Source organism: Paramormyrops kingsleyae, chromosome 23, assembly GCF_048594095.1.
Source record: "Paramormyrops kingsleyae isolate MSU_618 chromosome 23, PKINGS_0.4, whole genome shotgun sequence".
NCBI lineage: Eukaryota > Metazoa > Chordata > Actinopteri > Osteoglossiformes > Mormyridae > Paramormyrops > Paramormyrops kingsleyae.
The window spans coordinates 5,284,165-5,509,349 of record NC_132819.1 but is presented as its reverse complement, the minus strand read 5'-3'; the positions used below and the strand labels follow the sequence as shown (position 1 = coordinate 5,509,349).

At 45.8% G+C, this 225,185-nt stretch overlaps 1 protein-coding gene, 3 long non-coding RNA genes and 1 pseudogene across 9 annotated transcripts; 2 read left to right on the top strand and 3 right to left on the bottom strand.

The window, feature by feature from the left end:
* Positions 1-6,291: 6,291 nt before the first annotated feature.
* On the bottom strand, positions 6,292-9,264 carry LOC140581911 (uncharacterized). Its single transcript, XR_011984955.1, has 2 exons — positions 8,828-9,264; positions 6,292-7,587 (listed from the first exon to the last, which is right to left on the bottom strand). It is a non-coding gene; the product is annotated as an uncharacterized lncRNA (long non-coding RNA).
* Positions 9,265-11,724: 2,460 nt separating this feature from the next.
* LOC111854311 (semaphorin-6D) lies at positions 11,725-112,020 on the bottom strand. Of its 5 annotated transcripts, none has more exons than XM_072705423.1 (20): positions 111,827-112,020; positions 95,488-95,613; positions 60,699-60,839; positions 43,952-44,188; positions 41,656-41,770; positions 40,890-40,947; positions 39,213-39,269; positions 38,923-39,024; positions 35,131-35,221; positions 34,850-34,972; positions 34,649-34,737; positions 34,101-34,318; positions 33,838-33,969; positions 32,589-32,744; positions 31,990-32,163; positions 30,805-30,942; positions 28,434-28,511; positions 24,677-24,735; positions 24,168-24,218; positions 11,725-14,182 (listed from the first exon to the last, which is right to left on the bottom strand). In XM_072705423.1, the coding sequence occupies exons 4-20, from the start codon at positions 44,082-44,084 to the stop codon at positions 12,909-12,911; spliced, it is 3,048 nt and encodes a 1,015-aa protein (XP_072561524.1). In that variant the 5' UTR covers positions 44,085-44,188; positions 60,699-60,839; positions 95,488-95,613; positions 111,827-112,020; the 3' UTR covers positions 11,725-12,908. The 5 variants fall into 5 exon arrangements, with proteins under 5 accessions (XP_072561524.1, XP_072561527.1, XP_072561526.1 ...); XM_072705426.1 differs by lacking the exon at positions 111,827-112,020 and adding an exon at positions 110,140-110,161; XM_072705425.1 differs by lacking the exon at positions 111,827-112,020 and adding an exon at positions 109,841-109,951.
* On the top strand, positions 98,343-101,254 carry LOC111860675 (uncharacterized). Of its 2 annotated transcripts, XR_002842077.2 has the most exons (3): positions 98,343-98,454; positions 98,569-99,976; positions 100,944-101,254. It is a non-coding gene; the product is annotated as an uncharacterized lncRNA (long non-coding RNA). The 2 variants fall into 2 exon arrangements; XR_002842076.2 differs by having other exon boundaries at positions 98,569-101,254.
* A 3,359-nt stretch (positions 112,021-115,379) lies between the features above and the next one.
* On the bottom strand, positions 115,380-117,330 carry LOC111860677 (uncharacterized). The gene is made up of 2 exons (XR_002842078.1): positions 116,934-117,330; positions 115,380-115,939 (listed from the first exon to the last, which is right to left on the bottom strand). It is a non-coding gene; the product is annotated as an uncharacterized lncRNA (long non-coding RNA).
* Positions 117,331-187,902: 70,572 nt separating this feature from the next.
* LOC111860673 (uncharacterized) lies at positions 187,903-194,255 on the top strand (annotated as a pseudogene).
* The last annotated feature ends 30,930 nt before the right edge of the window (positions 194,256-225,185 follow it).

Genomic DNA, 225,185 nt, shown 5'->3' with positions numbered 1-225,185 from the left:
TTGTTCGAGGTCTTTCTGTATGTCCCTTTGTAATATCGCATCACAAAAAGCCGTCAGCATATAGGTGACTTGCAGAACACAAGTAAGGTGCTGAGGTTTGCACTGTAAACAGCTGAATAGGGCGGGTTGCACCGGGTTTATTTTGCTTAGGAAATGCACTGATCTCAGCTGAAATACACAGCTCACCATAACTATAGAGCTGGGTATTTACTAAAGTGAGTCAAGGTCCCTCATCCTTACCATGGCTACAATAGGGGCTGGGATTTCTCTGCTGCTGATGAGTCAAGTGCCACACAAGGCTAGAGGTATCATTTCTCGCTCCACAAACCTTTGTTATGGGTCAGCCTGCATCCTTTCTGAACACGCAACACGTTTGCTCTGAGGTCGCTGAGAGGCGTCCGGATGTTCGTTATAGCTGGACTAGCAAGGTGTCAGAGGAGGGATCCAGGAAGGTGGGGCAGAGCGGGGGGATGTATCACTGGGTAATCGGCGCGTCGGCGGATGACTGGATATCTGGAGGTCAGCCAGCCATGTGGCGGTAAATGACAGACCGCATCTTGCCTCAAGAAACATACCAATCCTGAATTGGGCTCAACTGGTCAAGTGTCTGACTGGTAATCGGAGCTGCTGGTTTGAACCCAGGCCCTCTCTACCCTAAGGAAATTCAGAAATATATCAAACGTAGGAAAAGTTTGCCCTCTGCCGCCCCCTGGAGGATGGGCTCCCCCTTTGAGTCTGGTTCCTCTCATGGTTTCTTCCTTCTAGGGAGTGTTTCCTTGCCACTGTCCCCTCTGGCTTGCTCACTGGAGGCTTTGGGCAGGGACAATGTAAAGAGCTTAGAGACAATGTAATGTTATGAAAATGTGCTGTACAAATAAAATTGAATTGAAAATAAATTTGTAAAAATTACAATTGTAAATTATTGACCAATATGAGCCACTTTCAAATATAACTTTGCGATATGGGGGCATATGGGGGGGGGGGGCATATGGACTAAGCCACCTGCACACAGTCACTGGTTTGATCCCCAGACTCTGCACATCTCCATTGGGCTCTTGAGCAGCCACCCCCGATAAATAGGCTGACTCTGCATTCAGACCTAAAGCCTCGCTCTTAACAGTGTGTCTGTGTATGTGTGTCTTAAAGCAGCATTCCAATCTACGCGTACTTTAGCAGACGGCAAATAAAGCACCATTTCATTATATGTTCATCTCTATAAAATGATTAGGGAAAAACAAAACAAATAGAAATAAATATCCAGGAGCCTGGGACCCCGCCGCCTTCCTGACGTCTATTTCAGACTGCTGACCCGGGCGGATGTTCCGGAATCGGCGGGAACCTGCCAGCGCTGTGATGTACCTCCTTGCGGTGTTCCGGCGGAATGCAGGGGATCTCCGTTTGGCGAAGACGGCCACGCATCTGGCCTGGCTGGCACGCGGGGGAGTGACGCGCACCCCTGTCACACTCCAGGCTCTTCTGCTCAAGCCTTCCTGCCCCCCCCCCCAACCCTGCCTGTCCCTCTGCGGCCCCAAGGCTCATGGGGCCCCCTGCGATCTGACCTTCCCTGACCGCCCAGCCGCACCCATAGCAGAGAGGAATCGTTGCTTGTATTTACGTGCAAGAGGTCTAGCATCTCCTCTATTCTGCTGTATGTCCTTGTAAACCCCCCCCCATCCTGTCCCACCCGAGGTTTTGTCTGGGTTTGTTCTTTCTGGAGGATTAGCGCCTGCTGACTTCACAGCTAACAACAGAAAATCGAGGCAGCGTGAGTCACAGCACACCAGTGGGTCTGGTCCCACTGCGCCCCCCCCAACCCCCCCCCCGCAGGTGTCTTCACGTTATGCTACCATTAGCTTTCTCAAAAGTAAAACAAATGGAGCAGACATATTCTAAACCATTAGGCACGGAGGGGTGGGGGTGGCGGGGGGGGGGGGATGTTGGAGTGGCTGCTTGCAGAGATTTAAGTGTGAACTGAGTGTCAGCAGTCCTGGGGGGTGGCGGACAGGGGCTGGATGGTGAAGGCTGTAACTCTGGCACCTTGGTGTGATGCAGCTCAGCTGTCCCGCGAAAAAGGGTGTGTGCGGGGGAAAGGGGGGGGGGGGCAAGTCACTGAGGAAGAGTCATCGGATGTGAGGGTGCCCCCCCTCCGGTGCTCGGGCCGCCCACGCTTTTCTCGCCATGCTTGTCCGAATCTGTGATGCCCGCCGGGGTTCAAACGGACCCCGGAGAGACAGTTTTCAAAGCTGTGTTTCCGCAGATAAAATCCAAACACGTGTCTGACCTGATCAGGTGGAGCGTTTTCCCTTATTCTAACCCCACAACCAGTGTAATTATTTACTAGGATCCACCTTTCCACCATTGACAAGAAAATAGTAACCCCCCCCCACCTGGTCGCACCATAGAGTCTGCAGCAATCCTACACCAGGCTGAAAAGCGGGATTTGGGAGACCTTTCATGTGCCTGCCGGTCTCACTCAGAGGCCGCCGGATGGAATGTGGCGGATAATGGCCCGGCAGGCCGTGACAGGCTGCGATAGGCCTGCTCTGGCCGGCACCTCGGTTTCCCTGCATCACTCCTCCGTCTGTCCTGAGCGTCTGGAGCCCCCCGGAAGCCTGGAGCGAATAGCTGTGGTGCCGCTGGGCCCCATCAGAGCATCAGGGAGGATCATGGGGAAGGCGGACCTTCCACAGGAGCCACTGGACTTAACGAGCAGAGTGGGGTATTTTTTGGGGGGGGGGGGTTGGCTGATGCGGCTGGAACTGTACTGGGGTGACAGTGGGGTGGGGGGGCAAACATGGTGGGAGACAAAGAGGGCCAGAGCTCTATAAAGGTGCAGCACAGAGCAGAGAGAGTGTGACAGGACAAACAGGACGGCTTTATGTGTGAGGAAACTAACACACACACACACACACGCACACACACATGCACACACACGCACACATGCACAAGCACATATAGGCGATTCTACTGGGGGTGCAATTGCGCCCCCTACTGGTCAGATTAAAATACTATTCAAACAGTCGAATAAAATTAAATCATATCGTTATAAGTTATATTTGAAAGTGGCTCATATTAGTCAATAATTTACAATTGTAATTTTTACAAATTTATTTTCAATTCAATTTTATTTGTACAGCGCATTTTCATAACATTACATTGTCTCTAAGCTCTTTACATTGACCCTGCCCAAAGCCTCCAGTGAGCAAGCCAGGGGGGACAGTGGCAAGGAAACACTCCCTAGAAGGAAGAAACCATGAGAGGAACCAGACTCAAAGGGGGAGCCCATCCTCCAGGGGGCGGCAGAGGGCAAATGGGCAAGATGGCAAAATTATAAGTCACACTGTCTTAATTTAAATATGAGTCTCAGTCTTATTTATCTCGATGAATAATTTGTTGGGCTCCCTCACCTGGCACTCCCTGGGGGAAGGGATCGCCAAGAGTCGCCTATGCATGCACACGCGTACGCACACGCACAGACACACACACACACGCGTACGCACAGACACACACACGCGTACGCACACGCACAGACACACACACACACATACGCACAGACACACACACGTGTACGCACACGCACAGACACACACACACGTACGCACACGCACAGACACACGCGCAGACACACACACACGCGCAGACACACATGCACACGCACAGACACACACACGCGTACGCACAGACACACACACACACGCACAGACACATACACACACACACGCGTACGCACACACACACACACATGCACACGTACAGACACACACGCGTACGCACACGCACAGACACGTACACACACGTGCAGACACGTACACACACGTGCAGACACACACACACACACAGACACACACGCGTACGCACACGCGTACACACACGCACAGACACACACGCAAGACCTGGTGACGAACGTGCCTCTTCTTTAAGCCAGCAAATTGACACCAGACGCTGCCGTCTCCGTCTCCTTGCACGTCGTCTTTTTTGCTGACACACGACACAGAGAACCACATGTGCAGCGCAAACACAAACTTTATAAATGTTAATGGATAAAGACATGTAAACACACCTCTCACGCACAGACAGCAAACACATATACGCCGATACACACAGGACAGATGCTCATGTATACACACATTTAGTTCAGACACAGGGTTTAACGGCCGAAACATGCGGAGGCGTAATCAGAATATCTAGAATGAAATAGATGAGCCTGACCACATACAAGCCAGATTGGTGATGAGCCAAGCTTGCAGATGAGACTCCTTGACTCCATGTTGACCTCAGTTCCACCCCCGTACACTCAGCGTGGCAGAGTCACCTGGCGAGGAAGAGGAAGCAGCGGTCCCAGAGGGGTCCTCGCCGGGGCAGGATGCGACGCTGGCAGGCTGGCAGGGTGTGCATGATTTGGGCAGGCCTTTCGGCTCTTTGGCTCTGCTCAGAGAGGGATGTTGACGTCAGTGATTTAAAGCTGCACACCTACTGTGAGTGCAGATTTCGCCCCCGGTTGGCATATTTTACTGGCGCATCGCTAAAACAGTACATAGGTCTAATGACCGCTCGGTACCCGGTCCCTTGACACCATAATTGGTCAGACAGGTGACATACCCTCATCTCTCAAGGCAGTGCAGTTTGGGGGGAGGAATCCCAGGAGGTACTGAAGGAAATCCTCTAGGATTTATAAAAACACCAGTTATGTGATGCTACCACCAAGGGTAGCTAAGGAATGGAAGGGATGTGGAAACTGCAAGACAAGACACATCATATAAAACCTTCCCAACTGACGACCAAACCCGACGACACCGTCCAACTTCTGGTGCAGATGTGAGGAAATGTAGCATTTTGCTATGGAAATATATCAGCCACAAAAGGCAAGGACATCAAACAATAGCAGGCATCTGAAACCATCTATGTTTCTATTAAAATTCTTGGGGTGCAAAAGAGTAGGAAAGTACTTTTGTTGAGATACTTCACATATATTAACGTTTCCCAGGAGTGTCACTAGAGATTTATGAAAAGGGGGGCTAAATCTTTACTGGGGGAGAGGGGGGAGTTGATGGAAATGGCCTATAATATTTAAACTAATTAGAGCACATTTTGCGGGGAACTAAAGAACATTTTAGCCCTAGTGCCCCCCCCTGGCGTTTCCTGTGAACACTTTTGATTACTTTTAATTGAAAGTTGGATAAAGAGGTTCCTTTAGGCTATAATATAACCTTGTGTCGGGTATCACCAGTACCTCACTATGTGCCGTCTGAGGCCTACCTGCCTTTCTTCTTGCATAAGTCTCCGCTTTGTGACCTTACAGTGAACTGCACTGCTAACATTCTTACCAGGTACGTCATCAAATGTGACCTCAGGACGCTCAGGACACCGGCCCAGGATGGAACAGCCTTGTCTTCCTTTTTTTCTAATGTCCCTGTTGGTGGAAATTTGCAGTCCTGGAACAAGCTTGGTCTGGCAGAAATTACAACCACAGAGGACCTTTTGGAGGTTAGATTTCAGAATCTGAGTGAAGTCCATGTTTTTCTGGCAGGGAATTAAAACCGGCTGTGTTTGAAATGTTAAGCAAAGAGCCACCATGTATGCTTTTAGAAAACTCCAAGAGGATTTAACTACTTTGCTTTCATTTTTTTTTCAAATCAGGTATCAGAAGAATCCATCCATCCGTGCATCGTCTACCAGCTTATCCTACTCAACACACAATCATGCAGGCAGCTTGGAGACCCCTTAAGCACATTTTTGGGCCTGGAGGAATTGCACATCACACGGGGAGAACATGCAAGCTCCACATCTTATAGAATAAGGGGAATCATTTCAAAATTATAAATCGTGGAAGTCTAAAACTTAGTGACCAAGATTTTATGACCCTGGGATGGTGTAATCTGTCGGAAAAGCTTGGAATATGAATTCCCAATTAATTCAGTTAGCGGTGGGGGTGAATATACAGTTTATAGAGAATGGATTTTTCTTGGAAGTTCTTCAAATCGACCTTAATCTCTATCGCGTAAAGCCATGCGTAATTTAGCCCAGCAGGCAAAACTAAAGGTAAGCTAAAGTTTGCCTGAAACTGCTTTAGCCTCGACTAATGATTTAATTTGATCTGTTTCATCTGTAGAACTAGGTGTAGAGAGTATGCCACCTCAAACAGTATACCATTTAAATTAATTTCTTAGCAAAAGCTTTCATTAAAATGAACATTGCAGTTTTATACACATTTACACCACCGTATTTTTCAGAATAAGCACTATTACTCAATGGCATAACAGGGATCATAACCTTAGGCTTGGAACCGGAACCTTTTTCATTTTCAATTTCTTAATTAGTGCTTTATTGAATAAAAGCATCGCTAAGCGAGGAAATCATAACGACAATAAAGTGCCAAGATTAATTATCATTAATTAACAGGTTAATACACTCCCGGGGGAAACAGGAATTTCAGAGAGATGTGTAGCAGTCAGGTTTGAGCAGTAAAGAAAATGGGGTAATTTATCAATAGTGCAAACACGCCTTTACTACTGTAAACCCCCCCCCCCCCCGTAACGTGGCCCAATGCGTCACTGAAGGTCTGATTCCAGTCACATGTTGTACTGTAGGTGTGATCCAGTAAAGGAGCATCACAGAAAGCACGTGTTAGTCGTTTATGTGTCGACTGATTGTCATGACAACGGTGGACGCTAGTGCAGCATGGTGGAACGAGAGCGAGCATCTGAAGGTGCAATCATTATTTTGTCCACTGCAGAGGTGCAAGGATTTAATTCTCATTCCTTGCCTTTCTGTCACTTCATTTTGTGCATCTGTGTTGTATATGGATGTCGTTGCACTGGATCTCATTGCAACTTATCCTAAGGTGACCATATGTCCTCTTTTTCCCCACATGTCCTCTTTTTTGGGACCTAAAAATACAGGAAATGTTGATTTTCATTTTGACATCTGCTTTCTACAGTCAGATATTTTCCGTGTGCATATATGTGTAGCTTTGATGGGCAGTGGTGGCTTGATGGTTAGGGTAGCGCACTTGTAATTGAAAGATTGCAGGTTCGAATCCCCCACCAGCAAGTCACCACTGAGGTACCCTGAGCAAGGTACCGTCCCCAAGCACTGCTCCCCGGGCGCTGAATTAGCTGCCCCCTGCTATGTCACGAAAGTCACATATGGGTCAAATGCAGAGGACACATTTCGTTGTTGGACACTGTGTGCTGTGGTGTGTTGACAATGACCACTGATCACTTAATTCTAATTCTTTCTTTGGCCCCGTTGCAAAGTAAAATACAGTCGCCCTACCTAATCCAAACGTCTTGTTTTGCTTTCTTGTGCATACTCTGTGTTGTTGGTTGGTTATTGGTCCACGTTACTACTCTCTGTTATATTAGAGGTACATTTCGTTTACTTAATTTTACTTCAATGTGTATACCAAAACAAATTCCCGGGCTGTACATGGCGAATAAAGTTGATTGTAGCTCTTTGGATATCCTGATGCTAATGCAGACAGGCCTGCAGGGGAATAGATCTTGCCGTTGTGTACGACAGGCTGCACTCATTCCATCATTGGAGACAGGCTGTTGTTAGAAGGCTTGCAGGGGAGAGCGTAAGGTCCTGCATGCAAATGGAGAATGGAAGTGTGGATCAGTCACTCAATGGGGCAGAATAGCATAGTATATGTAGCTTTTTAACTTTTGAAGATTACCAGCGCCAATGCTGCAACCCAGATAGAATTTGAATTACTGGTATTGCAGCCAGCTACCAATTTAGTCATTAAGGCTGTATTACCCTAACAATGGGGTAAAATTGGGCATTATTATTGGACTTAACATGTGTTGCATAGAAATAAGTCCCACCAAATCAGGTCAGTTAAGGGGAGTTTAGTTCAGAGGGGGGTGTTCTCAGTAATTTGACCTCACATGCACTTATCATACACAGACTTCCATGCTGTCATTCAGGAAGGAACATGTTGGAGGAAAACAGCTCTCCAACCAATCATCTGTCAATGAGTCGTTTTTAAATACATGTACGCCGGCTCTGTGATAAAAAGGCATGCCTTCCATTACCTGGATCAACATTTCTTTTACCAGGCAAAACTTTTTTTTTTCTTCCTTCCTGACAACAACAATTATTTTTTGACAGGTCTCTCAGAAGCATATTGACTACCGCAGCGGCTCTGCTGTGCGGTGTAGACAATGAATTCTAGTGCTGGCTGTCAGGCCGCTGTCGCGGATGGAGATGTGATGAGAATTTAACAGGGAAGGCTGAAGGCTGAAATTCGGGGGCGTCCGGAGGGGTGAGAGTTAAACCGGCTGACAGCTTAAAAAAAAAAACTTATTAACAGTGCAAAAAAATGGAAAATAGGACATCTTCAAAAGGACCTGGTCACGTGGATTAGAAGTGCGTAACTGTGCAAACAAACCAGAAAACCTATTTTCTGCTAATATTACAGTCATTCCACTTTGAATTTTATTAGGCCAGTTTGTGCCACCCAGGGACCGTTGGGCATGTGGAGTGGAAGTTAAGGTTGAACTTGAAATAGTCGCTGAGTTAAAAGGACACCAAGCAGATGCAGACTAAGCTCTGCTTTTAAGTGGGGAGAAACTTTTTTGCTACACGTACAAGTGCTTTGCACAGCATCTATTTTGAGGAGCAGGTCCGCAAAGAATTAAAGTTTATTTTACTTGGTGGAGGGTTTTAAATTTTGGGGACACGACCTGCTAACTTCTTTCAGAACTACCGTGCCGCGCTGATTTCCAGGAAGCTCAGCCAAATCAATTAATAACACGACTATCAAAGACATTTGTCTGGAGCGGAAATGCAAGAGCTAATCAGTCCCTCCCAGCATACTCACCCCTGCAAGGTGACATGCTTCTGGTCCAACATCTCCAAACCCCGGGACCTTCCTGTCAGGCTCGCGGGTTGACTGATCCACCACCTGTCACTGCAGCAGGATGCAACGTGTCTTTGCGGGCTGCCCGAGAACCGGCTCAGTACGTGCAATCTGGTGCCAATCCAGACAGGGGTAGGGGGTGGGAGGCTCTGCCCTTTGCCCCTCGCATGACAGGTCTTCAGGAAACCCCACGGCATCTAATCAGCTGCTTCACAAGCTCCGTTAATGAACAGCAATTAATGGACTGTTCACTACAATTCAAGCTAAATAGTTTACCTTCACTCTAGCAGATCCTTTCGTGTCATAATTAAATTACACCTCCAGCTGGAGAATGAAGGTTTTCGACTTTTTCTTCAACATTGCCCATTAATTATACTCTGCGCATCATTGCTGTCCCATAATTCTCTTTTCCACCCCCAAAGCAACCGTTCACAGTGAATACCTAATTGGCTGGTAGAAACTCGCATGGACCAATCAATGAGGTCCTGTCAGAAAACGCTGCAATAGGAGCCTCGTTTCCGCCCACTCCTGCTCAGCCTCGGCGTTATGTAAATAGCATGTCGTCTTTTCTTAGCAGCTCAGGGAAGATAACCACGAAGAAACACCACAAACATTTCTTCATTACTTTCATACTCGAGCTTGAAGTAGAAACTTTGAACAAATGTCAGTGTATTTCTCTTAATACTTCATATTTGGAGTACTTAATGGAGTACCTAATGTACTGGTGTACCTGAGGATTACTCAAGCATCGTCACATTTATTAAATGTTACCCTAATTGTTCAAAAGAAGACATATTTGTGCACAGAAAATATTTTCACAGTTTGATGTGTAATTACAGTACAACCTAAAAATATTTCAACTACTTCACTGCTCGGAACATTTACATAACCAGAAGTTGATAAAATATTTAATGGGCAACATTATTATTAATTTATAACGGATACATACAAGTTTTAAATGTGTATGTGATCTTTTTAATAGTTCAAATGCACATGTAAAAAAATCTCAACTAGAAAGATGTGGAATGAATTCAAATCCATAGTTGATGGCTTGTCCATCAGGCTGATGCACAAACTAAATTAAGTAGCTCTCAGGCCTGTTCTTCGGAGCAGGAGTGGCATTCTGGGTAGCAGCCCTTGTCCAATTATCACGGTCTTGTGTTAATGAAAGTGTGCTATTGGCTATAGTAATACGCAGCCAGTAACAGCTGATTGACAAAACCAATTCATTTCCCACTGCCCGCTCGTCTCCCTTGGAGACAGCTTGCCATGGAATTCAGGCCCGATCAATCGCTTGAGGATACGCAGGATACCATCAGACGGTCTGTGATCAATCATGGGACACAGGTGATCGTCGATGATCTATGAAGTCGATGATCTTCGTGTTACACCTGGATCAACAAAAATACAGGACATGTCCGCAGAACCATTTTATTTGATTTCTTAAATTAGAAAGGGACATAACAACAGCACTGGATAGAACTGAGGAGACTTCAGTAGCCACAGCCTCCTTTAAAAAAAAAAACTAATCTGGTGTTTTTTTTCCATTATTTACACAGTGTAATTGAGAAGCAATAACTGCAGGCATTTCATTTCCAGTATGCCTGCGCTTAAGTAAAGGTCTGCAGCCCTGTATTGTAAAAAGATCACATTCCTTCTGCAGGCAGTCAAACTTCCTCTTTTGCTGTCGTTCAGGTGTTAAGGGATATGCAATACCTGAAGACTTCACCTGCTGTCATGAACCATTGCTTCTAACTGAACTTGTCACCCGTTTTGCTCCTCCCAGTTGAGGGGGAATGGGGTGGGGGGTGGGGGGTTGGGGGGGGGGGGCATGCAGGTTGCTGAAGTAGTCCACTTCCTTCGGGTGATTAAAACAGCCAGGTTACTCTCCTAGTCACCTGAGGCAAACTACAGATTCTTACACTGGCTGGTTTGACTGGGAAACATGTCAGAAGGAGTTAGTCTCCCCAGTCATTGTGAACTGACACCAGTCACAAATTTTTATATCATGTGGCAAAATGCATATTTTCTTAAAAAATGTAGGTCATTGGGCCTGACAAGTATATACCATGATGCATTTCAAATGAATTTAAACCAAACTACTGGCTACTACTTACAGCATGTAAATAATCTGAAAATACATCCATCCATCTTATAAAAGCTTATCCAGTACTGGGGAGGGGGATCAGAGTCTGTCCCAGGCAGCACAGGGCATGAGGCTGGGGTACACCCTGGATGGGATGCCAGTCCATCACAGGGCAGGAGGCTGGGGTACACCCTGGATGGGATGCCAGTCCATCACAGGGCAGGAGGCTGGGGTACACCCTGGATGGGATGCCAGTCCATCACAGGGCATGAGGCTGGGGTACACCCTGGATGGGATGCCAGTCCATCACAGGGCACACACGCGATGTGAGCAATAGAGATACAGATTCAGCTAACAGCATGTCTTTGGATTGTGGGAAGAGACCCACACAACACGGGGGAGAAGGTGCGAACTCCACACACACAGAGTGGAGATGGGTTTCGAACCATGTTCCCAGAGGTCCAACCGCGCCACCTGCTGGTCACTGTGCTGCCCCATCGGAATTAAAAATAATAATAATGTTGGCCAATTATTCTACGAAAGCTTATTTGTAGCATCAAGCTACAAAGTCAATAATCATAGCATTATACATTTTAACACTGTCTCGTGGTTTGGGATAGTAAATAGAGAGAAAATACAAATCTAAGATGGCTATGATACATAGTAGTGAGTAAAATTAAAAAACAACAAAAAAATACAACCTTCCTATTCTTTCCATAACATTGTCCGTATCACATTTTATATTAAATAAGGCACACATTTACACATACAATTAAATTTTGGCTAGTTATTATTCCACAGTATCATTTATTTACACAAATATACACAAAGTTAATAATAATCGTGGTAATTATAATAACAGCTGTTTTTACAATGTTAAACTCCATTAGTCGGCAAGTTCTGCAGTTTGACCTGATGCTCTTGCCAGGGATAAACCGTATTGTTTGAAACCGCTTAGTGCAAGTCCTGCTTCAGTCTTTTTTGTGGGAGAAGGGAACAGCCTCAAAGTGTTCAGTAAATATTAGCACCAGCCTCCCAAACATTTCTCCTGGAGACCCAGTACAAGTCGACGCCTTGTTTGCTTCAAGCAGAGCCGGCTATGGCGAGGTCAGCGAACTCCCTCCGTCTTACTGGGGCAGTTGCCACACCGGTGTTCCTTTTAAATGAACTTTCCACCTCCGTGTTGCATTCCTCTATTGACCTCTCTGGAGAGGAGTCTGTTTGTATGCTACGCTCTCTGTGCATGGCCGCCCAGCACATCCCCACGGTGCACCAGAGTCACGCCTAGTCTGCTGTACCACCGCCGTCTGATTGCTCGGTTCCGTTCGAGCGAAGACAGACAAGGAGGACCTTTAGGGACAGCGCCCTCTGCAGACAGGGCTCCTACAATGCAGCCCGGGGATAAGCTAGGACACAGTTGCCTCCAGAGAGCCTGCCACGCTACACCAAGGAGTGCACACTATATGCCGTGTTAGCGTGTATACATATACCGTGTATGAAAACACTCACACGTACGTATACACACATGCATATATACACGTCTAAGGTAGGATTGAGCGGCATCCCTCAGCTTGACTATGTGGACACAATGCTCAAGAGCCGGACTGATTCAGAAGTGGTCACCATCCAGACCCGAAGGAATCTTGGACTTTGAAGTCTTGACCCCTCTAATCTTGGTTGGATTTAGGGGTGCAAGCAAACACTGGGGCAGCTGATTGAAGGTGTCCCGAAGAAGATTGAGTCAAGGATTTTGGGAACGACTATTTAAGTAATACCAATATGGTACAAAGAGGTTTGTTTGGGGCTTGAGGAATACGCATGGGGTGTGGCCAGGTCTGTGGCTTCATCCACATGGGAACTGATCCCCAGAGTTCCCTACACACCCTCACTGACATCCTGTCCTTTCTCGTCCTTTAAGGCTGGGTGGCCGGTCTTGCTTAGTGCGCCATTGCAGCCTCAGTAGTTGAACTTATCCCGTGGGTTGACAGGGGAGGTGGCAGGGAGGAAGTGGGGCTTGGGTGGCAGGTCGGGTTTGAGGGAGGAGCTCCGGCGAATCAGGGCCCCCCGAGAACCCTGGGGCCCTTCGCTGTAGTTGTGCTGGCGAGCTAGGTGGCTGCTGCCGGTGCCCATAAGAGGATGGTGCACTTCACTGGCACTGCCCACGGAGTTCATCCGTGCCAACAAGGGAGGTGGCTGGTGCCCACTGCGATGGTTGAAGCTATGCTGGCGGGATACGATGCTGCCGTTGGTGGCCATCTTCGAGGGCGCTAACAGGCCGTGTCGTTGTGTTGGATGGCGCGAGGTCCTCTCCAGGGTAGACTGAGAGGGCGGCATGTCGGGCGGGACATCCAGGCGGCGTGTCAGGCTGTCCCGAGGCAGCGTGGAGGAGCTGTAGTACGAGGACGACTCCGTGTCGGGAATCTGTGCCTGGGCCCGACCACTGTAGGCCATGGGTCCACCGCTGGGGAGCAAGGCCGAAGTCAAGAGGGCCAGGTTCTTACCACCGGCCGCGCTGGTCTCATGGATGTGCCTGAGAAGCTCGTCCAGAGTGGTGACGTCCACCACCGTCTGGGGATAGCAGGGATAAGGCTGGGGCATCAGCCGCTCAGCGTTGGGGATCTTCCGGTCCTCCAGGTGAAGGGCGCCGCCAAGGGCCTGCCCTTCCGCCAGACCATGAGAGAAGGGAAACGCCTGCTGGGCGATGCTTGAGCTGGACCGGGAACAGCCCAAACTTGGTGGCCTTGAGTCTTTGGCATTGTTGCAGTTTTGGTTCTTCTCCCATTGATTCCTGAAGGCCTTCATACTTTTGATGGGCAGCTCCGGGGTTGAGTCTGGCGTAGGCAGGCCTGAGAGCTCCTCAGAGTGGTGATGTGGGGTGAGGTCCATCCCCACACCAGACCGGCAGTTCCCGCTTGAATGGTGCTCCTTCCCGTTGGGCAGGAAGGAATTATATAGCTTGGGTGAGGGAACGTCCAACTTTTCATCCTTACCCTGGCTATCCAACAAGCCATTGAGTTTGGCCAGACTTCGCAGGGACAGAGCATGGGAAATGGATGCCTCAGGGTCCTTGCCGAGCCTCTTAGTCTTATGGACATTGTAGCTGCAGTAGCAGGACACCAGGAACCCTGAGAGGATGGCACCCAGGATGAAGGCCACCAAGACACAGGCGATCAGGAGGGTGTAGTGGACACTGTTGCTGGATTTGTCTGCCTCGGGAAAACGTCGGACACCTACAGTGACAACGGGGAAAAAAAAGGCGATCAGGATTTCAAATATGGTATGAATCACTTTAACAGGAAGTAATGATGTAATGAAAAAGCGAGGACTGCAGGATGTTGGTGCTTAAGAAAACTGCCATTTGAACCCCACTCATGTGGTCTCCTCCATCTGCTGATTAAAAAAAAACATTATCACTGAACCAAGAGCTTGGCCTGCATCTCAGGAGCCAGGACCAAGTCCTCCCAGGTAATGATTAAACTTCTGAGTTCATTCAGGCTTCAAATACCAAGGAAGGAGCCAGCGAGAATGGAATCGTGCATATTAAAAAGCACGGTTCGATGAAAGTGCACCTGGCACCTTCAACGTGCCAAAATCAACACTTAGGCCCACCTGCTTATCAGAAAATTACACTGCCCCACAAAAGCATAGGCTTCGACCTCGTTTACGAAGCCGATAGCGAAATTCCTGTGTGCTGGTCGGCCTTCGTTTATGAATCGGGGTTCACTGTTCCACCAAACGACTTTGTAGCCTCATCCTAGGGGCTGTTATGCTCCCCATTTTAATGTAACTGTGTGGTTGGGGGAGGGGGGGCGCTGATGGCTTTGAAGCCCCAGCCTTTGCTAGCTTGGGTTCTGACTACCAGGGGGGTAACCCCAACACTAGAAGTCACGTGACACACGAGGGGAGATGTAGGATGTGGAAGTGCTGAGCACAGACGATGCTCGTTCGCTGTGGGGTCATTCTCTTCCCTCAGTGCTGCCTCATGGATTACATTACAGAGACAGACTGTTAGGCAGGACACCCAAATACCTCAACACCTCAACAACAGTTATAATTTAACACGTACATCTTTCATAGGCACCAACAGTTTTTTGAGCTATACTGTTTTTTTTTCTCTGGTTCTTCTCTTTTTGGTATCACTTTCTGTTCCTTATTTATTTATTTTTTCTTTTTATTCTTTTATTGACATTACTATTTTTATTATGGTGAAATTGACCACCTTTCATTTCACTGCGGGTTGTAGTCTGACAGTATAGCTTCGTGTGGCAAATAAAACCCTTGGCAATCCTTGAAATCTGATGCAGCTGCGGAAAATGGAATAATTTCTTAATTTACCAGACTGGACGAGACAGTGTAATAGACTGGGGTGATGAGGATGATGATGATAATGAAGATAATCATAGTGACAGAGGTGAAAAAAATACAATCTGAAAACATCATCTCAGTAAGAGCAGCTTTTCAAATAATGCAGAGGCCCCGTGCTGCTCTCTGACATTATCACAGAGAATATGGATGCAAACACAAGCATCCATGGGCCAGACACCGGCCTCTATTACGAGACAGCGCCCCCTGCTGAAATGCAAGATGCTAACTGGCCGCATCTCAAGTAAACTTCACAATCTCGTCGGTGAAGATGGGCAGACTAGACTTCTCAGGTCTCTTAAACAGCGACAACCAAGCGGTGGAAACTTTACAGCACCTTAAAACGGGGGAAAACAAACAAATGACCTCACTGGAGCGATTGAAAACAGGCAGCGTGCTAATTGGCTGTTATAGTCAGCAGGTGCGAAGCACACCGATGTGCCAAAATGACAGCTAGGGCCAAAGATGGTCATGGGCAGCAGGGGGTGGGATTATGCATCTCCAAGTTCAAATAAAAGGCCAGGCAATGGCGTGATGGACAGCCGGATGTCCGCGACAAAAACAAACGCCCACTTTGCCGCAGAACCTGAAAATAGCACCTCCCCTGCACAGGTGACTGGGGCGAGCATGAGCTCCTGCCGTACGTCACATGCTTTTCTGCCCTTTAACCGTCTACGATGCCCGGAGGTCTGGATATTGCGAATCTGGCCTTTGCGCCACGCAAATCGTTTTCTTGAAGGAGCTTTTCATGTGGGCTGTCCCATGTGGAGCCAATAAGACGCTTTATGTGGGTCGCAAAGTTGCTGGAAAGTGAAGCTGGAAGCGCCTCGTGCCTCTAATGGGAACCAAATGATTGGCCAGCTCCGACAGCGGCTTCTCACCCGTCAGACACGCTGCGTATTTTAGGGGTGCCAAAGGAAGCTCGATTTTGTGATTCTGTGCACAGAAAGCCTGCTACGGCTGTATATTTTGTTTTTATGGATGGGGGGAGGTGGAGGGGGGGGGTTGATGTTGTCGTCGTTCTGTTATCTTCAGAAAGCTCTCCGTGGTCCCGCTTTAAAGGTCATGGTGGAATGTGTGTCGGAATAAAAATGGTGTGGAATCACAAGACTTGGATTATGTGTGTGTGCACAGCATGCTGCATAGACCCCAGAAGCCTCCTGGGTATATTAATATTTATATCTGCGTTAACTTCACGTTACGGTTGAACTCTGGTGGCACTCACTCTCTATTGTATACCATTGCTTATGCATGCAGTTTTTATGCATTGGTTAGTAAAAAGTTGGGGCTTGATTTAGTCTTAATAACAGGCATGGTTTTCGGTGCAAATCTCTGTATATATTCTATACGCACGAAAAAAAATGACACATGCATTTTAAGTCACTGGTATCGAAATGTTTGGCAGGCAAGCAGACCAGTATGGTTAAGTTAACGCCACCTCTATTATCGCCCCGGATTTGGCAGAATCCCCCACGCACTAGGATTTCGCTTTAACCCGTCTCCCAGTTTTTCCTTGAAGTCCCTCCTCGCTGTAAATGTATCGCAATCGGCTGAAATGCCTGGACTTGAGATAAAGGTGCTTTAGTAGGGGCATAATTTCTGGCACATATATGTAACGGCTACAGTTTTTCCATTATGATCCTCAAAGTCATTGAAAAGACACCAAGGTTACTTCAGCACAGATCAAAGGTTCAATACTGGGTAAGACAAATGACTGTATTTATCAAATACCTTGCATTTGCTCCTTTATGTTGCGTATCTTGCATTTATTCTCTGTCCGCATTGTGCCCTAATTGTTAGCTGTTTATTGTCATGGGGTCTCCAACAGCAGCAAACTGCTAACAAAAACTTCCAGCAGCCTTGGTCGCGTGGCGGTAAAAGCTGGGATTCTAAGTGATCGTGCCAGTTAAGTCTCAGCTTTAATAGGCCCTTGGATGCAAAAAACATAACATGCAGCATAAAAATGTAAAAATGTAAAAATAAAACGCAGCCTGCACGCTAGTGGCGGGAGGACCAATGGGAATACAGTCGTGGGCCGGCATGGTGTGGATGTGAGAATGCAGAGATGGAAGCGGGAGGTCCAGCAAGAAGAAGCCTGACACGTCTGTGCGGGGCATCTGCCAGGGCCCCTTCCATCACAACTCAATTTTAACATCAAGCCTGCAAAGCACGGGCTTTATGCTATTTTAGGGCTCACAAAGAACGTGCCCCCTGGTACGAGAGCTCCATCCCAGAATCCCTTGCTGTGTTGTGAGCTCCAGGGCATAGTGGAAACAGGAATATCAAATGGCGCCCATTTTTTTCACCATGCAATCTGCAGTTTTGTACTCCTCCCGCTCCCCTTCCTCACCCCATCATCCAAAATCTTTCCTTGCTTCAACATATAGCATCACCCCCCCCCCCCCCAAAAAAAAAAAAAAAAATTAAAAGTCAAAGATCTTTTTACTTATTGGAGTCTTAAATTGCCTTGCTTGGGGTCAGGTGTTTGTGTCACTGGGAGAGTAGATAGCATGGACTTCACTGAATCATCGTATGCGAGCAAAGAAAGTGGCACTTTGTTCAGCTGAGCAAACTGACAAACTAACGGCACACGGTGGTATGGGTCTTAGGCAGTGCTGGGCAGCTAACAGAATAGTTAGCTTTGATAAATGCTAACTTGATACCGCTAAACCGATAACCCCAAAAAAAAATTGTGAAAATAAAATAACTAAATAAAACATACAAAATAAATAATAAAATAAAGTCCATTTAAACTAGGGTACCTGAAATCTGTCAACCTATGCAGCTTTGTGACACAGGTCTCAGTTCCCTGCTTAGTTCAGGGTCCCCCGGTTTAAATGGACTTTATCTTTGTTCACTTACATTAAGCCCAGACTACCTTAAATACAAGTTATTGACCAGTCATGTCTTGTTTTTACATGTAGTCTGCTAACAGTGTGCCAGATACAAGCCAGAACAAATATGTGGGATTTTAGGATTTACAAACGTTTTTGACCATTAAACTTTATTTACTCTGTTAGCAGATTTACAGTTAGCGGAACTTAATTTAGCGGAAGCTAACTGGACCACTAACGGAAACGCTAATCCGCTAACAAAAAAAAGTTAGCTTCACTAATTAGCAGTTAGCGAATTAGTGGAACTCTGCCCACCATTAGTCTTTGAGGGTGGATTTCTTGTAGTAAAGCATTGCACTATAAATATGAAGGTTCTAAGTTCAAATGCCACAGAGCACCAAAAATGTAACTATAAGCTGCTTTGGATAAAATACATCTATCACCTGTCAAGCTACGTATGAAGGGTATCCAGTAATACAACCAAGTTCCTGTTTCATATGTAAATGTTCTGCCTAAATTAGCAACACATAGAATTAGTTTGCTTTTTCTTCCCTGGCTACAGACAGTCATTAAAACTCGAGACTCATATGTACAAACACATTTAGTGCAGCGTGATTACAGGGTAACAGTAATCACTGGAGACTTGGAGCTGGCTAACAAATTTTTACATTAGCTGATAATTTTTTTATGTCTATTCCCATTGCTCCATGTTTAATTGTGACGGAGCTCGTCAGCCTAATATACCCGTTAATGAAGCCGTAATCTGCTATGGACAGCAAAGCAGATTAAAGATATTCACAAATTAGTACAAAGGTAAACAGACAGATGGTTGGAGAGGAGACTGCAGAAGACTAAACCATCCGGGTGCAACAGATATGTGTAGTCACACACAGATTAGTAGGCTTCTATTATGCCACTTTTTCACAGAGAGAGAGAGAGAGAGAGAGAGAGAGAGAGAGAGATTGCATTCTGGAACTCAAGGGCCACTGTTTGTGCTTTAATAAATCCCAACATAACCAAGGCCCAGGTCTGGCAATTCCACAGAGGCAATGAAAAGCCCCACTTCTGTCCAATTAGGATGACGACTGGCAAACAAGCGGCGCTCTAAACGGTTTTTCAATTTGTATGTTGTGAAATCGGAGCCCAATGCCCCTCCCACGCCTAAAAAAGACTCAGAAACATGGATAAGCAGCAACATATACAAAAAGACACATTTTATCTGATTCACATAAAGCAAAGGATATGTTCACAATCTGGGGCCATGGGCAATTTTTTTTTGGATATCCAATTTCTCCAAAGGGATGAATCACTATTCTGTCACCTACTTCAGGCAGTTACCTGAGGTTACCAAGCATCCTTTGGATTCTCGGACAGGCATGCAAGGAGGGGCACGATGGCCTTTTCCAAATCGGCTCATTAGACTGCTGCTTCGACGGACTAAAGATACCTCACAGTAACTGGTCTATTACCCAGGACTCCAATTGCCTATGTCTGCAGCTCACTAGAGGCGATCACTTTAAATTCTGGACAAAATAATATCTGGTGATGATGGCTGGATCTATTATCTAGAAGAGACCAAGTTAGGGTTACATCAAAATATGCCCATTCGTCTCCCATAAAAACTTATGTAATGCAGGGTGCTGGAATAAAATTATTCTCCTGGAATGATGGGTAATTCGGCACATCAGGCATGGACCACATAAACTGCTAAGTTATCACTGCCTTAGACTACAGGATGGACAGAAATGTTTAAAGGGACCTGCACCTGAAATGTGGTGCATGGCTACATTTCTAACTTTAAATACATAATCTGTCTATTATTTAAACAAGGGCTGGCCATTTATTTGGGTCTGAGACAAATAAGTGACAATGCATGGCTTTATAAGCTTTGAAGCATTGCAAAGCCGACCGTTTGCCCTGTGGCTGCTGAAAACGTCATTGAAACGTCCTTGTTTGGAAAGATTTGGAAGAAATGCTTCAGGCTTTTAAGTTTCACAGTATCCAGCTATTCATTTTGTATTTCGTGACCGTTGTTTAATTTTGTGTGGCTGCTGGCACGCAAGCACGCGAGCGTCTGACTGAGAACACTCTCTGGTATCCCGCAAGGCCTTCAGTGGCGAGAATCGTCTTTAAACTGCCATAACCACAAACCGCTGACTTATCTAACCTTACGCGCATGCCTATTTTCTGCTAGCTGGCATACTCGTCCGAGGGAACTTACACTCACCGAAATGCGAAACGTTGCGCATGTACGAGGCATCTTCAGAACAACAAGCTGTCTCCTGTGAGCTCATATCTACTGGGATCTGAGGTCAACCGTAGCTCTGTGTGTCAGTGTAAAGACCATATTGTATTTTAAGGGCAACTGATTTTTACATAATTCGCTGCTTACCATGCACACTTATCTAGCATAAATCACTAATTATTTGACAATCTGTTTATAGAGCTTGAGTTCCGTGGCCTTCAGACACTCAGGCTAATGCTATAGCTATGACTCTTGGGAACTTATCTTCTATCCCCGCTCCTCATATACTTAACATTTCACGTTGCTAACAAGGCTTTGAGGTCAATCAAAGGGTGCGGGGCCGGTGGGGAGTGGGGTCGCGACCACTGCAGTGCAGTCATTTGCCCATGCACTGCTGACGGAGTTAGCCAGCTAATGGATGCTATTTGCCTTCTGCTCTTAAATCGTTAGATCAGGTCTTTGTGCATGTATTAGTCTATATTCATCAAGCTGTTCTGAACAGAGTGAAGAGGCTAATGACCATGAAGTGGTCCTCATGTCTACGCATTAGTGTGTCAGTTCCTGTAAAAATACATAATAATATGCTTATGCTTCCATTAGCTTCACAGACCTATTCAGGGACTAAGTTTGGTCTAATTAGATGTTAATATTGGGTCAAGTGTGGAGATCTCTAGCTGATGTTTGCCAAAGGAATCACATGGACTAGTGATTCAGGCCTCCTTGTGACTGGCTTTCAGTTTCACAGATTTCACTATTGGACAAGTTAAATTAGGAAATGTTCTGTTCTTGACCAGGACAAAATCTCCCACTGTCTTGTGTTGGGGGAACTTGAGTAGACTAATGTAAGCTTCTCCTGCTGTATATCAGACTTGCCAACTCTTACACATCTGGCGTGATGCTCACACTTTCAGACTCTCGTGCTTACGCAAGAAATCTTACGGCAAATCTAAATTATTCCATTATAAACCTAAAATTAGCTACATCAAAAGCATCGGAGTAGTAATACCTGCAAAACCTACAGACTATTTACAAGATCATAAAAGCGTTACACGCATGTAATTGCGGGTGCATGTGTGTGCATGTGTGTCTCGAACTGAAAATCTCTCGCCAGCCAACTAACTATATATATCTTGTATATAAGGTCCTGTAGCCCAACAAGTGGAGCATTACGCTAACAACGCAGATCATGGGCTCAGATTGTAGGGAGGAGACATAAATAGTAACTCTTCCCTCTACTGTAAGCTGCAGTGAATAAAAGCAGCCCCCCCCAAATATATGTGAAATGCACCCAAGATCTGTGAGAGCCACAGAACCATCGGCAGACTAAATGGTCGCATTTTTATGAAAGGACGGACTCCATATTGAGCACCTCACTGTGCGAATGACAGATTCTGCAGCCGAAGCACTACGGCAGGCAGCAGTCTGACCGGCACTACTGGGACCCCCCAATTGTTTTTTGCCCCTACGCTTCACATTTCACAGTAAGAGCAACAGCGCGAGTAAAATGCAAATGGAATCCATCATGTAAGCAACTGCAGCGTGATCTTACTCTGGTGTCAGAGCTGAAGTGAAGGAGCCATAGAAGTGGAGACGGAAATCCCAGCGTCTGCTGGGACGGGGTCATATAAGGCCTTGGTTAGCATCTCTGTGTTTATATTCATATTTAATCAGTGAAATGCATTATGGATGACATACTGTGCGGTGGGGGTCTGATAGTTAGACATCATCTTCGGTGCCGTGACCACGATGCAGTGGCTCAGCTCAGAATGCACCCTGGGGGTCTTCCTGTTTTCCTGATGACAGGGTTTGCCAGGGTGGGGCTCCCTACGCACGAAAGCCCCCCACCCCTGGGGGAGATGAGTGAGCACACAGGACAGCGAGCGGGGAGAATGAAAAAGGAGGCGCCTCACATTCTCTCCTTAATTTGATTTGGGATTTTTTTCCTCCAGGTATAGGAATGAAATGAGAACACACACACACACACACGCACACACGCACACACACACACATGCACACACACACACATGCACACACACACATGCACACACGCACACACACGCAAACACACACACGCACACAAATACTCACATACACAAACACACACGCACGCACACACAGACACATGCACACACACACACATGCACACATACATGTACACATATGCACATATATACATACACACAAACAAACAAAAAAACAAAAACAACCCAAGCAAACAAACAATCACATACTGTACCACCATACACACAAATGCACGCACAGAGACACACACACATACGCGCAAACACACAGAAGGACGAGGCCGCAGGGTCCGATCTAAATGGCCGTATTTCCTGGGTTGGGTGTCAGGGTCTGGCCTCCTAGGAGGGCTGCCACCCCTCGACAACGGCGGCGCTGCCACAGGCGCCTCATCAGCCCTCTGGCTAACGACTCCCTTGCTCATTCCAGGTCTCTTTGTTGCACTTTGTGCTTTTTTTTATAGAAAAAAACAGTAAGACACGGGCAGAGATTGAAATTAATGAGCTGCCTGTGATTCGAGGACCACAATGTCGGCCACACCAGCAAGGCAGAATCATCCGGTTTCTGTGGCGACGTGGAGGACGTGTGACACAAAAAGCAGAATTAATTGGGTGGGTGGGGGCCCTCATCATCAGAATTGCTGCTGGGGACAGTGGGGGTGGAAAGGAGTGGAAGCCACTTTGGATGCACAAATGGCCCCAGTCATTTTTCTAAGGGGCGGTGCGTCACATGGGCATGTTGGAAGATGGACTTCTCCCTGACAATGTTAGACGCCATCCCCCACCTTCTGATGATCTATTCTAGGGGCAATTAGCGATTATGGGATTTTTTTTAAGCTGGGGAACATAAGAGGGGCCATAATTCCTACAGAGGCGCCAACTTTATCATTAGCCAATGACACGATGTGAATCAGTTAGTGACAGGGGAGGGGGCACTCAGGGGGCCAATCAGCTTTCAGCTGGGATCACTGCCCAATGGCCCCACCCCTGTATACACCCCTGAACTATCTGTGCTTATTACAGCCGCGTGATATACTGGGGGGCCATTTTCTATACTGCTAACTGTGTTTTCTAAAAAGTTTGTTGTTCCTCCCTTTGCTTGAAGCGCTGATGTTCAGATGCCACAACCAAACAACTGAGAGAGACAACTACAGCCGACTGGCCATTTGAGAGGCGTGTTCAGTTACCGCCTTGATGGTGCTGCTCTGTTCCGTTATGCAATGCACAGGCCAACGGCAAACTTAAATAAATGCTGGGTTAAAACGGTACAGCCTTTCCCTGCATGACATCTAGAAGGAACAACAGAATCCCGTGTTTCTGATTAAACAAATAGGGAATAACTCACTCCGTCCATTTTTTGTTGTGTTTGAGATGAGACCGCCAATGACCTAAAGTCAGGCTTCCGCATCATATGTTACAGTACTGGCAACTGAAACTTAGTCCTCAGAAATTTTCTCTGAGTAAGTTTTGGAAATTTGCCCTTAAAATGTCAACTATACTTGGAAGAAGCTCAGTTAACTGATTTTAACAATTTAATGTACTGTATCAGTGTCAATTACTTGTGTACAACTCCTCGATTACTTGTGTTGTCAATTGCAAATTGGCAAAAGAACTCCTTTAAAAGGCCACATGCCAAAACAGAAAATGGGAAGCCGCGATTTGTGTCGTTTGGAGAGAGCTCAACTCTCGCAAAGTTCGAAAGAATTATGAGCGAAACAGACGGTCGAGGAGTCAAAGAAAACAAATGCCCACTGACCGTAAGCCGAATCGATAGCTGTGTTCTGCTTCCGTGTGGTGGCCAGTACATCTGCAAACAGACAAGCAACAGACTCATAACTGGAAACAGAAAAAAGTGACATCATAAACCAGATGGAAAAAACAATCAATTCTACCACCGAACTGCAATTGCTATTTTCGCTCACTTTTCATGCACTCATCCATCCATCCATGATATTTAATTAATAATATATTTTATTGCTCACAGTCGCAGGGCATTACTGATGCTTTCCTTTGGATTTACTTTTTATTAACTTAATTAATTTTTCAAAATGGCATCTGTGTTTGAGGACACCGTAAAACAGATCTAGGCTTCTGGCACGAGGAAGGACACATCAATAATAATGGTTTCAAATGAAAGTCAAACAATAGGCTTGCAGTAAAGTAAAAAAAAAATAACACAACAATAATTACATTTTTACCAGGCATAATCAGAATGGAACATCCCCCATTTAAATGGGTAAATTTAATTACGTGCGTCAGGCTCACCATGGCAGCTGTCCGCGTGTTCGGTGTGGTCGTTCTCAACATCCTGCTCGAACCCGGCCCTGAGAGAGACAAGACATAAAGGCAGCAGGTCATTAGCCTGGCTGCATGCTTCCTTGTTGTTCTTTAATGCGACCTACCCTGGCTTCATTTGTTCTGCCGAATCCCCACAATCAGATGCAAATAAAGACCGCGGGACCGACGGGAGGCACATTCGGCTACACCGACGCCATTTAGCCCCGAGCCACCTGCCTCTCAAAGACCCAATTAATGGCTACAGGAAGTACAATATGCGAAGGAAAAGGACTCATAAGTTATTTTTTACGAGGAAAAAAAAAAACGATATCAGTAAGGACCGGAGTGTCTCTGGAGTCTTTACACTGTCTATTACCCAGAAGTCCCTGCACCTCCATGTTGTTAACAGCTTGGGGTGATTTCATTTGCCCTCGCCATGGCGACAATTTAAATTTTGGGGGATAGATTGAATTAGCCTCTCCCTGGATTCTCGTGCCTTGAGTTCTTTGGCAGCCGCCCCCCCCCCACCCCAGAGCTGATATCCCATTACTCCCCAGGCGGGGAGTGAGAACCCCCCCAGCAACCATACACGTGGCTTAACGAAACATGGCCGCTTTTATAATTCGACTCCCCTCTAGCGAGAAACGCTCTGTGTGCTGATCAATCAGCCACCCACCACCCAGTACCATAAATACCGGCAAATCCATTTATAAGGAGTATTGACAGCGGGGGGTGGGTGGTGGGGAGGTGGGCATGCGAGAAGGTGTTCCATTTACGTGACAGCAGCCTCTGTCTCCATTAGGGGGGCAGATTAAGGGGCCTGTCAGTATTGTACAAGCGGCTTCATCCGTGGCCACCATCGCTACCCGCTGATTCAATTTTTTTTCAACCCGGCACTGAGCCAAAGTTTCCCTGTTAGTTGTTTACCTGACCCCCCCACTCCCCCCCATTCCATTAGTGTAAGCCGTATGGAAGCACAAGACTACATTTGGGCTCCCATCACTGCCCAACCTTCACCCGTGTTATCGGCCGGTCTCCAGGGGCGCTTTAATGCACAGGTTCACCCAGGCCGAAGCCCAGGGGCCTCTGCTAAAAGTGACCTCAGCAAAGCTCGTCTAATTACATTTTAAAGAGTTGCCATCCTTCCCGTTTTTTACAGAACATAAATTTTATCGCCCCCTAACCACCTTTCTGCTTGACAACTACACCATCATGGAAAACAATATGGGGCCTGCTGATGACTGAAACAGTCCGGAGGGCTCTTACCCTGTTAGATGGGCTATCTTTAGTGCAGTGATACGATTGGTGTGTGGAGTTCTGCGGAAGAAAATTGTTCCTATATGGAATTGCTCACCACAAAGTCTGAGGATTATCTTCAGTAACGGGTCATGATTTCTAGTGAGAGAGGTCACTGTTGAATTTTCCAAATGTATTTTTTTGGTGCTAAAGCCCATCTAAAACATATCTTTTCTGGTTTTTGGGTGATGGGCCCCTTTAATGCATCTCTGCTGGTCTCTGTCCTGGCTCGATGGGGAAGAGGGCAGACAGGCACACTTCTAGCTAAACGGCTAGCGATGGCGCTACATAAGTACACTCATGCTAAACAGAGGAGGAGCAAGAGAGAGAAATGCATGCAAATGCAGCACGCTTTTATACTGTATTACAGCTCTGACAGATGTTGCTAATAGAAAAATGGCTAATCAATGATTTCATGTGCCACTCACTGTGGCGCACATCAGAAACGCTCCTCCTGACGGCTAAAGCGCTCAGCTCACAGCGTGGCCGTGCTCCCGGGTGCAGAGCCAGGCTGCGCACTGCAGAGATGCCTAGACCCCCTTTCACTGATCTCATCTGTTGTTTTGCTCGAAGCGCCCCACAGTACGTTCCTCTCCGAGACGAGATTCACCGCCAAGGCATCTGCTGAGGTCACATCTGGATCGACTCCCCCCCCCAAAAAAAAAACCGGCAGCTCTGCTATGCGAACCGGGAGAACGTCTGGCTTCGTCAACCGTAAGGAAAAAAAATCCTCCTGTTGTTTGTACTGCTTTTCGCTCGTAAAAAATCCATCTGAAGACGTTCCGTGAGCCTCTCGCTTCTCGGCTGCCTTATCCACATGAGAGAAGGCCTGAAATTTACGTCTCTACGGAGCCTTTGGGCGTAACAACGTGATGTTTGTATCCCTTCAAATCTTTCTCCCCACTCTCCCTTAAATACGGATACCATGTTGTGTCACATATCATCTTGCAGGTTGGGAAAATTAAATCATGTCATAATTACAGCTTTGAAAAGATGCCGTTGCTACCTTTATAAGGTCACAACATCAACGAATGACTCTAGGTCATGGAACAAAAGGGAAATGTATTCAAGTGGTCTGCATCTGTCCATAGCTGAGGGTGAGCTTTATGCAAATGTCAGCCAACGTGTTCACAGAGGCCTTGGATGGCACTTAGAGCGATTTAGGGTGATTATGCCACATGGCTTATCTATGGGAAAATAAGAAGGTGTCTGACATCACTGAATTTGACTTTTGTGAAATGAAAACTGATCTGCAAAGTGATCAAGATAAATGCAATTTGTCAGAAAAAAAACAACACTGACAAAGAAAGCCGTAGCTCTGGAGAGAGTGAAAGAAACAGGCTGGGTTTTTTTAGACAGGCAGAGTGTTAGACAGACCATGATGGACCCCATTCGCCTGAACACTCCTTTCGATTGCATGCATGTCAAATTACTAAGTGTCATATTACTCCCTTCCACTTCATAAGAACGGACAGATTGGTTTTGCTCAAATCCAATTGCGGCATGTCAAAGTTAAAGAATAAATGCTTGGTGATTGTCTGTTATGAAGGCATTGTGTCTTGGGGTACGACTACGATTTATTAATGAACAACAAAACAAAAATCCTTCCTTCTAAGATACTCCAGTGAGACAGGGATGCTTTTATAAATTGGATCAGAGGAAATAGGTGCAGCCAAACATACGGACACATTGTGAAAAACATATGGTGAGTCAGCGCTCTTGTATGCGATGGACACGGACCAATGTTCGCTTTAATGCAAGGGTTCAGTAGAGCAAGACAAGAGCCCCAACTTCCACCAGTGCGGATGATAGTGTAGCATCCCTTTATTTCCTGGGCAGCATATTCACTGACTTTAGCAGCGGGGTGATACCCGCGTCCAGCGGTCCTCGGTCCTACCTAAAGCCCGGTCTCACTCATCAAGTTGCAGCGAGGGTGATATCCACGTCCAGTGGCCGTCGGTCTTAACTAAAGCCTGGTATCACTCATCAAGTCGCAGCAAGGGTGATACCCACGTCCAGCGGTCGTCAGTCTTAACTAAAGCCTGGTGTCACTCATCAAGTCGCAGCAAGGGTGATACCCACGTCCAGCGGCCGTCGGTCTTAACTAAAGCCTGGTATCACTCATCAAGTCGCAGCAAGGGTGATACCCACGTCCAGCGGTCGTCAGTCTTAACTAAAGCCTGGTATCACTCATCAAGTCGCAGCAAGGGTGATACCCACGTCCAGCGGCCGTCGGTCTTAACTAAAGCCTGGTATCACTCATCAAGCAGCAGCAAGGGTGATACCCACGTCCAGCGGCCGTCGGTCTTAACTAAAGCCTGGTATCACTCATCAAGCAGCAGCAAGGGTGATACCCACGTCCAGCGGCCGTCGGTCTTAACTAAAGCCCGGTCTCACTCATCGAGTCGTGGCAACGGTGATACCCACGTCCAGTGGCCGTTGTTCTTACCTAAAGCCTGGTGCACTGGTGGCACAGCTTCCTGTCTTCAGCCAGATGCAGTATGGGTCACGGGAAGCCAAGCAGCTCCTAGGAGACCAAGGAAGAAGTGATGTCAGCGCTTTGGAAGAGCCATAAGCATGCCTGGGGGAAGTCATCTGACATAGTGGACAAGTAATGTGAAAGTCCCAGAAGAGGCTCCGCTCTTATCCCGAATCCCTCCAGCAAAAATACCCAGAAGTACACACAGGTGGAAAAAGTCACTTCGGATAAATTTGACATTCAAGCATCCGCATGTAAATGTTTTCATATGGAGGCTACAGAACAGGACAGGAGTGTTTTTTTTTTTAATTAGATAACAGTGAGTCACACTGCCTGATCCACCAGCTCATACAGGAGCAAACGAAGTTGAGTCAAGCTACTTAAAGAAAAATCATTTATGTTGGTTCATTCTGAATTTCCACTGAAATGCTCAAAATAATTACAAGCTTTTAAATTTAAACATGAACAGTTTTTATTTTTAAAAATGAGTTTTTGTAGAGAATGTGATGGTAGAATTTCAGTTCCCATTAATGGGAAAATGTCAATATATTTGCCTTTCAATGAATCAGATATTGGAATTGATTGCAGGTCTGTTAATTCTCAGGATCCTATATTTGTTTCTTTAAACTGAAAGTAATTATCTACAAGCTTGGTATTTGTATGGCTTTGGCCCTTTAGCGTTTGGGGATGAAACCTTCCGGCTTGGGCCGCCTCAGGGATTCGTTCTTAGAACCAATCAAAATTCCGGAATGATCATGCTTGGAATGCAGGAAGATGTACTGTCAGCCCCAGGGATCCTGGAGTCCAACGCTGCCTTGTCAAGATGCTCGAACGACCATGGGAACTTGGACTGTCAACTTGACTACAACAGGAAGAACAACACCTGCATTTACAGCCCCATCCTTAAATGGATGCTCCACAAAGGTCTTAGGATGTCACTCCGAAACAGGCTCGCAGTGGGAAACTCCGGTGGAATGGAGATTAACCCTCTTCTTTGTTTCCTTACTCTACCCTCATCCAGCAGAAATCCACCGATATGGTGATCGGGCTTCTCTGCACTGCCTTGCACTGATGTTAGGGGTTTTTTCTGCTACGAGAATTGAGGCGGCTTCAGGTTCACTTAGGGACACAAACTCTCTCTCCTGTCCTGCCGAACCTGTGAGGTCTATTTGAGCCTTGCAAAAAAAAGAGAAGCCTGCAAGTTCTTGGGCTTTCGGATGAGGTCTCACACCGCGCCGCCGTTGCTCTGGTGACAGGCTGTCTGAAATGCTCAAACTCTGACTGCCGCAGAGCCGCAGGGGATGCGAGCAAGCTGTGCAGCAAACTTTTAAGGTAGGACATCTGTACCAAGTCTGATCTTCTCTCCTATTAAACACAGGATTTAGGGCTGAAGGTTTTAACACCTCAGATGATTTACCCAGGAAGGGATACAAGTCTGATTTCATTCATCTGAAGGAAAGATATGGAAATTATGTACTAAAATATGCTTATTCTTTTATCTGCTACTATTCCTGAGCAGTCCTTGAGCCAATCCCAAGCAGGACAGGGCACAGGAACATCGCTTGGGATGCTAGTTCATTGTAGGGCACATAAACGTACATAGTCATACGGCAATTTACAGATGGCAAATATTCTAACTACATGCCTTTGGGCTGTTTTAGGAAACTGGAGGACCTGAAGGAATCCTGCACAACACAGGAATATAGAAACCCCACACATACAGGGTGGGGAGCCACCATTTTAAGCCATCATGCCACTCCCATTTGTCCAGATCACTCCAGTGCATTCTGGGTTAAAATGGTGATCTGGCTGTGAACCGACCTGTCATATCCACGAAATCCCAGGATGCCTGATGCATGCATTCCGGCAACTGTAATTGGAGACATGGCCTGGAGCCTTTCACCACCTCCGGTACCACAGATTGACTGCTGAGTGGTGGTTCTCAGCCAACAGGAATTCAGTAAGTGGAGGAACAGGCTGTCAATCAGCTGTTGCTACTGAATGAAAACCAATGTTGTGGGCGTCGCCGTGCATGTGCCAGGTGTGAGTGAATGCATTTGATCATTTGGAAACAACCCTCTTCCTCTATCTCATCAACTTAATCTATGATTCTGGCTAATATATGTATGTATATATGTGTGAGTGTGTGTGTGTGTGTGTGTATAGATAGCGGGAGGATGAAGTGACATCGGCTTCTCTTTATACCCGAGTCGGACACATCCGACCCCCGGAAGCTCAAATCTGACACCTCGCATCGGGACAGCTTCCGTAACGAGCTGCTGTGCACCCAGACTGACAGATGGATCGTTTCGAGAGCTCGTCACCGAGGAATGCCACTCACATCTTGCAGGAGCCATAGTCAGAGCAGCGGCTGAGGGGGACGCGGATGACGCAGCTGGAGAAGGCCACGAACAGGGCGTGGTGCTCCTTGTCCAGTTCCAGGCCCAGGACTCTCCGGTCCTCCCCTTGCACGTTACACCTGGAGAAGCAGCACAACGAGTCAACATCAGCGTGGCTTCCAGCAACTGTGTGTGGGGGTGGGCTTCCTGTAAGGCAGCTGCCTAGGCTCTCCAAAAACCAGGGGCCCCACGGAGACAGAATTTACATTTATGAATATATGATAATATGATACTTTATATGATAGCAACTTGTTTGACAGTAGCATTTTTAGCAATGTTTTTCAGTATGCAGTCCTGCTCCCCCCGTCCAAGTTGTAATGGACTATTCTAAATCTAAGACTTCCTGTTTCATTAGAAACTCAGGTAAACAGACGTATTCGAGCAGGACCCTGGTACTGTTTCCACCTAGAGCCTCCAAATCCTTGACTCCTCCTGCAGGTGGCTGGAAATTAGTGAAATTGATGCACCATGATTATAAACAGCGGCACATTTTGTTCGAGGACCGAAACGTTGTGGCTGAAAGTGCCCAGTCCTGCACAAGGAAATAAGAGCACAAAGAGCGAGCCACCGGTGGGGGGGGGGGGGGGGCATGAGAGTGATGCAGCTCCTGTCACTCAGCAAGAAAGTTACAGGTTCAAACTCTGGAAAGGCTGTCAGATCTGGGTGCCTGGCTTGGCCTATTTAAAGATGCATGCGTGTCAATGGATACCTGTCACTGTGAGGTAAAACCCAGGAGAAACATCTATCAGAGCACCAGACCAGAAGCCAAAGTCGATGAGTGAGTGCAGTGATACCAAGGCAATATCTCTGAAACTCATTCTCCAACGAGCTCCATTTCCCTATATTTATGAGGACATTTGCATTTTATTTATTTATCCTAAAGCAATGCACAATCATGAGCAGAGAGTCAGACAGCGCACTGAGCAACTGGCAGTGAAGGCCGTCCTCAAAGTGAAATCACGGGGATTCAAACCTATGACCTTCCCCTCACAGGCCCAGCATCCAAACCCCCTGAGCCACACAGCACTACTGGGCCATTGCATATTTCACACATTATTACCTATTTAATTAACCTTCAGCTGATAGAGGTTAAGCAGGTATAAACGCGCAGGCGGCGCGGGGCTCACTTGGAGGGGTTGTAGACGTCGATGTCTTCCAGGAGCTGCGAGCCGAAGGTGGCGTTGGGGTGGACACTGGCCAGCACCTTCAGCACCCTGCCGTCCTCCGAGCCCAGAAACAGCACGGTGTAGTTCCTGTAGGGCCCGGCGGAGGGGTCCACAGCAACCTGGGTTAACTTGTATCTATGGACACAAAAACAATTAAAACAGCTTATACCCTGTTAAAGGGACATGCTCGTCTGTAATAATGTAATAATGCTTAAGGTCTATTTGTGTTGTCAAATTATTCTATTGAAAGGGCTGCACCAGCAATTAAACAGAATACACTTCTCTGAAATTAGGCCTCATTATTATGCATCATGGAAAAACAAGGCTGATTTTAGACAGGAACTGCAGACCATGTGTCATCTAACTCTTCATCATCTAGTCTTGCTGACTCAGTCTCCCTGACGCATGTGGAGAGACAAATCAGCTGTGCTAGATGGCTGCGGCAAAATCTAAGCATCTGTACGAGGCCCCACACCGTCTCCACCACGGGGGGGGGGCACTGTCAGCTCCATGGAGTCGTACCTACACTGTGGGGGAGGGAGGAGGGGAAAACCGCGTACCTGCTGCCGGTGAGGGTGAAGCAGGGCCGGTCATTGACGGAGGGCACCGCCTCATCCATGAGTGGGTAGGACTTAATGAAGGTCAGCATTTCGTCGGGGAAGGTGATGGAGGATTTGTAGGCGGCCGCTGGGCCGTCACCCGCACAGCATCCGGGCCTGAGAGGATGACGGGGGAGGATTTGTTTCAGGGTGTGAGAATTCATTCCCCTGTACTTCACTGGACTCACCAGTAAGAAGGGAAAGCTTGCAGATTCTGTTATTCTGTTGTCCAATACTGTCAGAAAAAAGTGCACAGCCCTGGTACAGACAACACTAATGTACCCTGAGTCCATTTCCATACCTTCAATTAGACTAAAAGATACACTTACCTACAGTGATTGGCAGACCCTTGGGGGTACAGCCCCAGAGACAAGTAATCCACAGGATCCAAGTTTCCAAGAAAACTTATGTGGACTATGTGAGTTGTGGAAATTTTACAAATATGCTTTGTTGGATTTCATGAGGACTAAGTGAATTTTTGTTCCCAAAACTTTAACATATGATGGTTCAGCCTGATTTTCGATGATTGACGCTCTCACCTCAAGTACAACAAAGAATAGACTAAGTTTGGGAAATTTGCTCTTCCGTTATTAAAATAAAATGCATCTGCCCCAAGTGGTAAAATGTATAATTCCAAGCTGCAAAGCTTGTTTTAATGAAATTTTTGAATAAATAATTTACAGGGTTATTTTATTGCAGTACAGACTCCTGGAATGTTCACTGCATATTCGAAAGTCATCGTACCATTATGAATCCCAGCAAATCATGTCATAGCAAATCATCCAGAAGCTCTGCTATTCTCTAGGATACATGAACCCAATTTACCGAAGGCCACTTATCCTAGAAGCTGCTGCCCAGGCCACAGGTCCTATAGCAGAAATAATCTAAATATGACGGAGTGAAAAAATACATCAGTAGATAAATATACTTTATACTGTCAGGTCAACATTGGGAGACAGAGCTTGGTGTCAGCCAAGATCTTGCATAGAGTGATTAATCTTACATTTAAGTAGTTCACTCACTTTAACAAGTCTAAGCTTGTATTCTTAGAAGGCTTCTAATAAATGCAAGGATTTTTACATTAAAAACATCCCACGGGAATGTCAGGCAGGTTCAGATTACGGTATCGTGGGCTGTACTGTGACTCTTACAGAAGATGAATGTGGTTCCCTCTGTCTGAACCGCATACTAAGATGCCGCCCAGCCTCACCTGGGCTTGGGAACCTGATCTTCTGGCACCGGGGTCCAGGCCGACTCGCTGCTCTTCTGCTCCTTGAACCTCCCGTTGAAGACGCGCTCGATGTCGTCCATGTAGAAGGCGCACACGGCCGAGCCCGTGATGCTGAGGGGCGCGTGGAGGTCAGGAAGCAGGTAGTGAGAGGACTGGACATTGCGTGAGGTTACACACAACTCAACGGGATGGTCTGAGCTCAGTCCCAACTGCTGGCATGACTGAGGGGAGGCGGGGCTGACCTGTTGGCCTGGGTGGTGAAGACGCCCACCACGGCAGGCCGCTGATTGATCTGCAGCACGTTGGTGAGTGACTGCAGCACATCAAAGTAGAAGAAGGAGTCCCCCGGGACCGAGCAGTTCAGCCGGGCCTTCAGGAACGAGGTCCAATAGCGCTCCAGCACCCGTGGGGAGCCACCATTGTCATTCTTGCAGACCCGTGCCACCCGTGAAAATACAACCTGGTGGGAGGAGCCAAACGGTGATGCAGAGAGAACAGAGCTTACAGCAAGGCTTTGATTGGCTAATAGGAGGAGCAATGGGCAGTGGGAGGGCCCAAGAAAGGGGAGGGGCTAACAACCAGCGAAGGATTTACAAGAGGAGTGGGAAGGCAGCAAAGGCTTGGTAGAAAGTTACAGGAAACAGTGAGTGAGTTTGAAGGAACTGGCCTAGACAACTAACAGGAACAGTAAGAATTCTGACTTCATCCCTACTATATAAAGAGCTGCAAGTCTCAAGACTCCAATCTCATGCCAGCTTATAAATACATCCTTTGTCCGCTGGTCTCTTACCTTGCCAAGTGTGGTGTACTCTATTGCGATCTCACTTAGGAAGAAATACACGTAGTTCCCATATTCAATGGCATGGAGAAAATGAGGCTCTGGAACAAGCCAACACAAAGAAACAGATTGTCACGTTCATAATAGGACGGGATTTATTGATGTCTATGTCATTTCACGGTATGAACTTAACAAACCAAGGAGAAAGTTCACCTCGTAGCCACTTGGAGTCATACTTCACAGTGCGCAAGACTGGACTTCCCTCACCGAGGCTGCGGTAGATCACGGCGTCGCTTGCCAGGAAGTCAGTCATGGTGGCTGAGTAGAAGTCACCCCCTGAAGGTCGAAAAGAGTAAGAGTAATACGGCGACCTGAGGCTCGCAATCTGTTTCAACAGCAACTATTTCCCAAACTTGGCAGCTGTGATGCCCCTATACTCCATGCCGGTGGGTCATGGGGAAATGCTGATGACGTGGTCAGTGGTGGAAACTCACCAGCAAAGAGCCCCACATTGGACTGCCGGGACTCGAAGGGACAGCGAGCTTGGCCCACCACCTCCTCCCCATCCTGCTCAAGTGTGGACATCTGCAGGATAAGATCGAGGACTTCAGGAGCGCTTCATCTTCCTTAGCATTACAGAAACGCAGCTATGTTGGGGAATTCATAACCAAGAGCTTGCGGATAGAATTTTAGTTTGCTGAAGAGCATGTGTTAGATTCCGCTGTTTCACCCTTAACGTGACAAACTAATAATAATTGATACTTTACTGTCCCTATGAGGAAATTCTTTTTACACCTCCTTCAGCTTGCTCTTTATAGAGTAAGCTGTCTGTGAAGGGCAGCCACCTGTAGTAGCGCCCAGGGAGCTGGGGGTTAAGGGCCTTGCTCAAGGACCTGGGTTTGAACCAGCGACCTTCTGATTATAAGCACACAGGCTTAGCCCAGTGAGCACTAGACAATAAGCTTTCTCTTAGCGAGGAAGGAGTTCATTTCCAGATGATATTCTCTGATGCAGTAGATGTTTCGCACAACCTTCTCAAACTTCACTTCCTGGCTTGTATGAGTTATGGATCTTAAGGCAACAAACAATGTTTGGTCACAGCCAGTCAGGAACCAGGAAGTGGAGATGAACAACTTAGATTCTTGATCATCCGGCCTTGTGGCATCCCGAACAGTCAGTCCATGTTTGCAGTAAGCATATTTGTTTGACATAGCACCTTGCCTTGTGATGACAATAGGAGATGAGGATTAGGAAGTTTCCTAATTACCTTTCATTTGCTTGATTACAGGGCATCACACAAGCTGGAATTTCTGTGTTACAACATGATAAACGTAATACGATGAAGCAACATAACAAAACCCTACAAATTTAAACAGTGAAGCCGTCCAACCTCTGCATTACACTCTCTGCGTTTATTTGATTAATAGTAACCAGAGGTGGAAAGATCCAGAAAGTACAAATCCAGACCAAGAATTTCAACCAACCATTTGACTACTCCATGTGACTCTTTATATTCAACTGGTTAGTTGAAATAAAATCTTGGTCTGGACTTGTACTTTCCACCTCTGATCGCAACAATCAGGGGTGTCAGAGGGGCATGGATGCCAGGACAGATTCAGGGGGCCCAGCACCTCCCCCCCCACCCCCCGCTCAGCGAAATCAACTGAGAGAGTGCCAACCTGAGCTGGTACCTCAGGTCACATTTCAGGTGCTGTACTTTTGTATAAGTATGAACCATATGCTACTTAGCCACACTAAAACCACAAGAGGAGTGGAAGAAAAACAAGATCCAGGTGTTTAGGACAGGAATCGGTAGACAGCTTCTGCTGAGCGGACATTTCAGCAGTCATCGTTTCTCTGGGTGGTTAACATAGCGACACTCGCTAATCCTCACAGGAAGTGAAGGCTGGGAACGGAGTCCAGAGTGTCAGACAGAGAGAGTGGCTGCAGGGCAAGATCCAAAAAGCTTCGCTTCCTACCAGCGCCACCGGCAGCCGCTAACGCGCGCAGCACGGGCCAGCGTCCGAGCCAAGCCCCGAGAGATGCCATCGCTCCCTGCGTGCAGCAACACCCACACCATAACTCCTTAACCTCTGACCTCTGCCTCTATTTCTGCCAGAAGCCGGGCCGCGCGCACCAGCGGAGCCACGCAGGTACACAGCGGCACCCAGCAAAACAAACGGCTCAGGTTACGCCGGGGGCCTGGACACCATCTGCAGTCTCGCAGGAAACTTTGACACAGCAAAACAAAAATTGATTCAAAAAAGACTCCAGTGACTTTTTTTCCATTGGCTTGAATCTGAGCTGCAAAAAAAGACACTTCAGAGATTGCATTTTTATAGATAGACAGAGATAGATGGATAGATAGATAGATAGATAGATAAATACACAGATAGATAGACAGACAGATAGATAGACAGAAGGACAGATAGACAGACAGATAGACAGAGACAGACAGACAGATAGACAGAGAGATAGATAGACAGATACAGACAGACAGATAGACAGAGACAGACAGACAGATAGACAGACAGACAGATAGACAGACAGAGACAGACAGATAGACAGAGACAGACAGATAGATAGACAGACAGAGACAGACAGATAGACAGACAGATAGATAGACAGACAGATAGACAGACAGAGACAGACAGATAGACAGACAGATAGATAGATACTATTAATCCTGAAGGAAACTGCAGGTTTACAGTAGCTAAATACACACATTTAGATATGAACAGACAGTAAAAATACATAATAGGCAACAATAAACAGTAACGATACAAAGAAAAGTATTACACAGAATACTGCAGTAACGGCTCAGAAATACTCACTATTATTTACAAACTGGGCCTGCGCTGATGGGGGCAGCATTCAGAGGGTGTACTAACCCCCCGCTGGCCCACAAAGCCCGTGGCCCGATCTGCCTTCCTGCCCCTCTGTCCCCCCCGCTGGCCCACAAAGCCCGTGGCCCGATCTGCCTTCCTGCCCCTCTGTCCCCCCCGCAGGCCCACAAAGCCCGTGGCTCGATCTACCTTCCTGCCCCTCTGTCCCCCCCGCTGGCCCACAAAGCCCGTGGCCCGATCTGCCTTCCTGCCCCTCTGTCCCCCCCGCTGGCCCACAAAGCCCGTGGCCCGATCTGCCTTCCTGCCCCTCTGTCCCCCCCGCTGGCCCACAAAGCCCGTGGCCCGATCTGCCTTCCTGCCCCTCTGTCCCCCCCGCTGGCCCACAAAGCCCGTGGCCCGATCTGCCTTCCTGCCCCTCTGTCCCCCCCGCTGGCCCACAAAGCCTGTGGCCCGATCTGCCTTCCTGCCCCTCTGTCCCCCCCGCTGGCCCACAAAGCCTGTGGCCCGATCTGCCTTCCTGCCCCTCTGTCCCCCCCGCAGGACCACATAGCCTGTGGCCCGATCTGCCTGCCTGCCCCTCTGTCCCCCCCGCAGGACCACATCCAGAAGTCAGCTATAATTTTTTGTGAAAAATACGCCTGGTGGAGTATAAATCGTGGAGCCCCCCCCCCCCCCCAAACCCACCTTTTTTGTGAAGGGACACTGGAAAGCCGAAGTGACACGACGTGTGCGTCCCGCCCGGTGCTCGAGGTGTTAGTCAGGTCGGCCGATCCACGACGAGCGACGGGGGAGTGCGGAGAATGCGGCATGGATTACGATACCTGGCTTTTGGCTCGGATTGGGGGGGGGGCGGGGGTGATTTACGGAGGGGCTTTGGAGAGGTCCGCACTCTGAGTAGCCAGCTGCACTGACCGCTAGTTGACTTTGCACTAGATATATATTTTTTCTTTTTCCATGAATTTATGGACTTGCCCACACTTCTTCTCTTCTAGAAGCAGTCTGTAAATCATACCGTTATTCTCATACCCAGCCAATATGTAGCAGAAAGGTGCGGCTGGCCAGACGCCACACCCCGCGTTACGCCTGTGCCTAACATAAGTGACAGTGAAGACTATTAGACATTATAAACTTTCCTAGAATAGAATAGCGACACTTTATTGATCCTCATGGGGAAACTATGTTTTTGAAAGCGAGCTTGGGGGGGAGGGTCAAAGCACAGTGTCAGCCAGCCTATACAACACCCCCCGGAACCACTGGAGATTAAGGGCCTGGTTCGAGGGGCCAATGGCGGCATCGGTACGTCGACCCCGGGATTTGAATTGGCGACCTTCCGATCGTGGATGCAGAGTCACATGACATGAAGGTTAGACAAAGCAGGAATGTTGGGGGGTGGCATTCGTACTGATTCTTTGAATAAATGCAAAATGGACGTTGACGCACCTTGTAATTGCGGCAGGTGGGGTTGAAAGCGTTGGAGCCGCAGGCAAACAGCGTCTCGTCGTCTCTGGGCACCAGAACTTTGATGTAGTTGTAGCACTCGTCCTGCAAAACACAACGTAGGCCTTCTTCAAGAGCATGACCCTGCTCTCGGCCTCTGCCCCCCCCTCTGCCGACCGGCTAATTCGCTTGGCCAGGCTGGAGCCTTTGCCTGTGTCTGGCTTTACTGTGTGTGCTTGGCACCCAGCTGGCAGTGCGGTGCCACACCGTGCCACGCAGATCCTGCTACTCACGCTGTTTTTCCCCCTGACTGTGCACTTCTCCACATCCTTCGTCTTCCAGGTCAGCTTCTGTGACGGAAACAGTGTACGATTATCCACACCGTGCCGTGCTTAAAAACTATGCTTGGATGGTATTAATAATCATAATCAGAATCGCTTATTTGTCGCTAATGTTGCTTTGAGATGACGTGTGAAACAGGACAATCGAGACAATGACAATCGATATAATAAATTACATACATAAATAAAATACAGTAATGTGCTTGGTGAAGGTAATGTGTAAAGTGAGATGCAAAGTAGCATCAGGTTGGTTAGATGGGCTGGGCAGGAACAAAAGTAATTTGATAGTATTTTCATAAGAACATAAGAAATTTACGAACGAGAGGAGGCCATTCGGCCCATCAAGCTCATTTTGGGAGAATTTTAAGCTAATAGCTTAAAGTTGTTAAAATCTTATCTACCTTTGATTTGAAAGAACCCAAACTTTTAGCTTGGACTACATTAACAGGAAGACTATTCCATACTCTTAATACATGCTGTGTAAAGAAGTGCTTTCTCAAATCCACCTATGGATGGATGGATGGATAAGAACATAAATGCAACATGACTCCAGTATTCTGAAATTTTGGAAAATTTTTACTGTATACTGTGGTGTAATGTCTGAACGCTATGATGGTATGAAAAGGTAGGTAATGCCCAAGCATAGCTCCAGCTCCCACCTCTTGAACCAGCCAAACATACTGTGAGGTTTTATAGCACTGGGGAGAACAGAGAAAACGCAGGAGAATCGCTTTAAAACTACTGGTAAACTGGAGGGTAAGAAAGAGCGTTTAGGGTGCTGTTAGAGCTGTCATCCCGCTCTCAGAAACTAAAGCTCATATTAGGTGAGCGAGACTCTGGAGTAGGAGGGGATCCATCAGTCTAGCTGTAGGCTTTGATGTTCTCCAGACCCCAGAGGCTGCTGGGGCAGTTTAGAGACTTTGGGGTCTCCGGAGTGGGAAGAACACAGGCAAGGAAATGAAACCTGCAATCTTTGCAGAAACTTATAGCGTGGAGCTCTGAGGCCCGTTGTGTTTCTTTGACGGGAGTGGGATGTGCTGACAGCTAGTAATTATGGGAAATGGAGCAGGCTGCACCCCTCACTTTTAAGTGCCTATCGAAGACAATGCACTGGGTGATCTCTGAAGGTGCTTCAGCCTTGGCTTTCACCCCCGTCACATGACCGTATCTTGCAAAACAATTGGACATCTGCATAATTTAGTCAATGCAATTTGTCCAGAGCATTGCATTTCAGACCTATCCAATCAGCATTCTCCTTTCCTTCAAACCATCCATTGCCCCACCTTCCAATCACTTAACCTGTACAAGATGATGGGGCCCTCCAAGCCATCACGGAGCCCTTAAAACTGGTCCTTAAATGTTTCTTTAAGTGAATGCATTTCACCTTCGGGTACCTACCTGAATGTGATCATAAATATGGCTCTAATGGAGAAATAACTGACATCATTCTTCACATGTCAATGTTGATTTAATGTAGTAGGAACTGCTTTCTTTGACGTTGCAAGAAACATTATAAATTCATCGTTTCTCTCTAGCCCTTACGCCGTGCTGTTATCTCAAGGTCAGCTGGCCGGCTTTCGTAGTATGCGGAGTCATTCACAAAAAGCAAGCGTGAAGCTATTACGGTACCTGCTGGGGAACAATCTGCTCCGTCGAGGTACTGAGGTTGACCGCAAACACGTGATCCCTGCCAAATGGACAAAAAACCATCAGTCCCGAGTCTCCGTTGATCCTCTCAAGCAGTGCAACTTCACGGCCAACATAACATAAACCAAGCCACACATTTCCCGAGCTTAATATGACCGGCACGCTCCTCATTTTCGAGGACATCGGACAGTGCGGGAAACATTATTTTATTGACCTTCCATCTATTACGGATCAGACATCTTCTAAAATGAGACTGTGAGATGGGCAGCCCACATGTGGTCATTGTTTTTCTGTTGTTTAACAGGATAGTTGTACTATTGTTTGAGATTATTGTTTTACCATTGTCTGAAAGGATTGTTTTAGCGTTGTTTGAAAAGATTGTATTACCGTTGTTTGAGAGGATTGTTGTATCATTGTTTGGAAGGATTGCTATACTGTTGTTTGAAAGGATTGTTATGCTGTAGTATACTGTTGTTTGAGAGAGTCGTACTGTTGTTAGGATTGTTTTGCTGTTGTGTACTGTTGTTTGACAGGATTGTTAGTGTTAAAAGAATTGTTGTACTGTTGTTTGAGAGAATTGTTGTACCATTGTTTGAGAGGATTGCTTTATGGTTGATTTAAAGACAGCTATAGCCTATGGAGCGCACCTAGAGCTTACTGGAGCATTACAGCCAATTCCTGTTTTCACAACAAATACCCTCAGAGACTCAGGCACTGAACTGGGGTAGGACAAAGATTCAGGCACTACCTGGCTGCTATGTAAAGCATGTGGTTGATTCGCAGCATCCTCTGGAAGTCCAGGCCTAAGCGTGCTGTGTCGTTGTCGGACGTCAGCCCTTGAAACCCTGGGTGCAGCTGGGATTCTGTAGGTGAGGCGGGACACCATTTTAATCACACCATCCGCGCATTAAGGCAACCAAGGTTTACCGCATGCATAACCGAGGGAGATATTTCGGGGAGACACGTTCACAGACCTCTGTTGGCATTTTTCTGATTGAGTACCTGGAATGTCAGTCTGTGGCTGCATTAAAATGAATTCTATATGACAGGCTGATCAGAGCTGACTTTCCTTATGGCTGCCCCGTGCCATTTGCTTGTAAAGTCAGGCCAACCACTCCAAGGCACCTTTGGCAGGATTCACATTCAAGTCATGTACTTCCTGAGGACTGCAGGCCTGGCGTTTCAAAGTGTTAGAACATAAGAACATAAGAAATTTACAAACGAGAGGAGGCCATTCGGCCCAGGTGCATTTATAAAAGGTGCATTTATAAAAGGTTTATAATAATGTAAGTGGATCCCAGTATTTAAACTGTGATTTTTTTGCTGCAGAAAATAAAGTGAGACAGAAAAGGCTTAAGTACTGCTCCAATGGACGGGGGGAGGGCGACGGGGACGGGGACAGGGACGGGGATGGGGGGGGTGGGGGGTAAGATAATAGCAACCAGAAGGTGCGGCTAAAATCTGATAAAGAACTTAAGAACATAGAAACAAAAGTACTGACCTCTCTTCGTAAAATAAGTCCAATTAAATGATTAAAGGATTAAATGATTAGTGTCTGATTAAGGAATTAAATGATGAGCTGATTAATAGCACGTAACACAAAGACATTTCGTCTAGTACGGATGGAGCTGAATGCGAGGCACCTTCACTGAGGAAAAAGCAGCAGTGAAATGCTCATTGTCTGCCCTGCGCTTCGGCTCAGCCATTTGATCTTTCCACCTGATCACAGCCAAATGCTGCTAATCCAAAGCAGTGCACTCCCCCCAAACTCCCCAGGCCCTCTACCCCTCCACTTTCATCAGGGATCGCTTTCGGTTCAACCACCAGCTTCTTGCCAATATCCTAATCTAGTGTTTTCTAACCCGGTCCTTGGGGACCCTTAGACGGTTCACATTTTTGCTCCCTCCCAGCTCCCAAGCAAAACTGTGGACCATCTAGCACAGGGGTGGCCAATCTTATCTGAAAAGGGCCGGTGTGTATGCAGGTTTTTGGGATAACCTGTAGGTCAGCTGTTCAAACACAGGTGTGAGGACTCTTCAGCCAATCAATCCTCTAATTAGTAATCTAATTAGGGAGTTGCAGCGAAAACCCGCATACACACCGGCCCTTTTGCGGATAAGACTGCCCCCCCCCGCTCTACCATGAAGCTGGGGCAGAGCAAAAACTTGGGCCATCTGAGGGTTCCTGAGGACCGGGTTGGGAAGCATTGATGCAGGATATCCGAAGATACATGAAACATTTAACGATCAAAATAGCAAACTGGTGTAATTAATGCAGGGGTACGGAAGGAGCCAGATTGGTTTTAAATAGAGGGTAATTCATAAATCTAGTCTGTTAAAAATACCGTAGCATGGATTTTATCAGGCTAATAATACAGCAAGCACATTTTACTCAGGTTGTCATGGGAAACGGCCAATGCAATGGGGGGGGGGGGGGGGGGGGCAGCGACCTATGACCAGGCACCATTGCATTAAGGCACTCAAGGTTGCCCCCTCTGACTGGAGGCAGTGAGATCAGCGGTTCACCATCCACACAAATTGCAGTCTGTAGGAGTCGGTCCTTCTCTCTCTCTCTCTCTCTCTCTCTATCCAAAGCACAATTAGAACAGACTAATGCAGGTCACATGAGAGGGGCCGGCCTTGTGTCCCACCTTGATTGCAGTTTAATTATGTCTCACAGCTTTTCCTTGCTTAAAAGTTTTGCCCGCTGGTGAGCAAACACAGGCTGGCCTAGTTTGCCTAATGAATACAAATCAATATATCATTTCCAGGGATGACCCTACGCATTGCCACACATTACCAATATTTGGGAGCACCGCTGATGTGTCACTGATGGATATCAGAGACAGTGTTAGTCACACCTCTGATTCTAGGGCTGCTTCTGTTTAATTACACCCTCTGTCACACTGTGAACATGGCCAACTCACCAGAGGTCATAGTAGAGGCTGGATTTTCACTTAGAGAGCGACTATCAACTTCTGCATGAATAAAGGGGGTGGTGTCATCACTTGCGGATGCACCAATCAGCAACAGAATTATACTCACGCTGCTGGCCGACAATGTTGATTGGCTCCAGATCTTTGGGGAAAGGCGTGGCCGTGGAGGAGACGGACAGGATGCAGGAAGTAAGGGTAAATACTATGGCAAGAAATGGCTGCATCTTTGGAACTGGCACCATGTTGGACGGAGGGAGAGGGTTACTGGAGGGGGGTGGTGACCAAGAAGGAGTCCTTGTCCGAGCTTCAGAAGTACATTGTAGATGTCAGCTACAAGAAAGTCGCCCTGTCAAAAGAGAATAATTACAACACAGACAATCAGACCATGGCCCAGGTGCACAGCATGGCAACATTAAATAAGACTGACTGTGTTGGCGATGATTGAACGTTAAATTAAATATCATCAATGGACTGCACATATCCTCTGTGGATCAATATGCCATATACGCCTCTTGTCAAATAATGGGGGAGACATTAAAAGACGAGGCTTTATCATGAAACAAAAGGATACAAAATCAATATGAATCACCCTCATAAAACACCTTTATGTACCATCCCTGAAACACAGACTGGGAATCTGGAAGGTCCCCTACCTGTTGAAGAGCAGATATTAGCTTTTCCACTGCAGTTATGTAAGCAAACTATGAGTGTGGAGATGACCTCCTTCCTGTCTGGTCATTAAATTACGAGAGGAAAAGAGGCCCTGTCTGAAAAGCCACATCTGTGGTAATGTCTCTCTCATGATGATGCCGTAATCATATGAGCTAAAACAGACTAGCTGGCTTCTCAGCCAGGTGCTACAAACTCATATCTACACTCGCTCCGGCAGAACAGCAGAACCCGAAAGGGCTTCTTGACTATGTCTCAAGAGTGTCGGTATCATTGGGTACATTAGCCCACCATTCTGTGCCAACGGTCCAGCGAGCAGTGCTGTGCCAAGGAGTATATCAAGGCCTGCTTTCTATTAATCACGAGGATGAAAAGAGATAGAAGAGCACCAAGACCTAGAGGCCTAACCAGGCCAGCACTGGTGCTAGCTCTATGGAACTCTTTAGCTCTCCAAAGTTCTTGTACACCAAATAGAAATGTTAGCATGAGCGGCTCTGAAATGATCCACAAAGACTTGCCCCTGCTTTAGGATTAATTAAGGCCTCATTTGCATTCAGCCGAGATATGGCATTTACTGATGAGGTCAGGTAATAATTCTAAAAGCACGTAAAATTCAGTAGACTGGTGTCTACTTGAGTTTGCATCCTGGAGTTGGAGTACACGACCTTGCGGTAATGCTCCTCAAGGTTCTCTAGTGTAAATCCACCTCCATAAATACACTGCGTGATTCAGTTGGTCCAGCTCTATATTTCGAATATATACTTAATTATATTCAGACTGCATACTTGGAATGAGCCTGTAACCTATTTCATTAGGACACTTATTTGACCCAAGTGGATGGATCCTCATTCTACTAATGAAACTGTAAATATTTCGAATCACTTTTGATATGAAGTAAATCGTTCTTGGCCCATTCTTGGATTAACCCTTCGGTTTGCGGAACCTTCAAAGCCACTAGTAAGGGACTTGGTGACCTCAGTTTGTAGAGAGAGCCTCTTCAAGCTCTCTCACAAAGCCTTTGAACTGGCATGATCGACGGCAGGCCCCCTTTATGCAGTATTATAAACCCAGCTGTATTTTTGATTCCCTCAAAACAGATATGCACGTCTGAATGTATTTATGTCATGTGTCGACAGCCCATTTGAGTATGAGAAAACATTAAATCGATGAGCACTGACCCCCCCCCCCATACTCCCCCGCCCACCTGCATCCTGCTCATGGTGGGTGTAAAGCACCCAGGACGCCGATATTGTCTCTAACATGATCAGACACATTAGCCCATACTCTTTACAGGCCATTAACTACCACCTAGCCTGCCCATTTCACAGGCTATCACGTAGCGGGGGCGACGAGGGGGACCGGGGCCAGAGCAGTGGCAACCGAGAGACTGATGGTTTTCACTTCGCCGTGCTGTTCCCTCCAACAATCACAAAAATATTGACGGAAAACATAATGGAAACAGTTACACAACATGCAAATATATTTCACCTCTGACTGCATGCTAAAGCACAAAAAGGACATTTACTAATAATAACAGAGTGGTAAATTAATGTGTTAGGGACTGGAAAAGACACCGTAAACAGGTATATATTATGCATGCCAGGATACGTATGTGTGTACAGGGGCTTTTTACCCCGCGGTGTATTTGAGGGTCTGTAGAACATTTGCAGGGGGTCCACAATGTATTGTAAATTGTCGAAATGTCGGCATAATCATCTGGTTTATGTAATATGAAAAATATCATATATCAGATTTTTTAAGGCAGACCCTCCACCCTCAACCCTGCTACGTTCCTTAGTTCTTTTTTTCACTTACACAATCAAGCATTAGTGGTAGGGGGGCCCAGGTCTGGGCTGGTTTAATTTGGGGTCCCTGGATTCAGAAAGCTTGAAAACCCTTGTTCCCTCCAAAACAAAGAATATGGTGCAATAGTGAAAAATGTAGCCCAGATAAACAGTAAAATTCAGTTGGGGAGCCACAAATACGGTATCTAATGTGACTCTATATAATTATTCCAGACCCCGGAGTTGTTCTCAACCTACTGCCCAAGCCACAGCAGTTCAGTGGTTCCTGACCAAAAGTCACATGACTATTTGCATGTTTGACGGTGAAGACAATGTTCGGGAGGTCACCGATCACCTTCAGCCCCTGGGCCTCTCACTTCAAACTAACAGAGTTAGGCGGCTGTGGTGACACAAAGGTTCTTTGCAGCAGAGAATCTGTCTGCGTGCTGCTCAGAAACTCAGATCAAGCCACTTGTGCCCTGCCCACCCGCTGTACCCATTCCAAACAAGCTGCTTTGACGATTGGTAACTTCTCCATGGTAATTAGACCGACGGTTTTGTAAATGCTGCTGCGCGGCGGCGGCGAAGCCGAAGAGGATTAGAGGAGAGAGAGAGAGAGCCATCTCTGGCAAATGGCCCTGCAGGAGAACTGCTGTTGGTACGACAGTCTTTATGAGTGATTCACAGCCGTTATTAGCTGCTGTGCCAAGGCGGCTTAGCTAAATGAACAGTGGCTTTTCAGAGGCTAGTGCTAATCAAGCAGCCCCAAAGGGTTCAAGATAGTCGTTTGCAGTCCCAACCACTGTCGGTTGTTGGTCTGTGAAAGTTTCAAGGACATTGGTGCCACCGAGAGCTACAATTCCCCCGGAAGGTAGAAGACAGTGATGGTAGGATTATGAGGCAGAAAATATGAACAGAATCCAACATCCAAGGCAGAATAATCATAAATTTATTCAAGCAACTCATAAGATGGCTTAACATGGAAGGCTAAGGATATATGACAAGTGTCGCTACTGAAGACTGGGAGAAGCATCAACTCTTTTCTTTGATAGTCTACATGGACACTGACTGTGTCAATCCTATGGCTATCCAAACGCCATCCCTTTGATGCAGTTAACCGGCTGCCAGAAGACATTTTCTGTTTCATAGAAGGTGAGAAGGGCCTTCATTTTGACAGGAAAAGCCAGTGCCCCTTCCTCATCAATGCCACTCATCTTCCTCGTGTCAAGCACCATGTCAGATACAGATCCAGGGACACAGCATATGTGGGTTACTGGCAGACTCCTCCCCTCATGGGCTTGTCAGGCGGCCATCACCTTCTCCCTATAGAAAAGCCCACAAGCACTTTCCAGGCCTGACCCTTGACCTGATGTTCCAGCAAACTCTTTCTTGTCAAAGTCATTGTATGGAGATTGCTAATCCTAGTTCTTGAAAGAAGATCTCTAGGTACAAGAAATGTAAGCTGTCTCTGTAAATGAAGAGCTACGAACACCAATTTATCAAAGAGCGGCTGAGGCCTACCCCATCTGTAGAACTTTCATAACCTGCAGGACACTTAAAAGTGAAAGTAAAAACCCAGTTATGAGTAAAGACCCATTGGGAGAGTCAATGTGGTGATAAGGACACAAAATCAGAGCTGGTGGTGAGGTCTATACCTCAGATGTCTTTGAACGTTCTTGCTGCTTTACAGCCATCTCAGCAGCATAAATGGATTTCAAAACCATATATTGGCAATTAAGCATACTATAATCTACTTATAAGAACACATACAATAAGGTACGAATGCAGCATATTTTCTAAAGCAATCAAAGTAATTGCTGCAATGCAACAATGCCTTAGGGAGTGAATATAATATTTTTCTTCTTGGCAGCGATCCCGACGGTATTCACAGCTGTAAGTAAACCCAGAGGATGGCGACGTGGACGAGACGGAAGATAAAAACTAGTCTTTTCTTTGGAAATCGATTGGCATCCTTTTGAAGCATTTGACTGGGATATTTTTTTCTCGATTTTGCTGCTGCCCTCGCCATAACCTATACCACCCGCAATGCCAGAAGAAGGACTGATTTGATTTCGGGGGACCATGATGAGTGAGGCCGTTGCCTGGAGACAGAGCAGTCAGAAGGCCCACGGCAGGACACTCCTCGCTATAAAAACATGAAAGTGTGTTCAGTAGCAATTAGAGACCCAACGCGTCCTGCTCAATGGGTCTCACCCAGAGCCATGCAGCACCACTCATCAGAGATTCACAGAGGCATCTGCGGCAGGCGACCCCAGTGTAGCCAGTCAGAGGTGGGTCTGTGAGTTTTTCCACCTTCAGGACCCCTGTTTCAGCTGACTAGAGTGGACCACCGATGCTGCGGCCCTGGAGGTCTTTGAGGGAGGCGCCAGGGGAAATGCAGGGGAGACGCAGACTGGGGGGGGAATGCTAAGCTGCAACGAGCCACTCCCAGCTTGGCCACTAATTAGCGCACTGGGGACCTCCTTGACGACAGTCGCATGGATCTATGCTATAACCCTGGCAGCTGGAGTGGAAAAATGTACACTGCTATGTTTTCATTTAATTTAATTGTGCTTTCAGTGAGGGGGAACGCAAATCCATGGCTGGAGGTAGGGTAGGAGAGGGTATTTGTGAGCATGTTAAATAATTAACTGTATGAACAAAAAACCTGGTGATACCATTCAAATGGCAACCTTGGTTTTGTTTGAAACTAAGCAATTAACAGCAATTAATGTTCAAAATTAGTCTTAATGCCCCCTTAAAAACAGGTACATTTACGCAATTAAATCTAGTCTTGTTAGACAATTACTTGCTCGTTCCGTGAAATGTCTGCTAGCCTAAAATTAAGTGCGGTCGGCAAATGCCTTTTAGGATCCTGGACCGAACACAAAAATTCAGTCCAGATATACTTTAAGAAGATGTTGATTTCTGTCTTGTAGGAGCCTGAAGTAAACCTGGTAGAATCTGACTGTGCACCACAGTCCCAGACAATCCACTCCCATCAAGTACTCCTCATTCCATCTGCGAGCACTAGTGAGGCTCTGTGGGCAGCCTGCTCATTAAAGCCCGACAGGAGCCCTAGGAGCGCAGCAGTAAATATATATGTATGTGCTTGAATCGAAAGCCAGTGGGGCGTTTTCTCCTCCTGACAGCTCCACATCCACTTATGAAGACATCTCCAGCCTGCTCTTAATAGAGCTGAGAGTTAGGAGTCTGTTATTACCTGTACCCCCCAGGGAGGCAATTGATATGGAAGAGAGGACGAGAATGTCCCAGCGACACAGCAGCCGGGCAATCAATCAAACGGCCAATCAACCAGATATTATTCAGTTTGAACGTCCAACCAAACCACAGAGCAGCATGGCTGATAGATATCCTGTGTTTTTCTGCTCTCTGGGACCAACTGGCGTTTAGGTTACGTTACAGTCACTCTTTGTAACGTGGGGCCCTTGTTCTCATCTGGGTGTTGTGGTCAGTGGTCTCCGGCTAATGCCAGCCATTGCTTCATTTTATTGAACCTCCCAGACTGTCTGGCGAAACTGCATCCATGTGGGGCATCGAGTCCCGCATCCTGTTGTCGCTGGCTCAGTACCCTGACTCTGGCCGAGTCAAAAAAAAAAATGGCCTTGATCCTCTGCAAAAAAGCAGTGGATGGGGCCAAGCTGGGGCTCCTTCTCTGCACTACCAATCGTCCCCATTACCATCCCTCCGATTTGTCACCCGGTAGACCTGCTTCTTCTGCCATTCTTTCCTGAGGACTGTTTCCAGAAAAGCGGGGCCAGGCCCGAGGATGCACAATGGCAGATTTTTGACGCGGGTGGCATGTCCTGAGCTGCTCTGTGTCATGCCCGGTCTTTCAGGCTTCACGAAAAAACGGCTAATACCTAAGCCCATGGCCTGTATCACAGAAGTGCCGCTTATCAAGATGGGACTCAATTGATGGAGGCGGGTAGCGGGGGGGGGGGGGGGATAGGGAGGAGGGGGCAGAGATACAGGCAGAGAGAGACAAACGCCATGCAGCTGCTCTTTCAATCTCACAGCTCACCTCATCATCTCAAGCACAAAGAAGCACAACAACAGTCCTGGATCAGCGATGGTGCCATTCTAAATCCGATATCAGCTCTTCACAGCTGTTCTCAGAGGTGGGCGGGGGAGCCATTCAGGTGAAATGTATTATGGGAAGCATTATGGCACTGAAGCTTGATTATGAGCCGTCATTAGCATTTAATGAGATAAGGAAAATGTTGATGGATAGTATAATTAGGAAGAAAAAAAAACAAACACACCGGTAACTTGAGTGCCTGTCACTTCCTTCTGCCAGACTGTATGTATGCAGGTTACAATCTGGTGACACACACACCAGTGTCCCAGAAATTTTTTTAATCACTATACAGCGATGCTAACTAAAATTCATCTTGTTCCCTTCTGGGGAAAAATACAAGAAGAGTTCATGTGGAGAACAACACCTCAGTACTCACCACAAATTTCACAATATTTGTGGAACAAAGACAATACTGTCTTTAGCAGGGAACCACATGACCTTCTGCTTAATTTCCCACATTATATCTTTGTCTTTTGTCCCACCAAAAAAAAGCAGGCTTTAAATCTCATTCTTTCTTAGCTAACTAAAATTTAGCTCCATAGTCATTCAGTAATGCCAATAAATGATTGTCACATATTATGTCACTCAAAGCAGGTTAACTCAGCCATTTCAAAAAGTTCCTCTAGAATTTGTAGTAACTGTTCAATATATCCATATTTTTTATTTATTTTATAGACCACAAGCACACCATGTTTGGTTGGGAGGTCCCTGGGGAGAGGTTTGGGAACCAAGACAGTGTTCTCCAAGTCACCCCACAAGATATATGTAACTTTTTGGAGAAAGTTACTTTTTACTGTATTATTTTTCATTTACGTATATTCCAATAATAAATCCTTCTTCATTTTCTGAGAAAATACATACATGCTACCCAGATAAATATTTTTAAACATCTTAGCCTGCCTAAGACTTTTGCACAATACTGTACATGAGATTGCTTAGCTTACAGCAGCTTTAAACATGACCAAACTTAAGCTCCAATTATAAGATGGTGAAGAGTAACAGTTTTTCTGACCAATGGGTGCTCTCATTACTATGATACCTTAATAATATAGACATGGGGTGGCAGGTAGGAACAGGATAGCCGACCAAAGTCCGATTCAGCTGGAACATGGGGTGGCAGGTAGGAACAGGACAGCCGACCAAAGCCTGATTCAGCTGGAACATGGGGTGGCAGGTAGGAACAGGACAGCCAACCAAAGCCTGATTCAGCTGGAACATGGAGGGGCAGGTAGGAACAGGACAGCCGACCAAAGCTTGATTCAGCTGGAACATGGGGTGGCAGGTAGGAACAGGACAGCCGACCAAAGCCTGATTCAGCTGGAACATGGGGTGGCAGGTAGGAACAGGACAGCCGACCAAAGCCTGATTCAGATGAACATAGAGGGGCAGGTAGGAACAGGACAGCCGATCAAAGCCTGATTCAGCTGGAACATGGGGTGGCAGGTAGGAACAGGACAGCCGACCAAAGCCTGATTCCGTCAAATCACTGACCTGACTCGGTCACCCATTTACATACGCAGACATATTTTGCATGGACCTTATTGAACTACGCAACTTTGGGATATTACACATGCTTGTCCTGGGTAGACCTGAACCAGCTGTCATTTGAGGATTTAGATTCAGACTGCATTTCACCGCTCTCTGTTAAGCTACTGCACTGAAAATCTAATGCAAAACAGGCAGCAGAGGATACTACTGCGCCTGTGCCCACTCCAGAAATCATTCTGACTTTATTATCAAGCCCACAGAGAGAGTACAAATACGGCACTGAGCTTGGATAATAGAATATGATGGGGGAAAAATACACTTATACAGCTAAATGGATCTTTCCAGAAGATGTTGCGAGAATTCAATCAGGCTAAAAACCGGGGCAGTTCTCAACGCATAATTCAAAGCTAATATGAAAAAAAAAGACCTGAAATGAATGACAGGGTCATTGTTCTCCGTGTCTGTAGCAGGCATTGGACACAATGGGTAATCTTTTCAAATTAATGATTTTCCAATTGGCTCGGTCAATGCAGACATGTCAAGCGATAAAGCAATAACGGCAAAATTTGCCGTGTGCGGTTTTAGCCGTGACCAAGCCTGATGGCCTCAAATGCTTCATCGCCGCAATGTTACACCTTCTGCTCTTCCCGTAAACTGATACAGCACGCATTTGCTGCACCCTCCGCTCCATCCACGGACCCAGTTGGCGTAGCGACCGCGGTGATCGCCGTGGCGACCTATACCAGGCGAGAACATGTCGCGGGGGGATTGGATTGGATGCCCGCTGGTATCAGGTGTCCTTCTGGCATCACTGACCAATTAACATAAAGTGTCCCCACACTTATGACATCACCTCAGAGCATAAGGAGGCCCAGGCTGCTGAAATGATGTAAATAATTGGCTCCCGTGTCCATGGTGATCCCAGAGACATCACTGCTTCATACTGGGATACAGATAATGAAGACCAAAGGCCCGACAAACCCTCTGTATAATGATAATGATGATGATGATGAAAATAATAACAAGAGGAAGAAGAACTGGGTTATTCCCTCTGGGAATAGGCTCTGAACCGCCAAGACCCTGCACAGGATAAGCAAGTACGGAGAATAAGAGTAATAAGAAGATGAATAAGAAGATACCAAGATTTCCTTGGGGGGGTAAATGGGTTTTTGGTCCTCTTTTATTGACCACTGCACTGAAACACCACAAGAAACACCAAAGGAGCAGAAGAGGGCGCTCTCTCCAGCCTTTGGGCTGCAGACCAAATGTCTTGTTCAAAGAATCTTGGAGGTGAGGAAGAGGCCCTGCAGAATTAGCCCTAAAAACCCTGTCCTTCATCACGGGACGGATCTGACAGCCCCTGATCCCCCCTGCTAAGCGTAAATCCCCCATCTCATTCCGAAGCGATTACGATCCCCCATCTTCCTGAAAGGATTTTAATGGTTTTAATGGTTTCAGTCATATTCCTCGGTAACCCCCTTTCCTTCTCCATAGAAGATGCCTGCTGGCACGATGCCTGGGATCTTAGACAGGGAGTTGAGAACAATACCATGCGACCACCAGTGCTGTGCCGCACTATGATATGGTTTTTGGTAACATTACGGCAGAGGTTGGCGCTAAGGACATAAAGGAACAGAACACCAGACCGCAGAGGGGGTACATTCCACAGCACGGACACTGAAAGCGAGACATGACAAGCCTCGGTGAGACAAATAGCCCATTTTGAAATGACAGTAATTCCATTCGCTGGCCCAGCCTTTCGGGGGGAGAGAAAGGGAGAGAATGGGAGATGCCCGGAGAAACAGGGACTGGCAAACTGGATGTCGGTGTCTTTTGTTGTGCCTCTGCACCGAGCCTGGAGCTTTGAGCACACCTACAGCAGACAAATGGGGAGGAAAAATAGGCCCATTTATAACCTGCGGAGAGCAGCCGCTATATGCCGCAAAGCCTCAATGGTGATTCCGTCGGGCGCGAGTGCATGATGGATGAACTCTGGCCGTCGGACTTGACGTTCTCATTAGTCTGTGGGCAAGAGGGAGTGAGGGAGCCGAGGTTGGGAGCCTGAGTGCATGAAATGGCGTGTGCATTTGAGGGGCATGCATGTTTTATGCAAATAGCGAAGGCCTACGTGCTCCCCACAGACCAATCTGTTACCTGGCTAAGCAAAAACCGGCCTGCCTATATCGATCTGATAGGAGTAATATTTCCACAAAAAACGGCCGTGCATACCAACACGGGCCAGACCAGGCAATGCGTAAGCAAGCGAGCACTTTGTGTGACCTTTAACGGAAAGCGCCAGAAAGGAGTGAGCCGGAGAAAAAGATGGGGTAAAAGATGGCCGAATATGAAAAGCTGCAGCTTTAAACAGAAGAGGCTGGCAGCGTAAATATGGCGACAGTCCGTGGTCTAATTTAGTTGGGGGTATTGCTCATGATCATCGCCTATGAGGTGTCACGTTAATTATTCTGAGTTGACATTAATAAAGAAAGGTGGTGGGGAGGAGGGGGGGGGAGCAAAATATTTGAAATTAGAGGCAAGAAACAAAATTGCCGTTGCTAGTTAGCTTGGAATAGAATTAGACTGACAGTAATTAGGGGAAATGAGAGAGAAGATGTATGGAGTAAATCACGTTAATCAGGAGAGCCTGCAGCAATAAAGAACAGCTAATATGTCAACATCTGCAGTGGCCACTCAACACAGTGTAATAAAGAGATATATTGGCGTTGCCTCGAGGGAAATAGTCAGGTAGGAGACGGAGGACTATGCTGATGGTCGAATGGCAAAATAAGAGCATTTCTTCATTTGGTTGAGCTTAAACTGCAGATGTGTTTGCTGGTTAGGTGGGCTGATGCCCAGCAGTGCTGGCTTTTAAACGCTGGGTTGAAAAGGTACATGATGAGACAGGGATGTTTAATACACACACTGGAATCCTCGTCTGACGAGGCTCCGGGTCACCAAGATTGGGCCGATCGAGGCTTCGCCACTAGAACTTGGCTGCAGTTATGCAAAGCAGAAAAAGAAAACCAGGCAAGGTTCCCTGAGACGTCAGCTTAAAATGCACTCGTTGCCAAAACGTGAACCCGGTCCCCGGGACCATATTCCATGACCACATCTCTGAAACTCCTATCAATCATCTCTCCATCCATGGGCCACATATACCCAATCAGGCTTGGAGCAAAACAAGCAGTCCATTGGGTGTCATGTTCCATAGCTTGGGTCATTATCTATGATTATTTCGACTCATGGTGCTCTAGGGGTCTTGTAAATGTGAAAAAACAACAGGAAGTCATCACAAGCCTTCAGATGTATCTGAAGCTAAGACATCCTGCTCTGGTGCTGCTCTATTGAAGGTCGTGCAAGCTTGTTCCTCCCAAGCAACATGCCTGCATGTACTTTCCGTTCCATATTGCTCTGGGTGTCACAGTAGGAAGAGGGACTTCGGATCTCAGTGAAGGCTGTGTGGAATAGGTGTGAGAGAATAGGCACTTCAACAGTTCCGGCTCCCGGCTGTCATACAATCATCCATGTTGACTCTGTGACGCTGCTGCTGTCACATTCATCTCAGTAGCACAGATGTGTCCCATGTTTTCCTTGTAATACTGTGCGATATTGTTGATCATGATCATTATCCTGCAGTAATGCTACAACTCTCAACTGCTGCCTTTCTCAGGTGCAATCATTTATGTCATGTACAATAATTTATGTGCAATATTCCTCATAATTTTATATTGTGTATTTGTAATTGCTATATGCACTTTATTTTTCTGTTATTTTATTTTATTTTTGTGTTTTTATTGAGGCTTCTACAGGATCCAAACATCATCTCGTTGTGCTTGTACAGTGGCAATAAAGATATATTGTATCTTGTATCTAGTACAATGTTTACTGCTTTGTGCTGGAATCTGCAAGCAGGGACAGTAGTTCGCTGCTGTAGGTTTATATGGCAAAAGGGCCGTTTCTGCATTGAAGTTCACTGGAGAAAACAAGCCCTTTTTAAGCTGGGCCAGAAGGAAGGCTGCTGCGGGGCTCGGTGTCATGCTTCTGCTCTCAAAGCCAGCTCACGATGAATGAATTCAGCCACCATTACAATATGGACACAGAGGAGCAGGTTTTCCCCGGAATCAAAACACACGTTCTTCCAAAACAGCAAGAATAACGGCATTTCGATAATCTAACCGAGAGCCGAGGCCCCCCAGGCTTCCATTCTTCTTCCTTAAAGTGCTGCAAAGTGAACCTGGCATTCAGTACATCCTCACTTGCTTGTGATACCTTACACTTGTCAGATCTCACACTGCAGAGCCCGTTGACATGTAGCTACACAAAAACTGACCATTCAATCAACAAAGAATGTCACTGGAATTTGCTAGAATACCAACTGATAATAAATGCAATCACTGTCCCAACCAGCCCTCAACCATATCTGAAAGCCCGTGTAGGTAGGCGGCGCCAAATTGTCACGGAAGGTGAAGCGTCTTCCAGAAAACACCAACGCCTCAACAGTCATGGATGTTAAGTCGCTTTTCCCTGACAAGCAAGTTTCCGTTAGGCCTGGATCTCCTTGGAGAGGGAGGGGCAGGAGGGATGGGGGGGCGGCGGGGTCCCGTAAATAACCCTCTTTGTCGCCAATCCCCCAGAATGCATTTTGCGGTTTTCGCGGCCGTCTGCCGGCCCCACGGAACGTGATTTATGGAGGCCTGTCGCGGCTTCAATCCGCGGAATCTCCCCGGCGATTCCCGAGGTCACTACAAAGGAATACTTTGGGAATAGGGCCGGCGCAAAGTTTGCTCAGTCAATGCGGGGCTTGTTACTGAGCCAGGGCGGCCTGTTTCTTTCCCAGCCCCTTTCCTGACTTCAAGAAGCCTTTCATTCAAATGATGGGGGCGGGGGGGGGGGGGGGGGGGTGTTTACGAGGGCCAAGAACAGCCGGCATGTTTCAGCTGGTGAGGCAGCGGCTTGCGTGTAAACAGCCAAGAAATGGCTTGATGGCTGTGTAAGCCTTACATGCTTTTTCATAGGAGAAGTGATTCATTTTGCAAGGAAAAGAGGCTCAGCGCCCCCCTATGACTATGACATGCAGGTCACTTCATTATGCAGCGGATTTACATTTAAGCATGAGGCAGCAGAAGATAAAAAGCCGACCATGATCATGAAAGACGCAGATGATTAGTACTTGATCTCTGATAAATGGACAGACAGATGCAGTAATTTTGTTACAGCTTTTATTCATGAGGATGGACTCCTCAACTCTTCACTCTTCCTCTCTCCCTCTTTCCCCTGTCCATCCCCCTCTCCTTCTTTTACCCTGCCCATACCTCTCTCCATCTTTTCCCCTTTCTATCCATCTCTCCCTCTTTTCCCCTGCCCATCCATCTCTCCCTCTTTTCCCCTGCCCATCCCTCTCTCCCTCTTTTCCCCTGTCCATCCCTCTCTCCCTCTTTTCCCCTGCCCATCCCTCTCTCCCTCTTTTCCCCTGTCCACCCCTCTCTCCCTCTTTTTCCCTGCCCATCTCTCTCTCTCTATTTTCCCCTGCCCATCCCTCTCTCCCTCTTTTCCCCTGTCCATCCCTCTCTCCCTCTTTTCCCCTGTCCATCCCTCTCTCCCTCTTTTCCCCTGCCCATCCCTCTCTCCCTCTTTTCCCCTGTCCATCCCTATCTCCCTCTTTTCCCCTGCCCATCCCTCTCTCCCTCTTTTCCCCTGTCCATCCCTCTCTCCCTCTTTTCCCCTGTCCATCCCACTCTCCCTCTTTTCCACTGCCCATCTCTCTCTCTCTCTATTTTCCCCTGCCCATCCCTCTCTCCCTCTTTTCCCCTGTCCATCCCTCTCTCCCTCTTTTCCCCTGCCCATCCCTCTCTCCCTCTTTTCCCCTGTCCACCCCTCTCTCCCTCTTTTTCCCTGCCCATCTCTCTCTCTCTATTTTCCCCTGCCCATCCCTCTCTCCCTCTTTTCCCCTGTCCATCCCTCTCTCCCTCTTTTCCCCTGTCCATCCCTCTCTCCCTCTTTTCCCCTGCCCATCCCTCTCTCCCTCTTTTCCCCTGTCCATCCCTATCTCCCTCTTTTCCCCTGCCCATCCCTCTCTCCCTCTTTTCCCCTGTCCATCCCTCTCTCCCTCTTTTCCCCTGTCCATCCCACTCTCCCTCTTTTCCACTGCCCATCTCTCTCTCTCTCTATTTTCCCCTGCCCATCCCTCTCTCCCTCTTTTCCCCTGTCCATCCCTCTCTCCCTCTTTTCCCCTGTCCATCCCTCTCTCCCTCTTTTCCCCTGCCCATCCCTCTCTCCCTCTTTTCCCCTGCCCATCCCTCTCTCCCTCTTTTCCCCTGCCCATCCCTCTCTCCCTCTTTCCCCCTGTCCATCCCTCTCTCCCTCTTTTCCCCTGCCCATTCCTTGCCCTACCTAGCTTTGCCACAGGCTACTTCATCATGAGCGGGAAAACCAGCATCTCTGGTAGGACTTGAGCAGACAGGTTTTGGTTTACGAGTGAGGAGTTGGCATTGGTTACCACATCACCTGCTGCGACCGTACTATGACACGAGCCCGTATATTCACAAGAGAATCACAGAAAAAGCCCCCATTCAATGTCAGACTGTTTTAGTGAATAAATTGCTGGGTGAAATAAGGTAACAACAGGAAAATTCTGATTCCATTTTTAATTTCTGGAATTTAATTGTATTAGTCCCTGAGTGATACTTCTAGTTAAACCAGCACCAGCCTCCTTTTTAGGGGACGAAAGGTCACAGCAGACTTTAACTGAGGCATCTTGCCATTCACATATAAGCATGCAAAAATAGGGCTTGTTTACATGAAGGATGGAAAGGCATGGAAAACATTTGTGATGTTAGTCATGTAATGGCATCTCGCCCATCAGAAAAACAGCACATCACTCCGATAAATGAAACCAAACATCAAAGACTATACCGACTCTTTATATTCAAACCAGTAGAACGGGATTCATGTTATAAGGTTTTATGCGAGTACTGAATACATTGTTACAGTCATGGGTTTGTTTTTAGGCTAAAAGCTAAACATTCATAGTCATGCTGGCACTGAAATTCTACCTTCATGGTGCGATGATTTCAAAGAATGGCATAAATTGGAGGGTAAAAACACACTGCCTGGAAGCACGCATAAGGAGAAAGCACTGGTCACAGCAGAGCTGCTGGTCCCACTGCAATGATCTGCCCCTCCAGCGGGGGGCGCCGTATCTCTGCGTCAGATAAGTCCGTATCTACTTGTAACAGATGAGTTCCCGCAGTTCATTGGTGCTGACAGACACGCGACTGAGCGCCTTCTCTGCATGAGCGTTGGGTTCCGGCTGGGCGGGATAACTGTGACGCCAGTGACACTCGGGTGCATCACGCTTGTGTACACGACACCTTGCGGAAAGCAGGACAAAGGTGGCGACTGTTCCATTATATATCAATCGGCTTGATGGTAGGGAAATGATTATCCTCACGTAATAACAGCTGTTCACACAGGATTATGAAAACAATGCAATTTGGAAATATTTCACATAAAATTGAATAAATTTGGAGTAACCGAATACAGGTGCACAGAAAAGGCATAAAAAGGGTTCACACTGTTCACACTGTACGTGTGAACAGAGCCCCCAAGCAAATGTAGGAAAAAAAGAGAATTTAATAAAGTATCACCGTTTTATTCTCTTCAGACACGGAAATATACCATTGACTCTCGTGAATGAAATAAACTCTGAGTATATAAGTGGTCATTTGGTGACATAAGGTCACAGAGTGTCCATGTGCGACCTATAAAAAGGCTGAAAGCTCAGTCATATTGGAAATTTGTCACGGCTCATTATCGATATCTGAATCAGCAGGAAGGTGGAGATTTCGTGGCTTGGCAGGCCGAGCGTCCCAGGAGGAGAAGGGACCTTCCTCGCCTTTATTCTCCACTCTTTAGCTGCCCTACATTTTTTCCCGCAGGTTCTCCAGCCCCGCGGAGAAGGTGCCGGCGGTAAGCGGCTCCGCTGTGCTCGGCGAGCCTTTGACCGCTGATGCCGTCACTCCTTTGGCTCACGCCCGATGGCGTCCTGCATAATGGGGGGGGGGGGGTGCCTAAACAGGGGTCACGGGATGGCAGTGACGGACGCTTCCAGAACCTCGTTCAGGGTGGTCTTCAGCTTCAGGCTCGAGGGACGGGAGTCAGGTGTCGTTTTGACAGCCTGCGCTGCTGTATGCCATTAAGCATGCCTCAAAAGCGTGTCTTGCATTAAATTCACATTGTATTAATACCCCAAGCTCTCCCTTCAGATATCATTTACTTCCATAATAAAGGCCTTATCCTGCGCTGTACTAAGCTAATTTATGCTTTTCCCTATGTATATAGATCTGCTTTGCAATTTGCTTAAGTTTGCAAAAGATGGTTCTGGAATAATTAGGAATAATCCCTTCTCACTGGACCTCCTCCCAGCACTGAGCCTTTATTATTATAAAGGGACGGCGATGAGAGACAAAAACCCATATGATTATGGCTATCCAGCAACTTACATCATCCCGAAAAACTGAATTGAATATACAAAAGAATATTCTGACTTTTGTATTTAAACCGCTAGAACTGGACCCATGTTATATGGCTTCATGTGAGTAGTGAAAATGTGGTTACAGTCATGGGTTGTTTTTAGGCTAAAAGCTAAACATTCACAGTCACGCTGGCACTGAAAGACTAGCTTCACGCCGCGATGAATTCAAAGAATCGCAGAAATTGAAAGGTGAAATCTGCCATAGCCTGGTGTAACAGGATGTGAAAAGTGCCGTGTGCCGAGATGGAGAGCAACAGGAAGAGCTTCAAGCTGTACTCACTGTCAAGAGTGATTGGCGGTTTTTCCGTCCAATCAAACGACACTTCAGCAACCGCCCTCCAGCAGCCGAGCGGGGAGCGGGTGTGGGGGTTGGACCCCCACAGAAAAATCCAGGTTCAAAGGGCGGGTCCTTTTCAAAGTCCTGTTGAAACAGAGATACATGTCTTAGAAGTCATATATATATATATATATATATATATATATATATATATATATATATATACCGCAAACAGGATGCACATCCTGGAAGACAATTATGCAGCAAACACCGGACAATGACCGCCTAGGCCGACTTGTAAACAGAGCAGCAGGAAGGGTCAACGACACCCAACGTAAACTTGACCCTGGCATCCTGACAGAGTCGAGCCATGGATGTCTAAACAAAGCCAGCTGCAGGACTCTGAACCGAGGACTGACTCATAAATGACCCCCTTCTCGGCGCGAGCCCCTCTGTCAGATTTATCGTGGTGCTTCTGTAAAGCGCAGTACTTGGAGCAACTTGGAGCAAGAGTCTGTCATAAAAAGAAAACTGGCCAGCTGGATGTCTAGATTTTGCGTAACACCTCTGCGTTCCAGCGCGAAGTAACAGAAACGATGCCTTGATGACATCATCCAAACTTCCGGCTTGCTCTCACCAGTCACTTATGTCTGAGTGATTAGTAATGTCTGATTCGATCTCTCTTCCTGTGATTATCCATACTCTAATTCCTCTTGACAGAAAGGGAAAAAAACACACCAAAAAAATCCCGGCGTAAAGTAAAGTAAAAGCAATTACACGCATTCACTCAATGTACTTCATGCTAATAAAGTATCGTTCAATTTTAATTTGTCTCTAATGGTGCAGTATGAGGTGCCTCTTGGAAGAGATCCCTGCCCAGCACTAAGGAGGACTTTTTACTATGCAGTAGATCCTCTCCAACACTGTATCAGCAGCAGCAGTGAAACGAGGTCAATCGCAGCAGGCGTGTAACTGCAGTCGAAGCAACAGAGCCATGCTAAGCGAGATACCCCAAGCCAGACGCTAATGCCTTTGCTTGGAATGGAGTAGAGCGACGCATGCTAAGAGACAATAGCATGGGTATTTTCTCAAGCTCTTTTTGGATAGCAGAAAACCTTAGAACAGGCTGACAAGAAAACCATTAATAATATATTCGCAAAATAGCACCTACAGTCATCTGGGCAATGATATGCATTCCTGAAATACCATTTGGCCTACTTTTAAGGGTCGTTTTTATATGGTACTTGCTGCAGGTCAGCAAACGGATGCATTAAAACAAAAATCCTATGAAAATGTTGCATAAAGAGATGGGAATTCGTGTCACGGAATCCCACACAGAAATTATCCTCATTCCACACCAGAACCAAGTGAGAGAGGATAGAGAGACACAGAACAAGATTTAAGCACATTGTGAAAAATTAAAGCACATAAATCTGAACAGACACTAACTCTACAGGAGTCTACATGTTAGGAACCGCTAAGGACCCAGACTTGTCCTCTTCTATAGCAGCAACAAGTCAAATCTGAAAGCTGGTCTAGGTTATATTTGATATGTAGGTTTGTTTTATTTTCACGCATTGATTGGATTTTGCTATGAATCTCCTGAGAAAAAAAGCATTACTTTTCAAGCTTTATTTGGGTATCTAGTTTAGTGGGGGTGTGAGCTTCTATGAGAAAACTGACGGTGAAATTGATATTTTTGGTTGAACCCTTGAAAAAATCGTTGCATTCCAATGGATAATTCAAGTGCGGTTTCTGAGAGAAATAATGGCATAGCATTGGATAGAATAACAGGTATCCTTTAAATTTCATGACAAAAAAATATTTTAATGTGACATTTCTGGACAGAGAAATGAGGAGCTTGATCTGAAGAGCTTTGGGCTGGTTTTTGCGGGTTCCGTCAGAGGTAGAGCTTACTTGCCGGCACGAGTATTAATGCCGCAGCTTGGTGACCTGCTCTCCCGTGCGTGAGGTTCCCAAGGCAGCCTTTGCCATAAAACAGGGGAGCAAGGTCACTTCAGGACGCCAAATCTGGCCCAGATATTGTGCATTGTACGTCTGAGTGATTGACACTAGTCTTAACCCATCCATCCATCCATCCAAGTCAATAAACATTCAATAATCAATGATGAAAATGCAAGGCCATGCCATGTGCTTTGCAAAATCATGGTAATTAGACGCTGTGCATAATTACCGTTCCTTCCAACACAAAAACATACCACATTTGCATATCTTCTAATGGCCTAGTTAAAGATCGGAAGTAGATGGGAAAAATACACATTAAATCAAAACTTCTGCTCGCAGACTGATTGATTAATTTATGATGTGTTGCCCCCCCTCCCCTCCCTTCCCCTCCCAAATGAAAGGGGTGTTTCACGCGGCCCAGAAGCTCCCTTAGACGGCCCTCCCTGGGTGAATTGTGCCCGTGACTCATTAGCGGTGAGTTTTAACGACAGACGGTGCCTCAGCCTTGAAGCAGGCCCCCCTAGCTGCTTGGTACCTAATTTCCTCAGCACGCCCCCAAGCAATAGTCCATCTAAAAATAGCCCCCCCTTAATGAGCTGCCCTGCTGGCCAAAGGGGGGGCTCACTGGCTACGTGTAAATCCCTCCACCATGCACCTCCCTGGCCTCCTTCAGCTCCATACTCTGTACCTGCTTTACTCCTGAATCCCATGTCTATTCCTCTTCTATCCCTCGTATTTTTTCCCCCCTCCCACCACAACCCCAGCTCACCCCCCATCTCACTTCACTCCCGGCTGTTTTCCTTGCCTCCTCCCTCTCCTTTCCCACATCTCCACCTCCCACCTTCCGCTCTCCATCACCCTGTTCTCCTGCCAAACTACCCCTTTTCCACCTCTACCCCCCCCCCCTGCTACATAACACCACCCCCGGCAAAGTAATGTGCAATTTGTTTAAAAGCGGCAGCATTTCAAGTGTGCTTGCCGTGCTCTCCCGGTGATCAATGGCTCCCCCCCACATCGGAGGCCCCCCAACTCCAGAAATAAAGAGATTAATAATTCAAGAGCCGCTGTCATACTGCCTACTAGTATGGGTGGGGGGCAGGCTATGGTTCCCAGTGTGGCCACAATTGGATTAATTGCTGTCTCTTAGGGAAGGGGGCAGTGGCTAAATGAGAGCAGGCTAAGTTCTTCCAGAACCTTCCAGAAGGTAAATCTCCCTCAACGGGGACTGGCCAGAAGTTTGAGTGCCAACCGGGTACGAGGGCTTTCCAGGGCAGACCTGGAAAATCGGGGGACCTGGTGGTAGTGAACAGGTTTACTGTACAGATTAATCATGGGGGGGCACCTTGGGATGAGCTGGTATGAGGTCTGAATGACACACATGTAATCACAAAATACAAAAGCCGCCCCCCCAGCATGTACTAGCTCTATTAGGAGCGGCAAGTCTCTCCCTGATTTCTTTCTTATTTATATTTTGATATTTCATTTTGTTTATGTCACTGGCGGTTTCATGAATATGTAACCGGATAAGGCAGCAGTCCCCAGGGGCACAGGATTCCGTACGGAATAATATCAATGATTATGCCATTTCAGAGAGGTTAACCTGTTTGGAATATTCCATTTAACCCCTTCTACGGGGAAGCCCCCACGCAGTTACGGAATTACTCCACCATGCCGCCCCTCGCCTTCAGCAGAACGGCCTCCTTAGAAGACTCCTTGCTAGGGTTGGCACTTTCAATCTGGGGTCCCAAGCCACGTGAGGCACATCAGTAGATTTCGGGGGCCCTAAGCAGTACTGCCCCCCCCCCCACCCCGACCCTACCAGGGTATCCCTGCTCCCTTGACAGCCAATCATTACGCTCATTACATTTATTTACATCTGCTTATCAGACGCTATTATCCAAAGAGATGCACGTTTCTGCAGAGTCAGCTGGGCTGTGGAGTTTTTTTTTGGGGGGGGGGGGGGTTAAGGCTTAGGGCCCTGATGGTGACATCACTCTGCTGATGGTGACCTTCCGATCACAGGCACAGGGTCCTAACCTACCCCATCAGAGATATAACGCGTGCAGTGATGTCGACGTAGGAGGTGGGGCTTAGCTCTGAATCATGGTTAACATTTTGCCCTTATAAACAGAGAATAATATCATGGCTGCCGGTCAGAGAACTATTTAGATGAAGTGAAATCTGTGTCCAGGCAGGCAAACGCCATTTTGATCGCAACAACCACTTTACAGGCGGTCTTTAAATATATGGATATGGATGATGTGCATTTTAACCTTGGATAGGTCATAGTTTTTGTTTTTCACCACTAGGAGCATGAGACTGCTGCGTGAGTGCATGCGTGTGCGTGCGAGATGCGGAGAAATGCGGCTTTGTCTGCGTCTGCGTGGGACCCGCAAGCGCTGCGCCGGAATGCGAGAGTTGCGTCAAAGGGCAGCTCCTCTCAATCTTCTTCGCTGTCGTGGCCGTTTGCTTTAGGACAGGCTGGATTCCTCCTCAAACAGGCGTGTAATTAGAAAGAGTGACTTTGTTATTCAGGGGTACAAACAGGTCTAGGGTGTTCCGCACTCCTGGATGTCCCCTGATGAACCATGTCGGTGAACATCGAGAGCCGACGCTCGGAAAAAGTCACAAATCTTTATTTAAGTTAAATTGAAGTGAAACTTGAGGGTAGCAGAGAGGCTTAATGAGCAGAACCGCGACCTCACACCTCCGGGGCTGTGAGCTCAGTCCCACGTGAGAGTTTGCATGTTCTTCCTGGGTCTGATTGCGTGTCAGAGCTAGCGCCTGATCAGCATAGGTCCAGGAAAATCATCAGATGTTAAAAAAAAATGGTTTGACCCCACCCATGGCGCTGACTCTGATTGGTGGCCTTGCACGCCAATTATTTCTGGTTAAGCGAATGGGAGGTCTCTACATTGGCCATTTTGTATGTGTGTGTTCGACTGTGCGCCCTGTGATGGACTGGCATCCCATCCGCATCTGTTTTGTGTATGTGGGGGGGGGGGGTTTGCACACTCTCTTTGCATTGCATGGGTTTCCTCTAGGTGCTTGAGATTGGTCCCTTAGTCCAAAGACATGCAGTTAACTGGTGTCTCAAAATTTCCCACACTGCGTGAGTGAGTAAGTATCCAGCGATGGGCTGGCATCCAGTCCAGGAGGTGCCCTACACACCCTGGTGTGGACTGCGGGGACCCTCTGTGACCTTGAACTAAGCAGCCAGATGATGGATGGATGGAACAGGAGTCATTTGATATTAGCTTGTATCTGACATTGAGTGTCTAAAGTAAAGTGAAGCTGGGGAGGGAATATTGACCGTTGTGACCAGGAGAGAACTCCGTCCCAGTGGCTTCATGGAGGATAGGGGTGGTCTCACGCAGGGAACGTATATTTATATATAAATGTAGGGTAGAGAGAATGTCACCGTAAGGGGAAACATGTGGGAAAGCACAGCCTCAATGAGACGCATGTCTTTCCTCCCAGTCCGATTCCTGCCTGGACTGGTTTGTTATCTCGCGAAGCACCGACACCAGAAATAATGATACGGGCCCAGATTCAACGCGCATTAGCGCTGCATGTGACGAATGCTTCTACTGCCACATGATGCATTAATCTACAACAAAGGTCTGGCCCCAAACTTGTATATTCCTGAAACAAGAAGGGAGGGAGCAGAAGGTGTCCAAAAATGGTGATACAGGCAAAGGGGGGGGGGGGGGGGGGGTTCTCTGATCTGTTTAAGCAAAGTGATTTAGGGAGCGACGGATTGCAACAGGAGCTCATTACCCCCCCGCCCATATGTCACATCTCATCAGATTCCCACTCCATTTGCAAAGAGCGAGGGCTCCGTTAATGCGATTCAGGGAAACGGTATAGGAGATTTATAGGGAAGTTCTGCCCCCTTGTTCTGGAAAATTCCACCCCCCACCCCCACTGAAATGCAAGCCATTAAAGGACGGTGTTGTGTTGGGATGCTGAAAGCATTGCTTTGCATTAATTAGCTAGTGTGGCACCAATTTTCAGGTCAGGAGCCTGGACCTTAAGTGACTTTCTGTGGGGGGGGGGGGTCTGGACTTTGAGGAACGCCTCCAGCAAAGCTGCCGTTTCCCCTAAAATTCCGGGCTTCACCCCTGCCTGCAGGAAAGCGGGCTGTCGCATCTCGGGCCACGCGGGGGGGAGCCAGTCAGCCGACATATAATTACACCTTCAGAATGTATCTGAGAGCAGGTGGGGGGCCCGGGGCGGGGGGAGATGCCACGCTCGTCAGAGTGACACCCCAGCAAGGCACACATTAGCCAGTCGCTGCCGTCAGTTCTGTAAAGAAACTTTCACCGTCTCTCGGCGAGGAATCTGTGTCGCCCGCCTCCCCCAGGCATGCAGGGGGGGGTCGCTCACTGCCCTCTATTTGCAAGTTACAGACCCTGCATCTGCTCCCACCCCACCTGCCCGCACCCCCGCTCCTGGAAAACACTTCCCTTCCGGCTGTTTCTGATGAAGTCCCGCATTGCCGGCGGTCATGTGACCACACCTGCTGCCCACATTATAATAAGTCATTCTGTCTCCTCTCTACCACTAGACCTGACTCTCCTCCTACTGGGGCCCCTATACCCCCCACCCTCACCCCCAAACTCTTAATCTCTCTCTGCTCTTGCAGGCAGATCGGCACTTTATCCACCTTGGAGCTTCTGAAGCCCCTCCGAACATCACGCCGTTCCATCCCAGCACAACAAAGACCCTTTAATCAGTCTAACGTGATCGGAAGCAATCTTCGGCCAGGGCTTCCTTGGGATAGGATTGCAACTGACCTATCTAGTGATCATTTATCTATCTATTATTGCTTTTTAAACTGGACAATCCAGGAACAAAGCAGAATGATACAGATAAATAGATGTGTAATTATAATAATTTATTGTTACTGACATACAAACGCATAGAAACCCCATCTCACACACATACACACACACACACACATTTGCACAGGTTTCTGATTGATTAAATGGTGTTTATAATCTTACTCCACAGTAGTCAAAGTTTTTTTGAAGAATGTGAATTACGCTGGAAACAACTAACCGTTTCATTACGGACAACAAAAGAAAAATTGACTCCACAAGAAGAGCGAAACTTGTACACATGCAAACACACACTGTTAGACGGAAGATCCACATCTTCCTTACCAACCAGCCGCTGGATCCAAGACAAGCTGTACTATGGACCAAGGAGTATCTTCCAAACAATACGCAATATGCCCCTGTGCCTTGCACCAAAAAAAAAAATTTATACAAAAATATCATCATCATCGCCTGACCCCCTTCCTCTGAACCTCTCGTTAACCCCAACTCCCCGCCAGGCCGAGGGCTGTCGCGTGTTACCCTTCCTCCCTGAGGCCGGCACTGACCTTCCCCTCCGTGACCTTGACATGCCCTTCCCCAGTCTACGAAGACCGCCGGGTTCTACGTTCCACCCAGACACCCTGCCACCTCCCAACACCTGTCTCCAATGACCTCCGGAGCAAGACCAGGCAATTGCAAGTAGAATCTCGCTGTTTTTAATTACACGGGAAAATTCCCAGTCGGACTCCGCAAAAGCGAAGCAGAGAACGTCGATAGATCTGCTGGCAAACGTTCACGGAAGCAGCAGGGCCTCCTCTGCCATATAAGAAATGTCTAATTAACGTCGATTTAATTGCACGCCCTGCTAACATGAACCGAAATGACGCTTATGCCACTCAACAAGCGCGAATAAAGCTCGCGGTCGATGTGTGCTTCGAAAACTCAGGCTTGTCTACCTCTTCCTACCAAAGAGTGTGTGAAAGGGGTACTTCTGCTGCGAGCCAGCCTACTTGGGCCCAAGATACTATTTTGAAAAACCATTATCTGTCTCTCATTAGCTTTGTTCCCTGTCTCCCTCCATCTTGCCATGGCCGCTCAAGCGGGTACCGGTGATTAGTTCCCGCCGTGCACATGGGAACAGTGTGCAGTTTTTAACTCGAAAATAATTTCCACCAGCCTCACCCTCAAATAAACATGCAGAGATCTGAGACGCGGAGACTAAGCGGACAGCCTTGTTCAGCTTAGGTCAAGTACAGGGGCGGGAACACAGGGATACTGGCCCCAGGTGAAAGCTGATTCGTTCCCAGGGTGCCCCCTCCCCTGTCACTCACCAATTTGAAACAGATCATTGGCTAATGATAACCTTGGGTTCTCTGTATAAATTAAGGCCCCTCTTATGTCCTACTAATGAATATCCTAAGGACAGCACTGCTTTATATATACAGTAACCCCTTCACATTCGCACACTTGACATTTGCGGTTTCAGTTATGCATGAGTTGCACTTGAACAATTAGTAATACTTTGGAGCCTTGCTGAAAGATTGCAGAAACTCGAACGCGATGCATAAGCCAAAAACAATACAGAAAAAAATTTGGGTCACATAAAATTATATAGCATATAAATATTAGTAATACATAATATTTGTTGGTGTAAGTGCATAATACATCATTAATATTTAAAAGTCTTGGCTTGGGCACGTCGCTCCTTGTCTCAGCAGCCAGCCTCACTAACAAGTGACCGTGGAATCTTGCGTTTCTCTCAGTAACTTTTAAACTTTTCAGTACCAATAATTTTGCATTTTTAATAATGGGTCCAAAACGTAGTGCTCCCAGTGCGTACAGTAGTAATGTAGCATTATATTTTACGTAAAAATGTTTACATAAGAATTGACAAGGCAATTTAACATGCAAAGTGTACAGTATAGTACTGTTTGGTTAGAAATTAGTAATAAATAGGTATTTTATTTTCGTTCAGGCTTGCAGACTGTTCTGGGTTGAGCAGAGGGGGTCCAGAGTGTTATTCTCGATTTACATTCGTGGGGATCTTAATCGCGGGGAACGTAATCTTTGTGAATGTTAAGGGGACACTGTATACATACATACTCATCTATTCTATTGTATAGATGCTGAAATATACTGAATACACATAGTGATGGATGCAAGTTGTAAATGAGGAACTTCATGAAGGTCTATCTGGTAAAATGTCTCATCCGTCGGTCACAGATATCTGCTGTACCATCCCCACGCAAGTCCAAAAATAAGCCACGAACTGCTTCCCTGCAGCAACCCACCCCGATTCTCTGCAGCGACCACGTCTGCCTCTCCCTGGGGCAAAATACCAGCATTATTATCCTGCTGGATCTAACCTGGAGTTCATAATGCATCCACAGTTGGGACCATGTGCCACCCAAGTGAAGACAGGCAACCTAGATTTCGCTGGATGACTTTATTGAAACGGCATCTCACTACAATTGGGTTGAGCGGTTCATGTCTCCATGATGTGGTGAAGGGCGGCTATATTAAGTCATCTTATTAAAGAGAGAGACAGGACTGGAACAGGGGCTCCCACAAGAACCAGTAGGGCATCAAAGCATCCGCTGATACTGTACTGCTGCTTGTGGCAAGAACTGACCGCTATTGCCTCCTCCCCCGCATCATTCAAGATGGAATGTCCTTGTTAATGTATTGGCACTAATTAGCCAATAGAATGAGTGCAATTCTGGGAGGCACCAAGTGTGTGTGGGGAAGGGGGGTGAATGTGAGTCGAGCATCCTATAAAAAGGCCCCGCAAAAAGAGACGTCAAGCACAAGACCTCTGTGTTTGTGTGGGCATTACCTTCCTTCAAAGGGACGCTGTCTGGTTTAGTGCACCGCACCATCAGCCAAAAAGATACCAAAAAGAAGACATTGCGGGGCTTTTAGGTCGAAACACTGGTAAGCTGGCTAGATACATGCACCCTCAGGGATCAGGAAACAGACCATGTAGTAGCTTGCCTATTGGCCGTAAATCCACACCGAATGGCCCCAGGATACCGCCTGCCTTTTACCGGACCGTCTCCACGTCCCGAAAGGACTTTTTCCTTTTTATGCCTCACTAGCTGCCGCAAGGACGCTACAAAGGAGCAGAAACACTCGGTGTAATTGACGGCAAGCTCGGCGCAGCAGAGAGTGATGTGGGCCGCGGCACGGAGATGCTCGCCCACGGAAAAGGGCCTGATCCTCCAAGGCGAAACAAACTCCCGCTGGCACTCAGATCAGACTTCTGATTCTGCCATTAACAGGGACTGCGATGATCGATGTCTTCACCACGCAGCGGCTCAGCACTGACACACGACATTTCTGCTAGGCGTGAGCTCACAACGCAGCAGCGCTGAGGGATGGTCAATTTCCGACAGCGCGGGTCTCTCATGAACAACGTTAGTGCTGGGATGTACAGAACAGAATGAAAATTTAACACCCCCACTGCTTTATTTATGTGGGGGCCATCTCGAAGTGCTAAATAACAAGCCGCAAATGCAGACTGTGGTGTAATACGAATAAGAGAAATGGGAAGCTGCGATTGGATGAGTCTGCTGGCATCAGGGCGCCTTTAGATTTCTGAAGAGGAACTCCAAAAAAATGAAACTAAGCTTTGTTAGCACAACTATGTGAACAGGTACATTGGAAGATGTTCGTTTTCACATATCCCATCATGCTCGGTTTTTTAAAGGCACGGATGACGGTGACGCGTGGGGTCTGAGCACAGGGATCGGCTGTCCATCCTGTACCCCTTCAGCATTTTTAGCAGGTAAGGACTTAGATCAAGGGCCCAATGGAGATGCGGCTACTCCGCCAAGCACGGGATTTGAATCGGCAACCTTCCGTTCAAAAGCATAGAGGCCTAACTTGTTGCAATGGACAGCGTCCCCCAGTTCAATCGTGTAAATTACCACAAATTAGCAGGCATACAGGCACGAATGCACACACTACAATGTCAGTCAGAAATATGAGGAGAAGGATGTGATGCAATGATTTGAAGAGCAAATTTCTCAAACTCACTCACTCTATTTTTCGTTGTCCTTGAGATGTGACCGCAAATGACATTAAGTCAGGCTTCCAATCCAGTGAAGAACCTCAGTTAAATTTCCAAAAAATCACTAAGTCCACAGAAATTTTCTTGAAAATGGATCACGTGGCCTGATGAAGGATTATGGTCACTGGAAAGTCAAGAAAGAGTTTCGGTACACTGCTAAGGCACGACCCAACCCCAAACTGGCTCACACTGTATCTCTACGCCCCGTCTCCAGCATCTGCTTTGTTCCTGACCCTTAGCCTGAGGATCACCAGCTGCCGTCCTGCAGAGTCTTGCCAAAAGAGGAGTGCGGGTTTTGGTGAAGGACAGGCGCTCGAAACACTGCTGGGCGGTTGAGGTGGGTGTCGACCACCTTTTGTATCCGAAAACCCAGGGTAAAAACAAGCCATCATTAAAGGAGGCCACGTCGCCCCAGTGAAAGGCGCTCAGACGTCTGAATTGCCGCTATCGCCTGCTCCTTAAGACTCCTTATCAGATGGTCGTGCTTGGAAGTCACGCAACGTTTTTCTAAAAGAGCCGCTTTCGTCAGCGTCTATAAGTAGCTATTTTGTGTCGAGATACAAGTGAGAGATACTCGGAGGGCGAGACAAAGTCGGAGGCCCGCGTGCCGACGGCGACACGGCGTACTGGAGATTCCTCAAGCCCTCATTCCTTCAGGGGAATCCGAGATGTCTAACCATTCACTTGCGAAAATGTCAGCACAGGTGTTTCGACAGCAGTTCCAGCGTCTGCCCAGCAATCCACCAGAATACGCCTGAGCCTCGGAAAACTACGGACAAAAGAAGTCTCACCCTGTGTATTTTTGTAAAAACTTCTCCGCTTAGTCGCTGGTGAAATTTCCCATAATCCTCTCCTGAATATGCGATTGGCTCCACGAGATAAAAAGCGCCACTCATTTTCACAGACCCATGCCTCTGTAAATCTGCCATCGGGGGCGGGGGGGTTCGAGAAATACTACCGGCTGTGGAGTGTTTACCCCAACAGCAGGAGAATGCTAATAAGTCAGGGAATGTTTTCAGAAGGTGCATCATGGATCAAAGGTCACGGTTCCCCTGCCTCCATGCAACGCTGCAGTTAATTAGAGCTGTCCGGGCTCAGAGAGAAACGTTTTAATTTCCGTCCTTGTTCAAGGTGCAGAGTTGCCAGAATCCATAGGTAAAGTGACAACATCCGAATATTAACCTTTACCTCCCAGTTGATGACCTGCGCGCTAAACTGACAGCACAGAAACAGACCCGGCCGTCCTGCGCAGCCGCATTCCTTTGCCTGACTAGGCAGAACAAGGACGCTGTTGATTTCCGTTAAAGAATGTGGCCGACCGAAATTCCACAGCAGCAGTTTCTCTTTCACAGACAGTGTGTCACGCCCTTACCTTTCCACTGCGTAAGCATGGGGAGGGCGTCGATGTTATGGGGGTGCTCTACGCACCTGTAATTACAGGTTTCTTAAACAGGAAGACAGTTAGAAAAAAAGAGAGCCTGTGGTTCTCATGGCATTTCAGAGTTGCTCTTTTAAGTTTTGCTCTTTGATTTGCTTTGCCGGTAATATCCCTAATAAAATCACCCTGTAAAATCCATGTGCTCCCTGGAACGAAAAGCCAGGAGTGACATGGAAGACGCAGGAGTGCTGGATCGATGAGCAAGCTTCACTGTCACCTGTATATATGTGTGTCTGTCTCAAAGCAGAGCATGATGGGATATGCATTCCAATATACCTGTACTTCTGCAAATAAAGCTTCATCTCATATGCCTTTGTTCTGAATCACTCTCCCTTTGCTGTCCAGTCCAACATAACGGGGGTATTTTCCTGATCTGAATCCTGTTCAGCACACTGACAGTATTCTTCTCACACTGGAGTGTCAGCGTCCGCCATAATTGCACCAGTCCATCTGCCGCGGGCTCCGCATCTCAGTCGCCCCAAGTCTGAACAAACGCTGTTCCAGAAGCTTCCTGCCCCCTCCTCTATGGCTAAAGCGACAGTTAGCGCTCCGTAGCCACCGGGGGGGGGAGAGGACGGCAGGACGGCATGATGCCCTGCTGGACGCTGTCCGCATAGCGGCTGTGCTGCTGGATTAGCTCTGCTTTTCTATCGTTTGCTTTTGTCTGCCTGCTGACTCAGAGCAGCTGCGCAAACAGGAAAGGCCAAGTGGGAGGGGCAGCCCCGTTCCTCCCGACGGGATGTGGCATCGGGTTCGAGTGCTGCACATCACACACCCGGCACACAGCCATCGGGAGAGCAGGCCGTGGATCTCGTGCCAAATGAGCAACTGGCTTCCCGCACTGGCTGCGGTGACAGTTCCCTCACCGCGGTGTGGGGCTCGGTGACCCACCAGGCGTTTGCGAATCCCGGAACCTGGAACATTTCTACCTGTGTTCAGTAGGGGGCGCCCACTCATCATCTCCCCCTGCCCCCACCCCTGTGTTCAGCAGCCACAGACTCAGATTAGAGAACTTTATATGCTCTCATTAAGTGGAAGGTGCCGAAAGTCTTGCTGGACGCAACATGGGTACATCTGCCAGTAAGGAGGGAAGTTTGGGGTGTGGGGGGGGGGGGGCTGGTAGCGGCGCGGGAGGCCCCCAGGCCCCCAGCTGGACCTGCCTGAAAGGTGCCGCGTGGAGCCGCAGCGTCCCCCCACTCCACTGCCCTGAATCTTGTTGCCCGGCCCCTTGGCCCCCGCCTCTGCTTGCGGGCGGTCCCGATGTAGTGCCGTCAACACCGGAGCAGATGGCCGAGGGCGGAGTTTAGCCGGATTAAAAGCTCCCCATTGGCTGCCCGCTCCGCTCGGGGTCATGCCAGGGCACCTGGCCGGGGGTCCACCAGCCTGATGGAACCAGCGAGACGCAAACCTCGCAGCCTCATTTAAATCCGATCGCAGATGTACGACCGTGGCAGGGAGCCCTGCGCCGGAGACGATGGACCGCAATGGATGCTCGGCGGCGCTGTCTCTTAGGAGATCTGGCGTTGGTGTTCCTGCCTCCGATGTTGCCATAGCGTTGCCATGGCGTCGCCATGTCATGCTGCGGCGGCTCCAGGCTGGATCTGTGGCTCAGAACCCGAGAGGCGCCCCCTGTGGGCAGCCGTGCTCTACTTCGGCACCAACGGGATAATCATCCTCCTATTTACACCTCACAAGGAATAAATATAAGCGATTAAAACAATAACAGGCGTGTTTGTTTGCCCACGACTTCCAACGTTTTCCTAACCTAGCTGAGGACACACAGGCAGTCACGCAGCCCAGGGACAGGGGAGAGCTGGAAAAGAGACAGGATTGGGGGGGGGGGGGGGGGTGGGGTGGGCACAGGGGCCACACATACGACGTGACTGGAGGGACAGAGAAAACCATTTCCTTTCATCACGCCGTGGAATAAGCGAGGCCTTGTTTACCGACCTTCGCGCTGTATTTTCATGGAGTAATCAGTTCTGTGGTTTGGGCACGGAAAAATAATATCAATAATACTGTACATTCAGCAGTGTGAAAAAACACGCACCCACACACACACACACACACACACACACACACACACACACACACACACAGTGCTCACCGCTGCCCCCCCCAACATATACAGAGCAGCCACACACTCTGTGGATAGGCCTGGCTATCTATTATTCTTTTGCCCCCCCGACTGCCAAGAGGGATTACGGCCATTGATAATGTATCGATACACTCGACGCTGTTTAATCCCCAGCATCAGACTTAAAGCCCTCGTCAGAGGCGGGCAGATCTGGGAGGAACTCCGCTCGGACGTCGGATTACCGAAAATCCAACCGCTTGGTGAAGGCTGGCTTTCAGTGTTTAATGTGGGGGGTGGGGTGGGGGGGATGTGGTCTGGGGTCTAAATGAGATCTTGAGTCCCCTGGCGGATCTAAGCAAGGGCGAGGTGTCGGGGTTTTGACATTCTGTATCTGTTCCGGCCCGAAGCTCCACACGGATGTTAGAGACGCAAAATCCACAGGAACAACGCAAGGGGGCGTGTGCATTCGGGGGGAGGGGGGGCTTCAGCTTTCTGTTCTCTGTGCCCCACCCACCCCCTGGAGTGAGCTCAACCTGGCTGAGCGGAGTCACGCAGAGAGGGAGAAGACGGCCCATCTGTAATGCTAATGCACTAAATGAGCATCGCCAGAAGGGGGCGCTCTGTTTAACGATGCAAACTATTACAGGGCAGATCTATACTGTTCTATATATGCATGTATACATACGCAGAAATTCAGTTTAACTGGACTCCAAAACGGTGAAAGTGATGGCAAAACTCGAGAGCTGATTTATACGGGAATCCATCCATCCATCCATCCATTTTCCGAAACCGCTAATCCCATTTGGGGTCACGGGACTGCGGCTGGGGTGCCAACCCATCACAGGGCACATTCACACACCACTCACACCTACAGGCAGTTTGGTAACTCCAGTCAGCCTCAGCGTGGAGGGAAACCAGAGAACCCAGAGGAAACCCCTCGACGACACGGGGAGAACATGCAGACTCCACACACATGGAACCCTGGCAGAGACTTCAATGCAGGTCCTGGAGGTGTGAGGCGACAGTGCCAACCACGGTACCACCATGCCACCCCGAATCATATGGGAATTAGATCCCCAATTCTTTATATACAGTATACACATAGGCAGAATTCAATCAATCAGAGCAGGGCTTTCACCGATCACCTCACCGTCCCCTGATTGGCTGGCTCCACTCCTTGTCTTGCCCCCCTCCCCCTCCCATGGGAGTGTGGCTGCTGACTTCACTCCTCTCTGTTACCCAGTCGCAGTTTTCCTCCCGGCCGCACACAGAACAGCCCCAGGCAGGAAGTTCAATCTCCAACCATTGATCTCTCTATTCCGACTTCACACGACACCCTGCAAGGTACCAGTGCCGAAATCCTTGAACAATCTCATTAAGTAGTTATGACCTGTTCCGTGCTCACATGTCTGTATAACTCCTTTCCGGGAATAATATATGATTAGCTGCCATAAACAGTAGCTGCAATATTCCCTTCCTCTACTTTAAGCATTTTCTCTTCACCTAACACCTCCCTATTCACGGCCGTCTTGGATTTAAAAAGGGTGTCTCCCGGCATCAGGGAGCAGGGATTGTCGGTCGTCTTGAGGCCAGCTGGGCTTATGGGATAGCCGTGAGACTTTCAAGCCTCCAGGCACAATCCCAACATCCCTCCAGAAAGCCGCTCCCTGCTCTGCCGTAATCCCAGCTTTTCCCAGTTGCGCTGGGAAGCCGCGGCCGTCATCCGATATGGATTCAATCCGGTTTGCCGAATGACTTTGTTTCTCTTGCAGACATTCATCTTCCTCCTTAAAAAATATTAACTGTTTCGACACCTCGAAGGTTTATGAGGTGATACAGGATGAGAACCTATTTCACAGGTATAAATATGGTATAAATATATATATAAATATATCCATCCAACCGGTTATCCAGGAGGGGGGGGGACCCTGGACGGGATGCCGGGGCAGGAACACCTGAAATCATCCTGTGATGTTTAGCTCCTCCAACAAAGGTTCCCAGGGTGGTGAGCAAGCAGCTTCCAAAAGAAGATTGACTTCAGTGCTTCCTGAAACCCAACGGTTCCATCTGCGAATGCGTGTGGCACCCGCCCCCCCCCCCATCCCCCAGTGGGCGTGGCCCTCCATCCATGACCTTGCTCTGCATCATAACTGACAAGTAAACAGATGCGCCTTCAAGATAAATTAATTCGCGACAGCAGGGATGAGCACTTGAGGGGAGGGTCACGGGGGCGGCTGCGCTGCAGCCCGTTTCCGCCACGATAATCCCGTTTGAAGTCGACTTGAAGATGCCCTGTTGGATCTGTGGCCTGTCAAACGTGCTTCCATGCGACAGAAAGCGAAAGCGGTAATTATGTACCGAACATCTCAGGGAGGAAACGGAGACTGGGCCCGACCCGGAGGGTGGCCGACCCAGGGACTAAGTGGGAGGGGCGTGTCTCTGACCTCCCCCGACACCCTTTGGAGAACTGTCCCACTTTCCTCTGTAACAGAGTCCCAATAACGTGACTGAGCTGCTGGAGGACCCTTTGCGGTTGGCTGTCCAACTGCCCGAGAGGAACTTCTCCACAGGTTGCACACTATGGGCCTGTACCTTCAATTTCAGATGCAATGAAACGCGACATGCGTCTATCAGACAATTCACAGATTTTATCAAGTGGTCTGATGTTCAGCCGGCAGCTCATGGGACAGAGGGCAACTATGGAATTGCCTACAGGGCAGCAACACCATCAGCCACAGGTATAGCATCTGAATGAATGTACCTGCCCGCCTCACATTTCTTAAGTGAATTCTGTTTGGTAGACAACACTGAAGATGAAAACGAAAAAGAAGTAGATGAAGAATAAGGAGACCGAAAATAATTCAATCAGATCAAGGCACTAATTTTACTTCATCTCTTTTCAAAAGGGTCTTGGAGCAACTGGGAATTGAACATGCTTTGTCTAGCCCTTGCTACCCTGAATCACAAGCTCCAAATTCAGACACAGAAGAGCGTGGACCCAGCAACTGGACCAGACTTCAACACCTGCCTGGGATCCGGTTACTCCCCGCGGGAAAGTCTGGGTGGCCTCAGCGGACAGGACTGCATGGTGCAGGAATTCGGAAGCGAAGCGGAGTTTTATTCAGGGAATAAAGCCTTCCAGGGAAAACCAAAAAAAAGGATAAAAGCAGGAAAGGAAAGAGCAGAGAAGTACTGCACACTCAAGCAGGGTACTGCCCGGCTGTTTGGGGTTTGACAGAACGGGGGGGGGGGGGGGGGCAAACATCACATGGGGAAACATCAGAAAACAGGAACGAGTTCCATCCTTGCAACTTTAAATAAAACCAAGGCTGTAAAAGCAGATTGCCCAGAATACTCCACTAGATATATCACTGCTCTGGAATATTCTATAGCCATAATTAATAAAGACCCACAAGCCTTAGTGCATGAGCAGAGTTTCAAGTTTTATTTGTCACATACATTAACATAGATCACACATTTCTGTCGTAAAATGCTTCAGATTATTACACTGAAATAAAGATGTTACAGATTTACCGGGGGAAATATGAAAGCGAGTTGCAATTATATTTTAATTTATATTTCTTAAGTAACGTTTATTTTCTATTTTAGGTTTGGTTTATTTCTAAGGTTGTGAGGAGGTTCATGAATAAAAAAGTACCTCAGCAAGTGAGAGGCTCGAGCGGAACTTGTATGTTGTCATTTTCCGATGCTCTCCTTGCCTTTCCTGCTCACGTTTCTGCCTTGTGAATATATTTTCATTTCACACAGCCTTTATAACATACATAGGAGTGAGATTCAGGCACAGCTGAGCTGTGAGCGATTCAACTTGGCGGTGCAGAAACAAGTGTTTTTAGTGGAAGAAAATAATCTCGGTGACTTTTCTCCTGACGGTAGCAAATGACTCTGTTCCTTGGATTGCACTTGACCTCTTGGTGCCATGGTCATGAGGAGACAGAAATCACCCCGGCCAAATAAACAGCAGATGAATTAACCAATCAGGTAACAAAAAACAAATAAAAAAAATGATGACAAAAAAAAGAAAACAGCGGATGGTCCCTGGGGTGCAGACTACCCAGATTTAGGTCTTGTGTTTTCCAGAAGCCCCAGAGCAGTTGATGAATGGGTCTGAGGCGAGGTCTCTTAGGTCTGCGGAGGTCGTTAACGGTACACAACTGCGCTTTCAGTCTGTTCGTCCACATTGATCATCTTAATGGGCTCTTGCCAGAGTAAATCACGAGGCCTGATTTGACTAGAACGTCGCAGCTCCAGTTCTAGCGCGTGAGGCGCAAATGCTAAGAGGCACGAGGCCACGTTTCAATCACATGGAAAATTTATCTGTCTGGGGAGGGAAGCGGAGCAGGGTCAGAGACCAAGCGAAGGCCACCCTCTGGACCTGCAGGGCATGCGTGCTGCGTCGCTGCGTTAGCCGTGAGGGGATGTGATGTTAGCACCACGCGGCGGCCATAATGCAAGTCATATAGAGAGAGTCCGCAGGAAGTGGAAATGACCCCGGTTCACAATCATCCCGTTTATGGGACCATTTTAGTAGTAGGATATAAAAAGAAATGTAAGGAGTTCATTCCCACCGCTGCCTCGTGTGGCCTTGGAGGTACATGACCTGGGGTCCAATGAGGGTCATACACTTGGCTGTCGGCCCCTTCTTCTATCCATCTTGCAATCTATTTTCAAGGTTAGGGTCGAGGAGCAGGCCTGGCGCCTAAAATGTTCTTAGCGCAGAAGCAAAAATGATGGGTTCAGAGAGATAACCAATCAGATTGTAGAGGAGGCAGGAACAAGCAACTAGAGGAGGCGGGACCAAGACATCTGATTGGTTGGTCCCTCCTCCTCTAGTTGTTTTAACCCACCTTCTGTACAATCTGACTGGTTATCTCTCTGAACCAATCATTTATCCTTCTGCCCTAAGAACATTTTTGTGTAAGTAAAACTCCCAGGTGCTTGAATGTCTGAGGGGGGGGTGGTGGTTCGGACCTCCCCCACTTATAGAGTGTGGCAACAGCTCAACCCAATCAATGGCTGAGCTTTTTGCGAGCAGTTTGTCTTTCCCCTTGCGTTGGCGGGCCCACAGTCAGCGTGAAGGGTGACCCCTGGGTGCCATTGCTCTGTCATGTCCAATGACCACAGAATAAAGAGCACAGGTCACACGGCCATCTGTCCGGTCTCAGTGCCAGGCAGCAACGTGATTGGCCCCATGTTACATTTACGACAAGCTGTGATTGGATGGGATACCCTTGCAGACGAAAACAAACAAAAAAAGGCAAAAACAAAGGGAAATCAAGGGGAAGGTGAGAGGGTCAGTATGCTGTGTCTGTAGTCAGAAGATCGCTGGTTCAAATCCCACAGTTGACAGACTGATGTCCCTGTTGAGTCCCTGAGGAAGTGTATGTCAGGACTGTATGTCACTTTGGAGAAAAGCATCTGCGATATAAATAAAATAAATAAATAAATAAATCATTTTATAAAATCATTGTCCACTGATACTAGCGATATCAGCTGCACTCGTCCCAATGATGTCCAGCAGCTGTTCACCTACAGAATGGCTGCTTTAGAGACAAACTTGGAAAGTCTCTCCTATAAGAGAAGGTGCCTATCTGACCTTGAATTACTGTGCTGAGGCCATTTTGTGGATCTCTAATGCCATCTGGCCGGCAGTCCTCAGGAAGACCTTTAATGTGTCAGGACGCTTCACACAAGAAAGCTTCTGAATTCTCAAGGACCATATATCTCGTATGATTAAACGCTGACCAGGATCTAGCCACCCACAAACCCCCAAACCTATAATCTGAAATATATTAAACAAAAGCTCTATAAAAAAATCCTTCTGGAGCTGTGATGTAGGTGGGCCTTATTATGTTGTTATATCGACACACGGCTGCCATCCACAAGATAAATATCAGCCCGCTCATCTCAATATTCGTTCCAAGAGTCCTATTGGTACCTTGTTCTCGAAAAATAAACATTGAAACCAAACATGCAATTAATGCCAGCACGCCTATGCGGCAGCTCTGGAAGGGGGGGCTGGGGGGGGCACACGGGGAGAAAAGGAGCCATTTTCTCAGCTGACATGGCTAATTTGAATATCAAAACATGATGTAAAACGGTGATTAAAACTCAATTACAGAGCATGTGGCAGAAAAGTCAATTAGAGCTTCGGTGCTGGGGTGCAGGCACCCGCTGACGAGACGGAAAGCGAGCGGCGGAGTTGCTGAGCGAGGTGAAAGCAGCCGAGCCTCTGTACGGATCCAGCTAGCTAAAGTACTTCCCCTGCTGGAAGCTCTCCGGCTTCCCTCTACGGTCTTATCTTCTTGGCTCTAGGTCAATCGTTAGCCGGCCCGTTTCCCACGTCCGTCTCTTCGCCGCCTTGCTCTAAGAGGATCGAGCAGCAGAATCTTAATGGCCCTCAAACACCTTCCTCGTGGCGGATGAATGAAGCTCGCCGAAGAGCCCCGGCCACAGACTCATGAAGGAAGCATCTTCAAAGGGGTCTCTGCAGGCCGCGATACACTAAGCCCCGGCACTGAAGTGTCCCGATACAGATCGTTCATTAGGAAGGCAGATCGCCCCCCACAGCAACAAGCTGACCCTTAAATTCCTTTGCTTTCAGCCCAGATTGAGGCGTAAAAAGATCCATCCCAGTCACAGACAAGAAAGGATTTTTAATGCACCTACTGTGCTGACCTAAGGAAGTAAGAAAGTTTCAATGAAATACGTATATAATGTATATTACGCTGATGCATAAGAAAAGTTCCTGCCAGTGTCCAATTAGGGAATTAAGCAAATGATGTCAAAGGTGATTCTAGAGTAAGTCCTTCTCTACGTTATTTCCTTTGAGTTCATCATCTACAGTATGCAGCAGGGCATTTACATCACGGTTTCCCTGCCTTAGCAGTAACCTACAAAGCCCAAATTTCCCATAATACATAGTTGAACAATCCCAAACCTCTTCTTATTTGTCAAACCCTTAAGAAACAAAGAAGCACACCAATGAGGTGATGATAAGGTTTGATGTTCTGGATTTCTCTGGCTGTGCTGAACTGCACAGGTCTGATGTTCAGTATTGGAAAACAGTCCCACCCTTGGACGCAGCACAGCATATGCAGGCGGAAAAAAAACAAAATTATAAACGAGACACTATGACAAAACAGTGCTTGTTGACAAATTGGCTTTCCCTTATCTGCCTTCCTTGTAGACTTTCCCAAGAGGGGTATTTAACCCCGAGCGTTAATTATTGACAAGACACTAGCAGGGAAATAAATAACAGCCACAAAAAACGGCTTTCAAATGACAGAGGCTTTTTGTTTTCGCAAAAGAGGTCTATATACAACCAACCTAAGCCATTAGCATGTTTGCGCAGATGCTGCGCTCTCTGACAGCTACAAACACCGTGTCGCATTCAGACGAGGTGATTCTGTGGCCAGTCTCTCCGACAATTTCTAAGACGATCATGGAAACACCTGTGGTCAACCTCAACAAATTGCAGGATAGCTGCAAATGGGATTGCACCTCTGAAAAAACAACCCCCCCCCCTCCCCACACTGAGTTTCTTGTTACTGTGAAATTGTGAAATATTAACGGATCCAACAATGACGTAAATAAGCAGTAGGCAAGACAGCAAATGCTGGATGGTGTTTTCAAACATCTTCCTCCCCATCACTTTAAATGAGTCTGGTCTGGCTGTTATCTCCTGAAACGGCTGGATGAGACACCGGCAGACCTGACGACAGAAAAACTTGACCCCACCCAGCATATCCCACTGCACCTGAGGCTTTACAGACAGTTTGGCCAGTCCGTCAGTGTCTGAAAGTCTCAGTGAGACACCATTGCTGATGGTATGGTATGAAAATCTGGGTGGTCATTAGCTCGCCATTGAAAGAATCTTAAAAGTCACAAACCATCTTCGAGCAAACATTATACAGTAAAAGACCACATGTGCAACATCGTGTGGAACACTCGACAAAAACTCCATGGCAATATTAGCATCGCTGCCACACGGATGGCCGTGCCAGACTCAGAATGGCTGAGACTCCTCTGAACGCTGGAACCAATCAAATGCATCCCAGCCAATCTGCCTCTTTTGGCACGGCTGACACTGTTTGAAAGGGTATATGAGCCGCTCTGGTACATGAGGACAACTGACGTATCGGATTTGGCGATCTGACTCTGCCTCGCCTGTGGTACAGGGTCCCTTCTTTGCCCTCCCTAAACCCGTCCTTCTGAATGGGGCCAAGCTCAGGTTTCCGACTGCGAGCTTGTGCGTGGAAACCAAGGTAGCGTCGCCTCCCTGGTCTTCTCAGGGTAAACAGTGAGAGCCATCAAACTTTAATGCCCCCACCGTATCGAGGGCAGAGCATGCAGCACTGGAAAGAACTGCCACAAACTAGCCAAATAATGAGTGGGGATCTTTTTCATCTGCTCCGAGCTCTTCCTGCATGTTTATCAAGCTGCTGAGGATGCGCCACACCGGAGAAGCCAGTTCATTTCATGCCATCACTCCACCGGAGGACTGATGCAACCTTCAGGGGTTTTTCGCACTCGATTCCGTGACAAAACAACGCTGCCGGCTGCTCTCTACAGCAGCTCCTTTCCGGGGGCTCTGGATCTACCGCTGGTCACAGGAGGCCCTCCCTCAGACACGGATGACCTGAAAGGACTCCGCTGAGCTTGCTGATGGGGAGGCAGCTTCACGTTTGGCCGACTTAAGAGCATGAAGGCCCCCAGAGGTACCACTCCCCTTACAAGGACAAGGATGATGTGCCGGGCCGGAAATCAGGCCCCCCTGTCTCAATCCCACCGTCCTTCAGCCATTGCTTGAGCTCGACCTTGGCCACCGACCGCTTTCCAAGCTCACGTCCTCATCGGATGACGGGACGCACGACCGGCGTGGGCCGAGGGAGATGCAGACACGATGCACGGAAACTCGAGTTTTATAGCTACGCGTCTCTCCAATAAAAGCCAAGCGCAGTCAAGGTTCATCCGGCAGAGACTGAGGGTTCCCGCGATTATCCCGTCTAGACACATACTATGCAAATGATGATATTTAGACGCATGCCCGTATAAAATTTGCTGTCTCCTGTCATCAGTCTCTATGACTGTGATATTTTGGTATAGTGGTGTAGGTAAGTGGTCTGGGGGACTGGTCCCAACTCAGTATTATCTGTTCTGATATCAGTCTTGTCATGTCCTCTTCTGCTGCGATTTAGCTCCGCTGCTGACGGTGCATATAATGCGACGGGAAGCTGCAGGCCCTAACGGCGGCCATTAGCCGCAGCAGCGCCATGGTTTATTTTTACAGCCTTCTTGCCTCTCTAATTAGCCCTCTGCTGTTAGGCGATGACGCTCGGCCAGCGGCCGCCTCGCCCTCATTCGCACCGGTCGGCGTCGCTAATAATTCATTTGTGTTCAGGCACCTAATGGAACCGGGGCGGCCCACCTGGACGGAAGACGAGCGTCGATAATCACCCCCTTCCCGCCGTGGAGAACATTCACGTCCACGGCGAAGGTGCTTCAGACGCAGCACTTACGCCCGCCGCACTCGCTCTCCTTTTTTCTTCTCCCTCTTGTTTTGAAGTTCCTGCATCATTAGAGTAAGAAAGGGGGTGCCGGCGAGGAGACTGGAGAGAGAGGTGGGCTAGACATAGCCATAACGACCCTCCCCATTGGTCCAAGCCTCCCGAATGCAGCTGCCGGTCCGGAAAGAGAGACCTGCGGTGATTAGGGACAGGAGGAGAAGCGGTTCCACACAGGAGGGGTGGTGGACAGGAATTGGGAGCCAGGCGGCTGCGGACTGGTGGTATTAACCGGGGGGGGGGGGGGGAGATGGTCCCTAACGATCGCTATAGTATGAATAATATATGTGCTTTTCTTAATGCAGATAATGTTTACAACATCTTTTGTTGTTCTGTCTGCCAGGCATTTCTGTGAGTGATGAAGGCATCAGTGAGGATGACACTGCATGATGCATAACCGCTAACCGCTAACATGAGATGCAACACCAGGGGGGGGGGGGGGGAGTTGGGGGTTCGGGCATTACCAGTACAAGACAAGAACGAACCCTCAACTTCAGTAAAGCCCATTAGGCACAGATACAGTTTATCGCTTATGAGCTCGTTAAGCAGATAACTGAATGCTGTTTTTAGCTATTTTGTTTTGCCTGGGATCAGGGAACGCAATCCGGAATTGCCCCAAATCCCAAAAGAGGAAAAGTAAATATCATCAGGCATTACAACGCACCTCACTTAACGCAGGTGGGGGTGTTAATAAGCCCCGATCCTGTGATGATCTGAAAAACATCATCATGCAGAAAAATGTTTTTTCCCTCAACACACTTTTCCAGAAGTAGGTTCCCTCTAAAATTTTCACTACTCTGTAAATCTGCTCCGACCAGAAGACCACAAACGGGAAAGGGGCTGGGAATGCCAGGCTGGTAAAGCCACGCACGTATTTCATTGGCCCTCTCCTCTGCGGAATGCTCTAGAAGTATTTCCTGAGAGGTGGCAATAGGAGGCGGAAGGAGCCGGGCTGCAGTGGCGGTAAGCACGGCCGTCGCCGATCTGGCAGCTGTACGCGGGTCATGGGATCCGGAATCCTCCGCGCTGGTGACAGGGAGGTAAAGTGGCTGCACTCACTGCTTCCGGAAAAAAAACCACAGCCCAGCTTTTGCGGTCCGGGTAACAGAATATGAGGGAGAGAGATGCAGAGAGAGAGAAAAAGAACGAGAGAGAGAGCATATGAGACAGACCACACGAGTCGCTCATATGAGACAGGAAGCGGAAAAAGAAGCAATGAATCGACTTTAGCTAATTAATGTAGCTAATTTTTTTGTGTGAATAGTGGTCTCCCATTAGACATATAAGCACACGAGTGCCTTTGCATCGGGAATAATGCTCACTTCTCCGCAATCATTTTCTTTATTCTAATCGGGGCTTCTAAATAAAAGCCAATATTGGCTGTGCAGATGTAGAATGGACTGAGTTAATTAAAATAGCTAAATATCTAACGGAATAAGAACAAACAGAGCAAAGAAGTGAAACGTCCTTAATTCTACTTAGCTGAAATGGCTGGGAATAACGACAGCCCCGTTTGGGCCATTAGATGAATTACTTCGCCTTTGGGGGCCTGTTGAGTTAATGGTCACCGGCCCTCTGTCATGGTCACTGTGTCACTTCAGCACACGTCACCCGGTGCCACTCGGTTCAAGGCTCGTTTGATCTGAACTAAGATTCACTTTGATTATTAACCCCGTCATGACAGAAACGCTTCTCGTTGTCTGCTGAAATGGTGGCAGTGAAGGAGCTTTATGGAAATTCTATAAACAAATTGTGCAGCAAAATAGAAGATGAAAGGGGAAAAGAAGAAGAAGGAAAGGAGAAGGAGAAGAAAAAGAAGAGAGAAGAAGAAGAATTCCCTCTGGTAAGAAACAGAGCCACACTGAGCCCCACCTTCAGTTGGCAGCCCGTGTAGGACACCCTTCTATCTCCAGAGAAACCCTGAGCCGTTATTTTTGCACTTGTGCCCCCCTGATAGCTCGGATGACCATTCTCCATTCTCCTCTGACCTGCCTAATTAGCACGTTCTCAGACACAGGAATGCCATTCACTGGGTGGTTTCTCTGGAAACTCCAGACACGAAAGTGTATGAAAATCCAAGGAAGGAGGCAGTTTTTTCCAGTGGAGCCACCAACAACATCACATTTGTAGCCATTTGACATCCTCCTCCCCTCCCGACTCCTTCTGATTGTATATATTCAATCGCAGTCACGTGATTGGCTGCTTGTAGGGGCAGGCTTTTGCATTAATAAGCAGTCATACCTAATATACTAGATATTGTCTATATACCGTATTTTCCGCACTATAACGCGCACTGCATTATAAGGCGCACCGTCAATCAGTGGTCTATTTTCAAACTTTTTCCACATACAAGGCGCACCGGACTTTAAGGCGCTTTAAGCAAAACAAAACAGTCAGATAAGCCAGTCAACGAAAATTTATTTTACATCACGTGTTCACAATGACTGTCAACATTGTTCAAACGTTTATGAGCGTCTTCACTAATCTTTAACACGTAAAAAAACAAGAGTCTTATACCGCTAAATCAAAAGTCAGCCTATTAACAATAACTCAAAATTGAACACTTATAATACGGTCATATACCGCTAAATCAAAAGTCAGCGTATTCATAATAACTCTTGAAATTGTTAATTTATAACACGTGAAGCACTACACAAAACTCACTTTTCAATACTAAAACATTCAAATCGCTTCGAGTTCAGTATGCACAACAGAAATTAATCCACGTTTAAAGCGCACTGGATTATAAGGCGCACTGTTATTTTTTAAGAAAATCAAAGGCTTTTTAGTGCGCCTTATAGTGCGGAAAATACGGTAATCAGGCAGACCTTTAAATAATGACATAATTATATCCATCCATCCATCCATCCATCCATCTTCCATAACTGCTTATCCAGTACAGACATTCTAACCCTGGATGCACAGTTAACGAGGCACCGCAGGTGGGATGCCAGGCCATTGAACATACAGGCACATATGGAGGAAAGTACGATAGGTGGCTGCCGAACAGGAGCTTCTACAGCAGGGTTCCCCACAGTTTGCACGCTTCCCTGCACAAACACACCTTCTCAGCTCACCTGCTAATTGCCAGGTTTAGTAGGTGTGTTTGCAAACTGTGTTGCAGACTGGACCAGAATCAGGGAACTCTACCCTATAGAATAATGATCAAATGACATCACACATCCATTAAAGGCTTTAATATTCACAATGGCTTTCAGAAGGATTTGTGTTTTTTTCTCTTTGGGATTGTGGATAGGTGGGGGGGACGATGTCATCAGCCAATCAAAGTTAAACAAGCATGTCCTGGTCACATGGATTATACATAAGATCAGTGGCATGTGCAGCCTAATCAAGATGATTGGGATCTGAGGACGAGAGCAGAGTGAAGTGACTTTGCGACTGAGCTGTCCCTCATTTACACAGATGACGATCGGCGGGAGGCTCGATCGCGTCTCCAGAGACCACCAATGCCCACGCAGCGCCCTGCCCTCACTTCCCATTGCCTCACTTTGTGTCAGCGCCCTCTCTGAAGATGGCGTACTTAGCGGCCACCTCTGCTGCCTGATGGGTGGACCAGCCGCGTCAGAGGTAGTGGTTTTGAAGCAGCAAGCTAGGCTGTGCCACTGGGCAAACTGGGACCTGTACAAACAGCCAATAAGTGGGCTACCCAGCCACCCAAGCTGGCGGCGAATGGAATATCGCCAGAAACACAAAAAAATCCACCTAACTTTGAACTTCACACTCTCTAAATGTTTTTGCTGGCTTAAGTGGCTATTTTTCCTTAAGACTCAAGATCTCCAGTTATTTATATATCTGCCATTTAACATGAATAAGTTTAATGGAAGGAATCTAACAAGGATTATATTTAAAATGTTCCTGTTATTTTAGGCCGAAGCCAAAGTGGACTCGGATCGGGGGAAGCTTTCCCCGGATCCGCGGCGGTTTCGTTAGCACGCTGTTTAAAATTAGACTAATTTATTCAGGAGTAAAAAAGGGTAATTTCAGCTGATTTATTGGGACGGTTAGAAGCTCAGAGGGGAAACTTCAGAGGCACCTTCCAGAAACATCCGGCAGAAAATGGGGAATTTGAGAAGTAAATGTGGGAGGAGCAACGGACAGGAGGGGGTGAGGGGGGGGGGGGGTGCTAAGGTCCACCATAGCTATGAATTTACCCAAAGTGCCAGGCACCCAAGAACATATACAGGGGCGGAGCCATAGGGACAAAGGCCCCAGATGAAAACTGGTTGGTTCCCAGAGTGCCCCCTCCCCGTCACTCATCGCTTAAAAACAAATCATTGGCTAATGATAAGGTTGGCCCCTCTCTATGAATTATGACCCTCTTTTGCCTTCCACCATAAAAACATCCTAGAATTGCGCTTGCAGCCACCACAGAATGTTCTGGATAGAGCCCAGATCTACCTCGTAAGCATCCTGACAGCCATTTCACACCATGCCCCGCCGCCGCGATCCACGCGGTGACGCGGGCTGACATCCTGTGACTTTATCACTCTCCGGCATCAGCAATTAGGTCCTAAAAGCAAAATCAGCTGCTAGTTTCTCCCTTAAACACTCTCCTCTTGGTCCTTCTGTGATGGGGAGCAGAGCATCTAAATGCAATCACGTCCCTCCTTCACTGCAGCAGCCCAATCTGCTTCTCAAAAAGAGGGCATAGTATCCTCCTTTTCAAAGAAGATGAAATGCCATCACATCTGTCCTCCTTCTGTCGGGTCTTGCTCGAAATTGAGGCTCAGCGTGAAGACTGGGGGGTTAATCCGATCTGGGGCCAAACGAAAGGCCCAAAGGCCTTCTGCTGACTGCCATGAGGAGCTGCTATTCTTTCTGCTAGTAAGCAGTTCCCTTAACGCACCAGACTGCTATAGATCAGCCTCGCTTATAACAACCGAGAAGTTTCTCCACACGCTACCAAGCCAGAAGCCCTGCAATCTGCACCCAGCCCAGAGCGACCCTTTCGTCCACAGTGTGACAGGCACCGTGACGAGCGTGCCGTCAAATGAAAAACACTAACCGATAATTTAGCATTAATTTTCATCTCCGCGTACTCAACGTGCAACGTGCAAATCAAGTAATTTTACAGGGATGTGACAGAGATGCCAGTCATAGCAACAAAAGAGCAGCTCGCTCCGAAACGCACGATAAAAACAGCCGCATCCTTATGAATGTTGTTAACATTTCTTTTCTGTCATGGTGAATAACCATCATGCAGAATTGTGCTTTTCATAAAACTGGCTCCGAATCTCAATCATAATATGATTTTGTTTATTTAATCTTTTTTGACAAAGAAACAACTGCGACAGCCCATTTACAATACGTTTCAAACAAGGAGCAGAGCTGCTCTGATTTTCAGTGGTGGGAGGGGGTCCCCGTTTGCAGGAGGGACTGTCCATTCGCTTCCCGCAGCGTCACGAGCTTTGATTGCAGGACTCGGAGGTGGCACAGCTCAAAACCAATCAGAGTCTGGTGGTTTGCTGCTGTTCGCAGTGCCGGGCGCATGCTGATTACCCTCATCACCATAGAAGGTAGGTAATTTTTTTGGTGTAAATACTCAATTTTTGTCAGCCGCTGCTAAATAGCCACCAGCATGTGGCATCAGAAAAACACGTAGAAGTCGAGTGAAACGGAACACAATGGGCCTACCCATAGCACGAGTCCATAGCCCCAAGCATAATCCGATTTCACCTCATGCACACGTTTCATGGAAACTTTACTCCAAGTGCAAAATGAATTATGAGCTGCTTTTCATCCTCTACCTGTAGGCTTATCGTGTCAAACTAATAATAAAAATAAAAGGCCCAAGATTCTCCAACTTTTAAAGGCAGCCTTTCCGTTCTCAAGCAGCAGGACGTGCTTTCAAACTGACTGTGTCGCATTTGCTCTCGGCTAATTCAAGCCGACGGTTAACGGAAAGAGAATGAAGCACGTGGTCGGCTGCTCAGAGCTCCTACATGCCTGCTGACGAACCCAGAATTCCCCTCGAAGTTTCCCACAAAGGCAGGGGGGCTAAGGATTCAGGTGGAGAGCCAAGCAGTGACCCTTTTCTGTTAAACGTGGGTGAAACATCAAGCGATCTGCCATTGTTTCCTCCTTGGTCTTTCTCTAGGACCAGGAATGCTTCAGAAACTGCGGTGAATCCTGTGGATGTTCGTCGTGTGCTGACGACTTGGGGATTGTTAACGAGCTAAAACTTGCTATTATTTTTTATTTATTAAGCCAGCAGACAGAACTGCCCAAGCCTGAACGGCTCCCCAGAATCCAATTTGAAAGCAAAAGAACTGTGGTGTCCTCAGCATCTGATGCGAGTACGACTAATAAACATTCGGAGAGACCTGCATCGGAAGCTTTACCCTTGATTTTAACAACAATTTCTTTTAGCAGATTCTGGTCCATAAGGACGTTTAGTATCTTTATTGCTGTTGGCTGTATACAGTAAGATACACAAACTTTATTTCTTGTCCCTGTCGAGCAGGAGCTTGACTGATCGTCTACTAGCTTGATGTGCCCTCCGTTATGATGCTGTCTGCAGTCAGACACAACTTTTCAAACCATGTTATGGAGTTTATTTGGCGATAAATGGCAGCAAGTCAACACAAAGCATGATGAGAGCCTAAAACACTCCCCCCCCAGCACCAACGGCAGGTAGTACGCAAAACAGACGAGGAGACGTCATCAAGAGTGAGACAAACAGGGGTCGGCCAGCCCTCGGAACGTGAAACTGCACATAATTGCTGAATGTGGTTCAACATCACTAATCAGGGAAACCAATTCCATAGCTAAGCAAGAGAGAACTCTAAACAAACAATTAGATTGGCAAACAATATTATATTGTGACAGGTGACAGAGGGCAGCATGGCAACCGCAGGGCGTGATACCAGCCCCTTCATTAATTATCCTCGACTGAGCTGCTAACTGAACATGACTGAACCCACGCTAGATATATATGAGCCAAAACATTATGACCATCCCCATACGAAGGGAATAATGCTGGCTATCTAGTACAAATGGTGTTGGAATATATTAGACGGTAAGTTAAAATTCTGTTCTCATAGTCGACAAGTTGAATGCAGAAGAAATGGGAAGGAATAAAGACCTGAGTGACAGTAGCCAAATAATAGCTAGACACCTGGGTCAGTGCATCTCCCAATCAGCAAGTGCTGTGGGGAGCTCACAGTCAGCTGTGGGGAGCTCACAGTCAGCTGTGGGGTGCTCACAGTCAGCTGTGGGGAGCTCACAGTCAGCTGTGGGGTGCTCACAGTCAGCTGTGGGGAGTATCGACTGAGAGCGGACTGAGGAGAGAAAAGCCACATCTGTTATTATAATAAATTAAGTTTTATTGATTGTAAAATTGATTGTTTCACAGCAAAATAAAAAAAAACAAATTTAGCAAAAATGTATTAGTAATTTATTTAATTTTTATTTGCGAATGGTCACAAATTTTTTTAATTTTTAAAAAGCCCATAGCTATTTATCAATTCACCTAAAAGGAAAAAAATAATAGCAGCGAGAGACGTGAATACGGTTTGACGTAATGGCTCAAGCCATTTCACCGACAGCTCGACAGGGCGGCATTCGTTAGGAGCCCGGCCCGGTGTGGAACCGGGATCAGAGATTGAAACCACAGGTTTAAACCGCGTCGACGCCACATTCCGCCAATCTGCCCATCTGCACACGCCATGTGCTGACAGGGCTGCTCTACATATACACACATCAAACTGCTCCAATTCCAGCGCACTCAGAAGGCCAAAATTACGATAAGGAGGCGTCCCCCGGAAAATGACAAACTGAGGTTGGCCGCAAGGCTCATTACCTCAAACTCCCCATTGCAGGTTTGCAGATGGAACGTGGGCTTCCAGACTCTTCCGGAGCTTCTGACACCATCCACAGGAAAACTCCTTTAAAAACCAGCTAACTATTCCCTGCTCACTTCCAGTGCTGACTTTATACGAGCTATAAAACCCTACATCTGTTAGCGCCACATACGTGATTCTCTGGATTTTATGGCACAGTTGTGTTCCTGGGTCTCCTATTTGCAGATCTTTAAAATCCCGGCCACATTAGTTTAAGAGGTGACAGATTATTGTCCGCATGTGTGACGCATTATTCCACAGATGCCGGTCTGAACTGCGGACCAGGCCATGTTTTTTTTTCTCTCTTCCAGATACCGATGTGGATTAGCAGGCATTTATGCTATTTTCAAATGTGAATAAGGATAATGGACAAATGACCTTTTGTCCTCTCCCTGGACCCACAGATTGTTTTTAAAGCAGCTAACTAGCATTAAGCTAATTAGAACGCTTAAAAGGCTGTGGTGAAACTCATTATGTAGCTTTAGTGGATGTTTTAACTGCTAATTCTGAAGATGTTCTATCTCGTCCTTCAATGTAAACATTACACGGGTCACGATGCCCCTGGTCACGTTACGAGACCAGGCAGATCCTAAGAGGTCAAGTGCTGAATAGTGAATAAACTAAAAAACTTGTTTAACTTCAGGCAACACTTCAGGGCTATGGTGACATTGGCTCAGTGGGTTAGACGTCTGGGCCTGAGATCAGAAGGTCACTGGGTCCAATCCTGTCCTCACTGCATAGTCACATGACATCTGGGCCCTTGAGCAAGGCCCTTAACCCATCCCTCAAAATGCTCCAGGGGTTGCATCTAAATAGCAGACCCCAAGCTTTACTTTTGTGTGTGTTTCAAATGAGAGCATGATGGGATATATGTAAATAAGCACTCCATTGTAACTGTACTTGTAAAAATGAAGCATCATCGTAAACTATTACTTGCCATTTTCACTAAATTCCCATTTTTCCAAGAGCTCTTAACTTTTGAACTAACAACAAAAACGGGATACCTAATTTTCCATCCCTATAAGGAAGCCTTCAGTCGACACTGAAATGTTTGCTAAGTAATCATAAAAGTAATTAAGCGTTCTGCAGAGTAAAGGGCGTAGCGCAGATGGGGGAGATCAGGACGACGCGGAGCCCTGTGCGTAACGCGGCCGCTCGCTGACGCACTCAGCCGCGCAGGGCGCCCCTCCTACGTGTGGAAACGTGTGTGCAGAATCTCTCTTTAAGCGCCCGGTGTTTTAATTGTTCCTGTCTGTTACGACTGAGCCTCGGGGGAGGGGGGGAAATGGGGGGTTACGGCGGTGCGAGAGCAGCAGAGCACAGCTCCCGGGTACACACGCTTCAGGAAGCATAATAAAGCATCTCTTTATCTCTCCTGGGGATCTGCTCACCCCAATTACGTGCCTGACATTTCTCTCTCTGTCTCTCCTTGCTGGGGCTGGGATCACACGGAAAAAGTGGGCGGGGCTCAGAGGTCTGCTGATGAATACCTGCTTTCTCCCTCGTTTCAGATGCAGTTGGGGCAAGAGTGAGGTGTGCTTGAGAATCGTCAGATTGACAGAAATTTCACTTCACACAAATCATGCTGTTACCTAACCTAGGCAAGCCGTCACATGGTTTGTTCATTTTTAGGTTATACCGGTACCTGGATATGCCAAAAATACAATTAAGTCATCACGAAGACATTCAGAAACAACTCTAAAATGGGTATGTGACATGCAGGTTATATTAAAGTGGGGGTTATCCTTCAAAATCTAAGGAAATACAGGCAAATGACCATCAGAGACAGAACTTTAAAATGATGAGTCATCACTGGGAACTCAGGACGGAAAGCAATGAGTAGCCAAATTATGCATAGATGATATGATCTGACTTGGGAATTAGGAAGCGCAATGCTTTCACAATCGGCTGTCAGTGTTACACCTTGGCTCTGTCTTTCACTGCCCTGAAGTCTTTCCCCCGAAATCCCCAGGAACTGTCAATCACGACTGACAGCGCTGGATCGCAAGGCCCAGTGAGGCTGCGATTCTACATTCTCACCATACCGAGGCGAAAATCTTTGCCAGGCATGTTTGGTCACGTGACTACAAAAAGGCTTAGGAGCTTCTACTTGTTTTTAGAAGGAGAGGCATGAAGTGTCACTCGTGAGGTTTTCACCTAAGCCTTAGGCCTGACAGGAATTTGGTGTGAAGCCAGGCTAGATTTTATGAAAATAAACAAGACCGCGGTAAGCAGCAGAAACTGTGAAGGTCCGTACCGTGCTTGTTCCTCTTTAAGAGTGCTCATCCCTGAGAAGAGCTTAGGGAAACTTGGAAGAATCTGACTCCTAAGTAGAATCCATTAATAACGCTGTCACTATGTGCTCCTAAAATAACCCAGGAGAGCTTCTGCTATATCGATCTCCAGGAACAAGCCACCCCCCCAACTCCCAGCCAGCTTGCTTCATCTTGGAGCTCCCAAACCATATGCCATTAAATTTGTTGTGGAAACACATTTCGCATTAAGTCGGTGAAAATGGACCTGGGGAGAGCTTTAATATTCTCGACATGGGAGGCCCCATTTCCCCGAGTGGCGCTGATGTCACCTGTAAGCTCGGGGGCAGCCTAGCAGAGGCAGGGTCCTCCTCCTCTTCCTCCACTGTTTGCATAACAATCACGTGGTGCAAACTGGGCCCATATCCGCTTATACAGCAAAAAACCCCACAGAAGTCCATTGCGTACCAGCCTCAGAGCAACGGCACCTACCTACGCAACTAGCCGTTGAGCGTTACTTTCAAAAGATGCAGAATTTGCATACCAGTCTAATATTAGATAATAATTCTGTGTCATCCTTGGCCTGGACTCTGATACAACACATTTTTAAATGAGAGATTGTTTTAAAAAGGCAGACCAGGCATATTTTCATCGAACTCCCTTTCCTGCAGTCGAAGCCGTTGATGCCGGCGACCCTCTCACTATCTGTAGCACCTTACTTGTGCTTCTCCGGCACCCAACGGCAAGGCTTCCGACAGCAGGCAGTTACGGGATGGGGGTTGGGGACGTCACCCAGGCAGACGGGCAAGGGACACCTCCCGGGCATCCAAAATCCCAGGACCAATCTGTGGAAAGGAGACAGAAAAAAAAACAAACAATTACATTTGGCAAAATGAAACAGAGACGGTTGTAGGCTATGTAGCTTTGTAGACTTAACCCCATTCTTGAGAAGTGGTTTGTTGTATAAAGGAGCCAATTCCAGAAAGTTCTACAAGCGGGGGCCCCTGGCCCTCTACTGACAGCAGTGGTTAATCGGCTTTGCGACTGACAGAAACTTCCCAGCACAACAGTTCACATTAAAGGCTCAATTTACGAGTGTCCCTTGCTGATTATCTTACAACGGTCCCAGAGACACAATTTTTATCTACACATCCTACCCCAGGGTGGGGCTTTTACGGGCCCCCGCTGCTCTGTTCAGGCAGGAGCTGTCGCTAACGGCTAGGGGCCCCGGCGCAGAAGCACACCGTCGTTCAGCCCGTAAACGGTACCCTGCTGTTTACTCTGCAGAACTACAAATAGTTGCAAACAGGAACCTCGCAGTCCAAACTGCCAGCTCTGTTAAGTGCAATAAACATCCGTCTGTCGTTCGAGGAAAAGTGTTCCATCTGAAGCCCCCGCTTTCGCCCAATGTTTGGAGCAGCTTTCTATCGGAGTTCCCAACTACTGAAGTACTGGTTCACATCCAGTTCTCTAGCAGTAAAGAAAATGCTTCAAACCATCGCTTTCTCCTCAGGCTGATTTGCTCCGGCGCGATGCGGGAGACCGCAAATGGCATCAAAAGATAAAGAGCCTACGAGTATCTTACTGGGACGGAGTCCCAGTGTTTGCATTCTGAGAATGAGCGTTCCTGATTTCCAGCCCGACGAGTTTAAGCAGTTTGTTAAGTGTAGCTAGCTGGAAAAATATCTAATTTTCTTTGGCTTATCAGAGACCAGGGCTAGCTGGTGGACCAAATGATGGATAAGCTCAAGATCGTGACCAGGAAGACTGCAGAACCCACACGAACACCTGAACTGAACTGAACTCTGGCAATACATCCTCTCCTCATTTAATGATGAAGTTCCATTCCAATGACTAGGTCGTTAAGCATGATGGTTGCTAACTGAAAATCACGGTAACTTAGTTGAGACCGCTACTATGCTTACGATTTTAGTGCAGCCTTCCATAATCAATTTGTTTTATCATTCATAAAGTGGACATTTTTAACAACATTTAGTACATTCTGCTTCAAAGATCTCACTCACGCTGATGTGCGTAGTTGCCACGTGTACGAAATTTGGTCGTATTTATATTACCGTAGCATTTACGAATGGTTGCTAACTGAGGTAATCGTTAAACAAGTAGTGGTCGCACAGATCATACGACACGACTTGTGTTCGTGCTTCACCACGCCGAAGTGCATGCATCGTTATTTAAAAGATGGCCCATCGACTATGACTGCCGACCACTTGTCTGCAGCTTCTGAAAGATGTAGTTGCCATCAGTGGTACATCATTTTCCAAAACAAGACACCTTCAGGTCTTTTACAGATCCCCCCCCCCCCCCCCCCCTTAACACTCAGTGGTGTTTCTCTTGTGGTTTATGAGGGCAAAGAAAATAACGTCTGCAAAACATGACAACGCTCATTTTTCCTTTGGCCTGCTCAAAAATAACACACGTCATGGATGGCTGGGCCCGGGCCTTCATTGGAGGGCACCTTGTTTTAGCTGTCAACAAAGAATGTCAACATTAGCCCGGCTGGGTGGCCGAATTTTTGACTCAGTATTAATTCAGATCTTTCCCCCGGAGCATTAAGCTTGCCCGCTGCGCCTAAATTCAGCAGAAACCCAAGATAACCACTGCCCCTTCCCCCCTTCTCCAAGCGAGACCGGCCTGCAGGGAAGATAAAAGAGGGGTCAGCCAAAGTAGCCCAAGTTACCACATCTTCCCAAATCAGGTCTCTGTTAAACACTCATGTGCAGGACCAATCTGCAAGGAGTCAAAACTCTGGAACCAGCCAGAAACACGAATAATGAACACGGACTCTCCAGGTCTTCCTGGTGGATATCCTGGCAGCTAAATCTTACAGTCTGGTAGCTTCAGGTAGACTTCCTTCTTTTTTCATCACACATGAAAAAATCATTCTGCTATGCTTGAACGACTTGGAGACTCAAAGAGAGAGAAAAACGTACCGCTTGGACTGTACTGCCTATATGGACCAAAGGGACGTTTCAGGGTGAATTGTATTATCTAGATTGTCTCCTGCTTTTCGTCTGTAAAAAGAATCTTTGCTGTAGAAGGTCTGTTTGCCAGTATTTCTACAAAGGATACTACTGGGAATACTGAGAATACTGTTTCTAGAATAATTTTGCAGGATACGTGTGGCAGAGACTGCAGGGAAAATCAGACGCATTCAGGGACTGCATGACGTTCCTGACATTAAGTAAGAGACGTGGTAAATCAGGACTGCACATTAATAAACTACCTTATTAGCATAAATCAAGGTTTGATTGGAAAAGCAGGGGGAAAGGACCTTTAAATAATCCTGAAGATGTTGTTCAGAGTTTCTGTGTGAGTTGGCTTCAAAAATCTGGATTTCAGCATTTTATTAAGCTTTTAACTGTGTACAAACGGGGAATTCTCATCAAAAGAGCCTTTCTCACTTTTCATAAATGGAAAACAAGCTCCTAATATTTACGCAGACTTTGCATAAATCCATAAATCATCCATTCATATGGCACAGGAAAACACACACAGACGCAGACACACACTCAAAAACACGAAATAAAACCTCCTATGTACCTAAGGATCCGGACCTGAATTCGGGTCCTGAAACGGTTTCGTCTTGCGAGTCGATCTCTGCCAAAGTCATAAACCCGATAGCGATATGGTTCCAGTCTGACGATCCAGCGGGTTCTACCATCAAGGTATGTTCAGTACGGCCAGGCTCCCCGTCCATAGCGATGGAGTAGCAAACAATAAATACTTAATCACGAGGTGTAAGGTTTACTTTATCAGAAGTTCACATTTTCCCTTTTAAGCAAAGTGTCTTCAGCTCCAGCTGACCCCGAGCTACACTGGCGACACGGATGAGACCGGAAGGTTCCAGAATGCCAAGACAGGATTCCAGGTGACATTTTGACACGCTGTTTACAACACAAAACAGCTCGCTAGTGATGCTAAAAAGAGCTGACCTATTCAGCAGAGGCTAATATGCAGGGGGGGTCGGGGGAGGTCAGTCTGGATCAGGCCGCTGCTTAAATGCTTTATAGACGGTTTTGGTCTCCCCCCCCCCCCCCCAGACACTGCAAACAAGGAAGCATGCCATGGAAACATCTGCTTCCGATGATACACAGTGGAAAATAAGTCAGAACACGTACTTTGTTCATAAAGCACAGTTCTGATGCTGCTGTATGAACTTGCACAATCAGAACTGCACGCAGCCAGCCTGTCTGCACATAGCCAGCTTGTCTGCGCAGTGAGAAACTCATTTGACATTATGGCTCGTCAATCAATCGTTGTTAAAGCATAAAAATGCAAAAACCCTTTTGTTGCTATAGCTCACAGGTGGCTCTGTCTCCTTGACATCACTGGCAGGACCCACAAATAACGCATGCGTTAACCATTTACTCTCTGGCTCTTAGCGCTGTTTGGCTAGACCAGGGGTGGCGAACGGAACATGATCCATGGAGAGCCAGTGCGGGTTTTTGGGATGACCTCTCAATCAGCCAATAACAGTGGGTCCCCCAGACTAGAGTCGAGAACCACTGTTTTATTATTGGCTGATTGAGTCGTCATCCCAAAATACCGCACCAGCTCTCCATGGATCAGGTTCGCCACCCCTGGGCTAGATGGTGTCTAAAGCCTTCCCACCAAAGACTAATAATGCTTGCTGAGCTCAGATTGGGTGCAATTGTTCACTGGCAGAACACTTAGGGTTGATCTGTTAATTAGGGTAAAAGGCTCCCAGGTTGGGCTTTGATATGTTTTTATTAGGGGAAAGATGTATCAATATTAGTTATTCATCTACATGGCAATGGTGGTCCATAAACTCTGTCTCCGCTGGTGCCCCATCCAATCAGAATGCCTCTTTTCCTCATGTGGGTTCCTGGTGTTGCCATTGTGAGATCATCAGTGATCACATGACTTGGTTTTTTATAATCAAAGGGGGTGACACTGGAGCTAGCTGGGTATCTGTCCCTTATTTCACCCCTTGTAGAATTTTAGAAATTCCATGACATTTGAATTCCATCATCGTCTTTGCACAATAAGGTTTGGATATTGCAGGAAGACAAGATTTAAGTGTAAGGTGTCTATGTGCCACATCCTCTCTGGAGCCCACGCCGGCTTACACCGGCGCTCGCTCCCGTCACTTTCGCACCGAGCAGAGGCTTGTAAACCAACGGAAGACCCCAAACACAGGGGGGCATCACTGAAGATAATTCAAAGGTAGGTGGTAGCTAACCTTTCATGCAGTCATACCGTCCACCCCTGGGCTAATTTTCTCCGCAAGAATGAAAAATACCCAAAACACTTCAAAATATCCGAAAAACTGCGGTATTCCCTGTTACCGTAACACTGCCCAAGCCTACCCAAAGGGTCATGCCAGACCGATTCCCATTAGCGGTCACAGTTAGCATTGCTAGCCCGCCAAAGGAAGCACAGATGATGATGTTAGCATTATTACACCTGCCTAAAGAATGGAGGATCACAACAGCGTAGAAATTACACAAAACCACCACAGACTATACTCTGCTGGTGTTAAGGAGTTAATAACGTCAGTGGGGGAAATGGCCCCGATGTGGCTCTACATTCACCTCCAAGTCGGGTTCCAGGAGCATTTCTGCGGCCGACAGCGGCTTCTGAATGAAGCCCATAATAATCAGATGGGAGGAAGGACTGGCAGAGTGTTATTTCTACCAATAGTGAATTTTGTATAATAACCAGTCTTAGCGCAGAGGAAATCTGATTAGCAATTCCCCGGTATGGGTATTATCATGCTAATCTGGATATATAAAAGATCTCTGTTGAATACAGAATACAATACTGGTGGGCAAATCAGGATCCAGTTAACTCAATAAAGGCAGTAAAGCAGGCTCTGTCAAGCAGACATTTTGTTTTCAGCAACATATATATATATATATATATATATATATACACACACACACACACACACACATATATACAAAAGGATAATTAACCCCTGCCCTTGTGAAATGTCTTTGGATGTATGTCTCTCCTCTAATCCAGTGTTTCGCAAACTGCTTTTCAGGGACCCTGAGACAGCCCATGTTTTTGCTCCCTCCCAGCTCCCTACCGGAAGCAAAAAAACATGGACTGTCTGCAGGTCCCCAAGGATCAGATTGGGAAACACTACTCTAATCCATATATTGATCCTTGGTTTTGTTTCTTGCAGTGAGCTGGACAGGTTCAACGATGGCACCGAGCGTTCCATGAAACTTAACACCATTCTACTGATGAACCTATTCATCGTCCCTGCAAACAGCTCGTGTGTCAAGATGGACCAGTTCCCAAGGCGATGCCTCCTGACTGGACTCAATTCTTCAGAAATACATCTAAAAATCAGTAAAATCACGAGTTGGTTTATATGAAAGTGTATTAAAGGGTAATAAAAATAGAAAGCATGTGTACTGGCAGGCTACAGGTTTGCCACAGAGCTACTATCAGAAGTGAAGTAGTGACAAAATACAAGCTCCAGAAAACAGCCAGCATGTGACCCCGTCTCTTTCTGTAGAAACCACAGCTTCACAAAGCGGATTTTAACATCAAGTCCGTCTGGGCTGGTTCTCCAGCAGCCGCTGACGTCTCTGGCTGATAACAGTCTACGTGTGAGATGTGGTGGCGAGGGGTGAACTCCAGCGGTTTCACACTTATTCATACCAAAAAGTTTTTTTTTTTATTACATACAAGCATCACTCATAATCGAGCCCCAAATCCAAAACAGCCTGAGCCAGAGAAATAATGCGAAAAAGAGGTGCAGAAAAATGAGAATTGAATGCGAGCTCCTGGTCACGTCGTCGGAGGGAGCACAGCTGCGCGATTGGCGAGGATCTCCCTGTCGGGGCCCGTCAGACCGCCGGCGGGGAGCCGTATACAGAGGCTGAGGCGCAATCAAAGCCAAGATCCCAGCATGCAGGATGCAGAGGCGGCCCACAGATATATGTGTGGTCTGAGCAGATGCTAGCGCCCCCTGGAGTTGTGGAGGTGTCACTGCTGCCCTGCTTGTGGACGGAGCAGTGAGGGGTTACAAATGACAGCCCAGTTATCCCAAGACGGCACAGATGAATCCGCATTTGGATAAACTCAAACAGCAGAGGTCGGCATAAGTGCCCTGGATGAGTTGGCATGATCTTACGGTAAAGGCAACTTAGCGCAGCCAAGCTAACTATTTGGTGTCGTCTTCCCTGCCCACTAGTCCCGACTCCTGACCTTAACTTCTAGTGTGACTGACAGTTTTAAAAATAACCCATGTGCTCGGACATAGCAGAAATTCAAGTAAAGGGAAGATAGAACCAGCACCTGAACTCAACCCATTGCCCCTCCCCTCACAAGAAACGCCTCCTGCAAATTCAAGTGGCCAGAAGTTTGGCCCCGCCCACTCATGGGATGGCCATCCCTGTCACTTACTCTCCACTGCCTTGCGTGCAGAGTGTGGATATCAGTGATCCCCACGCCTAAGATTTCAGTCACTTGATTGAAGAAGATCACTGTTTCTGGAGAGCGCCTGGGAAACTGGAGGGAGGAATTGGAACACAAAGCGGACCGTAAAACTATTTTACAGCCTGCAGGTTCCGCTGGCACTGTGTACACCAACTCAATCACAGCCTCAAATAGAAGCTTTCATTGGAAACCAGCTAAAGTGCTTTGTTTAAAGGGCTGACAGATCGCTACAGTTTCTTTGGAATTTTAACTGAAAAGTATGAAGCATTCACACATGATGAAATGGCTTCTGGCAGCAGCGTTAAAATTCCCTGCTCCTTTCATAAAGAAAACCAAACTCCCCGAATGATTTAGGCAAGGCAATGCAGTCATCACCATCTAATATTATAATCACAATACCACAAGCATAAACATTTAGAATGTCGCCATGATCTAGAAGAACGTAACACCTCCAAACTGCAGCCTTTGCCTGATCTTCCAGGGGCTAGTTTACGCAAATCTGTTGATGGCAAAGGAACGCTGGACTGAATCCAAACAAAGCACGCCTTCCACTTCGTAAATTTCTTAAAATACCCCTTTCTGTGGTTAAAGGGCTGAATGGAGTGGGGTTCATCAGCATGATGTATCTTGAGCTCTCAGTAAATCCTGAATTTGCTGAGGTGACTTAAAAGCTACACAACTTTGCTCTCTCTTTCTCCCCCTCTCTCCTCCTTCTCTCTCTCTGCCTCCTCTATCATCTCTATCTGTTTCTCTCTCTCCTCTCTCCCTCCCTCTCTTTCTCTCTTTCCTCTCTCTCTCTCCCTCACCCCCTCTGCCTCTTCTGCATTGTACAAACCCCTTCTGCATACCCAGGAATGCAGAGGAATCCATCTTCCAAGAACAATAGCACCCCTGCTCCCACATGTTAATTCCTGGAACGCCTGGAACTCCATACTATAAAACTTTGTTTGTGTTTGCCCAGTAGCAGGCCTGCAATTTCCACCGAGAGGGGATGACAGCGGGCAGGGCCAAAGCCACCAACGTGCACGAGTGGGCCTCACACACACTCAAGAGTTTCCTCGATTGGGGGGGGGGGGGGGTTTAGGGGATAATGCATGATATGTGGGGGGTTTATACCCCACGGAATGTAAATCAGGCTGATTTATCGATGCTGATGTGAAGGGAAGAGGCAGCAAGCGGGTGCCATTGCAGCCTCACAGAAAAGGCCTTTAAAGTTTGCTTTGCAGTCTGCTTTGTGGCGTAAAGTAGATGTTGAGAAGATGATACTGTACAGAAGCTCAGGGGAGGGTGAAGAATGTCTCTAAATGCAGAGTGTGACGGAGGGCGCCAGTCTAGCGGTTCTAAGGTCCCGGAAGTCCACAGTACCGATAGGACATGTGGTCCGGAAGTCTCCAAGCTCAAACTCCAGATGTTACCCAGCTGCCAGACCCCCCCCGGAAGCGCCTGAGGCTGACACCCAGGTGTCGAAAAGCTGGGGGAGGGTTATGCTGATGGGGGGTGAGCCTCACCCCAGGTGATGGGATCCCTGAATGGGTGTGTCGACGGGAAGCACGGCGGGGGGGGGGCTCCCGCAGCATGGGGGCTCTCTACCAATCGGTGCATTATATGTGACACACAACACTGAACTCAGCTCTCTGGTGTGACAGGGATGACCCCCCCCCCCCCCCCACTCCACCCCTACGGGGGGGGGGGGGTCTGTCGAACCCCAGACATCAGTGTTCTTCCCGCCTGCCACCTTGCACAAAAACACGCCGCACTTCAAACTGAAATATAATGCGAGTGGCCCCCGTCATGCAGTGATGAGGAATGAAACTGAATAAATAAAATATTCTTAGTCATTAGTCATCTCTTGTTATCTGCAGGCAGTAGAATATACCCCCCCCCCCCCCCCCCCGCCTTTCGCTCACAAATTCCTTTCTTTAAAGCCACAGACGTTCCTGCATAACATTATTTTTCAATTTTAAGCTCTTATTTTTAATAGGTGCCAGAATGTCACTCTTTTTTTTTCAGGGTGGAGGGGGGGCAGCATTGTCAAAGTGTTTGAGTCAAGATCCTGGAAGAAGTAACTCTAGGATTAATGAAGAACTGCAATGAAAGAGAATCTTGCAAGCAGACGCGATCGTGCCACAGCTGACAGCCCCCTTAGGCTCCGTGGGGGGGGGTTCTGCCGTCAGCCTGACGTAGTGCAGAGCTGCTTAGTCCCCCCCCCGGACCCCAAAATGTGCCATTCCAGGCAATACGACCGCAATTACGCAGCATATGCACCAACTGACAAAAAAAGGATCACCGTCTGTTCAGCAGGTTTTGGGTTCTGTTCTTGATGTTAACAGGAACATAATGATTCTAATGACGATTTTGGCGTGTTAATCAATGTGACAAGTTCATTCATCCGTCTTCAAAACGATTATCCCGGTCAGGGTCAACCTCTCTCAGGTGACACAGGGTAGAGGTCAGTGAGACACCCGAGACAGGAAGTCTGTCCAGCGCATGGAATACAAACGTACACAGAAATTTGTAGACACTAATTATCCTAAATGTCCTTAAAACCAGAGGACCTGGAAATGACCCCCGACACAAAAAGGGGAAAATGCAATCCCCACACACTCATAAAGGGGGCACAAGATTCGAACCCCAGACCATGGAGATGTAAGGCATCAGCACCCCCCCCCCAAGCTATCATGCAGCTTAACATAAAAAGTCACTAACACGAACAAAATGTAAGCATTCCAAACATTCAGCCGAGTTAATTAATGAGGTTTTCTTAAAAGATAAACATGAGACCATGAAGAACGAGTTTGGCTTGTCCTAAGCACTGAGGAAGCCGGAGAGAGACAGGATGCAGAAAAAGCGGCGGTTCGCATGCGATGTGTATGACAGGCAGCGTGACGACAGGCGCGAGCAGAAGTACGTTCTGATAGCCACACTTGGGCCTCCTTGCCACCTGCCCGGGGGCATGGACCATGACGGGCCGCGCTTTGACAGGTAATCACTCACTCTCCATGGGAACGGGACCATTGTACGTGCCGAGGGCAGCCAGGGAAAATCGGCGGCGTTGGGGGGTTAGTGCGGGGGTGCAGTGCCATTAGCATCAGGGCGACGGCCCCGTCGCTAGCACTTTTTGCACAAAAAGCACGGTGTGGAAGCTGAGAGGCATTTGGCTGCAGGAGGAGCGTGAGAGCGTGTGTCCTCTGTCAGCTCCCAGGCGACTCTCAGGCCCCCGAACCTCATTCCATAAGACGCCATTTTACGCAATGCCAGAAGGGTCAAAAAGTATTGCCTTTTTCACGCTAACAAGCTGAAAATTGACATGTTGACGTGAATATTTTTTACGTTAACATGTAAAAAATGTGCACATCAACATGTCAAATTTGAGCTTGTTAGCATGAAAACAGCTAACACTTTTACCCTGTTTGATACAGGAAATCCTATGTTTCTGTACAAAAGAGATCCTGGACTTCTCGGACGCTGCACTAGACCCCAAGCAACACTTATTTACTAGTTAGTTGGTTTAGACTTTAGACTTCTTTTCAGTCAGCAAAGACGTGTTGTCTGTAGTTAGGAGAGATGTTCCACACATGTACATTATGATGTAATTATTCATGTATAAATTAATAAGCCAGACTTCACACACGTTTACAGAATGACTGGCACACTAAACAACGCATCCTGTCGTAATGTCTTTACGTCTTCGGGAATGACGTATTGGGGCTTGAGAGTGGAACACGTGCTGTCAGGCACCTCCTGCAGCCAGGTCCCCGTGCGGGAGCCAAGCAAATGAAGCGCTTCTCTGAGCGCAGGCACACCAATAGACAACCGCTGCCAACATTGGGCTCCTCCCACAACTTTTTGAAGCATTTCGAAACACCCTGTGGCACAGTGGAGGAACCTCTAGGCGCCGTCCAGAAGAAAGAAGTTCAAGCAGGTGATTTGAAGAGGTATCTGGCAGGGGACAGATATTCTGTCTCCCAAGATGCCGTCATCCCGTAACACGTCGGCCATCTTGGCGCTCATCGCCCCCTGCAGGCAGGGGAGTGACACCAGCAGCTAATTTAAGACAAAACCACCGCATCGGAAACTAGGTATGAAATTATGAGCTGTAGCTAACTGGCTCATTTGCAGACCACCGGAGCAGCATGTCAATCAGGCGAGTGTCGCGATGCGGAGAAAGGGAATGGAAAAGAGCGGGTGAGAGTCTTGGCAATTTACGGCAATCACAGACGGGCCTCCAAGACCAGGCCGGCTGAGTGAATATAGAATATGCGGGGCTAACAATGTGTGTTTGTGGGGGGGGGATGGCTCTGAAGAAAATGGCACCAATTTGCTTGTCGGTTTCCAATCACCAGTTTCCCATGAATCCTTGGTGCTATGAAAAGATAAACTGTAACCCAGACGATGAAAAAAAAACAAGAAGGTCACAGGAAAACAAAACATAGGAATAATCACTTTATTGCCAACAAAATAACAATAAAAGCTTCATTTAAATTGCAAGGAACAACACAATAGCGTAAAATTTTAATTGAATTTAATTTTAAAGATAAATCTATTGAAAGGCAGCCAGATTTGTTTTAACATGATGTTAATAACAATACGAACAGAACAAACAAAAGCGCAACAGGAAATCTAGCATGTTACAATATATCAGCAATATGTAATGCTGCATAAAAACACAAATCTGCGGGATGCAAGACTGTCATGTACTGTCAGTGTAAAGTTAATTACACCCCTGAGCTTGTGAACTTGCCACTAATTAAGCTTTATCTCATTAGGATAAGGTCTGACTAATTAAACCTTCCCACTGTATAAGCGGGGTATCAGAAAGGTAGATATCTACATGAATCATTTTGTTAAAACCATGTGCATTTTTGAGGAAAATCAAATATATAATAAGTCAATTATTAGGCTTGGGCGGAATTATGTTAATTTTGAGTATACCATGGTATTTCAATGCCTTGGCGACAAAATTAGCCAATGGTTGTCCATGATAAAATCTGTTGTTCAGTGAAATATATTGTGGGGGGAAACCCCCACCCGGTGAATTTCATCGGCAAGATACTAAAAAAAAAAAAACTAGAATAGCTTTGCTTTTGGCTTTGGGGGGGGGGGGCACTATAGGGCTGTTTTTGTGATGCTTTAGCTGCCCTAAAATGTTCTTTAGCTTGCCCCCCAATATGTGGGTCATTTCCATCAGACCCCCATAGTAAAGGCTTAGCCCCCCCATTCAGAAATCTCTAGTGAAGCTCCTGCTTGACAAATACCATATTTATGTATTACTTCGAACATGACAGCACACATCTGAGAACCTATGTCTGATTGTCAGATTATAAACCATATTTCATGCTATCTGAAGAAAGTTAAACATTGAGTTTCTGCTCAGGTTCCAAGATCCCAGTATCTGATAGAAACAGATCAGGCAAACATGTGAAAACAGTCTCCAAAGCGTTCCTCATTAATATTTCATATCCAAAGGCAAAATTCCACCATCCATGCCTTAGTATATTAAAAACAACATTATGAAGACAAATAAAAAAACAGACTAAGGCCCACTGATCCAAGACAGCATTGAGGTGTCAACATGGCTTATATTAAGCACAAAGCAACAGGTCCAGGCATCAGAAAAAAAACACAATCGTTACGGCTACAACCTTCAATCTGCCGACTCAACCTAAAATATCTCATCTGAACTTCTTTCTGGTTCCTTATATTAGAGCAAAGGTTAAATGTGGCTGTTGTCTCCTGAATTATTTAAAAAGCAGTGGGAAGAAAGTGCTGCAAAAGAGAAATTAGCATCACCGCTAGTGATACCTCTGACCCCTCCTCCCACGCAAGAAGTAATCCATGCAGTCGCAGAGGTTACTCTACATTGTGGGTCTGTTTTCCATAGCTACAAGCCCCACCGCAGGCAACGCTTTTGGTCTCTCCGGCAACCTCATCCATCATTTTCCAACCCCTTATCCAGGTTAGGGTCGCGGGGAGAGGGCCTGGAGCCTACCAGAGGCAGCCAGGGGAGCAAGGTAAAGGGGGGGGGGCGCCTTGAACAGGATGCCAGTGAATCGCACTGCAGGCAAATGAGAGGCACCAATTAGCCTAACTGCGTGTCTTTGGACTGTGTGACAAAACCCACAGGATACAAGGGCAGAGATGCACCACACATGCAGTGATGGTGGGATTCAGACACCCAGTTCAGGAGGTACAGGGCAATAATGCCACCCAACGAGACACCCGCTCCAGCACTCCAGGTTCCACAATCCGATATCTCAGTAAATCCACTGACAGTTCATGAGATTCATTCTCTTTCGGCCAAAAAAACGTAACAAACAACCACCCCCCCCCCCCCCACACACACACACACACACACACACACACATTGCATTATCTTCATCAGAGACTTGAAAAATGTCCCAAAAAGGTCCTTTCTTGTAAACTACTTTCATGGCATCTCTACATCAGAAAAACCATCATGGGCTTGATTTCGCTGCATGTTCTTCTGCTAGTGAGTGTTTGCTGTTCGCCATGTCAGACAGACCTTAATTTTAAATGAAAGTCTTCTTTTGAACCTCTGTATATGCTGTCTGAACATTGCAGTAAATAGATTTCATTGTATTTTGTTGCTTTATTCTACAATGGCTTTGACGTTTTGATCTGTGACTATAGGCTGCATTTATTATGCTATATTTCTGCCATATCCTGCCAGTAGGATATCCAAAACGGTGACTTTTATTTTGCACTGAAAACAAAAGTTTGCTATTGTAGTTTGATAAATCATAATAACAGCAAGCTGTCCTCGATATAAAGTGCCAAAGGACAAACATAATTGACATTTAATCCCCTCAGCAACATAGTATGATATAGTTTAATATTGTGTTTTGGCTTGAGGTAGCCAGATAATGTTCTCGATAGTGATAAATGCAGTTAATCTGTGTTTTAAATCCATCTATCCATCTTGCAGCCGCTTTTCCTGGACAGGGTCTTGGGGGAGCCTGAACCCTATACCCCAGGCAGCACAGGTCAAAAAATAAGTAATAGATTGAATGAGACACTTCTTGGCGGCTCTACAGTCCTATAAGCTGCAAATACATCATTTCCACAGACATAAGCCATTAATAATAATAATAATAATAATAAGTATTATTATCATCATCATTATTATTATTATTATTATTATTATTATTATTATTATAATCACCATCATCATCATCTATTACGCGTAACCTTGCATGAAATCCTAAAAGGCGCCGGGCAGGTGATACCCAGTCTAATATAGAGTTCTCCTGAAAAATACCTACATGTGCTTTATGGCGTGTATACAAATGTAGAGTTTTTTTTGCCATCTTCCCGGAAATGCATTAATAAAAACACACGACAGATTTTTCAAAAGTGCAATCCTAATGATATACTGACCTGTTATTTTCACGTAACGGACAGGAAAGGCGTGAGATAACTATATACATAAGTAGCACTAATAAATAACCTACTGTAATGCAGTTCTATGTGTAGTTCAAAAACTCTCACACACACACATATACACAGGCACACACATACTAAGCAGTTCCAGCGATAAATCATCTTCAAACATTTCTCTTCAACAGGCAACATCAACAAAACGGCGAATTAAAATTACGAAACAGATCTGACCTTGCCAATTTTCCACTGATGGTCGATGCTCAAGAACAATAAAGATAAAAAATTAAAATCAAGATCGACTCAAACCGAAGCTACCTTTGCCAGGAACAAATCGTACCTAAAATATATTATCATAATTTCGAATAACGAATCCGGCGTCCAGGCGTTATGCGTAACATCACTGGCCACATATGCCCCGTGAACAAAGGAAAACAGGTGCTGAAACTGATCCACGGAGGATACCTTAGCTCGGGTTACTTTCAGCCCTTAACAACTGATTTAGAATCAGTTTGCCTTTTCTATAACCATACCTTATTCACTACGAGCCAGACAATCGCACTGATCCAGGGTCAGATGTTACGGGTACTATGCTTCTGCATATGTCGCGTCGCAGCTCAACACTTAACTGAATTTCTGTCATTGTTCACCGCTATTGTCCAATAGTGAAATTCGTGCGTAATGCACTGAAATCCATTTTCGGGAGAAAAGTTTATTCCGCACTCCTTACCAAACACCAGTATCAGTAAATGATAGCAATTGAACAGTCTTTAGCGTAGTATTATTGGGCAATATTGCATTTTATTTACTTCAGTTAAACAATCTTGTCCTTCTGTACTGTATATTATATGTGAGAGATACAAACAATAGCATGTCTGCTAATTTCAGATACCTATGCAAATAACTATACAGTCGTCGATATGGCTTTGGTTAGATCCAGTTTAAAACAGGTGAAATCCATTTATTTATCACGTTAAATATAATTGACTGACAATACATCTGACTGACAATCCCCTCGCACCATGAGATGTCATAGGAAACGGAATGATTAATAAAGCAAACGTAGGATTTCAGGAGTCATTTTAAGACATTTTTTGCCTCACTAGAATTTTGTATTACTAAAAGATAAGTGAATCGCTTAAAAAAATATTCCAAAAAAGATGTATTGTGAAATGTCTGGTAAATCTCCATCGCTCTACTGGCAGATCTCCCACGTCTAAATGACCTACTGCACGACGTTATGTGAAACACGTCTGGCAAAATACAGCCTGGGGTCAGCGAGAGGCGCCTGGTTTGTAAGCTGTCAAGATAACGCTGGTATTTGAAGCCGTAGTTGAAGACGTAATTGCAAACTAAAAATAACAGCCAAGTCTTGCGTGCATGTTTTCAGCATGTCAAAACTTGGACGGGAAACGGCATACCCATAAGTGTTTTTAAACGATCTAACGCCGTTTTCAATGACATCTCACTTGCACGGAAACTGGCAAGAGTTCGGATCGACTAATTATATATCCCTGCTACATTCAAGTGACTTGTATGTGAAGTTTGCACTGAAATCTAATACGGTCAGGGTGCTCAACTGCTTGGGGGATTTAATGCTCTTTCTTTAAGGCGATTATCCTGGTTATGCGTCTTAGCAAATTAGCGTATAAAAATCACAAGATCCGGGATGCACACATTTTCTCTTCCATGGAAAAAAATGTAAAACTCCCTCTGCTTCTTAGAATAAGATCTGTCTGGCTGCTACACTAAAGCACGAAAGGAGAAATTACCTTCTGCAACAAAGTTAAAAGACAATTATTAGAAAGTCATGTAGAAAATTGTAATTTTCTAAAAAGGCTTGCTACAATGAGGTATACGTTCTTCTTTGTTAATTTTTTCTCGGATGTTTTCAGTCATTAATATCGTGAAAAGTGAACTTTAAATGCATACACAATAGAAACAGGATGCATATATGTTAAATGCATGTGAAGCTTGCAACAAGCATATTTATGCGTATTAGCGTATAGCAGAAGATGTCAGGAGATAAGCTTCAGTGTCAGGCGAAGGATCGCGCCTGTCCGGACCTAGGCAAACGTAATAAGCGTGCTGTTTATTGCACACGCCAAGTTATAACACGAGCACTCATGTGCATGACGAAATGCCATATCCAAGCCCAAAAAACAACTGAAAGGTAAACGGACCGAACACAAGACGCATGTAACATGAGCGGCAATTTACCTGGGTATGCTGTTGCTCTGCAATTGTTCAAAGTTGTGCGCTGACCGTAAAGAAGGTTAATAATCCAGGGTTTGAAAGATGTGGAGATGAACGCAGCAATGACGAGAAATGTCTCAGTTTTTCGCTCCTGCAAGGTTTGTAATCCCAGAGACGCGCGAATAGCAGACCGCGCTCTTGCTGGACAGAAGCGAAAACCCATCGCGCCGGCAGACAGCGGCGTCAAGTCTTCGCCCCGCCCTCTTCATTTGCATGAGCAAGCAGTCCGACCAATTAGAGAGCGACGGACGCTGCCCAACCTTGACATTTCTCTTAGACCCCGCCTCCGCGCTCTAACTGATGCCAGTCCCGTGTAGGTACTGTACATTGTAGGAACCTTACACCTTGGTGGATTTCATTTTTAATATGGCTTTAAGTAATTACTGACGAGTTGTACAAAAGACTGCTCACTGAATATTTGCTATATCATAAGTAACATGTTTTAGCTTCATTCTCGACCGAGCGGGTTTATTTTTTTATTTATATTTTTGCCATTTATTCTCCAGTGCTGTGGGATGGTGATATCTGTGTGGCTGTTCTCCGTATTTTCCGTACTATTCCGGCATATTCTGGGTCACATAATACACGGAATCCCTTACATTCTACAGAACGCATAGCCACAGTTTACAGTAATGTAATAGATCGCGCCAAAGGGGAAAAAATCACTTTAAAAGTTGCTTGTATCCGCTTTCGAAAACTGGGGTCTGGAAAGTCTTACGCAGAACAAGGGCAGTTCATTATAAGAAAAAGTCGTGCTGTATCCTCCTGTTAATATAAATATACTATGCAGTAGGGAGATCCGCTTTGTTAACTTGGTAAAGCTGCAATCATTTTAAAATTGTGCTCCAGGGCGCTTCACGCGGCGCAAAGGATGAAATATTACACACGCCATAAACAAACTAAATTATGTTGTTTTAAAAAATGCACCGTAACGTCCCTGTAATTGGATATAAAAATAACACATAATATAAGAAAACCAACGCGCCGCGAAACAAAGAAATTGAATGTAGTGATAGAGAAATACGTTACTACGGGTATTTTTCAAGCATTATCGATGTAGACCTGTTTGGTGTGCAGATGACGGAGTCCGTTTAGAGAGGAAAAAAACAGAAACATCAAAGCCGCCAAAGAATAAGCTACGGTCAACAGAAGCAAAAGGCAGTTTCCCACAGAGGGGGAACAAACCGGGTCTCCTAAAGGAGGAAGGGGAAAAAACAGCCTCAAAGGGGGAGACCCCAGGGAGAACGCGGTTCCATTGAGACCCCCGGATAATACCCATGCTTAATCTGAACTGCTTTTGTAAATATTTAGACAAATGAGCAAAACTGTAAAATGCTAAATGACACAGTTTAATACCACGAATGTACATTCTGCAGAAGAAACTGGTACCATGTAAAATCCCATCCAATATCAAGTTTGTGCATTGATAATTTGAATTAACTGATGTTTGGATCTCCTGGACAATCTGCTATTTTACATGGATGCCAAGGCTAACCCGATTGCGTTAAATTGACTAAACAGCACTTTTACATATTGGTTGTAATGGATTCAATACCAAGGCTCACCCGAACCGATTGCCTAAAACGGATTCAATACCAAGGCTCACCTGAACTGATAGGCTAAAATGGACTCAATACCAAGGCTCACCTGAAATGATTGGCTAAAATGGATTCAAAGCCAAGAGTCACCTGGTCTGATTGGCTAAATTGGACTCTCTAGCTTATGTAACTAGTTCTGTGAGATCAATAGTCATCCCACTGAGGACTTCAAGAAGCCACCTAGTTCACTGCCTCACTTGAAATACCGGGACAGCTTTCAAACACACTGTATATTAGACCTTTAAGGGGACTCTGTGAAAAAGGGCAGCTAAACATTGACAGAAAAGTTACACAAGGTAATATTTCATGAGGGGACACTTCAAAGAATGTAGATGCGAGTAACATTTACACTTAGCGGTTACAAGCAGGGATCAGACACAATCAATTCTGATCACCTTCTGTGCCTCCCGCCTTCAGCACACTGCTTTCATGTTGAATTTACAGCCAGATTTAAGCTCAAACCGTAGCTAGCCCCCTTTTACTCATGTCTCAGTATTTACGCCCTTTGCTACAGTAAAATCTCACGTTCAACTTTCAAAAATCATATGGATAATGAGGGGTGGGGGGCCTGTGCCCCTGTAGAGCTTTAGTCTAGCAACGGAGATGCAGAACGCATCTGAACAAGGGGGCTGGGATTTAAGACTTGTCCACTTCTCTGTTTGCTTTTGAAAAACTCAGATATAACCTTTTTGTTAAAAACATATAATTCACGCTCTCATTAGTAAATGTTTAACAGTTTGCATTATATTATGTGTAGAGATTTTTTACATGATTGTTCATCACTGCATTCTTAATGACGCTCCAAAAATGAGCCAGGCTGCAGGGAATGTATGCCCCAAAGTATGTTGCCACAGTAGGTAAACCAACACCTGCTCCCCCACGCGTCCATCTGAAGGAAGACGTGCGAGATCCAGGTTTCAGCAGATCTGTAACAGATATTGACGACAGGGGGAGGGAACGAGCAGGGAGAGGACATTAAGTGTAAATGAAGGAGTGTCATGGCCAATTGGTAACGCTAATGTCAGGTTGTTGTCTGAACAGGTGCTCGTTTAAGGTACTCGGCTGTCTGTCTCCGTGATGGAGTGGAAGCCTGGTAGGAGGTGTAGAAGTACGCTCCGGAGCTCGAGAACTGAGAGATCCTCCTTGGAACAGCTGACAGGGTATTTAAGGAGGCCGGCATTCGGATAGTGATGTCAGCTTCGCCACGATATGGATGTAAACAAATAAGCGAATAAATGCTGTTCGGTTCATTTTCGCCAGAATCGCTCTGAGAAACCAATGAGACACTCCTTGATTGAGCTTACGATTTATTCTTGTCATTGATTGGCTAAGTGTCACTGATTGCTGGTTAATTGTCACTGATTGGCTAACCCTATTAATACCCACGGCAAATACTGAAGCCAGCTCTGCCGGGGAAGGGGGAGGACGCAGGGTGCGCTGGAGTATCGCTCCTCCAGCTATTCCTACTCTGCCCGGCATCTTCGCAGGGACGTTTCTAACCGCGAATTATGGAATAATGAGCGCGCCCCCTCAGCCCCTCCAGGAAGTCCCCCGCAGCCACATAATTCCCCTTTATTGGCTTTATTAATACCCCGCAACTCACAATCGCGAGGAAGTGGTAATTACTCAGAGGGCCAATGCTGACGGATTTATGGGGTAAAGGGGCCTCTCCTCTTGGACCGACTCGAGTCAGAAACCACAACTGCTTTAGTCATTAAAGACCTTCATGACTGCCTCGGAGCCGCGATTGAAGTCAGTTCGCTCTTGCAATGCCATCACAGAACATTCTAAATACACCAAATATACAATTATACATAAAATATATAATTACATAAAACGCTGTATTTAATACTTCAAAAACATTATATATATTCCATAACCTTTACATGCAGAAATCATTATATTATAATTATATAATATAATAATTATATGTTTATTTAGTTATAAATTTATTTGCATAAAATATACACATGAATACAGCTATTATGTGCGTCCTCCATAACTGCTTATCCAGTACATTTTGCCGTCAAGCCCATCATAAGGAGGCACATGACACATCCTGGGTGGGATACCACGTCATCACATGGTAGGCACTATCAAAAACTAGTACGGTAATTCAGACGTACTGTATTAATTGACTTAACTGCACGCTTTTGGACTGTGAGAGTAACCGCGGAAGTATAGGTACCTGGAGCGCATCCTCAGAACATCTGCGAATAGCAGTGCAACCCATAGAGCCACCATGCTGCCCAACGTGAATGTGTTTCGGAAAAAATGTCTGTAATAGCAACAGACCGCAGTTTACTCAGCTGGAAAACGGTAATGTAAAAAGCAGTCCACGCGAAAGCAGGAAGCAACGCTGTGCCTTTGTGGCTGGGAGCCGTGTGAGGCGCAAACCAGTGCATTGTGCTTGCAGTCTACTTCAGCGCAGCCTTTGGAAATCTTCAGAAGCGGGTCAGTTTCCAGTCGACGTTAATGCCTGTGAAATATGGACCGCAGGCACGTGGACAATTTATCAAATGGTTAGCAATTCACAAGCGAGGCGATTTAACAGCAGCGTGCTCTGTTTGTCAGATATAGCAAGCCTGATTATTGGATTTATTTCCCTAGTGATACTTTTTTGCAGTATCAAGAGAGCAGATGAAATATATTCACTATATATGTACTGCATATTAAGGGTTAACTTTCCCCTTACTTAACATTTGCACAACTGGAACAATGTAAAAAGTAATAAACATAATTGGAACAATATAAAAGTGTACCAGTAAAACTCCCATTACCCATAAACACACACAATGATAAACATTCAATTCAATTGTCCCAAGTGAACATAACAGAAAATTACAATATTTTCCTTTCCGCCAGAACATTTATTTAACCCGTTGCCCTTATTTTTATTTTTTATTTTTGCTTGTTACATATAAAAACGACATTTAGTTAATTGTGTAGAATACCAGCTGCATGCTTTTAACAAGGTAAGGTAAACAGACGTTTATTTTCTGCGGGTATTTATCCTTTTATCCACCAAGCAATTAAATATGAAACCATACCATTGTTCATTATTATTCTGGGCATTTAGACAGGTGAAAAAATATTCCATATTAGATATTTTGTTGGGTACCTGCAGCGGTAATTACAGTAAAGGCACTTAGTAAAAGCAACAGATTCGAGCAAAAAGCAATAATGACTATTGTAAAGGAGGGTTTAATGCGGCGAAATGCATTGTGGGTAATGATATTGCGCACATGGGACTGCTTCTCTTCACACTTAATTTAAACCCCACTTTCCTTTTAATTATGACAGATCCTTGTTCATGCCTAACATCACTTGAACACAGGATTCCATTAACTTTTTTTTGCCAAATGCATTAAGATTGGAAAAAGTGCAGCACTTGTTTTAATTCAGGTCAATTTGGAACAGAACGGCTTAATTTTCTGTGGGTAAATATCCATTTGAAAAGCATCGATTCTTACCATCAGGTTTCTTTGCTGACTCAGACCAACGTCTCAGCTAACAGTTCATAGCAGCTTCACTGTTAGCTCCGGTAGTGTAACTGCATAAAAATAAAACTCCTCAAAGAGTCTATAAGTAACAACGAATCTGACTCATCAGCAACAGGCGTCAAGTCAACACCTCCCGGGCCCAGTACTTAACGATTACCGGAGCTTAAGTCTCAGGAAAAGCACTTAAACGCAATCAGTCTCCGTTCAATACCAGCACGAATGGGTAAAATTTTAAGCAGTATGAGTCATTTATAAAAGTGTCTACAGAGCAACTAATTAATTAAACAGAGCAACGGTGTGCAGTAGATCCGTCAGCACTCTTTCGCACCAGCCCGAAGGGATTCGATGGTTCCAGCTGCAGAAACGCCGTCATCCGTAAATCCGCACCCAGCAGCGTCATTTGTCAGCGTTCGTGCGTCCGTCTTAGCGGATTTATATCGGGAACGAAACACTTACCCGCGTTTAAAGTCACCCTGCGAAGATCATTACAGAGTAGGAGTCTACTCTATTTTCGGCTTATTCGGACCGAAAAATGATTTAAGCTACGACTAAAGTTAACTTTATAAATCATCCTCAGATGCATTCATCCGTAAATGACACCCGAAGGTCCAGCGTGTGTATCCCTTCCCTTTCATTTTTGAGTTCGATCTCCCCACTTGCGGGTTTGGCCTTAACATTAAACAACAAATTCAAAGTGACAGAGTTTCCCCCTTGCATTACATTCTGGCTTCAGTGGAAACCGTGGCGTCACACATGCAGGGGTTGCAGTGCTTGGCTGATCAAGAGACAAGTCATCTGCAGCTCCAGGCGGCCAAAATGAAACTGAACACTGAACAAAAGCGAGGAGACGCGTTAAATGACAACATCTTCCTGTTTTATGACAGCTTGTAGAATGACAACTGAACGACAGGTAATGGAAAACAACTGTTGTTCAAAGGCTTGTCAGCTTAAAGAGGATTTGTCATTTACAAAGTTAATGATCTATTCACTTAAACACATCCATGAATATCCTACCTATTTTTAAATTCTTTAATTTAGCCAGATAGCACATACAAACGTAAATACTGCAAAAGGGCATTGAAAAGAAGATGCATTCTTAAAATCCACCCATTACTGATTTAATTCACTTTTTAATTCTCTGAACGTCTAAGTGGAAAACCTAAATGCCTAAAACAGTGAAATAAAATAATTAGGAACAGTAGTATTACGGGTAACAGTACATCAACACACCTGAATGGAATGATCTGTGTGTTCCTGCAAACATAAAGTATAGAGTTTGATACTATCAAAAAATCAAAGTGGGATATCAGTCATAAATAGGTGTGTCTCGGGATGGGGTTTAGGCGGTCTCCATCCATCCATCCAAGCCGTAAGATGAAGCTAATTGAGTTTCCCGCTCGCTGTTGTGGAATCACCTTCCGGAGTGCCATCCATCTCCAGGAAATGCTGACAGTCTTGTTTCGAAATTCAGGGCACATTTGTGTCACGTCTTTCTGCTGATTCCCCATTCCCACAATTCATAGAGAAGCACCTTTCAACCCTAAGTCATGGGGAGGAAAAAAAATGGTGGTTGTCTTAGAGGGGATTTGGCGATGATGGTAACGGGAAGGATTTAAGCTAATTCACGTATTGTCCTGTGTGATGTGGCACCCCCCAGGAACTGCAGCGCTCAGCAGAATGCAGCGTGAACACCTCTGAATGCATTTTCGGATTACTGATATCCTTTAAAAGGGTGGCTGTGAGGAAAGCGATTTGAGGATTATAAACCGCTCCAATTTTACAGTTCCTTAGTGCTTCTCCTGGCAGGATGCTTTGTCTTGACAGTCATTCAGAAATGATATAGACAAAAGTGTACGTTCAGCGTAGTGATACAATCGCTTTACATGTAGCTGCACTTAGGGATACCCTGTCATTCTATAGAAAATGAATTGTGAGCTTCAGTGGAACATAATCTACTAGAGTATTGTCTCGGCGCGTATCGCGAGGAAGGCGCTTAGAAGAAATCAATGACAAATTGCACGTCTCCTTTTACAAGCAAAATTAAATGGCCCTGTTATGAAATGGAATCAAGCAGTGCTTACCACAGCAGAGAGGGGCCTGCGGATCACATGACACGCGATCAGTAAGTCACGCTGGTTCCGTGATGGTAGAGGAACATGCAGTAGCAGTGGCCTAAGGAAAAATGGGTCACATTTGAACAAGTTCCTATCGAATTAGTTCCATGTAGTCTATTAGTGTGTATTCTTAGCTAGTACTTGAACAAGAGAAAAATATCACGTTATTTTCGGATTATCTATAGCTTAAAAATTCAGATATTAGTCATTTAAACCAGATAAAGCACAGTATCCTGATTGCAATCTGTAATATTTCATTTACAAATTATAGTGTGTAATGTCTTTAGTTTGGTATGGGGACTGTAACTGTCCCAATGACAGTGTGTTCTGAAAGTTCATTTGTGTTATAAATTGAGATACCTAAATTTGTTGTGATCTTTAAAATTTATTGTAAACATGTTTATTGAATAATTAAAAATTCTATGTAAATTGACGCAAAGCGTAATGGGTCACATGACTGACGTTTGGCATGGTTTTGGCGTGGTGGCACTGGGAAAGAGGTAGTTGCACAGTGCTGAAAGGGATTTAACTCTGCATGTGGTCCAAGAGGCGCACACGGTAATTGTTAAAATTTTTTGTGTTGTATGTGATTATAATTAAGTGTGTATTTATATGTACGATGTATCTTTGTTTCGGTTAATTGTGAGTGTGATGTATTTTGGACGAGCTTGCGTGTTTGTGACGGGGCTGCTAAGGAAGAGACTTGTATGGACTGTGATGTAAATTTTTGTCTTAATTTTGTTATAGTTTTCACGGTGTCTGCTGAGAGAGAGAGAGAGAGAGAGAGATAGAAATAAACCCTCAAAGACATCTGTATGAAGCGTGGCCATTGTTTAATTGGACCGGTGTAGCTACAGGGACTTTACCATGATTAATGTAGATTTTGTAGAGTTCCTATATGTTAATGATTTTCTTTTATTTAAACAGATTTGTTTATACAAAATGTGACATGCCAGCCAATGGGAAGAGTCGGAATAGTCGGGACGTCCAGAGCAGAAACCAGTCCGCAGCCAATCCCAGACCCGCCGAGCTCTGTGGGCTGTTTCAAACCTCACGCTGTTAAAGGAAAGCAAGAACATTAATGCAATGCATCAGTGCTGAGCTCTGAGTGTCACCTCACTCACATTTGATGTCCAGTTAAACATTCTGCATTTGTGTGCCTAAAGGGGCCTAATTCGCTGCTCAATTGGGGCAGATCCTGAGTGTTAAAAGTCGTGATCTACTTTTGGTTGTAACGTGAGTTTTTATATTTATTTATAAATGTCTAACAAGTCGGAAATGAACACCGAAGAAGGCTTGAAACATGACTGCAGAGATTAAATATATACGCGGCATAGTGGCCAAAGGTGATAGCCGATATCAATATTTTATGAGTTTAAACTCAGTGGTCTCGTTAACCTGAAGACCTGCTGGCTCTGTTCCTTCAAAGGAGGGATACGTCTTGCTGAATCTGTTGGCTGAAGGGGTCGGGAAATGTGCTCTCTCGTGTCACTGGATACAAAGATCGTGCGACTCCCTGTCACCCTACGATGCGTCGTGACCCACCAATGTGAGCAGCGTGACTTCCTGTTATCCATAATGTATGGAAATCTGTCTTATAGCATATTAATGTCGTACGAAGTGCACGCTTGGGCCTATGAATTATTTATGGTTTATGGATGCACAACAAACACCTTTTTTAAATCCTTACATTATAACTTGCTATATGTATAATAATATGCATGCAGGTGTTAGAATAAGGTGACTGTAAGATATTTTGAAAATTCTGCAGGTTTACAGAAGCATAATGCACACATTTAGACAGCAAAAAGACATACAGACAGTAAAGATGAAAAAGCCACAAAGGCCAATATGATGATGAATATCTTTGGTGGTCTGATCAGAAATCCTGTGTCATAATCACTGGCAGTAGTTATCAGTGATGATATGAAAGATGTTTTTCCTTAACTTTAAAGACATACACAGAGACTCATGCGCATATATAAACAAACAACATGGCGTGCCCCCCAGCAGTAGTAAGTGACTGCATGTCCACACTAGGGTCTGGCCCATTTTAGTCACGTAAAACTGCACCCCCTCCCCTCCTTCCCCACCTGCGTGTGGATACGCTCCCAGCAGCGGCGACCCCCCCAAGATGAATGTGTTCATGCAAGAGATCTGATTGCGACACGGCTTAATCTGTTCATTTTATTATTTTTTTTTCGAAGCAATTATTAAATATTTCATGGACGCCGTTCAGGGGCAACAGACAGAGCCCCAGGGATTCATACGCGGAGGGTTCAAATTCATTTCCGGGGGAGGGTCACCCAATTCAAAGACAAGCGACTCCAACTCCCAGATGGATTAAAGGGAAATTAAAACGGATCAGAAAATAGCCCACCTGAAATATTAAGCACACTGCAGAGAGAGAGCTGCAGCAAAAATGAAGAGCACAAGTGGGACATTGGGAATGTTTGGAAACTAATGGATTGTGGGAAATCGGCTAATTTCTCACATGGTTCAAGACGCAGAATCAAGGGAATTAAACATCTTCAAGTAGATGAGCTAAAGTATCAGTGAATGCTGCTTTATATTCATACATCTTCAAAACCTCTTACTTAGTAGAGGGTCACGGGAAGGGGGGGGTCTGGAGCCTGTTCCAGACAGAGTAGGAAGCAAGGCAGGGGACATGCTGGATGGAGCAATTTAGAGACATCAGTTTAACTGTCTACATGTGTTTAGTCTATGGAGGAACATAGAACACTCTGGGGACCCCCGCACAACTTGTGGAGGATGTGCAAACGTCATACACACAGTTGGGGTGGGATTTGAGCCCCCAGTCCGGGAGATATGGGGTGATGTTGCTACCCACAGAGCCCCTGCCAAACATATGCTGTGTAATTTCCGCATGAAGTGAGTTTCAGTTAAATGCAACATAAACCTCTAAAAATCACATACATCAATCCATGTTAACTCTCGTCAGGCTCCTTTTGACTGGTGTCCTCCTATTGGTCCATTCCACCACACGCCTCACTTCCTGTGCTGCTCCCCCTCTTGTGCTGACTGCTTTGTTCCACCCCTGTTATGTGACAATAAGATTCTGTGTTTTTTTCAGAGTGTCATTTACATCTGGGCTCTGATCTATCTGCTCATCAGTCCCTCTTTCACCGTGACAGACTTGATGGGGTTGAGCTGTCTGTGTCAGCTATTTGGCTAAAAGGAACATTCCGGAACAAGCTGGTTTGTGAGCTGCCTGTCATTGCTTGACATACTTTACACAGACTACAAATGTATGTATATATACATGTCATTCACATATCTTTGGGGTGTAACAACATTATAGTCATTTATAAAAATATATTTCAAATGCCACAAAGGCGGTGGGGTCCACAGGCACTCAGTTTATCAAGTAAAACTATCAATACACTTAAAATGGATGGATGGATGGATGGTTGGATGGATGGAGAAATCAGTTGTTGAATGAAACGCAGCATAATTTCAAATGTAGCAAAGTAGCCTTTAGTATCCAAATCATGGCAATAATTTAGCATTTTGGTGTCAGGAAACAGAAATCTACAGAACCTCTGGCCTTCATAAAGTGCGACTGGACCCCTCTGAACTACACCATCTATTAATTTAATATACTAATATTTGTAATTACTAATGTTTCACCGTTATAATTACAAGATCAACTTCAAGTCAACTTAAAAATACGTCTAGAAATGACACATCCATTATACGGGTACATGGATGTAAATAAATCTGTCCACCGATCCACCAAGTGCTTATTCTGGGTTGTCTGAAAGCCTGGAATCAATCCCAGGCAGCACAGGGAGCAAGACTGGGGTACATCCTGGATGGGATGGCAGGCAGCATAGGGCACAAGGCAGGGGCATAGCCTGAACATGATGCCAGGCCATCGCAGGGCGCACACACATATCTATTACACCCTATGGGCAGCTTTGAGAGGCCAGTTAGCCTAACTGTGTGTCTTTGGACTGCGAGAGGAAACCTGTGAATAGTGTTGAGAACATGCCAGGTACCACAGAGTGAAGGTAGAATTCACATCCCCAGCTACAAAGGTGCCTGGAATGTGGGAGGTGACCTGCGGGCCCCGGAGCATGTGAAGAGGGCCGCAGGAGGGGTGTGGATGGCAGAGTCTGGGGGCCCGGCACTTTACAGGGGTCTGGAATTAGAAAAATTATAAAATGGGGGCTCAAGGAAACATTTTGCATAGGGAGGCCCAAATGTCTAGTTAGACCCCTGGGTTTAAGGCAAGACTGCTACCCAATGGGGCACAATGCCACCCTGTAAACGAATATTGATAATGTCAAAAGTGACAAGGTGACATTCCTGAGTGACACACTGATCTGCACTGAGGACCTCTTCATTCATCCCCAATTTGTAGCCAAGCTAACTAACCGAAAGCTAACTAGCTGATCCCAGGCTCCTGCAAGGAAATGAAAAAGGTATATAACCAACGGCTGGTCGTGCCCAATATAATTAAGGGATTTGTGAGGATTGTGGTCCCCGGATGACGGGGAACACGCGTTGGGGTTTTGCCGTCGGCTCTCGCTATGTTATTAGGCGGAGTGGAGGGATGAGCGGTGCGGGGAAGTGCTCTCTATTCCACCTTCAGCGATGACATGATAGCGGTGACGGCCGTCTGGTCCACAAAGAAGCGAGGCGCGTTTGGTAGGTGCTGCTAGAATCAGAAAACACGCAAGCTCATTAGGGAATGGACCCGCACTCATTTGTTCTGCTTCTTTGACAGAAGTTCATTGAAAAGGATTGGCAGGTGGCAACCTGGGGTTTAAACTTACATTTTTAATTACTTTTCCCTCTCAAGGTGAAAGACGTCTATGTTACAAAAAACACGCGATGATGTCAGTCTCTGCACTGCACCGCAAAGACATTTTTTGATACTTTTTTATCAGCTATTTCCTTTTGACAGTGCACAGTACTCCCCCAAATCTTAGAAAATCCCATTTCTTCCTCTCAAAGTTGAACACAGTCGTTACAGGGGTTTTTATAATGTAGACAATCGATTTTGAAGAATTCACGTAAAAGATGCAGTTAAGCTCTTGCTGTGCTGTTTTTGTGTATATTTTGAACGCTACGCGAGTTGTACAGTCTTAAGCATATTATTTAGCTTACGTGAAAAACCTGTTACCAATACTATAGATGTTACTGGTAAGAATCCCTTAAAAAGGTGTTAAAGGGATGTGAGGGGCAAGGACTGCGACAAGCAGGGGCAATTCTAGGATTTTTTGTAAGGTGGGGGGCATAAGGGGTACCATAATTCATACAGAGGGGCCAACCTATCATTAGCCAATGATATGCTTTGAATCAGTGAGTAATATGGGAGGGGCACTCTGGGGGGCAATTATCTTTTAGCTGGGGCCAGTGCCCCTCTGGCCCCGCCCTCGCATATGCCCCTGGCAACCAGGAACCTCCCCTGTAGCCATAAGCGCTACCTAGCGGAGGGTGGGACAGTTCAGGCCCCCAAGGACGTCAAAGCTTCACCTGACCGATGAGGCCACGCGAGGACACGCACTGGATATTAACAGGTGCGGAGCGGCTGATTAAAAAGCCTCAAAATAGCCGGGCAGGCGGTTGATTATCATTTGAAGACCTTTGCTAACGCTGGCTTAAAGACCCCGGCGTGGCATCGAATTTCCGCGGTGGTGCCGGGTGCCAAGCAGGCCTGGCACGGGGCGGAAGGTCAGAGCAGCCATGACCGATGCACTCCAGAGCCCCGGACGACAAATCTTACTGCCGCGAAACATGCTGTCTTTCTAAACGTGAAAGGGACCTCAGCTGCTCTGGTCAGCAGTGGAAACCTCTCAGATCTGTGGAACATTAACTAATAATGCGCCATATATAAATAAAACATGGTAATGGAAATAGAGGTATTAAAATGAATTAAAACTGTAAACTACTGTATATTACCTTGGAAATGAATGCACTTGGTAATAGTGTGTTATCTCCTATTGTATACATGCTTCAACAATGTGAAACTATGCTTGTGTCCAGTACATCGCATTATAAAACATTAAATAAACCATTAACCTCATCAAACAGTTCTTACACCTTACTGAAATGTTTAATTCATTCCACTTCCAACTGGTTATCCTGGACTTAGTACTTGGGCTAGAAACCCATCTCAGGCGGTATAGAGTACAAGGTATTGATGCACCCAGAACAGGGCTCCTTGGCCTATTTCATAAATTTCAAAAACAGCTTGAGTAATGTCCCTCTGATGAGGAATTAATCAATTAACGACTTTCCATTTTTAACCAAAAAGCCCAAAGCAGTATGGATATAGCACAACACACCCTCAAAAAAAACCCACCATTGCAGCCCACGTGAAGAAAACGAGAAAACAAACAAGGAATATGAGAGAAGATCAGAAGAACGGCAGATGGGAAGACTGTGCAACTCGCCTGCAAAAACAAGAAAACAACAACGTCTTTGCAAATTTCTCCTGTGACTGAAGTCGCATTAGTACAGTCATTATTACTTCCACAAATTTGTATTCAGATTTTAGTTTATGCACTAATTAGGTCCCGAGTGTCTTACTTTTATTGTAATAAGCCAACAAATGACTAAGTCATCCTTCGGGGTGAAACTAGGACTCGTACATCAGTCTGAGCTGGTCTAGACTTTATATGGGAAGTTTTTACAAAGGAAACTTCCACTTCAATTCCACCCTGCACCTACTACACCCTGCACCTACTACAACCAGGCTCACGTTGCGTAACATTCGCTCTTCACCTGCACCTCATGTACCACCAAATCCCAAACATGGAAATGAAAAAGCAGCATAATGTTCCAGGAACGAATCCGGAGACTGCAGCCAGCCTGAGCTGGGACTTATTGCTATTAATATCCTGCTTTGGAGAGACCCTGGAATTAGTTTGGGGTTTGCATCGCAGATGGAGATGAACGTGATCCGGGACGAGGAGAGCTGGGGAAACACTGGCACTAGACAATCAGAGCACAGGTACATGACCCGATCTCTCTGGGTGGTTCGACTTCCGGGAGTTCAGCATGGCTCTCCTCACGTACTCTTGCCCTACAAATCACATGGTCCGCTTGACAGACACCATGGTATTTACTGGCTATTAGATAGTGGATGATGCAATTGGCTGGTACCCAATCCTAGGTGTAGCCCTTTCTTATGCCCTGCGCATCCCGTAACCCAATCCTGAATGGATAGACAGCATAAGTCCCTTGTCAGCTCCACCAGCAGCTTCACCAGCTTTGAATAAGTTTCTGTGGAGCTTCAGCACCACATGGCCACTTGCTGAAGAGATATAAAAAGGGACGACCTGAAAACAGACAATGACACGGTCCGGATGTCCGGTGGAGATGCAAAAATTAATGACGAGAGAGATTCCTGGAGGCCAGGCACATAAAGATGATGTCTTCAGCCTTTTGTTATGGATTTTTATGCTGCGCGCACAATATTTTTACAGCATTAAAAATGCGCAAAAAAGATACCGCATGATTAAATATGCAATGAATGCAAATGATTAACCTTGTAATGTAAATTGTTCACACCATTATTTATAAGTGCTAAGAGTGTAAACCGTAATGAATACCTAAGTGCCTCTGATGTGATATGCTCGAGCTACTCATAGCTGCTGCCTGTATTACTGATGTGTGCTACAGTGATCCTATAGACCTCTTACCTGAAGGCAAGGTAAATCCTTCAAGTTACTGTCAAAGAAGCATTTTCACCTCGCTTAACCTTTTAATAAATACAGAAGTAGCTGCTTTCAGTAGTACTACAATGAATGTAAACGACAGTATGACCTTCTGGCCCCAGAGCACCACTGGTGGACTGACCTCGATCTCTGAAGCTTTCCTCACTTGTACGTCCGTTTGGACAACAGCCTCTACTAAAACATAAATCTAAAATAACAATAAAATAAATATAGAAAATAGATGTCAGCACCGGTGTGATTATGGGTAATGATGATGGGGCATCTGCATTCCCCTCATCCTGATAGATCACTCCTGAGCCCTGCTCATTCATCACTGGTCTGTTCCAGCCTACATATGTAATGACCATAGACAGTGTTGAGAAAGATACTCACAAAAGAAGTCTATTACAGACAGAGGTGGAAGGTTCAGGTCCAGAAGGTATAAATCCAGACCAAGGTTTTGTTCCAACCAACCACTTGAGCACTCAGTGACTGTGACTCTTTATACTCAAATGGTCGGTTGAAACAAAACCTTGGTCTGGATCTGTAGTATCTGGACCAAAACTTTCCAACTCTGTCTCTAATGGATTACTATTACGAGTAACTTCCCTGTCACTGACCATGAAGTACACTGTTTCTGCACATGTGTTTGTGGAGGAATGGGCGTGCTCTTTCACGGGGCTGGCTCGATCATTTCAGGTGCCCCAAGCAATGCTTCAGATGCGAGGCCCCCCTACAAAGAAAAACGATCATCTCACTTCCTCCGCGACGCAGGTAATTTGGGTTGCCCTAGGCGACGGCCTATCCTGCCAATAGCTAGAGCCAGACCTGCTCTTTCGACCCCTTTAACTTTCCCAGAATGCACAGCAACTAATACAGAAAACTGCGTCCTTTTCCACAGGTTGCTGTACAGGAGGTAGAAACGAACCAGGAGACTGACGCCCAACAACAGGAATCTCCGGAAGCCAAAGATGGCTGACTGCCCCACCAGTATCCCTTGGGAAGGATTCAGCCTAGAGGATTAATTAAACAACACGACAGGCAGAAAAACGGACAGGAAAAGCGATTACTGTGGGACCAGTTTGTGGGGGGAAACAAAGCGATGGCTTTATGACACTGATGGGTGTTTGGGGGAATTGCGGGTGCAAATGCACCCCCAGGCTGGATATGACATGAGGTGATGTGAGTGGTTAGGGGTAACCATGGCAGCAAACTCAGAAATCGGTCAGAACGCTCGCTGCCAAACATGGGCAGGAAGTCTATGAAATGCGCAGAGAGCTGACAGCTGCTTAGCACTGCGGATTTGTTGGGGGGGGGTTATGTGTGTGTGTGTGTGTGTGTGTGTGTGTGTGGGGTGGGGGGCTGTTCCTCTTAGTGCTGAGAGGTTGAGGAGCTGAACATGTGCATGTGAATCCAACATGCATGCTTTAAAGCATCGCCAGGCTGGAGTGAGGGGTTAGCCTGTTAGATTAGCGACAGGAATCATTCACCAGGCCGCAGGTGGGTATATCAAAGTCTAATACACACAATATTACAGTACGTGCCCCTTTTTATAGTCTGTATTCTCTATTGGGGGACCTACTGTAATAAAAATGCTTTCCCTACAGCACCAAAGGATTGATAATGATATTAATAATATTGATTATGCACCTGGGGGATTTTTAGCCACACAGTGCTAATTTAAGTTCATTAGGGTGATGCGTGGAAAACAGGGAAATGTCAGCTAATTGATTATGACCATCCTGAGGAACCTGCCTGGGGGGTAGGGGGGGGGCGGGGTAGCTGTACACCCAGAGGAGGGAAGCTGGTCTTTCACAGCCATGGGGGGGTCACATGGGGGCAGCCAGCAGAGCAGTGTCACGCATCCCTCTGACAGCTCAATCGGACCCCGTTCCCACCCACCCCCAATCCCTCGTGCCCCCCCTCCCAAAGCCGGGGGCCACTTTCAATGAATATTCAATAAGGCATTTTTGTGCAAGCGTCAGAGATAAAAAGCTATCTTCCAGTGCAAAAAGGAAGCAAGGAAAATGACCAAACCGGGCTTTTGTGGGGGGCGGGTGGGGGGGAGTGCAGCCTCGGGGGGGTGGGTGCGTGTTAGACTGTCAGCAGGCTGACTGACATTTAATCAAAACCTACCAAGTGAGGACAGTGAGCACGAGGACCTCGCACGAGGACCTCGCACGTCAACATCCACACAGTCACCCTAGGGACTCCCCAAGAAAAAGCTGGTGGTGTGTTCAAAGTCAACAACAACAACAACGGTGCCCCAAGAACAGTGTCCCTGTAACTGTGTCCCAACCACAGTGTCCTGATGAATCACACACTCATGATCAGGTTTGCTATCTCACCCCCCATGCCCAGAGGGGGCCCAGGAGAAGGTGTCGTGGGGACTTAGCCATAGTCCACTTCCATGCCAACATGCACATACATATACATAAAATACGCCTGACAAGGGGAGTATATGAGGTGAGATGAGTGTGCTGGCAGCTCCGCACCCAACGTCTCAACCTTTTAGGGAAGAAGGCTTCAGAAATGGCCGAAAAAGTCATTTTAGATGAAAGATTTCCTAATCAGAATCCTCCTATTGCACTCTGCTTTTTTTGTAACTGGCACAAAGGTGGCCATCTGTATTACCCTAACAATTTCGCTGGTGGCAGGTCTTTTGACTGGATGGATTGAATGTCATGGTGAGATTGTGGATGGGACCAATTCACACCCCTACTTTAATGGAAGTGTTACGTCAACCCCAAGTCACGCCTTTGAGAAGAACCAATATACAGTCACTTCAGCTGAATTAATGCTAGGTGTTGTACAATGAGGAGAGGAGAAATCCTCCGATTAAGTCTTGGTGGACTTTTTTTTTTAATTATCCAATTGCTCTTTTTAAGGAGTTGGAAGAATGTGTGAAAATTGGATTGTGAAGCACAAAATAGCCCCACCCTGACAGAACCCCCCCCCCCCCCTGTCGTTTCTCTTTGCCTCCAACACAGTGCAGAAAAATATCTAAGCTATTGTCAAAAATGCAGCATTAATCCTCTTCAAGTATCAATGGGATTCTTCAACTTTCCTGTCTGAAGCAAAGATACGTTCCTCCTCCCATTAGGAGGTTTTCTGATTTTGTGCTTTGGGTGGATGTGTGAATCAGATTCTTTGCCATCGAGCTGGTTGATCTGATCTAATGCGGAGAATATGATCACGCAAGTGCCCCATTCAGTGCTGCGAGAGGATGGCAGATTAGAATAATTCTCACCCTTTTCCCCAGAAGGCTAAGAAACGTTTGGGCCAACGGTGGCGGATTTGTGAGTTTTAACCAGCTATGCCACCTAGTTTGAATTTTTTCTTTGTTTTTGAGGGGATTTGCAGCAGCCATGTTTCTCTGTAACTCTATATTAATTATCCTTCGCATTGCAGAGGATGATATGTGATAAACTGTTAGCCCCACACCATAGGGTTGTGGGTTCGATTCTTACCCCTGGCTCTGTACAGTATGTGTGGTCTGTATGTTCCCCTTATGTTTTGTGGATTTTCTCTAGACATTCTGGATTCGTCTCAAAATCCCAAGACGCACGATTTGGGGGAATTTGTATCTCCAAAGTCCCCCCCCCCCCCCCCTCCGCCCGCCCCTCCCAGCCTCATGCCAGGCTCCAGGCCCTGTGTGACATTGCACTTCCGTTACTGTAGGATTACTAGCAGGTTATTCCCTTACAGGTAACAATTGCTAAAAAAAACTCCCATCTCCATTCAGAGGACAAGACAGGGATACAATTCTGCTTCAATAAAAGCTTACTTTTAGATGGTAAATTATAGTAATTGGAACATTTTCTGCTTAGAAATATACTCTGCAATCCATTTTAACTAACCTAGCTGATCTCACAAAAGGTAATATGACTTATTACTTATTATTATAAGAAAGTTGAAGGTTTGATTCCTAGGAGGTATATGCTATATTTTTTTTTTTAAAAAGAAACGTTTTTCACCTAAGCCGCCTCAGTAATTGCCTGGCTATGTAAATGTGTAATGTGCATGCCATTTTAGATAAGAACAGTGGTCAAGCCAAGGTTAATGTGGGAACATCACACATTACACGTTCACATTTTACCCTTATATACTTTCTTCCCTAGTTTCCTTGTTCTTGTGAAGAGCTCCACAGAATATTGGAGAGGATTTTGTAAAAGCACCACGTGGTACTAGCAGCAGAGGAATCACGACGGCTGAAATTAGACAAATAAGGGAAAAGGTAGAAATAATCTCAAAAAAACAAGAACCTGCTTGTAATCTGCATTCCTGTTCACTGGCTTGAGGTTAGTGGCTGAAGCTTTGGAAAAAATCAGACCTCAATCTGGCACCTGTGTTTGTAGATCAGAGACGCCGAGCGACGCATTGAGGTTTAATTTGAACATTTTAGCGGTTTAGACCGTAGTCGAAGCACTAAACTGTTGCAAATTAAAGAAGAGAGCTAGGGGGCATGGTGGGAGGAGAGAACAAAACAGGAAGAATTACTGAAGGTTGACCTTGAGAGGAAGGAAAAGGAATGAGAGAAAAAATGAACGAGGGAAGGACGACGGAGCACAGGTGACCATATGCTGACCCCCTCCAGGTGTGGCCCCGCCCCTTTGTAAGAGGAGCAGCCTTGGTAATGGGCTAGCAGAGCCATATGCTATGAGGCAGCACCGAAGTGCTCTGTAATTCTTGTGCCAAACAGAAAACGGTGATGTTATTTTACAGACGATCACTCATTATCGCGCTGTTGTGTTTCGCAGAGGAATTGACTAATGACATCTGTTTCTCTGTTTTTCTGGCAGAAACATCCTTTAAAAAAATAAATAAAAAAAAACCCAAGAAATGCCAATTAACGTTAAGCAATTGGAAACATTAATGGACTGAACAGCTTATTATTGCTTAGCAAGTCGTCTGAATCAAAGTGCTGTGGGGAAAAACAGATGATTTCTCATGCACCAGTAACACGACACCTGAACAACATGGCTGTGGCCGGCGTTGGTCACGAGTGCACTGCCTTACAGACTGTCCTATAGTGAAAAACACCGCTCACTTCCAGTCAAGTGGGCTTTATTGTCATACCACCCACATGCAAGTATACAGTGGTATGTAACGTTCCCCCAGGACCACAGTGACAGGGGGATTTCACAAGACTTGTGCCAAAACACATAGGACAGTGCAAAAAAAGGGGGGGGGGGCTGGACACAGGGGTTTATATGCATGTGAATGTGGAAGTAGAATGGCAGTCACGGGGGGCTCAGAGATAAATTTAGTGGCGAAAAACTAACAAGAAATACAGTGAACATACGAGTAATACAATTGATAGATAGATGTATGGGAATGATGTAGGTTCATATGCTATGAACTTGTGCAGGAAATTTGAGATCCATGGCATATCTGAGACCACCATATCACCAGGAATGGGGTAGATGTGTGCTCAAATCAATGGGCAGGAAAATATTCTCAAACCCCAACCCCCCCCCCTTTCCACTTCTCCCCACAGTAAATTTATGCTTAGGAGCTCGAGCGAACGGAGAAGCATTCTCAGCCTGGCTGGCGGCAGCACAGCGAGCCTGTGTTTGCAGGTCCCATCAGACAGGTCCGCAGGAGACCGGAGTCAGACCTACACCGCGAAGGTGTGAGGAGCACGCGCGCAGGTGCATGGTGTGGACGCTTCCTCAGTTAGCAGGACCTAACAATAGAACTAACAGTCACCACCAAAAATGTCCCAGTTTTTTAGCTATTGTTAAAAAAAATCATGTTTTTTTCACTCAAAAGCAAATGATCCCAGGTTGGTGTTCTAACTTGTCTATGCTATGAGCTATGAAGTACAATCGTCGCTGAGTTTCAATAGTAGTTCTCTTGGTTTAATCGCCGAAGCGAATTGGTACATTTTACGCTTGTAGTGACTTTGACATTAAAGTAGACGAGAGTCTGCCGATCGTCATTATATCAAAATCATTCCGTTGGCACAAGCATTTACACGATAATCTGGGTTTACAAGAATGGCAATATAATGTTTGTGACATCAGAGTGTGATATTGCCATGATGGGCAGTGAAGAGAGGTTAATGTGTGGAGGTTAGATTTCTTTTCCATTAAGAAGGTTGTTGCAAATTAACAGGCTACAAAATGTAACCACCGTTTGATGGGCATGCACTGAACACATCCACGGCAATCATTAAAAAGCACCTTTTGAAGAGTTCATTTTTTAATGGGGTGTATTTGTATTTAATCGTTAAATGATGCCACACTAAAGGCAGATGTTGCACTTATCAATTTGTTATAGTGTAGAGGTGTGGTAGGTAAAACATCCATCCATCCATCCATCCATCCATCCATCCATCTCTTACATCCATCTTCCATAATCGCTTAGAAGGTCACAGTAAACCTGCAGCCTATTCCAGAAAGCTTGTGGTGGGGGACTCTCTAAATGGGATACCAGTTTATCACATGGCCCTTACTTGCAAACTACAGACCTTAACCCAGTATTCTTACACCATGGGGAAAAAAACAGTAATAACCAGTAAAAGTAGCATCATTGAAAGAACAGATCTATAGTCAACATCTGGTGAAGGTGAAGTGGTGGCACTGAGGCTAGGGATCTGTGCCAGCATCTGGAAGGTTGCTTGTTTGAATCCCATGAATCCCAGGAGTAACCCTACTGAATTTAGCCCTCTAGCAAGGCCTTTAACCTGCAATTGCTTCCTCCTGGATATAATGTTAACCTGCATCCAGCCCTGCCAGCAGGTCCTCCAACTTACAGGGAAAATTTGGGGGTTGGTGGCAAGATTGAGACTCCAGCCACTGGGGGGGGGGGGGGGGGAAGAAACTCTTACTGTTCCCTTCAGAGTAGTGCGGTGCTGAGGTATCACCCAGCCGTACTCCAGTCTCCACCCTGGGCTGGTTTGTCATGCGGTGGGTGCAGCAACACACAGTCATCAGTGTGAACTCCTCATCTCCTCCTATACTCAACAACATCTCCAACATCCTGAGACATTTTATCATTGACCTGACACTGAGGATACGGGAGCACAGAAAATGAAGGTAATAAAAGCAGTATCTTGGAACAAAGCCCTGGAATTTAATCATTATTCTATAATAAAAGATAATGATTCACATTAATTGCGTTATCTGGAAGAAACTACAGCGCGGGAAAATATGAAGAGACCACAACTAAATTTTCAGTTTCACTAATTTCTCAATTTATGAGTATGTATGTAAAACCTATATCGTTTTGCAAACTGCAGCCTGGTTATTCTCTGTTTCTCATTAATGAAGGACTTCTTCCTTGCTCTATGAGACTTCAGTCTAGCTTCTAGGAGCCTGATACTGTCCTAGCAGTGCACTTCACACCTGCACTTAATGTTTCCCATTCCCTTTGAAGGTCACTTGATGTCATCCTGTAATTTATGAGAAACTGCTGGATAAGTTAACAATCATCTCTGGCATTAGAAAGCCACTCACACCATCTACCTGACTGGTCTGTGGTTGTTCCCAGTGCCTCCTGCTTCACCTTGTTCTTGTGTACTGCTGTCTTAGAAACTTTGAGTCTGGAAGCAGCCTGCTGCTCAGTGTAGCCTTCTGCCAGCAGAACCAGGGTTAAACCAGGATTTAATAATGCAGATAATTTAAAAATATAGAGTGGTCTCTTAATTTTTTCCAGAGCTATATTTGCAACATTGGCTCTACCGTTTCAGGGCCCCCAGGCATACCTGAGAGGCCCCCCTACCAAGAAAACTGACGATCATTACACTTCCTTCACATGCAGGTAATTTGGTGGCACTAGGCAATGGCCTATTTTGCCTATACTGTAGCTAGAGCCAACCCACAAATTTGTTTACATGTCTAATAAGTACATTCATTTGACATTTAAGAAAAGTCATATTTCTTGTATTAGAAGAAAAAACTCAGGCATGATTTAATGATTTTCCCACATGGAAATACTCGTGGTATCTGTGGTAAAACAAATTTCTGTCTGAGCCGTTCTTTTCTTGTAATCATTCTTTATTGATCTGTGAACAACTCAATAATTTTCTGGAGACAACGTCTTCCATGAGAGGAAATCATGCTGCATGCTGGGAACGATGAAAGCCATTCCCCTGATATTAAGAGATTAGAAAGTAAAATGTTACCTTGAAAAAGGGTATTTTTACTGCTGGCTTTATCTGGTGCGATATCTGCAAATGGTCGCCTGAGGACATTTAAAGGAAACAAAAAAAAAATAGGCAAAAAAAAATCTTGGTTTAAGTGTATGAGCCCTTCAATATACCGATTAAATTAGTCTAAAAGACTTGGCCTCTTTTTTTGGAAACCTGCCCTTAACCACTTTCAACAGTGAAATAGAAAAATGTAAAATATAAATCATTCAAGTGCTGGTTATCATCGCATACATCTACCCGAGGAACGTCTGAGAGCGACGGGAGACGGCAACAGCTTCGCCCGGTCACACACAACCAGGGGCGTCGGAAGGAGCTCGACACTGGTGGGGACTGAATTTGCCTGGGTGGAGTGGGGGTTGCTGGGGGGGGAGGGATTGCATTGTATATCATGACATTGTCTGATGTAGGACGACAGTCTTCATTCGGTACATGTCCCGTCTACCTCAGTAATGCATAGATTCACAAAGAAAGATCAGGAATGCACTCTTAATTCATCTTATCTGTTGCATCTGTATCATGACAGAAAGGCATTAAAGAGCAAAAAATGCAGTTATGAATGGTTATTGCAAAGCCCAAAAATATCACAATTTGATTTTTTTCTAGTGTTATTCAGCCCTGAATAGATATCTATTCACGTTCTCTGTTTGGGAAGAAAGGAGAGGAATCGAATGATTTTGAGGGGAACATGTCCCCCCCGTCCCCCTATTTCCGACACCCCTGCGCACAACACGAGTCATACGCACACAGCCGAGTGCAGCAGAGCGTCTGGCCAGATCCCCCCCGCATGAGAGACCGGGCCGAGGTGAAGCTGAGGTCCACATTCAATTATCCAGGCCGATCGCTTCTTCTGGCATGGCGGGGGGACAATGGCTTTGCCGGGTGGCTGCACACGTGGCTTTAATGAGCTGACACCAGTGAAAAGGCAAAGGGCCTCAAGCCTGCACGTTTCCCAGGATCATCCATTATGTAAAACGATCCAAGGAAAGGCTGCTTCTAAGATTTCCAAGCAGCTACAGTGCAGGGGAACCACCCAAACCGTCTGAACATCACACTCAAAACCGGAGAAGGCACCCCCCCCCCTCCATTGCCTGTATCCTGTTTTCTTGTACAGATTCTTCCTAAATCGAGTCATCTATTCCCCAAGACTGATGATAAGGTGCCTTCGTTATCAACCCAGCCCAACACCCATGTAATGTTTATCGTCTGGCTGGCCATGCTGTGAGACGGCTTGGGTGTCATATTTTCCACTGCAAATTGTCTCAGATAAGTGCTTTAGAAGACATAAAGGCTTCAACTTAATGTCATCATTCGGAGATCATTAGCTTGCCGGCTCCCGCAGCATCGTATATCACTTGCACTAAAATGCGAGGATGTTTGCGGAAATGGAACGTTATTAAACAACTGATGTGTGTCTTATAATCAGGATTAATAAAATACGGAATTGATAGCCTCTTCATTCTCTGTCTAGTAGCGGCCTGTAGATACATAGCTTTGTGCTTCATAGGGCATTTCAACAGATGCAATTGGTGATTATCACCCATGACCTGGATCAAGCATAATCCTGTTCGGGTTTTTTCAGCTCAGGTTTATCTGGACGTCCAGGACCCTAAGGTAAGCAGTCGTCAGGGTCAAACACCTAATGACAGCTTGCTGATGTCTTCCTACACTCACAGTAGATGTGTTGTATACAGAGCTCTTAACTGATGGGCCAGTTAGAGTCTCTGTAGCACATTCATTCCAGTGGCAGCTTGGATGATGTCACTGGGTTGGCAGGAAGCCCCAGCTTTTCAGTTGCACTGCAAAGGACCACCTCCCCCAGCTATCTCACCAAGCTTCCAGGATAAACTGCAGGAACTGCGGCGTCACACAATGTACTACTGATATGACAGGATCAGTAGTGGTCAACGCATCCGTGGAGCTTCCTTACCAGGCTTTCCCAATCCGGTCCTCGGAGACCCGTAGACGGTCCACATTTTTGCTCCCTCTCAGCTCCCTGCCAGACAGTTGCAGAGAGGGAGCAAAAACGTGGACTGTCTGGGGGGCTCTAAGGACAACCTTATTGCTCCTGGCATACCGGGCTCTAAACCTGGCAGTGATGTATAGAACTTCTCTCTCCATTAGTGGCTAATCATTCGTGATCCCAAGGCTAATTGCAGACAACTGGTGCTAATTACCCCATTTGCCCCCGCCCCCTCAAGAAAAAAAACTCTGCCAAATGCGTGCCTGCCAGATTGTGACATTCATTTCAATGCGTCACCTCCAACGAGACTCAAGAAGTACTTTTTGGTATCAATAGGCTAACGACTCTTAAGCATACTGGACATCTCCCGACATGAGAGGACTCTGTAATGAATGGGAGCTCTTCAGTGTGCAGTCAAGCCCTTGAACTATGGATAAATAAGCATATCCCCCCCAAAAGGGTGAAAACTGCTTGATTGATGGGCACTTTGATGTTCTTCTCACTGACTCAAAAGAATCATTAGGAAAAGACGAGTGGGAAGCCGGTCAGAGGTGCTAAGCCAAACTGTTTCATTTTAGCCTGTTCCCCAAAGAAAACTTTCAGCACAAAACAAATAAAAATGTCGAAAACCAATATGTACAATAAGGAGCAGTAATTATTATCCATCTGGGAACCACAGAAAGGAACTGCACAGAAAGACAAGCTGGAAATATATAGGCTAACAAATATTTAATTAGGATCTAATTGGGTAATTATGCGTCTCCGGTAGAGGGTACAAGAAACGGCGTGATGAGAATCATGTAGACGAGTTGGTATGCGGAGAGCGTGGTCCGTTCCGTATTAGCCTGGAACCCACAGGTTCTCCCGCCTGCTGCTGCTGCTGTTGTTTGGTTGCTCAGCTTGTCAGCGTCCAGCACTACATGGTCCTTTCATTATCTCCTGATGTTCAACTTTGAACCAGCTGTCAGCTCCAATATCCGGAAAACGCAAACCGTGAACACGGCGAACGTGACGACAGCCCGACTCTGCCGCACTCGGCCAGTGAAAGAGTAAAATAGAGGTGTGGGTTGTTTCATGTATCAGCAATCTCTGTCAGAGCGGGGCATGATGGGATGTGGCTTCAGGTGTCTAAAGGCTGCTGACGGCACAGAGAACGTGGACAAGAATTCAGTTTGGCTGTAAGTTTCTGAAAACTAGATGGGACACAACTGGATTGGGATTTTGGAATCAGGAGACCAGATGTACATGGCTTGCGGTTTTTGAAATAACAAGTTATTTTTGGAACTCCAGATACCAAAACAGCTGCGATACAACCGATGAAGGAACCAATGTTGGGAGAAAACGTATGCCGGTCCAGGCCGGTGCTTTGTTGTTCCCGACTTGAAGGATTGGTGGTACTGGTTTGACGGTAGGCCTGTGGAGGAGTGAAACAGGGACGCGTGGGACGCGATGACAATCCACTCGCCTGTCAAGCAGCAGGAAAACCCGAGCGCCGCGTGAAAATGGCTTTGACTGCCAAGCAACATGGACACTTAATGGCAGAAATTCGACGCTCCCCGTAATTGTGACGGTGGAGCGGTTCCGCTTTTATGTGGGTGTTTTCAGCGTGGCAGTGTCTGTCTGCGTTTAGATTCCACAGTCCCTGTCTACCCCTCACTCTGCCTCACCCCTGCAGGCAGCACAGCTGGCCAACTCATCCACAATAGCCAGGTGTGTTAAAGGAAAAAAACACCTCCACTGTAGCGGCATTAAGTAATAGCTTCCTGTGCAATTTAATCAGAGTGGGATTCTGCTGGTGTAATGCTCTCAGTCTGCTCTCTCTGCCGTGCGCTGATTGCTTAACGTCTCATCTGATGAGACATGCAGTGTTGGGACTTGTGGTCATTTTTTATGGTACCCATCTGACAGCCTGTCTTGCACATTAGTGAAATGGCTTTCTATTTTTTTCCTGCTGTCGCTTGTTTGCCATACATATTTCCAGCCATCCATCGATCCATCCATCTTTAACCACTCATCCAATGTAAGATCAAGTTGAACCTGGAGTCTATGCCAGGAAACACTGGGCCCAAGGCAAGGGTCACTTTACACTAGATCATTCAATCTTTATTTATGTAGCGCTGTTTTAACCACAGGGTTTACAACCCTGCCACACTGGAGCACTGCAAGGCCCTCACAGTGCACATACACACTGGGGCACTGCTGGGACACTGCCAGGCCCTCACAATGCACATACACACTGGGGCACTGCTGGGACACTGCCAGGCCCTCTCAGTGCACATACACACTGGGACACTGCTGGGACACTGCCAGGCCCTCACAGTGCACATACACACTGGGCCACTGCTGGGACACTGCCAGGCCCTCACAGTGCACATACACACTGGGCCACTGCTGGGACACTGCCAGGCCCTCACAGTGCGCATACACACAATTATATACTATACCAGGGTTCCCCAGTTCTGGTCCTGGAGGGTCAGTCTGCAAGCCTGATTTCCTTGCTCAAATACACCTACTAAACCTGGCAATTAGCAAGTGAGCTGATTATGATGTGTTTCAGCAGGGAAGTCTGCAATCTGTGGTGCAGACTGGTCCTCCAGGACCAGAACCGGGGAACGCTGTCTTACATCATCTTCCCAAATGCTCCAATTTATTATAATTATCAAATATATGCCAGCACTATTTCCAAATTCCATATGTGCACCCTTAAGCCATAAATAAATAAATTTATTTGCTCCATTTTGTACTTTAGCTGCAAACTGATCAGCATTTCACATTGAAAAAAGACAGTGACTGTTCACTGGAGAGTATGGCGATTTCCAGATCAGACACGAGAAAATGGAACACTGGGAGAGTCAGTGGGACGTGTAAGGAGCATTCTGCTGACATGTGGGGTTAGGCAACGTGACCTTCTTCTGTCCACCAACAATCTGACTCATTTGCTCAACAGACATTTCTGTCCAGAGCAACTTAGGTTTGCACGAAATGCAGTCTGTTACCGATTCACACAGCTGCATTATTTCAGTGAGGTGAGTAAGGCAGAGGGACGCACTGGAATTAACTACAGCTGTGCATCTCAGACGATATGCATCGTCAAGACGTGTCTCTGATGTGTTTAGCGCATTAATGCTAACTCTCTGTTTGCTACTGTTCTCAGTGTTAGCTTAGGCATTGGTGATTTAGGTGGGACAGTGATCAAGGGATATTTTATCTCCTGCTTATACAAGAGTTGCATTATCTGCCATATGTTCAGTCCATGGAAGACCACCAAGTTTCCATGTCCTAATTTGTGGTTAATATGCAATATTTTTTCCTCTGCATTTCTCTGATTTCACTAGGTTGCAGATATTTTTTCAAGTGCAGAGCATAACTATATTTTCCATGCCACATATCCAGTGCGAGAGTGAGCCTGGAGCTTATCCTAGTTAGCACAGGGTAGGGGAACATCTAGTATGGGATGCATCTCTATCATGGGGCAGACAAACATGCAGTATGAAAAATGTTTGGACACCGATTCTTCTAACTTCAAGGTTTCGGTCTGCAGGGAGAAACCAGAGCTTCCGGAAGAAACCAGGACAATGTGCAAAGTGTCATTTAAGTCAAGGTGTGGGTCCAGGAATTGGACCCAGTATCCTACAGGTGTCAGGTGTCAGCTCTAACCTCTAAGACATTATACGTTATTACCGGTGCTCCTTGACCTACGACCTTGACCTATGATAAATAAATAAATTGCTACTGTCACTGAATAAACAAACAAATACTTTAAATACCAGTAACTGAATACAAGTTCATCTCGTTAAACACAGAAAAAAAACAGTGTAGGAGCTGTTTTTGCCCGTGGTTGGGTGCATCCTGTCATCGCCCAGACATCAGTAAAAAGTACCCAGCAGCATATCGCTAACCCGCGAACAGATCAAAACTCAAAGTTGACCATTGAATGTGCATCGCCATCACACCATCGTAAAGTCAAAATATCGTAAGTCGAGCATCGTAAAGCAAGGAGCATCAGTATTTCATCAACTACGCATGAAATTGTTTGTGTTTAAGTTAATAACAAAAACGAGGTGTCGGAGCAACAAACCAGCATGCACGAGGTGGCAGGAGCGCAGTTTGACACCCCTATCTAGAACATTCTGTGCACACCATGACTTAGACAACAAGCGGCAAAAATATGAAACGGCCAAACAGAAACACTGAGGGAGCGAACCAAGTACTCATGCTGGGAAGACAATTAAAACCCATTCACAGCCGACATACGACAATGTGGCACCAAAACACAATTACTGCCCTGCTGCGTTATCAGCTCGGCTCCGTCCCGTAGCCTCTTATTTGCGCAGCAGCCTAGCCGAAATCCTCGCCAGAGACATTCCGGGCTTTTGTGGCTGGTGTGTTCGGAGCAAGCGGTTCGAGGCGTACAATGGCATCTGCGGATGCTGCCCGTGGAAGATTAGCGGCCGCTAAGTGACTGACAGTGGGGACACCACGTGGGTTTGCTGCGGAATCTCTGGGAATGAGGCCCAAAAGCATGGATACAGGTGGAAGATGGCGGAAAAGCAGGTGCAAGCACAGGAGCAGACAAGTACTTTGTAAAGTAAGTAAATGATAGGAAAATAGGCCCTGAGTAGGATTTAAGAACTAAACAAAGAAATGAAACAAAGACACATCCAAGGACCTAATTCAACATCATCGGTGGCTACTAATCGTCTTTATTCCAGATGATTCAAAAATCTCAAATATTGTGGCATTTGACTATTTATACCCAGGGTGCGGCGATGGAAGGAATCCTTTCCTAACCAAAGACAGGACAACAAAGGAAATGTGCATCTGGAGTTGGCCGGGGTTCGGAATGTTTGGTTGATCTTCTTCTGGGCCGCCGTGATATTCAGAGGTCCTCGTGGCCGGGAGGCATCCAGACGTATCAATACCAGACCAGCTTGGATCTTGCCGGAATCAGTCAGGCCCAAGCGCCAAAGTAATGCGGGGGATCAGTCGACCATCAATGGGATCTATTGGCTCCAGGGAAGTGCGTGCGGTTGAAAGGCATCAAGAGGTTTGCATTACAGAAGGCAATGGGGCAATGCTTTAATATGAGGTTAAGGCAAAAAGGGTCTCAATATTCTGTTGCTTTGTCCCAAAGTTCAAAGGAGCCTTCAGACAGAAATACTGTTTTGGCCTGTAATTCCCAAACTGTTACCACCCTAATGTGTTTCAGTGAGATCCAAGTTCTGAGGAGAATGCTTATGTAGGACTAGTAACTATTATAAAATTTAGTTCTCAACGATTTTAATATTATATGTGGTAAGTTTTTAAAAGTAAGGAGTCCGGCCGTGAAAGATTCCAGACCTGCAAGACTGGGCTTAATCTACAACAGCCTGCTTCCAATAAAAGTGTCATTTCTGGAATAACAGGGTATACCAACTGACTTCATATAAATTCTCACTGGACTGGGAGCTGTGAAGAGTGATGAGATTAAAGAAGGAGAGAGAGAAAACCGAGGATATCCTGGCAGATGCCTGGATAAAGAGCAACAGATGCAAAAATGAGCATTTGGGACGAGGTAGGCCCTGTTGTAGGGCCCAGATGTCTATGAGAAAAATTGGTTAGCCTTCAAATTGGGAGATTTTTTGGAAGTTGCTGTTTGGGATTGATTGAAGAGTGCCAACTTGCTCTTGGACGGCAAAGCCTGAGAGACACCAGGAGAAATTGCTGCAGTCTAAACTGTTCACAGGACCCTCGAGGGCTAATGTCATTGTTATTAGAGATGCTAATGTCCAATCTAACACTGGAAGAGCTGCATTTTTACACATTACTCAGAATTACCAAACGTATAATTTTTATTAGGTTCAATAATCTCTTTTCCATAACCAGTCATCCAGTGCAAGGTCAGGGAGAAACCTGGAGCGCCTCCCAACAAGCACATGGCAGGGAAGACCTCGCAAGCCACGCCAGACCGTCACAGGGCGCACGCTCACAAATGAAGGGCAATTTAGAGACACCAATTTGCCTCCCCAAATGTATTTTGGACTGTGGGAGGAAAGTGGGGTATCTGGAGGGAATCCACATGATCACAGGGATGGCTCAGAAAGACACAGAGTCCGGGGCGGGAGCCAAACGCGGGAGCTGCTGAACTCCCCAGGTCTGCGGCTAGGGTGCTAATCACCGCACCAGCGCTCTGCCTGCCAATAGGCCAGTTTAAATTAATTCAAACCCATCGCTGGAGATATACGAAATAACACAGAGGTTTGATGTGGTTTATTTGAGGCTACATGAAACACATTTATTTCTTCCATGGATTTAGAATAGTCCAGGTGCCTTTGGCTTTACACACTGGTGTAGCAATGCCTTAAATAGGCTGATTATTATTATTATTATTAATATTAATATTGATGATGGTAATAATATTATTGTTATTATTGTTATTGATAATAATAATAATAATAATAATAATAATAATAATAATAATAATAATGATGATGATGATGATGATGATTCAGGGGCCCAGATTTTATAGGGCCCCCAAATTGCACTTTTTAGGGCCCCCCTTTAACAAAAGTTTTTAAAAGAAGAGCTGCTAGTGTTAGTGCTTCTATTGCCCATTTGTATCATTTTCGCACGGCCTTCTTTAGGATAGCTATCGCACTTCCCATTCTCCACTGGAAAGAGATGGATGCCTTGCGGAACACAATGCGGATTCTTATCAGAAAGCAGGTGTTAAGATCCAAAGGCTCATTTGTACTAATCCAGCATTTCAAATTGAACTTTACAGTTAAGGGGTGTTAAAAAAACATCAATAATGATGGAATAGACGCCCAGCGCAGAATACAGAAGAGCTGGTTCACAGTGATGACTCGCATCCTATTCTGTTTCATCAGACAAAAGACTAAAGTTTTAGATTTCACTTGTTCGTGCTGGTGTCCTCCATTGCTAGGTAACCGCTTCGGTTAGGGAGGCAGGAGTAACCATCGGGCTATCTACCTTCTGCTGTGACTTACAGTTCACGCTGATGCAATAATACCAGCAGGGAAGGCGCTGAGACGACATCGCTGACGCTCAAATTATATCATTTGACTGCTTTGAATTTCTTCTGAAACTGTATATTAACATTCGCAAAGACCCTGTGATTTTATTTCACACTTTTGCAGTTTTAATATGGTGTGGGAATGGCCTCATGATTTGTTCTCTGATCCTGGATCAGGGCTTTAGCGCTAGCACCGGAGCTAGCCAGAAATGTTTGGACTTACAGTCCCTCGAAATGACAGGGTTTGTGGCTTGGGGGGGGTACGAGTAGTGGGGCTAAATGCTGCCAAGCGAAAAACCGTAAAACAAGCCATATTTAAAGTGTCACTTTAAAGGAGTGGACATTTAATTCCGATCACAGCTGCGGATACGTTAACGGCCTCCTTCCCTGTGTAACTTGCTTCCGGGTTCTTCGGGAATAATGTGTAATGTGGGCGGGGCACTGTGGAGGCAGCGTGCGGGAGATGAGGAATGACCGTGTCACTGCGCGCCGCGGACGTGTAGAGCGACTGTGCGGTGGGTCCGGGTCCTACACTGAAAGGCCATTTATTACCGTGAAAATTATATTACATTATGGTTATCAGGCAGCATTTTTGTGACAATGAGGTTATTTCTAGTATAATTTCCCACATAAAAACTCGATGGGTGTAGAAGAGTCAGCATGGAAATAAATTTTAATAATAAACTGTTAGTAATGATGCTTTGCCATTTGCACAGATACAGGTACACTGGAATGCTGCTTTTCACATATCCCATCATGCTCTCCTTTGAGACACACACACATATACAGGTGAGACTGAAGCTTGGGGGTCTGAGCAAAGGGTCTGGCCATTTATCCGGCACCCTTGGAGCATTTGGAGAGGTTAAGGGTCTTGTTCAAGGGGACAACGAGGACTATTCCGCAGAGGATGGGATTCCAACCGGTAACCTACAGATTACAGCCACAGAGGACTAATCTGCTTGGATTAAAGAGGCCCTGATATATTATGGGTGGCATGGTGCATTATGGGTAGTGATATGGTCGCATGAATCGTGTGTGTTCTTCCAGATCCACTGGTTCTTCTCACAGTCCAAAATCACGCAGTTAGGAACAGAGGCATCCCGCTTAGGGCGTCTCTCAATCGGCCATGGCGTGTGAGTCTGTGCCCCGCAACGGCCTGGCATCCCGCTTAGGGCGTCTCTCAATCGGCCATGGCGTGTGAGTCTGTGCCCCGCAACGGCCTGGCATCCCGCTTAGGGCGTCTCTCAATCGGCCATGGCGTGTGAGTCTGTGCCCCGCCACGGCCTGGCATCCCGCTTAGGGCGTCTCTCAATCGGCCATGGCGTGTGAGTCTGTGCCCCGCCACGGCCTGGCATCCCGCTTAGGGCGTCTCTCAATCGGCCATGGCGTGTGAGTCTGTGCCCCGCAACGGCCTGGCATCCCGCTTAGGGCGTCTCTCAATCGGCCATGGCGTGTGAGTCTGTGCCCCGCAACGGCCTGGCATCCCGCTTAGGGCGTCTCTCAATCGGCCATGGCGTGTGAGTCTGTGCCCCGTAACGGCCTGGCATCCCGCTTAGGGCGTCTCTCAATCGGCCATGGCGTGTGAGTCTGTGCCCCGTCACGGCCTGGCATCCCGCTTAGGACGTCTCTCAATCGGCCATGGCGTGTGAGTCTGTGCCCCGTCACGGCCTGGCATCCCGCTTAGGGCGTCTCTCAATCGGTCATGGCGTATGAGTCTGTGCCCCGCAACGGCCTGGCATCCCGCTTAGGGTATATTTTACTTGAAACCAGTGCTTCCTGTCAAAGTTTATTTTGTCCTCTCCTACTTTGTCCTTTAATCATATGGGATGGGGAATTTAAAACACTGATCTCAAGATCTGATAAACATCCTGTATCAGGTTCAAGATCAACAGATTGCACCTGCAGCCTGAGATGGAGGAGAGTCACAAGAGTGGAAAACCAAAAAAACGTTTTGATGCTGACATTGTCACGGCGACCTCCACGGAGACACAGCAGCTCCTGTTTAGCGTTCGCTGTAAGATTTGCAGTTTAAGCATTCACAGTTTTGACTTACAGACATGTGGTGGGGATAGGGGAGGGACTTATAGGAACTGCAAAAAAATAGCTAGTGTAAATCTCGTCACTCCATGCGTCCTGTGAGGCGAGCGAACTGACAGGTCATTGGGGGATTTTACAACTTTGGGGTTCTTCCAGCTGGGGGATTTGAAACAAGTAAACAAACTAATAATAAGCGCTCAGAATCTCCTGAAGGGGTTCAGATTCAGCTTTTAGTGCATCTGCTCGTACAGGATTAATGCAGAAAGCGTGTGGGATGGCACACTCACGTCTCACGAAGACTGGCAAGAGAGACGCCTTCCTCGGCAGATGAAACATGCAGACAGGGTTGGGGGATTGTGGCGGCCAGGCCTCTGTGGCGAAACCCCCCCCCCCCCCCATGGTAATTGAAACGCGTCCCAATAATGTGTCACGTGGAAGGAGACTCTGGGATTATCCGCGACACGGCCGGAAAATAAACCCACTCTGGAGGCTGGGAAATCGCCCTGAGATGCCAGCGTCTCCCTGGGAGCCTCGGGCAGGAAGGGGAGCAAGGACAGGTTTCTCCTCTCTGGGATGTTGGCCGATTTCACACGTGTGAGAGCCGACACCACAACCACGGCGCATGGTGTGGTAGGGAAGGGTGGGGCTCCCGCAGCGAGAGCTCTGCGTTCTTTCATGAAGCGTGGACAGGTTTATTTGGCATAATACAGAAGAGTGACATATGAGCCTCGTATCCGTTCGGTCCAACAGCAGCTCCCAAGGACGGTTCAGCTCCCACAGAGACCGACTCGTGCTGGGGACCAGCAGCGTCTCATCCAACTGGTTCTCAAACCCGTTCTGCTTCAAAAGTGAACTGGATCGCAATATTTTTTATTGTATTTTTTTTTCTCGGGGTAACAGACTGTAACAAACTGTTGAGTAGGTTTGTTATGAAACCCTGTTATGTATCTTATCCCATTGCTAAAAATAAAGACGCGCTCTGGGAGCACGGTGCAGCGCCGAGCCCTTCAGCGCCGGTTGTGTGAGTCACGCCGCCGCCGAAATGATGCCGCCGCCATCCGGCTATCTATAACGACAGGGAGAGATCCTGGCCGAGATGCGGAGAACGTCCATGCCAGGAAGACCGTTTATATAATTCCCCAATCACGGCTCTAAGACTGATTCCTATTGTTTATTGGGGATTCGCGAAAAGCATGAATAACCAAACTTAATATGATGGTGAAACTTGGTTTTATGTAGATTGACGTCATGGCGGAGGTCGGGACCTGCAGCTGCCATCCGGAGACTGCAGACCTCCTTCACTGTGACCTCCAGCACTGTGAGCGCCTCTGCTATCATGTGACCTCTCTCATTCCCCCCAATCTGGCACCAGGACGTCCCCAGGTGGCCGCCACTCTCGGCCAGCCCACTGAAGCGCCGTTTCCTTCCCAACAGATGTGTGCCTGGCACCTGGCTGGCATCTGCCCGTGTCACACACACACACACACACAAATGACACGCAAACACGTCTTCCTGTTTAAAGGGAACAAACCAAAACATGGCCTGTGTAGAGAGGAAATACAGGGGTACTAATATGACGATGCATATGCTGTACACTGCTTCCTGCTTAGCACATTTAAAATAATGAAAAACAGCCACAGAACAGAGAGGACATGCTTTACCCAGAATACATTGCAAGCTGATGGCAGATTATTTCCAGGACCCCTGATGACGAGGTCTCATACACTCGAGCGAAATAATGTTTGGATTAAGAACAATCCATCATTCCATCATTCGCCTTTAAATCCAGTGAATTTATTTGCTTTTACTGACAAAACGCTTTTATTATGAAGTGCTACATTTCGATCTGTGCCCAATGTTTTGAACGTGCTGACTCAGAGTATATTATTGCTGAGTGCTGAGAGGAACCAATGGATGTCAGAGATCGGGTAAGATTGTCGTGTTCTTAAGAAAAACCATACTGTGCTGGCCAGAGGTGTAGCTGGAAATTCTGGGCCCCCTGAAAAATGACAATTCTGAAATGAAATGATGCTTTATTTGCCATTTGCACAATGTTGAGAACAGATACACTAAGATGCTTCTTTTCCACATATCCCATCATGCTCTGCTCTGAGACACACAAACATAAATACATACATGTGAGAGCAAAGGCACAAGGACCCAACCAGCACTATCCAATCACAGGCACAGAGGCCTAACCTGCTGAGGCACACACCACCCTCCCAAATTTTTTTGGGGTCCCCCTCTGTGGATTTTGCAGAGCAGGGGGCCCCGAACGGTAGGTTTTGTGGCCCCTATACAGTTCTGGGCCCCCTAAATGTGCCAAGGTATCCATGTCCCTCTGACGCCCCCTGGTGCTGACCTGCTGCCCCTAAGGGTCACCCCCAGCTAATGAAGGCTCTACTGTATTTTCATTGTTCATAAGTGACCTGTAACTCCTACCAAACCGCCATCCCACCCATTCCTGACAGGAGGCGCTAAGCTGGCCGTGATGTGAAGGAAAACCCATAAGCTGAGGTGTGTCACTGCAGGTCGCAGTGTAATCGTCCAGCTGCATTTTTGAATGAATAGGAAAAACACGCTCGGAATAAGATGAGCATGCTGGCGGCCGAGAATCTGAATACTAACCCAAGCAGGATGGAGGCGGGAGAGGAAGAGCTAAACACACACACACACACACACACACACACACACACAGACACACGCAACAGTGCGGTTCTGACACGGATGCTGGGCTGGCATCCGTGCGTGATTTCATTGGGAGTTTAATGCGTTTAATTACTTCTCGTCACCCTTATCAAATTGTTCCTTCCTCCTGGCTTCCTCCATGAAGACTCAGGCTATTAAAATCAATCGCAGTGATCTGTACAATGTTTAGTGCGATAAGCAATGCTGAGAGGTTATTTTTTCCCCTGCTGTTGTTGTTTGTAATAAGTTAGCATGAAATTAATAAGATTTATTGCCCATGGGATAATCTTTGATGACTCTGAGTCAGCCCTCCTCACTCAGGCTACTTATCCATTTATGACATAGGCCGCATCCATGAAAGACCTCTCAGAGATGTCGCGTTAAACTGAAATGATCCCGCTCCAGTTGCAAAATTGGCACAGCCTGTTGCTGACACCCAACCACCTCACACACCTATAGTTTCAGCTGCAATAATAGCCTTAATATCTACCCATGAGCCCATGAGTATTAAACAATCATTGTCATGTTGATGTTTGAATGTCTCTGGGCTGACAAATAGGGTGAATAATACAGGCATGTAGCATTATAAAGTTGCTGGATTTTAAAAAAGTATTTTCACATCTTAGTTACCACCTTGCTGCACTATTAGTTTTCGTTAGTGCACTCTAATATATAAAGAGAGGTATACACAAATCAAGTCCGACCTAGATTTAAAGCACGCATCTCAGCCATACGCAACACCGGCGATGTAACGCTAACCATTTTCTCATTCGCGCCCAACGACGCAGATTAAGGGAAGAGCTTTTTCTTGGGTGCCTCCCGTTCTGTGTGATTCGCTCGCTAGCTCTCGGTAGCGTGACATTTCTAGGCCAGCTGGGTAGTGGAAGTGCACTGCGGCGCTTCGGCGGGGACAGCACGGAAATCAAAGGCCCATCCTGTATGGCTGGCCTTATTTTGTAATATCCCCCCCCATCAAGAAAAGCACAGTGGATGAATTCTGTGAAAAGACCCAACATCGAGGATGTAATTCCTCCCGCTGTCTAAGAAGCATCACTCTATTAGTTCTGCTCTTGTCAGCTGTAGAGCAACCTTTACCTTTTCAGGCAAAAGGCAAGGTTTTACTTAGCCCCCCCCCCACCCAGAAAATTGATGATAATTTCACTTCCTCTGCAACGTAAGTAATTTAGAAGCCCTAGGCAACTGCTTATTTCCTCAATAGCTAGAGCCGGCCTTTACCAGTTGTATTTCTGGACTTGAACCAAAGAGTTTTTTTAAAGATGGAGGCTATGTCTGCTGAAGCCACTGTCTGCATGCACGGGCTCACTACCTGGAATATGTATATGCACACACAGTCGCGCCCTCCCTAGAGACTGTGCTCTCAGTTTATCGTGCAAGGCCAGGCTCCTCTTTGTCAACCTTTGCCCTTCGCAAGTGTGACTCCTGTTTCTTCACCAGGCATAAGGGTACGTGGAGGAGTTATTCAGGGACAGCATCATATAGCCGCAACGTGAGCCTAATCCCAACCACAGCCTTAAAAAAAACAGTTTTAGTTCTCTTGCAAGCCAACATGGTCAATCGTCAGGTACCGTGATTGAACAAGGATTAGTGAATCCCAGAAACGTAAGACTCTTGGTCTTTGTGGAAAAATAATAAATTGCTTAAGAGTCCAAGCAAAGCTAGTACAGTATCACTTTTTAATGTGGCAATTTTTAATGTTCACTTTGTTGTACAGCTAAGTACTTTTCTGGAAATTAGTGAATCTGAAAGCTTTGCAAAACCGCCCTGATACCCGAAACATTTTGTTTTCCTGAACTAGGTCACTGTCCAAAACTCTCCCTGCTCCCCTTCAAAGACAATAAGAGCCCCGGAGATATACAATACACTGGACACGCTCAGAATGGCTGTCCCTGGTGTTTTCTTAGTGACTAAATGCCAAGACTATGGTTTACTTCCAGTCAAACAAAAATCGATATATAAACAACAAAAATATGTCACCAGAGATATACCAACATTGATGTCTTGACAGATGGAATGAAAGTTCACTTGGAATCTAAAATGTAGGGAAAATATATAAAGATTTTCCCATGCTTCTCAGAAGAATTGAGGGCTTTTTTCTTTTAAGTGCTAAAATAATGGCCATTCTTAACATCAATGTGTTTTGAAATGTTTGATTTTGTAGGTTTCACTGTGAGCTGGAAATGAAGCTCGCCCACTCGCCTGAAGTGAGTAATTTAAATAATGTGTGAGCACAAAACCCTGAGCACTCGCCTGCTGGCTAGCAATAAAATTGTATGTCGCACTGCAATTTTTGGCTGAACTAGCCCAGTTAGCTAATGCAAACAATTCCCCCAATGGTTACACCAATGTGCATTGTGATTCCTACTGTACTAGTTGCAATTCACAGCTGTAGGCCGTTACTACTGACTTGTGTTGGAGTTTGTCCTTATGCTCTTGACATCCATTAACCTGGAAACGCGGTCATGTCTGCAAATCCAGGTAAGAGCAAAACTCCCTTCGCCGTTATTAGATAACCAGCCGTCATGGGTGGCGCCGCGCTGACTGCATACATGAACTCAGGTGAGGACTGGCTGGGAGACTGTTCCCGTCAAGGTGGCGAGATCAACGCCGTGCAGATGAAGGTAGGCCCACAGCAGCTGGGGGTCAAGTGCATACCAGGGGGGAGGGGAAGCGTAGTCTGAGCTAATAACAGGATATAGTGGAAGAGATTCAGTAGTGGAATGCTGCACTTTTTATTTGCTAAGGAGGATGTGGCTCGGATGTGGATGTCAGTATATCGCAGAGCGGTGATGAATAGATCTGGCAGGGCATCGGAGCCGCTGCACTGACATCTCTGCTTGAGAGTGTAATGTCACACATTTCCTCCGCAACTCCATTGTGTTCCTTGCAGTTGGCACCGTTGCCAGGATTTTGGATGCAAATTCTGTTTCTAGTCCCTCCCCCCCCCCACTGCCCCCCAGTGTCATCATTACACATTGCGAAGCCTCCATTTCAGTTTTTGCTTATACACACGCCTTTATCGTCATCTATAAACACAACAATGCAGCTGTTTTTATTTTTTTACTCATGTTCTTTACCTACAATCAGGATTACTAATTACTCCTGCTACCTCCTCAAAGCCTTTAGAGAACCATACCTACCTGTCCCCAACGGAACCCATTTTAAAGACAATTTGCCAGAAACAGCTGGAGATATTAGAAGAGATTCTTGACATACCTCTGAGGCTCTGCGCTAATGGTAACCCAAAGAGTACCTCTCCCCACGCTCGCTCACTACCGCCTTGAAGCTAAACATGACACCGAGCCACTAGGCCAGTCCCGTCTCCCTCATCGCTCTGAAATTGGAAACTTCCGGGCCATATCCCACAAAACAGTCTCCCTAGGACCGGGGATGGAAACCTGTTGTTTTCAGCTCCACGCCATCACTCAAGGCAGTCAAAGGTCGTCATTTCATTTGTGGCCTGATCTGCTAATGAACCATGAAAGAATTGGGTAAACAGACTATATTGCGTCAGGCTTATTGGAGCAAGTTGGCCCCTTATCCTGTTTCCCCCATTAATAGCTCTCTGTACCGATAGAGAATGTTTATTACTTTCTCCATTGAAATCCAAAAAATTGGACTCCGGCACTTCATGTCCCATGGACAACATAAAAAGGTATGAATGAACTTGGCTGCATAAACAGCTGGCTGGGGAGAACTGCAAAGCATATTTACATGCAATGTAGTCTTTCAACCTCGATATCTCATTAAAATTGTTGTCCTATGGTACATAGTCAAATTTCCTGAGGACTTTTTAGGAAAGCAGCTACCACTATTGAGGTACTAGAAGAGCTACCAAAACTCTACCTCATCAAAGTCACCCTCTGTCTCTAGTTACATCTTCACGGCCATTTTTTAAGACTCAACTTTCTAACAACTGAACCACATTTAGTGTGAGAACGTAAATCATGCAATCAGCTCCGGGTTGCCTTTTATCATCGGAAAAGCACGGTAAAACTGAAAATTCATGATTTTTTCACCCATCATTCAAAAACTGTAACAAGACAAGAGAAGGTCCAGTTAATGAAAGAGATTTTATTCATTCAACTTTCACGGTTTATTAGAGAAATTAGAAGCAGTTTATTACGCATGACCTCAGAACTGGCACCTTAAGCTACCAAGCTTCGGGAAAATACACCACTTTGAATGCTTGAGTTGTGATTCATGCATGAGCCACAACCAGGCAAAGATCATCCTAAGACCAGAAAAATATATACAGAAGGGTGAGATGTACAAAATATGATGGAAATGAAGGACTTTTAATTTGAATTTACTGAATGATAATTACACACGCAGCTACATAAGTGAGTCATATTAGTCTGAATGCCAATTAGCAGTGTGAGTCAGCTGGGAAATTAGTTATCCAATCAGAACTTTGATACGTATGTTGTCATAGCAACCTGCGGAAGCTACCGGAGTTCCACGAGGTCAAATAGTTGCTGCTCAAACTGCAGGTGCATCAGTCACAAAAACGATTTAAGTTGTCAAAGGGAACCATCTCAAAACCACAACTGCACATGCCAAAATGTGGACAAACTGCTTCATCAGCGGTCGCAAGTCAAATCTCACTGAGAGGGACAGATGGACACTTTCAGGATAGTTGATAAACGCCACATTAGTATGGCCCCAGAAATGACCATAGCGCTGAATCAGCAGCACTGTGAGCCAGACTTAACAAATCTGTGCGTCATGAGGTTCACAAAGCAGGAATTTACAGCAGGGCTGCTGTATTCAAGGCCGATGCCCAGAGACACATAACTGAGTGTAAGGAGCTCTAAACCTGCATCACTGAGGAAGGGAAAAGTGACATGGCCCGATGACTCATCTTTCAACCTTTTTCCTATATCCGGACAGGTTTATGTTTAGAGAAAACCAGAGGATGCCTTCAGCCCGTAACGTCTCTTGAAAACTCTTAAATATTTGGGGGATCTGTAATGAAATCTAATGGTAGCCATCTTGTGCGAGTCATTAGCTCCAACGACTACTCTGCATGGTCATGCAGTCAAGGAATCGGACCGCTTTTTGTAGGATCAGGTGCACCCTAAGGTGCAAACACTGTTCCTTATGATGTCCGAAGGTATTCCAAGATAATAATGCCCCAATACAAGCTGCTAAGAAAATTCGAGAGTGATTTTGTGAACATCACAATGAACCCAAGCACCTTTGATGGGCTCCCTGATCCTCAGTTCAAAACATCATTGAACTTTTTATGGAAGGGTGAAGTAAATTTCCACCTCCTTCAATTCTCACCTGGGGGCTTTTCTTCTTGAAGAGTATCCAATATCCCACTATGCACAGTTTGGAACTTGTATGACACCATTCCAATAAACAATGTAGCCTAAAAGCCTGCTTGTGGGAGTTTTACTCACACAAAAATGTTCTGAGGGCACAAGGAAAAATGATTAGTTCAATGCAACTAGAGGACGCGGGACTAACCAATCAGATGTCTTGGTTCCACCTCCTCTAGTCTGATTGGTTATCTCTCTATTTTCCTTCTGCCCTCAGAACATTTTTAGGTACAGTAAGTAAAACTCCCATGAGCTAAAAGCATAGCTGTACCCTTTATTAGGTTAATTAAATAATTTTTAAAGATGTTTTTCTTATATTCTCTCTTTGGATAGGTTGAAGATTTAAGTTATCATTTTAATAAATACAATGGAATCGCCAGAGTCAGCTTTCTTAAGATGTGGTTGCCAGATCTTACATGGTTTATCTCAACTTATATCCAGAACTTTAAAGTGTAAGTTATCTAGCTAAGTACAGTTTTCAGCAGGATTTTTTAGTACGACGGCTCAAACACTATTTTTGGCACTTTGACAAGTTTGACTTTTTAAAGTAGCCATTGATGGAGGTGCAGAAAGGCTCTGTCTGGTGTAATGCTGGGAAATGGAGTTGCTGAACGTACCCATAGCTGTCACATGAGGAAAAAGATGGAAAAATATAGCCTGTTCCAGGGATGAATCTGAAGGCTGCACATTTTCAGAATTAACATGTTAGGATATTAGGAAGAAATATAATTTTCAGCGGCATTGTTATTGCAGTAATTGAGTTAATTTGGTGCCTTAATCAAGTTAAGATTTAGGCAGATTTTCCTCATTATTTTTTCATGAAAAATACATTATTTTATTTACAAAGAACTTGAAATGGAATTTCATATCAGAATAGAATCACTTATTAGTAAGACTGTTGTACCATTAATATGCAGTATAATCCTAAAATTAGAGTAAGAGGCTTAATGACTTAATGTATAATGGAAAACTAGATTACTCTTATTGTTGCTAGAAATTATGTAGAACATACCTGTTTTTTAGAATCACTAATGTTGCATTATAAAGTACACCGACTACCAGCTAGAACACAATTTTGTCTGCTCATGGGTGTTTTACTTACACAAAAATGTTCTGAGGGCAGAAGGAAAATTGATTGGTTGAGAAAGATAACCAATCCGATTATAGAGGAGGTGGGGCCAACCAATCAAATGTCTTGGTTGTCTCTCTGAACCAATAATTTGTTCTCCTGCCCTCAGAACATTTTTGTATATGTAGAACTCCCTTGAGCATTTTGTCTCCAGAACCCCTAAAAGGGTACATGAGTTCAAAGTATGTTCAAAGATGCCTATTTGTGCTCTTTGTTGTTCTGAGCCCTTCCTGTTACTTTTAATGAATCTGGCCATTTGCCTTTGACTTCTGTCATTAACAAGGTTTTTTCCGCCACAAACATGCCATTGCCTGAATGTTTTCTTGTTCATTACACCATTCTCAGTAAACTGTAGTGTGTGAAAATCCTTGGCTGTTTCAGAGATGCTGGAATCATCACGTCTGGCACCTCTAGTCACACCACATTCAAAAGCACTTAGATAATACACATTAGCCATTCACATGCTTAGCCAAACAGTCACTGCACCTCTAGACCCTGTCTGCATGCTGTCTGTATTCACTGACGGCCACATAATTCAACGTTCAGAGGAACAGGCTGTTTGCATTAGCAAGCAGGTGTACCTAATAAACTGGCCACCCAATGTAATTAAAAATAGGCAAGTGATTTATCTGCAATATTAAATAATTCATGCCAAAGAGTTATTCATTAAAGATGCTATTGACAGGCATAATCATTAATATAAACCATATTATCATGCAACCCTACTGTAAAGGAAAATGTCACGAAAATGCCACTGGTGTTTGAAAGCAAACAGCGATTCAATGAATCATAAATAATTCATGACTGACAAGAATTTTTGAATACTTCAAACAAAAAGTGGCCCCGTTTTCCATCTGAAATGTGCTCGAAATTGCACAGAATGCGCTTCCCGGATTGGCTGATGAGCTTTGGGACTGCATGGGAATGTATATAGAAGGCGAGACGACAGCCCCTCTGGACTCGGAAAGCATCACAGAGGAGAGCCCGCAGAGTCCTCGACAGCATCGCCCACGCATCCTGGGCTCTTCATGGGGGCTTGGGTTTGCTGACGTTCTCCATCGTTCAGATCGGGCACGTAGCCAAGTGTTAAAATAACGGGTTTGACCCATCCCACCCCGAAATGTTTTTGCCACCAATCAGGCATGCAGATAAATAGCTGAACCTCACTGGAAATTTGGTTCAGTCCCCTGTTCTGCAAAATCTACAAAGGGGGTCCCACTCTGATACAAATCTAGCGAAAGGGATGTTTTTGTAGGCTAGCTGGCAGGCCTGGTTCGGATTTACCCCCCAACACAGACATTCTACTTTTGGCATGTTGATTTCAAAGACAGTCCCCACTCAGCAAATTTTATCACGTTAATACTGAAATAGCGCCACTTTTTAAAATACATTTACCGCCATATAATGTCTGGAGAGTGTGACAGCATTAAAACGACTGAACAATAGATTTCTGGGACATTGTGAATTCTTTGCGGGTGTCAGGGAGCTGGTGTTAGTTTGGGGGAGAGTCCTAGAACTTTCGGAGGGGGTGGGATATCGACCCCTCCCCCCACAACCGGGTACCCAAAGATCAGTGCTGGACAAACGTGAGGTGATTTTAACCCATCAACTGGGCACTGCTGATTCAGCTAATCTGCATGTCCCAGGAAAGCCAGGGTTTCCAGCAAACTTCAGCCATACGGTCCATTTAGCTCAATTGCTGCCTCGCTATCCTGTGGCATGTATTGTCCCTGTAGCATCTGGTCTCATCCATTTCAGGTGTCGACCCGGGATGAGATACTACGCCACTTCTGCTAACAGAGCACGGAGTGAAATATGTGTTTATATCATTCGATGGATATATGGTTTCTCCTACAATCACATTTACATTTCATCCACTTAGCTGCAACTGTTATCCCGATTAAATACAGTCGTGGTTTCAGGCTGCGCAGCACCAAGCTCTGAAAACAATTAATCACCTTTCAGAGATAAATATTTATCTTCGCGGTGAGCGACATCTCCATTGGCTGCAGCAACCGGAGCTATTATGCAGGAGTCAGGAATTTTTTTTTAAAAAACCACTTAAATACGACTAAAATGGAAGGAAATGAGAGGGTAGTATTCAATTAAAGGAGGCAGAGAAAGCAGCCGTGTGTCACAAATCCAGCCGTGAAGGGTGACGGAGCTGTAAGCTGCCTGATAACGAGGTTGGGAGGAGAAGCAGAAGGACATTAGCATTAGCCATCCTCTGGGTAGCAGGCTCGTGACGGATTGGCTTAGAGCGACCTAATTATGCGGATGGGCGGGGCCTCTTTTTCGTCTTATTGGCCCCCCCTTCATTTTGCCCAGATTCTAATTTTCTATGCAGGATGTGATCGCGCTTCTGTTGCATGTGCGGGGATGCTTATCTCTCTACGGCCCCACCCACACCCTCCTGTGTCTTAGCAACAGAATGGAGATCATATGGTCCTTTTTTTAATCGAAGGCACCTTGAGCGAGGCGAGGTCCCCATCATGCCGTTTCACAGGAAAGACCCTGAAGCAATTAAAACCGTGAGGTTCAGTGGGTAATGGAATTAAGGGGAGATCCTCCTATCAGAGTCAGAATATCACGAAAACTGCTAAATCAATCAAACCCAAGTCATTTTATGACTGAAAAATCATCTATATCAAGACTTCATATCAAGTCCTTGTTGCAGCCATTTTCAACACATTACAAAGGCAAATAATGGTGATCAAATTTTTTATTACATCAGAAAACAATGCTTGCTTCCTTTCTTAGCGTTTTTCTGTGACCCAGAGGAAACAAGCGACCTCCTCTGGCACCACATTATCAGCATTTCCTGAGCATAACTCACCGCATCAACAAAACAAGCACTAAGCTAATAACGGGAAGGAAAATTGTAGTTTCCACTCCCTGCGCCACCATGCCACACACCAGAAGTAATTCTATTGGTTTTTGCAGTGAGTCTAAAAAAAAAAAAAAATCGTCAGTACTTTCCATTTGGCTGTGAGGAATTGAGGCTTGAATCAGGAGCAAAGGCTCAAAGGTTTCTGGGCAACCGCTAAGACATTGGTTCTGCTTAGAGTGAAAGGGATAGCTCCCTGGAGACCTCTGGACCTCACTAAGGCTCACTGCTGAGGTCCAACTGGGCAGTGGTGGAACACACAAAAATCCAGCAGAACACGTGCCAAGCTTATTTTAACATTCATTAGCAGTGACACCACATCACACATCGGTGCATGGTGTCCACATTCCAAAACGAAGCCAACAGACCTAGCTAACAGTTTAATACATCAACTGTTCATCCAGATGAGTATTTTTACATAGGCATTCCTGCAACTGCACCTGCAGGTTTCTCAAGGGTACAATAATAGAGCCCCTCTTGAGATTTGAAGGTTACAAGACTATTAGACTACCTGCAGCTCTGAATGATTTCATTATTCAACAGCCTGACGCATAAACACCTAATTTCTGCACACTTAAAATTACTCTTCATTATGAAATGAATTTATTAAATTGTATAGTACGTTTCACAGAGTAAAGCACGCAGCTTTGTTTTCCTTTGTTGTAATAGTTCACTGAGTTTTACTCCCTGACTGGTAGCTTCAGCATATTACACGTCATCCTATGACAGCACAACTTACATAAAACAGATTGTCTCCATGTACAGTGTTCACAGGTGCATAAACACATCAGAGTGCAGGCTGGCTTGCTGACAGACTCCGGGACCGCTCTGGATGACAAGTCCCAGGGCGGAATTGTTTGACAGTAATCAAGGTGAGCTCTCATTCCTCAAGGGGAGCCAGGGACACCTGAGAGAAGGACAGTGCACGAATGAGTGCGTCAGCAGTGCATGAACACAGGCTGGCATTCAAGGAGGCAAAGTGGGTACTGACATTAGGGTAGGTGTCAGCCTGCTACAGTATTAGTGTTGGAGCTAAGGGTTAAGACGACTCTAACACTAAGCCTAACCCTAGCTCCAACCCAAATAGTCACCCTAGAGCTAGGATTACGGTTTGTAATACAGTTAGAGCTAGGAATAGGGGTTTTATTACAGTTAGAGCTAGGATTAGGGGTTTTATTACAGTTAGAGCTATGATTAGGGGTTTTATTACAGTTAGAGCTTGGTTTAGGGTTGTTATTACAGTTACAGCTAGGATTAGGGTTGCTATTAGGGTTAGAGTTATCTTTAGGTTTGAGGTTTAGAGCTTGGATTAAGTTTTCTAGTGTTGCAACGTTGCACAATCCTGTCTACTTGCTTTGCATACTTCCCTATTTTATGAGTACAGGCAGTCCCCAGGTTACAAACAAGATCCGTTCTCCAAGTCTGTCTTTAAGTCGAATTTGTATGCCGGAAAAATAATAATACAGTACATAATAACAATAGTAATTATACGGTAATAATAAAAGTGATTACATATGGTACTGTACTGTACCTTGAGCTGACGAACTGCTGAAGCTGCGCAATGTTTTTGTGAGCATTACAAAATAGTACGCACATTATTACGAGCCACTGTATTTAACTCAATTTTTTTTTTTTTTTTTTTTAAGGTAGTCCCATTGTAAATACAAGTCAGACATTTTAAACATGAGAACTGCTCGGTCCTCCTTTACGTGAAACTTGTAATTCTATCACTTTGTGAGCCTTTTATGCACTGGCTTTTGTGTTTAAAGAAATGTACATTTCATTGGCCACTTGCTTTGGCATTGTATAACAAAAAATTGAATAGTACTTCTGAGGGGATGTCAAGGCCGGAGAGGGGGGGGTTTCTGCTGTTGGGAAAATACATCTGTAGTTGGCTTAGCCGTATTGGAGTGACAGAAACCTCCAGTCCGCCCCTCCCTTGCTGAGAACACTTATTGATGGGGGCAAATGTCATTAGCAACAATGGGTTGTGAACTGTAACCTTGTCAAGGCCTTACATTGTAAAATTCTCACTTGAAATGTTTGTGTGTGTGTGTGGGGGGGGTGGTTTCAGTGACACCCACATTGCCAAAACAATGGTGATTTTTTTTAATGCTCCACTTTCAGACAGAAGAATCACGCATCCAGTCTTTGCATGTTGACTTAAAGCCATTAATCGTCCTACACTAAAGATTATCGGTGATTTTTATTGTATTTTTTTAACTGGACAACTTCGTAAGCTATTTTAAGTAAACTTTCCCTAGACATTTTTAATTATGATACATTAAATTTGAATTAACATATCCGTAAAGACAAAATTTTTAAGGTAGATTGGAGAAACTCAGCTATAAATTAAATCTGAGCAAAAAATAAAATGCTGTTTTGAATTAAGTTCAAATTACAGTGCACTGCCTCACTGGCTGAAAAGGTTCAAATAAGCATCTGTGAAACAGTTTAGTGTTAATCAACTGACTTATAAATCAATAATGGTATAATATGTTTGATATTATAAATAAAACATCTTATACAAACAAAGTATTCCTGATTTAAGAGGATCTAGGAAACATTTCTTATGCTTCTATATAACACTGTCTCATGCTATCACTTGCTGGTGCATAGTACTGCTGGGAAACCAGTAATTCAGTGTCAATGTACCTGATTGCAGTCTCTGGTTTAATGTATAGTATCTTCTGATTTTCTGAGACCTCGGTACAAACTTTGTACAGATTAATGAAGTATGGAAAAATAATGCTAAATAATGTCTGCTAAGTTATCACTGCGATACCAGACAGAGGACTGTCGAATACCCTGTCTGCTGTCTAGTCAACCCAGTGACACTGATTGGTTAAGAAAACTCATTGCCCAAATCTCCTTCCTGCAGCTTGGGAGACTTTCACGGTGTGGAAATAAACTGTCATGTATGGAAACATCAGGAATTGCTCACTTCAGCAGTGGGCAGTGCAGGGAGGCCATTTTACTTGCTTTCAGGTAGTTTTTCACCTATTTCTTTCTGGTAAACAGCATAACTAAGTTTTACAGTAAGAGCTCTTGTATCCGGTACAATTTCAAAATCTGTCCATCATCATTTGTCCTGCACAGGTTTCTAGAGCTTCCCGCTTCCCAGAGGTGTGAACATGGGCGTCGTTAGGCCCGATCACTCAGGGCTACAGCCCCGAGTACTTTAAGCCAAGCCCCGAGTATTTGACCCCCCATGCCAGTCTTCCTTCAAATAAAAAAAAAAAATCAAGTCCCAGGTAAAGTTGACTTAGCCCCTAGAAACAGCCAAGGGGATTAGGCAATAGTGCTAACCGCTGCACCACCGTGGCGACCCTCACAATTCCACAAAAGTCAGTATAAAAATTTATAACAATAAGTATGAACACTATTCTATTAAAAATTACACTAAACTAATTAAAAATAACTAAGTGTTGCCCAATGCATATGTCAGTTCCTGCACACACCTATAGAGCAGCATGCATTAGCAGCCCTTCTGCTGGTTCCATCCCTGTTCGCCTGCCGATCTCTTGTGTTGTATTCAACTATGTGGAAATTCAACTATCTTGCAGAAAGTCACATAAAATACTTAAGTTTATGACTCAGGAAGTGTAAGCCGGACCAGACTCAGCTGATGTGGCATGATCTGCAATGATCTGATACTTTTTCCCAAGTACTTGAGGAAAGTAAAAATAGCTGCAGTTTAATGAACCGATAGTGCTCCTTTTAAATTAACTACTATTTCCACTTGTGTCCTCTAGCCGGAAAACCCACACAAGGCTGAAGTGGTGAACGACCAGGCATCCCTGCTGAGTCCAACTGTGGAGGAAATTTCCCAAACTCACTCAGCCCACAGTATACATTTTCGAAAATTATGCTGTGAACTTAGTGAGTTTTGGAAACTTAACCAAAGTTCTTTGTCGGATTACATGAGGACTAAGTGAGTTTTGGTTCCCAAAACTGCAGCATATGATGAGGAAGCCAGCCAGGAAAAAAAAACTATGGACTGAGTGAGTTTTGGACATTACTCTTCAATTAATAACTGTGTCATATTTAATCTGCCTCAATTTGACACATTCTATGTGTTTTCTCATGCCCCTCATGTGGAAAAATATTATTCATTCAGCAAAAAATCCCTTTAAATAAGTTTAAACTTTATAGCTAATAATATTTTTTTTTCTTTCCAGAGACACAAATAAAGTCTTATTATCTACTTCAAATCACCAGTCCGTCAGCTCAATTCTATATCAACTCAACTTGTACTGAAATCATGCATAAGCAGAGAATGAGTCCTACAGGCATGTTTTATGAATTTCTTGTCATTTTTTAATGTGAAATAATAAAAAAAATGGATGGAGCCAAGCTAACTTGATAGGTGTAATAAACTTCCAGAAAAGAGAAGTTGGTAGCTTTTTACGCAGCTTTGCAATGAAGTAGCGGAGAAGACGCTGAGGCCCTGAGAAGCGACAACACAGCCCTGGACGGCTTGGGGAAGCAGTATGAACGATGTCTGCCAGGGGAGAAGGACAGAAACACTACAGTGCTGACAGAAAGTCTTGGGGCACTTGTTTAATTCTGTAAAATGCTGCAAATTTATCGGTCTCACAACAAAAGTCCATTGACAAGGAACGTTTAAAATACCTGCACATATCTCCCACATAGATATTTTTGTCTTATTGTCATCATTTTTTTGACTGACTCATTCAGTTCCTTTCTTACCATTTTGCTATTAATCACAATTGTAGTTACTGGCTTCCAAAGAATCACTAAACACAATATTTTGGTGTTTTATGTTTTTTCAAAGCTATTATTAGTTAAAGAGCACCCAATGAGAGTGCTTCTCAATTAACCTTTTTTTTTTTAAACTCAGAACAGCTCTTCTAGAACTATAATTTAGGTTTCAATTTATTACTACTTGAAATTAATGTTTTACCTAAAACTACAGTTCACTTCTAATGTGAAATATATATATTTTTTGTCAAGAAATTAATAATCATTTTTGTTATAAAACCAAAGGAAATTGCAATATTTTTACTGGATTACGTTAGTATCCCGAGACTTACTGTGAGCACTGTGTATTAATGGAATTACATGCTGGTAAATTCAGAAGCCGCTGATGCGGACATCAGTCAGAGCTCAGCTATGGAGATGAGTAAATAAATGGCTCACTTTGTTGTCCTACACCCGGCACCCAGAGGAGTGTCACAGGTGAGCGACAGTGGAGTTCTGGGAATAGCACCTTCTTAGAGGGGTGAGGAGTAGGTAATATTCAGCTGTATTATATCACAGCAGTATCATGCACCATGTAGAGTACATAATGCAATTCTCCTTTAATGGATCCCTTTGAAAACCTGGGAAATGTCTTTAGGGGCCTGCAGAAGCCCACAGTCCAGTAATGGCCATGCTGTGCAGTAGAAGATGTCTTTTTCTCAGGAATATCGCCTGTGAAAAATGACCAGGAGCATAATGTCCCTCATAATTTCATTTCCTCAAACACGGAGAATACAAAAGGCCTTTCAGATAAATGATTCTTCGAGGGGGAAAGCAGCATTTATTATCCGGCATTTCCGTTTACGTGAATGTCTTTATCAAAACACTCTGGTGGTCCATCCTTGTTTCACATGCGGGTTCATAACGTCCCAGGTGCTTGGGAAGGGCTTAAGATACGCTTCCCCTGAACCGCTTGCTGTCTCCTTATCATTTCCAAACTCTCACTTCCCAGCATTTTCCCACCCTGCGTAAACAGAACATTTATTGGTCCATTAGTTCCCAAACTGACCCTTGCTCTCAACAAGCAAGAAGTGCCGACTGATGATTAAGGAGCAACCATTCATGTTCAATGTAAGAACCGTTCCATCAAAATAACATTATCCATCCTGATATTTAACTAAATAATTTTTTTGCTTGGAACTGTTGACCACAAGTGTTCTGATCCTATCTATCTAAGTCCAGTCTCTGCTCTTTCAGTCCTCCTTATTGTCTATTCTATTCAAACTCCAGACACCTATGGGTTCCACCTATAAATCCTAATGATTCATGTGTCTGTATTGCATAATCCGTACATGAAGGTTTTCTGGTTGATCATGGAGCTAAGAGATTGATGTTCCGTTGCTTGCATTTTTCACACAGGAAAACCTATGCAGAATTTAGAATTGAACCTTCCAGATCCGTTTTCCCTTGCATTGCATCATGTAGTTCCTGGAATATACCTCGGGCTCTCTTCAACCTTGTAATGGATAAATAGTATGGAATATGGATGGATGGATGGATGGATGGATAGATGGTTGGACATTTGGAGTTTGATGTTTGTTCAGTGTATGATTCTTCTGCAGGCAATTCTGACAGTCTTCCAGTATATGGGTGGTGGATCTGATCCAGGTTACCCATGAAGTTCCATAGATTTGCTGCAGAAGCCATGTGTGGAGCTTATTGTAAGGAAGTCAAGTTCACAGGTGCATGGTCTCATTGGCCCAGATAGAAAAGCAAGTGCTGCTACAGTATTGTAGCCAATCCTTCCATGGCTTGCAATTCTCAATGCTTTCTGACAACACAACACAGAATTTTGTGAACATTTTCGTGTCATCTACCATAAGGACCACTCCTTCTAAGCAGTCTATAAACAGCTTTGAACAGATTTGAATATGGATCATATACATAAACTGTTCAATTCAAACACCTCCTTAGACGCCCTTTAGACTTAATCAGAATGCAAGTAGCTCTAGTCAAAACGTTGGAAAATGTACTTGGATATGAGCATGCATATTTATTCATTTGCAAACGAAGCAAATCATCATAATCCATTAATATAGCATTTGCACTTGAAGTAAAATTTTATATTCAGGCCTAAAAAGACTTCAAAGTTTCAACTCCCAGCCTCATAGCCAGTGCAGCAGTCGCTGAGGATGCTATTGGTGCAAAATCAATCTTTAAAAGTTCTCGGGACGACTTCCTCATCAATTAAACATACAGAGTGATTACTATTTCTCTATTCCAGCACCCAGTGACTGCAATTACAATTATGGGCCATTTGTTTTCATTAGTGTACATTGGTTTTAATTATTGATATTAAAATGTCAGGGAGGAACATAGCAGTGCGTTGTCCTGTGTGCCTGCTTTGCTTGTTAAACTGGGGACTTTGACAAAGAGACTGTTTATCCTACAACTGGGTGTCGTAGTAGGAGATGATAAAGCAAAAAAAAAAATCTGTTGCAAATGTAATTGTCGAACAAAGAGGACTGATTGGGGTGGACCTGACAGAATTGATGATGAAAGACTCCTGGCAAACATACGGCTGTTAGTTATGGAAATGAGCCGCAGTGTCGGCTGAGAAGATGCCCCTTGATCTGTGGCACTGCAAAGCCTATGTCTGTACTTCTGCTGTCTGGTCTGTTTGCTGCTTGTTAATATGAAATGCGATGGTTGCACTCGGGCACACAGATATCACTCGTATGGACCCAGGAAAGGTGATCCCGGGGCCCGGTAGCAGCCAGGAATGGAGAAATGTTCAATTAATTTTCATCATCCTCTCCATGCTAGTCTGTGTGGTAGCCTTGGCTGTCCTGTGGTGAGCTGCGGTACCGTCCACCATCTGCATTTTCAATGCCCATTACGCCCTACATTTGTCAGGCAAAGCTATTTGTTTTTTGCTGCATATATCTGCTGGTATAAACTACAGTCCTTCGCTGCCTTGGGCAGATGAACCTGCTGTTCTACCCATCTGTACTTTAGTGCCGTAGAGCCTTGCTGAAATACTTCAAATTAATGCTGCTGATTCTGATTCATTTTAATAATTATAATTTGCAGCCCTGCACTACTGTTATGTGACAAAAGGAGGAAAAAATTACGATGGAAAGAGAAAAGAGAGTGTTATCCCTCCAGATGCTCCCTGCACAGCTGTACAAGGTCACAGTCTCCGTGTTCAGGTAGGGATACGGGAACCTGGCAAGCTGGTTCCTGTCGGCTGAAGGCATGGGGCCCAGCGGTCTTCTCCCATTTCGGACTCACATTCCAAAGACACGGCGGTGAGCTAGTCTACGGCCGGCGATGATGGGTGCCCAATGACGCAGGGAGAGGATTGGAAGAGGACCCAAGAAGCGTGAGCATAGTTCTATAGTGGCGCCGCGGTGAGGCTAATCCGCTCTCGTTCTGGAAGGTTCTGGATTTCAAGGACATGGGGCTTGGTTCCTTGCCGTTAGACGCTGATACGCTGGCTTGGGTACTAAGTCTTGCACGCTGCAGCTGCCCAGGAGTTGTGAACAGGTGGTAGAGAATGCCGACGCGAGAGCCACCCTCCTCCTCCATTTTTGAGATTGAATTATGAAACAAGTAACTTTGAAATGACTCCTTAGCATAATTTTATTGTCATTCAAAACACATTTTTCTCTTTGGAAGAATTCACTGGTGTAAAAAAAGTGTAAAATGTAGTATCTTCTTACCTCCTCGATTATTCAGGTTAAATTATGAAACAAGTAACTTTTAAGTAACTCATTGCTATAATTTTGTGGTCAAGTAGAATGAATGAATGAATGAATGAATGTTATTCACTTTTCACAACACCCAAAGCACTTTACAGAACCAGTGGGGAGCCACTTCAGCCACCACCCCTGTGTAGCCCCCACCTGGATGATGCACCAGTACGCTCACCGCACAGTAGCTAAGGTGGTGAATGGGCAGGAGGGAATTCATGACTTAGATATAGGGCATGATTAGGAGGCCACATTTGATAGGGCCACAGTGGGCAATTTTATTCTGGGCATCGGGGTAGAACCCCTACTCTTTCGAAAGATGCCCAGAGAGTAAGCACCTTGGTTTTACATCTCATCCAGAGGACGGCACCATTTTTACAGCAGTGTCACTGTCACTGCACTGGGGCACTAGGATCCACACAGACCACAGGATGGACTAACCTGCTGGCCACAGTGTCCCTGTCACTGCACTGGGGCACTGGGATCCACACAGACCACAGGATGAACTAACCTGCTGGCCATACTAACGCCATTGGCGAACCACATTTTCTCTCTTCTTTGGAATAATTCACCACTGAAATACTGTAAAGTGTATTATCTTCTTACCGCCTCGATTTTTTAAGCCACCAGCCACCACTGGTGGACACAGTGTCCCTGGTCCTGCACGGTTTCGCCTCACGGCCGCCACCGATGAATCCCCCGGCAGCATTATGTAACTTCATGTCAACTTTCAATTCAGACGGTTATTTTCTACATCCTTATAGACAGCGACACCGAACAGCCAGGCAAGCAGTCCTGGAATATACAGCACTGGAGAGCATTCCGGGCTCCGAAAATCCACTTGTAATGAGCAGCTTTAAAATCACGGAAATTTTTGATTGCCTCGACTGTTTTGAAAGTCAGATTAATATTTTGTGTGCAAGCCAAAAAGACAGAAGCATTAAGTACATAAAAATGCGAGCCACAAATCAAAGAATATATAGCAAGCAAGGTAGGTGAGGAAACACGATTATAAGACAGCCGATTTTATATTTTTGACCTTCACGCCCACAGAGTCATTACAGGAAAAATCATGGCTTTTGCTCATAGAGAAATATCATATATACAGATAAATGTAATGGAATACTGTCAAACTGCAGTCCTGGAGGGCCAGAGCCCTGCACATTTTTGGGTTTCCCCTCATTTAACACCCTGATTCAGTTCTTTCTGCTAATTACCACACAGCTCTTGAGCTGAATCATTTGTGGTGGAACAGGGAAAGAACTAAGCTACACAGGGCTCCGGCCCTCCAGGACTGCAGTTTGACACCCCTGCTTTATACTTACCATTTTAAGATATAGAGGAGGAAATCTTGTTCTCTGTGGGCTTCTCATACTTCCTGAAACCAGCAGTTACATAGTTTAATGAAAAGAAAAAAAATTGGAAGGAAAAGATGTACATTTTGAATATAAACACTCAATGGCCAGTTTATTAGATATACGTACTTGTTAATGCAAACAGAAAGGCAACGGCAGCGCCATGCAGAAAAGCAACAACAGCGCTTTGCAGAAAGGCAATGACAGTGCTATGCAGAAATGCAACGATAATGCTGTTCAGACAGGTAATGACAGTGCTATGCAGAAAGGTAATGATAATGCTGTGCAGAAAGGCAATAAAAAAGGCCAATAGGATGTTGGGGTATATCTCCAGGTGTGTGGAGTTTAAGTCAAGGGAGGTAATGCTAAGATTATACAATTTCTTGGTGAGACCTCACCTAGAATATTGTGTACAGGTTTGGTCACCATATCTTAAAAAGGACATTGCGGCCTTAGGAAAGGTGCAGCGTAGGGCCACAAGAATGATTCCTGGTCTTAGAGGAATGTCATACGAGGAAAGGTTATTTGAGCTAAATCTGTTCAGCCTCAAGCAAAGGAGACTGAGGGGGGACATGATCCAGGTCTATAAGATTCTAACAGGTTTGGATGCTGTTCAACCGAATAGTTACTTCAGCATTAGTTCAAATACAAGAACTCGTGGCCATAGGTGGAAATTAGCGGGAGAACATTTCAAACTGGATTTAAGGAAGCACTTCTTCACACAGCGTGTAGTCAGAGTATGGAATAGTCTTCCTGATAACGTAGTGCAAGCTGAATCCTTGGGTTCCTTTAAATCAGAGCTAGATAAGATTTTAACAACTCTGAGCTATTAGTTAAGTTCTCCCCAAGCGAGCTCGATGGGCCGAATGGCCTCCTCTCGTTTGTATAGTTCTTATGTTCTTATGTTCTAATAACAGTGCCATGCAGAAAGGCAACGATAATGCTGTGCAGAAAGGCAACTATAGTGCTATGCAGAAAGATTTGTCTACCCTCAGAGCAAAAAACGGTCCCACCTGGTGCTAGCTAGGTGCACCTTATAAAGTGGGTTTAGAGAATGCGTAAACAGGGGCGGAGTCTCCCTTCCTTGTCACTCACTGATTCAAAGCATATCATTGGTTAATGCTAAGATTGACCACTCTGCACAAATTATGCCCCTCTTATACTATCACTCCTGCCCTGGATGCGATGCCAGTGCATCACAGGCCACGTGCACACACTCACAAACACACAATCTTACACTATGAGCAACTCAGAGATGCCGATTAGCTGATCTACATCTCTTTGGGTTGCAAACGCAAGATGCAAACGCAGTGCTTTCAAACAACTGCCGCTATTTCATGCGTGATATCACACATGATGGGCTCAGCTACGCGTTCAGGGTGCAGCAAGTCGCAATTTAAGCAGCCAGTGGTCGTATAGAAGCTGGAGAGAGAAATGCTGTTTCCAAGATCTGGTTGGGGAAGTTAGGAGCAAGAGGCAAATGGGAAAGCAAATGAATGAAGAAAATGCAGACACTGCTGTATGCACACTGCGCCACACATATGAATACACATATACTAAAAATGAACAATTTCAGTGTTATTTATCATTGTATAGCCTACCATCTAATTCACGCTCATGCAACTTCACAATGGTAATCTTCAGAGCTAGAAAGAAGTGTGTATGTACGTGCAGGTGCGTGTATATGTGCTGCGTGTGCGAGCAGCTTCCAGTGCCAGTGCCGGAATAATAAGGTTTATACATGAATTAAGAACTCGATGAGACAGACAGAGCCCCCGTCCGCCCTGTTCGCAGCACCGGAGCCTGACACTCGGCTCCTTGCGGGGGCACGGCCGGCCGGCAGCGTCCTCCGCCTACTCGCAACTATCACTGCACGCCGCAGTCTGGAGCTTCGCCCCGGAGGAGGGGAACGGAGCGCCGAAGAAGCAGTGGGAAGAAAACAAACGAGGAGTAAATTTAATACGCCCCCCGACTTTACAGCCGTGCTCGATCGTTTTCTGCTCTCACCGCTGCCATTCCTCGACATTATTTGTTAGGATCATCCAGGGACTCGAAACCGGAGAAGCTGTTAACACAAGGAATTGTACAGTGCCGTGTTTCAAGAGAGAAGTAAAGGCATACAGATGTTATTAGCGGATTTCTGCATCTGAAGGCCTCACTTCCATTTATACGTGCAGTAAATAACCGCTGGGTGTATGCAGTAGCTCTGCTGTCACATTAGCCGAACCATTTTAAAAGCCTTTTGGGTGCTGTGGGTGGCGGGTGTAACAGACGCTTTATAATTCAGTTACATTAGGTGTTTTACATGAAGTTTGCATCACTAACAACGGCAGGTACTTTAATGAAAGAGTGCTCTCCTCACTCTGAAGTTGTGTGTTTGTGGAGTTTGCATATTCTTCCCTTGCTGCACTGATTTCCTCTCGGAGGCCAAAAGCATACAGCTAGCAGACTTAGCGCTCTTAGTATGAGCGAGTGTGTGTCCTGTGATGGACTGCCATTCAGGGTCCGGGGCAGGGTCTCTGCTTCCTGAGAGAGGGTCCCTGGTGGGTCTTATTGTGTGTGTGTATGTATAGATCAGGGCTACCCAGCATAGCTTAGCTTCCACATAGCTGACTCTAATGCTGAGATGCTACTGAAGGGCCTGATTATCTGTATCAGGTGTGTTAAATTTGGGCTGTACCTAAGCTCTGCGGACAGGTAGATCTCCAGGAGCAGGGTTAGGCAGCCCTGGTATATATGCTATATGGACAAAAGTATTGGGACACACTTCTCAATCATTCAGTTCAGGTGTTTCATTCAGACTCATTGTTGAGTTGTATAAAATCAAGCACGTAGCCATGCAGTCAGGATTACAAATATTTGTGACAGAATGGGTCACCTTGAATTCAAGCATGGTGCTGTCATAGGATGATGCCACCTTGGCAGTCAGTTTGTGAAATTGAATCCCTGCTAGATATTCCACGGTCAACTGTAAGTGGTATTATTGCAAAGAGGAAGGATTTAAAGCCATGAAGTGCTAGACCACGTAAAGTAACAGAGCGGGTCGCCGAGGCATATAGTGCGTAAAAGTCACCAACGCTCTGTTCACTCAGTAACTGCAGAGTTCCAAACTTCCTCTGGCATTAACCCCAGCAAAAGCTGTGCACCAGGAGCATCATGGAATGGGCTTCCATGGCCGAGCAGCTACATGCAAGCCTCACATCCCACAGACACTCTCCATAATCTTGTGGAAAGCCTTCCCAGAAGAGTGGCAGCTATTACAGCTGCAAAGAGGGAATGAACTCCATATTGATGCCTATGGATTTAGAATGGGATGTCATAAAAGTTCCTGTAGGTGTAATGGCTATTTGTTCCAATACTTTTGCCCATATAGTGTATATTCCAACAGTATGGTGCTCAGCCTCTATCACATGCCTGACTATCCGTAAAATGTTTATATAGTACTGTGCAAAAGTTTTAGGCCTTAGTTTTATGTTTAAAGTTATTTATCGGGGCATTATGTGCATATTTGCTCAGAAAAACACAAATGGTAGAACAAATGCAGATTAAGAATAGCTCAATAAAAACTAATAAGAAATGTTTGTTCTCCAAAACGTTACTGATAGCTTGCTGGATGGCTAGATGATCACCACATCGATTCCCAAACATCTCCTCAGGGGCACCTCAGCCTTTCCATGTGTTTGTTAAATTCCTCCACCAGCTCAATTAACTCATTCATTAACTCAATGAGGTATTAATTATCCAAACATGATGAGCTACCCTGCTGTAAGAGCAGCATAGACCAGCATAGCTGGTTATCATCATGACCAGCTTCATGTGCAGGAAGACCAGCACAGCTATGCTGGGCCACCAGCTACACCAGCAGCAAACCAGCCCTAACCAGCAAGGAAATCATGCTGGTCTATGCTGCTTTCTTATTTAACAGGGTAGCTGTCTAGTCAAAAAAATTCATGGGTGTATTGGATGGTTGTTGCAAACACTGGGGTGATTTAGGAGAGGTTTTGAGATGGCTAAGTTAATACACTGTGACAGATATAATATCATAGTTTTACGATGATCATTTAAAAATCATTTTCTTTGACTGCCTCAGACTTTTCCGCAATACCGAGTAAATATGAGGATCTAAAGCTAGAGAAGGCAGAGAAAACATTCTGCTCCAGAGCTACTAGGTCAGCAGACTGGTTGCCCAGTTAAGGCAGGACCAGCTTGGCTTCACTCAAAACACCCAATAAGTTTTCAGAGTCAAAGGGGAAATATTCTCTCCACCGGATTCTGCAAGCCGCAAAATCATTTTTTCCTCCAATGCTGAGGAGTAGACGCTATGATTGACACGGAGTGTGTTTAGCGGAGATAGCGATTTTAAATTGGTGTGTGCCATTAGCTCTTTACGATATACCATATTAATAAAAGGATTCCTCCTCTCAGCTGCCTCCTTCAGCCTTACTGGTACAGGCAGCCACATTTCTATTCATGATATGACGACATGCCAGCTGTTGGTATGTTGGTGGAATCTCTCATGTTCCAGAGCAGACAGTTATCCATGTTCTCTGCTCATTTTCAGCACTTTCTGTCACGGTGGAGTCAACTCTGCATAACAAGCGAGGCAGTAAAAATTAACGCCGCTATGACTGGCCCTCGGAATCTTTGTCTTCTTTTCCCCTGGGTGCCGTCAGACCGACATTGGGGTGTCAATTCCTGTATCTATCTTGCCTTCCCTCTCTGGAAGTCTAACAGGAAATAAAAACAATGAGATTGCTGGGATCCTCCGAGGAGGCGATGAGGGGAGCCTCAGAGATGTCGGGCACCTCTGGAACCGCTCTTGGCATTTCTCAGATGGCTTCATGCTTTTTGGTTGTATTTATGCCTTCATGCCGCTCAAAGGTGAAGAAAGAGATCATTTGCACAATCTCATATTGTCCTACTGAAGAAATTTAATTTTGGCATCATCATCAGGGATGCCATCTCAGGGGGGGGGGGCAAGCTGTTCCTGGCTGAAGCCTGGGGAAACGCTTCAGGTGGGAGGGGCTGTTCTTCTTGAGGGTTGGGTTAAAGTACTTTTGTCCTGGGAATTCTAGGTAGTGGGCCTGATGATCATACTATAGAACATATGTGAATCGGTTGAGGCAAACGCATCATTGTGGCTGACGCAGGAGATGCTAAGCATGGCGGACTTGTAGTAGTGATCTGTGCTTCATTTGTACGAGTGTTGCTGTGTCTGTCTGGAAATGGAGCCAGGAACATGAGATTTACTGCGGAGCTGCAGCCGGGGATGGGGTTCAGTCACCTACAGCTGCCTCGTCTCTGCGGTCATGGACGGTCGCTCTGGATTCGACGGTCAGCCAACCGAGCAAACGGATAAATAAATGAGACAACAGTGGGCTGTCAGAGGGGCTTTGGCGTGCGGTGAATGTCCTAAATCTCTCTTTCACAGCCATCCTGGCTCTTTCGCTTATCTCTAGGACGCAAGTCAAAGCAGCAGCTGTTTTACAGGCCGCATGGAGAGCCGTGCTTATTTTCAGACCAGAATGCACTCTACTCGCTTGGGCTGCGATCAGCTGATCTCCAGACTGAGCTCCATGCTGTGGTTAATTAACACCGTCACTGCCAAGGCTGGTACTGTGAGCTCTGAGTCGACTGAGGTGATCTGCTCCTTTTCAAAGCTTCTGCAGCTTTGCGTTGATTTTTCGGCATGTTTCCTATCTACGTTTCAGAGAATAATACATGAAAAGCCATCCCAGGTCCCCATGCCAAACACAAACATATGCTCGCTCAAATGGAAACCATTTTCACTTGCGATGAACCAGACTGTTCGGATTTGCGTATTATCTTGCCAGCGCAGTATTGCTGTCCTGCATTGCGTGTGATTGGTGTTGGAAAGCCCCACCCTCCCCCACTGACCTGCTCCCTCTGTTCCGCCTCTCTTTGTGACCTCATCAGGTGGTGTTAGATATGTATCGTGGTCACATGGCCCTCAATCCACCTATCGTGCCGTCGTGGTTCTGATCACATACAATGCCACAGGGAAACAGGATGGCTAAGTGAATAAATGTGTATGTAAATGGCCGAGGAGAATGTCAGTCCGTCAGGGTAGGGGTGGACTGACCCCCCTGCCCCCTGCCGTGATTTATCAGGGAGGTGTACGCTGTACTGTATTTACGTACAACAGGGGGGGATTGGGGGAAATTGTGGGGGGGGGCGAGCGGCGACAGCTGGGAGAGTCTCCATAATGGCCCAGCTTTCAAGCCAAGTTTCATTCATTATTGGCAGGGCCTGGGGTGTGGGGGGAGGGGGGAGGGGCATCGATATGCTGAATGTAATGACACTATTGGGCCCGAATGCGTCATGCAGGGGGAGATGTTCTGCAGGGGCATGAGCGGGAAGAGGGCTGCCTGATAGACGGGAGGCTCTCTGGATCACAGCCAATTTCTTAATCCACCGTCCAAACAGCCTGAGTCATGCCCATATGCTGAAACACTCCACGCACTCTATCGTTCGCGTTCATTTACTTAGCAGATGGTTTTAACCAAAGCGATGTACATTTGAGAAAGCAAAGTCAGCCAGTGCCTGGAGCAATCAGGGGACAAGGGCCTCGCTCAGGGGCCAATGGTGACAGAGCAATCGGGGGACAAGGGCCTCGCTCAGGGGCCAATGGTGACAGAGCAATCGGGGGACAAGGGCCTCGCTCAGGGGCCAATGGTGACAGAGCAATCGGGGGACAAGGGCCTCGCTCAGGGGCCAATGATGACAGAGCAATCGGGGGACAAGGGCCTCGCTCAGGGGCCAATGATGACAGAGCAATCGGGGGACAAGGGCCTCGCTCAGGGGCCAATGGTGACAGAGCAATCGGGGGACAAGGGCCTCGCTCAGGGGCCAATGGTGACATCGCTGTGCCGGCCGTGGTACTGCAACCAGCAACTTTTCCTCCATAGACACAGTGTCCTAACCAGGGGCATTGGAGGGGCATGGAGACCCGGCAGTTATAGGCAAAAATCTATTAGGGAAACCCCCTCCCCACCCCCACTCAGCAAAATATACCAGGGGCCCAGAATTTCTAGCTACAGATAAAATTAATAGATGGCTACTGGACATTTATGGGTTCCTTCATTTAGTTAACATCCATCCATTTTCCAGCAACTAGTACTGAACAGAGTCACGGCTGGGGGGGGCAGCCTGACTTGGGGGGCAGGAAGACACTATGCACAGGTCAGGGATGCCGGTTCACTTCTGCAGGTCATGGAGAGGATGGACCCAAACGCTGCAACAACCTGCCCCCCTCGGTCCCTGTTCTTAAGTCTAAATTTCATAATTGTCTCTTTTCATTAGCCTTTAATGCTGATTAATCCTGGTTTTCATTCCTTTCACATTTCTATTGTTCTTTTTATTTGATTTGTTTTGCCTTTTTTAAGGCACTGTTAGATTGTATTCTTTGAATCCTTTATCCTTAAAACATTGTCTGTTTGTTTGACCACTTAATACTGAATATACATCTGTCTTTTTTGTTAATTTAATACTGAGTTTTGTTTTTAATTGTACAGTATTTGTTTGCATTTGTTTTTATAGTTTTATTTTTCTGTACCTTTGGGCTATCCTTCATTGTGCAGCACTTTGGTCTATCAACGTGTTTGAAATGTGCTATATAAATGAACAGATTGATTGATGGATTGATTGATTGATAGATAGATTGAGATTCTCTCTTCTGACACAAGAAATGTAATATGTATGGCTACTTCCTGCAACCCCACCCTCCTACCCTTTGTCCTGTTTACTTATCTGTTATTTTCCACACTCCCCCTACAGCTTTGTGTTCCACAGAGAGCCTCCCAAAATACTTAGCATCTTCCTGACAGTATAGCGAATATTAATTCATCGCAAAAAAATTCTCCCGAGAAAATCCGATACGCGGTCATCACAATCATGTCTGATTGGAAAGTCGTGCATTTCAGTCCATGTGTCAGCGCACGCTGGAGTCTCACTGATGTAACGTTTGCTGTAAAACTAGAAGCTGAACGGCAGAGATTGATGTGGTGCTTGGTGAGAAATGACCGCCTTATATGGACATATTTTCTCGGTTTATCAGCTGGACAAAATGTTGATAAGAAAATTATGGGATGTGCCTTATGTGTCCCCAAATACTTTGCAAGGACAATAAATGAGTTCAGGACTGCAATATAACTTTTTTACGATGGAAAATAAGCGCTTCTGTTGCCTGGTGCCATTTTCACATATTCATTCAATGCAATTTGTTATTGTGTTCAGCAGGATCATAATGTCGGTTTTGTAAACGGCCTCGATTCTTGTGTTTTCCTTTTCAGGTTGCAGTTTTCCTGTCGCTTAGTCGATTTCTAACTCCCCTCGTCCTACCATTATCTCCACGCCCCACAACTGGCTGACTGGGGGGGGGGGGGTGCCGTGGATGGATGGAACCCCACTGCGGATTCACGCTCTGGTCCCGATTCTGGCTGACATCTCCCACAGGGCATTGATTTCCTTTAAACCGCATCTGCAGCAGTAATTAAACATGGAGAATGGCTTTGTTATTTGTAAATAAGGTCAGCACTGTCCCTAGCCTCCAGTTTTATTCTTGTACCATTTTTTCCAGGCTAAAAGCATCGATCAATTCCTTAAAAGTGTATTTTGAGAGGATGTAAGGGAACAGAAAAAGACACCGGAAATAGACTGAACATAGTAATGCACTGGGAAATTCTTCATTCAGGATTTTCAGCACTGGCTGCTGTGGTAATCGGCCCTCTATGTCACCATTGTCGTTACTTTTTAGCTGACACTCGTATTCGAAGACGGTCGTAATTGTCTCCATCTGTGTTTAGTGGATCTCAGAGGCAGAAGATCAGGTCCCTCCTAGGCCACGCCCCGAGCGTCTGTGATGCGTATCACCCTCAATCTGGGTCCACTGTACGTGTAACAGTGACACGATGTCACTGGTTATTATTTGTTGTTTTTCAGTTTCTTGGCAATGACACACACTTTTATATTGATGCACAATCACACACTATGGCCAAGTGAGACATCTCAATCCACCTAATGGAAAATCTTTGGATCGCAGGAGGAAACCAGAGCAAATGCTCCCACAACATAATAAAAACCTGTTATTTTGACATTGTACATTTTTTTTCAGTCCCCACAAGAGGTAACTCATTTTTATAAAAATCAGTGACTGCAATCAAAAAACTAAAAATGCCAAAGTCTTGTATTTTGTTTGGTTACTTTTGGTGAAGAATAGGGCTGGGTAGGGGTTAAGGTCGTCATGCTGGGATTAGAGTTTTCCCCAGAGAAATCAAGGGAGAGTGTGTGTCTGTGTGCATGTGTGTGTGTGTGTGCGAGCGGGTTTACCTATCCTTATGGGGACATAATGTCCCCATAACGTGATAAATATCTGTTTTTTTTTCCCTTATGGGGACCGGTTTCCTGGTCCCCATAAGGGAATACTCTATTTTATAAAAATCGGTGACTGCTATGAAAAAACTAAAAATGCAAAAACTCGTATTTTGTTAGGTTAATTATGGTTATGGTTAGGGCAGGGTGGGGGTTAAGGTTGTCAGAGTTAGCATTAGCATTTTTCCCATTGAAATGAATGAGCGGTCCCCATAAGGATATGTATACCCTACATGTGCGTGTGTGTGTGCGTGTGTGTGTGTGTGCGTGTGTGTGTGACCGCTATATTAGAGACAGTTTACCAGAGGCTGACATTTAATAATTTCTGCATGTTTCTGTATTTTAACAAGAAAGAACCACCTGGGACATAATGTCCAAAGTTATTAAATGTTAAACTCACGTAAATGTTTTGTTATCTTTCTTTAATATTTCACTTCTGAGAACTTCTTCTTGGAGTGTGGAGCTCTGTAGCTCCTGTGGTGGGAGTATCAGCCCTCCCAGGCAGAGGACAGAATCTGCCAATCAGAGAGAAAAATTATTTGCATAGCAGAATTGTTAAAGCCCTGAGGAGGCAGAATGAAAAACAAAGGACACAAAACTGTTTCCTGTGAACTGAGGAAGGATGTGCATCATGTCCCATTACCAGAAGGCTTGGGGTTCATGTGTCCTGTGAACTGAGGAAGGATGTGCATCATGTCCCATTACCAGAATGTTTGGGGTTCATGTGTCCTGTGAACTGAGGAAGGATGTGCATCATGTCCCATTACCAGAAGGTTTGGGGTTCATATTTCCTGTGAACTGAGGAAGGATGTGCATCATGTCCCATTACCAGAAGGTTTGGGGTTCATGTGTCCTGTGAACTGAGGAAGGATGTGCATCATGTCCCATTACCAGAAGGTTTGGGGTTCATGTGTCCTGTGAACTGAGGAAGGATGTGCATCATGTCCCATTACCAGAAGGCTTGGGGTTCATGTGTCCTGTGAACTGAGGAAGGATGTGCATCATGTCCCATTACCAGAAGGTTTGGGGTTCTTGTGTCCTGTGAACTGAGGAAGGATGTGCATCATGTCCCATTACCAGAAGGCTTGGGGTTCATGTGTCCTGTGAACTGAGGAAGGATGTGCATCATGTCCCATTACCAGAAGGTTTGTCAGTGGAAATGTGTTTTTCCTGAGAGGCAGAAATTGGCCAAAAAAAGATCTGTCTCTTCTGAGAAAGCACCTTGCAAGTTACGTCTGTGGCAGTTACATTTACTGCTATGAACAACATCTCTCCAGCAATGGCTTCATCGGAATTCTTATCTAAGGTGCTGCCTTCTACATTATTATCCATCCTTTTATTAAAAAAGGATTACAACTGAGACACTGCTATGGAAAACCAGTTATGGATGGTTGTGTAGAAGGATGTATGGATGAATGGATGAAGGATGAATTAAAAAAATTAAAGTACAGAAAATCAATAGCTAGAATAGCTAGAATGCTGGTGCAGGTCTACATATAATTCTTCGTAAATTAAAACCTACAGAATTACAGATTTTCATTGAGCTGGTGGGAGTTTTACTTACACAAAAATGTTCTGAGGGCAGCAGGCAACATTTTTGGTTCAGAGAGATAACCAATCAGATTGTAGAGATGGTGAGTCCAAGCCAATAGAGGAGGCGTGACATCCAATCAGATGTCTCCTGCAGTTGCTTGGACCCACCTCCTCTACAGTCTGATTAGTTATCTCTCTGAACCAATCATTTTTCCTTCTGCCGTCAGAATGTTTTTGTGTAAGAAAAACTCCCATGAGCTTTTCTTTATTAAAACTTAAAGAGAACTCAAACCACGCAAAAGTTCATGCATATGAACCACTCTATGGCCTGCTCCTGCAAACAGCCAATGAAATGGTTGCAAATGAAAATATACAGAATGCAGAAGGGGAGGTCGAGAGGTTTTTCCTTTTCTTTTCAGCGACACATTGTAATGCCTAAAGCACCTTTTGGACATGTTGCGCTTGTTGGCACCAGACATCTCAGAAACAGCCTCCCTCCTGTGATTTCCATGCACTACAATGTGTAACGTTTCAGATATATGGCACGTCGAACAAAAAGCATCCAGGCAGCAGCAGTTCCGTGGCTGAAAACACCTTGTTAATGAGAGAGGTCAGGGAAAATTGGCCAGACTTGTTAAAGCTAACAAGGAGGTCACAGGATGTGTAAAAATAACAGCAGTGTACAGAAAGGCTTTGCTGGATGCACAACTCTGAAGGTTCTGGAGAAAATGCGGGTCCTACAGAGTGTCAGCTAGGTGTACCCAATAAAGTGGCCACTGAGTATGCATCCAGTATGTGGGGCGGCATGGTGGTGCAGAGGTTGGTCCTGTTGCGTAACACCTCTGGGTCCTGGGTTTGAGTCTCCTCCATGGCTCCCTGTGTGTGGAGCCTGCTGTCCCTGTGCCATCATGGGGCTTCCTGTACTCTGGTTTCCCCCTACAGTCTGAAAACATGCTAGGGTTGATTAGACTTACGGAATTGTCTATAGGTGAGGCTGTGTGAGTGTACCCTCTGATGGGTCGGTGCTCTACCCTGTGTTGTTCCTTGCCTCCACCTCCCGGACATATATAAAGTGAATTCCCAAATATGCAACATGTTGAAAGAGAATATCACATCCTGTTTGCTGCACTATAGTATTTAGACAGGAAGGTGGGAGAGCAGGTGGTGGATGGACCCCCACCCCCAAAGATCAACTCCTTGGTGATGGGTGGCGGGGGGGGGGGTGGCAAGAATTCATACTCATCACTAAGGCAGCAGATTCTGGTCACGGTCTCTGATGCTTTGAGGTGTAGATTCTGTGCCCGGAACCGTGATGCCTCTCGCAAAAACACCCTCTAGTTTAGATCAGAAAAGAACCTATTTTGTGGAAAAATCTGGAAATTCTCCCTAAACAGAGGTCCAGCTGAACATGAGGGGCATGAAAGCTACAGAGGCAATTCCTGTAGGAAAAGAAAATCTGTCCCATACTATAGGTTCTCAACTTTAAAAAAAAACACTGAATCCTATGAGGAAACAGGGTGTGAGGGAGACTGGTATCCTTGTGGTTTTTATGGTCTGTTTTGGAAACCAGGGAAACAAAGTGAATTAATATTGGTTTGTTCCCTGTGAAATATGAAACGTATAAAACAAAACACCTTTTTTCTTCAATAGGACTTAAAATAGGAGAAAAATGAATGGAACAGCAAGGTATAGACACCGTATCAGGACAAAAAGAGAGAGGCAGCAAGGTGAGAAGCTTCTGGAACACGCACCAGGCTCCCGATAATTGATGTTCTTCCCCGATTTGGTGGATGTCCTTCCAATGGAGGTCACCAGACACCCTGCGGCCTCCGCCCGTGAACTCTCTCCACCCTTAGTGTGGTGCTGGCCAGCAGCACTAGAAAAACTTGGATGTGCTGAAACAAAACCAAAGAAGAAAAAAAATCAGTCAAGGATAGCTAATTAGACAGAGGTAATTGGGGTGCAATCAGCGAAATGGGAGGAATCGGCCGTGCTGGGAAAGCGCGTGTCTATTTGCTGAGGATACCAGCGGGCTGGTAATCAAGGACGAGGAGGTCGTGGTGAGCTTCAGCACGACGGCTGGATCTCAGCTCAGGGGGGAACACACCGTATCTGATTCAGGTCAAAGTCTGTGTAATATATGCCAGAGAAAGAGGAGGTGTCAGAAGCTGTCGTTTTTCTCTGCTTTTTGTGCATTTGAATGTCTGTGGTCTCACGCCTTTCATGGCGAATTCTGGATTAGAAAAGATAAAAGTCACATATAAATAACCATGTTGTAGCTTGTTATACTGGAAGGTGCCTATTTCTGTATGGATGTGGATTTATGTTTATTTATAAGAACGTGTGGATAAGAAGATCAGCTCAGCCGCACAACTTCAGGGCTGCGGGTTCAAGTCCCTTGCCTTTTGCTGCCTGAGAGAGCGAGTCCAAGTTCACTGTGACGGTAGATGGTAAGGTTAGGACTGGGGGGGACATCTAGGAACTATTCTTTGTAATAGCGTCCTGTTTTTTTTCCTTAGAGTTTTATGTTCAGTTCCCATCTTGGGGCTTCGGATCCTCTGCACCTCTAAACTCATTCATAATGCCGCGATACAAGCTGCGGGTCTGGCTGAGGCCCGGCGGGGGCCGGGGGGCTGTCAAGGCGAGATGCTTTGTAGGCTGCTGCTGGTCCGCTCAGTGAATCAGCTTCCTCACATGAGTCCCGGCTGCAGCCTCAGTCCGTGCCCAGACCGTGTGGCTGCTTGCTAATGATGCGCTTAATTCTGCGGTGTGGGCCAGCAGACTGTGGCCAAACCAGAACTGAATCAGAACCACATTCTGGAGCCAACAAGTTTCTGTGTTCTTTCTTCTTCTTCTTCTTTTTCACATTATTATTATTATTATTATTATTATTATTATTATTAGTAGTAGTAGTAGTAGTAGTAGTAGTAGTACCACTATTTTTATCGTCAGCTAGTTTGGGGCTATTGGGGGCAGCGTGTGGCTCAATGGGCTGTGCCTGTAATCAGCAACCTCAGCAGGTCTGTGGGTCCTTGAGCAAGGCCCTTAACCCCCAGCTTCCTGGGCGCAGCTACAGGTGGCTGCCCTTTGCAGACAACTTATTCTCCAAAAAGAGCAAGTTGAGGGAGGTGTAAAGACAATTTCCCCACAGGGATCAGAAAGTTTCAATTATTATTATTTGTCGAAAATGACTTATTGTCAACCCTAGGGTACAACAGCAGGTCCTTTCCATTGAGAACAGCAGTCATGGAGAATGAGTCCATTTCCTCTGTCCACTGTCCCCTGCCCTCCCCAAACACTTTGCATGAACGCCAAGCTCTCAAATTAAATGCACAAAATCACACTTTCTCTGTCCATTTGCTGCTGTTCTACCTTGTTAAGTCGTGGGGGGAGACACTGGCTTTAAGGGGTCTCATCACAAAAAGGTCCTGTTCTCCCGGGTGCTGCATTCTGATTGGCTGTTTCCCTACGTGCCTGCTGAGCTGCAATGGTATTGGTCACCACGTCCCTGCTGAGATGAGGGATGAAGAAAAAAAAGCAGCAGGGTGGTCTCTGCAAATTTCCCTAAAATCCTGACAACGCCAGAGTCACGGCCCCCAAGTTTATTTTAAATTAAAGATGAAGGGGGCCCCCAGCAGGACCCTCCACTGTCCTCTCTGAAATCTCATTACGCTTGGCTCATTTTCAGGAGTCCATCAGCACAGGGACCCTCCTGACAGCGATCTCTGCTCATCCGGCCGACGGCCACCTGCCCCAGCGCCCTGTGACTCAGCACGGCGCCGAACAGCTGCCATTCAATTCAGCCGCATTGCCGAGACGGTCAGGCACCTCAACTGATGCACCCCTTCCAAAAGCGGGGGCTAGGGGGCAGAGGATGACATATCTGAGAAAGTGCGCCCCCCCCTAATCCATCCCAGGGGAGTGACTTGCTGGGTTTAGGTCAGGCCTCTGTGATCGGAAGATTGCCGATTTGAGCAGAATAATCACATGGCCATTAGGCCTTTGAGCAAGGCCTCTAACCCCCCCCCCCCCCCCCCAAATGGTCCTAGGCTTGTCAGATAAATGCACTCGGACACCTAGCTTCACTCTCACCAGCATATATGTGTGTCTCAAAGCAAAGCATGATGGGATATGCGAAAAGAAGCATCCTGTTTACCTCACACCTGTGCAAAGGCAAATAAAGCCCTGTTTCATTTAATTTTTATAATACATATAAACCTCAATGGCCTCCCGGTACCTCTGCAAAGAGTGACGAGCCATTGAAGGTTCCTCCACGCAGATGCTGCTGCCTTCCATCCTGCAGTGTCTCTCTGTCCCACATTTCATCCGCTTATCCTTAAACAGCAGCCTGTAAAAAGCTGGCACGTCTGTGTGAAAGATCGGGGCTCCGTGACAGTGATGTCACTTCCCCCGACAAGCACCATGCAGTAGGTATACACTGCATGCCGGGAGAAATGCCTGCACTGGCAGTGACAGCTTCCCAGCGGGCAGCCTGAGGGACCTCGCTCGGCCGCAGGACCGCGGCCACAGGGATCCCCGGCACGGAACAGAAGCCCAGAAATCCCGAGCGGAATTCCGGAGGCGTAGCTGCCCTCCAAGCGTAAAGGTGCTCTGCTATCGCCCCGGAGGATCTACCCGAGCGAGTCACATTCCAGCCGGCTCCTGCCACAAGCAGCCCATTCACCCCAGCCCCTGGGAGTCTCCGTGGGAGCCCCCCTCGCTCCCCAGCTGTGGGTAAAAATGTAGGATGAGGAATTATGCGGAAACAGAGCTGCTGGTTTCTCAAAAGGCCCAAACGTCTCATGGCCGCCTATCCAGTTCACCGTGACATCTGTGCTCCCAGTCATGCTGACCTGGATGGGCGTCATTGTTGTGCTGGTATTTATCCTGGGAAGAGTGGAAACAAAGGATAATTGTACCATATTCTTCCCTATAAAAATGGGGGTGCTGTGGTGGATGGCCATCTCTAGGAACATTGGCCACGTGCGTTATTATAATCATGCCGCATGCTAATCTAGGGTCTGTACGGGTCTTGGGAACTTATGTGGGTTTCAGGCCGATTCATATCAGTGCTGCCAGAATCTCATTAAACTGATTTTAAGTAGCAGCCCATATACCTGTGAAAGAGGTTCTAGATTGAAGCATCCATATCTTTGTTAATTATGGTCCTCCTGTTATTCATGGTAGGTACATGAGCGGACAGGATCCGATATCAGCACCACGATAAACCAGGGAATCCCACGATACGTTTTATTTTTTATCTTCCCAGTTTGTGTAATAAATCAATCTGTCGGCCTTAGTCTCAGAGGCTGGGGAGTTTAGGGTCAGAGGTTGGGTTTAGGATCTCAACTCAGTCCCAGGGCCGTGATGTCATAGGCTTAAGCTCAGCACCCCCTACGAGCGACAGACTGCCGCCTCTTGGGAATCCCATCGCCGGCCCCCTTTGATCCCGCCCCTTCTCCCATCATTCCCCGGTGGGGTTCCCGCCACGGGACTCGTCCCCGGCACCCGGAACTCCTCGCGGCTCATCGGTCCCTCCTGCCGGCAACAGATAAATCGGAGTCCGTAATGAGCGTATAAATATGCATGATCCACGCCAGCCGCGGAGGCGCTAACTCTTCCTGGTTGATTGGCGAAAGCCCTAGATGGCAGGGAGAGTGTGAGAGAGGTAGGAGAGACTCTGTTTTATGCGTCAAACGCACACACACACACACACACACACACAAACTCATGAATAATGCACCTAACTGACTCCCTGCATGCTGTCTTTCTCCGTCACTCTGCGGGTGCCGTGTATTGAGTTACCGTCGCAGCGGCAGGTTTTACTGCTTTGCAGACGACTACGGCCTACATGCGCGACGCGACTGCAAAACAGGAAGTACTTAATTAATTTCCTCTTCAGGCCAATCCCATGTCGCCACATCAGCAGTCACGGCGTTGCGAACGCCGGATCGTGCCGCTGACTAACTGTCACTGGCTGCGAAGGGAACAAAACCAGTGCTCAGGGGGACACCACGCACCCGCGCACACACACGCATGCACACACACGCATGCACACACACGCATGGTCCCTGTGTGCTCTTAATGGGATCAGAATAAAGATGAAGTCCCAAGCTGCAAGGAAGTTGAGTTTCCTGCAGGCAGAGATCAGCACCCGATTTCCGCCCGGCTCCATAGCAGCAGAGAGTGTGCTGTAAATGTTATAAATATTTATGGAGGTGTGGGGATCATGGGGGGGGAGGTAGAAGGGCGGGTTGATACTGGAGCATGCGCTGGTGCTCCCTGAGAAATGAAGTGACATTTATCCAGAGTGTCCCATCTCAGGAAGGTCTCATTGAGATGCCAGCGGCCTGTCTGTCCTTATCTGTTTACTCCGCCCCCTCCGCCGCCGCCTCCGCCTCTGCCTTCCGTCGTCCATCGACCTCGGCGCCGCACTCAGCTGAGTAAATTCCAGCCGAAAGGAGGATGAAGAGGGGAGGACGGTCCACGGGAATGGGCCCACGGTCTGATGGAATGTTTCCGCATCACCAGGCTAGTTCTGCTGTGCTGCCTGAACTGTGGGCATGTCTGTGATGATGGAGGACCTTTGGGCAACAGCAAAACGTTTCCATAAGTACTGCGGTCAGCTTCCCAGACTTTGCTGGCTAAACGTTTTAATGTTTTTTTTTATTATTTATATATATATATATATATATATGTGTGTGTGTGTGCATGGATTATGTTTATGTTACATTGTGGAGACCAGATGTCCCCCGCAGTATAATAAAACCCTGTTATGTTGATGTTGTGGGGACCATTTTTCACGTCTCGACAAGGATCTCTGAATGCAATCAAAAAACTAAAAATGGGGTTAAGGTCGTCATGTTGGGATTAGAGTTTTCCCTATAGAAATGAATGGAGAGTCCCCACAAAGATATAATTACAAACCTGTGCGCTGCTGTGTGTATCTGTATGTGTGTGTGTGTGTCTTTTTTGGATTTTTGGAGTATTACACAAAAGTTGCCAATTTTCTTCCAAAATAGAGGAAAACAGATCACATATCGCCTGTTACCTCAGGTTTTTCTTTAAGGTTTTTGAAGTTCACATGATAATCTTGTATGGCAGCCAGATCTTCAGTAATCTTGTAGGAAACGTCTTTATGGCTTTAGGTCCGGTGGTGCAGGGAATAGTGCTGTTGCTTTACACCTTCCGGTAGGGGTTGGGTTTGATTCCCCCCTTATCTCTGAGTGTGCTGCGTTCTCCCTCTGGACTGAGGCTGGGTCTGTATGAGTGGGTGGCTGGTTCTGGAGGATGAAGGGGGATTGGGTTTCCTCAAGCTCCCTTTTGATGTGATGAGTGATGTCTGGAATGTCTTTGAGGTGCTCTAAGGGAATCTCACCTTCTCCTCCACTGCATTAACACTTTCAGGAAATTAGTTTGAGTGTGAACAACACCAGGGGTTTGTGACTGATAAAGACATTCAAAGAAATCCTGTTACTTAAATTATTCAGCTGTAATCCCTCTATTAATTACAATTCTCAGATGATATCTAATATGTACAATAATAAATTATTTCAGTATATTCCCTGCTAAAACTAAATCACAATAATAATAATTCATCACAATACTATTTTCACATAAATATACAACTTACAATACAGGTGAATGTAATACCAGTTTAAGGAATGCTGAATTTGGTTTTTATTTTATGAATTACAGGAAGATTTATGTTCTGGCAGCATAAAAGAGAGTTAGCATAAATATTTCCCGCACTGTAGATAATGTCCTTTTTATTTAAAAAAAAATCTGCAGTTTGGCTCATGATAATGGAAATCTTTTTTTTCCAGTAACTTGCAGATATGCCTTGTGTTGGCTTCCTTCCGTCCTGCACTTGTTCTGCCACGCAGTGCTGCGCGCCCGGCGGTATTTGCAGCGCACGCCATCTGTCGCAGGTTCTGCCACAGGTTCCAGATGTAATGGAATACAAATGGCCAGTGTTAAGACTCCCGTTCTGTCCCTGGCTCTCTGGGACCCCCTTACCCTTGGGTAACCCCCGTTCAGGGATCCAATTCTCCTCATATATTTCTCTTTTTAAATAATTCAGGTCCAATGTGGATTGGCTGCCTCTCACTCGCCTGTCTGCTCTGTTCCTCAGCTGGGTGATTAATCTATGATGGATCCCTGATAGAGGCATTTCCCGTCAAGGCAGCCTCCACCCATTTCGGTCTCGCCCTGCCTCGTTCTCCGAAGCCCCCTCCTTCGGCCCCCCCACAAGAATGTCTTTGCAGAAGATGTCGCTGACGTCTCACCCGATGTCACTCACGGTAGATGAGATAAAGAGGCCACATCAGATCCCGCCAGGTGACACCGGGGAGAGACTTGCCGTTTCACAGCCTACATTTTAAGCTTTAAGGCTCCGAAGGCCTGTTGTGCGCGATGTGATTGCGCAGGTTGACACTGAAAAGGTGGGGGCCATGAACGAATATAGAGAATGCAGATGAATGAAAAGGATAGGAGGAAGACAAAGAGGATGCCCTGTAGCAGCATGCAGGCACAAAGGAAGACTGCATGCATATTCCTCGCTGCATAAAGCAGTGTACACAGCAAATAAAAGGCGTTATAGATGAGACCAAGCCTTCTTTTCTCTCATACAGGCATCGGAAAATCCCTTTCCCTCACTCCCCAGTCATTACTGTCCTATGAAAAAGAATGGACTGAGATCCATTATGCATTATGCTTATTGGAACAGCCGGCATTGTGTCACACGTCTGCTACCCCATAGTTACTGTCAGGGCGGCTTGGTGGGTGATTGGGCAAAGATGTAGGCTCACGCTTGCATGCTCGAGGGCTCTAATTCATAATCCCCGCTTTGTGTTTGTACTCTATCACCAGAGATGTATATAGGGGCGGGGCCTTAGGGGCACTGGCTCCAGCTGAAATCTGATAGGCTTCCTCCCCTATCACTCACTGGTTCAAAACATTTCATTGGCTAATGATGAGGTTGGCCCCTCTTATGCCCCCTCAATTTAGGAAATCCTAGAATCACCCCTGTTTCTGACAGCACAAAGACCTCCATTTCTAATGATAATGAATGATGCTAAATCGCCCTTAGTGTGTGAGTGCGTCCTCTTACATCAGATGCTTCCTGGGTTTGGCTCTGCAACCCTGCAACCACAACTGCGTTAAGTAATTATCGAAGATGGATGTAAGTCACTGTCGTGGAGAGAGAAAGCTCAGTCTCAGAAGGGCGATACATTTTTAAAACCAGATTTCCGGGGAACATTTGGGTTTCATCCCAAGAGGGCTTTAATATTTTTTAATGCACAATACTCTTCATTAAATCACAGCTCGCAGAAGTGTCCAAAACATACTCAGCCAACCCAGGATATGTCAGACACATCAATGACCAAAGTGTAATGGACTTCCCTCTAGGCTGCGGTGAACATTATGTTCTCGGGGTGGCACTGGGCCCGACCTTCCTTATAATTACCGCCTTGCCTGCAATCCATGCTTTCTTTCAAGTTGTGCTTGACACCCCCCCCCCCCCACATACACGAGAGCCGCTGTGCCGTTGATGCTTCCTAAAAGGAAAAACAAAATAAGCACGTTTATCCGCATTTGTGAGCCCACGATGGAGGGCCACAGAAACACGCTCGCACGTAGTTCCCCCCCCCCACCCAGCACACACTGATGTGCATCTGAGAGGATGCTGTCACAGACGGAGCCCACATTAAAAATCCCGAGCTGGGGGGGGGGGGGGGAGGAAGCATCTGCATGTTTTTTTCCCTCTTTCTCTGAGTAAACAACTCAGAACTACATAATATCTTATGTGATAAATTACATTTTTTTTTACGAAAGCAGATGTTAGTCTTGTTTAGCATTTTCATAACAACGCAGCTGAAAAAAAATGCACATTTAACGAAGCACATTGCAACACCCCCTACTTACAACTCCCTTCACACAAAACTCTAGATTTAATTTACCTACAGCGTGTTCCAAGATCAATGGGACCAATTTAGGCCGAAAATGTACTTCGTTGGTTTGAACATCAGACATGGCGTCCTTGTACGTGTCACATGACTTGAGTATGGGGGTCACTACAGAGCTGCAAAATAAACAAACGTAATCAGATTGTATTTCACTACTTCTACACACATACTAGATTTTCTTTTTAATCAATGTCCCCCCTGTTGTGTAAGGGCGTACACAGGGGCGGGGCCAGAGGGGCACTGGCTGCAGCTGAAAGCTGATTGGCTCTCTGAGTGCCCCCTCCCCTGTCAATCACCGATTCAATACATACCATTGGCTAATTATTATGTTGGCCTCTACGTGTGAATTATGGCCCCTCTTATGCCCCCCACCTTAAAAATATCCGAGATTCGCCCTTGCACTTATGAAAAGTCATTAACCAATTTGTATGTGATTTTCCACGTCGTTCCCCGGCTTTGTTCCTTTCTCCTTTTCTCCTAGTCGGGCGTGTTGACCTCATCATGGCCACCCTGGTCTGCTCTCTCTTACTCTCCTGCTTAATTAAGCTGCAGACACACTCCGCTTCCTGCGCTCCGTGACCCTCCACGACTCCACGGCGGGGGGCCGGTGGTGGGGAGGAGGCGGCGAGTGTCCCCCCCTGCATGTTAACAAGTCCTACACCCACCCGCCAATTAGGCCCTCATTATGGCCGGTGTTGCCGCAGTGTCGAGTTCTAAAGACAATATGGCTGCCGTGGGCAACCGTTGCTGTGCATTACCCCGTGAACAAACAAAAGCTGTTTAGTTTTCTTTTGCACCTGTGCCAACTTCCTGGCCTCGGTCACGGTCCGGCCTGGGCGATGCTTCAATGTTCCAGCAAAACACCCGCTAGTCAATTCAAGTCAAACTTCATTGTCATTTCAAAATATGCAGGTGTACAATGAAACAGAATAGCGTTTGTCTGAGACTTTAAAATTGGCTTTTGGTTGACGTAAGACAACATGAGACACACAAGACAATAGATAACCAAATATGCTGTACAATGTTGCAATTTTTAACTAGGTCTATGTAGTGGGTTTGACTGCAAACAACTTACAGTGGAAGAACGGTAGGTAAAAAAAACTTTCCATTTGTTCTGTGCAACTGGTGAATCAGGTGTAAGGGTTTGTTTTTTTAACTATAGAAATAATAACCGTGTTTGTGTGTTTCCCTGTTGCATGTCTGCACATCTGTTACACTCAGTTCTACTGCACTTCTCACTCAATAGTGCGCACGCTCACTCACACACATACACACACACGCACACATGCGCACACACACAGACACACACAGGTTTTAAATTATATCTTTGTGGGGACTCTACATTCATTTCTATGGGGAAAACTCTAATGCCAACATGACGACATTAATCCCTACCCAGCCCACACCTTAACCGTAAGTAACCAAACTAAGGCATGAGACTTTTGGCATTGGTATTTTTTTCATTACATTCACAGATCTTTGTAGGGACTTGAAAAATGGTCCCCACAACATCAAATAACAGGTTTTTATTATATTGTGGGGAATATTTTGTCCATACAATGTAATATAAACATAATCCACACACACACACCAGGGGCAGGATCTGAACCTCCCAACCCCAGAGGTGTGAGATGACATCGCTAAGACCTCCCCCACACCCTGAGCCACCCAGAAGTTACAAATGATTCAATTAATTGCTGCCAAAATATGATTCTGCTGCTCCGTTTGTTCCGCAATTGTAAGGCATGTACCTTGTAGAAGGGGACTTAACCTGAACACATCCATATGTCAAAATCAATAAAGCGTAAAAGTGGAAAGCTAAGTCACTTTGTCCCCTCCCACCCTAACCAGTGGTTCAGCCTACATGAATAATATCCCAGAAGCCTGAAATTCCATATGATACATACAGAGGTCATGGGAATGGAAATGTGTCAAATAACAGGTGGGGGGGGGGGCAATGTGTAGGGGTTAAGGTCGTCATGTTGGGATTACAGTTTTCCCCATAGAAATGAAGGGAGAGTCCCCACAAGGATATAATTACAAACCTCTGTGTGTGTGTGTGCGTGTGTGTGCGTGTGTTTGTATGCATGTTTCTCATGTGTGGGTTTCTTCCCTGATACCTCTTCCAAAAACAAGTGAATGGGTGAAAATGTATGAACATATATGCATGTGCCCTCCGATGAGACTGGCAATCCATCCGGAATTTTCCCTTGCCACATTCCCTATGTTGCCTGGGACCTGCTCCAGACCCTCCTCTCTGCGGCCCTGCGGATATGAAACTGGAAGATGGATGGATTTGGCCTTTCTGTTTCGGTAATGGTGGCCATGACAGCAGATTTTTGTTTCTATGAATTTCTAATTAGTGTCATTGTCTGGTAATTGGGGGATTACTGAAGTTCTGGATCTGGAATGAGGCTTAAGGCGCCAATACACTGGAATCGTTATCTTCCTCAATCTGTCACGCCTTGGAAAAATGAGCAGCATCGCATAAAACCAGCAGAGAAAGTGAAGCTAGCAAAAAAAAAAAATACTGAAAAATGTCCTTGGGGTGAAAGAAATCCAAATGGGAAGAGGCTGGGTTTGCGCTGACCCAGTCTATCAAGAAAAAAACACAGGACTTTCATTCAACTGCTTACACTGACCTGAGAAACCTGCAGGTCTCAGAACAATCTCCATTCGGTGACCTGTTGGGCTCAAGACCTCCCACATCCTCCTCGCCGGTCTGTTCTTTCGGGCTGTCCTGGGCTGCACACGTACAGCGTGGGTGTTGTCCCCCACATTCCCAGGATTAGTATGCCGCCAAAGACCCGAGGAGCCCAGTCCGGCCATCACGTGCCAGAACTGCAGAGAAGCTGCGGCGAGTGGGGGTCGCCCCGGAGCCTTAGGGGACGTCCAAAATCCCACCAGAAAAAGGCGAATCCCTTTAAAGCTGAACCACGGTACCACATGAAACCAAAGAACTTTAGCACTAAAAATGCAGCATAAGGGCACCAGCAGATGGGAGGAAAACTTTCCGGATGGATTCCAACTTTACATGTTCAATTTAGCTTTTGGGTTTCATATGTGCATTTCGACTAACGTCGTTTATTGAAACGCCATCAGTGCGACTCAGTAGGCAGACTGAAGTATATCTTGGACCTGAGATCTGCCCTGGGGGGGGGGCGGTAATCTTGTTATCTCACGCACCCGGTTAAAGACTCCCAGACTATGGAACTCCCACCGGCGTTGAGGTCGGTAGACTCAGTCGAATTGTCTAAATGTGAGCAAAAGCTGGGTCTGCCTGCCTGCTCTTATCACTTGTCACTACAGCCACTTTAATACAACACTGCAAATTGCACCTTAACTGTATTGCACCTTGTATTGCATTTGCTGTACCATATATGCATTACAATACCACAATGTTTACATATACTACCAATGACATTTTTCTTGGGCAATATCAATATTATGCATCTTCAGTGCAACAGCTCAACTCTTTATTGTATTTATTGTACTGTATGTCCCATACATGGTTTATTAGGTTTATTTTGTCATGTCTTGTGTCTAATAGTGTTCCCGGAGACTCACAGAGTTTCTCCTCAAGAACAACTACATCGATCCCTCAGTGCAGAAGGGCGGCATTCCTGGAGTTCCTGGTTGCTTAGAGCACACTGGTTTAGTTACACAGCTCATCAGAGAAGCCCATGAGAATAGAGGCGACTTATGTGTGCTGTGGCTGGATTTGGCCAATGCGTATGGATCCATTCCACACAGATTGGTTGAGCTCGCACTACACCGCCACCATGTCCCCAGTGCGATCAAGGACCTGATCCTGGACTTCAGGCTGAGGGTGACTTCTGGGGAAGTAACATCAGACTGGCATCAGCTGGAAAAAGGGATAATAACTGGTTGTACCATCTCAGTCATCCTCTTTGCCCTGGCGATGAACATGGTGGCCAAGTCAGCTGAGGTGGAATGTAGAGGCCCTCTACCCAGGTCTGGTGTGCAGCAGCCCCCCATAAGAGCAATCATGGATGACCTCACTGTTACAACAACATCAGTCCCAGGAGGGAGGTGGATATTGCAAGGCCTGGCAAAACCTGTCACCTGGGCTAAGATGAGCTTCAAGCCTACCATGGTGACCTACCATTCAAGATCCATGGTGCTCAAAAGGGGGAAAGTGGTTGACAAATTCCATTTCTCCATGGCAGGAATTACTATCCCCTCCATCAATGAGCAGCCAGTGAAGAGTTTGGGGAAGCTGTTTGATGCTTCTCTGAAAGACACCACCAACATTCAGGAGTCCAACAAAGAGCTGGAAAGTTGGCTCACCAAGGTCGACAAGTCCGGCCTGCCAGGTAGATTCAAGGCCTGGATCTACCAGCACTCCATCCTACCGCGTGTTCTGTGGCCTCTGCTGGTTTACTCAGTCCCAGTGTCAACAGTGGAGTCCCTGGAGAGGAAAATCACTAGCTTTCTCTGTAAATGGTTGGGCCTCCCCCACAGCTTCAGTAGAGCAGGCCTCTATGGGACCAGCAACATCTTACAACTCCCATTCAGTGGTCTCACCGATGAATTCATGGAGGCACGCACAAGAGAAGCCCTTCAGTACTGGGACTCCTGGGACCAGAAAGTGTCAGAAGAAGAACAGGAAGGAAGTGGAGAGCGGAGAGAGCAGTGGAGGTGGCGGAGTCACGCCTCAGGCAGAAGGAGCTGCTCGGGACGTTGGCCACCGATAGGGCTGGCTTGGGCTTTTTCCCAAAGACCCAAGCAGGCAAGGCCCGAGGGAAGCAGAGACACCAGCTAATCCAGGAAGAGGTCCGAGCAGGCAGGGAGGAAGAGCGAGTGAGCAGAAGAGTGGGGCTTAGGCAGCAGGGGGCATGGACAAAGTGGGAGAGTATCCTACAGCGCAGAGTCACCTGGACAGACATCATGCAGACAGACTTCCATCGGGTCCGTTTCCTCGTCCAGGCTGAATATGATGCCCCACCAAGCCCAGCCAACTTCTGTGTGGGGCAAGAGTGAGTCACCAGCATGCCAGCTATGCTCTGGAAGGGGATCCTTACAGCACCTGCTGAGTAGCTGTCCAAAGGCCCTTGCAGAAGGTTGCTACCGCTGGCGTCATGACCAAGTGCTGAAGGCGGTGGCAGAAAGCATATCCAATGCCATCATCCCTGGCAAACACCATCTTGCCCCGAAGACAAGAATCGCCTTTGTCAAAGCTGGAGAGGAACCCTGTCGACAGCGAAGAACAAGGTCAGGTCTCCTACGCACAGCCTCTGACTGGCAGCTGCAAGCCAACCTGGGGAAGCAGCTGGAGTTCCCTCAGCATATTGCTATGACATCACTCCGACCAGATATAATCCCCAAGGCAACAACTCATTACGAGCCAATAGAGGTGGGCTGTAGAGGTTTTGCAGGACACTCACTCTGCAAAGTCCTCAACCAACTGGGCCTAACAGGAGTGGCCAAGAAGAGGGCCATCCGATCCATATGCGAAGCCGCAGAGAAGACCACAAGGTGGCTGTGGATAAGGAGGGCTGATCCATGGGCAGTTGCTGCAGGGACACAAGATGGGGTCTGATCAACCTCAGCTGGGTTGTCTGGGCGAGGGTGTCTGATGTTGAAAGGCTACGTCACTGGTGATGTGTCCCAGTGCATCCAGAAGATGTATCTTGCACATTCATAGGTCAATTTTTCTATATTGTACTCTGGTAATATTTCAGCTTCTTCTATTTTTAATGACTTGCTATGTCTGAATGCACCGTTTGAACTGCTGCAAAATTTCATCGTACTCTGTACAATGACAATAAAGGAATCTCTCTATCTAAAGACCTATCTGCTTAGGAAGGCCTTTGGGCAGCTTTGTCTTATGTATTTTATTATATTCTCTGTTTTCTTTGAGATGCTTGTTTGTGAAAGGCACTATATAAATACATCTTACTTACTAAATCTAAACATCATTTTACCTGTTTCCTTTCCAGTTTCCCAGCCTTTCATCTCTCCACCACCACTGACTGGAGCCCCCAAACGGAACAGATCTTCATATTGAGCTCTTGGTGATCAGCAAAACAGAGAGTCTCCCTTTGGCATGAGTGAATTCCACTTACTACACAGTCAGCTGAGGTGTAGTGGATTTTGAAGAGGAGTAGGTTAGGGAGATGGACAGGGTCCTCTATAGTGACTTATATTCATGGGTTGACATCATCTTCAGAGGTAGTACTCTAATGAGTGCTTGTATGTGGTAGTCACATAAATTTTAAATTACCATTGCCCTCTCCTAGAGCTGATGTTTAAAATTGGCTTCTTCCATTTCAATTGACTTGAGGTCAAATGTCTCAACTGATGGCTGGCACACGTGGATGTGCATTAATGCAGAAAGGCTCTTACATGATAGCTTCCCGTACTGCTTTTCTGATAACACTGACCCATGAAATTCCCCTTGCATAAGCAACATGAGTGATGTGTGAAAACTGGTGTTAGACTAGCAGGCTTGATTGCTGGTATTTACATTGTTTACCAATATTAACAGTAATCAGCAGATCAACTTCCTATCAGCATGAGGAGGTACCTTCTATTGCCCAATAAACTCACTCGTGGGAGTTTTACTTACAAACTGTTCTGAGGGCAGAAGGAAAAAAAATTATTGGTTCAGAGAGAAAACCGATCATATGTACAGTAGGTGAGTCCAAACAACGAGAGGAGGCGGGACCAAGATATCTGACTGGTTGGTCCCGGCTCCTCTAGTTGCTTGAACCCACCTCCTCTACAATCTGATTGGTTATCTCTATGAACCAATCATTTTTTTGTTCTGTCCTCAGAACATTTTTGTGTAAGCAAAACTCCCATGAGCTATAAACTCTCCCATCCATAAGGTTCTCCTTGCACTGTCCATTTCTGAGCCGCTGACGCTGAAATTAGATCACCGTCTGTTGCTAATGTCTACCACGCTAGCATAGAAGCTGTGCAGATTTATAGCAGCCCCCGGTCGAAGACATTTGCTCAATAATGATTAAAAGCTGATTTTAAAACTCCAAGCAGGCCACCTGCAGACAAACTGACCTCCTTACTCATCCTGAAGCTTCTTCCATCACTCAGTGTTTCTAAAAGAGCCTTTCTGTAAATAGAAGCTGAGCACTTTAGTAATGCTTCGATCCAGTGTGTCAGAGCTCAGGCGGGGCTGATCAGCTGACATACAGTTGTGTGTGCAGTGTGGAGAATGTGAATCAGCACGCCAACCAGGAAACAAAATATTGGGACAACTCAGTTACAGACACCAGCATTCACAGTATGGGATGGGGACTCACAGTATGGGATGGGGACTCACAGTATGGAAGGGGGGCTCACAGTACAGGAAGCGGAACAATTTATATGTGCTCCCTGCAGGCATGGACTAGCTATTGGGAAGTTTGGAAATTTTCCTGGTGTGCCGGTCTTGTGACTTCCTTTCCCAACCCTGACATTGTAGAGCCTATATACCAGGGCTGTCCAACCCTTCAGTCAATACTGGCGTGTTAATTAATGGATAATGCTTTATTTCATTGGAGTCCACCCCTGGCTCCCTGGGATTTTAACCTGGGATTTCACATTGTTAGCACAAAACTCTGTTTGCTGACATTCAGAGCATCCCTGTCTGGTCCTAGCCTGGTTATTTATTCATCATCTAATCCAGTCAGGTCAGGTCAGGTCATGTTGGGGAGCATGCGGCGATGCAGCACGTTGCTGCACCCACCACATGGCAAAACTCCTCAGGATCCCGGACAGCGACCCCCCAGGCTGACACATGGTCCAGTCCCACCCTCCAGAAATGACCACCCATCTGCCACAGCCAGGTGTTACGTGGGCGTCCCCTCGGCCTGGTCAAGCCATTTGGGTCCTCAGCAATGAGGATCCACATGGCCGTAGTGCCGGAAGTGACGCTCCCTCACAATGCAGGTAATGTGCCTCATTCAGGACTCCTCTAGCAGCTGCTCCTTCGACACACAGTCAAACCAGCAGTACCCAAGTATTTTATGAAGAGACACAGTACCGAAACCAAAGGGGTCCAGTCTTTGTCTCAGCTCACTGGATAGCTTCCATGTCTCACAGCCATACAGCAAGAGAGGGAGCACCAGAACTATAAAGACTTGGACCTTCATCCTCTTGCAAAGATATTGCCACATCCCCCTTTCCAGGGGTGTCTAATCCACTGCCATGATAAATAATCCAATGATATTAACTGCAGAACAAAAGCAAGATTAGATAAGGATGTTGAATGAATGATGTCTTTATAGGAAACAGTTACTTGATACGAGATTTCCCACCGACATGGGTTGATGTCCTTTGATCCATTGAAGGAAATGATCTACTTTGCTGATTTACTCTACCCAGCTACAGCTACTTTGTCAGCCGAAGAAGCTTTCGGATTTTTCTGACACCCACGCTGGAGCGATGCGCAGTCCCCACGTACTCTTCAGAAGCACAGCGTCTACAGCGAAGTCACAAGACGACTGCGTATCTGCACCATTTCAGAGAGCTTCAAGTCACCCTCTCCTTTGTTTATGCTTCCCTGGATATGTGGGGGGCTTCGATCACTTCAGCTTCATGGATTCTTCCGTGCTGCCTGTTTTCTGCATTTCTCTTTAAATCTGGGTGATATTTTCAAGTATTTCATTGTGATGGCAAGACATGGGTGGGCATCCGTTTTGGCGTACATGGAAAGTTGTTCAGACATATTGGTGAAAATTGGTTCTTTTTTGGTTCAGATGTTTTTTTTTAGTAGTTGTGGAAAGAAATTGCTGAAATGTCTCGCCTTTCACATTCTGCTGATGCAACAGCACGCAGTAAGATTAACATCTGCTTGAAAAAGTGATGCTGAAGCGACTAAATCGCCTCATCAAAAGCATACAATTATGGTGGCTAGCTAACAGCTAAGTCAAGTTATATGGCACCTAGCTAACTAATTTATATGGTAAAATCTAAGCTAAAAAGACACACATCTGAAATAGAGTACCACCTGTTCCCCAGGTAATTATTCTTGTCCAGCAGAAAAGGGGCACTAAGACCTTTGCAAATGGCAGTCAATTTACCTCCTACCGGTTGATTAAAGCATAATATCAAAAGCTCTGCTGTGTAGGTTTGGGGCATTTGTACCCAGATCAGACAAGTTTTCCAGGTGTGAGGTCACTGTCCAGTACAGGTGGACGCCTAGTTCTTACATGGCTTTGTTGTTCGGGAATGACAACCTGCCAACACCTGGCCATAATCACCACGATCACCTGTTTCAGCCAGAAAAAAAATTATTAGCAAAACATTTTCTAAAAAGCTGTTTTTTGTTTTATTAAAATAACTTTCAGGGGATTTCTGCACATTAAAATTTGATTTTATTTATAATCCTTTAGATTCTGGTTTGCAACAGAGTCCACGTGTCCAACAGTGTCGACGTTAGACAATCTGCTGCGTTCAGAGGGCAACATGAAGTCACGTCAGGTCAGCAAACCAGAAGATGAACTGGTGGAAACTTCTGCTCTTTACTTAGTACGCAGCTCAGAACTGACGTCACGTTCCTCAGCGGAGGCTGCACTTAATGCAATTTGTTTATACTGCTTAGTAAATAAAATATGACTGGAGGAAATGCGTTGCAAAACACGAGCACTCAGACGTCCCTGCTAACTTCCTGTGCCGGGCTGAATCTCACCTAAAAGCTCTGTGCTGTGGAGGTGCTGTCCCCCTAAAAGCTCTGTGCTGTGGAGGTGCTGTCCCCCTAAAAGCTCTGTGCTGTGGAGGTGCTGTCCCCCTAAAAGCTCTGTGCTGTGGAGGTCCTGTCCCCCTAAAAGCTCTGTGCTGTGGAGGTGCTGTCCCCCTAAAAGCTCTGTGCTGTGGAGGTCCTGTCCCTTGAGGTATTTGTATTATTTACTTGATCAGATTTTTTTTATATAAATGCCTTCAATGCACTATTACAGATGTTTTACAACTAAGTGATTTACTAATGGCCCAACATTTAAAATTAAGAATGCAACTTACAGATGAACCCTTCTTTCAAAGCCACACACACAAGGACACACACTCAGACACACACACACACAGACACACACACACATACACAGACACACAGACACACAGACCTGTACTCATATCTTTGTGGGGACTGTCCATTCATTTCTATGGGCAAACCTCTAATCCTAATAATAACGACCTTAACCCCGACCCAGCCCCAACCAAGTAACCAAACTAAGTGCTCTGTGGGCCATTTTTCCTAACTTTCCCCTCCTTTCTGGTGCTCCTGATAATAGTATTATGGTATGTACAGGTACTCCTGGGCTTAAGGTGGGGTTATGTTCCAATGAACCCATCTCAAATGGAAAATATCATAATTAGAATATGAACATGATATTATAAATAAAAATGTAAATAAATAACAGTGAATAAGTAAATAATTACTGTAACTAAACACCAGTAATTGAAAAGTAAATGACTAAATACAATTATTTGGTTAAACACAGAAGAAAAAAAAACTGCCGCACAATATGTTGTTAAACACTGTATGAGATGTTTATGCTCGCAAATCACTGCAGAGACTGGAAGCGTGGCTGGGTGCATCGTACGATATATCGCTAGCCGGGGAACAGATCGAAAGTGTGACTACTGAATGTGCATCCCTATTGCACCATCGCAAAGTCGAAAAATCGTACGTCAAACCATCGTGAAGCGAGGAGCATTTGTATAGCAAGATTCTGGAAGAGAGTTTCCCATTCATCTGAGCCCCCGACTGTGGAGTGACCGGTTCTATGGGGAAGGGGGTCAGGACTGGGAACGGCTGCGGGCATTTCACACATGTACAGGTGACAGGATGCAGAAACCACACTGCTTCCGCGGTCCTCCAGCTGTCAGGCCCTCTGACAAAGTTAAAGTCACGTAGGAAGCCCCAAGAGTGCATCTGCCCGTCACCAGCTGGCGAGGAAAGTACAACAAACGCAGCGGGCGCGGTTATTCAATACGGCCCTCGTCCCCGCGCCAAAGATCCTGCCAACATGCCAAGACTCATGTCCCTGTCAGCAAGCTAAGAGGAAAAGTCACCTTCCCCTGCTGTCTGCCGAGTCTGAGCATCTCTGTGAGGGAGGGGGGCATATAAAACAAAAGAGAAAAAGTAAGTGAACCCTTAGCCAATCCAGTCAACACTGACTGAGAATGGTTTTCAAAGTTCTGCAGAACTGTGTTTATTCACTGTCGTCCTTTTTTCATAAACAGCAGAGGATACAGTCGCAGGCCGCAGTTAGTGGGCCGACTGCTCTCAGTGGTGATTCAATTGTAGGTCAATTGAGCGCAGAATAAAATATTTGAATGGAAAAGAGCGGTCACAAGTATTAGCGGCTACTGCTGGAAACTTTAAGAGAGCTAAACAATGTCTTCCCTTGAACTGCTTTTCAGCCTCTTCCCTTCCAGTGTTTTTGAACAAAAACATTATGCATGACTACATTGCTGTAATGAGAAAGGCATTTCTCAAAAACAACTTTGAAGCATTTGTTCTAAAAATCTGGCACGCAAGCATTGGTTGAAAGGCTATAAAAATGTTATTTATGGGCTTATTGCATGCTTATAAGCAAAGTGAGTCACAAAGCTCACATCTCCACAAAGGTAGAGGTTTACCAAAGCAATTCAGGTTACATAGGTTTCTCCAGGATCAAGCAGGTAACTGCATTACCTGGGATGTGAACAAACAATTGTTTAATTATAGCACTGGTTCCTTAATCAGTCAGCTATTTGGGATACGATCCCACATGTTTCTAATTATAAGACCAGTTCCTTAACGATTTGTCCACCTACCACCCAAGGGAATGTCTCCAACAAGTCTTCTGCTGTGCAGTGCTGTGGGGGGGGGGGGGGGGGCAAGGGACTCCCCATTGCTGGAATGAAAACCTCTGGTTAAGTACTGTTTTAAGGGGGGGGGGTGGCCATGGGACTCCCCATGGCTGGAATGAAAACCGCTGGTTAAGGACTGTTTTAAGAGGACCTTTGAACAGCAGTTGAGCTCAAAAGGTCAAATTGGATTCTTCTGCTTCTCAGCTGGAGAAGAAAGACACAGTGCTGGCATTTTTTTTTTCCATAACATGCCAGGGAAAGTCCTACTCCCCTTTTATCGGGATTCCAATTAAGGGAATCCAAGAGCCCAGGCTGCTAAAAGTGGTGGTGGGGGTGTTAATATTTGTGCTGTTGGTTTCGGGTTACTTTGACTGCATCCTGACACCAGAGTGACAAGAGGTCATTATAAACCTTGTGTAGCAGAGCCTCAAACTCCACTGCAGCCTCCAAACATAATTCTCTTACGGATGGCCTGCAAATTCTCCCAGACCATTTCAAAGGATCCTGCACCAATACCTGATGAGGCAATATCACGTAGTATCAAAAAAAAGCATATAATATGCAGTAGCATTTTAGATGTCCTTCCAACGGTCCGGCAGTGAAGGCGAGTGCGTAGAAGGCAACACAATTTAAGTTGTAGTTATCCACCAGATATTTCGTGCAGTTATGCCTAGAATGCAGATTCTCATGCGCTTTGAATATGCGGGTGCTGTGTTCCTTAAGGCACACTTGCGGACATGTAATTAATGGCAGAACAAGCACAAAAAAACATGGAATTAAATAATAATGGAGTGATGTAAGACTGGGCTAACAAAGCCGAAGCAGCTACATGGGTTTCTTTACACCTATCTTTAGGCAACAGACCTCGAGATATAATTGAACGAGAGTGTTTATTGACCGCTGTAGAGGTAGGGCGACTGCATTGACGTTTGCTTGAAGCATCTGTAGATAAATAATCAAATCAGAGGAGAAAAACCAAGGGCAACAAACGTGGAGATATGAAGGATGAGAAGCCCCTACAGGAGGAAGATAAAGCCCACATCCTACAACAAAATGAATAGATGTAACATAACAATACCATGAATATTTTTTCCCAGACTGTGACAGCTATTTTAATATGTCACTTAGGAAAAAGAGGCTCTTACATCATTGTCGTCATGGGGAAACTTTCCCCAATGTGTGTTTTGTTTTCTTGTTAACACGTTTCTGCTCGTTTAAATGCCGCACACTTCGTTCCAGACGTTTCACATAGTTCCATTCCTTTTTATAAAAAGAACAACACCTTCCGTCGCTTTGCCATGATTCTTGTTGGAAAGGGGTGGTTCGGAACTAAATTCTCCTCCTTAGACTTTTTTTATTTTTAACATCACAACACAATTTGTTGCTTCTCAAATGACTATCCCCGAAGATGTGAAGTGACATTTTACAACTTCTGTGACATTCATTTTCGAGATTCTGTTGTTCGGATTTAATGAATAGGGCGACATAATGAGATTCAGGTCTTGGTGAAAAAATGGAGAAAGGAAAATGCTAAGCATATGACAGGGACATGATGTAAATAAGCATCCATCTGCTCAAAATCAGAGCCTTTCCTTAATGTGGTTTTCTCTGTGTGCCCTTTGTCTCTCTCTGTGCCCTTCTGCTGTCTCACGAGGATTTTTTCCTTAGTCTTACTAGTTCATGGCACTTCCTTAGCAGACTCAATACAGAATTCATTGATTTTTATTTTTACAGTATAGCACAGATTCCTGCAATTTAGTAGAAGGAAACTCCCTAACCATTATGCCCCCTGCAGGCCAATCTGTGTTATGTCAGAATGGCAAGTGAGGCCTAATTATTTTTGGCCTCAGCAACCATGCCTCAGTTTTATATTAGTAAGAATCAGGCATGACCTTGACACCTGGAAGCAGTCCTTTGCTCCTCTTTTTCCAGACATAATTTTCCTTCAAATATATTTACTGTAAGTCACCACTAATAAAGGACAAATTGAAGAAAAATACTTCTTTTTTTTTCTTATGTATTGGGCACAAAAGACCACAAACCCGACATGTAGAGGAGAGATCTTGGAACCAAAGTGGTACTCTTCTAGCTATCGAACAGCAATTTAGACGACCATACAACAATTTAGATTATCGTACTACTGCTTATTTCTTTACATTCTAATGTTAAAATGTGCTTTTTCTGAGCAAATACAAACGTGCCGTGCAGATAAATAGCTTTAAACATAATTTCCTTTGGCTGCTATACCTATAATCAATGTTATTCATGTCATACGCCAAAAACAACGTTGGCAGGAAAAAGCATAAGGCAAACAATAAGGGGTTTATTAGGGCAACTCAACAGGGCAAACAACAGTGGGAAGTGCAGGAGCACACACTGGGGCAACTTCAGTGACCGGACTCGGGAGCGCAGGACTGAGGGAGGCTTCATACAGAGCATGTGTGGGAGCAGACAAGAGGCACCTGCAGTGATCCACACGAGGGCTGAAACGCGAGGTAAGACTAAACAAGGAACAGGTGTGACTCATTAGAGCCACACAAGGGAGAGAACGAGAGGACCAGGGCATGACAAATCACTTCACCTGTCAGTGGGTTTAATATTATGGCTGATTGGTGTGTGTGTGCGTGTGTGCATTAGGTTTATATTACAATGTGGGGACCAAATGTCCACCACAATGTAATAAAAACCAGTTTTTTTGACATTGTGGGGACCATTTTTCAGGTCCCCATAAGGTGTGTGAACGCAATCAAAAAAGTAAAAATGCCTTAAGTCTCATATTTTGTTTGGATACTTATGGTTATGGTTAGGGCTGGGTAGGGGTTAAGGTCGTTGTGTTGTGATGAGAGTTTTCCCCAAAGAAATTACTGGAGAGTCACCACAAAGATACAGTATAATTACAAACCAGTGTGTGTGTGTGTTTGTGTGTGTTTATATGATCCTGGAGTTCATGCGGATTCATGTCACTCTGATACATTCCATTTACCTGCAGACCAAGTGCACCCCTTCATGGCAGCATAAGTGTATATATAATTTCCCATTAGAATAATAATTGGCAAAACAAGAACAATGATTGGAACAACGTTAGCATGCATATACTGTAGCCTTTCATTGACTTCCTTTATGAATCTCTCTTTAAGCTTTCAGTATGTTATGTAGCCATAGAATATATCTAACATTAACTCACATGCACCATCACATAAACAAACATTATTGCACTTGAGTGCAGTATGAGATCTTCTAAAGGAACAGAATGAGGGGGCAGAGGAGAGTCACGCGTATCTGTGGAACATTCGGCAGCCATTTTGTCACAGAACAAAACTGCGACAGTCACATCCTGTTCATCACCGCCTTTGACAAAGGGCAGCCATTGCGTGGAGGGGCTGAGATAAGGGAATTCTGTGAAGTTCGGTCACTGGAATGAGGGCGGTGGGCTGACCCTATTAATCCCAGGTAGAGTGAGCCTTTGAAAATGTGCTAGCTTTGAAAATGTGATTGGTGGTGTGCTCTGCAGTGATTGGTCACCTCAGTTACCCTCTTCACAGCTTTTAACTGCGTGAAGGAAAATCAGAAGTGAATTGGAAGTGTGGAGTATTTGAGACTGATGTAGGTCCTTCCTAAAGAACCAGTGGGTTGTGTTTCAGGTCTGAGTGCAGGAACTTCATGGTATTAGCAGACAGGGATGGTTCAATCACCCAGAAGCACGGAAATGGCATTTACACTATGGGTAAGACTAGTTACTCACCGCTGCACCCATTCCCCGCCCCACTTGGACTCCTAGGTAAAGCCCATTGGTCACTGGTGTTTTTTTTCCCCAAATGAAGCGCCAGTTCTATTTCCAGGATGACCAGCGCGAATGAAGGGCACACGGCAAGCGATGCAGTTGCTGTTTGAGCACGGCTTTGGGCGCAAATGGAAGGGGCTCAGCGAGAATCAGGCCTGGAGAGAGAGCAAGCATTCTGTTTATTAAAGGGGCGTTCCCATGGGAACTTGGTGCGGTTATAATTTAGCCTTTCTGATATTCCAAAAAGAAATTGGTTCCCTCAGACACATATGGTTATCATAACAATAATTATATAATACATAGCTATATCTAACATATGGAGACTAACAGGCATTGATCTTAATAAATCCTAAAATGCCATAACCATCATTTCCACTGTAAATAAACTTGATTTTCTAGAGAAAAGAACATAGAACGCATTCAATAACACACCATCTAAGCTAGTAAACCCAAAGTTTTTATAATAAGGGATTGCTGGAGGTAGCGAATTCTCACTGTGAATTGCACTGAGGAAGAATTATCACAATCTTAATAAAATAACCAAGAATCCACTCTCACATTACTATAGCAACGGCTGCAACAGCACTGGATGACTCTGCAAGAGGGGAAATAAAATATGCGTCCTACTTAGGTTAGAGGAGTTAGCTTTCTGTTGCTGGCTAACACCCAGACAAAATGAGCTCCATTTATGTGAAACTTATAAAAGTAATTTGTGCAAAAAACAATCAATCTTGGAAACTTTAGCACCGAACTCAGCGCTTTGAAAGTTTCAACAAGGCTGCCTGAGACAGAACTTCAGCGTTGCATTATAGCATTTCACAGATTTAATAAACAAACTGCCCAGCTTAAAATTTTCAATCAGTCCAGTGAGCTAGTATTACTTTAGGGATGAACTGATGCAAGGTTGTCGGGCTGTAAAAATGCCCGTTCTCTAAGTATGATTTTCATAAACAGACATAGGTTAATAAACATAATCTCACTCGTTTCCTGTTAACATTGATTAAGTTCCACTGTCAGCTCATTTTTGTTTACTTGTTTTTAAATGCGCCAACCCGCTCGCAGACCCTGCTGTATGTGAACACACGTCCAGTAATTGTTAAATCATCATAAAATCGAATCATTAATCATGTAAGTACATGTCGCTGTATAAGTCAAGCTACTAAAATAGATTTATATTGTACAAGTCTCATAATTGGATATTGATACAGACTTAATTTAATTGAGTTTTATGGTTCATGGGTCCAAAACTTCATATAAACAGAATCCATGCAGACTGATGAATGAGGAGAGGAGGTCTGATATTGCTTCTGCTGTTTTGGATCTGCTCAGAATATATATTTTTTTCATTTAAAAACTTATGTATAAGATTCTGGGTTTGCCATCCACTAGTGATCTAGGCAGAACCACATGACGGCAGCTATCTAAATCTTAACAGTTCTCACTTTCGTTAAATTGTCTGGGCGTAACGCTGTTTTGGAGGTAGCTGGTAAACCTTACAGGATGGGCTTGTCTCACCCTGTTCCCACTCTGCTGATATGTCCAATCTGTCCATGAACACTTGGAACAAGGAGGCAAGAAAATGTAATGAAGGAGATTTTTCTTAAACATAGCTGGCTGGGAGTATGGAGAACATGCTGCCATATAATTCCGAGATAATACTTGTCTACAGATGTAATTTTTGAGTCAGGCAGTGGATTTATGCCTCTCATTCATACAATTTTTTATATAACCCTGAACAGAGAATATCTAAGCCCAGCGCCCCACTTGGTTTGTTACATGTCTATCAGATCATGAAAAGATGCTTCTATAAAAAAGGAAAAAAAAACATCTGAAGGCAAGAGAACAGGGGCCTGTTTTTGTGGCGACACGGATGGTGTCGCGTACACTTTGATCTGAATTACAGCTTTATGGGTCAGAAATGATAGATGCTGAGATGAATATTTTTTACAAAAAGGATTAGAACTTTCAAGGAAATTCATAGATAAAACGTGAGCTGTTGTTAATCACTGTGTTGCAGGAAGTCCTCATTAACAGTAGCATTTTACTTAAAGCCGTCATCTACAATGCATTATTGATACCTTCACAATGCATTATAATTGTCAATGTAAGAATTAATAAAGCATCTTCTATTGACAGTCATAAGGCATTGTAGTGCTGATTATAATACTCTGTTAGCCCCAATGAAGCTCTCATCTCAAATGAACTATAGCTCAAATGCATTATAGCGGTCAGTATTAGCTATATGGATTATGAAGGTATCTATAGTGCATTATAGCTGAGAGCTTCATAGGGCAGTCATAATGTATAATACACATGGCTATAATGTGTTATGCCTTTTTATAAATATTTATAGCCATGTTTATAATGCTTAATGAATGTATTATAATGTGTTACGAGTGTGTTCAAAAATTCTTACAGACATGGCATTCATGGAAGGTGTTACAGAATTAATCTTTGTTCTTTGGTTAGGTCATGCTTCTCCTGAGGAGGTCTCTGGTCCCCACCTCTTCAAATGAGGACTTGTGGCTTATGTTGCCCTTCCAAAGGCCCCTGACAGATGCTGTTTGCTCCTTAGCCATTAGAGGCACAAACACCCAGTCACCCTGGTATCCTCATTAACCAGGGCTCAGGCTGGGCGAGACACACTGTCACCTCTAGCGAACGGAGATTGAATTCTCTCTCACACTCTTTCTTCTTTTGGTAAAGATAGAGTCGTCCAAACCAACCATAAGGGCCTCGGTATATGAGATCCAGTCCTTTACTTCTTAATTAGCCTGTATTCATGAATAAATTCATTTAAAAATACCTCTGACATAACAAAGCTACAACTAAAGCTGACTTAGTAGTACATATAAACACGCATGATGATATTCTCAGCTCTATTAAAATGCATCACCGAGATTATTTACCATAAATTATTCCAAAGACTTCCGCTGCTGTGCAGATCCAAATGAGTAATTACTGCAAAACACAAGTAAATAAAATAATAAATAGCTGAGAATAACAGGAGCGAAGGGTCTCCGAAGAGAGAGCTCGAGGAGGCGATCGCCTCAACTCATCGTTCTTTAGGACCAGGACTACAGCGATCGTCAGGAAGCCCTCAATGACCCCTTTATACATGAAGGTGTTGGGGGCAGACAGCTGCTCAGGCAGCGGCACATAAAAGCAGTAGAATCCCATAGGCGGCTGCGGTAGGCGGGGTAGGCGGCCGGGGTAGGCGGGGTAGGCGGCCGGGGTAGGCGGGGTAGGCGGCTGGGGTAGGCGGTGCAGTGGCCAAAACACCAAGACTTACGTCCAAAAGGTTGTTCGTTCTTACCGTGCAGAGAGGGCCCCTGCAGCTAAAGATCTTGAGTAGCACAGCTACACGAGAGTGTGTGATTTCAAACCACAGACAAAGCTCTCTTGTAAAAAAAAACAAAAAAAAACAGACCTCTAAATAGAACAAAGGTAGCTGTTCGGATGGTGGGTGAGAGTGTGTGGGAGAGAGAGAGTACAAAGAAGAAGCCTTGCTGACTTCTGGCAAGCAAATAAAAGGTTTGGCACAACTTGGGGGTTCAAGTCAATGGCAGTGGACCAGGTAGTACCCAACCCCATAACGTCTGTGTTAAGTCATTTGTGCCAATCGAGTGTCGATTCCTGGGCTTTGTCTGACTGCCACTTAATCTGGGGCCCCACTGTAGCCATGGCGACCGCAAAACACCCTGGAGGGTTAACTATTTCAGAGTAAGAGTGAAACAAGATAGTTTATAAACCCATTAATTTAAGAGTGGCTTGTCCAGTGAGGTTAATTTTGCCTAATTAAGTGCAGATTAGGTGCTGGTGTTTGTACAAAAAAAGAACGCAAACACACAAGGACACATACAGAAAATACCGATGTTCTGTCTGTGGGTAGGACTGCTGCATCTGCTGGTGTTTGTCCCTGTTTGGTCACTGTCTGCGGGTAAGACTGCTGCATCTGCTGGTGTTTGTCCCTGTTTGGTCACTGTCTGTGGGTAGGACTGCTGCATCTGCTGGTGTTTGTCCCTGTTTGGTCACTGTCTGTGGGTAGGACTGCTGCATCTGCTGGTGTTTGTCCCTGTTTGGTCACTGTCTGTGGGTAGGACTGCTGCATCTGCTGGTGTTTGTCCCTGTTTGGTCACTGTCTGTGGGTAGGACTGCTGCATCTGCTGGTGTTTGTCCCTGTTTGGTCACTGTCTGTGGGTAGGACTGCTGCATCTGCTGGTGTTTGTCCCTGTTTGGTCACTGTCTGTGGGTAGGACTGCTGCATCTGCTGGTGTTTGTCCCTGTTTGGTCACTGTCTGTGGGTAGGACTGCTGCATCTGCTGGTGTTTGTCCCTGTTTGGTCACTGTCTGTGGGTAGGACTGCTGCATCTGCTGGTGTTTGTCCCTGTTTGGTCACTGTCTGTGGGTAGGACTGCTGCATCTGCTGGTGTTTGTTCCTGTTTGGTCACTAAGAGTCTTAGTGGTTAAGGATGCAAATGGATCGGAGGCATGAGTAAGTCCCAGAACACCATGTTTGATGTCGATGTTTTTCATTGGCTTAACGATTGCGTTTGTACAGACTCACTGCATGCAACTTATCATTTAACTATAGTAAGTAAAGTTTATTTCATAACTGCCTTTCATGCACAAAAGTCACAAAGTGCTTTACACAACGAATATGCAGAAAAACATACAAAAACACAAACAAAAAAACCAAACAACAATGTAAAAAAATTAAAAGACAACAATACATAGTGAAACACGATTTCACAGGATCACATTTTCCCAAAAGCTTGGTTTAATGCCTTTCTCAGGGACAAAACTCCCTTTGCCTGAGATTTGAACCTGCAACCTTTTTGGTCGCATGCCAAGTTCCGTAAACCCAGGTACACCTGCTGGCTGTTACTCATGGAAAGCGATCCGGCTCGTCCGGGTTTCCTCACAGCAAGTGAGCAAACATCCTGATCCATGCTGGCATTGCTGCCAGGGATCACAGCCAGCTGACAAGAGGAAGAAACAGTCAAATGCTGAGTTTAGTGACTGTCATTGTTACACGGTCATCAGGCGGGCAAGGGCAGCAGAGAGAACGTTGTGTAATCACGACCATGTTTCCTTTCGAGGTCCAAAGTCGTGCTGCAGATCCACACGTCACTGAACAGGTCCCAGGTGATGATTTACACGCTGTTCCTGTCCTAGGCCATGACGACTTGGAGGACACCAAAAGTAAGTCACTTTTCTTACCTCCCACATGAAGTTCTGAATGAATGTTACATTTATATAGCACTTTTCAAGACACCTAAAGTGTTTTACTGAACCAATGGGGAGCCACTGCAACCAGCCCTGTGTAACACCCACGTGGATGATGTGACGGCAGCCGTTCTGCACCAGGACACTCACCACACAGTAACTAAGGTTGTGAGAGGGCAGTTAGATACAGGGCATGATTAGGAGGACAGATGGGCAATTGGGGTACCACCCCTAATCTTTCAGATGATGCCCACAGATTTATTATGACTTTGGATTTATGTCTCATTTGAAGGACAACACCATTTGTACAGCACAGTGTCCTCATTTCTGTACTGAAGCATTGGAATCCACAGGATGGGCTACCCAGTCACTGCACTGGGGCATTGGGATCCACAGAGACCACAGGATGGGCTACCCAGTCACTGCACTGGGGCATTGGGATCCACAGAGACCACAGGATGGGCTACCCAGTCACTGCACTGGGGCATTGGGATCCACAGAGACCACAGGATGGGCTACCCAGTCACTGCACTGGGGCATTGGGATCCACAGGATGGGCTATCCAGTCACTGCACTGGGGCATTGGGATCCACAGAGACCACAGGATGGGCTGCCCAGTCACTGCACTGGGGCATTGGGATCCACAGCGAACACAGGATAGGCTACGCTGTCACTACACTGGGGCATTGGGATCCACAGAGACACAGGATGGGCTACCCAGTCACTGCACTGGGGCATTGGGATCCACAGAGACCACAGGATGGGCTATCCAGTCACTGCACTGGGGCATTGGGATCCACAGAGACCACAGGATGGGCTGCCCAGTCACTGCACTGGGGCATTGGGATCCACAGCGAACACAGGATAGGCTACGCTGTCACTACACTGGGGCATTGGGATCCACAGAGACCACAGGATGGGCTACCCAGTCACTGCACTGGGGCATTGGGATCCACAGAGACCACAGGATGGGCTACCCAGTCACTGCACTGGGGCATTGGGATCCACAGAGACCACAGGATGGGCTATCCAGTCACTGCACTGGGGCATTGGGATCCACAGAGACCACAGGATGGGCTACCCAGTCACTGCACTGGGGCATTGGGATCCACAGAGACCACAGGATGGGCTATCCAGTCACTGCACTGGGGCATTGGGATCCACAGAGACCACAGGATGGGCTGCCCAGTCACTGCACTGGGGCATTGGGATCCACAGCGAACACAGGATAGGCTACGCTGTCACTACACTGGGGCATTGGGATCCACAGAGACCACAGGATGGGCTACCCAGTCACTGCACTGGGGCATTGGGATCCACAGAGACCACAGGATGGGCTACCCAGTCACTGCACTGGGGCATTGGGATCCACAGAGACCACAGGATGGGCTATCCAGTCACTGCACTGGGGCATTGGGATCCACAGAGACCACAGGATGGGCTGCCCAGTCACTGCACTGGGGCATTGGGATCCACAGCGAACACAGGATAGGCTACCCTGTCACTACACTGGGGCATTGGGATCCACAGAGACTACAGGATGGGCTACCCAGTCATTGCACTGGGGCATTGGGATCCACAGAGACCACAAGATGGGCTACCCAGTCACTGCACTGGGGCATTGGGATCCACAGAGACCACAGGATGGGCTGCCCAGTCACTGCACTGGGGCATTGGGATCCACAGCGAACACAGGATAGGCTACCCTGTCACTACACTGGGGCATTGGGATCCACAGAGACCACAGGATGGGCTTCCTAGTCACTGCACTGCGGCATTGGGATCCATGCAGAACACCAGATGAACTAACCTACTGGCCACACCAACACCTCTAACCCAGTTTTCCTAGCTGGCCTTCCATCCAAGTACTGGCCAAGCCCAAACCTGCTTAGCTTCACATGGAGCATACTCATCTGCAGGTGGCATGGCTGCTGTTTCCAGGTACAGGTCAGTTTGGCTGAACTTGCACAACTTAGGTAACCCTACATGGTGCAAAACACTATGAGAACTGAACCCCAAAAGTCACAGCAATAGGTTAACCTACCTTAACGAATGAAAAACGAATGCCTGCGCTTTAGATCTGCATAATCATGGTGGTAATATTTGCACGTCTGTTATACACAATAAAAGCTCGACTTGGAAATATAGAAACACATGCTGCTGTTTTTATGCTCCTATTATGCATCATAGTTTTCAATTTTATTGCAAATGACTTCATCCAAAGTCGTTTACATAGTTTTGAATCACGATGCACTGCTTTACATTTAATGAAGCAATCTGAGCTTCAGAACTATGCTTGGTGTTTCCCTTTTTGAATAAAGAGCCAGTCGCCCACACGGAATTAACAGACCTTTTTAGGTCCCTCCCCTGCCTGCCCCTCTGCAAACTCCTCTGAGGTCATCCGAAATCTACACCAGTTTGCTCATAGTCCTTTTCCACAAATCTGTATTACTTTATGCTTCTTCAGCTCATATTCGTCGTAGGTCTGATTGTCCACAGAATCTCTTGACCGCTGCAAGAAGTGTAAAAATTAAACTATACGGGTCCATCCTTACTGCCAAAGGTGAAAAACTAGCTGTCACAGGTATCCTGTTCTCTGCTTTTTAATATATAATATATGATGTAATACATCTCTGTCTCTTTTTACTGACAACTGCTTTCTGCTTCCTAGCTTGGAATAAATATATTTTGATATTCAATGCACTTTTAAGGACATCTTGACATTTTGACAGACAATGATATAGCATTTCACAACAGAATATGGGCAGGGTTGTAAACACAGGTTGAAATTTTTTTAAACTTTTTTTATAACATGCATAGATGTGACCATTAACAAAGTCACTCACAGCAACATCATACATAAAATCTGTAGCCAAAACAAAAACCTACATGATTAATAAGAAAGTTGCTGGATAAATTTACACTCTTGCCTCAGATATGTAACTTTGCAACAGATATCATGCGTCAACAAAATTGCCAACGTTTGAGCACTGGAATCGCAGTTGAGTGCTGTCCAGCCTCCAGCTCATGGAAGAATGCAGTTCCATTTCGAACTCAGGCCAGAAGTTTCTTCTCTCCTGAATGGGCTTGTAAGTTAAAGCCAGCAAACAACTGGTCAGTCTGAGCTGGGCCACTTCCTTCCAAAGTTTCAGCCCTCACAATTTCCAGCGATCCAGCGTCAACGTCTATGCGGATTGAGCGGTTGATAAATCAGGCCAACATTGACGATACACCCTCTCTGTTGAATAATTTCAACCCATGAAAGCAACCTGCCTGCCCTTAAGGCTGATTATTCATTTGGACCAGGATTAAAAGCACACAGGTGGATCACTCTTGGGGGGGCAGTCAGCGGCAGAGAAGGTACTCCATCACACAGGACAGAGCTTCCCATCCCAATCCTCGGGGGCCCAAAGACCACTGGGCTTCTACTTTCCCTCTGTGTTTCCAGAATTTTCCAGCAAATATTCTAAACAGCATATATCAGGCTGCACATCTATTATGCATCATACTGTTATTCCAAACCCCCCCCCCCACCCCCACACCACCCCTGCCAAATCAAGTGAGGGAGATGGCAGGCGTCCATCCTGGGCTCTTCGCTTTCCAGGCAGTGGCTGGTGCATAAATACAATGATGTGGAGGATAATAAAAGTCACGGCAGTTTGCCCCAGCGGGCTTCACAGACACTCCACAGCCGCTAAAGATTTTGGGGCTAATGAAAGTATATTGTATTGGGCCCCCCAACCCAGATCAATCCAAAGTTTTAGGGCCGCAGTCACTGGAATCGCCCTAACTTTCCCCCGCTTTATGGCACCGCTGCTCCCAGTTCCCTGCCTGACGGTCCACATTTTTACTCCCTCCCTGCTGCCAGTAGGTAGCAAAAACTTGGACTGTCTGCCGCTCCCCGAGGACCAGATTGGGAGACACTGGCATAGGAGATGAATGACTCCTCTGATTGGCCTTAGCTTGGTTGTGGATGGACCCCCGGTTGTTTCTACTCCATCTCCATCTCACATGCTTTTTCCCATTTCCCTGTTTATACCAATCGCACTTACCACCCCATTCTCTCTCTCTCACTCTCTGTGCTATGATTCACCAGGTTTTTACCTGCCTCCAGGGTCAGGGAATCAAATTCTGCCCAACACTGTGATGTACTTGGGTAGCAAGGAGACTGAATAGGCCATTTTAACACTGTGATGGCAAACCCTTGTAATATGCAGAAACTGCAGAGCTGAGCCAGGTTAGCGCTGCGGAAACACTCTGTCATGCATCACTGGTGATGGATGGTCAAGCGCAAAGACATGGACCCTAAGTGGACAAGAAATTCATAGCACAGTGTTTCGTGTCAGAATAAAAAAAATAGTAAAACTGAACTGCAAGTTTAAAAACGCTGCAAGCAAAATATAGCAGTCAAGTCAAGGTGTACGCATTCTACAGATGAAGTCTTGCTTTTAAATCCATATTTCTCAATACATATTGTACTCCTTACCGTACAAGACAAGCAATATGGTCAGATTTATTAACGTCTATATTAACACAGTATCCATATTAATACAGCCTCCATTAGTATCCATAAACTTCTGTCTAAGCATTCTGTCAAGTATGGATTAATTCATCTCTGCCCTGAAATATAGACTGCGTCATTGTCTCCTAAAGTATTAATGTCAACACTTTATTGCAAGAGCAGAAGTCAGGTCCCGAAACTATAGCCAGCGATGTACTTCCTCTCCATCTTGTCACGATGACATTATTCTACAATGTCGTGAAAAAATAAGGCTGGGGGGGGGGGGGGGGGCTTTAAAAGAAGCTTAGACCATTTCTAAAGGTCACAGGCAGCTGATCTGGGACTTTCTCAGCCGAGAACTTGTCCTGCCACGGCTGTGCTATCGATCTAATGCCAACATTGGTGGGTCATTAAGGTCACCTGGAAAGGTCACTCGCGGAAAGGTCATCTACACACATTGGCCCCTGCATTGTTCATTCTTACCGCCGTTTCCTCCTATGGTGCACAGTGTATTACATAAATACTTTATACTTGAAAACAAAACAAAAAAACACTCCATCACATTATTAGCCCAAGGTTGAGGCCTTTGGCCAGTACTATGGTAATTTTTATACTCCAGAAAGGTAACAGTAGGAACACATTCTGCAAAATAGTTTCTGAAATCCTATTGGAACCACTTAAATCAAGAGATTGCTTCTTTATTAGTGGTGGTACTTACACTAAACAAAAGAAATGTTACACAAATTATAGTGCTTATAGAAGGATTTTGATATTGAAGTACTTTAGTGTGTCTGCCCTTGGGATGCTTATACTGTATGATGCTAAATGTACAGAAAGAAAATCTAATTCTATGGCTGGATGTTTCACTCCACTGACAGTCCTGGGAATTCCTCAAATCTGAGTTGGAGCTTGTCCCCGCTTATTAAGATGTAGCTGCTATCCATTACTGCTGTTCGGTGCTGCATGTGCACCTGTAAGGTGTAAAAAAATACAGCTACGCTGTTCATTACATTGCAATAATGGCCTTGTGACCTCGATTTCTCCAGTGCCGGCAACCGAGGGCAAAAGTGCGGCTGAGACACGGTAAAGCGGCTTCGTTAAACGCCAGCCTTAGGGCAAAGACCACTGGTTTTTTTTTTTAGCTAACTCTTGCAGCGAATATATTTCCCCTACCTTTACTCATAATGTGTTCACGGCTATGGGTGTCAAAATGAAATAGATATTGATCAAAATAAAACAGATGTAAGAAAACATTACACTATTTACCTGGCCAACAGATTCTTTCAAATGAAATGACCAGCATAAAATTCTCGGCATTTATTCAGCTTCAGGTTAAATACTTAGCAACAATAATCAGGCAGACGGATAACCTTCAGTTAGATGTAAGTGTACCTAATCGTAGTTTTCCTGAGAAGATCACAGTCAGCACGTCTGTGAGGCCTCTTGCTGACCTTATATTACACTTATTGGTTGGTCATGTAGAACCCTAAAGGATATAATAGTTTTGGCTGGTGCTCCATCCTGGGTTATTTCCTGCCTTGCATTTACAGCTTCTGAGATAGACTTCAGACCCCCATCATCCTGCACAGGACAAGTAGGATGGAAAATGGATGGATGGATGGATGGATGGATGATACAAGCAGATATCTACTGATCATGTCATCGTAAATTTCCAAAAGAAATGTATGTAAATCATATTGTTATCTCCTTGATGAAACAAGACAGAAATCCAGAAAAATAATCTAGGCAAGCCTATTACATTAAACTGAAATAATGACAAATTGAAAGTGTTGGATGCTTTCTGAACTGGTCTGCTGGTCAATCCATCTCTCATTACTGCTTACCCAGTTCAGGTCACTGTGAGCCTGAAGCCTTTTCCAGGAATCTCCGGATATAAGCGTCACACAGGATGGGACGCCATTTATTCCAGTAACATTTATTATTTATCATTATCCAGGAATTTTAATTAAAGCATCACATGCAACATGTCTTGTAAGATCCTGTAGGGTCAGACGCAGCTCAGAGCTTCTGCCTAATGTAATCCGCGTTCTTATGTATGATAGCTTCCTCCAGTAATACAGTGCCACATATTAAGAGATGAAGAATAAACAGTAACCTAATCTCTTGGTGCCAGAAACCAGGAAAACAATATTAGTAATTAAAATTTGAAATTAAAAAACAAAAAACTTTTACTTTGTTGTCTTTAAGCAGAAAATAAAACATCTTAGGAATAATACCCCTTGCTATGAACTGGACAAATTGTTTTCTTAGTTCAGCTACCCCTTTTGATTACTTTGGTAATTTCCCAGCTGTGTGTGGAGCAGAACCTCGGAGCTGCTGTGGCTCCCAAACCACAGAGAAGCTTCTCCGAGGAGAACCGGCAAACACGGCCCATCGGCCTCCCTCAGCGCGGAGCCACCGGCGTCCAAACTGCGGCCCTCACCCCCATAAACGCGGCAAGCCGCCGGCTCCTGTGACTCGCTCCGGGTCTCACCGCGTCTCCGTGACAATGCTGCGAGCTGAGAAACAATCCCTCTATTCTTAGACGACCCGCCACAGGGAAAGACTGCAGAGCCTAATTTCAATCATAATGTTTTATTACGGCTATTATGGGCTGGCTAATAAAGTAACGCAGGTTTTTCCTAGGATACGAGAGAGCCGTGAAAGGGGCTATGTTTGTAAATGGCTGTGAATACAAATGAGGTAAATAAAATAAACACTACTGTACCGAATGGCTGTGACTCATTCCAGGATTTTTAATATGTTTTCTGTTTTTTCTAGTTGAAGCCCGCTGGGGCAAACTGCGATGGCTTTTATTATCCTCCACATCATTATATTTATGCACCAGCCACTGCCTGGAAAGCGAAGAGCCCAGGATGGACGCCTGCCATCTCCCTCACTTGTTTTGGTAGGGGTGGTGTGGGGGTGGGGGGGGTTTGGAATAACAGTATGATGCATAATAGATGTGCAGCCTGATATAGGCTCTTTAGAATATTCGCTGGAAAATTCTGGAAACACAGAGGGAAAGTAGAAGCCCAGTGGTTGATGTGGCCAGCCTTCCCCTGAGATGCATGGATACAAGAGGTGGGCGTGGCCTTTAATGCTTTTCGACAATCATTTGATGAGTACCACAGGTGCATTATGGTTCTTACTGGGCCAAATGGTCCACTCCAGAAATCTGGCAGTACTGGGCCTTGTAATGTGAGTGTTACATCATCAGCAAGACCCGCTGAAATCACCTTAAATCTGCAGTACTGATGAGAGACAATGAATAGACTCTTTTTACGCTGTTTTTCGAATGATACGACTTTGCTTTCTCTGTCATGCGAACAACTATCCAAATCTCCTGACAGCGTTGATACGGATTCAGCACGGACACCTTTTAGCAGGAGCGGAAACTCGTTTCCCAAAGCGTGGCCGCTTGGTGAGTGTGATTGGATAAGCAGCAAGACTGGTTTTGTGAGGCCCTCGATTCCTGTGTCTGTAACAAATCCTCCACCAATCACAGGCGCGGTACAACTGACAGAGCAAAATCAGCCTTGAAAGAGGTCATTTACATATATTACTTTATTTACATATATTTATTTATCTGCCCAGTTTTTTCTCTGAAGTGATTGATCACTGAAACTGATATGTGCATTAAGAAAAAAACTGAAAACTGAAAGACAGTTAACCTTACATTAAAGTTTTTAATAAGGATCTGAGTTTTGGTGGAATTAAGCAACTCAAGTCAAAGAAAAAGCATTCTGGTAACACTTAAAGCTCTCATTTATAATGCTATAGATACCTTCATAATGCATTATAATGGTTGGTATAAGAATTAATACAGCATTACAGCATGTTCTATTGACAGCCATGAGGCATTATAGTGTTGATCAGAATACTTCAGAAGCTCCAATGAAGTTCTCACCTATAATACTCTACAGATACCTTCATAATGCATTATAATGGTCGGTGTAAAGAGTAAGGATGCTTTATAAAGGTATCCATAATGCATAATCCACATGGCTATAATTATGCCTTTTTATAAATATTTATAGCCATGTTTATAATGGTTTATATATGCATTATAATGTGTTGTGAGATGTTGTCAGATTCTTATAAACATGGCAGTAACACTTAAAGTAATGTTTTTAGTAATTTATACACACATTCATAACAAATATTAATGCATTCATAAAGCATTATAAACATGGTTATAAATATTAATCAAAAGGCATAGCACATTATAGCCATGTTTATTATGCATTATAAATGCTATATGAAGCTCTCATCTATAATACACCACACATAGCTTTATAATGCATTATAATGGTCATTATAACCATTAAGGATGCTTTGTACTGCATTGTAAAGGTTATCCTGTTAATTTGACTTCCTTTGCCGGCCCCTGGAGGATGGGCTCCCCCTTTGAGTCTTGTTTCTCCCAAGGATTCTTCCTTTACACCCATCTTATGATGAGTAAGTTTGATCCAAGGATGGTATGGGGTCAGAACTGGATAGAAAGTAATGTGATAGTAATGTGATGTATATAGTGTAGCTCCAAAGTCAAGCCAAGTCACATCAAGTCAAGTGGGCTTTGTTGTCATACCATCCATACGCAGGTATACAGTGGTATTAAACAGGGGGAAGGATTTCACAAGACTTAAAGTGCAGGACAGGACAAAGCAAAATCAGGGGGGCTGGACACAGGAGTTCACATGCATGTGTATGTGTAAGTATGTAAACAGGAAGTAAGGGGGCAGCAGCACGGGGGGGGGGGGGGATTAAAATGAAAAAGAAATAGATGAACAATGTTAAGTTGAAGTCTAAAAACACAGTACCATGCAGACTGATTCCGATCTGATCCACGCCGCAAAGACGGAGACACCGGAATGCTCATGGAAGATCGGACTGACACTGGGGACAGCGCCCCCCGCAGGCCTGGAGGGTGGGAAAAGTGAGGCCGTGGCAAGGAAAGCGATGGTCTACAAGAAGCAGGAGCGACAGTGATTCTGGGCAGTTTATTATCATATGTGAAGTACAGTATGCAATGGAATTCCAGTTTCGTTCACCCCAGATGCTAAAAAAAGAAAAGAAAACCAAAGCATCTTGGGGAAAGTCTATTGTGAAAGGTGCTATATAAAAATACATTGAATTGAATAGCACAGTAGATAGCATATAAAATATATTATAATATAAAATATATATAAAGTGTAGCATACATATATAATAAATATATCTACTGGAGACTAAAAAAATTGTAAAGTGAAGAAAAAAATAAACAGAGGTAATTATGTAAAATATTCACACAAACATAAATATACATAAACATACACAAAAATATAAAATATACATATGGATTTTAGCTGGAATGTACAGCATAATCTGGCTGGCTCAGTAAATAAATTATACATGAAAATATACATACATGTAAATACGGTCTGGAAATAGAAATGCAGCATAAAAAAGTGATTGATGCCCTCAGTTTAGTAAACAGTATGTATCGTTGTATGGGAAGTGTGGGAGTGGTATAGTACCACTGGCATAGTAGCTGGTGGGGGGCCACAGGTAGGAGAGGTTAGGGGTGGCAGATGTTGATCTACTTACCGAGATCGCTAACCGTGAAGGCGTGAGAGGCCGCCTGGAGACACGGCGTGAGCGGCGGAGCGATGAAATCCGAGTCGACTGGCGCCGGATCGATTCTGATGCGAAAACGAGGACTAACACTGTCTCCCCGGCTGCCGGTCGCGCTCGCAGGTGAAAACAATATCGCAGATGGCTTCACCACTTAACGTGCCCTTTTGGGTCTGAGGAGAGTGATCGTGAGAAAAATGAGCAATAAAAATCCGCAGTATCCTGTCATCACATGATCGTAGACCGGACGGCATCTTTTACATTATATTACTATTTTAGACCGTATTATTGTTCATGTGACTTTAAGGGACGGGGACGAGTCCTGTGCACGGAACACAGCATAGCATTATTACCTGAAATTGAAAGAGTGCAATGTACAATACAAAAGGGCAAACTTTCTAATTTTCATATAAATGGGATTGTGGAGTTCTTTGAGTGCCATTTGTACTACGTGGCATTCAGATAAGGCTGGTTGATCTGAATGCATTCCTGTTTGTTACTGTGCTTATTTTAAAGCCTTTAATAAATAAAGACCCTTTTGTGTGCTATATGCTGTCCAGGGAAGAAGACCGATAAGCACAACTAGCTGGTCATTGAACACATAGCTAAATGCACTGGCCTACAGGCAAATATATGGCCACGCCCACTTTCTGACAGTGCACTGGTGAGTTACGTAAATTACACCAAGCTATGCTTCGCGACTCCACGCGTGGGACCACGTGGCTGCTCACCGATCAGCACGTCTGCTTATCTCCTCATTTCAGTCAATGTCGCAACACCATTCCAGGCTCCCAGACTGGATTTTAAAAGCACATGAGATTCAACTGGAGGTCAAAGGTCAGAATGTTCAGCTCATTTATCCTTTACTGCATATTTATCATATTTATCGTTGTATAGCTGTTTCTTTTTTATCTTTTGGTTGTTTACATTTGGGAGCCTAAAAATGTCATCCAATTGTGGTCTGCTTTTCATTACCACACACTGTGTAAATTGATTGGCTGGTTGTAAATACGAAGGTTTCCCCAATCCACTGTTTACTTCTGCAGACTAACTAAAAACATGAACTGGAGAGCCTGGGGCCCAGTACAGGCCAAACGGGAAGCTTTTCAGTGACAAACACTGATCGCCGCTCTCATGTGGCCATGTGGAAACTCGTGGGAAAGTTGAAAGCAATCACACCATCGACTGAAGCGCTCAAACTTCTCCCATCCAGACACACACACACACACACGCATGCGCACGTGTAAGCACACATGCACCTCAAAAGGACATGTGGTCTGAGCAGTCACTGACTAACTGTAATCTCCAGTGCTTTACAATTCCTGTGAAGAAGGAGCATGCTTATTTTTAGCAGCCAACAACCCCTACTGTGAACACAAATCCAGCCCCTGGACTCTGAACTGATGGAAATGAAACATCCAATTTTTATCATTATGAGAGCAGAAAAATTCTTCACTCTCGTGTAGTGTGACTGTGTTTTCAGGGTCACCCATCCACGAGAACAACATCCCTCGGGGGTTTTCAATTACAGCCCAGTTCAGAAGGGTTTTTGACGAGCTGGACACTGAACCACGCAATTCAACTAATTTTCCTGATTGAATATAATTCCTGGTCTCTTGAAGGGGTACACAAAGCTGGAATAGAAATGAAGAGTTTTGATTGCACAATTTCTGGCATTAGTCAACTCCATCCTTGTAATGACTAGATTATGCTAATTATTATCTTCTGGCTAGCAAAGCTTGCCATTCTAATTTTTTGAGAACTTGAATCTGATTGGCCCAAATGCAGCCCCTTAACCACAATGCCCCCTGCTGCTCAGAGAGTGACTGGCAGCTCCAGGCAGCTGCAAGGATTTCCTTCCAAACCTCGCTGTCGAGTCTTTGTCACCATGTGCAGCAAAAGGCAAAACAAAGTGCAATTAGGGGAAAGGGCCGCAATGAATGACAATCATCCTTTATTAGTTTACATTAAAATTGCAGCAGCACATTTAATCAAAGTACATCTAGACTTACAATGAAACCATCTTGTCAGGCTTTCTCGTGTAACAGTACCCCAGGGTAAAGCACATTAATTCATCCTCCTGGAAATAATTTAAGGACCATATTGGGCTAAATATCTGTTTTTTTTATTTTATCATTAATTGTGACTGCTGACTATCTGCTGTCAAAATCTAAATCCAAGACTTCGATAACCCCCCCCCCCCCCCCCCCTACAAAGCGTGCAGCTAAATATCGCTTCAGCTTTAATTGGTCTGTATATGTAATATAACCCTTAAGTTTGGCTGTATCACAATGAGGCTCCCCCTAGTGACATTTATCCAGGATTCATAAAAGCATGACATTTATTTCCTAAATGATGGTGATAAATTCCTGCAACGTGTCATTAGACTGAGCCTGGGCTCGCAGTCCGCAAATAAGTTAAGCTCATCTTGCATAATGTTTAATTTTCACCGTCAATGTTAAGCTATTTCACTCCCTCTTTCCTAATGAATTGTTATTCCCAATCCAGGATCCATATCACAGAAATGCTGACTGCAGACCAGGTGACTATAATGGAATTAAAATGACGTGTGGAGGTGCGGGCCGATCTCAGCCGGCCTCCTTGTGGAAATGAAGAGAGATTCATTTTTCATTTGCAAGAATAACAGAAGTATACTGGTAGTTCAGGGGTCACCTCCGCATCCTTGTGGTGAAGGCGCTGTAATATTCTGCCAAGAAACATCAGTCAGGATCCGATAAGCACAGACGGTCGTCTTTTAGCAGATGTCGCGATTTTCTTCTACGTTAATGGCCTGTGTAGTAATTTGGATGCATTGACCTTTTTTTTTACGCTGCTATGCGTACATCCGTGGCCAGCATCTTCTATGACAATCCAAAATTGCAGAATAGTCAGGGAACTTCTGAATATGATATTAACTAGTGCTGAACCTGAAGTCTGTGATGTAAACAGCACAGAGGAATGACTGGGTTGCCCTGGAGGTGCCTCATGCTGCTGAGCACCACATCAGATATGCAGTTACTGATGGGGAGTACCTCTGGCCAGTCATTGAAGTAATCTATGATCCAGGCAGCCATAACAGCCTGAATCTGCATCACCAACCAGCAGAGAAGGTTTGGATGGTGTTAAACAGTGATGGAGAAAATGATGCTTCATGAACCATTTGCTGTATTTTTGAGTCCACTAGATGGTGCTCTTGGTTTGTTTTGGGGCATCTTCTGTGCCTTTTTTTTAACAGAGAGCACCATCTAGTGGGCTCAAAAAATACAGCAAATGGTTCATGGAGTGTCATTTTGTCCATCACTAATGTTAAATGCACTGGAGAAATCAAAAAAGGGAATCCCCGTGATGTTGACTTGTTCCTAATTCGTCATGACCCAAAATCTAATTGGCAACGAAAAGTAGAAAAGTCTAGACCTTCTGTGTTGGCCCATTGATTTTGCTGGCATAGGTTCTGATTCTGTGCTTCCTCTTTGGCTTGTCTATCCCTCCCCAGCAATGTCCTTGTTAGTGCAGCACAGTGAAAGGTCAGACTCTGATATTCTTGGTCTGTGTAGGTTAGACTAATTTCAGTGAGAGTACTTATGGAGACCAGGATTTGCCCAAGATGTCCTCCTCCCCTGACAGACCTAATGTTCCTGGCTGCTGAGTGCCCTCTATACACCAAATTAGGCATCTTATCAGATTCTCTTAATTATGTTGTGATTCAAGCTAGTTTTGTAAATGACATTCAAAAATAGGGGTCCTTGAATTCTCCTCAGCGGATGTGTGAGATGCAATTTAAGTGAAAACCAATAAAAAATATTAATGATAACAGCGTGATAAAATTTCTTGCGTACAACAGTTCCAAAGGGATATCCCAGTCCAAACAGCTTAAAAACACAGTGTTAGGTATTGTTTTAAATCTCAGTTTCTCAGTTTGATGGCTATATAGTACATAATGGAAAGACCAAGGTCATAATCCAAACCTTTCACACAAATGAGCAAAGGACCTTCGAGGGAAATGGGAAAATTGAAATGTCATGGAATATGCATTTCGTTTCTCTCCCCAGAGAATGAGATAATAAACCTACCACTGTTAGGTACATGCTGACCGAAGTTTGTGCGATATTTACAAATGGCACCAGATTGGATAACCATGGTTCCGAATGTGCTTTTAATTATTACTTCACAACGACACACTGTCAGAAACAGGAAATACTGCCAGCGGTTAAGAAAGGAGGGGGGTGGGATGGGGTGGGTGTGGGAAAGAGGGGTTTGGTGCCATTTAGCAGACTATTGCTAGGCATCATGAAAAGCGAGGGCCACACAAATGGATGTTTGGCCATGCAAAAGATGCAATTACACAGTCCACCTATAGAGGGTGCGCGGTCAGAATGGATTTAGGTCACCCGGGTTACTGTACCCCGTGTGATATGTGGCCAGTGCTGCCCAGAAAAGTGGCACGGATATTCTTTCCACCCTGTTTCTCATTCGTGTCCACACCCTATGACTTCATTTATTTACTTGTTCATTAGGCCGACCTTCTATCTAAACCAATATGTACATTAATGTGGCTCTGGATGGCCGTGGCGTTACCCTCAATCTGACGAACAGAAGTCGCAGGCCGCTTGTGATTCATGAGCAATCAGCTCATCCCCAGACCCAGGGGGTGTTTCCTGGTTATCAAAAACAGCGACTGGGCAGCCATGACATCACACAGGGGCACGAGGTTGGGGAGACAAACGAGGGCCTGCGTAATGTTTGTTTGCGTGTCGAGCCAAATGGGTTCCGTTAAGAAAAAAAAAAAGGTGCTGTGCTCTTGATTTCCTTTAGTGGGAGAGCAGACTGATGACCGTGAAGTAATGAAAAAAAAACTTTGCTGGGAAAAAAATTACGTTTGCAGCTACCAGGAAGTGGGCTCCTCCTGCCCACTGGGCTCTGCATTTGCTCCAGGTGGGGGGGGGGGGGAGGGGGGGTTGAGGTCTGGGGGAGTGGGGAGGGGGCTCGACAGGAATTTGCAAAGTTGCAATCCCCCGCGGCTAAACTCATCAGGGCATAAGGGGCCCACAACATACAAGCAGTGCGTTCTACAGTTATGTAACACAGACTCATTTAAAAAAATGAATGAAATTATATTAAATGAAATTTAATTTAATTTAAAAAATGAATTACAAAACAGATACAGTTTCCCCCATGGAAAATGAGAAACTACTTTTCAAAATAATTACATGGAATTAACCTACAGTTGACAAAGGTGACATAACTAATAATTACCCTGTCATCACACCTGGGAGTTCCTCTTTGTTTATTAGTGTCTAATTTATATTGTTTGATTGTTTCTCTTAACGATCTAGAACCCAAACAACGATGACAATGGATGCCAGAACCACCATGTTTGGTCATTTCAAATCACACAGATCATGCATTTTAGCCACTCCTGCGCTAAACTGCACAACAACTGCACCTCTTGACCCTGTCTGCTAGCTTTATGAATTCAGTTGTAGCTACTTGTTTCACTGTTTAGAGGGGCAGGCTGATTTCATTAACAAGCCAGTGTCCTTAATAGCCTA

Coding starts and splice junctions, on each gene's coding strand:
- LOC111854311 (XM_072705423.1), bottom strand. CDS start 44,084: ATGGTGCCAGTTCCAAAGATGCAGCCATTTCTTGCCATAGTATTTACC. Junction 41,771..43,951: donor CAACATTGTCGGCCAGCAGC/GTGAGTATAATT, acceptor CCTCACCTACAG/AATCCCAGCTGCACCCAGGG. Junction 33,970..34,100: donor TTCACCACCCAGGCCAACAG/GTCAGCCCCGCC, acceptor CGCGCCCCTCAG/CATCACGGGCTCGGCCGTGT.